We start from the raw sequence: 288,358 nt of genomic DNA, 5'->3' as shown, positions 1-288,358 counted from the left end.
TTCTGTAACCCTATACAGAGTAGAAAATTAAGACTGGCTGTATGAAATTCACTATGCACTGGAGTGAAATATTAAGGATTTCACTATATACTGGAGTGAACTAATTAGTATTTCACTCTACTCTGGAGTGCAATATAATGAAATGGTCTATTGAGTAAAGACACATTTGTAGAGTTACCACCCATGACTGTATTTGTTAGTGACACAGACATGGTTGTTATTTTAAAAGGCCTATGGTTTTCACCAAATTATTTCCTAGGTAAATGCTATCATTAAAATTAAACTCTGACAATATACATGACACATATCATATGACCTTACTTTAATGGCCTAGTTTTATCCTAACTCAGTGGTGTTAGGAAACTCCTGGTTTACAGGCCATATCAGCCTGCAAGTCACATTATGCTGGCTTGCAAAGTGATGTGTAATTCCTGTTGGAATCCAGACATAATTAGGATATTCAATAGTGTAATTTTTATTTACCCGCATTCAGAATGACTGTCAGGATAATGGAAATTGATAAAGGAGACTACCTAAACCATTTAAACTGGAACAACCATATCAGTAACGAGTGCAATAAATCAAACTAACTGATATATTTGCCTTTGTGTTGCATAACATTAATAAGTCAATCAATGTACATGCAAAAACACAGACATTAAAAACAATCCTAAAAAATCTACTCGCAGTAGAGCATGCTGGGAAATGATAATGATGGCCGTGGTTTTGATGGGACTGTTTTACTCTCCACAGTGTAAGACAATAACTCTGGTTATTAACACCGACACTGGGATTATTTTTACACCACTGAGTGTTAATTTCACTCTTACAGAGTGAATTTAACTATTGAATGAACACTAGAAATGTAACAATAAAAAAATCAACACTGGCTAATTTACTGTGTGGACTAACTTGGACTACGACAACTCTCTAGAGACCGCAGGAGCGGTAGAGATACTCTTAATGATCGGCTATGAAAAGCCAACTGACATTTACTCCTGATTATTATTTGACCATGCTGGTCATTTATGAACATTTGAACATCTTGGCCATGTTCTGTTATAATCTCCACCCGGCACAGCCAGAAGAGGACTGGCCACCCCTCATAGCCTGGTTCCTCTCTAGGTTTCTTCCTAGGTTTTGGCCTTTCTAGGGAGTTTTTCCTAGCCACCTGCATTGCTTGCTGTTTGGGGTTTTAGGCTGGGTTTCTGTACAGCACTTCGAGATATTAGCTGATGTACGAAGGGCTATATAAAATAAACTTGATTTGATTTGATACTTCAAACATACAGTAATGATCATTCTCAGTATTCTTCATTTATAAAACTAGGTAATATTGGTATTTGATCATGTTTCAAGGAAGGAATATTACTCCGCAGGGTTATAACTTATAAGAAGCTTTTAGTTTCAATATTGGAGTAGACAGGGTCTTGTACTGAAGAAAGAGGGGATAGGAGTGTAGGCTGTGTCGGACTTGCGTTGGTTCTTAGGGATGATCCCAACTATTTTCACTCCCTTTATCATGCTTTTTAACTTCCCACGCTTTTCTCAGCTTTCTTCATCCAAACATATAGTAATTAATAGTTGACGGTTTATTTAATCAGGTTTGTCATGCCAGGGCATGTCCTCTTCAAAGCAGTGGCTGGCATGATATTGGGCCTATTTGGGGAATCTAGTTCTGGGTATTTCTACTGTAATAATTGTTGGCTCAGAGAAACAAAGTAACTTTGATAATCCAGTTGTAGAGTAGTAAAACTTGTCCATTGCTAATTACATTGCTAACTACACATGTTCAATTGCTTATAAACACCTTTTGTCCTCATATGAATTAAGAATGTTTTCTAATAGTGCTGTCTATTTGTCTTTCTGTAGAGGTGCTGCTGGATATGAAAGCTTCTGGGGGAGAGTTGGGCTGGTTGCCCTGGCCACATGAAGAAGGGGTGAGTAGTTATATCTTAGGAATTATAAGGATTTCCTTAGTCTAACCAGATGGTCGATTAGGCCTCAAAAAATTATATTGATTGTAAGATGTATTTCCCCTACTAGTACACAATGGTGGTAAACATAGGATAGATGTCACACAATGTTGATTCCAAGCCACATTTTAAGTAGCATGTTTTAAAAGGGTCATAAGTTCTGCTCTCCAGAGGAGTAGAATGTGAGCTATTTTCTCCACTCTCATTCCTTCAGAATAGTTTTCTGGGAAAGATGGAATGAGTGGCAGCTCGCAAAGTTAGCCTTTACTGGTTTTAAAGCAACCCTTTAATAATACAACTATGAATGTCATATAAATTTCAGGGTAAGAGCTGCATCTGAATTCACAGGACAGAAGACACTTTTCTTGCATAGAGCCAACAGGTTGTTATAATTCCTACAGTATTCCAGGTTTCTGTCAGTCAGTGTGGAACATAAGACGAGGGGAATGAGAAAGGTCGGGAGATGGGTTGTGTGGGAGAAAGGCATCCCTCTATCTATAGTTGTGTGGTTGACTGTCTAAAAAAAGCAACAGGACGTGGTCAGTGGCAGTGTGCTGACTGCTTTTCTTTTGTGACCATGAGGTTTACAGACCGTCCAATGCATTCTATTGGATTTCCCCCTATTTTATGATGTTTTACCCATTCTCACCAAACTTCTTCAAACTTTTGAAGCACATTTCAATTTGACTTGGGAGTGGAAGTTTTAAGAATGCACATTGTCCTTGTCTTTGATCTATATCTATCTTCTCTTCCTTCGCACACACTAAGTTTCTCTTCTACTGCTGTCGCAAGTCCACGAAACAGACTTGGAGTAAAGCACTCACTGTGCATGGTCCAATGAAATATGCCTTTATGGCAGTCATCTGAGGTGTTAAAATAATTCAGGATGCCTATTCATTTAAAGCCCTGTGCTTAATTAATGGATGCCTTTAAATACTGCTACCAGGCAAGCGTTTCCTTATTTTCTCTCTCTTAAAACAGACTTAATTGTAGCCAATATCGCTGCCATGTCTTTTCCATGAGCCTATAAAAAAAACAGTTTAACTGCCTTAATGCTTGGTATTCCACAAGAGTTTTGGTTTTAGTGTTATGTCTGTCTCACACAGGCACTCACATCTGTTTGTGGAAGCCACACACGTAGTTCAGCACGGCACAAGTCCAGATCAAATCCTTCCCTGGCATGTGGAAAAAAGTAGCAGGAAATTAAGCTTGAGCATTTTATAGGCTTCTCAGCAGGCAAACAGTTGTTTCATGAATAAAACAGCAAACTGACCCTTGACGAGAACAAAACCCCCTTAACGTTATTCTCATTCTCTTAAACCCTCTCCCTCATTCCCTCACTTTTTTGCTGTTTTTGTAACAGTGACCCTTGTCCTGTACATTGTGTTAAACTTAACCTCTGTTCTCTCTCTGTTTCAGTGGGAGATAGTTCAGACAGTGGTGAATGGTTCCCTCCTGTACACCTACAGTGTGTGTAACATCGACGCGGGTGAACAGGACAACTGGCTCCGGACCACCTTCATCCAGCGGCGCCCAGGGACCACCCGCGTCTCTGTGGAGCTGCGCTTCGTCATGCGGGACTGCAACACCTTCGACGGTGCCTCGCTCGCCTGCAAAGAGACCTTCAACCTGCACATGTCCGAGGCTGATGCTGACGTGGGTACCATCTTCCGGAAGGGCCAGTTCCGTAAAGTGGCCACCATTGCGCCGGACGAAATCACGCGAGGCCGCGGTGCGCTGAAGGTCAACGTGGAGACACGGGCGGTGGCCCCTCTATCCAGGAAGGGTTTCTACCTGGCCTTCCAGGACACGGGAGCGTGTGTGGCACTGCTCTCGGTGAGGGTGTACTACAAGACGTGTCCGTCCACTGTGCAGAGCCTGGCCGCCTTCCCAGAGACGGTGGCGGACGCCCTGAGGGAGGTGGAGGGAACATGTGTTGAGAACGCCGTGAGCCAGGCCACCCCACGCATCTACTGCACAGCAGAGGGAGAGTGGGTGGTGCCCGTGGGACAGTGCCAATGTCGCGCAGGCTACGAAGCTGTCGGGGACTCCTGCCAAGGTAAGACTACAGCCAGGCTTCACATATTGCATCTCTCTACAAACCCCGACCCTCTGCCTGTTGTAGTGTTGGCCTAAAGCGGGCTCTGTTGTATTGGGCGTTAGTTTTAAACAGTAGCTGTATTTATAGAAGCACAGGGTCTAACCACCACCCTGACTGGGTTTGAGAAATGACTGCATGGGAATGTTAATTGTAGTTTCTTCAGTGATTTCAAACACCTCACAAACAAAAACAGTGAATTTTTCTGGATTCATAGGAATGAATTTAGAGATAGCAGGGGAGGGTGTTTGGACATGTTTTTGTTTGTTTTGTTTTGATTAAGTGGCTCTATAACAGCAATAACAGAGTTCTAGGGTTGTAACACTAGTTCCAAACATATTATGGGAGAGGAACAGAGAGAGGGACTGTCTGGGAGAATATGGCAGAGATGAAAAAGCATAGAGGAAGGTTTTGAACGTTTTGACTGCGGTTGAGAGGTCTCCTGGTAATCTTACCTGTTGCTGTTGGCCAACATTCTTTCCACTGTGTTTGTCTCATACTTAGGAATGAGGTGGGTGAGGAGGATACGGTTTTATAGACGAGGAAAACTGGACAAGGGAAATCTGACTATAGAGGCTTGAGGCTTAAAAGTGTTAAGTTTAAATAGGAATGTTGTTCTTTAACAATGTGCAAATGCTTATAAACCGTCCGATCTGATTTTTCTTAGGCGAGGGGACTGGTAGAATGAGAGACATTTTTGTATTTTTAAATGTTCTATTTGAGAAAGACACTGAGTACGCCTAAAAAGAACACACTATGGTAATGTATTGAAATTGAAATGGGATGTTTGCTCACATTGTTTGTATGGAAGTTGCCATGTCTTTGGTATTCCGGGGTGTGGTGTGTTAAGCTATCAGGAGGAAACATAAGAGGGAGGGGAGACAGGGAAGGAGAGACAGCGAGGGAGGAACATTACATGATTGTATGCTCAGTGAGCTGTGGGGATTTCTGAAAGGAATTCTTTCACCCTCACGTCACCTCCTGTACTGATTGACTGAGGAGAGCAGTGTGGCTCGAAGTGCCGACTGAAGAGTACCTGAGTGATGTGTCTTCTCCACACAGCTATTTGTGTGCGCCTGTAGCCATGGCTGCGGTGAACCACAGATTACAGGGACTGTGCCGTCACTCCCATTTCAGTCAGGAAGGGTATACTGAGTCAGTCTGTGGTTTCTGACAGACAAGAGGCTCCCTTGTTCAACAGCCAGAGATTCTGGTCACCTTGGGTGACAGAACTAGTTAGATTGTATCTCTTTTACTCCCTATTACAGTAGTTTATAGACCAGAGGTATTCATCTCTTACCTTACGAGGTCCGCAGCCTGCTGGTTTTCTGTTCTACCTGATAATTAATTGCACACACCTGGTGTCCCAGGTCTAAATCAGTCCCTGATTAGAGGGGAACAATGAAAAAATGCAGTGGAACCGACTTTGAGGTCCAGAGTTGAGATTGAGGAATATAGACCGTCAGTATAGTATATAGGCCAGGTAACCAATTTAGCTCATAGTTTGACATGTTGTTACCTTACGACAGAGAAGAAACACTTCCATTTATCTAAACATTGAGAAAGTAGTCCACCATAGCTCCAAGCCTGAGAAAGAGTACTTCAAAGGGGCTGATAGTTCCAGGCGAAGGGGGAAGGCCAAGCTCAGGAATGTTCCAGGTCCAGAATTCCCCACCTGAAGCGGAAATTGTCAGGGAGTCCTGGAGAGGAAAGGGGCATGTTTTAATACCAGGAAAAAGTCAGATTCCAAACCCTGCTGGACAACCTTGTGATCAGGATACAGGAAACATGTTTTTGTCACCTTTGTAAAAAACAAAAGAGAAAGGTTATTGTACAGCAGTTGTCATAACGCCTCAAAGCCTGAAGCCAATACGTCCCAAAAAATGTATTAGGGAATTTTGGGGGGACACTCAGTTGTCATAATACCTATCGAGACCTAGGCCAATCTTTCAAAAAAATCGAAACTACAAAAGTCCAGAAAATTGCCAAATAAGGTCGACGTGACAAACTTGTTCAGTTAATTATTACACTGATTTATAACACCGAGTCATATCCTGATTCTCTGTGTAGTCAAGCAGAAACACGTTCCTGTCCATGACAATGTATTTATGGGATTTCACCGAAGGCCCTCTGGAGAGGATCCACTGGGAACGAGGAATTAAAGGGGAATGTTGAACCAGGCTGACTCAAATAAGCAGCTTGTCCATGACTCTGTGTGAAGTCGCGTGGGAGGGGAGTTAGTGGTTAGTGGATAGTTGGTGGTCGCATGAGAGGTTGGTTAGTTAGATGTGTGGGACCGCCGGGTGCTTAGTTAGGTGTGGAGTGTAATTTAGTCAAGAGGATTAGTGTGGAGCAACAGGACAGCTTTTAGAAGGATGACAAGCCCTGCTTCACTCCACTCATCCGGTCGTTAACACACGCAACGAGCTCTTTAATCCTTGTTCCCACTCGTTAGAACAATGGGCCGACACAGAGAGAAAAACACATATTCAATTAATAGAAGCCACTGCCACCACCGCTCATTCATCAAGGGCACAGCAGCACATAAAGAGATCGACCAGAACAATGTGAGGCATTATTTCAGTCCAAGGTCCCCACTTTTAGTGAGGCATTATTTGAGTCAGATATTTGAATGTCCTTAGTTTGCAAGAATATATTTTAAAAAAAATTACACTTAACACAATGCGTCAATAACAAAAAACCACGTCAATACATACATAACGACACATATCTTTCAAATACTTTTAGTCCGCTGAAGTTTTACCCACTGCGATTTGAACATTCTTGAAAGATTGCTCTCATGCCACTGATATACGGCGCGCACATGCCACCGTTTTAAGGGCTCTAATAATTAAACGCAATTTATTTATGGCACCACTCAATCCAAACACCGTCACAATAGATGAATAGGGGTGGGGATGCGTTGATACGTGACAGGAGTCCTGCTGCTCCTTTTTCAGATGAAATAGGCTGGCCTCCTTTTCTTATGCGTAAGGGGCCCTATACACCCCCACACTCCCCGGGTGACTCCCCAGAGAGAACTCCTGTTGGTACTTTAGACTTTAACCCATCCCCCATACATCCATCTATTCATCTCAATCCCCCCTACTCAAACTCAAAACTCGTCCCCATTCTTTTATTGTGGGGCTGGTTGTAACGCAAAGGTCCTTCGGCCATAGTGATTAAGTCACCGGCAGATCCCTCTTGTCCATCACAGGTCACCCTCTTCCCTATAGAGGCCAGATGAAAGACTGATCCCCTGGGGAGACATGAGAATAAAGGGAGAGAGGGGAGATAGCTCAAAGGAACCATTCTTACACGTTCTTAAAGTAAACAGTCGATCCCACAAAAAAAATGTGCGTTTAGGCTCCAACAACACAGTTGTTCAACAACATCTCCCCTCTAGCAGTTCTTCCTCCAGACTTCCTCTCTCCCCCTGCTCCATCCTGGCATGTTGTCATTTGCCATCAGAGGAAAAGAGGAAGGAAGGAAGCAAAACGTTATACTTGCATTCCTTGCATCCTGGTTTCTGTCCAATACACACACATTAACCCCCACAAGTTCTGGAATGGAAGGTCAATTTTTTCTCTATATTCTACAGGTCAATTGAAAATCGCCAGCAGTAACCATGTTGCTAGAGCTCCTCAAACAATAACCACATCTGCATTCACAGTGCTAATCAAAGGGCTAACCAGACCCTTCTTTTACGTTGCTGCTACTCTCTGTTTATAATCTATGCATAGTCACTTTAATTCTCCCTACATGTACATATTACCTAATTTACCTTCGACTAACCGGTGCCCCCGCACATTGACTCTGTACCGGTACCCCCTGTATATAGCCTCACTTGTTATTTTACTGCTGCTGTTTAATTATTTGTTACTTTTATTTTACATTTTTTACTTATCTATTTGTTACTTAACACTTATTTAAAAAAATAAATCTTAACTTCTTAAAGCATTGTGGGTTAAGGGCCTGTAAGTAAGCATTTCACTGTAAGGTCTACACCTGTTTTATTCGGCGCATGTGACAAATACAATTTTATTTTATTTTATAGTTCAAAAGGGATGGGAAAGACAGAGTGATTATCTGCTGTGTTTAGTGTTTCCATGACATCCAGTTGACAGTGTGACTTGAGGATGGAACTTGAGGTGAAAAGGACAAGTGGAAGCAAATCGTCAGGAAAATCCTATTCCATTCTGTTTAAATACAAAGGTCCGGTTACAGTTTAACCACAGCCTGAGTTTCCTTCCAAGCCCCAGGGCACTGACAGAGATACCGTGTTATTGTATTGTAACTGAATCACTCTCGCCCCATTGTGTCTATACATATAATAGTAGGACTAATAGTCACCCTCCTTTCTCTTTCAGCGTGTACGCCAGGCTCCTTTAAAGCGTCCTTGTTCAGTGAATCCTGTGAGGTTTGTCCGGAGAATACTGAGCCATCTACAGCCGGCGCCCCCCTGTGTCCATGTATGGAGGGATTCTACCGCTCCCCATCAGACCCTCTTACGTCAGCCTGCTCTGGTAAGAACCATGGCCAGGTAGTCGGCTACAGCGAGGCGTATCACTAACAAAGGGTTTAGCCACTTCTACGGCCTTTCCTTCGGTTATTCTGTGGCCGACCAATGGTTTACCTCATACCCTCATACAATACATTGTCTTTATATCATCGTCATGGTGACAGAGGAATCTGAGTATTGTTCATTGGATGTATTAGCGTGTCGGAATGTCTCGTAATAACTCTGTCTACTCTTTGCCTCCTCCTCCTTTAGCCCCGCCCAGCGCCCCTCGTGACCTGGCCTCCACCACTCTGTCAGCGGACGGCAGGCTGCAGCTGTCCTGGAGCCCGCCGCTGGTGACAGGAGGCCGCCGGGACATCTGCTACAGCGTGGTGTGCGAGCGCTGCGCCGGGGCCCTGTGTGTGCCCTGTGGGGAGAAGGTCCGCTTTCAGCCCGGCCCCACGGACCTCCAGGACACCGTGGTGACTGTCGGCGAGCTGGAGCCCCACCTCAACTACACGTTCACTGTAGAGGCCCACAGCGGAGTGTCTCAGTACAGCAGCCAGAGACCCAGCAGCACCATCACCACTTCTCTGCACTTCACTGATCCCCCCAAGGTGACGTCCATCCATCTGGACGAGCGGAGCACCACCAGCCTGTCTCTGTCCTGGGCTCTGTCCCGCCGAGCACCTTCCCACGTCAACCACCGCTACGAACTCATGTACCGCAGGAAGGTAAGACAGACAAAGGCACGCATCCCTCCTCTCTCTCTCTCTCTCTCTCTCTCTCTCTCTCTCTCTCTCTCTCTCTCTCTCTCTCTGTCTTCTATCTCTCCATGCCAGTCCCACATGAAGTGAAACACAAGCAAGTCTAATAGTATTAGTGTAGCTCTATAGTGAATCCCCTCTCAGTCCTCCTCTCTCTCTCTGTCCCGTGCAGGAGGACGACAGTGAGCGTGATGTCACTACATACACAGTCCTGGTTCTTGAGAAGAGTTCGGTGCAGATCAGTGACCTCTCCCCTGGCACGGCCTACATGTTCAGAGTCCAGGCTCTCAGCCCAGAGGGAAAACCAGGGAGTTACAGCATGGAGCATGAGTTCAAGACCCTGCCCATGGGTAAGTGCCCTAGAAACTGGAGACTGTTCTTTTTCTCCAACGTCCAGACAGGATTTCTTTGCCATTTGAGTGTGTTGTGGTCTAACTGTGTTCTCTTGGGGTTTTCAGCAGAGTCTCAGATCCAGAACAACTCCACGGTGGTCATGGGAGCTGTAGTAGGAGGAGGAATCATGCTGCTGGTTGTTGTAGTCGTTCTACTGCTACACAAACGGTTAGAACACACTACCGCTATCATATCCCTCGGTCCTAAGATAGTATATGATTATGGGTGGCTCACGGGCCAGAGCTGATTGAGAATGTAATGCCATGCCATCTGTAAGATGGTTTTTACCAGAGTAGCTGTTGAAAACTGTAACCGTAGCTGACTGAGTCTGTGGCTGAAGACGAACTTGCCCTTTCCGCTCCGGCAGCCTGCCTGTGATAAAATGGATGGACATTGTTCAACCCTGAGAGGGGATAGACGAAATGAAAAGCCACGTCGTGGCTCTAGCTAAATTTGTCTAGTCACCACAGGAAGCATGTTGATGGGTCTCTAGGCTATTTAGTTAGGGAGGCCTTGATATGAATGTCTTAGCATTGCCTGTTGTCTGACCAGTCCTAATAGTTACTGTGCTTCCTAACAGGAGACTGAACTTCCGTCACCGACAGCGATCAGAGGACCCCTACTTCTCCAGTACAGGTAAGAACCACAGCAGCCATGAATATGTACCTAGATTAGATTAGAGATGTGTCCTACCGAAGAGATTATCTCCCATCTCCACCGCCTTCACTAATTGTCTTTCACACGTCCTCAAGATCAACTGAAGCCCCTGAAGACCTACGTTGACCCCCACATGTACGAGGACCCCAACACGGCTATCCTGAAGTTTGCCAGCGAGATTAATCCCAGTCTTGTCACGAAGCAAAAAGTCATTGGAGCCGGTAAATGTCCAAACAGTTTACAGTAACATTTTGAAGAAATCTCTCTGATGCCCTTACCTCAAGATGAAGGTTGCTGTATTAGTATTCATCTCTGTGTGTGTTTCTGTTTCTCAGGTGAGTTCGGCGAGGTGTACCGCGGTCTGATGAAGGCTCCAGGGAGAGGAGAGGTGGCGGTGGCCATCAAGACGTTGAAGCCAGGCTACACAGAGAAGCAGAGGCAGGACTTCCTAAGTGAAGCCAGCATCATGGGCCAGTTCTCCCACCAGAACATCATTCGCCTGGAGGGAGTCGTCACCAAGTGTGAGTCCCTGCTCTCAGACACTGGTGGTGTCTCAAATGGCACCCTATGCCCTATATAGTGCACTGCTTTTGACTAGACCCCTATGGGAACTAAAGCGAATAGGGTATCATTTGGGACATGGCCACTGATTGATCCTCTACTGATTCACTGAATAGTTATTTGTGAGTTATTGTCCTTATCTAGCAGAGTCCCATATCTCCCATCTCCTATCCACTCCTATCCATGTGCCTCTTTCATTGACATGAAGAACTAAAATTTGCCCCTTTTTATTTATTTATTCAAGCAGTCAAGCATGCCATGATTGTGACGGAATACATGGAGAATGGGGCACTTGACAACTATCTAAAGGACCATGATGGGGAGATTTCATCGTACCAGCTGGTGGGCATGCTGCGTGGCATCGCGGCCGGCATGAAGTACCTCTCTGACATGAGCTACGTGCACCGAGACCTGGCTGCCCGCAACGTTCTGGTCAACAGCAACCTGGAGTGCAAAGTGTCTGATTTCGGCCTGTCCCGCGTGCTGGAAGACGATCCTGAGGGCACCTACACCACCAGCGTGAGTCAAGCCTCCATAGTACTGATGTTAATGTATGGGAACAGATCACAATCTACCATGTGCTTTGCAATTTGTAGCCTAGTTATGTATTTACATATTATTGGGAACAACGGATGAGTAATGCCATCAGTGAGCCTCCTGAAACCTTTACGTTAGTAATAGCTAGTGAAAACATTCCTTTCAGTCTCATTCTTATGATTAGTTCTTGTTGCTGTTCCTTCAGGGAGGGAAGATCCCCATCCGCTGGACCGCCCCTGAGGCCATCGCCTACAGGAAGTTCACCTCGGCCAGCGACGTATGGAGCTTCGGCATCGTCATGTGGGAAGTCATGGCCTTCGGAGAACGACCCTACTGGGACATGAGTAACCATGAGGTAGGTCCTACGCTTAGTCTGTCACGTCTTAGGGAAATGACAGGGTGCTGTAGGTTTGGTTAAACACAAGGCCTCTGATGCACCACCTCTGGGTATTTATTCTGGGTGGATAGTGTTTAAAACAACCCACTCAAGGCCACTAAGTCAAAATAGTTCCCACAGTCCCTCTTCACATAAAACTGTTAGTGTCCTCACATTATACCCTGATGAAGACAGCTTGTCTGTCGAAACGTTGGACTTAAAATTGTTTTGCATCTGAGCTCCTAGAGTGTGCGGCTCTCCTTAATTTAAAAAAAAAAGTGTCCACACATTAACACAAAACATGTTCTTAGAGTCTGTTGGCCTCGGCCTGGCCTAAGACAACAGTGGGCTATAAACACAAGCTCTGTGAGAACACGGTCTAAACCCCGCTTCCTCCTCTCCTCAGGTGATGAAGGCAATTAACGAGGCCTTCCGGCTGCCTGCGCCCATGGACTGTCCATCCACCGTTTACCAGCTAATGCTGCAGTGTTGGCTCCAGGATCGCTCCAAACGACCCCGGTTCCCTGACATTGTTAACATCCTGGAAAAACTGCTCCGGAGCCCAGAGTCTCTGAAAACCATCGCTGACTTTGATCCCCGGTAAGATGCCAATGAATGAAGCTGATCTACCCTGGACTTGACAGTTTATCTTGTTCAAATCACATACTGTAAATATAACACTTACTAACCAATATATTTCCCTGTTCTTGCCACACAGTGTGTCCATCCGCCTGCCCAGCACCAGTGGCTGTGACGGCTCCCCCTTCAGGTCTGTGCCGGAATGGCTGGAGTCCATCAAGATGAGCCAGTACACTGAGAGCTTTGCCTGCGCTGGAATCACAACCATGGAGCAGGTGCTGGCCATGAAGCATGAGTAAGTACTACACACATGTTCAGTGACCACATGGCACAGATGCATCATCCTCACCACATTGCAGGGCTTAGTTGGCACCCTGCCACATTTGAACATACAGTAAAAGTATTCAGATCTTTGTTAAGCATTTGTTGTCCGGTATGCCACACGATCAGTGATGGAATGCGACACTCTCATTCACTGAATGCTGCACTCACCCCCCCCTCCCGGCCCCCGCCCATCTCATTACCCCCATACCATTCCTCACTGCCCCACCCTCAACAGCATCATTGTACTCGGTTCCAACGGAATATGACTTTCCATATTTTGCTGTGTCATGTTCAAGTAGGAAGTTGCAAAGGCAATCATATTTGATACTTTCCCTAACAGCTCCTCTCTCTATCTGCCTTCTCTCGCAGCGACATCAGGAACATTGGCGTGAGGTTACCAGGTCACATGAAGAGAATCGCCTACAGCATTCTTGGACTTAAAGACCAGACCAGCTCACTTAGTGCTTGCAGTACAGTGTTTGCCGTGTGAGACCCCCAAACTGAGATTCCCCAGAATAGGACTGCACTGAACATCTCATTTCACTGTCACACTTAATGGGGAAATGGAGCAAGTTGGGTTGAACATGGTTGTACTAATGTCAGAACTACGCTGCTTTAGACTGATCAGCGGCATGATTGAAGAGGACCCTGCCAGCCAGCCAATCAGAAAAGACAGACATGTAAAACGTTGAAGTACCACATGACAAGAGACACTGAGAGATGTGGTTACAGAAAAAGTCATGTATAAAGAACTTTTTATATTATCAAGTGTGGAAATACTGTATAATGGCAGATAGGAAACTATAGCCTTTGAAATAGCTGTGTGAGACCTGAGAAGAGGAAGGATGGCCCCACTTTGTATTTCTCTCTTAACTCGAAGTCTGAAAAACAAGAGACATTCAAGCTAAGACATTCCAGGACCAGGTCTCCTTCCTCCTCAAGCACTCACCTATTCCACCAGTGACTTCTGGACTCTTATTAGTTTTATAAAGATTTGAGGCTTTGAAATAACAGATGGATATATGAGAATGCCTGTCTACTCAAATGACAGGTTTATTGGTCTTCGGGAATATTTCCGCTCAGGGCAAGAGATCAGATACTTTTAATCTTTCCGTTTGATTTTGTAGGTTCCATTCTGGCTGCAATCCACCTCATATACCTTTCTCCTACATTTTGACATTTTATTTTTCTTTAGTTTACAGTTTGCCTCCATCTAGTCTTATAGTGGTTCTTCCATTATTATTTAATATTTATTGTATTTTATATTTATTATATTTGTTTAATTAAAAAGACACTGATCTGGCACATGTTTGTAAATATGTATTTTTCAGTCCAATAAAATCAGTGTTGCCTTGTGACTGAATCACTTGTCTGAATTCAATCAACTGGCAGAAAATACACGTTGGTACATAAAACACATTAAAAAGAGGCAAGAATGTTTGATTGAAATAGATCAATTGAAATTGAGTTTTCCTTGACACCCACCCTCCAAATCAAAGTTAATTGGTTGTGTACACAGTTTACCAGATGTTATAGCAGGTGCAGTGCAATGCTTGTTTTACTAGCTCCTAACAGTGCAGTAAAACGTCAAGCAAGTACACAAATAATCCAGAACTAAAATCAAGACATGTCAGAATGAATCCAATTCACAACCCAAATAACACAGTTCGCTAATACAGTTGTCAAAGAAGAGTCCGCTTCGATGTCAATTGGTGACTGTACCATGGTAGTCTGAAATGTCACATCTCCACTCCACTGTACTTCATCAAATATGCATCGTCAGTTACTGAGCCCCTGCTAAATTCCCTCACCCTGTATCTGGGGCTTCACGCTCATTCCTCTTCAATGAACAATTCACTCATCATTTTGAGTTGGACAGCAATTACAGAATGCTTCTAAATGTAATATTGAGAATGAACACATAGTGTGTTTATCCATTGGAACGTTTCATATCCACCGTGTCATTTTGCATGAATCTATATGCTATCTCAAGCATTTATTAATGTCCAACTGTATGGGCTAATTGATTATTATTATGATTATGTACTTCTTCAAAAGAATATGCAGTTTTGTGCTCTGGACAGACCTAAATGGTAAATGAAGATAGATGAATAGAGGAGATAGAGGTGTAGAAAACGACAGCCACTGGCCCCCAACTCTCATTCTCTCTCCTATGATACATATTGCACATGGTTATCCAGGCAGCAAAACATTCACCCACCCTGCCTCACACACACCAACAAAAACACACTCCATCTCACACACAGTATAAAAGAGAGTACGCGAGGACAAAAGGTAGGGCTGTAGTGGACAGTGAAGTCTCCTCACAGTAATGCATTGGACGGATTAATACAGTGGAAAACGACTGAACATTTGCCATTTCCACCATCTACCCCCTCACTTCAACTGCACTCAAAATCCTACATGGAGAGAACTAAAGGTAACTTCACACAATATTTAGGATTTTCCTCACACTGTTTCAACAATACCAACAAACTTGCAGGTCCGTTCAGAAGATGTGTTGTTTTATCTGTGTTATGACTAACTTCACAGGAGATATTGATAAGAAATAGAGTGGTTTATGTAATACTACAGTTAATTGTGGTGAGGATGAAAACTAGCTGCAGTGTGCGTGTACATCTGGGGGGTAACAGAGGTGTAAATGGCTGTTATTTTCAGGCCACTCTCATCCTACGGGGAAGATCCAGTCGATGGGAGACATGTACCTGTTCACAGTCGATGTGAGTGAGTACTCTCCAGAGGATGTCATCATCACATCGTCAAACAACCTTATAGAAGTCTATGCGGAGAAGGTGAGCTGAAGTTCCGGTACATCAAACACTTTTTTGTGTTTAAGTTATTGTTGTTACCAAATGTATATCTATTATTTTTTTGTTGTTGACCTCCCTTACATTCATCCTCTTTCCATGTTCTTGTCCCATCATTTGTTCTCACCAGCTAGCAGAGGATGGCACGGTTAGGAACACTTTTGCCCACAAGTGCCAGTTGCCGGGGGACGTGGATCCCATGTCTGTGACAACCTCATTGGAAAACAATGGTGACTGTCTGACTCTGACTGTCAGAGCCAGAAGAAATTAGTCTTCCATAGGATGTGGGAGGTGTTGAAAAAGTTTAAACACTAACACATACACACCAATCTGGTTGCATTAATTCAGATGATTGTATTCAAATATTTAATTACATTTAATTCACATTAAATTCTAACTTGGGAATGGGGTGGGGCATAATGTCCCTAGGACAACATCTATTCTTGAATGAGGCCCCTGGGAATGGTGCTCCGCAGTGCCTAATTTATTCATTAAGTTGGTATATGTTTGAATGGATTTTAATATAGCCCAATGTTTGTTTATTATTTAATGTTACGTCTGTCCGTCCCTCTAAGACAATTTCCAGAATAAACGAATCAAACACCAGCAATGGAAGTCAATAAAATTTGAAGTTACTGGAAGTTAAGCATTTTATTATTATTTAATTTTTTTAAAGTATTTTTTTGTTGTTGCAGGAAGTAGGTTGTCATCAAAATAAAGGTCCGTGGTGAAACGCTATGTGTATGATCTTTTTTTGTATGATCTTTTGTTATTTTTCAAGGATTACATTTTGAAATGTAATGTTTAAGAAAAGTCTAACTGTATTTTTGTTGTATTGCACAAACAAATTGCACTGTACAGGAAAAACAATCGATTGTGTGTCCATAAAACCAGAGTCAAGTCTACTCACTAGTGTCCCTAGAACACAAAACAGGTGAGTTTAAACAAAAAGCAAGGTCATAGGAAGTGTTGCTGGACTTTTACTGTGGTCAAACAGCTTAAAATGGGGTGCCTGGACACCATATGGTTCAAATAAAGCACTGCGTCATAGGACGCATTGTCATACCAAAATACCTTTAATGTCAAATACAAATATCTTATTATCTTCCTTCTGGTGGACACTTTGGAAAATATACAACATACTATATGTGTATTCAAAAAGTCAAGAGAAATGCAAGTACATTTGGTTTAAAGAAAGCATACTTTATTCATAACTCTAGAAATCAATAATTTATAGGCGTATAATTTATTGCATTGGGGGCTATGGAGTTGGTGGAGTAGAAAGTGTTGCTGGGTATTTAGACCAGAGTCCCCAATGAAATAACACCATATATAGATTCTACTGACCCTACTGAGTATTCCCAACCCCACTTTTACATCAGCACATATCATACTTTTTTCTCTAAAAGCAACATGTAATTCATATACAGTGTTTTGCATTGAAGGCATTTATTTGACATTGGAAAAAAAATTAAAACCAACATTTCATGCAAGTGTAACATAAATATGAACAAATATGCTAATGTTTAGACAATCATTGTTCATATATTATGAATAAATACAAGTTAATTACATTTTTCTAATACGTGAGGGACTTTTGCGTAGGGGAAATTCCGTGACCCGGAAGTACTTAAAAAAAAGAAACGTCTTAATGTTGGTGACGAGACGCTGGGTTGGGTGTCAAGGTAACAACGCTCATTTTTAGTCTCCGGTTCTCTGTTAGCGTTCTCACAATTTAGTCGCACAGCGCTACGGTAACATCAATGTGTGTTAAAATATAATTAATGAACTTCAAAAGGTGCAGGTGGTCCGGTCGGGTACTCACGCAAGGACTCCTTATCAGTTTGTAGACGTACATAGAGCAGATTATTTATAGATGCCACGCCAGTGCGTAGTCGAACCACAAGATATGGCACAAGTCCTCGATCCTGGGTCGATTGTTGTAGCCGACTGGCACCGAAGTGCAGATAGCAAGGAGTTCTTCAGCAGGATTCTACACAAGAAAAAACGTAGAAACTTTGGTATGTTTCTTGACTTAGTAGCTGCTAAGTTGCCCTGCTTGTATATCATACATAAATCATACCGTACACAGTTAGCCTTATATTGATTCATTAACTTTACATTTGAATACAGCAAATATATTTCAAACAATTTTCCAGGTCTTCTGGAGGCTCTAGTGATGCCCCCTAATGTGTCTGTGGACACTGTTAACTACAAGATCTTCATATCAGGAAAGAGTGGGGTGGGGAAGACTGCTCTTGCTGCACGTCTAGCTGGACTCAATATTCCCAACATGCACTATGAAACTACAGGTAGGCCTAGTGCAGCTGTGAACATTTGGCATAATACCTGGATATTGTGGGTTAAATTAACATGCGCTACAGGACGTTTCTCAAGTAACACAACTGTTCTTGTAGGTATTGAGACCACAGTGGTGTATTGGCCTGTGAAGTTGAGGGAGAGCGGTCGTGTTCTGTTTTTCCGCTTACAGCTATGGGACTGTGGAGAGAACGCCTTACGCCGATTTGACCACTTGCTTCCGGTATGCTTGAAATATCATAGGCTTCACCTAGCACAGAAAAAAAGCATAATAGCATTCAAAAAAATGGCACAATGTTTTGGTGATTTTCATATTAACAAAAATTATATAATTCCCCTTTCCTGTGCATCTCAGTCCTGTAAGGAGCAGGTGGATGCCATCCTCTTCCTCTTCTCCTTTACTGACCGAGCGTCCTTCGATGATCTGTCCAATCAGATCGCCAGAGGGTCTGAATCTTGCGACATAGTTGTGAAATTGGTTGTTGGCACCAAGTATCCTTACATTGTTCCCTTTGTGTGTGTGTGTGTGTATTTGACCGTTTTGGGATGACTAATATCCACTACCCAGAATTCTTTGTTCTTGACAGCGACCTCAGATTTGACCTGTTCATGCATACAGACGTGACGGAGAGAGAGGTGACTCGGTTCCAGGAGGTCTGGGGGTTGCCTGTGTTCCGTATGGGGGGTGACGTCAGCAACGTCAGTAATCTGGGTGAGGTAGCCCCCCTACTGAACTGCTTGGCAGAGCACCTGTGGCACCAGGACTGTGTGGCTACCAGGTCTACCATCCTTCCAGTCGCCACACAGTCAGAGGCTGCTACTGTGGTACATGTATGAAATCCAATAGGTTGAGAGACAATTTTTTAATCTCCCACACCACTGCTGTGGTGCACTCAACAGAGATGTCCTGGATTACCTTCTCACATAGGACTGTGGAGAAACAGAACCTGCATTTGAGTTTATTGGGTCTTTGAACATGTTCAACTTTGTGAGGACAAGCATTCATCCAGGCCTGGAAAATGAAACTTGAGGAAAATGGTGAATCACAATGTTGGGTTTTTCCTTTTTAGGAACCACTGCCACCTATAGGTTAAACAGGGAGAAGAAGCAGGCTGTGTTTTTTATCAATCTGCATTTACACATTTTTCAAAGTTGGGATCTTGGTAAACAGAAGGGATACAATTAGTAGCCAGTGTTGGGGAGTAGTGAACTACATATAGTTAAACGAGTAATTTAACTACATTTTGCAGTAGCTTGGTGGTAGTTGAACTAAATTCAAATCTAGGTAGTGTTTTCAGTAGTTAAGAACTTTTGTTTTTGTCATGTAGCAGTATAGCTAACTACAGGAACTATACGCAACTTTTTTTGCAAAAATAAAATATGGGTGAAGTAGGCAAGAATTTCCTTTTTCGGCATTTCCTTTTTTTCCCTTTTTTGAAACATATTTTGCGTTTTAGCCCAAATTACGCGTTCTGTTAACATCTGACTCTAGAGTGATATTATGTTCTTGCAATTTGTAGTCTGACATTTCAGATATGATTTATAATGTAGTTTGGATGTAGTGAACTATTTTTTCAAAGTAACTTCAGTTAAGTAAACTATTTTTTCTAAAGGGTAGCTTTAGTGTAGCTTAACTTCCAGTGTGAAGTAATTTGTAGCTTGGTAAACATTTTCAGAGTAGCTTCCACAACACGTAGTAATACACACAATGTCAAACCTTGACATTGCCAAAATCCATTGTCCGGGTACACCAGTTCCTCAATTTGCTGATCTCCCTCTTTGCACTCCATCACCACCTGGTCTCCACGAAACATTGGAGGATAAAAAGAGAGCACATAGGGTTGTAGGCTAACCAATTGACCTATGGCTTCAATGGCCTCTTTCAGACAAGGGATCTGAGTCTTGCTCAGTCAGCTTCTCTGCAATTACTTCAGAAACCCGCAGCATTAACCTCAACAAATTCCTCTATACCAGACCCCGAACCAGTGGAGCCAGGGACTTGCACCACCCAATACTGCTGCTCCTCCTCTGTCGCTGTAGACACCGATCTCCGAGGCCTGCTTACCTCCATGATGATCTTCAGACAAGACAGAGAAAATAAACTGACAGCAATAGAGTGATGAGGGCCTCCTGGTGCATCATGTTGGACACATATGGCATGTAGAGGGATCAGAACATAGGGCCGTGATGGAGCAAGAATCTCTCCAACCTGAGATCACCGCAACTCCAGGCCCAGCAGAAACCTGCAGGTATCAGAGCAGTCACTCAGCCTAAAGCCCCATAACACACAAGTTGGTATAAAATGTCAAACAAATGGAGATGGAGGATTTGGTTTTAGCAAACGGAACAGGAGTTGACGTAGCAAATAACGTCCTGCGCCAAGGTAGGCCACCAATTCTTCTCGGAGATCGATTGAGTAGTACGAGAAATACCTGGATGCCAAGCGACGACAGCTGTGTGCGCCCAGGTCAGCAGCCGATGTCTTATCCCTGTGGGAACAGATGCGCTCAGGAGGACATATAGTGGGTGCGGGCTCCCTCTGCAGAGCCTGGGGAATGTCCACATCTATGACTCAGACCACAGGGGCTATGACTCGAGAGGAAGGGATTATGGGACAGGGCATCGGCTTTGGTGTTCTTTGAACCTGGGCGATAGGTCAACGTGAAGTCAAATCTTGTAAAGAAAAGGGCCCACCTTCCTTGGCGCAGATTCAGCCTCCATCAGATCAAGTCTACAGGTGGTGCCTTCTGCCCATTAATAATCAGTTTCCCCTCGCCCTGCCATAAGGATAGAGCTGACATAAAAACAAGTCTGCTTAATCCACTAACTCCTACAAACGCAACTATGAGCAAAGAGCAAATATAAGACAGATTAGCAAAACATGACTTTAATCTTTTAACACCCATTCGTTTAGAAATATCATAAACCACACACATACAATACAAAGAACCAGTTTGACTTTATTTGGGAGTTTAAATTGAGTACAAGATAAAACTAAATAATTAAACCTGCCACGATGTTGTTGGTATATGAATATGATCCAGATAATAATACATTTTTTGAAAACCAAAGTTGATAATGGATATATGAATAAATGATCTGACAGCTGGATAGGGTAGACTTGGACTGTGGGAGAGATTTCCAGTTCACATGTATGATAGATATCTGAAAGTGAACAGGAACTACCAAAACCCCTCTCTTAATGACCATATCACATTTCCAAAGATGTTCATTTTGTACATGCTGTTATATTTGAAGACCTCATCCTTTACCTGCACAATCCCCAGAAATATTAAATACTCTAACTCCTTGGCTATGTTGATGTCCCTCTGTCAACAAAGTCATGTAGAAAGTAAAAGGGTAGTGTTGCTTGATTTATTTTCTTGTGCAAGCTGTTTTAAACATAAAACACCCAGGTTCCCCAGGATTGGCAATAATCACATGACTGAGAGAATGTCATATTACAGAATGCTAACATCGGCAGAAAAAGACAGAGATCAGCAGAAGCAATGCTTCTTAAATGCAGTCATTTCCACAGTGTAATATGTCTTTAACTGTCTGGTGGGTTTTATCATCAGAATCGAGTTAAAATCAAACATCAATTTAAAACAAATGAATTGTTTAGCGGAGCAATAACACTCCTGACAAATCGGACATTTTAACATACTATTTTAGGTTAATCGTCAGCCCTTTAAACAAATGCCATTTCACATACAAATGTAAACATTTACCAAAATGTTCTCGTCAATGGGGCAGTTCAATTGTGTTTAGAATAAAATACGTATATACAGGGTTAAACGGGGGGGGGGGTTAAGGAAATCAATCTACCAATCTATAAAATCCATGAAATAGGCACTGACTACTGCTGCATGCAAACACAACTCCGATCATATTGGCTCAATCTAGGAACAAATAAGTTGTTGTATGGTCTGTGAGAAACCAAGAGACAAAAAGCATTTCCACTTTAGCATGTAGTGGCTGCGAGGCCAGGGGGATTCAGATGTCACCATCAACAATAAGACAAGAGTACACATGAAACCCATGTTGACAAGAGCCTGGGTCTCCCATATGATTGTAATGTCGTGAGTGTCTAGGTGGGCACAGTGATCTTGCGGGCCAGCAGAGCCAGCAGAGCCAGCTCCACACAGCCCTGGGCCTGTTCCAGTGCCTCTGCAGCCTCCCTGGCAGAGAAGCCAGCTGTCTGGATCCTCTGGATGTGCTCAGCCGGAAACTGTTCGGGAACGGGATGTGGAGCAGAGAAGAGAGGGGCTGGAGAGGAGGAGGAGGGGTGTTGGGGGCCCAGGGCCTGAGGAGGTGTAGTGCGGGGCGAAACGCCGGAGTCGTCCTCAGGTGAACCCACAGCCATGGACAGAGGGCTCCGCTGTGTTGGCTCAGGATGGAGGCCGGGAGTGTCTGGGTTGTCAATGGCAGAGGCTCTCCCGTCTGCCACGCCCCTCCCCTGCTGCCCCTCAGGGGGCTCCCTGAACTCCAGGTCTGCTTGGAGTGAAGAGTGCGAGTGACTCTGGACCTCAGACACAGTCCCTCTGTTTTTACTGGCATCTAGCCCATACCCGTCAGCCCTCCTTTCCCCCCTGGAGTTGTCTGGACACTGTGGTTCTAGCTCTCCCTGACCCGCTCCTGGTTCAGCCTCTGCCCTGTCCCTAGTCTCCAGGCTCTGCTCCTGGCCAGAGGTGCCTGGCAGGACACAGTCAGGAGGAGGCCCTCCGTCAGACATAGCAGCAGCATGGTTGGCTTTGGCATCGCATGGTTCTGCACCAGCTATAATGGCAGTAGAGGGGGAGGGTTGTGTAATGTTTTCAGGCGTCAGGGTTTGGGGCTCTGCGGTGGGGTTGTCAGCGTCCTGTCTGTGTGAGGAGGAGCAGGAGGCACTGCGGTCCTGGGGGGACAGGCCACAGCTGTTAGACACCAGCAGCTCATGAAGCTCCCGCAGGGCCTGGGCCAGAGACAGGATCTGGTCTGAGTTGGGACAGCGCTCCCCCTCTGGCTGGTCCCTCTCTGATTGCACAGTACTCTGGGAGGAGGCAGGGGGAGACTCCATCTCTGCAGATGTGGATCCAGAAAGACAGGGCTCCAGGGTGAGTGATGGGGGATTAGAGATGGGACGGTGGGAACCCCCTTCTCCACTCTGCTGACTTGGCTTACTCAGACATGTCCGGTGATCTGTGGTGTTGACTGACATGTCCTCCTGCTCCATGGGCTGAATTGGGAGGCTTTCCTCTGGGAGGGGGGACAGGGAGCCATTATCTGCCTTCTCAGAGCCACACATCTCTGGAGGGATCTGACTGTCTGAACCTCCCAGGGTGGGAGTGCCAGTCACAGACTTGTCTGCAGGAGGGGCGCATATGGACAGATCCTGAGCCGTGGGAGCGGGGATGGTGGGTAGGAGTGGCTGGGTGGGGTTGGTAGGGCTTGGGTCTGAGAGAGGAGACTGTTGGGCTGTAGGTGCTATGTTCTGGGCCTGGGATGAGGGCCCAGGGATGGGGAGACCCAGGAAACCAGGCTGGGTTTGGTTCTGCCCTGGTGTTTGGGCCCCGGCCTGGCGCATGTAGGCTGGAGCAGACTGAGAACGGTCCAGGGCAAGGCTCCGGGGGTGACCGGGGGAAAGGGGGGAGGACAGGGGCATGTTGTTCGGGGGTTTGAGTGTTGGGAATGGTGGGGATTCCGGTGAGGTAGTTTGTCCACCTGCAGTGTGAGGTTAGAGATCAGTTTTAGAATGAAACAGTAGTTGAACAACAATTGAAGCCTGCTATGGACCAAAACAATCTTGCACACAACATGCATAGTTTGTCCATGCCAGCTTCTGAAATGAAACATGACATTGAAATGCAGAGACCTTAAAAGGGATAGTTTGAGATTTTGGCTACTTCCCCAGTCAGATGAACTCGTGGAGACCATCAAATCAAAGTTGATTTGTCATGAGCGCTGAATACAACAGGTGTAGACCTTACAGTGAAATGCTTACATACAGGCTCTAACCAATAGGGCAAAAAAGGTATTTTTATGTTTTTATGTCAATGCGTCCAGTATAAAGGAAGTTAGCATTAGCACAATGACTGGAAGTCTACAGGAACAGCTAGCATGCTTCATTGCCAAAATGTCTAACTATCCCTTTTAAATCAGTGATTGCATCCTCTACTTTTTAAAATAATTGAAAAACATGGTAAATACTATTGACCATTTATCAAAGGATTTATTAACATCGTACCAATATTTATGTTTTTTCCCCCCAATAAGCCCAAAATACAATTTTGCAACAAAAAATAAAATGGGTGATGGACTTAGCATTGATTCTCTCTGTAGGTTTGCAGTACCTGGTTGGTAAGGCCCTCTCCAGCTGTCTCCCCAAATGCATCAGTGCTGTCCTGCTCAGGGTTAGGCCACACACCACACATCATGCAAAGGGACGCAGAGAGTTAGCACTCGCACACAAAGCATGCACCACGCTGTCAGACTGTTCACATAGTGGTGAACAGTGTCAGCCAAGATCACTATTTGACCTATGACCCTAGAGGTCACAGAGTGATCACAGGACCTGTCAGCTAACCTCCTCCATAAGCTAAATTGGTCCGCAGAGTGATTTCAGTGCATTTTTTTACTTAGTTAAAGAAGAACTGTAAAACCAAATACATTTACAGAACCAAACAAAGACTAACACTAACTAGACTAAATCCAACCACAGGTCAGGTTTTGATTTCATACCTAGGTCTGATTTATAAAGCTTATTTTACGAGGTGATGACATGCAGTGATCATGTATGTGATAGAATCAGGGGTTGGAACCAGTTTAGGGAACAGAACCAAATTTTTTCTTCTTCTCAAGGAACAGAAACTGGAACAAAAGTGATCCATACTGTTCCGGAACAGAACCGTTTAATAACGTTATTTTACAACAAGACATAACAAAGTGCCTACGCAAAGCCATCACTCTGTCACTCAGAAACGTATTCCATCGTCTGCCTGCAAGCTGGAAATCTTACCCTGTGCGTGTTTAGGCTACCTTCCCCTCCGAAGCATAGGCTACAGTACTGGCGTTACAAGCTCGATTCGGGAGAGATATTTTTAATTAGCTAGAGAAGAATGGATTAACTTTTGAAATAGTAGTTAAGGATACTATAGGCCTAGTTATCACTTAACGTTGAATTCATTACTTAAAAAAGGTAAGGCGTGTTTTTAATTCTGTTGTCGCTCTGCACACACAAGCAGTTAGCGAGCTAGATCAAAGTACATTTAATGTACCTCCATTAAAGCCGCTCCTCTTACGTATAATTGTCGGCCTAATTCAGATAATGCATGTCATAAGATGCCTTCAAGCCTCCTCAACCCTCTCCCCACCTGCAAAATGTTGGTTGCATCTTCACCATAAGCAACACTTGACTGTCCATCACGCATGTAAACAACTAGCTTGCCTGTTCTATCCGCACTGATTGGTGAAGTAATTTAATGAGCTAAATGTAAGGAACAGAAAGTAATGATCTAAACCGTTATCTTTTTTTGGGTTCGAACCGGTTCAGAACTTTATTTTGCTGGTTGGAATGAAACCCCCCCAAAAATGATGGTTCTGTTCAGAATTAAAAGATTGGAAAATAATTTTGGTTCCAACCCCTGCTGAGAATGCAGATGACTGCAGAAACAGGGCTCAGGAGTAAAGAAGCTAAATGCAAATGTGCTTTCTGGCTCATGTCTCTGCTGCAGTAATGTCCACTGCTTTAGAGTGTGTAGGCAGAGCTGAGGAATCACCATAGCCCAATCCCAGACCTCGTTCCTTACCGCTCTCCTGTACAGATCTCTGAAGTGCCTCTGCCAGCTCTCGGTCTGCGATCTCGTCTGGCTGGGCGTCCTCGCGCCCCTCGGGCCCGTATGCCAGCCGGGCACACTCTGGCAGCTCCGCCTCAGGCAGGAAGTGGGTCTCAGTGCCCGTTGTCCCGATCAGCAACGTGTTCTTCTTCAGGTCAATGGAACACTGAGGTAGCAGGATATATAGACAGAACAGTAGTTTAAACACAGGGATTAGTTAGGATGGCATCAGGATGTATTCAGACCCCTTTTTCCACATTTTGTTACGCTACAGCCTTATTCTAAAATTGATTTGTTTTTTCCCCCCTCAATCTACAAAAAAAAAAAAAAAAAAGCTGAAATGACATTTACATAAGTATTCAGACCCTTTACTCAGTACTTTGTTGAAGCACCTTCGACAGCAATTACAGCCTCGAGCCTTCTTGGGTATGACACTACAAGCTTGGCACACTTGTATTTGGGGAGTTTCTCCCATTCTTCTCTGCAGTTCCTCTCAAGCTCTGTCAGGTTGGATGAGGAGCATCGCTGCACAGCTATTTCCAGGTTTCTCCAGAGATGTTTGATAGGGTTCAAGTCTGGGCCACTCAAGGACATTGAGACTTGTCCCGGAGCCACTCCTGCGTTGTCTTGGTTGTGTGCTTAGGGTCGTTGTCCTGTTGGAAGGTGAAACTTTGCCCCAGTCTGAGGTCCTGAGCAGGTTCATCAAGGATCTCTGTATTTTGCTCCGTTCATTTTTCCCTTGCTCCCAACTAGTCTCCCAGTCCCTGCCGCTGAAAAACATCCTCACAGCATGATGCTGCCACTGTGACGACCCTCCCACTCTGTCTGCCGAATTCTCTCTCTTTGCTCTCGTTTTCCTTAATAGGATGTCGGTGGGCGGAGCCGGGAGGATCGTCAGCGAAATGGCCTCGAGTGTGTCCCGGGGATAAATACACCTTTCCCCCATTAACTGAGGAGACACTGTCCACGCAGACACACTATTTTTGGTTGTGGCATTTTGTGGCTTGTTTATTTTGGCACCTCAACACCTCTCATGATCACCATCTATGCACATAACCACTGATTACTGACTACACACACACACCATTGTTAATTGTATATAGTTTACTTTAGTTAATAAATATATTTTTGTTATTCCTTGAACTGTGTTGTCTCCCTTCTTGTTATGGACTACTAACCGGTTCGTGACACCACCACCATGCTTCACCGTAGGGATGGTGCCAGGTTTCCTCTAGATGTGACACTTGGCATTCAGGCCAAAGAGTTCAATCTTGGTTTCATCAGACCAGAGAATCTTGTTTCTCATGGTCAGAGTCCTTTCGGTGGCTCTCATGTGCCTTTTACTGAGGAGTGGCTTCCATCTGGCCACACATCCATAAAGGCCTGATTGGTGGTGCTGCAGAGATGGTTGTCCTCTGGAAGGAACTCTGGAGCTCTGTCGGAGTGACCATCGGGTTCTTGGTCACCTCCCTGACCAAGGCCCTTCACCCCCGATTGCACAGTTCGGGTGAGCGGCCAGCTCAATGAAGAGTCTTGGTGGCCACTGTGTTCTTGGGGAACTTAAATGCTGCAGACATTTTTTGGTACCCTTCCCCAGATCTGTGCTTCGACACAATCGTTTCTCGGAGCTCTACGGACAATTCCTTCGACTTCATGGCTTGGTTTTTGCTCTGACATGCACTGTCAACTGCGGGACCTTATATAGACAGGTGTGTGCCTTTCCAAATAAATTAGCAAACATATCTTAAAAACCTGTTTTCGCATTGTCATTCTGGGGTAATGTAGGGCTAATGTAAAAAAAAATGTGGAAAAAGGAAAGGGGTCTGAATACTTTCTGAATGCACTGGACAGACGTGGCCAAAAGCTTTGAGAATGACACCAATTAATTTTCACAAAGTCTGCTGCCTCAGTTTGTATGATGGTAATTTGCATATACTCCAGAATGTTATGAAGAGTGATCTGATGAATTACAAAGTCCCTCTTTGCCATGCAAATGAACTGAATCCCCCAAAAACATTTCCCCTGCATTTCAGCCCTGCCACAAAAGGACCAGCTGACATGTCAGTGATTCTCTCGTGTTGACGAGGACATGGCTGGAGATCACTCTGTCATGCTGGTTGATCATATGAAGGAGTGTGAAGGTGAACGGAAAGGCTCTGGAGCAACGAACCGCCCTTGCTGTCTCTGCCTGGCTGGTTCCCCTCTCTCCACTGGGATTCTCTGCCTCTAACCCTATTACAGGGGCTGAGTCACTGGCTTACTGGTGCTCTTTCATGCCGTCCCTAGGAGGGGTGCGTCACTTGAGTGGGTTGAGTCACTGACGTGATCTTCCTGTCTGGGTTGGCACCCCCCTTGGTTTGTGCCGTGGCGGAGATCTTTGTGGGCTATACTCGGCCTTGTCTCAGGATGGTAAGTTGGTGGTTGAAGATATCCCTCTAGTGGTGTGGGGGCTGTGCTTTGGCAAAGTGGGTGGGATTATATCCTTCCTGTTTGGCCCTGTCTGGGGGTATCATCGGATGGGGCCACAGTGTCTCCTGACCCCTCCTGTCTCTGCCTCCAGTATTTATGCTGCAGTAGTTTGTGTCGGGTGGCTAGGGTCAGTTTGTTATATCTGGAGTACTTCTCCTGTCTTATCCGGTGTCCTGTGTGAATTTAAGTATGCTCTCTCTAATTCTCTCTTTCTCTCTCTCGGAGGACCTGAGCTCTAGGACCATGCGTCAGGACTACCTGGCATGATGACTCCTTGCTGTCCCCAGTCCACCTGGCCGTGCTGCTGCTCCAGTTTCAACTGTTCTGCCTGCGGCTATGGAACCCTGACCTGTTCACCGGACGTGCTACCTGTACCAGACCTGCTGTTTTCAACTCTCTAGAGACCGCAGGAGCGGTAGAGATACTCTTAATGATCGGCTATGAAAAGCCAACTGACATTTACTCCCGAGGTGCTGACTTGCTGCACCCTCGACAACTACTGTGATTATTATTATTTGACCATGCTGGTCATTTATGAACATTTGAACATCTTGGCCATGTTCTGTTATAATCTCCACCCGGCACAGCCAGAAGAGGACTGGCCACCCCTCATAGCCTGGTTCCTCTCTAGGTTTCTTCTTAGATTTTGGCCTTTCTAGGGAGTTTTTCCTAGCCACCGTGCTTCTACACCTGCATTGCTTGCTGTTTGGGGTTTTAGGCTGGGTTTCTGTACAGCACTTTGAGATATCAGCTGATGTACGAAGGGCTATGTAAATAAATTTGATTTGATTGAGTTCAAATAACAGACTGGAAGCTTCAAAAGGAGGGTGGTGCTTGGAATCTTTGTTCTTCCTCTGTCAACCATGGTTACCTGCAAGGAAACACGTGCCGTCATCATTGCTTTCCACAAAAAGGGCTTCACAGGCAAGGATATTGCTGCCAGTAAGATTGCACCTAAATCAACCATTTATCGGATCATCAAGAACTTCAAGGAAAGCGGTTCAATTGTTGTGAAGGCGGCTTCAGGGCGCCCAAGAAAGTCCAGCAAGCGCCAGGACCGATTCAGCTGCGGGATCGGGGCACCACCAGTACAGATCGTGCTCAGGAATGGCAGCAGGCAGGTGTGAATGCACCTGCACGCACAGTGAGGCGAAGACTTTTGGAGGATGGCCTGGTGTCAAGAAGGGTAGCAAAGAAGCCACTTCTCTCCGGGAAAAACATCAGGGACAGACTGATATTCTGCAAAAGGTACAGGGATTGGACTGCTGAGGACTGGGGTAAAGTCATTTTCCCTGATGAATCCCCTTTCCGATTGTTTGGGGCATCCGGAAAAGACAAGGCGAGCGCTACCATCAGTCCTGTGTCATGCCAACAGTAAAGCATCCTGAGACCATTCATGTGTGGGGTTTCTTAGCCAAGGGAGTGGGCTCACTCACAATTTTGCCTAAGAACACTGCCATGAATAAAGAATGGTATCAACACATCCTTCGAGAGCAACTTCTCGCAACCATCCAGGAACAGTTTGACGAACAATGCCTTTTCCAACATGATGGAGCACCTTGCCATAAGGCAAAAGTGATAACTAAGTGGCTCTGGGAACAAAACATTGATATTTTGGGTCCATGGCCAGGAAACTCCCCAGGCCTTAATCCCATTGAGAACTTGTGGTCAATCCTCAAGAGGCGGGTGGATAAACAAAACCCCACAAATTCTGAAAAAACTCCAAGCATTGATTATGCAAGAATGGGCTGCCATCAGTCAGGATGTGGCCCAGAAGTTAATTGACAGCATGCCAGGGCGGATTGCAGAGGTCTTGAAAAAGAAGGGTCAACACTGCAAATATTGACTCTTTGCATCAACTTCATGTAATTGTCAATAAAAGCCTTTGACACTTATATTATACTTCAGTATTCCATAGTAACATCGAACAAAAATATCTGAAGACACTGAGGCAGCAGACTTTGTGAAAATGTATATTTGTGTCATTCTCAAAGCTTTTGGCCACGACTGTATATGTGGTAGTGTTCATGGAAATGGAGGGACAGGTATAGGGATCTGACCTGATGTCTCTTGAGCATGTCCAGTCCAAGCAGCATGTCCATAGGTTGGTCCTCCAGGATGGAAAAGGAGCAAGGCAGGAAGTCCCCTTCTATCTGGACCTGAGCTGCATAGGGACACACACACACAGCTCACTTTTAGCCATTATCAGATGCTACCATCAACATTTGCTAGAGGTTTGAATGTCTTTTCTTTCGACAGATTGGATAAAACAAGGAAAACATCGCAGGAGCCGCTTGATTGTGGAGAAACGCCATGTTCAGTTTTTTCAACAAGCGCAGGCTAGTTACTCGTTTTCAGCCGGGTACTTTTTCCACCTAAATTAACTAGGCTAATTATAAATAAATTAGCTAGTCAGAAAAAAAAGTCTGCCAAACCCTCTCCCACTAGAATTAACGATATGCATATTCTATCGATCTATTGATAGGACAGGTGCTTGTCAGTCACAAGGTGAGCAATAACAGGGAAACACTGCTGGTTTGACAGTGCTGTCTCTCCCGCCTCTCGGTAGGTGTGTGTGTGTGTGTGTGTGTGTGTGTGTGTGTGTGTGTGTGTGTGTGTGTGTGTGTGTGTGTGTGTTGTGGTTGCAGTCAAATTTCTTTACACAGAGGGAGAGAGCATGAATTTGCACGTCCCATATAATGTGGTAACGATGAGTCGAAATCCACTTAGCATATTGTTTTCTGGCACATTCATGTATTTTCTTTCACGTTCAGGAACAATGTTGGCCCGCTGGCCCAGGAAAACCACGTGTTGGACCAGTGGATCTTGTCAGTGACGTAACTTTTCAGCGCATTTTTGCTTTCCAGTTCAACATTTACCTGCTCTGTCGCTGTCTACCATTGAAGACTACACGTGTAAATGTCATGCTATTTGTATTTGAGCAATACGATTGGCCGTTCAGTCAAGCACCACCACACTTCGAGTCAACTTCGAGTCAAGTTCTTCCACACGAATCTTTACTGTATGGACCTCGCTTTGTGCACGGGGGCATTGTCATGCGGAAACAGGAAAGGGGCTTCCCCAAACTGTTGCCACAAAGCTGGAAGCACAGAATCATCTAGAATGTCAATGTATGCTATAGCGTTATGATTTCCCTCCACTGGAACTGGTTCGAGCCTAGCCAGAACCATGAAAAATATCCCCAGACCATCATTCATCCTCCACCAAACTTTACCGTTGGCACTATGCATTCGAGCAGGTAACGTTCTCCTGGCATACGCCAAACCCAGATTCGTCCATCGGACTGCGAGATGGTGAAGCGTGATTCATCACTCCAGAGAACGTTTTTCCACTGCTCCAGAGTTCAATGACGGCGAGCTTTACACCTCCCCCCCAGCCGACACTTGGCATTGCGCATTGTGATCTCAGGCTGGTTTGCGGCTGCTCGGCCGTGGAAACCCATTTCATGAAGCTTCCGATGAACAGTTCTTGTGCTGACGTTGCTTCCAGAGGCAGTTTGGAACTCGGTAGTGAGTGTTGCAACTGAGGCCAGTCGATTTACGCGCTACAGCGGCTAAGCCATTGTTGCTCCTAGACGTTTCCATTTCACAATAACATCACTTACAGTTGACCGGGGCAGCTCTAGCAGGGCAGAAATTTGACGAACTGACCGTTGGAAAGGTGGCATCCTATGGCAGTGCCATGTTGAAAGTCACTGAGTTCTTCAGTAAGGCCATTCTACTGCCAATGTTTGTCTATGGAGATCGCATGGCGGTGTGCTGGATTTTATACATCTGTTAGCAACGGGTGTAGCTAAAATAGCCGAATCTACTAATTTGTCCACATACTTTTGTTTATATAGTGTACCTCTTAATAGGAAGCTTGAAGCCTGTGGAAGTCAGCAGACTCTTACATGATTCGTTAAAGGCCCAGTGCAGTCAGCATGAAGCTTCCAGTGTTTCAGCCATTTCATATTGTAAAACAGCTGATGAAACTAACACTGGAAGGGTGAAAAAATGTGATGGGTGTTCTTTCCTGATAGTTGCTGGTTGAAAATACAATCTAGCATTAGAATGTACCACAGGGCACCAAAATGGAGCTTGTTCGGCAAAACTTTCGTAACCCCCGAGGGGGCCTGTCTGGCAACCTTTTCTATTTGGCTGGCTACTCCATGTGCTTGCGGAAAACACTGCCATGATGTGCATCCTTAGGAAAGGTAATCTCTTTGAGACATGACTTATACCCACCCAAGTGGACTCTGCCAATGATCTTCTGGGTGCCCACTCCCTTGGCGATGCCAGCCCACCGTCGGTCCACCAGACGCATGATGTTACAACGCTTGGCACACGCCTGACTCATGATGGTCATCTGGGCCCCTGGATGATCAGTCAACGGGAGAGAGGGGTGAAAACAAATACAAGGAAGAGCTCTACCAACTCCATGAGAATCCTTTTTCAAATCATGTGAGAATTTTTCTTCATTTGATTTGGAATGGCAAACCAGTTAAACAGGAATATTTATATAATGAACATGAGTTTGGAGGGTTACATCTTAAATATTAAAAAGGCATTGAACCTCCCTCTTAAAGCCTCCATTATACCGAAATAATATCCAAACTGGTTTTCCAGCAGGCTACTAAAGCCCTTTTGAAGGTGGTTTGAAATCAGATACAAATCTGATTCCTGGCCATGCAACTTGAATGAGCAAATCTGATTTATTTGCCCTCAAGTTATTTCTAGACTTATTTGGCATATATTGTTGCTTGCTAGCTACTGGGGTAGCTAACTAGCTTGTTAATTGCTTACAAACAAATAAGTGAATGTGCTAGAAAGCTAAACAGCTACCTAGCAAGCTAATTGACTGCTATGGCTAGCCAAAAAGGACTCGTTGCATTATGATTTTTAACATTCAACGTAACTGGAGGACCGTACGTACATATCCCAACCAGAAGCCATGGATTACAGGCAACATCCGCATCGCGCTAAAGCTGCCGCTTTCAAGGAACGGGACACTAATCCGGACGCTTATAAGAAATCCTGCTATGCCCCCAGACGAACCATCAAACAAGCAAAGAGTCAATACAGGATTAAGATTGAATCCTACTACACCAGCTCTGACGCTCGTCGGATGTGGCAGGGCATGAAAACTATTCCGGACTACAAAGGGAAACCCAGACACGAGCTGCTCATGGACGCGAGACCTACAAGACGAGCTAAATGCCTTTTATGCTCGCTTCGAGGCAAGCAACACTGAAGCGTGCACGAGAGCACCAGCTGTTCTGGATGACTGTGATAACGCTCTCGGTAGCCAATGTGAGCAAGACCTTTAAAAAACTGGTCAACATTCACAAAGCCGCGGGGCCAGACTTAATAGCTCCTTATTTTTCTTGACTTCCAGTATTTTCTACAACTAGTCAAATTTATTCCACACATCTGATTCCTTTACCTGAGCAACCAGTAAACATTCCCCCATTTAAGTTTTATTTTTCACATCCTCTACATACATTTTGCTGTCACGTGTTCGGAGTTTATAACCAATTTAATGATGTGATTATGATATGCTATAGGTAACGCCCTATTCGTCTCATAAATGTGATGCATATACAGTGGGGAGAACAAGTATTTGATAACCTGCAAAATCAGCAGTGTTTCCTACTTACAAAGCATGTAGAGGTCTGTAATTTTTTATCATAGGTACACTTCAACTGTGAGAGACAGAATCTAAAACAAAAATCCAGAAAATCACATTGTATGATTTTTAAGTAATTAATTTGCATTTTATTGCATGACAAGTATTTGATACATCAGAAAAGCAGAACTTAATATTTGGTACAGAAACCTTTGTTTGCAATTACAGCGATCATACGTTTCCTGTAGTTCTTGAACAGGTTTGCACACACTGTAGCAGGGATTTTGGCCCACTCCTCAAAATCCTTCAGGTTTCGGGGCTGTCGCTGGGCAATACGGACTTTCAGCTCCCTCCAAAGATGTTCTATTGGGTTCAGGTCTGGAGACTGGTTAGGCCACTCCAGGACCTTGAGATGCTTCTTACGGAGCCACTCCTTAGTTGCCCTGGCTGTGTGTTTCGGGTCGTTGTCATGCTGGAAGACCCATCCACGACCCATTTTCAATGCTCTTACTGAGGGAAGGAGGTTGTTGGCCATACATGATACATGGCCCCATCCATCCTCCCCTCAATACGGTGCAGTCGTCCAGTCCCCTTTGCAGAAAAGCATCCCCAAAGAATGATGTTTCCACCTCCATGCTTTACGGTTGGGATGATGTTCTTGGGGTTGTACTCATCCTTCTTCTTCCTCCAAACACGGCGAGTGGAGTTTAGACCAAAAAGCTCTATTTTTGTCTCATCAGACCACATTACATTCTCCCATTTCTCCTCTGGATCATCCAGATGGTCATTGGCAAACTTCAGACGGGCCTGGACATGTGCTGGCTTGAGCAGGGGGACCTTGCGTGCGCTGCAGGATTTTAATCCATGACGGCGTAGTGTGTTATTAATGGTTTTCTTTGAGACTGTGGTCCCAGCTCTCTTCAGGTCATTGACCAGGTCCTGCCGTGTAGTTCTGGGCTGATCCCTCACCTTCCTCATGATCATTGATACCCCACGAGGTGAGATCTTGCATGGAGCCCCAGACCGAGGGTGATTGACCGTCATCTTGAACTTCTTCCATTTTCTAATAATTGCGCCAACAGTTGTTGCCTTCTCACCAAGCTGCTTGCCTATTGTCCTGTAGCCCATCCCAGCCTTGTGCAGGTCTACAATTTTACCCCTGATGTCCTTACACAGCTCTCTGGTCTTGGCCATTGTGGAGAGGTTGGAGTCTGTTTGATTGAGTGTGTGGACAGGTGTCTTTTATACAGGTAACGAGTTCAAACAGGTGCAGTTAATACAGGTAATGAATGGAGAACAGGAGGGCTTCTTAAAGAAAAACTAACAGGTCTGTGAGAGCCGGAATTCTTACTGGTTGGTAGGTGTTCAAATACTTACGTCATGCAATAAAATGCAAATTAATTACTTAAAAATCATACAATGTGATTTTCTGGATTTTTGTTTTAGATTCCGTTTCTCACAGTTGAAGTGTACCTATGATAAAAAATTACAGACCTCTACATGCTTTGTAAGTAGGAAAACCTGCAAAATCGGCAGTGTATCAAATACTTGTTCTCCCCACTGTATGTGTCACGTAAAGAGAGCAAGGGTTAAGGGAATAGGGAACGTTTTCCCCAAAAAATTGGGATTTCGGTAACAACTTTTCAGTTAGAAAAGACTAATTTATATTGCAGCTTCAGCAACACGGACAGCACTATAAATACTGTTTATGTTCTGTGCTGGTCGCTGCAGCAGGGAGGAGAGGGAGACAACGGGTGCTAGTCAGTCACTCGCTGTCATTTTTATTTTTACCACAGAGCAGCAAGTCAGCCCGGCACAATCAAATCAATTGCGGTCGGACTCCCTGTAGTCATTTGTGTGTCTTAATTATTTTATCAAACAGTGAGCTTAAAGCAAGCTCAGTGCATATAGTTGATTTGATTAAAACACATAGGATGTGTCTATATGAACAAATACACGGTTAAACATTTCAACCAATCGAATGGTCGAGGAAACAGACGACACTCGGTTGACCAAGATTTTTATTTTTTGCCTAGAAGGCCAGCGTCCCGGAGTCACCTCTTCACTGTTGACGGGTGTTTAGCGGGTACTATTTAATGAAGCTGCCAGTTGGACTTGAGGCGTGTTTCTCAAACTAGACACACGAATGTACTTGTCCTCTTGCTCAGTTGTGCACCGGGGCCTCCCACTCTTTCTATTCTGGTTAGAGCCATTTTGCGCTGTTCTGTGAAGGGAGTAGTACACGGCATTGTACGAGATCTTCAGTGGAATAGCCTTAATTTCTCAGAACAAGAATAGACTGACGAGTTTCAGAAAATAGTTCTTGTTTCTGGGCATTTTGAGCCTGTTATCGAACCCACAAATGCTGATTCTCCAGATACTCAACTAGTCAAAAAGGACAGTTTTATTTCTTCTATAAATCATAACAACAGTTTTCAGCTGATCTAACATAATTGCAAAAGGGTTTTCTAATGATCAATTAGCCTTTTAAAATGATAAACTTAGATTAGCTAACACAACGTGCCATTGGAACACAGGAGTGATGGTTGCCGATAATGGGCCTCTGTACGCCTATGTAGATATTCCATTAAATCAGCAGTTTCCAGCTACAATAGTCATTTACAACATTAACAATGTCTACACTGTATTTCTGATCAATTTAATGTTATTTTAATGGACATTTTTTTTTGCTTTTCTTTCAAAAACAAGGACATTTCTAAGTGACCCCAAACTTTTGAACAGTAGTGTGTGTATTTCCTAATCACACTGGACTCCAAGTGTATCGGCCAATCACTCCAATCTTAATTCCAACACTGATATCCACAGACTAACCCATCTTTCGCACTACACTACCATTTTACAATTTCCTTTTGCAATACATCCTATTTTGCTGTGACGTCTTACGACAGTCTTGTACCAAACCATAAACATCAATGCCATTCTTAAAATCAATACACAGAAGTATATATATATTTTTTAACTGGTTCCGTATTTCACTGAAAGAATAAACGTTTTGCTTTAGAAATGATAGTTTCCGGATTTGACCATATTAATGACCTAAGGCTCATATTTCTGTGTGTTATTATGTTATAATTAAGTCTATGACTTGATATTTGATTGAGCAGTCTGAGCGGTGGTAGGCAGCAGCAGGCTCGTAAGCATTCATTCAAACAGCACTTTTGTGCGTTTGCCAGCAGCTCTTCGCTGTGCTTCAAGCATTGAGCTGTTTATGACTTCAAGCCTATCAACTCCCGAGATTAGGCTGGTGTAACCGATGTGAAATGGCTAGCTAGTTAGTGGGTTGTGCGCTAATAGCGTTTCAATCGGTGACGCCAGTCGCTCTGAGACCTTGAAGTAGTTGTTCCCCTTGCTCTGCAAGGGCCGCGGCTTTTGTGGAGCGATGGGTAACGATGCTTCGAGGGTGGCTGTTGTCGATGTGTTCCTGGTTCGAGCCCAGGTAGGGGCGAGGAGAGTGACGGAAGCTATACTGTTACACTGGCAATACTAAAGTGCCTATAAGAACATCCAATAGTCAAAGGTATATGAAATACAAATGGTAGAGAGAGAAATAGTCCTATAATAACTACAACCTAAAACTTCTTACCTGGGCATATTGAAGACTCATGTTAAAAGGAACCACCAGCTTTTATATGTTCTCATGTTCTGAGCAAGGAACTTAAACATTAGCTTTTTTACATGGCACATATTGCACTTTTACTTTCTTCTCCAACACTTTCTTTTTACATTATTTAAACCAAATTGAACATGTTTCATTATTTATTTGAGGCTAAATTGATTTTATTGATGTATTATATTAAGTTAAAATAAAAGTGTTCATTCAGTATTGTTGTAAAATGGTCATTATTACAAATAAATAAATAAATAAAAATCGGCTGATTAATTAATCGGTATCGGCTTTTTTTGGTACTCCAATAATCGGTATCCGTATCGGCGTTGAAAAATCATAATCGGTCTACCTCTAATTTTAACCCTTGAGACAATTGAGACATGGATTGTGTACGTGTGCCATTCAGAGGGTGAACAAAATATTGCAGTGCCTTTGAAAAGCGTATGGTAGCAGGTGTCAGGCACACCAGTTTGTGTCAAGGACTACAATGCTGCTGAGTTTTTCACGCTCAACAGTTTTCCGTGTGTATCAAGAATGGTCCCACCACCCAAAGGACATCCAGCCAACTTGTCACAACTGTGGGATGCATTGGAGTCAACATGGGCCAGCATCCCTGTGGAATGCTTTCAACACCTTGTAGAGTCCATGCCCTGACAAATTGAAGCAAAAATAAATGTCAAGTTTCATGAGCTGAAATAAAATATCCCAGAAATGTTCCGTACGCACAAAAAGATAATCAAATTTTACATCCCTGTTAGTGAGCATTTCCCCTTTGCCACGATAATCTGTCTACCTGGCATATCAATTAAACAGCATGATCATTACAAAGGTGCACCTTGTGCGGGGCCACTAAAAGGCCACTAAAATGTGCAGTTTTGTAACACAAAATGCGACAGATGTCTCAAATTGAGGGAGCGTACAAATTGGCATGCTGACTACAGGATTGTACAGCAGAGCTGTTGCCAGAGAATTGAATGTTAATTTCTCTACCGTAAGCCACATCCAACGTTGTTTTAGTTAATTTCGCAGTACATGCTGATGTCAACGTTGTGAACAGAGTACCCCCTGGTGGCAGTAGGGTTATGGTATGGGCATATAAATATATAAAAAGGGGGATTAGAAATGATGCAGGTAATGTTATTTGATAGAATTGAAGTCTATCTGCTAATTTCATAGGAAGGGGGGCATGAGAGGAGAAGTAAGAAAGAGCAGGCAAAAACAGATGGGGCACACGTATGGAGTGCGGGCAAGCAAGTTGGAACAAATCTTATTTTATTTTTTTTAAATCAAGAGATCAGAGGTGGTATAGAGAGAATATGAGCATGTGGATGAAAGAATGGGAAATAGGAGGGAGGAGCCAAGAAGGTTTACAGAGAATTGTAAAATATGGCAGACTGAATAGTAGTAGATAAAGCTGGAATATCATGAGAGCAAAGCTGTCAAAACTAGCCAAGGAAAACTGTACTAGACACCACAAAACAGAAACCCTTAACTGAATTGTCTCCCTATTGCCCTAGTCAAAGAAGCTTATGCTTTGCACTGAGGAAGAAAATATTTGTATGCATTACCTGAGTCAACAAAAGCTTTGACATGGTACCCGTTGACTATACAGTTGATGTAGAGCATAACCACCTGGCCAAAGCTCTCAGGGGCCTCCTCCATTGCAATGGTCATGTTCTCCTCTACGTTGTGCTGCCTGAAGTACAAATTGTGTGTGATTATGTAAGGGAAGCAATTGTACATGAATACCTACATTTCCCAAATAGTTTAGACAGAGGGCAAAATTCTATACGTAAACTAGTACATTGTTTGTTTCCAGAAGAGACACTGACTGAGGCCGTCTCTGACTCCAACCCTTCCCTTTCCCCTCTTGGCTGTGTGAGTACCTGATGTCCTCCTCTATCTTGGCCTGGGCATCCATGTCAAATGGGTCGGCAGTCAGAAGCCGGATCCTCTCCTGCTCTCTGCGAGCCCGATCCTGCTGCTGCTCCAACAGCACTTTGGTGAAACGCTCTACGGGAGGCAGTCAGAAACATGATTAGAGCTCCTAGTTGAACACTTAAAGGGATACTTCGGGATTTTGGCAACGAAGCCCTTTATCTACTTTCCCAGAGTCAGATGAATTCATTGATAGCATTTTTATGTCTCTGCATCCAGTATGAAGGAAGTTAGAGGTAGTTCTGACAGCCTATTGCTAATTAGTATTAGTGCAATGGCTGGATGTCTATGGCATCTACTATCATGCTAGCAGTAACCATAGACTTTCAGTCATTGCTCTAATGCTAGTTATCAACTTCCTTCAAACTGCATGTAGAGACATAAAAATGGTATCCACGAGTTCGAAGGTTACGTATGTAACCACGGTTATGTGAGCTATTTGGATCACTCCAATATATTGGTATCACTCCGCAGCGGAGGGATACATCCGAGGTGAGGATTTACAGATTTACTCCTGTGTCACGGCTGGGGTCCGCCCCTATATATAGACCCCATGGCCGCGACACACTTCCTCTACATAACTTTTGTGGCGCCTCTAGCACTGTAGAGGATTGGAGTGATCCAAATAGCTCACATAACAGTGGTTACATACGTAACCTTCGTTATGTTTCAATATTTTGGATCACTCCAACATCGGTACACCCATACCAGATTAGTCTTTGCTATAGGGACCTGGCCAGCCAGCGGCGAAGTCCCAGCGCGGGACCGAAACGCAGGGGCCGTCAATGTGGAAGGGGAAGCCCAGCTGGCCGCAGCACAGATATCAGCGAGGGACACTCCTCTCAGTAGAGCCCAGGACGCAGCCACACCCCGTGTTGAATGTGCCACCACAGATCCCAGCACTGGCCTGCCAGCCAGGTGGTATGCTGTCATAACCGTTTCCTCCCCCCAAGGTCCATCCGGTAGCACTCAGAACTTACCGAAAGAGCATGGCGCTCACCCATCCTCTTCATGGAAGTAATCGCTACCAAGAAAGCCACCTTCATAGAGAGGTGTTTCAGGGAGGCAGACTCCAACGATTTGAAAGGCGGCTTTGCCAGAGCTGCCAAAACCACATCCAGATCCCAGCTCGACAGAGCGGGTCCTAGCTGGACGCAGGCGACACACCCCCTTCATAAATCTGTAGACCAAGGGATAGCACCCTACTGGCCTGTCCATCCACCCCGCATGGCAGGCAGATATAGCGGCCAAATACCCTCTCAGTGTAGAGGCTGCCAAGCCCTCATCAAAGCGAGACTGCAGGTATTGGAGGACATACTGCACCCCGCATTACTCGGATACAACCTTAATACCAGTGCACCAAGAGCAGAACAACCGCCAGCGCAACTGGTATGCTGCGGTTGTAGCCGGCGCCCTTGCGTTCTGCATGGTGTTCATTACACCCTCCTGTAGTCCTAAACATGGACCATTGTGGGCTTGGCCACTGAACGGCACGGCCTCGGATGCCACAGAGTTCCCCCGGCCTGAGACAGCAGGTCCGGTCTCAGGGGAAGTTTACAGGGTGTCCCAAACAACAGCGACAGGAGAAGGCTGAACCAGGGTCGTCTGGGCCAGTATAGGGCCACCAGAAGCAGACGATGCTCAACCTGGTCCTGTCCAGCACAGCCTGGATCAGAGAAAAGGGGGAAATGCGTAAAGCTCCAGCCCTGGCCAGTCGTGAGCCAGAGCATCCAAGCCCAGAGGCCCTGGTGGCTCCGACATAGAGTACCACAGGGGGGTAGTGCACATTGTCCAGGGAGGAAAATAGGTCCACCTGCACCCTCCCGAACTTGTCCCACAGGTGCTGCACCACCTGGGGATGTAGGCTCCAGTCCCAAGGTGGCGGGCCCTCCCTCGAGAGGATATCCACTGCCACATTCAGGATGCCAGGTACGTGCAGAGACGCTAGACATCCCCGAGCCCAGAGAAGGAGCTTCTGTGCCATAAGATGGAGGTTGTGCAACCTCAGTCCACCTTGATGGTTGATGTAAGCCACCACTGCAGTGTTGTTCATTCTCACCATGATGTCTTCCCTTCAGATGTGGAAGGAAAGACTGCAGGGCCAGCAGTACAGCTCAGAGCTCTAGTGTATTGATGTGCCTGCCGGTCCAAGGGGGTAGCCAACAGCCGCTGGCTGACCTGCCCTTGGTCACACCCCCCTCCCCAGCCGAACTGGGAGGCGTCTGTGCTGACCAGCTCCCGGCAGCACATCCTCAGCATCTCCACCCCACCTGAGGGAAAGGAGTGACAGCGCCACCTCAACAATGGCCTGAGGCACTGTATGGTCACCCACAGCTGGCGGTGACGGTGGCGCTTCGGTTGCAGCCGGTGGGAGTTGAACCACCGTTGAAGAGGCCGGAGATGGCCCAGGGGAATCAACAACAAGGACGCCGTCACAGCAAGCCCAACAGGCGTTGGCAGTTTAGGACGGATACCATCCGCCCCTGCCGAAAGTGTTTGAGGCAAGATAAGATCGCCTGAACCCTTCTGGTGGGCAGGCGTGCTCTCATGAGGACTGAGTCCAGTTCCATGCCAATGAACGCCACCCTTTGGATTGGCGCCAGACGACGACTCGTCATTTACAGTAATGCCCAGCCTGCCGATGTGGTTCAGGAGCATGTCTGTCTGACAGGACCTGAGTCCTGGTTGGGGCACAAATCAGCCATTCGTCCACCCTCGGGACGTGAGAGGTGCCAGGACAGCGTCCATGCACTTTGTGAAAGTGCGGGGTGCCAAGGAGAGGCTGAAGGGAAGAACCATGAATTCGTAAGCCCTCCCATCGAAAGCGAATCAGAGGTATGCCAATGAGCTGGGTGAACAGGGCCATGGAAATACGCATCCCTCAGGTTCAGCGCCACAAACCACTGGTCCCTGGACATGGCCTGCACCACCCAGACTGGGGACAGCATGTGGAACCTCAGTACCTTTAAGTACCCATTGAGGTTGCGGAGATCCAGAATCAGTCGAAACCCTCCGTCTCTTTTTGGGACCACAAAATAAGTGGAGTAGAATCCACCTACACGTTCTGAACTCTTGATCCTGCGGATTGCAACCTTGTCCAGGAGTGAGGAGATCTCTAGCCGCAGGGTTTTCTTCAGGGGGTCGGCCACCGTGGTGACACCAAGGCCCCCGAAGGACGGGGGCCAGCACTGGAATTGGAGTCGGTACCCCTCGAGCATTGTGGACAACACCCATTAGGACTCCACACACTTCTCTCACTTTGCCCTTTGAGACCAGGAGAAGTGGCCGAGGCAGGGTGTGTCAGAGGTTTTGCCGGGGCCCGTCTGTGCCCCTCCCCGCTGTCGTTCCTCAGCACTAGCCGATGGGCCAGGAGAGGGACCCACCGTTGTTCGGGTGCAGGTGGGTGGTGACGGTCCGTCTGCCTTGAACCTGTGGCCTGAAGAGGCGGCATGAACCGTCTCCTGCTCTGGAGAGCAGCTGGCAGACGGGATTGAGCCAGCCAGAGATAGTGCCGGGAGGTAACCACCTGCGCCATGGCCCGTCCGTTGGAGCGGGCCACATCCCTCTGGAGCAGGAAAAGCAGGCGAGACACCTCCATCGCCTCCCGGAGGAGCTCCTCTGTGCCCCCCTGGAGCTGGGGCAACAGTCTGCAGGTAAGACTGCAGCAGCATGGCCGTGTTGGTAAGGCGGCCAAGAGAGCAGAGGGACCCATAGGCGGCTTTCAAGTCCGCATAAAAGACTCTGGGTACCGGCTTCAGTCGCGGTGACATGGTGCGGTGACAGCATGTTAAGCAATTCACAACACACACAGAACAAGCCAGTCGGCAAGTTGTGTAAGGTAAATACAGTCTGTGGCAGCAAGAGCCACCAATATATTAAAGGACGCACACGGAGTCATAGTGTAATGCTAACGAAACACAAGCACGACAAACCACGGGCGGAAGATACAGATCAACCGCGTGCATCCCCTGGGCCATGTGGCCAGATGCTCCAGGCTGCAAACAGCCAGTGAGTATACTTCCACGCAAGATATTACACTTACCAGTGACTTACCAAGCGAATTTCAGAGAGTTTTACCTCAAACCATACAGACGTCCGCCGAGAAAAGGAAAGAACGTGTGTCGCGGCCATGGGGTCTATATATAGGGGCGGACCCCAGCCGTGACACAGGTGTACACAGGAGTAAATCTGTAAATCCTCACCTCGGATGTATCCCTCTGCTGCAGAGTGATACCAATATATTAGACTGATCCAATATAGTGAAACATAACATCTGACTCTGGGGAAGTGGATAAAGGGCTTCATTTCCAAGATCCTGGTGTATCCCTTTAAGACCCATTATTTGCATTGATATCTAACCAAAGCCTTTATAATGACAAGATAATCAACACCGAAAGAGAAGGGTTGATGCTATCCCCACTTACCCAGGTCTCCACTCAATAAGGCCTCAGCCAATGGTGGATTGCGCTCCTTGAGCAGGGACAGCTCATGTGGATTGGCCAAGAGCATCTGCTGCAGTAAGGCGGGGTCATCCAGACCCTGAGGAGAGGAGGCGGAGCCCGGTAGGGATGGGGGTGCAGCAGGGGGTGGAGAGCGCTGCTGTTTTGAGGTTGGGGCCTGTTGCTGCTGTCTACGGGTGAACCGTTGACTGGAACCAGAAGAAGTGCCGGGGACTGCGATGGAACTGAAGTCAATACGTGGGAGACCTGGGGGAGAGAGAAGAGACATGGAGGGTAGGAGAGTATGAGCACGACAGAGGGTTCCAGGTTCAGTAAGATGATGCCAGGTAGACAACTGGGCTGATAATAACAGTGAGCCATTACTGAGGACCAATAAATAACGAAAAATGTGAGAACTGAAGTGCAAGGTTAATAGGTCTGTTAACCACTCCGGCACGCCAAACTCTCACTAGAACAGCTGGACTCCTCCCATAATTCCAACCTTGTAACAGGGCAGAGATTTCGCACCGGTTCTGTCTCGCCCAACAGTGTTGACCTTACCTGGGAAGGCTGATTGTGCTGGTGGTGGCCTTCTGTCTGCCTGTCTAAGCACCACCACATCTCCATCCTTAAGTCCATAGGTCCCTAAAGCACGGGTCAGGTCTTTCAGAGGCTGCTCTGCATATGTGATCTAAAGAGAGGGAAGGGCCACAGGGGAAAAATAAACATTCTCTTTCCACACTGGACGAAAAATAAAAGGACAAAATAAAACGCTGTCTGATGGCCAGACCACCTCAATCAGTTAGCTAGGTTGCTAATCAAAAAGTGGCAAGCAAACCAATGGACAGCTTGACATATGTTATATGAGTCAGTAGAAGTTGTGTTCTCAGACGGTTGACACATGATCATAGGCTAGCTAAGTTGGCTAATAACTAAGGTACAACTAACGTTAGCTAGCGACCAGACGAACAATAAAGTTAATTCTGACTAGCAACGTCAATATATTATTCCTAGCTAACCACTACTGTCAAGTCTGTCTGGATAATTAAAATGCTGAATTAACTAACTGGTTGACATAAAACAATCTCTTAATGTAACGTTAGCTACTAACACGTTTATGCTAAGCCAACTAGTTAGCATGTTTTAGCTGGTGGTTCACCTGAATTTCCCCAGCAGGGATTCCTGATTCTAGTTCACACAGAGCAACAAAATCTCTAAGTTCAAGCTCTGGAGACACATCGAGAGAAAATGTGATTTCCGAGCGGTCATTCGGCGCGCAGAAAACGGTTACCAGCATCGCGCTTTTGGGCAGGGTCACTTGAACCCGCTAGTCACTTGCAGTTTGTTGACACTAGCTAGCGTGTTAGCAACTTTTCCGTGGCTATAATGTCAGTATCGTTGTGAACGCACAAACTTCTGTTTCAGTCAAACGCTCAATAAAGACAATTTAATAAGACATATTGAAGTAATCACGGATAGTAGCTAGCTAGGTACATACACCACGGACTGCTGTGTCTTATCAAATAATGATAACTAGCCTATGTTTCTCATTGACGTATTCTTCTTCTTCGTGTGAATTTCCGGCAGACGAGACGCGGTCTTCTTCTTTCTTAAGAGGGTTTTACTGCGGACTACAACCCCAAAAGGTGTATTGCCGCCACCAACTGGACGGGTTGAATTTTTTATTTTTTTTACCAGTAAATCTATACGTAATAGTGAAACTAACTTAATCGACCCTAATAAATATAGTACTGTAATGAAACAGGGAGGGAGTAGGTCTCGAACCCTCGACCTTCTAGCCCGAAGTCCAGCGTGCTATCGACTGTGCTGCAAAAGCATGCTCGTGCGGCAGAGTCGATATCCGCGCTTATAAACCCAGGGTCGTTACAGTACATTGCCAAAACAAACAAAACTCCCACTTATTCCTTCTTTTAATTCTCCATATCTCCCTTCTCAGGCTCTAGGACCTGAGAGGGTGGTACGGCTTGTGCCAATATTCCATGTAACTCCTTCGCTGAGAAATCTTTCAGCCCCAGGAACCGCTCCGCCGCATCCACTATGACTTCTATCTTCCTGGATCTTCTCTCCACCTTGGCAGTGCCATTAATTACCACAGCTATAAATGCCACAAAGTCCACTTTCTTAACCTTTAGAATGTCAGGATCCTGCTGGTGAAAGGCAACCCCTGCAGCCTGCAGTGCAGGCCTATCCACCACCATGGACTCTTCTGGTGCACCATTCAAACCCTCAACTCTTTTCAAAGCTGCTGCATATGAAATGCTCTGTACAACCCTGACTTTGGCCACCTCATTCTCTTTCACCCTTGTCAGGCAATCGAAAGATGTGGCATCATGGTTCAAACCACAATTGCAACGTCACATATTCATCACTTTTATAACACCTACTATGATACAAAAATATTAACACAACATGCAATAATTTCAAAGATTTTACAGAGTTACAGTTCATATCAGGAAATGTGTTCATTAGACCCTAATCTATGCATTTCACATGACTAGGAATGCAGATATTCATCCGTTGGTTACAGATACCTTAAAAGAAAAGTAGGGGCGTGAATCATAAAACCAGTCAGTATCTGGTGACCACCATTTGCCTCATGCAGCGTGACACATCTCCTTCGCATAGAGTTGATCAGGCTTTTGATTCTGGCCGGTGGAATGTTGTCCCACTCTTCTTCAATGGCTGTGCGAAGTTTCTGGACATTGGCGGGAACTGGTGCACGCTGTTGTACAGGTCGATCCAGAACATCCCACAAATGCTCAATGGTGACATGTCTGGTGAGCATGCAGGCCATGGAAGAACATGGGACATTTTCAGATTCCAGCAATTGTGTACAGATCTTTGCGACATGGGCCTGTGCATTATCATGTTGAAACGTGAGGTGATTGTGGCAGATGAGTGGCACAAAAATGGACCTCAGGATCTCATCATGGTATCTCTGCACGTTCAAATTGCCATCGTTGTCTGCTTATGCCTACCCATACCATAACCCCACCGCCACCATGGGGCACTCTGTTCCCAACGTTGACATCAGCAAACTGCTTGCCCACATGACACCATAGTTGCCTTTCTGATACAGTTAAAACAGGGATTCATCCATGAAGAACACACTTCTCCAGAGTACCAGTGACCATCGAAGGTGAGCATTTGCCCATTGAAGTCGGTTATGAAGCCGAACTGCAATCAGGTCAAGGACGACGAGCATGCAGATGAGCTTCCCTGAGACGGTTTCTGACAGTTTGTGCAGAAATTCTTTGGTTGTGCAAACCCACAGTTTCATCAACTGTCCAGATGGCTGGTCTCAGACGATCCCGTAGGTGAAGAAGTCAAATGTGGAGGTCCTGGGCTGGCAAGGCTACACGTGGTCTGCGGTTGTAAGGCCGGTTGGATGTACTGCCAAATTCTCTAAAACAACGTTGGAGGCGGCTTATGGTAGAGAAATTAACATTAAATTATCTGGCAACACTCTGGTGGACATTCCTCCAGTCAGCATGCCAATTGCATGCTCCCTCAAAACTTGAGACACCTGTGGCATTGTGTTTTGTGACAAAACTGCACATTTTAGAGTGGCCTATCATTGTCCCCAGCACAAGGTGCAGTTGTGTAATGATCATGCTGTTTAATCAGCTTCTTGATATGCCACACCTGTCACGTGGATGGACTATCTTGGTAAATGAGAAATGCTCACTAACAGGGATGTAAACAAATTTGTGCACAACATTTTAGGGAAAGATGCTTTTTGTGCGTATGGAAAATGTATTGGATGTTTCATTTCAGATCATGAACCTGTTTCATGTTGTGTTTACATTTTTGTTCTGTATACGTATGTCACAGTCGTGTGTATTGGTGGCAGGGAAGTCAGGCGCAGGAGAATCAAAACTTGGTTGAATGGAGTAGTTTAATAACTAAAACACACAACTCCAAAACCATGAAATATAATGAAACAAAGTGGGTACGAGGACCCGTCGCGCACCAAATACAGAACACAAATACTGAACATAAAACAATCTCTGACAAAGACATGAGGGGAAACAGAGGGTTAAATGCACAACATGTAATGAATGGGATTGAAACCAGGTGTGTAGGAAGACAAGACAAAACCAATGGAAAATGAAAAATTGATCAATGATGGCTAGAAGACCGGTGACGTCGACCACCGCCCGAACAAGGAGAGGCTTCGACTTCAGCAGAAGTCGTCACAACGTAAGACCTTGTGCTTACAAATAATATATTAAATGAGATTGACACATTGATGTAATTGACAGTTGAAAACGTATTTTGAAGCTATACTTTGTTTCTGTTTTTTACAACAAAACAGAAACTACCTACAACCTTGCCATTTACTTTCTGAAATGCATAAGGCTGCGTTTACACAGGCAGCTAAATTCTGCTCTTTTGCCCTATTATTAACCTAACGTAGCAGGTGTGAAGAAAACGCCTGAGCGAAGTTCTCACATCCGGTTTCATGGGAAAAGTAAGCTAGGTTGAATTAGCTGTATCCCTGAAAACCGGATACATCCGGTTGTTGGCAGCTTCGCCAAGGGTGCCCTACTATCGGCAAAAGAGCTGATCTGATTGGTTGGTCTAAAGACCAATTAGTGGCATAATATCAATATGGGTCTGCCTGTGTAAATGCAGCATAAGGCATTTACAGTATTAATTTATAACTGTTGATTTATTTATTTAATTTGAATGTATAAGTATTCATCAAGAATCAATGGGTATTTATCCGTTGAAAAGACTATTGCACTGCAGCAGTACATATCCCAGATTGTTGCCTTTAATCACGAGGATATACACCTCTGTTTCTACTTGTCACGGCCGTTGAAAGGAGAGGACCAAGGTGCAGCGTACATTTCCTCTTTATTTATAAAAATTACGCCGAACAAAACAATAAAAACTACAAAGACAAACCGTGAAGCTAAAGGCTATGTGTCCTAAACAAAGTCAACTTCCCACAAAGACAGGTGGGGAAAAAAGGCTCCCTAAGTATGGTTCCCAATCAAAGACAACGATAGACAGCTGTCCCTGATTGAGAACCATACCCGGCCAAAACATAGAAATAGAAAATCATAGAAACACAAAACATAGAATGCCCACCCCAACTCACGCCCTGACCAAACCAAAATAGAGACATAAAAAGGACACTACTTTTTGTTAATTTGTTATTATCATTTTTTTTTTTTTACGTTTTTGCTTTGAGGTGAGCTATATAGATGTTGGACGACAACATTACAATACTCTATCATTCCGGTGGCATGTTTTATTTGAGATAATTCCTGTGTGAATGGTTGATTGATAGTATGTGCTTTATCTGTTGTTAATCAAAGAATAACATCAGAATTTGAACAATGGCTGATAGAGAAAACACCAAAGTTTGAGTGTTCTTCCTCAGGAAGTTGCGTGGTTGTAGGTCTATCTTGCAAGATTAGCAAGAAATGTGGTTATTTCCATCCGTAATAGATATCAAAAGACTGGCACTCCCTGAACTTACAGGCAAAACATATGGTTAAACAGCACAGTTTCCGTTAATAGGCCCACAGTCACTGATATGTATTTCCCCACAAGCCATCTTCTCATTGTCTCCGACCTTAATGTTCTCAATACAACAATTAGGGAAAAACATAAACATGGGCAGCTTGTTGTTACGTGGTGATCAAATGAACAAATGTACAGGGCCATATCCTTACTTGAGCTCATCTAACAGATGAATAACCACCTTGTGTCAAAGAGAGAGCCAGGTGGAGCCAAGCTTCAGCACCTTACTGATCCAAAGAGGAGTAGGATAGAAAGTGAGATAAAAATACTAACCCTAAAATGGCAATACATTGTACTTAAAGCAGTAACCCTAACCCAAGCCATAAACATAACCCTAACCCTAGGTTCATGTCCACACCCCGGTTGAACCTTAGCCATAACCCAAATCTTGACATAATCCTAACCCTCTGCTGCAAATACTGTACACACACATTTTAACTTGAGAACCTCATCATAAAGAACATTATAAACTGGGTGGTTCGAGCCCTGATTGCTGATTTGCTGACAACTGTGGTATATCAGACCGTATACCACTGGTATGCCAAAGCATTTATTTTTATTGCTCTAATTACATTGGTAACCAGTTTGTAATAGCAATAACTCACCCCTGGAGTTGGTCGTATCTGGCAAATATACCACGGCTAAGGGTTGTATCCAGACACCCCCTGTTGCGTCGTGCATAAGAACAGCCCATAGCCGTGGTATATTGACCATATACCACACCCCCTCAGACCTTATTGCTTAATTATATCACTATGCAACAATGCTGAAATAAATGTGAATGTCTCTTCCTTCTAGTCATACCAGATAGCATATTATCAATAGCATTATTAATGCATTGTATTATTATTCAGAGCTTTTATTGCTTTGATCAGCCCATGACTTTAACACAGTGGATGATACCACAGTACTTCTGTGTCTCTCCATGAGTCTGTTAGACGTGGTAGAATACATACACTGAGTGTACAAAACATTAGGAGCACCTTCCTAATATTGAGTTGCACCCCCTTTTGCCCTTCGAACAGCCTCAATTCGTAGGGGCTTGGACTACAAGGTCTCGAAAGCGTTCCACAGGGATGCTGGCCCATGTTGACTCCAATGCTTCTCACAGTTGTGTCAAGTTGGCTGGATGTCCTTTGGGTGGTGGATCATTCTTGATACACACGGTAAACTGTTGAGCGTGAAAAACTCAGCAGAGTTGCAGTTCTTGACACATTCAAACTGGTGAGCCTGGCAGTTACTACCATGCCCTGTTCAAAGGCACATCAGTATTTTGTCTTGCCCATTCACCCTCTGAATGGCACACATACACAATCGATGTCTCAGTTGTCTCAAGGCGTAACAATCTTTCTTTAACCTGTCTGCTTCCCTTCATCTTCACTGATTGAAGTGGATTTAACAGGTGGCATCAAGGAATCATGTCATGGAAAGAGCAGGTTCCTAATGTTTTGTACACTTAGTGTATGATAACCATGCAGATAGTAATCTTGCTCCCTCCATGCAGTGGAATCATCATGTAGTGTTTTGCAAAGGGTAGGGAAGGAAATGGTGTAAAAGATATTGTTGGAGATTCAATGTTTCTGGTTGTTTTTCTTGCCAAAATGTCAACTATAGCATGTACAATATTGAACAATGGACAACAATGAGTCATCCCGTAACAAGATATGAGATAACTTTAAGTGGACCTAATGAGAAGCTAACAGAGTGGGAGGAGATGACATCATGCAAGAACAATAAAATACTTTCTTGTCTGCAATATCGAGATATTTTGTTGTCAATAAAACACAACAATACATTCCATTTTTACACCTCAACTTATCTTGAAACTTGAATTCTTTACATAATAAAGCCTACGAGAAGGTGGGTTATGCTGAGATTTAGTATACATGGCATGCAGGGTTGGGGAGTAATGGATTACATGCTCAAACTCGCACACTTTTGATAGACTTAAAGGGGCAATCTGTAGTTGCTACATCCATTTTTGGACTATATATATATACAGTATAGTGTTTGGTTAAAATTAACATTTTTGTTTTATTCCATAAACTACTGACAACATTTCTCCCAAATTCCAAATAAAAATATTGTAATTTAGAGCCGAAGGAAGCAAGTTTTCTTCCAGGACAACCTTGTACGTGGCTTGATTCATGTGTCCTTCACAAAGACAAATCTGCCCGATTCCAGCCTTGCTGAAGCACCCCCTGATCATCACTGATCTTCCACCAAATTTCACAGTGGGCGCGAGACCTGAAGAGGCCTACAAGCCAGTGTTTCGCACCCACTGTGAAAATTGGTGGAGGAGTGTGCAAAGACTGTGCAAAGCTGTCAAGACAAATGGTAGCTATTTGATGAATCTCAAATCTCAAATATATTTTGATTTGTTTAACACTTTTTCGGTTACTACATGATTCCATGTGTTATTTCATAGTTTTTATATGTCTTCACTATCATTCTACAATGTAGAAAATAGTAAAAATAAAGAAAAACCCTTGAATGAGTAGATGTTCTAAAACTTTTGACCGGTAGTGTATGTATACACATATATACATTGATTATTGAAGAATATAACTTATAAATGCCTCATGAGCTTAATTCAACTGTCACACTCCATGAGAACCAAAAATATAAGGTGGTTTTTCTCTGTTTGTAAACATTGTAAATGTGAACAAATACTGTATAGCCTCATAATATGGTTAAAACACTAATTTTGATATCATCGATGGTCAGTCCTTGCATCCATAGCTCTGTCTATTAATCTGAGAGTGGTTACATTTCTCCAGGCCCACCCCTCAGCTTTTTACCAAAACATAGGCGGGGTGCCGTTTTGTTAGTGTTATCTGTGGATTATCAAGATATCAAAGTGTCACTAACAAAACATTTAACAATAGGCCTATAGCAAATGCAGCATATAGCAGTAATTTTTCACATGTAAATAGCACTTTTCAGTAGTGCTCAAAGCATGCCATTCCATGAGTGCAGCATTTGTTTTTCAACTCAAATCAATGAGCCCAATCAGTCCTCCATGACAACAAAATCATAAACAACAAAGTAGGGCTGGTGTCACATTCGTCTAAAAGAGCGGACCAAGGCGCAGCGTGTGCGTATAGTTCCACATACTTTATTTCAAAGTGAAACTTAACAAAAACAACAAAGAATAAACGACCGTCCAGTACAGAGCGCACTTAGGCACTAACTGAAAACAATATCCCACAACACAGGTGGGAACAATGGGCAACTTAAGTATGATCCCCAATTAGAGACAATGATAATCAGCTGCCTCTAATTGGGAACCATACAAATACCAACATAGAAATAGAAACGCTAGAAACCCCTCTAGTCACACTCTGACCTATACACCATAGAGGGCTCTCAGAGGGCCAGAGGGCTCTCTATGGTTAGGGCGTGACAGCTGGCTAATAAGTCCTTCGTTTTGGGGTTATGCTCAGGTAAAACAATTTGGCTAATCTATACATCCATATTTCCAAGTCCTATTCTTGAAGATCAATGGGTATAACATTTATTGGAATGACTGGAATAGTAAATATAGAATTTTATCATATTATTATATGTAGTAGAACGTGATGGGTTAGAAGAAGCCTACATAACCAACCCATAAAGTAAAATGTAACATCATCTATGGCCAGCTATGTAAACTTTAACATTGATTTATCCTGCAATTGATGGGGTTCAATTGGTAACATCCATTTTTGTCTTCTTCAAATGCCTCTTAATAATCTAAAAGTAACTGAATGTAATCATATTACATTACTGAGTTTGGGTAACCCAAATGTTATGTTACTGATTACAATTTTGGACAGGTAACTGGTAACTGATTACCTCTCACAAACAAAGAGTAAAATAAAAATTCTATATGAGTGTTAGTGACCTGAAGGAAATATAATGAATCTTGAATAACAGAGGATTTTCAGTTGAAAGAATGAGAGAAATATAATTTGTTTACCACCACTTGGGGCGGGGATAACTTAAGAGAGACAGGAAATTATGATTCATCGCGGAATGTTAATGCAGACATGGTACAGCTGAACTACACCACATCAAACATCGATATAAACTGTAGATATAAGTGAGATTTCATCACCGTAGTAGCTTCCATATAGTTTTACACCCTCTCTCTACAGGTTGACAGACAGGCGTTCTTTTTTCTATTGGGAGAGTGATATGATGATCCTGTCTAGATTCTGGGTGCTCATCTATTTGTGTGCTTTTATTTGTAATGGATTTTTAAATCCTGTGGAGGCTTATAAATGCAAAATAGGTAAAGTATGTTAATGAATATTAAGGGCTATTGTGGAGCTTCTCTATGTTTTGCTGGGAATCATACTCTACCATGCGATGCGGATGAATGTAGATGCAGACTTATCTTGAATATTTTTTCTTTACCATTGAGACTATTTAGGTTACTTCTAATTTGTTGACACTTATAATGAAATAATGACTCTGTTCGATATGAGGAACAACTACAGTACAATGACAATAATGTGAATGATATTATCAAGGTGAGAGGAAAAGCAGAGGAAACATGGGACGGTGTGAACCGTGCCCCGACGAGGCCTTCCAGGCAGTACCAAATGAATCTCAGAAATGTCAACCCTGCAACTCCTGCAATGAGAGTAAGACATGATTATGCAATAAGGAGTTATAATCAGTACGAATACATTATGTAAACAATAACCTGTTGATGTGTAAATCATGACAGAAGAGGACATCTTTCAAATGTATAATGATCCCACACCAAATCTTGAGTTGAATCTAAATAGCCATAAAATATGCCAGTGTAACCCACAGACGATGTGATTGTTTCTATGCAGGTTCTGGGAGTGAGGTAATATCAAAGTGCACAAAGACTTCTAATGCTATATGTCAGTGTCGTGGAGGATTCACTAACAGTGTCAAAGACTCTACGATATGCAAGTGTCCCGTGGGTTCTGGGTTGGGTAAATCAGGTAAAGTGGAATCACATAATACTGATGCTTTTCAGTGGATTGATGAGTACACATCTGTAAATAACTGGCATGCTGCCTAATTTCTTGATTCAGATACAATAAGCAACTGCCGTGAATGTGAGCATGGATTCTTTACCACCGACAAGGACTCTACATGTGCGAAATGGCGAGAGTATGTAGAAAAACTTACAAGCATTTGTCCGATTTTTTTCAATGTGCTGATGTATCAAGCAGTCTCCTTACATTTACAATATAATGTTGGACTTTTTGTCATACTCTGCAATTGATTTGGAATCATTTTAACTGTAGTTTGACTCGTGTCTATGTATCTGTCTGTGTCTTAGATGTAGCAGTGGAGTGAAGACTTCAGGCACTACGATGGCAGATGTAATCTGTAATGAAGAGTCAGAGTCAGACGGGAAGACCCTCCCCTCCATGCAGCCCACTTCCCCCTCTGGCTCTATCCAGACTGTATCTAAGTCCTTGATCCAGAACCAGAGCCAAGGGTCATCTCGTCATCCCGATGTCCCCACTGTAACACCAGCCGTCACTGGTACCAAGTCCTCCATGGCAGACTATGGCCAAGGTTGCATGCTGTTCTTGACTCTAGGGCATGACATTATACATCCATGTAAAACATTGTGCTACAGTGGATAGTTGTATGGCTTTGTATGACTAATGCCTTATTTCTGTCTTCCAGTAATGCCACTCATTGGAATTGTCCTGCTGCTTACTTTTCTACTTACCGCTGTGACCTGCAAACTGGTCATCCTTCCTTGCATCAAGAACTACAAGAACCCGGGTGTCAAAGCAGGTATGCGCTACTGTTAGTGAAACGCGAAGTCACAAAATGACAATGAGAAGTGTTATTTCAGTTTCTTTAGCTATTACGTGTGTTGTCGTTTGAGTTTAATAGGCTCTCAAATCTGGAATGTCGTCTGTGTATATTTTGTGCGTTGTTTGGTTTGGGGATTCTAACTCTATCATTCTGCCCCAGCCCAGGACTCAATGTGCCGGAGGCCAGTTGAAGAAAGTGGGGACAACAGTCTCTCTTCCCTGGTGAAAACACCAAGCTTGGGGGAGCCATGATGGAAAAACCTGGTTATCTGTCTGTCGGAATGCTGCAATTATTCTCAATGTTACTCAGAATAAATGTATTTTAAACCAGAAAACACTTCAAACACCTGTTTGAAAATTCTAAAATATGGTCAATATTTGATTCCCATGTAATCTGTTATTATGGAAAAGCATGTTAGGTAAGTCTATTACTTTGCCTTGCCTCCTTATCAACAAGATGGTTGTTATTTGCTGCTCTGGGAGATCCGCATGATGTTATTTTCACAAATGGGCTACTGACAAACTTCTGAGAAATAGGCCTACTACTTCCTTCCTGTGTCTGGTTAAGATTTAGAAGAAAGATAATGTGACAACATTGCCAGTCTGGCAAAATAATGTGAAATATTGTACAATGTGTATTGTGTTAAATTTGGTTGTCGCTTATGTTTTGCAAATAAAACCTTTGAACATTTTACATGATCTTAATGCCAATTTGCCCATTCTTAAAAGTTAATCCATTTGCATGAGCTATGACTCAGCAAGAACAGAAGTATCAGGATGTATAGAAAGTACATAAAGACAGAGATACTGACGCTGGGTCGGGGCTTCCCCCTGTGGATAGGCTATACGTCTGCCTCTTTTTTTCCGTGAGAGAGATTCTTCCACTCAGTCTATATGACTTCCACTCACGTTTTTCAATAGAAGCCATCAAGTCAGACACAGAAGCTGCTACCATGAAAGACATCTTATGTTGTTGATTACTGTTCTGATACTTCAGCTCACAATTTCCCCTAATGCAGAGGTGTTCACTCTAACGTTTCGGTGGAAACAAAAGGTTCCATTAGTCTTTTCTTCACAACAACATCTCTTTTCACATATTTCAGCAATGTTCATTAACGTGGTTGTAGTAGAGATGTAGCCTAGTTTTACAAAATAAAGGGATATTGTGTATATAATAGAGGATGGAAAATGAGTGTTAGGTGATAAAAAAAACATTTTAATCCACATCAGTCTCTAATAAGATTTGGGGTTGAGTTTATTTTCTTTCTTTTTTTTAGCCTTAGTCCTTTTTTAAAATGCATTCAGCATTAGTAACGTGTCAGATGGGTGACTGCTATGTACCATGACTAGTTTTAGGTTTATGACAGTAGGTGCCAAGGATATATGATGATGATGAATCATGAATCTTGATTAATTATACAGTGCCAGTCAAAAGTTTGGACACACCTACTCATTCAAGGGTTTTTATTTATTTTGTACTATTTTCTACATTGTAGAATAATAGTGAAGACATCAAAACTAGGAAATAACACATATGGAATCATGTAGTAACCCAAAAAAGTGTTAAACAAATCAAAATATTTTTTAGATTTGAGATTCTTCAAAGTAGCCACCCTTTGCCTTGATGACAGCTTTGCACACTCTTGGCATTATCTCAACCAGCTTCATGAGGTAGTCACCTGGAATGCATTTCAATTAACAGTTGTGCCTTGTTAAAAGTTAATTTGTGGAATTTATTTTGTTCTTAACGCGTTTGAGCCAATCAGTTGTGTTTTGACAAGGTAAGGGTGGTATACAAAAGATAGCACTATTTGGTAAAATAGGCCTACCAAGTCCATATTATGGCCAGAACAGCTCAAATAAGCAAAGAGAAACAACAGTCCATCATTACTTTAAGACATTGAACTTGATGTGCACACTCAGATTGCAATCTGAGAAAAACAAAGCATGCGTGCGTGACACTGTCTGTCTTAAGTGGTATTAACACAGATCTGCCAGAGCTAATCAATAGATATTCACATTCACTGGCACACTTCGGCTATTTTAGGTGACAGCACACCCACACGCACACGCACACACACACACACACACACACACACACACACACACACACACACACACACACACACACACACACACACACACACACACACACACACACACACACACACACACACACACACACACACACACACACACACACACACACCCCATGCAATAATGGTCTATATTTGGGTCGAGTGAAAACATTGCTACACTGAACAAGTATAAGATATTACAGTTGAAGGTCTCTCTTCTAAGGGCTTGGGCTAATTTATTCATATTTATTCATAAAACACTTTTCACAATCCCAAAAATGTAACGTTTGTATTTAAAAAAACAATTGTTGCGATAGAATGAAAGCATACCAGAAAGTAACTTCAGTAAATCAAATCAAATCAAATTTTATTTGTCACATACACATGGCTAGCAGATGTTAATGCGAGTGTAGCGAAATGCTTGTGCTTCTAGTTCCGACCATGCAGTAATATCTAACTAGTAATCTAACAATTTCACAACAACTACCGTATACACACAAGTGTAAAGGAATGAATACGAATATGTACATAAAAATATATATGGATGAGCGATGGCCGAACGGCATAGGCAAGATGCAGTAGATGGTATAGAGTACAGTATATACATTTGAGATGAGTAGTGTAGGGTATGTAAACATTATATAAAGTGACATAGTTTAAAGTGACTAGTGACACATTTATTCATCCACTTTTTAATTATTAAAGTGGCTAGAGATTGAGTCAGTATGTTGGCAGCAGCCACTCAATGTTAGTGATGGCTGTTTAACAGTCTGATGGCCTTGAGATAAAAGCTGTTTTTCAGTCTCTCGGTCCCAGCTTTGATGCACCTGTACTGACCTCGCCTTCTGGATGATAGCGGGGTGAACAGGCAGTGGCTCGGGTGGTTGTTGTCCTTGAGGATCTTTTTGTTCTTCCTGTGACATCGGGTGGTGTAGGTGTCCTGGAGAGCAGGTAGTTTGTCCCCGGTGATGCGTTGTGCAGACCTCACTACCCTCTGGAGAGCCTTACGGTTGTGGGCAGAGCAGTTGCCGTACCAGGCGGTGATACAGCCCGACAGGATGCTCTCGATTGTGCATCTGTAAAAGTTTGTGAGTGTTTTTGGTGACAAGCCGAATTTCTTCAGCCTCCTGAGGTTGAAGAGGCGCTTCTGTGCCTTCTTCACCACGCTGTCTATGTGGGTGGACCATTTCAGTTGGTCCGTGATGTGTACGCCGAGGAACTTAAAACTTTCCACCTTCTCCACTACTGTCCCGTTGATGTGGATAGGGGGGTGCACCCTCTGCTGTTTCCTGAAGTCCACAATCATCTCCTTTGTTTTGTTGATGTTGAGTGTGAGGTTATTTTCCTGACACCACACTCCGACGGCCCTCACCTCCTCCCTGTAGGCCGTCTCGTCGTTGTTGGTAGTCAAGCCTACCACTGTAGTGTCGTCTGCAAACTTGATGAATAAGTTGGAGGCGTGCATGGCCACGCAGTTATTGGTGAACAGGGAGTACAGGAGACGGCTGAGAACGCACCCTTGTGGGGCCCCAGTGTTGAGGATCAGCGGGGTGGAGATGTTGTTTCCTACCCTCACCACCTGGGGGCGGCCGGTCAGGAAGTCCAGGACCCAGGGCGGGGTCGAGACCCAGGGTCTCGAGCTTAATGACGAGTTTGGAACTTACAATTGTGTTAAATGTTGAGCTGTAGTCGATGAGCAGTATTCTTACATAGGTAGTTGATCTAAAGCAGGTAGCCTAGTGGTTAGATAGTTGGGCCAGTAACCGAAAGGTTGCTGGATTGAATCCCTGAGCTGACAAGGTAAAAAGCTGTTGTTCTGCCCATGAGCAAGGCAGTTAACAAGAATTTAAGCTTTCTGCCAACATCAGATATGTCTGTCTGGGGATATGTTCTTGTTACTTACAACCTCATGCTAATCGCATTAGCCTACGTTAGCTCATCCGTTCCGTGGATGGGACACTGATCCTGAAGAAGTTGACCCACTGTTCCCTAGGCGCCGATGTGGATTTCGATTATGGTAGCCCCCCGCACCTCTCTGATTCAGAGGAGTTGGGTTAAATGCGGAAGACACATTTCAGTTGAATGCATTCAGTTGTACAACTGACTAGGTATCCCCCTTTCCCTAAAGGCAAATGAGCCACATACTGTACTGTAGGCAAAAAGCAGACACACTAACAGAGCTATAAATAGCGCCTTAAAAGCATATTAGCATTGGACTGAGACACTCATGGCTTATCTGTCCTCTGTAGCTCAGTCGGTAGAGCTTTGGCGCTTGCAATGCCAGGATAGTGGGTTAGATTCCTGGGACCACGTAAAATGTATGCACCCGTGACTGTAAGTCGCTTTGGATAAAAAGGCATCTGCTAAATGGCAACATATATACTGAACAAAAATATAAACGCAGCATGAAACAGTTTAAAAGATTTTGCTGAGTTACTGTTCATATAAGGAAATCAGTCAACTGAAATGAATTCATTAGACCCTAATCTATGGATTTCAGATGACTGGGCAGGGGCGCAGCCATGGGTGGGTCTAGGATGGCATATACACACCCACTTGGGAACCAGGCCCAGCCAATCAGAACAAGTTTTTCCAGACAAAAGTAATTTATTACAGAGAGAAAAACTCCTCAGCACCACCCCCCACAGGTGAAGAAGCCGGATGTGGAGGTCCTGGGCTGGCGTGGTTACATGTGGTCTGCGGTTGTGAGGCCGTTTGGACGTACTGCCAAATTCTCTAAAACAATGTTGGAGGCGGCTTATGGTAGAGAAATCAACATTACATTCTCTGGCAACAGCTCTGGTGGACATTCCTGCAGTCAGCATGCCAACTGCATGCTCCCTCAAAACTTGAATCATCTGTGGCATTGTGTTTTGTGACAAAACGGCACATTTTAGAGTGGCCTTTTATTGTCCTCAGCACAAGGTGCACCTGTGTAATGATCATGCTGTTTAATCAGCTTCTTGATATGCCACACCTGTCAGTTGGATGGATTATCTTGACAAAGGATCAAATGCTTACTAACAGGGATGTAACAAGGATGTAAACAAATTTATGCAAAACATTTGAGAGAAATAAGCTTTTGTGTGTATGGAAAAATTCTGGAATCTTTCATTTAATTTCAGCTCATGAAACATGGGACTAGCACTTTTCATGTTGCGTTTTTATTTTTGATCAGTGTATATTATCTATTAATTCACAGGAACACATCAGCCGGAGGGCTGTGCTTCCTCCTGTCACTTCTTACACTACATACAAGAGCAGATACTTATCCACTTCAGTGGAAAAAAACATTCTCGCAACAGTCTTACTACGGGGGATTCTGTTCCTGGCAGCTGATACACCACGGTCTGTAGGAATTCCCATGCTGGAGCACAGTGGGAAAGTTGATATCAAACACATAATAGGACTTCAAGAACACATCCAGTTCCCCAAGCAGTGTACCTTGCTCCAATGCCGGTCCACAAATGACTGTAAACACTTGTGAGCAGTCCCCAAGAGCCAATACAAATGGGTAAAGTCTGGTCACCTCTTCCTGGTGCAGGTACTCAACCACGTTGTTCCCAACCGGTTAGAGAAATCATTTGATTTTAGAACATGAGGACTTGTGCAAAGCATGGAGGCACACTGACAATGCCATCCCACACAATTTATTTTGTGTATTTTATAGCCATTCAACACACAATCCCTGTTTGATGCCTACATCTTTAATTAATTTGGGTCTGGAGGCTCAAAGGTTCATTTACACAACCCTAACCATGTTTCCATCCACCCATTTCCTGTTGATGAATTACCTGCATAAAAGAAGTCACAACCGGGCTGATGGAAACATGAAATGCCGGTACAATTTTATAAATGCCTACAGACAATTTGTTAATTCGACATGGTGTGATCTTTTTGTGTTGTTAAAATTAACTGTGCGAGAAATGGCTGTGGAAACTCCTTTATGCTCAAAATATATAATAACCATCACATCGAAGTAAACTTGGGAGCCAGGCGATGATATGTTGTGTGGTCCTTCCACTTCCACTCGGAAGCATGCAATTTATTAGGGTACAGATTAAATAAATGATGAACTTCACAAGGTGGTGAAAGTGCAAGGTGACGAGCTTGATGATCCTTTTCAAGTAAATATCGAGTGTCTTATTCTGGTGACATTATGATCGATGCTTGACTGCCGTTTGACAAATAAAAATAATATCGCCTACCCCCACTGTATGTGTGATCTGTTGGCTAGCGAGCACGTAACAAGATCAGAGTGATTTTTTATTTTTTTTATTTTTTATTTCACCTTTATTTAACCAGGTAGGCCAGTTGAGAACAAGTTCTAATTTACAACTGCGACCTGGCCAAGATAAAGCAAAGCAGTGCGACAAACAACAACACAGAGTTACACATGGGATAAACAAACGTACAGTCAATAACACAATAGAAAAAGTCTATATACGGTGTGTGCAAATGGCGTGAGGAGGTAAGGCAATAAACAGGCCATAGTAGCGAAGTAATTACAATTTAGCAAATTAACACTGGAGTGATAGATGTGCAGATGATGATGTGCAATTAGAAATACTGGTGTGCAAAAGAGCAAAAAAGTTTTTAAAAAACAATATGGGGATGAGGTAGGTAGATTGGATGGGCTATTTACAGATGGGCTGTGTACAGCTGCAGCGATCGGTTAGCTGCTCAGATAGCTGATGTTTAAAGTTAGTGAGGGAGAAATAAGTCTCCAACTTCAGCGATTTTTGCAATTCGTTCCAGTCATTGGCAGCAGAGAACTGGAAGGAAAGGCGGCCAAAGGAGATGTTGGCTTTGGGGATGACCAGTGAGATATACCTGCTGGACACGTGCTGTGGGTGGGTGTTGTTATCGTGACCAGTGAGCTGAGATAAGGTGGATCTTTACCTAGCAAAGACTTATAGATGACCTGGAGCCAGTAGGTCTTTGGTGACAAAACGGATGGCACCGTGATAGACTGCATCCAGTTTGCTGAGAAGAGTGTTGGAGGCTATTTTGTAAATGACATCGCCGAAGTCTAGGATCGGTAGGATAGTCAGTTTTACGAGGGTATGTTTGGCGGCGTGAGTGAAGGAGACTTTGTTGCGAAATAGGAAGCCGATTCTAGATTTAATTTTGGATTGGAGATGTTTAATATGAGTCTGGCAGGAGAGTTTACAGTCTAGCCAGACACCTAGGTATCTGTTGTTGTCCACATATTCTACGTCAGAACCGTCCAGAGTAGTGATGCTAGTTGGGCGGGCGGGTGTGGGCAGCGATCGGTTGAAAAGCATGCATTTAGTTTTACTAGCGTTTACGAGCAGTCATCTGCATAGAGGAGGATCAGGGAACCACCCGCAGCAAGAGCGACATCGTTGATATATACAGAGAAAAGAGTCGGCCTGAGAATTGAACCCTGTGGTACCCCCATAGAGACTGCCAGAGGTCCGGACAACAGGCCCTCCGAATTGACACACTGAACTCTATCTGAGAAGTAGTTGGTGAACCAGGCGAGGCAGTCATTTGAGAAACATGTTGAGTCTGCCTATAAGAAAACAGTGATTGACAGAGTCGAAAGCCTTGGCCAGGTCGATGAAGACGGCTGCACAGTACTGTCTTTTATCGATGGCGGTTATGATATTGTTTAATACCTTGAGCGTGGCTGACGTACACCCGTGACCAGCTCGGAAACCGGATTGCACAGCGGAGAAGGTACGGTGGGATTCGAAATGATCAGTGATCTGTTTAATAACTTGGCTTTCGAAGACTTTAGAAATAATAATTTGCTATATAACACAAAAGTTTGTGAAAAAAACATTGGTAGAGTTGAAAATGCGATGGAAACCAATTTGCCTTGTATTTTATGATTTGTTACATGAGAATTTAACTGCAAAAGCTTTTTTTATGTGCACTACATCGTCACGCACACCCTTTTATCCACAAAAAGTAAGTTTGCTGGAAACATCTCCGGTGAGAAAACGCGCATATTGTTTTATGCTGATTTCAGAATATTTGCATGAAAGTCTGTCGCAAATTGGATGGAAACCTTCCTAATTTCTTGGCGTGTGCAGTTATGCGTAAAACAGATTTTTCAAGGTTTACAAAATACCATCAAATAATTTCCCCATTATTCTCCATATGCCTATCGACTATTTAAACCTATAGGCTGCAAGTCAATGAAGGACTTTGTGGTCTCATTGAAGCTGGGTCGGAATGTCTTCCTGCCTATCTTGTAAACTGGTGTTGGGAGGACCACTGGCAGACGTCTTTAAAGTGATGTCACCTTGTGAATCTGGAGAGAAGAATGTTTAGTGGATAACTTGATTGTTTCAGGCTAAAAATAAATGAGCATCTGAGGCACCACCAGCAGGGCCATTTCAAACTATACCTGCACTTCGAAGAGAAGATCTTGGGCCTGCTTCTCTCTGGGCTGGCGAAGTGAAGATTATTGTCCTTGAAGAACACGATGCAGTTATCAGTGAGTTTCCCTCAGCAGTCCGGGTTTATAATGTAGAAGTCCTGAGCAATCTGTAGAAAAGCAGACAATGACTTTTTTAGTAATCATTTATTTTACTTAGAGTTTTTTTGACAAACAAAAACATACATTTACAATGGACAACTTAACATTTACATACAGTACATATTCACAAACATTAATGACGTTGCACTTGCTCCGATCCACGTTCAGACCGTATTCACACCCAATGCTGTTTCAAATCAAATCAAACCAACAATGCAGTTCAAGAGGCTATATACAGGGTGTACCGGTACAGAGTCAATGTGCGGGGTGTTATTGACAAATAGACACGTCTCAATCCACCGCATCCGCCGATGTCGCACTTCTGCATCTGCGGTGAAAGGTGGCAGAACTAGAGCGGTGTTTGTCAGATCATGAGACTTGTCTGAAGGTAACTGATACTGTTTTTAAAAAATGTATGGAAGTATAAAGGTAGTTTTGTGTCTACCCCCCAAAAAGTTGTTAAATGTGTAAAAAAACAAACAAATATATCCTGAGCGTTCTTATATCTCCTAGATACAGGACAAACACTTCAAAACCTTGTTTCTTATGATTTATTTTTTGACTGTCTTTGCTATTCATGAATGTGTTATTCAATGCATTTCTCTGGGCTATAGTAGTAAAGGCCAAATTTAATATTTTATCAAAGTATTTTTCTTATTTTTTGATACCTAAAGTGGTCCTAAAATTCATAATCAAATAGCTAAATGAGCCATAGTATGACCATCTTAAAACAACCCCCCCACCCAACAGCTTAAACTTACAGGGCTCCTGAGTGGCGCAGTGGTCTAAAGCACTGCATCTCAGTGCTAGAGGTATCACTACAGACACCCTGGTTCGAATCCAGGCTGTATCACAATTGGCCGTGATTGGGAGTCCCATAGGGCGGCCACAATTGGCCCAGCATTGTCTGGGTTTGGCTGATGTAAGCTGTCATTGTAAATAAGAATTTGTTCTTAACTGACTTGCCTAGTTCAATAAATAAAAAAACAGTGCTGTGGGTTGTGTCAGCCAGTCTAGTTAATCACAGCAATCAAATTCAAGTCTAATGCTTTTGTAAAAAATGGAACCCACCATGCTTGGAGTATCTCACAGATGAGGATACTCTCGGACTGTCTGGGCCCCGTTCTGTCTGGTCCACTGAGCCCTCTGGATCGTGGTCTCCTTCATGTACACCGCAACCTGGTTTGTCAACCAGATGTTGTTTAGCCACTTGGTCATCTGGGCTGCCCTTTCACATTTGATCATGTCGTGAGCACAAAGTATTCAATGAATTATAAATTCCTTTTAACAATCAGTTTTCCAAATGCAGAACTCTTTCAACATTTACCTAGTAAGACCGAGCTACTGCTCAAGCTTGGTGTGTCCACAGTCCTATGTATTCATGTGTGTCCCGAGGACCTCCCCTCATGTATAACAAAGGTGGCTTTTACAGAATACTCACTGCGTGTAAGGCTTTTATGTTCTTCTTTAGCTTCAGGCTGGTCCATCTCTTCCACTGCAAAAGGGAAAGTGTGTACCTAATTAGTTGCACAACTGAATCCATTAAACCAAAATGTGTCTTCTGCATTTAACCCAACCCCTCTGGATCAGAGAGTTTTGGGGGGCTGCCTTAATCGACCACTACGCCTTCAGTGCCCGAAGAGCAGTTGTTGTTGGGGGTTAACTGTCTTGCTCAAGGGCACAACGGCAGATTTTCCCAACTTGCTGGCTCGGGGATTCAAACCAGTGACCTATTAGTTACTGGCCCAACTCTCTTAACCGCTAGCGGGGAGATTAAGGGATATTTTCACCCACATTTCTAAAATGAACTACTTTGAGAGAAGGGTTGATAAGCCACGGCAAATGATTGAACAAAAGAAATTTAGGAAAGAGCCAAATGAATAGGGGTGGCAGTAGCTTTGTATTTATTAGAGATAAGGTGTATTTTAACCTGTTTTTTAAATCTGATTCTACTGCTTGCATCAGTTACCTGATGTGGAATAGAGTTCCATGTAGTCTTGGCTCTATGTAGTACTGTGCGCCTCCCATAGTCTGTTCTGGACTTGGGGATTGTGAAGAGACCTCTGGTGGCATGTCTTGTGGGGTATGCATGGGTGTCCGAGCTGAGCATCTTGCCTATGCCGTTCTGTACCATCACTCATTCATATATCTTTATGTACATATTCTTTATCCCTTTACACTTGTGTGTATAAGGTAGTAGTTGTGGAATTGTTAGGTTAGATTACTCGTTGGTTATTACTGCATTGTCGGAACTAGAAGCATAGGCATTTCGCTACACTCGCATTAACATCTGCTAACCATGTGTATGTGACAAATAACATTTGATTTGATTTGATTTAGAGCTGTGCGCTAGTAGTTAAAACAGACCGCTCGGTACATTCAGCTTGTCAATACTTCTTACAAAAACATGTAGTGATGACGTCAATCTCTCTTCCACTTTGAGCCATGAGAGGTTGACATGCATATCATTCATGTTAGCTCTCCGTTTACTTTTAAAGGCCAGCCGTGCTGCCCTGTTCTGAGCCAACTGCAATTTTCCTTAGTCCTTCTTTGTGGCACCTGACCACACTACTGAACGTTAGTCTAGGTGCGACAAAGCTAGGGCCTGTAGGACCTGCCTTGTTGATATTGTTGTTAAGAAGGCAGAGCAGCGCTTTATTATGGACAGAGTTCTCACCATTTTATCTACTGTTGTATCAATATGTTTTGACCATGACCGTTTACATTCCAGAGTTACTCCAAGCAATTTAGTCACCTCAACTTGCTCAATTTCCACATTATTCATTATGCGATGCAGTTGAGGTTTAGGGTTTAGTGAATGATTTGTCCCAAATATAATGCTTTTAGTTTTGGAAATATTTAGGAGTAACTTATTCCTTGCCAACCATTCTGAAACTAACTGCAGCTCTTTGTTAAGTGTTGCAGTCATTTCAGTTGCTTTAGTAGCTGACGTGTATAGTGTGGAGTCATCCACATACATAGCCTCATGTCGTTAGTAAAGATTGAAAAAAGAAAAGGGGCCTAAACAGCTAGCCTGGGGAATTCCTGATTCTACCTGGATAATGTTGGAGGCTTCCATTAAAGAACACTCTCTTAAAGCCATAACACATACGTTTTTCCAGCAGCAGACTATGATCGATAATGTCAAAAGCCGCACTGAATCTAACATAACAGCCCTCACAATCTTTTAATCATCAATTTCTCTCAGCCAATCATCAGTCATTTGTGTAAGTGCTGTGCTTGTTGAATGTCCATGCCTATAAGCGTGCTGAAAGTCTGTTGTCTATTTGTTTACTGTAAAATAGCATTGTATCTGGTTGAAAACAATTTTTTCCAGAAGTTTACCAAGGGTTGGTAACAGGCTGATTGGTCGCCTATTTGAGCCAGTAAAGGGGGCTTAACTATTCTTGGGTAGTGGAATGACTTTTGCTTCCCTCCAGGCCTGAGGGCACACACTTTATAGTAGGCTTAAATTGAAGAGATGGCAAATAGGACTGGCAATGTCGTCCGCTATTATCCACAGTACTTTTCCATCTAGATTGTCAGACCCTAGTGGCTTGTCATTGTTGATAGACAACAATATTTTTTCACCTCTTCCACACTCACTGTCACAGCCTGATCTGTATCACCTGTCCTTGTCTCCACCCCCCTCCAGGTGTCGCCCATCTTCCCCATTATCCACTGGGTACTTATACCTGTGTTTTCTGGCTGTCTGTTGCCAGTTTGTCTTGTTTGTTCAAGCCCACCAGCGTTTTGTCTCAGCTCCTGTTTGTCTCTAATCTCTCTTTTTCTCGTCCTCCTGGTTTTTGACCTTTGCCTGTCCTGACCCTCTACCCGCCTGCCTCACCACTGCCGGTCTCTGACCCTGAGCCTGCCTGCCATCCTGTACCTTTGCTCCACCTCTGGATTATCGACCCCTGCCTGCCTTGACCTGTCATTTGCCTGCCCATGTGGTTACAATAAACATTGTTACTTCACATAGTCTGCACTTGGGTCTTACCTTAATTCCTGATAGTTTGAACGAGCCATGACTGACCCTGCAGACTTGGACCAGCTCTGCAACGTCATCTCCTCCCAAGGAGCCCTCATTGGTAGACACGAGGAGATGCTTCGTGGTCTGATGAAAGGGTTCCAGGACGTGGCTGAACGTCACGGCCAAGCATTGGACGCTTTGCTGGAGCAATTCCGTGGGTTGCCTACTAGGCAGCCTACCATGACGATAATCTCCCAGCCCCTCAGTAACTTGACTGGTGCAGTGCCGTTACCCCGGTTTCCCGGGTTACCCCGCTTACCTCCCCCGGAGCGCTATGATGGAGATTCCAGAACCTGCCAGGCCTTTCTCTCCCAGTGCTCCCTTGTTTTCGAGCTGCAGCCTTCTTCGTTCCCCTCGAACCACTTGAAGATATCGTACATTATTACGCTGATGTCCGGGAGGGCACTCGCCAAGGACACGGCGGAGTGGGAGCAAGAATCCGCCCTCTGCCTCAATCTGGAGGTGTTGGTGTCCGGGAGAGAGGCTGCCCGGAAGTTACTCCAGCTTTGGCAGGGTTCCCTTAGTGTGACAGACTATGTGGTGGAGTTCCGCACGCTGGCTGCGGAGGGTACCTGGAACCCGGAAGCGCTGCTCGACACGTTCCTGCACAGATTATCAGTGGGGGTAAAGGACGAGCTTGCAGCACGGGAACTACCGATGGATCTCGACTCACAATTCGCCTTAAATATCCGAATCGATGGACGGTTATGGGAACGTAAGGATCCCACCTTGCATCTGATGGACTCCGGAAGTCCCCGAGGGTGATCCAAGCCTACCCGAGCTCCGCCAAGAGCCTCCGAAGACTGCCAAGTTGCCTCTTGCAGATGCAGCTCGCCAGGGCTAGGCTGCCTCCAGCCGACCGTGTACGCAGACTGAACACCCAGAGTTGTCTGCATTGCGGTACTTTCGATCATTTTGTGTCTACCTGTCCCTTCAAGAGACCCAGCTCATTCGTTGGAGTGAGTACTCTGGTGGGTCTTAGAAGATTGTTCTTCTCCTCTTACTCGCCCCCCCCCCCGGGGCAGGGGATTTCTCTTACTCGACCTCGGGGCAGGGGATTTCAGTAACTGGTTGACTGGGAGGGTTATGGCCCAGAGGAGAGGTGCTGGGTCTCTGGTAGGAACATCCTGGACCCAGGCCTAATCTCTGAGGCCTGGGTCCAGGTTTATCGACCCCTGCCTGCCTTGACCTGTCGTTTGCCTGCCACTGTGGTTACAATAAACATTGTTACTTGACAGTCTGCACTTGGGTTTTACCTTAATTCCTGAAACTCAGTCTTCGGAATTCAAAAGTACAATGCTTGTCTTTCATAATTTGGTCAGATATACTTGGATATGTAGTGTCAGCGTTTGCTGCTGGCATGTCATGCTGAAGATTGCTCATCTTGCCAATAAAAAAGTAATTAAAGTAGTTGGCAATATCAGTGGGTTTCACAATGAATGAGCCATCTTATTCAACGAATGATGGTGCAGAGTTTGCCTTTTTTCCCAAAATGTCATTTAAGCTTTTTACTATCATTCTTTATATCATTTATTTTTGTTTCATAGTATAGTTTTTTTTCCATTTTAGTCACGTGATTTCTTAATTTGCAGTACATTTGCCAATTGATTGGGCTGACAGAACTATTTGCCATACCTTTTGCCTCATACCTCTCAACCATACCATTTTCCAATTCCTCATCAATCCAAGGGGATTTAACAGTTTTTAACAGTCATTTTCTTAATGGGTGTATACTTATTAGTAACTGTAATAAGCAATTTCATGTGTCATGTGCAGCATCTGGTTGCTCCTCATTACACAACACAGCCCAGCAAATATTATTTACATCATAAGAATCACTACAAAACGTAATGTATGACCTCTTATACACTTTATTAGGGACAGCCATTGAAACTTTCCTAGATATGTGTCACGCCCTGACCATAGATTGCTTTGTATGTTTCTATGTTTTGTTTGGTCAGGGTGTGATGTGGGTGGGCATTCTATGTTGTATGTCTAGGTTGTCTTTTTCTATGTGTTTGGCCTAGTATGGTTCTCAATCAGAGGCAGGTGTCAGTCGTTGTCTCTGATTGGGAGCCATATTTAGGTAGCCTGTTTTTCCTTTGTGTTTTGTGGGTGGTTGTTTCCTGTGTCTGTATTTGTTACCATACGGGTCTGTTTCGATTTTCGTTTGTTCTTTCACGTTGTTATTTTTGTATTTTTGTAGTGTTTAGTTGTATTATTAAAATGGACACTTACCACGCTGCACATTGGTCCGACATTTCATACTCCTCTTCAGACGAGGAGGAAAACCGTTACAATATGGTTACTATATTGTGATCACTACATCCTATGGATTTGGATACATCTTCGAAGCAAATTTCTGCAGCGTTAGTAAAGATATGATCGATACATGTTGATTTCATTCCTGTGCTATTTGTAACAACCCTGGTAGGTTGACTGACAACCTGAAGCAGGTTGCCGGCACTGGTTACAGTTTGAAGTTTTTTCTTGAGTGGGCAGCTTGATGAAAGCCAGTCAATATTTAAATCACCAAGAAAATATACTTCTCTGTTTATCACATACATTATCAAGCATTTCACACATATTATCCAGATACTGACTGTGGTGCCTTTGAGCAAGGCACTTTATCCTAAGTGCCCATGAGCTGCTCCCAGCCTGTGATTTGTGTGTTGTGTGTCAGAACTGCAAACAAAAATCACTGAAGCTGGAGACTCATATCTCCCTCACTAGCTTTAAGCACCAGCTGTCAGAGCAGCTCACAGATCACTGCACCTGTACATAGCCCATCGTAAATAGCCCATCCAACTACCTTATCCCCATACTGTATTTATTTATTTATCTTGCTCCTTTGCACCCCAGTATCTCTAGTCACACATTCATCTTCTGCACAACTATCACTCCAGTGATTAATTACTATATTGTAATTACTTTGCCACTATGGCCTATTTATTGCCTTACCTCCCTTATCTTACCTCTTTTGCACACACTGTGTATAGATATTTTCTACTGTATTATTGACTGTATGTTTGTTTGTTCCATGTGTAACTCTGTGTTGTTGTTTGTGTCGAACTGCTTTGCTTTATCTTGGCCAGGTCGCAGTTGTAAATGAGAACTTGTTCTCAACTCAGCTACCTGGTTAAATAAAGGTGAAATAAAAAATAAATAAAATAAGAAGTTTGGTCACTGTGACAGAATATCTATGCAAATGAACAGTAAAGCAAGTATGGTAAAATGAAGGCCAGACTATCTATGGTAGCTGTGCATGTAATGTATCCAGTCCCAAAGTGGCTGCATGATTCTAAGAGGCTCTGGTGAAGTTAAGTCTTTCAAGTTTCCAGGATCGGACCCTTTTTTCAATTTTTGCCTAAAATGACATACCCAAATCTAACTGCCTGTAGCTCAGGACCTGAAGCAAGGAAATGCATGTTCTTGATACCATTTGAAAAGAAACACTTTGAAGTTTGTGGAATGTGAAATGAATGTAGGAGAATATAACTCATTAGATCTGGTTAAAGATAATACAAAGAAAAAAAAACATGCGTTTTTTTGTTTTTTTTGTTCCATCATCTTAGAAATGCAAGAGAAAGGTTACAATGTACTATACCAGGTTAGGCCCAATCGATCCTGTAGAGGTTTTAAGGTTGTACTATTGGTTATCAATGACAATGTGGAAGAGGGAAGATGCTGTTTTACACAGGTTCAATGAAAATCAGTGTTTTATCTCCGCGAAGCTCTGTCCCCACTCTCAAAAAGAAGTTTTACTTACCTCAAACTTTGGAATCAAAGAGGCCAGGTTCCACTCATTCAGCGTATCTTTATTTTTTTCTTTATATTATGTTTAATTTTTTTAAAAGTAGTTCAATTTTTTTATATTTTTTTTATTGAATATCCGAAACAAAAATATACTTGCAGTGAAGCCGCTCAACAACTACACCATACCAGTCATCCAACAGACTCCCATTCAGAGCGACACAGAGAAGCATCCAGGGTCAATGCCCTGCTCAAGGGCACGCTGACAGATCTCCCACCAGGCCAAAAAATGTGACCCCGAACCCTTCAAGATCCCCCCCACAGTTCCCCATTAGGAGTCCCTCAACCATTTGAGACCCTCCCACAGTCCCCCCCAAGAAGAAAATCTTAAAATACAATGAATTCCATTTCCCACCCCCAAGAACCCCCCAATGTACCAATAACCAAGAGAATGAACTAAAGAGAAAAAAGAAAAAGACAGAAGAAAATAGCAAACAACAATGCAATTATATATATTTTTTAAACAAAGGACATCAAGGACAACTAAAATCATAACAGCAAAGCCAACTGTATATGTTTGTGTCCATGTCTGGCACTATTACATGTATGTGTGTGTTCTTGTATGCGTTTATTTGAATGAGAGCGTGTGTATATGCATGTGTACAAACACCTGCACGGCATCAGCCTCAGGCAAACTGGCATTAGTTGTAAAAACACTGCCCCTCAGTGTCATTCAAACATACTTTTTATTATGTTTTATATTGACTTTTTAAAAAACTTTCATCTTTGACCATCATTCTATCTCCTGCACAGCAACTCCAATTCCACATCCCGACCCTCAGCTTCCCTCAGCCCATCCCATCTATGTCTGCTGGCCACCCACTAGCTTCTACACAACACATATCTTTCAACTATACTGTGATGTTTAACGTACAATTTCAATCTATCTAATCGAATAAAGTCCACAGATTGCGAGTTGAAGATAAATCATTTTACTAAGAGTATTAGTATATTAGTAAATGGCTGACCCGGTCTCTCCAGATCTCCTAACAGTACTATTTCTAGGGTCAATTTTAGATCAATCCTATGCATTTTCAGCCAATCCTGAACCTGAGACCAGAAACAGGCTACCTGAGGGCAATACCAAAATAAATGGTCTATTGATTCTGTATCCTCACAACAAAATCTGCAGAGGTTTGATGATTTATGCCCCAAATATTCAACATTTTGTTTGTTGGTAAGAATTCTATATAATAATTTTTGCTGAAAAGCACAAAGTCTTGAATCTTGAGTTGTTTTATACAGTATATCAACTCATACACCCTGCTTTTTAATTATTGATGAATATTGAATGACCTCTGAAGGTACATTTAAAGGTATCCCAAACAATAAGGGGATTTGCTGAACCTATAATATAATGGAAAAAGTCAGTTATAAATTATTTTGTCTGAGTTAAAAATAAGTTGTCCTCCAGTAAACTTTGATTAAATTTCCAATATCCCCGTCCACGTGGAAAATCTAAGAGTTATGTGAATGCCAATTAGATGATGATCTTATCGCATTCTGTCTCATATTAAAACTTTTTTAACCTTTAATGCAAGAGAGAAAGAGACAAGAAAGTAGTCAAGACGTCTAGCTTGATTAAGTCTCCTCCATATACACTGCTCAAAAAAATAAAGGGAACACTTAAACAACACAATGTAACTCCAAGTCAATCACACTTCTATGAAATCAAACTGTCCACTTAGGAAGCAACACTGATTGACAATAAATTTCACATGCTGTTGTGCAAATGGAATAGACAAAAGGTGGAAATTATAGGCAATTAGCAACACACCCCCAAAAAAGGAGTGATTCTGCAGGTGGTGACCACAGACCACTTCTCAGTTCCTATGCTTCCTGGCTGATGTTTTGGTCACTTTTGAATGCTGGCGGTGCTCTCACTCCAGTGGTAGCATGAGACGGAGTCTACAACCCACACAAGTGGCTCAGGTAGTGCAGTTCATCCAGGATGGCACATCAATGCGAGCTGTGGCAAAAAGGTTTGCTGTGTCTGTCAGCGTAGTGTCCAGAGCATGGAGGCGCTACCAGGAGACAGGCCAGTACATCAGGAGACGTGGAGGAGGCCGTAGGAGGGCAACAACCCAGCAGCAGGACCGCTACCTCCGCCTTTGTGCAAGGAGGTGCACTGCCAGAGCCCTGCAAAATGACCTCCAGCAGGCCACAAATGTGCATGTGTCAGCATATGGTCTCACAAGGGGTCTGAGGATCTCATCTCGGTACCTAATGGCAGTCAGGCTACCTCTGGCGAGCACATGGAGGGCTGTGCGGCCCCACAAAGAAATGCCACCCCACACCATGACTGACCCACCGCCAAACCGGTCATGCTGGAGGATGTTGCAGGCAGCAGAACGTTCTCCACGGCGTCTCCAGACTCTGTCACGTCTGTCACATGTGCTCATGTGCTCAGTGTGAACCTGCTTTCATCTGTGAAGAGCACAGGGCGCCAGTGGCGAATTTGCCAATCTTTGTGTTCTCTGGCAAATGCCAAACGTCCTGCACGGTGCTGGGCTGTAAGCACAACCCCCACCTGTGGACGTCGGGCCCTCATACCACCCTCATGGAGTCTGTTTCTGACCGTTTGAGCAGACACATGCACATTTGTGGCCTGCTGGAGGTCATTTTGCAGGGCTCTGGCAGTGCACCTCCTTGCACAAAGGCGGAGGTAGCGGTCCTGCTGCTGGGTTGTTGCCCTCCTACGGCCTCCTCCACGTCTCCTGATGTACTGGCCTGTCTCCTGGTAGCGCCTCCATGCTCTGGACACTACGCTGACAGACACAGCAAACCTTTTTGCCACAGCTCGCATTGATGTGCCATCCTGGATGAACTGCACTACCTGAGCCACTTGTGTGGGTTGTAGACTCCGTCTCATGCTACCACTAGAGTGAGAGCACCGCCAGCATTCAAAAGTGACCAAAACATCAGCCAGGAAGCATAGGAACTGAGAAGTTGTCTGTGGTCACCACCTGCAGAATCACTCCTTTTTTGGGGGTGTCTTGCTAATTGCCTATAATTTCCACCTTTTGTCTATTCCATTTGCACAACAGCATGTGAAATTTATTGTCAATCAGTGTTGCTTCCTAAGTGGACAGTTTGATTTCACAGAAGTGTGATTGACTTGGAGTTACATTGTGTTGTTTAAGTGTTCCCTTTATTTTTTTGAGCAGTGTATATCTCACTAGGTTGGGTTTTTTAGTCTCCAAATATCCACTATTTCTAATGTGTCCATAATATTTGTGATTTCCTTAAGGGCACGGTGATGATAGTTTGTAGAGTGACTACCTTTACGGTCCATTGAGGTACTTAACACTGTGTTATAGTCTCCTACCATAATGATTTGATCATTTGTTGCCTGTAAATTCAATTAATTTGGTATAAATGTTTTTGAAGAAGTATGGATCATCCTGATTTGGACCATTTAGATTAATGAGCCAAATCTCTTTTTCGTCTACTTTCATATTCAAAGGGATCCACCTTCATTGAAAATCATTCCTGACTATTTGCACATTCAGATCGAAATTTTTGATAATTAATATCATCACACCTTTTGAGTTCCTTTGTCCATGACAGAAAATTATTTCACCACCCCATTCCTTTTTCCACGCAACTTCATCTGAGGATGTAGAGTGAGTTTCCTGTAAACAGTATATGTTATATTCCTTTTCTTTTAGCCATGTAAAGACTGATCTTCTTTTTTTATAATCTGCTAAACCGTTTCAATTATAACTGGCTATACTTATTTCACCCCTTACCATACCTAGATAAAGCGTATCTTTACAAATCTGTCCATTCATTGCATTTATTTACAGAAATAAAGAAATGTTAGAAACATAGCTAGCTAGCTAAACTAACCTGGTTACATCAAATTTAAGGTAAACTCTAACGTTAGCTAGTTAACAGAATTTGCATCCATTCTCCTCAACTTCACAAGTCCGAATAAAGCTGTCACTGTCAGAAACCAATGAAAACCATTGAAAACCAGTAAAGTAACACTAACTCAATTAATCACCATGCAAGCATGAGATAATCCTGCCAAATAGCTTGGTTATATTATCCCACATGGAGAACAAGTGAAATCTTACTATGGTAACTTAGCTAGCCAGCTAACTTAGCTAACATTAGCTAATGAGTGAAACAGTGTCGGGGACAGTCCAGAAGAAGTGTCAGACAGTTATATTCCGCGACAACACTTCAGTAAGCTATCGAGCATGGTCACGATGCTAACGTTAGCTAGCTAGTTAACGTTACCACAGCCAGAGATATTAGCACAGAAAATGGCTGGCTAGCACTCAAGCTAACGTTAGCTAGCTGCCTAATTATGATATAATAACCTATTTAACCTGAATGACCATCAAATTCATAATTTGTAACGTTTGTTACTTACTGTTTTCTGTCAGCCATAACACCCTTAGTCTGTCGAAATAACGTGAGCCGTTTTCCACTCTTCAGTCACTCAGTCGCACTAGAACTACTATACTTCCAAGTATTCTGGTGGACTTCATGTGCTGGTGGCAGGAGAACTAACCCAATGGCTGGGTCAAATATCCATAGCCCAACCTTAATGACCCAGCACCAACAACACAACATTTCTGTATTTACAGAAAATAACCAAACTATTGACCCAATTGCTGGGTTGCAGGCATTGGGTCAATAGTTTGGTTATTTTCTGTAAATACAGAAATGTTGTGTGCTGAATTCTGTCTGGTCTAGTAGAAATTCATCCTTCCAACGTGATCTAGTCTCGTGTAAATTTCGTTATGTAGAGTGGATATTTAACCATTTGCAACCACAGCTCACGCTGGGGTTTGCTTAATCTGACATGAATTGGGTCACATGGGCTTTATGCTGGCGAAGAGAAGGGCGTGTTTCATCCCTCTCCAACCAATGTCTGTTCACTTGGACGTGGCCACTGAGTGAGCATAAAATTACTTATGAAAACAATTCTCTCATTTAGAAGGCTAAAATTACATTTAATCTTTTTGCCAATAGTTTCATATTTAAACATTTAAATTGCACAACAATTACTTGTGAATCTGATTACTAGAAGGTGTAGACTTTCCAAGATACAATTTATGTTGTCCTGTCATCAGTAATAATGTCCCAGACAACAACTGATCTGACATCATATTCTTTAAGTACCAACGGATAATTTCAACTGGTTGGATTACAGAAATATTTTTCCTTCCCAACCTTCTGATGTTATTGTATTGCAAAGTCTCTCTCTGTGGTAACAAAGGATTTTCAAAAGTCAATTTCTGTAGTGGAGAGAGAGGGGGGAAAGGTATTTAGGGGGGGGGAGGGGGGTCATAAACCGGTGGGTGGCAGAGAGGGAAAGGGGGTTTTATGACAATCACCCAACAGGACAAAGTCATGACAGTACTGTAGCTAGCTAGCTAGATAGCTTGGTTTCTATTTTCCAACACATGTTTCTAATCCTCTTGATTGGTCATCAACAGTTATTGTTCTTGGAACTCATGTGTTCACCAGAAACGACTTCTGGTAAACTGTTTGCCACTGGTGGCAATAAATATTGTTGTTGCCAAAGGTTTGCCGCAGATTCACCACTAGTGGCAAACGTTTGTAAACTTCTAGCAACATTGTGTGGCACACTATTTAGTTTGCAGCAAATTTTCCAGAAACTTTCAAAATTCACTTTTGTAAGGGCAGTGGTCTCCCGTTCAATTACTGCTCAAGGCTAGCTGACTCTGCTTAATTCATGCATTTGCCAGCCGACAAGACTACGGAAGCCACATAATAATTTTATTTTCAAGAAACTATTCTAAACATTGAAATGCTGCATCACTAGATTCATGAACATTTCTCTTGGGAGCAGCAAAGAGGGACCAGACTTTTGTTCGTGTCACTTTTGTAAATCTTTTTTGTAGATCATTCCAGTTGGATCAACATAATCAACCTGTTGTTGTACTTGGGCAATTCTACAGAAACAGAGTGACGCTGATACGTACTTTTTCACTCTAAAATGTATGCCAAGCAAAAATTAACTATTGTAAAATTTACATTTTAGTAGACACTTATCCAGAGCAATTTATAGTCAAATCAAATCAAATTTTATTAGTCACATACACATGGTTAGCAGATGTTAATGCGAGTGTAGCGAAATGCTTGTGCTTCTAGTTCCGACAATGCAGTAATAACAACAAGTAATCTAACCTAACAATTCCACAACTACTACCTTATACACACAAGTGTAAAGGGATAAAGAATATGTACATAAAGATATATGAATGAGTGATGGTACAGAACGGCATAGGCAAGATGCAGTAGATGGTATAGAGTACGGTATATACATATGAGATGAGTACTGTAGGGTATGTAAACATAAAGTGGCATAGTTTAAAGTGGCTAGTGGTACATGTATTACATAAAGATGGCAAGATGCAGTAGATGATATAGAGTACAGTATATACATATACATATGAGATGGGTAATGTAGGGTATGTAAACATTATATTAAGTGGCATTGTTTAAAGTGGCTAGTGGTACATTTTTACATAATTTCCATCAATTCCCATTTTTAAAGTGGCTGGAGTTGAGTCAGTATGTTGGCAGCGGCCGCTAAATGTTAGTGGTGGCTGTTTAACAGTCTGATGGCCTTGAGATAGAAGCTGTTTTTCAGTCTCTCGGTCCCTGCTTTGATGCACCTGTACTGACCTCGCCTTCTGGATGATAGCGGGGTGAACAGGCAGTGGCTTGGGTGGTTGTTGTCCTTGATGATCTTTATGGCCTTCCTGTGACATCGGGTGGTGTAGGTGTCCTGGAGGGCAGGTAGTTTGCCCCCGGTGATGCGTTCTGCAGACCTCACTACCCTCTGGAGAGCCTTACGGTTGTGGGCGGAGCAGTTGCCGTACCAGGCGGTGATACAGCCCGACAGGATGCTCTCGATTGTGCATCTGTAGAAGTTTGTGAGTGCTTTTGGTGACAAGCCGAATTTCTTCAGCCTCCTGAGGTTGAAGAGGCGCTGCTGCGCCTTCTTCACAACGCTGTCTGTGTGGGTGGACCAATTCAGTTTGTCCGTGATGTGTACACCGAGGAACTTAAAACTTTCCACCTTCTCCACTACTGACCCGTCGATGTGGATAGGGGGGTGCTCCCTCTGCTGTTTCCTGAAGTCCACAATCATCTCCTTTGTTTTGTTGACGTTGAGTGTGAGGTTATTTTCCTGACACCACACTCCGAGGGCCCTCACCTCCTCCCTGTAGGCCGTCTCGTCGTTGTTGGTAATCAAGCCTACCACTGTAGTGTCATCCGCAAACTTGATGATTGAGTTGGAGGCGTGCATGGCCACGCAGTCGTGGGTGAACAGGGAGTACAGGAGAGGGCTCAGAACGCGCCCTTGTGGGGCCCCAGTGTTGAGGATCAGCGGGGTGGAGATGTTGTTACCTACCCTCACCACCTGGGGGCGGCCCGTCAGGAAGTCCAGGACCCAGTTGCACAGGGCGGGGTCGAGACCCAGGGTCTCGAGCTTGATGACGAGTTTGGAGGGTACTATGGTGTTAAATGCTGAGCTGTAATCGATGAACAGCATTCTCACATAGGTATTCCTCTTGTCCAGATGGGTTAGGGCAGTGTGCAGTGTGGTTGCGATTGCGTCGTCTGTGGACCTATTGGGTCGGTAAGCAAATTGGAGTGGGTCTAGGGTGTCCGGTAGGGTGGAGGTGATATGGTCCTTGACTAGTCTCTCAAAGCACTTCATGATGACGGAAGTGAGTGCTACGGGGCGGTAGTCGTTTAGCTCAGTTACCTTAGCTTTCTTGGGAACAGGAACAATGGTGGCCCTCTTGAAGCATGTGGGAACAGCAGACTGGGATAAGGATTGATTGAATATGTCCGTAAACACACCAGCCAGCTGGTCTGCGCATGCTCTGAGGACGCGGCTGGGAATGCCGTCTGGGCCTGCAGCCTTGCGAGGGTTAACACGTTTAAATGTTTTACTCACCTCGGCTGCAGTGAAGGAGAGCCCGCAGGTTTTGGTAGCGGGCCGTGTCAGTGGCACTGTATTGTCCTCAAAGCGGGCAAAAAAGTTATTTAGCCTGTCTGGGAGCAAGACATCCTGGTCCGCGACGGGGCTGGTTTTCTTTTTGTAATCCGTGATAGACTGTAGACCCTGCCACATACCTCTTGTGTCTGAGCTGTTGAATTGCGACTCTATTTTGTCTCTGTACTGGGACTTAGCCTGTTTGATTGCCTTGCGGAGAGAATAACTACACTGTTTGTATTCGGTCATGTTTCCGGTCACCTTGCCCTGGTTAAAAGAAGTGGTTCGCGCTTTCAGTTTCACGCGAATGCTGCCGTCAATCCACGGTTTCTGGTTTGGGAATGTTTTAATCGTTGCTGTGGGTACGACATCGTCAATGCACTTCCTAATGAACTCGCTCACCGAATCAGCATATTCGTCCATGTTGTTGTTGGACGCAATGCGGAACATATTCCAATCCGCGTGATCGAAGCAGTCTTGAAGCGTGGAATCAGATTGGTCGGACCAGCGTTGAACAGACCTGAGCGCGGGAGCTTGTTGTTTTAGTTTCTGTTTGTAGGCTGGAATCAACAAAATGGAGTCGTGGTCAGCTTTTCCGAAAGGAGGGCGGGGGAGGGCCTTATATGCGTCGCGGAAGTTAGTATAACAATGATCCAGGGTTTTACCAGCCCTGGTAGCACAATCGATATGCTGATAGAATTTAGGGAGTTTTGTTTTTAGATTAGCCTTGTTAAAATCCCCAGCTACGATGAATGCAGCCTCAGGGTGTGTGGTTTCCAGTTTACAAAGAGTCAGATAAAGTTCGTTCAGGGCCATCGATGTGTCTGCTTGGGGGGGAATATATACGGCTGTGATTATGATCGAAGAGAATTCCCTTGGTAGATAATGCGGTCGACATTTGATTGTGAGGAGTTCTAGATCAGGTGAACAGAATGACTTGAGTTCCTGTGTGTTGTTATGATGATCACACCACGTCTTGTTAATCATAAGGCATACCCCCCCACCCCTCTTCTTACCAGAAAGATGTATGTTTCTGTCGGCGCGATGCGTGAAGAAACCAGCTGGCTGCACCGACTCCGTTAGCGTCTCTTGAGTTAGCCATGTTTCCGTGAAGCAGAGCACGTTGCAATCCCTGATGTCTCTCTGGAATGTTACCCGTGCTCGGATTTCATCAACCTTATTGTCAAGAGACTGGACATTGGCGAGTAGTATGCTAGGGAGTGGAGCGCGATGTGCCCGTCTCCGAAGCCTGACCAAGAGACCGCTACGTTTGCCCCTTTTACGGCGTCGCATAGGGTCCCCGGCTGGGATCAGATCCATTGTATTGGGTGGAAGGCAAAACACTGGATCCGTTTCGGGAAAGTCATATTCCTGGTTATAACGATGGTGAGTTGACGTTAATCGTATATTCAGTAGTTCCTCCCGACTGTATGTAATGAAACCTAAGATTACCTGGGGTACCGATGTAAGAAATAACACATAAAAAAACAAAATACTGAATATTTTCCAAGGAACGCGAAGCGAGGCGGCCATCTCGGTCGGCGCCATCTTTTACAAGTAGTAGTAGTAGTGAGTTAATACATTTTAATACTGGTCCCCCATGGGAATCAAACCCACAACCCTGGCATTGTAAGTGCCATGCTCGACCAAGTGGGCCACACAGGACTAAGAAGTATACTTTTAACAATTGCCACTGAACATTTTACTAAAACACATTTACTTTAGGAACGGTGCAGATACAACGTTTGGTAAATGACAGTAAAATCTCCCTCAGTTTTTTATGTGACCAAGTTTTCCAAAAACTGTTAAATATCTACTCCGAATTAAGATTCAAAGTTGTCTTCAAAAAGAATGCGATGCCAGCTATGATATGACACCTTGAGTTTGAAAATCTGTTTTGGTTATTGAACTACAGTAACTGAAATGGATCCACACCCGGTAACAGAATTACAGTTACAGAATGACATCATGGGTCCTTGATCTGTACTATCCAGAAATGCATATGAATGTCATTTCCTTCATGGTGATGTATCCTGAATAGGTACCCAAAGTAGAAACATTTTATATCCTCCTTTGCATGTTTGGATATTATTCACACGGCCTATTTGTTGAATGAGCTCGGCCCCCAAACAAGACCAAATGTGGTTGGTCCAGGCCACACCAAATCTGTATCCAAGCATAGACATCCATGTTTGGACATCACAGTACAGCACAGTAGAGTACAGAAGAGCAGAGTAGAGAACCGTACAATACAGTAAAGAAAAGTAGAGTAGAGATTAGTTCAGTACAGTACAGTATAGTACAATATAGTAGAGCACAGTAAAGTACAATACAGTAGAGCACAGCACAGTACAACATAGTAAAGAAATATAGAGTATAGTATACTTCAGTACAGTACAGTAAAATACAGTCCAGTAGAGTATATTACATTATACTCTACTCATGTGTGCTCTACTGTACTGTACTATACTCTACTGTGCTATACTGTGCTCTACTGAAACTCTGGTTTGTGACTACTATAATTTCCCATTGTGGCCAATTCAATTACAGTCATTATGTGACAGATTTTTTTGGTCACTCTGTTACTGATTTGGTAACAGAGGGATGTGTTTTAATCACTTTTAATAATTCATAAACAACATTATCAGCAAAAACACCATAAGTAATTGGTAGGTCTACCTTTACTTGTTACTTCTGTGAACGTTCATAATCCTCCTTCCTCGTGAGTGAGAGAAATGAGAGAAACGATCTTAAAGAGATGTGGGTTTTTGCTAACAGAATGACAAGACATTAGGCAATATTTCTTAAACTTACAGAAGGCAAATAAATTCTCCAAAACTAAATACAAATGTTGGGTAACACTTTACTTGACACCCAGTGTCATACGGTAACACATTATGACAGTGTCATGACCCATATATTTACACCTGTTGTGACATATATTGCGTTATTTTATGGCTGATTTTGACACCTACATAAGAGTGTCAAAACCCACGTTTATTCAAATTATTTTTTACCCTGCCAAGAAGTTTCCTTTTGTTCGAAAGTTTGTTTTTAAGTCCTTTGTTGTTGTTGTAATGAATTCTTTACAGTCCTGTTTTTTTCATCATATTTTAAATAACTTGTAGAAAATACACTTTATGACACTGCCATGAAGCATTATGACCATCATAATCATATAAGTCAGATAGGCCTATCACGTACATGCCCTTATATCAGTCATCAGTCAAAAAGAGGGTGTCTTGTCCTGCTCCTAAAAATCTGCTCCTGCATTCATCCCAGTCATCCGCAAAAGAGCATTGGGGTAGGTGCTTGTCTGACATCCACGTGTGTCCAATTACAGTGCTAATTTAACATGGTCAATTAAAAAATTGTTGACACGTAGGCTATGTAATGGAATGTTTTGCCTTGTGTGGTAGGTTTTGTGGGTTTTGACATTCTTATGTAGATGTCATAACCAGCCATAAAATAATGGAACATAAGTCACAACAGGTCTAAATATATATGTTGTGGCAGTGTTATGACCACATTATAACAGGTTATAACACGTTATAACAAGTTAGGTCAGCTGTCATGACATATCATGTTATGACGCGGAGTGTCACATACAGTTTTACCAACTTTTTCTAGATGTTTTTTAAGACCCCTTTTCCATCTGTGTGACCAGAAATCAAAGCTTTTGCGTATTCCACATTTTTAGGATGGAAAATGTTTGAAAAACGTACCTATGACTTAATTTCCCATAAATGTACACTTTTAGCTTTCATTTGACATCAAATTTGATATGCTCCTATAAACTTAATATGGGTACTCATGGGTACTTTTACATGGAAATCACCACTTGTGAGAAACAATATACTTGAGCACGTCAAAGGTTAATTAACATGTGAGACTCCTCCACTACAGGGTAGAGTTGACCAGGCGATGTGTGATGCTGTGGGTGGTTGTGATGGCTGTAAGTGATATGTGCCCTGACTCTTGTTGGCAGAGAGGCTTCAGTAAGGGAAACTACTGCAGTGTATGTAGGCTGTGACAGTATTGTGACGATTATTGTGACCCACCCACCCACATACTTCGTCTTATCTGTGGTCTTTCTCTGCAGCTGACACCACGTTGAAGAGGCGATGTGACAGTTGTGACGTGTTCCTTTGGCTCTTAGTTGATGCAGTCAATATAGGCTGGTTAGGAATGAAAGAGTGACAGAGACTTTAAAGGCGGCTGTCTAGAGAAGTTTAGTAGGCGTGTGGGATTGACTTGTGACAGTTTTTGAGAAAGTGTTACCCACAAGCATTGCATAATATCAACTAGCTCACAGGGGTATGCATGAACCTCTGACTCAGGCTGAGAATGGTCTTGCCATCAGAACACATCATGTAATGTGTACAGAGACACACATGGATTTCACATATACTGGTGCAAATCTCTTTCACTTCAAATAACAGTTCATTAAATACATCTGTCCTAAATCTCTCAGATATAGGACAGACACTTCAGAACAACTTCATTTACATATTTTCGGGGGGGACTATCTGTTGTTCTAGGTAGTGAATTTGTTGTTCAATGCATCTGTACGGCCTAAAAGCTGTAAGGACAAAAACAATTGTTCATCAAATATTTTTTCAACATATTTTTTAATGCAGCAAGGGGTCTAAAAATTCTAAATCAAATAGTAAAATGATCCTTGGTGTGACCTGCTTAAAACAATTCCATATATCCCTCCCCCTCTATAGAAATGTTGTACAACATGGGCTCTCATTAAGTGTTTGATTAGATTTTTGAAACATTTGCATTGATATTAGAGTGATTAGAGGGACAATAGAGTGCTGAGTACCAGGCAGTTAGCAAGTTTGGTAGGCTACTAATGACCATCAGCAGCATCAGCTCTTGGAGAAGCCTAGTTACCGTGACTAAACGGTCAAATGGAATTTGACTTGACTTGAGACTTGAGACTACCGGTGTGGCGGTAATACGGTCACCTTAACAGCCCTATGCATGACCACAATGTATTGATACAAAAACATGAATGTGATGAAGTTCACAGATCAATAGTTTAAAAAAAAATGTAGATTAAGTCTATAAAAACATGCGGTTTATGATTTTTAATCTAGCCCTGTTTGGAATACAGGGACGGGGGTTCGGGAACTTGTATTCACAGTCCACAGTAATGTTACTGTAGATATAAAATAGATATAAAACCATGATATATTGTTTGTGGATGTTACATTAAAAATCGTCTTGCAACTAGCACATTGTTCTTCCAAATGCACGTCCTTGGTCAAACTACGTGTTACAAAGCCAGCTTTACTCTTGGTCAGTGGCCTTGAAACTGAAGACCGAAAATGTAGAAGTTTCACCACCATGTTGGTCATTACAGGGAAGGAGAGAGCAAGCTCTGCTGAGACTGGTGACTGACATGTATCCTTCAGGCCTTCCTAACTTGTTATAGTAATGAACTATACTGCACTCCTGTAATGTTGTACAGTAGCCTGATTTGATTGTCACCTGTGCTTCTAAATAAATCTTACTTTGAAGAGAGTAGGATCCCATCAGCTTTCTATAGGCTAGGCCTACTATATTTATTTCTCAACTTTCCTAATATTAAGCACCGTGGGCGCCACTTTGGTTTAAAAAAAACATAACCTGATGGGGGGTCTGCTGTCCTTCCCCAGAATAGTTTTGGGCATCTTCAGCTCATTTCATGCATTTTTACACAATCAAATATGCTGTCTCTATATAGAACAAAAAGTAAGAAAGAATGCCCACAGTCATCAAGCTAGCTAAGGGATCATTATTAAATATGTGATTCGTTTCAGGAAACTAGGCATGTGTCGCGTGTCACTACTTCACAGGAGAGCCATTTGAACGTAAACTTAAAAAAATAATCAAAATGTGTTTTTTTTGGCAGAAATGCCTTCTGGAACATATGAACTTTCGTGTGCCTTATTAAAAAATGTGTATGCCATCTGTAAATACAAATAAAAGTGTTAAATTACAAGTCTAGTAGCCACAGAAAAAGTCAGCAACCTTCCCGCTAGACATGATTAGCTGAGATAACGAGTAGGTTGGATATGCCAAGTGATGATTTCAGATTGGTCTGCCAAGTAGCACGCTTCTGTCTATAACATGAGCTGGTCAGTGTGTGTAGGTAATCCTTTCTAAATCAGCTTTTTTCAAAAAAATCACATTGTAGAACTGCATAAGTGTTGCTCTCCACTTTCTGGAGGACCAAGTTTTGAAATCAGTGGAATTAGAGTATGATAGCTAAGGAGATGGATACAATTCTGATGTTTGATTTCAAATATGCAGACGGATTCGAAAAGAGAACACACTGTTGTATCAAACATCGGTCTCCGGATCACATCTTAAAACAAAGGGCAACCATGGCATCCGTGACAGAGAGGGAGAAGTGTCCATCCATGTTTACAGGTAAGATAGTCGAGCTAGCTACATTTTCAGATAATTTTGTCAGAAATTAGTTTTAATTTCAAGTTAAAGTGTACTGTTAGCTAGCTAGCTCACTTTAGCTGGCTGGCTCGCTAGCTAATATTACGTGTATGAGATCTGTGTAGTTATATTATTCATATCACAGATCCATTTGCATTTTATTTTTTATTTTTATTTTTGTTATTTTTGTTATTTTTTTATTTATTTTATTTATTATTATTATTATTTTTTTTCACCTTTATTTAACCAGGTAGGCAAGTTGAGAACAAGTTCTCATTTACAACTGCGACCTGGCCAAGATAAAGCAAAGCAGTTCAACACATATAACAACACAGAGTTACACATGGAGTAAAACAAACATACAGTCAATAATACAGTAGAAAAATAAGTCTATATACAATGTGAGCAAATGAGGTGAGATAAGGGAGGTGAAGGCAATAAATAGGCCATGGTGGCAAAGTAAATACAATATTAGCAATTAAAACACTGGAATGGTAGATTTGACAGTAGATGAGTGTGCAAAGTAGAAATACTGGGGTGCAAAGGAGCAAAATAAATAAATACAGTAGGGGAAGGGTAGTTGTTTGGGCTATTTATAGATGGGCTATGTACAGGTGCAGTGATCTGTGAGTTGCTCGGACAGCTGGTGCTTAAAGCTAGTGAGGGAGATAAGTCTTTCCAGTTTCAGAGATTTTTGTAGTTCGTTCCAGTCAATGGCAGCAGAGAACTGGAAGGAGAGGCGGCCAAAGGAGGAATTGGCTTTGGGGGTGACAAGAGAGATATACCTGCTGGAACGCGTACTGCGGGTGGGGGCTGCTATGGTGACAAGCGAGCGGAGATAAGGCGGGACTTTACCTAGCAGGGTCTTGTAGATGACCTGGAGCCAGTGGGTTTGGCGACGAGTATGAAACGAGGGCCAGCCAATGAGAGCGTACAGGTCGCAGTGGTGGGTAGTATATTTTCTTTTTAAAAATTTTTTATTTCACCTTTATTTAACCAGGTAGGCTAGTTGAGAACAAGTTCTCATTTGCAACTGCGACCTGGCCAAGATAAAGCATAGCAGTGTGAACAGACAACACAGAGTTACACATGGAGTAAACAATAAACAAGTCAATAACATGGTAGAAAAAAAAAAAAGAGAATCTATATACAATGTGTGCAAAAGGCATGAGGTAGGCAATAAATCGAATAATTACAATTTAGCAGATTAACACTGGAGTGATAAATCATCAGATGATCATGTGCAAGAAGAGATACTGGTGTGCAAAAGAGCAGAAAAGTAAATAAATAAAAGCAGTATGGGGGGTGAGGTAGGTAAATTGGGTGGGTAGTTTACAGATGGACTATGTACAGCTGCAGCGATCGGTTAGCTGCTCGGATAGCAGATTTTTAAAGTTGTTGAGGGAGATAAAAGTCTCCAACTTCAGAGATTTTTGCAATTCGTTCCAGTCGCAGGCAGCAGAGAACTGGAAGGAAAGGCGTCCAAATGAGGTTTTGGCTTTAGGGATGATCAGTGAGATACACCTGCTGGAGCGCGTGTTGCGGGTGGGTGTAGCCATCGTGACCAGTGAACTGAGATAAGGCGGCACTTTACCTAGCATAGCCTTGTAGATGACCTGGAGCCAGTGGGTCTGACGACGAACATGTAGCGAGGGCCAGCCGACTAGGGCATACAGGTCGCAGTGGTGGGTCGTATAAGGTGCTTTAGTAACAAAACGAATGGCACTGTGATAAACTGCATCCGGTTTGCTGAGTAGAGTATTGGAAGCTATTTTGTAGATGACATCGCCGAAGTCGAGGATCGGTAGGATAGTCAGTTTTACTAGGGTAAGTTTGGCGGCGTGAGTGAAGGAGGCTTTGTTGCGGAATAGAAAGACGATTCTTGCTTTGATTTTGGATTGGAGATGTTTGATATGAGTCTGGAAGGAGAGTTTGCAGTCTAGCCAGACACCTAGGTACTTATAGATGTCCACATATTCTAGGTCGGAACCGTCCAGGGTGGTGATGCTAGTCGGGCGTGCGGGTGCAGGCAGCGAACGGTTGAAAAGCATGCATTTGGTTTTACTAGCGTTTAAGAGCAGTTGGAGGCCACGGAAGGAGTGTTGTATGGCATTGAAGCTCGTTTGGAGGTTAGATAGTACAGTGTCCAAGGAAGGGCCGGAAGTATATAGAATGGTGTCGTCTGCGTAGAGGTGGATCAGGGAATCGCCCGCAGCAAGAGCAACATCATTGATGTATACAGAGAAAAGAGTCGGCCCGAGAATTGAACCCTGTGGTACCCCCATAGAGACTGCCAGAGGACCGGACAACATGCCCTCCGATTTGACACACTGAACTCTGTCTGCAAAGTAGTTGGTGAACCAGGCAAGGCAGTCATTAGAAAAACCGAGGTTACTGAGTCTGCCGATAAGAATATGGTGATTGACAGAGTCGAAAGCCTTGGCCAGGTCGATGAAGACGGCTGCACAGTAATGTCTTTTATTGATGGCGGTTATGATATCGTTTAGTACCTTGAGCGTGGCTGAGGTGCACCCATGACCGGCTCGGAAACCGGATTGCACAGCGGAGAAGGTACGGTGGGATTCGAGATGGTCAGTGATCTGTTTGTTGACTTGGCTTTCGAAGACCTTAGATAGGCAGGGCAGGATGGATATAGGTCTGTAACAGTTTGGGTCCAGGGTGTCTCCCCCTTTGAAGAGGGGGATGACCGCGGCAGCTTTCCAATCCTTGGGGATCTCAGATGATACGAAGGAGAGGTTGAACAGGCTGGTGATAGGGGGTGCGACAATGGCGGCGGACAGTTTCAGAAATAGGGGGTCCAGATTGTCAAGCCCAGCTGATTTGTATGGGTCCAGGTTTTCCAGCTCTTTCAGAACATCTGCTATCTGGATTTGGGTAAAGGAGAAGCTGGGGAGGCTTGGGCGAGTAGCAGCGGAGGGGGCGGGGCTGTTGGCCAAGGTTGGAGTCGCCAGGAGGAAGGCATGGCCAGCCATTGAGAAATGCTTGTTGAAGTCTTCGATTATCACGGATTTATCGGTGGTGACCGTGTTACCTAGCCTCAGTGCAGTGGGCAGCTGGGAGGAGGTGCTCTTGTTCTCCATGGACTTTACAGTATCCCAGAACTTTTTGGAGTTAGAGCTACAGGATGCAAATTTCTGCTTGAAAAAGCTGGCCTTTGCTTTCCTGACTGACTGCGTGTATTGGTTCCTGACTTCCCTGAACAGTTGCATATCGCGGGGGCTCTTCGATGCTATTGCAGTTCGCCACAGGATGTTTTTGTGCTGGTCGAGGGCAGTCAGGTCTGGAGTGAACCAAGGGCTATATCTGTTCTTGGTTCTGCATTTTTTGAACGGAGCATGCTTGTCTAATATGGTGAGGAAGTAACATTTAAAGAATGACCAGGCATCCTCAACTGACGGGATGAGGTCAATATCCTTCCAGGGTACCCGGGCCAGGTCGATTAGAAAGGCCTGCTCGCAGAAGTGTTTTAGGGAGCGTTTGACAGTGATGAGGGGTGGTCGTTTGACCGCGGACCCGTGGCGGATACAGGCAATGAGGCAGTGATCGCTGAGATCTTGATTGAAGACAGCAGAGGTGTATTTGGAGGGCAGGTTGGTCAGGATAATGTCTATTAGGGTGCCCATGTTTACGGATTTAGGGTTGTACCTGGTGGGTTCCTTGTTGATTTGTGTGAGATTGAGGGCATCAAGCTTGGATTGTAGGACTGCCGGGGTGTTAAGCATATCCCAGTTTAGGTCACCTAACAGAACAAACTCTGAAGCTAGATGGGGAGCGATCAATTCACAGATGGTGTCCAGGGCACAGCTGGGAGCTGAGGGGGGTCGGTAGCAGGCGGCAACAGTGAGAGACTTATTTCTGGAGAGATTAATTTTTAAAATTAGAAGTTCGAACTGTTTGGGCATAGACCTGGAAAGTATGACAGAACTTTGCAGGCTATCTCTGCAGTAGATTGCAACTCCTCCCCCTTTGGCAGTTCTATCTTGACGGAAAGTGTTATAGTTGGGTATGGAAATCTCAGAATTTTTGGTGGCCTTCCTAAGCCAGGATTCGGACACGGCAAGGACATCAGGGTTGGCAGAGTGTGCTAAAGCGGTGAGTAAGGCAAACTTAGGGAGGAGGCTTCTGATGTTGACATGCATGAGGCCAAGGCTTTTTCGATCACAGAAGTCAACAAATGAGGGTGACTGGGGACATGCAGGGCCTGGGTTTACCTCCACATCACCCGAGGAACAGAGGAGTAGTAGGATGAGGGTGCCTAGAGCTGGTCGCCTAGAGCGTTGGGGACAAAGAATAAAAGGAGCAGATTTATGGGCGTGGTAGAATAGATTCTAGGCATAATGTGCAGACAGGGGTATGGTGGGGCGTGGGTACAGCGGAGGCAAGCCCAGGCACTGGGTGATGATAAGAGAGGTTGTATCTCTGGACATGCTGGTCTCAATGGGTGAGGTCACCGCATGTGTGGGGGGTGGGACAAAGGAGGTATCGGAGGTACGGAGAGTGGAACTACGGGGTCCATTGCAAACCAAAACAATGATAACTAGCCTGAACAACAGTATGCAAGGCATATTGATATTTGAGGGAGACATACAATAAGGCATAAAGTGATTGCAGGTCTTGATTGGGAGAGCTAGCTAAAACAACAGGTGAGATAACAGCAGCTAGTCAGTTAACACAGCAGCAGCAGGTAAAAATGGCGACGGCTAGGCAGAGAGGGTCGGATTAACTACACACAGATCCTGAGTTAAAGCACAGAGCCGACAGATAAAACACAAATAAACGGAATGGAGTACCGTGAATTAATGGACAGTCAAGCATGCATCAGCTATGTAGCCAAGTGATCATAGTGTCCAGGGGGCAGCCGTAGATGGAGCAGTGAGGCCTCCACTAAGCTAGCCCGCGGCGTAAGATTGTTCGATAGACCTGTTCAGATAGCAGCCGATATGCTCAAGACAGCTAACGATTAGCGGGCCGCAGTTAGCATATGGGCGTTCAGGTTACGTCGCGATGGAGGGGCCAGTTGAATAACTCCCTCGGGCAGATAACGTCGGTATCCCAGTCGTGAAGGCCCGGTGGGGCTCCGCATCGGCAGTAAAACGGGTCCGGATAGGTGATTGTAGCCCAGGAGTGGCTGATGGAACTCTTCAGCTGGCTAGCTCCGGGATAATTGGTGTTTGCTCCGGAATTGATGTTAGCCAATAGTCACTCGGATAGCAGCTAGTTAGCTGCAAGATCCAGGTGTAAATGTCCAGAGCTTGCGGTAAAAATCCGGGGATATGGAGAGAAAATAGGTCTGGTATGCTCTGGTCTGAGTCGCGTTGTACAAAACTGGCAATAGTTTTCCGAGCTAAAGGATAGCTGATAAGCGCTAGCTGTGGTTAGCTGAACTACTCACGTTAGCTTGTGAGCTGGCTAACTTCTGGCTAGATGAATAACTCCCTCGGGCAGATAACGTCGGTATCCCAGTCGTGAAGGCCCGGTGGGGCTCCGCATCGGCAGTAAAACGGGTCCGGATAGGTGATTGTAGCCCAGGAGTGGCTGATGGAACTCTTCAGCTGGCTAGCTCCGGGATAATTGGTGTTTGCTCCGGAATTGATGTTAGCCAATAGTCACTCGGATAGCAGCTAGTTAGCTGCAAGATCCAGGTGTAAATGTCCAGAGCTTGCGGTAAAAATCCGGGGATATGGAGAGAAAATAGGTCTGGTATGCTCTGGTCTGAGTCGCGTTGTACAAAACTGGCAATAGTTTTCCGAGCTAAAGGATAGCTGATAAGCGCTAGCTGTGGTTAGCTGAACTACTCACGTTAGCTTGTGAGCTGGCTAACTTCTGGCTAGCTTCTGTTGTAGATTTCGGATACGAGGTGAATAATACCTTTGAGGAGAAAAAAAACACATCCGCACCACATTTGGTGAGGTAGGTTGCAGGAGAGTGTTTTGAAGTTGAGTTTTTAAGAAGAAAAAATATATATATAAAAAGAAATGCGAAGAAAAATATATAAAAAATATATACACGGGACAGGACGAGGACAAAGGACATCTGACTGCTACGCCATCTTGGATTCTATGTAGCAATCAATTGAATTGCTACTAATAGCCTAATGTTAGCTAGCTAACATTGCACATGGTTGTTTAGCTACCTGTAGATTCATGCAGGGTACTGTTATGAGTTGGGATTATGGTTCATTGTTTAGCTAGCTAGCTACATGTCTAAACAAAAGACTCTATGCAAGTAACCATTTCAATAGAATATCCATAATGTCATTGCGACAACTGTCAATAGACATAGCTGGTAAATTTGCTTCAGAGCACTTTCGTCTGAGTGTGCCAAAGCGCAGAATAACTGATGAATTTACGAATGCTCAACACCTGTTGAATATGTCCGGTGTCAGTAAACTTTGGGAAAAAAGCGTAATTCAATTGTTGTCAGCAGCACAGTTGCAGTAACCAACGCTCTGGATAACATAAAAACAGCCTAACCAGCTCTGCTAGGGAGAGTAAAATGGTTAGAGTGAGCTGTTCTCTCATTTGTGCCTGGAAGTAGCTAGCAAGCTAGCCAATGTTAGCCAGTTAGCTTGGGTGCTTGACTGCTGTTGTTAGGTCAGAACGCTTGGATCAACCCTACTCCTCGGCCAGAGCGTCCAGTGTGCTCACAAAACTCTCCAAGATCGAAACGCTCTGAATTTATGAACGGACAATCTGACAAAGCTCTGAGTTTACGACAAAGCTCTGAGTTTACGAATGCCCAGTGCGCACTCTGAGCACACTCTGGCACTCCAGATTAAATGTATGAATACACCCGTAGTATAAACCAGCCTTTAGTCTTGAAATCTTTGGTTGTTTAGTACATGGCCTCACATGTGAATCCTTAAAGTAATGGGTGGGGCTAAGGCTTTAGATGGTGTGAACGATGATGAATAGGTGTAGACAAATTAGAGCTCTCCAGTAGGTGTAGCAAAATATTCAAGGCCATTTTCTTAAAAGTGGGGTTACAAGTTTATCAACTTTCAAAGTAGAATTACTTTCCCATTGTTCCTCAACTGTAGTGTATGATATACAATTGTCTAGCTCTGAGTCTCTATTTTTATCCAGTGTAAAAACACAATTTCAAATTTTGCTATATAAGACCGATTTGAACCGGTCGGTCATATATGTTCAAGTGATTAATAAGACTGACATAGATCAAAGGTAATCCAATAATAAATATTGTGTTGCACCTTTAACCAATAGCCTAATACATTAACAACTCTTGAAAAAATACAAATACCTTTGATTGTCTTTATTAAGACATCCTCTGTATCAAATTTCAGCAAGACTGACCAGCCAGCACGAGCCGCCTGCACGCCTGACCCCCACCAGTCTAGTCAATAACTCAACTCTGTCACAACCTGATCTGTTTTACCTGTGTTTGTGATTGTCTCCACCCCCCTCCAGGTGTCGACCATCTTCCCCATTATCCCCTGTGTATTTATACATGTGTTCTCTGTTTGTCTGTTGCCAGTTCATCTTGTTTGTCAAGACAACCAGCGTTATTGTGTCAGCTCCTGCTTTTCCCAATGTAAGGACAGAGAGGTAGCTCAGGACAGAGAGGTAGCTCAGGACAGAGAGGTAGCTCAGGACAGAGAGGTAGCTCAGGACAGAGAGGTAGCTCAGGACAGAGGGGCAACTCCGGACTGAAGGGCAGCTCCGGGCTGAGGGGCAGCTCCGGGCTGAGGGGCAGCTCCGGGCTGAGGGGCAGCTCATGACTGGAAGGCAGCTCATGACTGGAAGGCAGCTCATGACTGGAAGGCAGCTCATGACTGGAGGGCAGCTCATGACTGGAAGGCAGCTCATGACTGGAGGGCAGCTCATGACTGGAGGGCAGCTCATGACTGGAAGGCAGCTCATGACTGGAAGGCAGCTCATGACTGGAAGGAAGCTCATGACTGAAGGGCAGCTCATGACTGGAAGGCAGCTCATGACTGGAGGACAGCTCATGACTGGAGGGCAGCTCATGACTGGAGGGCAGCTCATGACTGGCTGGCGGCTCTGGCAGCTCCTGACTGGCTGGCGGCTCTGGCAGCTCCTGACTGGCTGGCGGCTCTGGCAGCTCCTGACTGTCTGGCGGCTCTGGCAGCTCCTGACTGGCTGGCGGCTCTGGCAGCTCCTGACTGGCTGGCGGCTCCTGACTGGCTGGCGGCTCTGGCGGCTCCTGACTGACGGACGGCTCTAGCGGCTCCTGACTGACTGACGGTTCTAGCGGCTCCTGACTGACTGACGGCTCGGGACAGACGGGCGGCTCTGATGGCTCGGGACAGACCGGCGGCTCAGATGGCGCTGGGCAGACGGATGGCTCAGATGGCGCTGGGCAGACGGATGGCTCAGATGGCGCTGGGCAGACGGATGGCTCAGATGGCGCTGGGCAGACGGATGGCTCAGATGGCGCTGGGCAGACGGATGGCTCAGATGGCGCTGGGCAGACGGATGGCTCAGATGGCGCTGGGCAGACGGATGACTCAGACGGCGCTGGGCAGGCAGGCAGCTCAGACGGCGCTGGGCAGGCAGGCCGCTCAGACGGCGCTGGGCAGGCAAGCAGTGCAGGCGGCGTTGGGCAGACGGCCGACTCTGACCTGCTGAGGCGCACAGTAGGCCTGGTGCGTGGTGCCGGAACTGGTGGTACCGGACTGGAGACACGCACCTCAAGGCTAGTGCGGGGAGCAGGAACAGGGCACACTGAATTCTCAAAGCGCACTATAGGCCTGGTGCGTGGTACCGGCACTGGTGGTACCGGGCTGAGGGCACGCATCTCAGGGCGAGTGCGGGGAGAAGGAACAGTGCGTACAGGGCTCTGGAGACGCACAGGAGGCTTGGTGCGTGGTGGCGGAACTGGTGGTACCGGGCTGGAGACACGAACCATAGGGCTAGTGCGTGGAGGAGGAACAGGGCTCTGGAGACGCACAGGAGGCTTGGTGCGTGGTGCCGGAACTGGAGGTACTGGGCTGGAGACACGCACCACAGGGAGAGTGCGTGGAGGAGGAACAGGGCTCTGGTGACGCACAGGAAGCCTGGTGCGTGGTGTAGGCACTGGTGGTACTGGGCTGGGGCGGGAAGGTGGCACCGGATATACCGGACCGTGCAGGCGTACTGGCTCCCTTGAGCACTGAGCCTGCCCAACCTTACCTGGTTGCATGCTCCCCGTAGCCCAACCAATGCGGGGAGGTGGAATAACCCGCACTGGGCTGTGTAGGCGAACCGGGGACACCATGCGTAAGGCTGGTGCCATGTACACCGGCCCGAGGAGACGTACTGGAGGCCAGATATGTTGAGCCGGCTTCATGGCACTTGGCTCAACGCTCAATCTAGCCCGGCCAGTGCGGGGAGGTGGAATAACCCGCACCGGGCTATGCACACGCACAGGAGACACTGTGCGCTCTTCCGCATAACACGGTGTCTGCCCATACTCCCGCTCTTCACGGTAAGCATGGGAAGTGGGCGCAGGTTTCCTACCTGACTTCGCCACACTACCCTTTAGCCCTCCCCCAAGACATTTTTGGGATTTCTTCTCGGGCTTCCTGGCCAGCCGTGTTCCCTCATAACACCGGTTCCCCTTCTCAGCTGCTTTCGCTCTCCTAGCTGCCTCCACCTGTTCCCATGGAAGGCGATCCTTACCAGCCAGGATCTCCTCCCATGTGTAGCAACCCTTTCCGTCCAATACGTCCTCCCAAGTCCATTTCTCCTGGTCCCGCTGCTGCTGCTGCTGCCGCTGCTGCCCGTTGCTACGCTGCTTGGTCCGAGATTGGTGGGTGGTTCTGTAACGGCAGCCTTCCCTCTCTTCACTAGAAGAGAGAGTGTAGCAGGGATCGGACCAACACGCAGCGTAGCCAGTGCTCAACATGTTTAATTAAACGAAACAGTGAACACTTATAACGATACAAAATAACAAAAAGTGGCAAACCGATACAGTCCTAGCTGGTGCAGACAAAACACAAAGACAGGAAACAGACAAACTAGACACACAACATAGAATTCCCACCCAGCTCACGTCCTGACCAACACTAAAACAAGCAAAACACATAAGAACTCTGGTCAGGACGTTACAGCAAGTCTACTTCTGATATGCTTCCCAGTAAAGCATTAAAAACAATCAAGCAAACCAGAAATGCTAAAAATAGCCCATATTAACATATGTAGCCTAAGAAACAAGGTTCATGAAGTCAATAACTTGCTTGTGAAATATTCCATTTATATTCTGACTATCTCTGAAAGTCACTTAGATAATACCTTTGATGATACAGTGGTAGCAAAACATGATTATAACATCTACTGAAAAGACAGAAATGACAATGGGGCGGTGTTGCGGTTTATATTCAGAACCACATTCCTGTAAAGGTTAGAGAGCATTTCATGTTAAATACTGTTGAAGTAATATGGCTACAGGTTAATCTGCCTCACCTAAAGCCCATTCTTGTGGGAAGCTGCTATAGACCACCAAGTGCTAACAGTCAGTATCTGGATAATATGTGTGACATGCTTGATGATGTATGTGATGTCAACAGAGAGGAATATTTTCTGGGTGATTTAAATATAGACTGGCTTTCATCAAGCTGCTCACTCAAGAAAAAGCCTCAAACTGTACCTGCAACCTGGTTCAGGTTTTCAGTCAAGCTACCAAGGTAGTTACAAGCAGCATAGGATTGAAAATCATCACCATGTATTAATACAGTGGCTGATAGAAATTGATGATAATATGATTGTGCTGGCTGTCTTGTTAGATTTCAGTGCAGCTTTTGACATTATCGATCATAGTCTGCTGCTGGAAAAACGTATGTGTTATGGCTTTACACCCCCTGCTATAATGTGGATAAAGAGTTATTTGTCTCACAGAACACAGAGGGCGTTTTTTAATGGAAGCCCCTCGAACATAATCCAGGTAGAATCAGGAATTCCCCAGGGTAGCTGTTTAGGCCCTTAGCTTTTTTCAATCTTTACTAACGAAATGCCACTGACTTTGAAGAAAGCCAGAGTGTCTATGTATGCGGAAGACTCAACACACATCAGCTACTACAGCGACTGAAAGGACTGCAACACTTAACAAAGAGCTGCAGTTTGTTTCAGAGTGGGTGGCCAGGAATACGTTAACCCTAAATATTTCTAAAACAAAAAGCATTGTATTTGGGAGAAATCATTCACTAAACCCTAAACCTCAACTAAATCTTGTAATAAATAATCTGGAAATTGAGCAAGTTGAGATGACTAAACTGCTTGGAGTAACCCTGGATTGTAAACTGTCATGGTCAAAACATATTGATACAACATTAGCTAAGCCGGGGTGAAGTATATCCATAATAAAGCGCTGGTCTGCCTTAACAAAACTATCAACAAGGCAGGTCCTACAGGCCCTAGTTTTGTCGCACCTTGACTACTGTTCAGTCGTGTGGTCAGGTGCCACAAAAAAGGACTTAGGAAAATTGCAATTGGCACAGAACAGGGCAGCACGGCTGGCCCTTGGATGTACACAGGGAGCTAATATTAATGATATACATGTCAATCACTCCTGGCTCAAAGTGGAGGAGAGATTGACTTCATCACTACTTGTATTTATGAGAGGTATTGACACGTTGAATGCACTCTATTCCACATCAAGTAACTGATGCAAGTCGTAAAATTCGATTTAAAAAACAGATAAAAAACACCTTCTGGAACAGCGGGGACTGTGAAGCAACACAAACATAGGTACAGACACATGCATACACACACACGATAACATATGCACTATACACACACATACACATGGATTTAGTACTGTAGATATGAGGTAGTGGTGGAGTAGGGGCCTGAGGGCACACAGTGTGTTGTGAAATCTGTGAATGTATTGTAATGTTTTTAAAGTTGTATAAACTGTCTTAATTTTGCTGGAGTCCAGGAAAAGTAGCTGCCTTGGCAGCAGCTAATGGGGAACTATAATAAATACAAATACAAATACATCTTTACTAATGCCGCAGAAATTTGCTTTAAAGTTGTATCCAAATCCATAGGATGTAGTGATCACAATATAGTAGCCATATCTAGGAAATCCAAAGTTCCAAAGGCTGGGCCTAATATGTGACCTGTTTCAGGAAATGTCGCGGGTCACTACTTCACAGGAGAGACGTTTGAACGTGAACTTTATTTTGTTTTATCAAAATGCGTTTTTTGGGGCAAAAACATGTGAACTTTCATGTGCCTTAATAACAAACTTGTATGCCATCTGTAAATACAAATTAAATTATTAAATTATGAGCCTAGTTGGTTTAGGCACAGAAAAAGTCAGCAACCTTCCCGCTAGCCATGATTGGCTGAGATAATGAAAGGGCTTGACATGCTGAGAGATGAGTACAGATTGGTCTGCCATGTAGCACGCGTCTGTCTATTTGAGACGGTCAGTATGTGTTGATAATCCTGTCTAACGCTTCTTTAAAAAAAAAAAATTGTGTAGTAAAACTGCATAAGTGTTGCTCTCCACTTTCTGGAGGACCGAGTTCAGTTGAATTTGAGTATGATAGCTAAGGAGATGGATAAAACACCTGTCTCCAGATTACATCTTCAAACTAACGGCAACCATGGCATCCGTGACAGGAGACTCATCCATATATGATGTATACAGGTAAGAAAGTGGTTTCATTTCCAGGTAAAGTGTAATGTTAGCTAGCTAACGTTAGGGGGCTGGCTCGCTAGCGAACGTTATGTGCATGATATTATTATTCGTATCTCAGAGCCATTTGCTTGGCTTGCTAACATTGAACCTGGTTGGTTAGCTACCTGCAGAGTCATGCATGAGTTGTGATTATGGTTCATTGTTTAGCTAGCTAGCTACATGTCTGAACAAAGACCCATCTAGCAATGAGGAATTGGCCCAGAAGCGGGCGGCCCTCTTCCGGGGGGCCAGAACTGATTGAATCGGCCCAGAATCGGGTGTCGGACTCCGCCCGGAATCAAAATGAATGACTGAATCGGCCCAAGTACCTCGGGCCATTTCCATCTACCGGAATTCAGCCGACTTTGCCGGCATCTTACCAGAATCCTCCCAGAAGCAGCCCGATGCAAATGTAAATAAGGAGGAAACACCAAATCAAATCAAATTTTATTTGTCACATACACATGGCTAGCAGATGTTAATGAGAGTGTAGCGAAATGCTTGTGCTTCTAGTTCCGACCATGCAGTAATATCTAACAAGTAATCTAACCTAACAATTTCACAACAACTACCTTATACACACACAAGTGTAAAGGAATGAATAAGAATATCTACATACAAATATATGAATGAGCGATGACCGAACGGCATAGTCAAGATGCAGTAGATGATATAGAGTACAGTATATACATATTAGATGAGTAATGTAGGGTATGTAAACATTATATAAATTGGCATTGTTTAAAGTGGCTAGTGATACATTTATTACATAAATTCTTCATTATTGAAGTGGCTAGAGATGAGTCAGTATGTTGGCAGCAGCCACTCAATGTTAGTGATGGTTGTTTAACAGTCTGATGGCCTTGCGATAGAAGCTGTTTTTCAGTCTCTCGGTCCCCGCTTTGATGCACCTGTACTGACCTCGCCTTCTGGTGACCGTGTCAGCGTGCATGTGCCTGGCCTGCCATAGGAGTCGCTACATCCCAGCCGGCCAAACCCTCCCCTAACTCGGACGACGCTGGGCAAATTGTGCTTCGCCTCATGGGTCTTCCGGAACGCGACCGGCACGGGTCTTGAACCAGCATCTGTAGCAACGCAGTTTGCACTGCAACACAGTGTCTTAGACCACTGCGCCACTGGGGAGGCTCCATCCGCAAAGTCTTTAATGCTTATCAATTGCCTTGCACGAATGAAAAAACTAAAATACTATGCAGAATTCTTAAAGAATTTAATCGAAATGTTAATTGTATTTTTTTTAATAACAGAAACAATGAGAAAATATGGAAAAATAAATGATGAAATGTTAATTATATAAATCAGTGTCACGCCCTGGCCTTAGTTATCTTTGTTTTCTTTATTATTTTGGTTAGGTCAGGGTGTGACATGGGGGATTTATGTGTTTTGTCTTGTCTAGGTGTTTGTATGTCTATGGTTGCCTAGATTGGTTCTCAATTAGAGGCAGCTGTTTATCATTGTCTCTGATTGGGAATCATATTTAGGCAGCCATATTCCGTTGGGTATTTCGTGGGTTATTGTCTATGTCTAGTTGCCTGTGTCTGCACTTTTGTATGATAGCTTCACGTTCGTTTTGTTATTTTGTATAGTTTGTTTAGTGTTCATCTTCATAAATAAATAGAAGACGTATTCATATCACGCTGCGCCTTGGTCCTCCTCTCTTTCACCTTACGACGAACGTGACAATCAGCCCGTGTAATCATCTGCCAGAGAGTAGCCCCAATCGACCCGAGCCCCAAGTAATACATTTGGGCCAGATAAATCACATCGGAATCGGACCGAGCTCAAGCCTCACATCCTAGCCATAAGTAATAGTGCCGGAGGCGGCCCAGACTCAGGCCACATGACGTTGGCCGAGTCTGACTCTCAGCCGAGTGCCCAGACTCACTGTGCTAGCTGGGGATCCACTGTGCTAGCTGGGGACGCCACTGTGCAAGTATCCATTTCAATAGAATGTCACTGCGACAACTGTTGATAGACGTTGGTTATCTACCTGCAGATGCATAAATCGTAGCAACATCATGAGTTGTGATAATGGTTCATTGTTTAGCTAGTTAGCTACATGTCTTAACAAAAGACTCGAATATGCAAGTATCCATTTTAATAGAATGTCACTGCGACAACTGTTCATAGACGTTGGTTAGCTACCTGCAGATTCATGCAGGGTAGTAACGTCATGAGTTGTGATTATGGTTCATTGTTTAGCTACCTAGCTACATGTCTTAACAAAAGACTCCAATATGCAAGTAACCACTTTGGGTGTGTTCATAAATGCAGTCTAGCCATCTACTCCGATATCAGAGCACTCTTGTCTGAGTGTGCCAGAGCGCAAAATAACTGATGAATTTAGGAGCGCTCAACACCAGTTGAATATGGCCGGTGTCAGTAAACGTTGGCAAAAAAGCGCAACTAAATTGTTGCTGGCAGCACAGTTGCAGTCACCAATGCTCTGGATAACATAACAGCCTAACCAGCTCTGCTAGGGCGAGTAATGTTCAGTGAGCTGTTCTCTCATTTGTGTCTGGAAGTAGCTAGCAAGTTAGCTTGGGTGCTTGACTGCTGATGTCAGTACAGAATGCTCGGATCAACCCTTAAAGAGATGGATGGGGCTAAAGCTTAAGAGGGGGTGAACAATGCTGAATGGGTGTAGACAAAGAAGGGCTCTCCAGTAGTAGTACCAAAACATTCAAAGGCCATTTTCTCACAAGTGAGTATACAAGTTTATCAACTTTCAAAGCAGAATTACTTTCCCATTGTTCCTCAACTGTAGTGTATGATATACCATGTTGTAGTCTCTACTTTTATCCAATGTAAAAAAAATATTTGAAATTTTGCTACATAAGACCGATTTGAGGGGTCGGTCACAAATGTGCTCAAGTTAATTAACGGTCAATTACCGTGAGTCCGGCAGTTTTTTGCTTGACAATCACCAGCTGACAAAATGTAAGGACCACCACAGCCCTAGTCATGCGTCTGTCAGCACAGTCTGCTCTTCACTGTACCTTTTCACAGAAAATCTCACCACACTGGCAAACCCACACACCCACACACAGAGAGACAGAGAGAGAGACAGAGAGAGAGAGAGAGAGAGAGAGAGAGAGAGAGAGAGAGAGAGAGAGAGAGAGAGAGAGAGAGAGAGAGAGAGAGAGAGAGAGAGAGAGAGAGAGAGAGAGAGAGAGAGAGAGAGAGAGAAAGATACCTGACGCCACTGTGTAACGTCACTGTGTACAGCAAATAAAACCCTCACGGTTGAAAGGAGAGGATACTTAACATTATGAACACTCAATACATACAGATGACAGTCATATGTCTTCTGTGTTTTTGGACTTCGGGTTTAGCAGCGGATCTACGATGCAATGATATGTATGAAAAAGATGGCAGATGTTGTGGACTTTGTCCACCAGGTTCGTTTTTGGCCTTTAACAACAATTCAGTAGACTAGTGATTAAACAACTGAACATATGATATAAAATTATTATACCAATTGAAATCCTTTTTTAAAATCATAATTATTCTGAAAAATGATGTATGTAAATTTTAGTTGGACCCTGTGTGATGATTACTTGATGTATAAGACATATAAAGTAATATTGAATGAGTGATTCTGTGAGTGGTAGTGATTATGATATACAATCCTGTCTTGGTTCATAGGCACATTTTTGAAGAAGCACTGCACCACTCATGCCAAAACCGACTGTGGTGACTGCCCAGCGGACTCCTACTCCGAGTTCAGTGACCGCGTAGAGAACTGTCAACCATGCCTCAAATGCCAACAGGGTAAGGGTTAAGATGAGAGGTGACATAAACAAAACATTCTATTGATCTAGCTCTGAAAAACATTAGCGTCCTACACTTAGATTGTTGATGGAGCCTCAATGGTCAAAACAAGATGATACTGTAGGAAAGAAAGAACGTCAGGAAAGTGGTGGCTTCTGGGTCGCACACTTTTCATGTCATTGTTTGGAAATCCCATTACTGAATTATTGGACTCTCACCTAGCTGTCTTCTTTCTCTCTTTGCTTTTCTGGGCAGTCTATGCAAGAGCATGCACCTCAACCTTAAACGCAAACTGTTTGTGTGGCTCTGGTTTCCTGTGCTCAGACCATGTCTGCTCAAAATGTGAAAAGGAAAAGAAATGTCGCAAGGGAGAGGAACTGAAGAGGACAGGTAAGACATTCATATATTTTCCTTCCTCACTACTTGTCACGGACTATTTACAAATGTAGCGAAAGGATCAACAGCCACTGCTAACTTAAAGTATGTTTTCCAATGGCAGGTTCCAGGGAATACACTTGGAAATGTGTCCCATGTCCTAATAACACATACTCTGACACTGAACAGGGTCACTGCAAACCATTGACACAGTAAGAACACAGTTTTGAAAAATAGCCAAATATCAGTTCCTCTATCGTGTGAAATGTTTTTAAAGGCTCCTAAATAACTTGTAATACCTTGTCACCAACAGGTGTGGTACACATGGATTTGTTGTGATCTTCCCTGGGAACAAGACCCAGAACTCAAAATGTGGTATACATGGTATGTTGGCGATTACAGTCAAGCAGTTCATAGGTATTAGAAATGTATTTGGGTTGTAATCATTTCTTCTGTTTATCAGGGCAAGGAAACAAAGAGGACGGGCGTTACATTCTGGCCACTGGCTTCTTCTTCTTTGCTGTCATCCTCTTGGTGTTCCTCGCTTATGCCTGCATCAGGAGAATCGGGCACAAGCCTGAAGCTAGTGAGTACCACAGAGTTGGTTAAGTCGATGATACTGTGTGCTGGTTTATTTGGAATACTTTGGAACACATAGCTTGGGATACAATTTATTCTCAAATTAATTACAGTAAAGTTCAAGTTCAAGTACTGATGTGTTAAAAACAGCCTTCAGTGAACTGCCCTGCAACAAGTATTTCCATCGCTTCTCCAGATATACATGGTCTCCCGCTGTCAAAAGAGGAGAGTGAAGGCCAGCTCATCCAGCAAGCTGAAACCAAGGACAATGCCAGCCAGATTCTGCTCTCCATGGCGAGCATCTCCACTGTGTGATATCTTACATCTGCTTGCAGGAGGGCTTTGACTTCAGGGTAGCATGTCAGCTAGTCCTGAATGAACAAATGCTACTTCTACAATTTGTTTTGCAGTTAGCTTGCTATAATTCCCTTGTCTTTTGTAATCTTGTTTGTTTTTATTTCCTTTATTTGTGCAGTCTTTCATCAATACTAAGTACTATTTTATATAGCTTTTCTTACTTTTTTTTGCACAATTAATACTGTACTGAATCCCAACATTTTTCTTTTTTTATTTAACCTTTATTTATACAGGTTTTTTCGCATTAAGATAAAATATATTTTTCAAGAGAGACCTGGTCCAACAGCTACGGGGGAACAAAGTTTCAGGCAAAACATCTTACATACACTGATACAACATTTAACAAAACATTAGACACATATACAGTAAAATAATTACATATTACATTAAAAAAAACAAATGTCATAACTAAAAAACAGCTGTCCTAACGACAATTACACTTTTTTATGATATTACATTGACCAAGTGTTTAAACTCCACCAGCGTGACTAGATCATCTAATTTTAAAATGTTTAGGAGATAATTCCAGGACAACGGAGATGAGTAACTAAAACTATTTCTACCATGACCTATTCTAATTCTTGGTACTACAAGAAAGCAAATGAGAATAGGACCGTAATCTATATTTATTTACTGACCTGATTAAAAAAGAACAGAGATAAAGTGACATTATACCCAATATGGCCTTTTAAATCAGTGTATACCAGTGTTTAAGACTACGCAAGGTCAATGACGACCAGCCAACGGCGCAGTAGAGATCACAATGACATGTTAGACGTTTTTGATTAGTAAGGAACATGAGGGCCTCATGATATGCTGAATGAAGTGCTCTTAGGGTAGTGGTTGAGGCCTGTATATATACAAAGTACCAGTCAAAAGTTTGGACACACCTACTCATTCAAAGGTTTTTCTTTACTTTTCAATTTTCAACATTGTGGAATAAAAGTGAAGACATCAAATCTATGAAATAACACATATGGAATCATGCAGTAACCAAAAACATGTAGTTAAACAAATCAAAATATATTTTATAAATTCGATTCTTCAAAGCAGCCAGTCTTTGTCTTGGATGACAGCTTTGCACACTCTTGGCATTCTCTCAACCAGCTTAACCTGGAATGCTTTTCCAACATGCTTGAAGGAGTTCCCACATATGCTGAGCACTTGTTGGCTGCTTTTCCTTCACTCTGTGGTCCAACTCATTTCAAACCATCTCAATTGGGTTGAGGTCGGGTGATTGCGGAAACCAGGTCATCTGTTGCAGCACTCCATCACTCTCCTTCTTGGTCAAATAGCCCTTACACAGCCTGGAGGTGTGTTTTGGGTCATTGTCCTGTTGAAAAACAAATGATAGTTCCATAAAGCGCAAACCAGATGGGATGGTGTATCGCTGCAGAATGCTGTGGTAGCCATGCTGGTTTAGTGTGCCTTGAATTCTAAATAAATCACTGAGTGTCACCAGCAAAGCACTCCCACACTCCCACACCATCACACCCCCTCCTCCATGCTTCATGGTGGGAACCACACATGCGGAGATCATCCGTTCACCTACTCTGCGTCTCACAAAGACACGGCGGTTGGAACCAAAAATCTCAGATTTGGACTCATCAGACCAAAGGACAGATTTCCACCGGTCTAATGTCCATTGCTGGTGTTTCTTGGCCCAAGAAGCCACTTCTGCATTGTCTTGGCTGTGTGCTTAGGGTCGTTGTCCTGTTGGAAGGTTAACTTTCGCCCCAGTCTGATGTCATGTGCGCTCTGGAGAAGGTTTTCATCAAGGATCTCTCTGTACTTTGTTCCCTTCATCTTTCCCTCGATCCTGACTAGTCTCCAAGTCCCTGCAGCTGAAAAACATCCCCATAGCATGATGCTGCCACCGCCATGCTTCACTGTAGGGAAGGTGCCTGGTTTCCTCCAGACATAACGCTTGGCATTCAGGCCAAAGAGTTCAATATTGGTTTCATCAGACCAGAGAATCTTGTTTCTCATAGTCAGTCCTTTAGGTGACTTTTGGCAAATTCTAAGCGGGATGTCATGTGCCTTTTACTGAGGAGTGGCTTCCGTCTGGCCACTCTACCATAAAGGCCTGATTGGTGACGTGCTGCAGAGATGGTTGTCCTTCTGGAAGGCTCTCCCATCTCCACAGAGGAACTCTGGAGCTCTGTCAGAGTGACCATCGGGATCAGACCATTTGTTACCTGAATATGTTACTTTACTTTGATTTGTCTTTCCTTCCAGGTTACCCATTTGATCATTTTGTAAATATATATTATTTTCTGGAACCATTACATGTACCCATCTCATTGTTATTTAATTATTAGAGATATAAAAATGTTTTTGGCACCCACCATGCGTCATGTCCGCAATGGTCATGTGAGGTGAAATGTATATATTTTGGGATGTGAACACTCAGTGTGTTGGACCTGACAAATGTCTGTTTCCAATTGAAATGTTGTCAATAAAGCAGTGAATTGGGAGCTTTAACAGTGTGCAGGCCTTTTTGTTCTCTGCTTCTGGAAGGTTCTCCCATCTCCACAGAGGAACTCTGGAGCTCTGTCAGAGTGACCATCGGGTTCTTGGTCACCTCCCTGACCAAGGCCCTTCTCCCCCGATTGCTCAGTTTGGCTGGGCGGCCAGCTCTAGGAAGAGTCTTGGTGGTTCCAAACTTCTTCCATATAAGAATGATGGAGGCCACTGTGTTCTTGGAGACCATCAATGCTGCAGAAATGTTTTGGTATCCTTCCCCAGATCTGTGCCTCGACATAATCTTGTCTCGGAGCTCTACATACAATTAATTGGACCACATGGTTTGGTTTTTGCTCTGACATGCACTGTCAACTGTGGGACGTTATATAGACAGGTGTGTGCATTTCCAAATCATGTACAATAAATTGAATTTACCACAGGTGGGCTCCAATCAAGTTGTAGAAACATCTCAAGGATGATCAATGGAAACAGGATGCACCTGAGCTCAATTTTGAGTCTCATAGCAAATGGTCTGAATATTTATGTAAATAAGTTATTTCCGTTTTTAATTTTTAATAAACGTGCAACCATTTTTGGCAGTTATTTGCTTGACAATCACTGGGTGACAAAATGTAATGACCCCCACACCCCTAGTCATGCGTGTGTCAGCCCAGTCTGCTTTTCAGTGTACCTTTTCCAGTTGTGATTTCAGCATGTAAATCTTGGTGGGCCAAACAAACCCCCCAAAATAATATATGCATGCCAGCAAAGCCACTACACAATACGAAACAATACATTAATTGCACTATAACAGTGACAAACGGCACCCACAGACTCTTATGGCCTACAGAAAGCTGTTCCAACAGCAGAGTCCCAACAGCAGTCCCAACACCTTACCACTGCTACACCTGGCTATCAGCGGAGCCTTGTCTGGCAGCGAAACATTTCATTCAGCCTCATTTACTGCCTTTTAAAAATCATAGTTGATATGGCTGACTTGTGTAAACAAATGTGGTTTCTACTGACAATTGAGATTTATAAACTATGGCATAAGGGAAAAACGAGCGATTAAGAGGCAATCCGTAATTTCGATTAAGACATTAATGAGCGAGCTAAGATGGACGTTGTCAATATAACTATTTGTTCACGACTTTTCAAATGTACAGCGACAGAATTCAGAACATGGGCCATTCTTACAGTATTCTCCCTGTACACCACGTCAGAATCGTAGAATAAATAACGGGGGGATATAAGCAGACAATGAAAGCTCTTACAATAGTCAATGATGACTTTTATCTAAAACAGGCTCTAGGCTACATGTGCACCACCAAGTGAGAACAGTAGGCAAAATTAAGAGGGGAAAAGGGACCAAATAATTAGCGTGAGGCACATGGGCTACTAACAGCTTACTACACAACATACACTTAGTATTACTTTCTTAGCTACAGTATACATAGCTCCCTGGCATATTACATTGTTTATGCAGCAGCATACAAGACATTTTTGGACTGCTGTGCTCACTTGAACAGGAAGGTGGGGTGTCGGTCCTTCGTGGGCAAATTTTGTTATTAAAGTCTGGCATTCTCTAGATTTATGGTGCTCTCAAGACAACTGGGAACTCGGAAAAAAACAAGGTCAAATCATGATGACGTCATTGATCTTCAAGTTGTAGCTCTAGAAAGAGGCCCGAGTTCCTGACTTACAATTCCGAGTTGGATTACCGTTCAAAACGTATTTCCCAGTCAGAGCTCGTTTTTTCCAGAAATCCCAGTTGACTTGAATTCACTGAAGTCAAGTTTTTGCAGTTCCGAGTTAACAGTTGTATTGAGCGCGGCACAAATCAGACTTCACTGACAGCATGGCCAATGTTGAATGTTTATCATATTAAACTTGGAAAAGAGACACTTAATCCCAGATTTGGGACCACACAGCCACTCCACTGAATAGCAGGCAAGTGATTGCTTTGCAATGCTTGCAGTTAGCTACTGTCACTGATTCCTTCCAAACCACTCATTGTTGAATTTGCGATTTCCAACTTGTTGTTTAATGTTTATGTCCAATGGCCAATGAGCACCGATACGTTTTGTCTATAATTTCTCTTCATTATTTCTCTTCATATGACAAGAATTAAAAAGGATTTGCCAGTACATTGTCGACTTGATTCATGATGATTGCTAGCTAAGATTTTGAAAGTATGATGTTGACATGATCAGTCTAATCAAAGCTACTGTAGATATAACGTGATTTGACGTAATTTTATCTGTGGGCAATGACCTTGAGCCTTCTTGGATGGGCTCTTCTAATGTAACTCTATGGCTGCAACCAATGGGCTTGAATTTTTGAGGTCGACCCTTAGACTTGCCGGTGACATACTGTCCCTACTAGCGACAGAACACTGAGCTAATCATGGCGCAACTAAAGAACATTACCAACACCTACGCTCCATATTTCTGGTGGCTGCCCCACCACCACAGAAAGCACTAAGCTAGAATGAAACACCTGCATTTTGGAGCTGCCTTACTGAAGAAAGCAAAAAGAGACCATATTTATATTTATACATAGCTAAAAATAAGGGGCTCAAAACAGGTGCCCTAAATGACCGGTCGCCACTGTACAGAATAATTATTTAAAAGGGTGGACAGCTCCAGATCTGAATAGCAGGAGTGTGTATAAGCTTTTGTTCCAGCCCAGTTGATACCTGATTACAAATCGCCATGATTCGTTATGTTGATTTTTTAAGTCAGGTGTTAGAGCTGGGCTGGGACAAAACCCTTCTGTAGCAATGAAGTGCTATGAAAGGCTAGTCATGGCTCACATCAACACCATCATCCCAGAAACCATAGACCCACTCCAATTTGCATACCGCCCTAACAGATTCACAGATGACGCAACCTGTATTGCACTCCACACTGCCCTTTCCCACCTGGACAGAAGGAACACCTACGTGTTCATTGACAGCTCAGCGTTCAACACCATAGTACCCTCAAAGCTCATCACTAAGCTAAGGACCCTGGGACTTAACTCCTCCCTCTGTAAGTGGATTGTGGACTTCCTGACGGGCTGCCCCCAGGTGGTAAGGATAGGCAACAATACATCTGCCACGCTGATCCTCAACACGGGGGCCCCTCAGGGGTGCGTGCTTAGTCCCCTCCTGTACTCTATGTTCACCCATGACTACGTGGCCAAGCACGACCCCAGCACCATCAATCCGAACTCATCTATCGGCATGTCCAGCCCACTCATAATCTCAGCCAATCATGGCTAGCGGGAAGGTTGCTGACTTTTTCTGTGGGTAAACTAACTAGGCTCGTAATTTAACAAGTTTGTCCATATTTACAGATAGCATACAAGTTTGTTATTAAGGCACATGAAAGTTCACATGTTCAAGAAGGTATTTCTGACCAAAAACGCATTTTGATAAAAAAACAACAACATATGCCTAGTTTCTTGACACGAGTCACGTTTATTTGACTTCCTGCAATGACTGAAACAGACCAAAGCAGGAGATAGTGTTCCAGGTCGAAACAGCTTATGTAGTTGAGAGGTAATAAGACGCAGGCACACCCATTGGTCTGGAATAGAGGAGGTGCAAATAAGGTTTGCAAGGTTTGGCGTCAATAACATAACAGTAATTCTACCACAAAAACAAACATGTGAATACCATTTAATTTCAAACCCACCATAGCAGGTAGGACTAAATAAGGTTACATAACCTTGCCTACTAGCTATACTAATTATCTGCTGTCCTGCAGTAAAGTAAGCAAACTGTTGACTCAAGAGAGGATGCTAATCAGTCCATCTTTGACACCTCTCAAAAAGCCAGACCAAAATGATACAGCTATCTAGGGTAGCTACAAGTCACCCCTCACCCACAGACACAAACAAACATTATCAAGAATGCATAGCTTCACCATCTAAGTTAGCTAGCTAGTTAACTAGCAGGCTAGACTGTTGGTTTATAAAAGCCAAAGAAAGCTAAACTAATTTTTATGATTTTCTCATGCTAGACAATGGCTGGACAAATAGACTGCTAATGTAGCCACCTAGTCAGGCTAATGTTGCTAACTAGTTAACCTTGAGCTATCTAGATAGATAACAGGTATTGTGTACATTTAAAACCTGCCCAAGACAGTTCACAGAATTGTCAATTTAAACAAATTCAGCCAATTTATTCATTACTAAATTTAGCTATCATAGTTCATCCAGAGATTCTTACCTTCTGCCTTGGTTCTCGTACAGATCATCATGGCCCTGGTGAGTGAAGTGAAGCTTGAGACAGCAATTCACAGTTCTGTTCAGCAGCTAATTAGCATTTCATTTTTTTTTGGGGGGGGGGGGGGTAAATAGAGGCAAACATATTAATAAAAGTCACCTCGGCCTGCGGCGACAGCAGGTGTGGTAGAGACTTCGAACGCTTGCCCTGAGAATCCTACCAGAGATGATTTTTGACCGGTAGGAGTAAGTTTCCTGTTTTTTGGGCGACCCATGTCAAACTGGGTAATGGACAAACTGGCAATGGTTACATCTGGGAAAGTTTCGAGAAGTGAAATTGTTTAGATCTTTTGTGTATCCGCTGCCCAGAGGAAGTGGGCGCTTCGAATCATGGGTCTCGGGGCACAACCTGTCACGTTCCTGACCTTATTTCCTTATTTCCTGTTCAGTATTGTTTAGTTGGTCAGGACGTGAGCTGGGTGGGCATTCTATGTTATGTGTTTCTATGTTGGGTTCATTGTTTGGCCTAATATGGTTCTCAATCAGGGGCAGGTGTTTGTCATTGTCTCTGATTGGGAACCATATTAAGGTTGACTGTTTTCACTGTTTGTTTGTGGGTGATTGTTGCCGTGTCTGTGTTTGTTCGCCATATGGTACTGTTTTCGTTCATTTGTTCCTGTTCGTGCGTTCATGTTTTATATGTTATCAAGTTCAGGTCTGTTCACGTCGTTTTGTTGTTTTGTATTTTGTCAGTGTTTCTGTTTGTTGGATATCATTAAAATTCGACATCATGAACATTTACCACGCTGCGCCTTGGTCCTCCTCTCTTCCACATTACGACGAGCGTTACACAACCTGTGTTGTGCTTTGCTCTCCGGAGCAGGGAGAGCAAAGGGGTGATCAGTGGTGTAGCTTTATGTGGATCAAATTAAAAATAATATTCCTAGTGTTTGTGACTCCGGCCGTTTGTTGAGACGTAGACCCTGTGGCAATGGCAAGACTGAGAATACCCTGTCTGTCTTGTCTAGCTTCGACACAGAGTTTCTACCTGATAAGGTCAGGTTAGGTTATATTTGCTATTCAGTGATGGCCTATGTTCCAAACCCGCTACAGTTTTTTAGGTGCCAAGAATTCAGACATGTTGCAGCAGTGTGTAGAAGGGAGATACCACAGTTTGAGAAATGTGCAGGATGGCATAGTCAGAGGGAGTGTACCAGGTTGAATAGAGAAAGCACTCTACCTCAACTGTGGGGGTACGCACAGACAGGCGGAGGCGGAGACAGGCGGAGAATGCCAGAGTTTGAGTGGGGCAGAAATGTTCCTATGCTGAGCCAGTGAAGAGAGTAGAGGACAGCCCAAAGGTGAGTGAGTCGACTGGGAGCCCCCCAGTGAGTAGGCCTGAAGAGAGAGATCCAGAGAGGACAAGGTTTAGTAACGTTGTATTTCTTGCATTTATAGCCATGGTGATCAACTGCAATGCACTGATTGAGCGGAAATCACAGAATGTGATTAGATGTGGTCGTTGCAGCAGGAGTTAAATATTGGGTGTGACAGATTTTAGTGCAGAAGATCTACAGGAAGTTTAGAGAGAAGGGGTTCCATCCTCCCAGGCCGAAGTCCTGGTGTACGATCGTTTAGTGTGGGATGGGGTGGTGGGTTTTTTGGGATAGTGTATAGGCGAAGGTTTAGATGTTGGTGTAATTAAAGATTTTCTCATTACCCTTTTTCATACATTTTTTTGAGTGACCAAATTGTCTAATCCGCACTCTGACCTGCGAAATGCAGCAATATGCAACACATGAATACAAAGCTAATTGGTTGTTAGCATTTGCAAGTCATATGACAGTGCACACTTGTGCAAACCAGTGGTGCACACCACAACCAATGATTTATCTTTCCACTAGATGACTTATAGGGTGTGCTGTGTTGAAGCAACTGTGCCTCCATCTTGGCATTCCTTCACCAGTGTAAAAAAATATATTTTGAAAGCTGTAGAAATGCATTTATTAATGTCCTCATTCGTTTTTGCCACATGTATTCTATTAGACACCTTAATGCATACTTTTAAATTATATTATGTGAGCTAAACATACACATAAAAAAATGAAATACTAATTACTAATGCTACTGTCCCAATTATAACAAAATACTTAAATACATGTATTTGTTTTTGTGTTTGAAACATTTAATTGAATACTGTCGAATTCCATTCATTCCTACGGAGGACTGCTCCTAGTAGGCATTGCAAATATGGCCGACCGGTGGCTTCAAAGCCTCTCAGTGGTCAATTCATTCCCATTGTTGGCCCCAACACCTCAAAAGAATCCGGACAACAAAAGTTTTGTGTTTTGAACTTCGGGGTAGAGCACCCGTCAAAGGAGTCAACTCAGGGGTGACGACGGATGTTCAGGTTGAATACCTGCATGTGAAGCTTGGTTATGTAAGATACGCCGTAAAAGCTTTCTTCCCAAAACCAAAGCAGAGTAAGAATTGTAAAGGATTTGGCCATGTTTCAAATGTGTGCAGACGAACAGAGTATACTGATGAAAGGTGTGTAGAAAGATGACGGTGTTGCAATTGTGGTGGGGATCATTATCCTGAGTTCCTGGGGTGCCCTGTGAAGGAAATTGAGGTGGCAAAAGTTAGAGTGGTCAATTGAATCTCCTATGTGGAGGTGATTAATAGAATTGAGAAAACAAGTGGCGCTAGTGAAGAGATGGTACTGGAAACACCACAGTCTGTAGTAAATGTTTGCTGCCAGACAAAAGATACCTTGTGTGTTAAAAAGGTGGATTTTGTTGCATTAATTTCCACAGTTATAAACTGTACAGCACAATTCTCAAATAAGTCAAAGAAACTAGACATGATTGTGGCTGGGACTCAAGGATTTTACATCGAAAGACTTGCAAGGAGACGTGCTAGCACCGGAAGACCTGCCCTCTCAGGTTCCCCTTGAGCATGTGTAGCGATCAGATCTGTTTTATTTATTTGTTTTTTTTAACAGAAAAGTTGTTTGATTTATTTATTTAAAAAAAATGTTTTGGGAGAATCATGTTTCCATTACTTTGTGTGATCGCCAATATACCATATAATAAGTAATTAGTAGAATTCTGTGTTTTCCCACGAAAAGTGATGGCTTTTGATAAAAACGCTGTATCTGCCTTATCAATGAAAAATAGAACAGTCTAAAATTTACTTTCTGGAAAAGAGCTATTTGTTTCTGTACAGCGCACCATGCTGCCTTGTTGACAAAATGAGAAGGGCGCTCTTCCCTCCCCGCTTACGCCCGGTGCCCCACGGCTCAGCATAATCGAATCCTCCCACTGCCAGCTTTCTGCCGAAGTTGAGTGGGAATATCAAATTCAAGATGCTGACACTTATAAACCGGCTTTTGGACTGGTTTAAGTCCCTCTTTTGGAAAGAGGAGATGGAGTTAACCCTGGTTGGACTTCAATACTCGGGGAAAACGACATTTGTTAATGTGATAGCTGTAAGTTTTTATTGTGCTGCTGTGCTAGCACTAGCTAGCGATATGCAATATCGACTTAGCTAGTATCGTAAAGTTAGCCAGCAAGCCACCGTTAACGTACAATTAAGCATAGCTAATTAGCATACCTTAAACGTACTGTACTAGTTTGTAAGGTTAGCTAGCTATAGCCGGTAACTAGCTAGTTAGCTAACGGTATATGTATGTTGATATTTGTGTGGTTTGATGGCGATTAGAAGCAGAGGACTACGTTAGCTAGCTAACCACTTTATTGGAATTTGGCTACAGTACAGATCATATTTTTCTCCCTAGACAAGGTTTCTTTCTAAAACATCTGGATTAACTAGCTAGCCATGTTAGCTGTCAACTTTCATGTTTACAACTTGGCTAGCTAGTTAGCTGTCTAGCACTTATCTTCCCAGAGAGTAGGCCCAATTGTTGGTCATCAGACTGTCAAGTGTTATGCCGCGTTCAAAACAACTGGGAACTCGGAAAATAGGTGGTCAAATCATGACGTCAGTAATGTTCCGGTCAGAAAGTCGGAGCTCTAGAAAGTGGCCCGAGTTCCCAAGTTGGAATTCCGAGTTGGATGACAGTTCAAAATGATTTTTTTTACTAGTTCCCAGTTGTTTTGAACGTTCGCAAGTCGGAGGTTTCCGAGTTCCCAGTTGTTTTGAACTACAGTAGATTTCAGATGATGATGTTTATAGTGGTGGCATCATTGAACAGAGGTGGATTTCCCATTGATGTACATCGTGGAGTTGAGAAACTCGGCTACATTGAACATTGTGCGGACCACACGGCTCTGTCTATATTGGTTTGATGTCACACGGCCCCTGAGGCTGTCACACGGCCCCTGAGGCTGTCACACGGCCCCTGAGGCTGTCACACGGCCTCAAAGTAGCCACCCTTTGCCTTGATGACGGCTTTGCCCACTCTTGGCATTCTCTCAACCAGCTTCATGAGGTAGTCACATGGAATGCATTTCAATTAACAAGGCTAAGAAGGGAAAAAAATCCACAAATTAACAAGGTGGAGGTGGTATACATTTCTTTTGATTTTCCCATGATGTCAAGCAAAGAGACATGAGGTTGAAGGTAGGCCTTGAAATACATCCACAGGTACACCTCCATTTGACTCAAATGATGTCAATTAGCCTATCAGAAGCTTCTAAAGCCATGACATCATTTTCGGGAATTTTCTAAGCTGTTTAACGGCACAGTCAAACTTCTGACCAACTGGAATTGTGATACAGTGACTGATAAGTGAAATAATCTGTCTAAACAATTTTGGGAAAAATTACTTGTCATGCACAATGTAGATGTCTTAACCAACTTGCCAATATTATAGTTTGTTAACAAGAAATTTGTGGAGTGATTGAAAAACGAGTTTTAATGACTCCAACCTAAGTGTGTGTAAACTTCCGACTTCAACTGTATACAACCCTAATTTTCATTGAAAAAAGTGGAGATGCAATGAAAGATTAATATGACAATTTTTTTTCGGTGCGATAAAAATGATTGATAAAATATGTGAAAGTTCGGACTGGACTTAATGGGTACAGAATGTATCCTTTAAGCCCATTGGTGTTCCAAATAAGCCCACTTCTTAAATAGTTAATATAAGGAAATCAGTCAATTGAAATAATTTCATTAGGCCCTAATCTATTGATTTCACATGACTGGGCAGGGGTGCAGCCATGGGTGGGCCTAGGAGGGCATAGGCCCACCCACTGGGGAATAAGGCCCAGCCGGTCAGAATGAGTTTTCCCCACAAGGGCTTTATTAGAGACAGAAATACTCCTCCGTTTCATCAGCTGTCCGGATGGCTGGTCTCAGACGATCCCCAGGTGATGAAGCCTGAAGTGGAGATCCTGGGCTGGCGTGGTTACATTTAGCCTGCGGTTGTGAGGCCGGTTGGCCAAATACTCTAAAATGACGGAGGTGGCTTATGGTAGAGAAATTAGCATTACATTCTCTGGCAACAGCTCTGGTGGACATTCCTGCAGTCAGCATGCCAAATGCACGCTCCCTCAACTTGCGACATCTGTGGCATTGTCCTGCGACACAACTACACCTTTTAGAGTTGCCTTTTATTGTCCCCAGCATAAGGTGCACCTGTGTAATGATCATGCTGTTTAATTAGCTTCTTGATGTGCCACACCTGTCAGGTGGATGGATTATCTTGGCAAAGGAGAAATTCTCACTAATAGGGATGTAAACAAATTTTGTGCTCAAAATGTGAAGCTTTTGTGCATGTGGAAAATGTCTGGGATCTTATTTCAGCTCATGAAACATGTGACCAACACCTTTTACATTTTTGTTCAGTGTAGTTCAACTTTTCTTCCTAAAGCCTGTCTGAAGACGTTTTTAAAATCTCCCTCTCTACTGTTGGACCAAAAATTTGAAACACCTAGACGAATGAGGGACAACAATATATATATATTTTTTTACCTTTACCAAGTCAGTTATGAACAAATTCTTATTTTTAATGAAGGCCTAGGAACAGTGGGTTAACTGCCTGTTCAGGGGCAGAACGACAGATTTGTACCTCGTCAGCTCAGGGATTCGAACTTGCAACCTTTCGGTTACTAGTCCAACACTCTAGGCTACCCTGCTGTCCCTAAATGCATGAGTAGTCATTTTCTAGTCCCTCATTTGTTTTTACCACTACTTGTAGGTCTTCTATCCATGATATCCTTCAACCTTGATCTTATTCTTATCTCTCTGCATCAATGACTACCTGTCCACTCCATACATCTTGGAGAGAGTACAGAGGCTTTCAATTTTTGTAAAGGCACCATGGATAGATGCATGATATGCATAATGGTAGTTTGAGTATTTTAATCAACGTAAATCTGAAGAAATGCTCAGGTTTATTGAATATCAGGGATATCAACACACAATACCCATGTTTCAATGCATACTGGGCTTAATTGGATGATTGCAATGAATTATGTTAAAAATATATTTTTTGAAAAGTTTCCTCAATATTTGGAAACGAATGGTCTGGGGTGTAAATATACACTATATACTACAATATTATGCTAAGTTAGTGTTGATAATATTGAACAATATTCATTTATTTACATTCTGTATAGAGGGTGCTACTTTTTCTTTTTAAGCCCACCTGAGAGAGATGTAACATTTACCAAAAAAGCATCTATTTATAACAAAGCAAGGTTCATTTAACAGTAAAATAAGACAAGTTGCATTAAATGTTAGCTGTGAATGCTTGAGATCCATTATATTTTTGTGGTTGACCAGTTATGCTGCCACTGTATTGACTCTGACATGTGGTACTGTTAGCATGAAAAACACATTTTCAGCTGGCAAGAAATGGCATACTAGATGGATATTAAGTACTGTCATGTGCATATGTCAACACATGAATCTCGTAATTTTGCATTAAGCCAGATCACTTATCTGAGAAGATGCTACAAATATCTGAAAAATGTCTCTGAAAAATGTCTCAATATCCCATACAAATATTTTTTGCAGCTTTGAAATTGGCCAATAGTAGGAACTTACACAACTGTTAATAACTTAATAATAAAACATCTGATTGGCTTAGAATTAAAAGCTGCTATGGATACAACTAAATGAACTGGTTAAAAGATTAAATAGCAGAATTGTTTTATTTTTGTCTTTTGAATCCAAAGATTGAAGTGGGTTTAATGGGTACGTGGGCTTAGTAGGTACACTTACCCTAACTCTTCCATCAGTGCTGTTGTGAATGAGATACATGCCATTGATAGGGAAGTTCCCATGTGGTTGGTTGTAATCTGTTTGACTGAGTAAAAAGGAGTAGGGTGTGGGTGGTGGTTCCAGCTAGGCTTCAGTCATGAGACCTTTTGCACCCACTTCCTCTTATTCCTAGTCAAGTGACTAAGTCATGTGCTGTTGCATACTGTATATGCCCTAGACAAAGCATAGGCCTATTTCTTGCTGAGATACTGTTTGGGTTACACAGAAGGGGAAGAGAGCAGACATCAGAATGACTGAAATTATTTTCCTGTCCTCTCGTCAAAAGTGTAGCCAATGATTTAGGGTTGGCTAAAAAAGACACAATTTTCAGTGATCTTAGAATTATAGAAGATTGGGTCTGCATGCCAAACATATTTCCTCTAGAGTCCTCAGCCAACTTTGGATTTTCCACAGCTTTTTTTGGGGTGCAATTTAATTATCAGGTAGAATAGAACCAGCAGGCTCCAGACCTTGTAATTCTAGAGCATAGTTTCCCAAGTTCAGTCCCCTCCCCTGATTTAGTTTGTGACCTTCACATGCCTTTAGGCTTAATGGAACTTGTGAAACTACCATAAACCTTTTGCACGTGATAATCTATTTTTTCTTCTCAAATGGAATAACAGGAAATGTGCAAAATCTAGTAACCTACAATGAGGCCTAGGTTTGTCTGACATTCTTAGTATAGTATTCATTCAAGTATAGTGGCAATTCCAGATGACATCACATACAATTTGACCTAGATTTTCTGTTTATGTCAGCTCAGCTTGTACATCTAAAAATGTATCAACTGTCTTCTCTTCTTTTTCAGTCTGGGCAATTTAGTGAAGACATGATCCCAACAGTCGGATTCAACATGAGGAAGGTCACAAAAGGCAACGTTACCATCAAGGTAGGTCTTCAGTCACTACAGTGTGTAGGTTACTGTAATGTTCCACAGTGACAATCTATGCCGACTGCATGAGGAAATGAAAATACCTAGGCTAATTTTCGTTCCTCTGGTTTTCCAGATCTGGGATATAGGAGGGCAGCCGAGGTTCAGGAGCATGTGGGAGCGCTACTGTCGGGGAGTTAACGCAATTGTGTGAGTATCTGAGTTTGGCCATTCCTGTCATGGGTACAACTTGAAATGCAGGAAGAGGACAGAAATGCTGAAGATTGATTGTTCTGTTAGGGTTAGTTCAGTGGCGACCAGTCAGTGTTCGAACATTGTGATGGGCATGTTTTGAACACTTCCATTACTTTTCAATATGCACAACACTTGCTCTTTTAGATTTTTGATGCAATTGTAAACTTGTTGTGACCTGTTAAATTATTATTATTATTTTTTTAGATATATGGTGGACGCAGCAGACCATGAGAAGGTGGAAGCTTCCAGAAATGAGCTACACAATTTGTTAGACAAGCCTCAGTTGCAAGGAATTCCTGTAAGTAGGCCTACACTTTGGAAACTGCTACGAACACATGTAAATGAGGGAGTTTCTTTATATGATCAGTCAGCAGACATTTCTGCCACACAAGATCTAAACTGTTATGCTTTTTAGGTTTTGGTGCTTGGCAACAAAAGAGATCTCCCCAGTGCTCTAGACGAGAAGCAGCTCATTGAAAAACTGTGAGTATGAAGATAAGTTATTAGGCAGTGTTGTAATACTCGAGTCCCAATTTCTTTCATGACTTGGACTCTACCATTGGTGACTCAGACATGCCTTCTCGTGACTTCTCGGTATTTGCACTTTGATTGGATGGGCTAGTATGTTACACAGAATATTAGCAGCACTGGGTTGTGCATAGCATCAAGGGTTCTGTCCTCTAGCAGTGGAAAGGATATGCCAAATCAGACATACGCAGCCTACATCAGCTGGTGAGTTGCTGGGGAAGCAAGAAATGTTTGTGGGAAGGCATGCTCCGCTCCGCCTCCGATCAAAGGCTACATATTATTGCGCAAACAACTTTTGCTTCCTCCTAACCCCCAGCCTACTGCTTTACGAGATTGAAAACAATCGTATGGCGTTTAACCAGTTAAATATATCTAAATGTCATCTACGTCATCCCCAAAATTCAGAATTTATCATGAGGGCCATAAACAATAACTAGTAATGCTGCATACTCCAAGAAAGGTTAGAATCACACTTTTGAAGACACAAGCTCAAGTACAGAGTACAAATTATTAAAAATATGAAATATTTGATGGTGCATTTCTTATTCAACAAAACTATGAATAAGACCTATGCTTTCTAAATATAGCATAATCTAATTATAAAACGACTAACTGTACAATGTGTACATATTTGTGTGTTTAGTGTTCGAGAACAGTTTATTTTCGAATGGTTTCTCTTGATCAAAACGTCTCTCCGCATCGCTTAGAACGTCAGAGATCTAGCTTGGCTTCCTGAACTCACCTTTCATTTCATATTAATCCTGTCCGTCTGTGACAGTGATTTTTCTGAATTATTTTAGATTAAGGGCTATAAATTGATCTCCGAATGTGCTACCATGATGAAACGACTCTATCCTGCGGAATTATAATGTAACAATTGCAGGAATGTGCTTTGTCTGTGGCTGTGATATAGGGTCCAGCCAGGAGTTGATGGACAGTCGGAAGAGCTAATTAAATGGTAGGAGGGACATCCCAGCTTCAAGTGGTTTCAGATTTCACGTCGTACGTCACACAGGTTCAGAAGAAATACTACTGTGTCAGTGGCAACAATTTGAATCTACGGTATCCACAGATCGATTTATAAGCTAAAATGTTGATCGGAACTGGTACCAGAACCATGCAGGTCCCCTAAAAAGGAGACCTTACATCCTGAGGTTTTAATAGTAAAACAACAGTCTAGCTATTTTTCTCTCTCTCCCCTTGAATATAGAAAAGTAGGCTGTCTTTTGAATTTATTGTCTTGCTCTACCCTTCCACTTTTCTACCTGCATTCCATAGCCAGGTTCGATAGTTTTCACTGCAATAAAAAAATCTACAAAAAAATCTGTGGGCAATTACAAAAAAAGTAGCTGAAAGCCTGACTTATCATTCCTTTATGTAATAAATAAGTATTGAAACACAGGTATTGAGTGTAATACTGAGGTAGTGATCAATAGTAAATTAGTTGGGGGTTTTCATGAGGGTGTGGCGATATACTAACATTCTGTGGCGACTAGAAACAATTTCATAATAAGACCTATTATAAATTGATGGACTCGTGACTCGACCATTGGTGACTCGGACTTCAGCCATAGTGACTCGACTCGGACTTGAGTACAGGGGACTTGGGACTCGACTACAGCACTGCTATGAGGCGTTCCCTACCAGTAAACCCACAGCAGTAATCTGTGATGCATCTGAGCTGAGGTAATTTAACAACTCTAATTCTAACAGAATGACAGAAGAGTCCCTTTCATTTTGCCTTGCCATTGTGAGTTAGGGCCTGCAGTGGCTAGGTTCTAACATTTCAAAAGGCCACTTTAGATGCTTTTACAAGGACTAGTTCAAACACTTTTTCCCAGTTGAGAGTTTTGCTCTTTTTGCAATTAAAATGTAATTCATTACTCACACAAAAAGAATGTCCAGGTTTGTCACACAGATTCCAGTTGATGAATGGTAAAACAAAGCAGTAGTTTCTGGGTGTTCAAATCGAACTTTATTTGTCACATGCGCCGAGTGCAACAAGTGTAGACTTTACCGTGAAATGCTTACTTTCAAGCCCTTAACCAACAGTGCAGTTCACTAAACCAATTCCAAGTGATATTGATGAAGTCAAAAAGGTATAATACAGCAAAGGTAAAGGATGAAATAAAACAAATATGAATGATAAAGTAAATGGTTCAAACGGCTGGAAACTGTTTCTTTCCACAAGAGATTATGGCAGTAACTAGATTTAGGCATACATTGTGCCTCCTAACTTTTAAACAAAAGAGCTGTTCATTTTTCTTCCATGATGTGGATGTGCTTATTCACTTTAAGATGGGTACCCTAATATGGTAGCAGGAGAAAGACGTTCATATCACACACAATGACTTACTCTACCGTTCAAAAGTTTGAGGTCACTTAGAAATGTCCTTGTTTTTGAAAGAAAAGCAATTTTTTTGTCCATTTAAATAACATCAAATTGATCCAAAATACAGTGTAGACATTGTTAATGTTGTAAATGACTATTGTAGCTGGAAACATAATCAGCAACCATCACTCCTGTGTTACAATGGCACGTTGTGTTAGCTAATCCAAGTTTATCATTTTAAAAGGCTAATTGATCATTAGAAAACCCTTTTGCAATTATGTTAGTACAGCTGAAAAATGTTGTTCTGATTAAAGAAGCAATAAAATGGGCCTTTTAGACTAGTTGAGTATCTGGAGCATCAGCATTTGTGGGTTCGATTACAGATTCAAAATGCCCAGAAACAAAGACCTTTTTTCTGAAACTCGTCAGTCTATTCTTGTTCTGAGAAATGAAGGCTATTCCATGCGAGAAATTGCCAAGAAACTGAAGATCTCGTACAACGCTGTGTACTACTTCCTTCACAGAACAGCGGGCTCTAACCAGAATAGAAAGATGAGTGGGAGGCCCCGGTGCACAACTGCGCAAAAGGATGAGTACATTAGAGTGTCTAGTTTGAGAAACAGACGCCTCACAAGTCCTCAACTGGCAGCTTCATTAAATACTACCCGCAAAACACCAGTCTCAACGTCAACAGTGAAGAGGCGACTCCGGGATGCTGGCCTTCTATTTGATGTTATTGTAATGGACAGAAATGTCTAAGTGACCCCAAACTTTTGAACAGTAGTGTATATATTTATGACCTTAACTATCTTGGAAGATTACAGTTACCATTCTTGAACATGAAGTTTGCTTTTATAAAGAGCTACTTTGCTGGAGGTTTTAAACATGTCTATTTTAATCTCACATCAGCAAAGAGCTAATGGTTTTATTTTAGAGGAGGAGCAGTTATGATTTATAAATAAATAAAAATGCCTTTTTTTAATAGAAGCGTCATTCTTACTGAACCATTACCCTCGTTTTCCATTTAGAAACACTGCATTCTATTTTCTCGGTCACTAGTACTGTATTAGAAATGATACAGGTTTTCAAAATTAACCAGCTCCCTCTGCTGGCCAGTTTAACAGTTATCAGTTTTCTTTACTTCTTCCTTTCTATAGGAACTTGGCAGCTATTCAAGACAGAGAGATTTGCTGCTACTCTGTTTCCTGCAAAGAGAAAGACAACATAGGTGAGTAAGACGGTGACAGGAGGGTGACAGGTTTTGTTTGTGTCCCAGTGGAAGGCTGAAGGAGAGAGCACTACAACATTGTGCACCCAAAGTGGCTATATAGGTGTCCGTTGTTTCACCCATTCACCTGCTGTCTCTCCTGTTTCTCACCCCCCCCCCCATGCCTCCTGCCTTCCAGATATCACACTGCAGTGGCTCATCCAACACTCAAAAACTCGGAGAAGCTGAATGTACCAGAATTGCACCCTCCCAGCTCCATCTGCCATATTACCCTCATGCCACACCCTGCTCACGCTGATGTATAGTTGTCCCTCCAACTCCGTTACTGCACTGTGCTGCTTGTGCCCCCCCTGTTGTTGTTATCCCCCACAACCCCTCGTACTACTGCACTACTAAAAGATGGTACCCCCTGGTCTATATCATATTCCAAGGCCCATGAGTCACAGAATCGGCGTTACACCTCCTCCAAGAGGGGCTACTTCAGTGTCCTGAACAGAGCGATTCAGTCTGCCTTCTGCGTCCTTCAGGCGGCACGACAGACGTTTCCCAGGTCTGTAAGCCCAATAGCCCAACTCTATAACACTAGTGCAGGGTATGCTATTGGGGTTGTTCAGCCACTCACTGGGGCCTCTAATCATGATACATGTTCTCCAGACAGTCCTGTATGACGCTAGAAGAAAGTACATAGACATGTTTATATACATCATTGGGACTTCCAGGTTCCCCTCCTGTTTGTCAGATTGTAACTTTTATGGCTATTGCCAAATCCAAATATTTTTGAAACGAGAGCAATGAAATAAGTAAATAGCTCAGCAGCCAGGTGTGTACACATATCAAGCTGGTAAGATTTTTACTGACATGAGCGTATGATTATATTTGAAAAGTTTGAATGTACTGAAGGTAAAGCTATAGTGTGTTGGTTGTGTGGTTATCAGCCTTGTTTTGAATTTGCCTCAGTGGGATGATGTCCTCTGCGGTCTATGAGCTGGGAGAGAGAGAGTGGCAGAATTCAAAGTGCCTTGTGGAATACCTCTCATCCCTGAAGTAAAGCAGCATGCAATGTGTGCTTACCTTAGCAATAAAACATGAACATCACTGGGATATATTGCAGAAATAAAAAGGCATGCTTTTTAATTTAGACATTGTACTGTTGTGTTTGCACTCAAATTGCAATATTTGCTGTGGCACACGTTTGAAAATGATAGATATTAATGGTGTCAATTATTATTTTGTAAATATGTTAAATCTGGGTGGATAAGAAGGGTGAGCTGTGCTTAGAGTAAGTTTGTAATAAAAATGAAGGAAAACATTTGATTTAGTCTACACTCATCATTGGACTAATAATTGTACCAAGAATCTCAGATGACTGGTAGGCTATGATTGTAACTCAAACAGATGCACAAACAAATGTCAGATAGTAAAAACAAAAAACTATTTGATGTCATTTGTTCTGACTAAATAATGCAAAGTATGCTGATGTGATTTTCTGGTCGAATGTTATTTTCTGACACTGCCTGTCTCTGCCCCCACTACTTTTTCATGCTTGTGGCTATTTTCTATTGGCTCTAAAGTTATATCGCTTGACATACAGCAAAACTGACATGCATGGTAGCCAATTGCTGAAACGCGCCGCCCCCCTCTTGATGACGATATGACTGGAGCTCCAATCACACCGGGGAACCGGGGAGGGGCTGGTTTTGTTGACAGGAAGAGTGTGGTGCGCTGTCGAATTAGTCAGCCAGGCTGCCTAGGTGGCTTGTAAGCAATACACAGAAGACAATTCAGCCATCTATTCATCAAAGGATTGTCAAATTGAACTATGGTTTTTAAGACCGATCCAGGGCAAATATGCAATGGAGGTCAATAGTGGTTGCTCTCGTCGTGCTCAGACTCACTGTCAGTTGTCTGCTATGGCTAGCGTTTGGACTGGGACCTAGCTGGGGGTTCAACTTCCCCCTTAATTTCAATTTCAATTTGCACAAAATAGAACTTTTTAAGCAAGATGATGGGGAATCCGCAAAGGCCAATTCCTGGTCTCAACGAATACACGGCCATGGAGACGCACAATGCAGAACCTCTTGTGCCAGTAAAGAGGACTCACCTAAGAAGTCTTACCTTAGCCTCTTTGAGGGGGACAGGGACGAGTATGACAGGAGATATAGCTCCTTCCCGGACACACTCAAGTTAAAGATGAAAGGCATGGCCAAAGACATGTTCTACTTTGGATATGACAACTACATGAAATATGCCTTTCCTGAGGATGAGCTGAATCCCATTGACTGTCAAGGGAGAGGGCCTGACGTTCTCAACCCGTGAGTCATCTATAGCCCGATAGCTAGGCCTAGAACCAATCTGGTAACACTCACGTGAAATTGATTATTAGGCTACGGGTATGTGTGTGCACGATAATTTGCTGGATTGATTGATGTTATAGGTTGGTAGACTACCCTGTTTTACTAGCTGAAAGGTGTGTCCACTGTCCGTTCAACATTTCCATTCTGACTGATGTCTGGTAACTGTGTCTGTGGTTAGTGTAATTTGCATCGGTCTGTCATGCAGGACTTGCTAACAGATCTGGTTAAAGTTATGTAAATATCTAAATAAATATAGTTACAGTAAGGCTGGGGGTTCTATTTGCCGGGAGACCAGGCAAGGGTTCTATTTAAGCAATATGGCTAAGGGATGTTCTTATGCACGACGCAAAGCGGGGGGCCCGGATACAGCCCTTAGCTGTGGTATTTAGGACATTTACCACACACCTCAGAGGTACCTTATTGCTATTATAAACTGTTACCAACATAATTAGAGCAGTAAAAATACATGTTTTGTCATACGTGTGGTATACGGTCTGATATACCACAGCTGTCAGCCAGTCAGGGCTCGATCCACCCAGTTTATTATTGCCTTTATATACCGGGTAGTTTGGATACTGGGTGCTGATTGGCTGAAACAGCATTCAGATGTGTGTATGTGAGACCATATACCACAACGTTTAGCCTTTTCACCTTGACATTCTTTAGAATCTGATAACAAAAGGCACAGCTGGACAAAACTTAATTTCTCTCAAGCTGAAACGGTCAATCCATTTAACTTGTTCCACGTGTGATCAAGTTGAATGTGATCCCGTTAGTAATAACTTGGTGCTTGCAATATAGCCTACATATACATGCCCTCGGTTATTGTCAAGCCTGTTTTTCATTGCTGTTTTTTCAGGTCAAACATCAACATCAATGATGTTTTGGGAAACTATTCCCTGACACTCATTGACACCCTTGACACTTTACTGGTAAGCAGCCTTATTCTGTATTCCTGTTTTATTTTTTGGGGGCTTTTAGAGGAATGGTATTGCTAAAACAGTTTACTGTCAAGGGTCTTTTTAATGATCCTGATAATGTTTCTCATTCCAGGTCCTGGGGAATGTGTCAGAGTTTCACAGAGCGGTGAAGTTGGTGATAGACACAGTCTCTTTCGACAAGGACTCCACTGTGCAGGTGTTTGAGGCTAACATCAGGTATACATGTCATTTCTTTCAGATAGTGACTGAACTTTGTTTCATTAGCTTAGGGTCAAGTTACAGATGTAAAGATGGCGCAAACCGATTTACAACCACGGCGGAGTTTCCGCCAACGTTTCAGTAAACCACAAAGAGCATTTCGTTGTCTTCACAAGTGGCACAACAAAAAAGAAGCAATACAAGTGTTGTGATTGTAGATGAGGTATTGATGAAGTATTGTTTAATTCGTTCATTCTTTGTCCCTCCAGGATCCTGGGTAGCTTGATCTCTGCTCACATCCTCCTGACTGACCCCAAGCATCCCTTCGGCAACGTGGGCCTGGTGGACTATGACAATGAGCTACTGCACCTGGCCCACGACCTGGCAGTACGCCTGCTGCCAGCCTTCGAGAACACCAGCACAGGCATTCCCTACCCCAGGGTAAGAGGAGAGGAGAGCTGCGTAGTTAATGACCTGATATTGCCTGGGTTCATAGCGATTTGACAGTCTTGGTTTCGTACCCGGGGGAAAAATACCAAACAGGGGTGGAGGGAGATCCTAAGACCATTAAACAACCACAGAGATCCACTACAGTATGTCTCATTGACATTTACTTCACCTGTTGTTTACAATATATTACGAGTACAACTATGCCCTATTGAAATGACTGTAATGTTCTTCAGTGACTGGATCGCCCTGTCACTTCCTTTCCTCAGGTGAACCTGAAGAGTGGTGTCCCTCCAGACAGCATCAATGAGACTTGCACAGCAGGGGCTGGCTCCCTGCTGGTGGAGTTTGGCATTCTCAGCCGTCTGATTGGAGACTCCACGTTCGAGTGGGTGGCCAGACGGGCTGTCCGAGCCTTGTGGAAACTGAGGAGCAATGAGACGGGCTTGCTAGGTGAGTAGAGGTCCATTTTTTGGGGTGTAGTCTATGTTTGTATGTAGATGTTTGCTTAAGCGTAGCAGCGTCTTTCCCATCTTGTTGCACGTCAAATGGTTACCTCTTTTAACTCTCAGGGAACGTGGTGAACATCCAAACGGGACAGTGGGTTAGCAAGCAGAGTGGCCTGGGAGCAGGGATGGACTCGTTCTACGAGTACCTGCTCAAGTCGTACATCCTGTTTGGAGAGAAAGAGGACTACCGGATGTTCCAAGCTTCTTATGAGAGCATCCAGAACCACCTGAGAAGAGGGTCAGTCCTGTGCTTGAATTGACTTGATGGTCTCTCTGTGTGTGTCTGTGTGTGTGTTGGTATATTGGTAATGTGTATGATGATGTCGTCTGAGAACCTTCTCCCCTGTTGACCTGCAGGAGGGAGTCATGTAACGAAGGAGAAGGGGACCCTCCACTCTACGTCAATGTGAACATGTTCAACGGCCAGATCATGAACACCTGGATCGACTCCCTGCAGGCCTTCTTCCCCGGCCTCCTGGTAGACACCTCTCTCTCTGGGAATGGGGAGCTGCGCAGCCCTGCATATGTCCTCAGCCAACATTGTCCCAATAAATGTTGTATGTTCATCCTGACAGTGTTATTACTGTTTGTGATGATGACGTTTTCCCTGTGTTGATCTCTGACCTTGTGTTGTACACGTCAGGTGTTGAATGGGGATGTGGAGGAGGCCATTTGCCTGCATGCATTCTACTACGCCATCTGGAAGCGCTTCGGGGCCCTGCCGGAGAGGTACAACTGGCAGCTACAGGCACCTGACGTGCTCTTCTACCCCCTGAGGCCAGAACTGGTGGAGTCCACCTATCTCCTGTACCAGGTACCAGTGCTTCACATTCATTTGAAACACAATGTTTGTCTGTTTTAATGTTATGAGCTGCTTTGAGTGAGCTATTTCATTTCCCCTCCCAGGCAACCAAGAATCCTTTCTATTTGCACGTTGGAATGGATATCCTAGAGAGCCTAGAAAAAAATGCCAAAGTCAGGTATGAGTCGGATCTTGGAAAAAGACAACTTGAGAGTGTTTTAGGATGTCTCGTTCTACTGACTTGACGTCACACCTGGGTTCCCTAAACGGATGTGTGTATTTGGCAGGTGTGGGTATGCCACTCTCCACCACGTGGTGGACAAGTCCAAAGAGGATCGCATGGAGAGCTTCTTCCTCAGCGAGACCTGCAAATACCTTTACCTGGTATGTGTACCTGTACTGTCTGAAAATACCTTTACCGGGTATGTGTACCTGTACTGTCTGAAAATACCTTTACCTGGTATGCGTACCTGTACTGTCTGAAAATACCTTTACCTGGTATGCGTACCTGTACTGTCTGAAAATACCTTTACCTGGTATGTGTACCTGTACTGTCTGAAAATACCTTTACCTGGTATGTGTACCTGTACTGTCTGAAAATACCAATACCTGGTATGTACCTGTACTGTCTGAAAATACCTGGTATCTACCTGTACTGTCTGAAAATACCTTTACCTGGTATGTGTACCTGTTCTGTCTCTTGCCCTGTTGGTCAGAAACTGGAATGGGCTTTTCTAAGCTAATATAACCTGACTTTCCTTCTAGTTAATCCTATGACCCTCTCCTTCCAGCTGTTTGATGATGACAACCCCTTGCACAAATCCGAGAACAAGTACATCTTCACCACGGAGGGCCATGTGGTGCCTATCGACAAGCGTTTTCGGGAGAAGCAGTGGAACGACCTGTCCCCCTGTGAGAAGGTGGTAACAGATCAGGAAACTTCCAACGGGCCTTTCTCTAACAATAGCAACGTAATGACCCTCTGATATATAAATACATATTACTATGACACTGCCTGCAGGATCAAGTACAGCAGTTTAAAATATACAGTAATTAATGACGTACATTTCTTTTATGCTAAATTATGTGAAATATGCGGAGTAAGATTGCTGATAGGTTACTTGTGTATAATATTTTTTTCTGTACAAATCTTCCGCTCTCCTCTGCTTCCTCTCTTCAGTGTGACCGAATCCCTGAGGAGCGGAGGTATTCTCTACCTCTGAAGAGTGTGTACATGAGACAGATCGATCACATGGTGGGACTGTTTTGAGCTCTTGGAGGAGAGGAGGACACTGGTGTGAACGGGTCCCCAGTCTGTAGACTCACTCAGGCACAGCTTGTTGTGTGAAGAGGACAGAGGGGAATAGACCCTTATCGTCTCACCTCACCCCCCACTCCGAACTCTTCTGCTGCTCAGGACCAAGGTGGACAATACCAACTCTCTAGAACACCTTTGATTTTTTATTTTGCGTTATTGTTTTATAATATGCATCACTTAGTGTACAGAGGGAGACATTTCTTTTTTAAAGGAGACTTAAAAAAAATATGTTTTGAGTGTGACTCGTCGGGGTTGGTGCCAGTACGACTGGGATTTTTAGCTTCAGGAATAAATGAACGAAGCAATGAGGGATTTAGTGTTTGGGTGTGGGTCTGTAGCTAGGTGTTCTGAACATACAGCTGATCTGTGAAATATTTTTGGGTTGTGGGAACAGTGCCATCCAGATACAGGTTTGTAGTTCAAGTGCATTACTCAAAAATAGATCGCACTACACAGGGTGACTAGTGCCTCACTGCTTGGGATTTCCAAAGGCCTCTTGGAATGTCACAGTTCTTATGTTTTCAGAGGCCTCCGCTTCGGAGTCATCCAGCTTTTCTCTTTTATTCATTCAGTAATATTACGTTTGTGAGGTGAGTGTGTGAGATATGCATCTCTGACTATCATGCGATGGCCCTTGCAATAGGCAGATGTATGCATGTCATTTTATGTGCCATGACAGTGAGATAGAGATACTACACAATCACATGGACAACAGTGCCTTGGGCTTTTTGGTTCATTATTAATACAGACTTGACTTGATGCAGTGAAATAGGTTATTCCATTCTGAGACCGTTCTGTTTGTTGGAAGTCATTCCTCTTTAGTACAATATTAATGACACGGATCACGGCACATAGCCAGGTCAGTCTGTCATACCTGTATCGTTTGAACAAAGCCATAAAGTGTGTCATGTTTTTAAGATTGCTGTGTAAGAGTGGCATGTCTCCATTGAACAATAATGATACATTTCTATTCATAGTATTCCTATTCAAGAAAGGGCTATGTCATGTCAGACACTCATGCGGATATATTTTCTGTTGAGTATGCAGGTTGTACTGCTTTGTTCACATTCCTGTTAGCTTAGCTCTATATCCAAAGTTTTAGTACGTAGTAATACAGTATGTGTATGTGGAAGCAAATGGTCCTTCCCATCGATAACCATCCCTTAATGCTGCTAGCAGAATATCTCAAGTACCTGTGTGTGGAGAGGAAACTCAGGGATTGACAAATGTCATGTTTCTTTTCTGGGAGTGAACTCTTGGTGGTTTTTGTTAAAGATGATCTTCTTGACATCTTGTTTTGCCTCCATTGTCTTCGAACCTTCTCAGTTATTTTGGTCTTTTGATCAACTAATCAGGACTTAACCATTCTTCTCTTAGGCCGTCATGAATTTTAACTAACGATTTTCTCCTCTACAATACGATTCAGACCAAGTTGTAAGAATGGTTTTCTCTTCATGTCAGAAATCTCCTTTAAAAATAGTCTGAAATAAATGCAAAGTACAGAACATGACAATATTGAGGTGAATTTATTTAGTAATTAGTTCAGAGGTTAGTTTTCTACAGAAGCTTTAACTTAATTTCTGATTTCACATTAACATTTCATTCAACGTTTTACTTCTGTACAGAATGTGGCCCAAAGACCTACAAGGTATTCAAATGAGTTTGTGACCAAGCTACATCCATAAAAATACTGCATCTTTACTACATCAGTGAAATAGTTCGAGATACAAGTTACCCTCAACTTTACAAATCTGTGATGTTTGACATATAAGAATGAGTTGGTCCGATTTCATGTCATTGGTCCTCTCCTGTAGCTTGAGGTCTTTCATATTATGCCCACTATACATACAGCTCAATATCTGTTCTACACATACAACCCATTTTTGCTGATGAATGGGTTTCGTAACTTATTGTAACACAAGTTGAAATACGTCTGCAGGTGATGAGGCCATCTCATGTCCATCTCTTATGGCTTTATATGCCAGTTACTGGAGCATAGAGATTATACATTGCCTTACACCTATTCAAATGTACTGTCTGGGGGAAGAAGAAGTGCTTTCTGCTGACTGGCGCCAATGTATCAACTACAGGTTGCATAGCACTGCAATGAAAAGGAGTTCCTATTCAAGACATTTAACAAAGGATGATAGCTTGACTATGATTGACTTATAACATAAATCTGTACAGTATAGATCCTCTTACTTTGACAGTACACCTATTTTCCAGGTCTCACATGAACTGAAATGTCTTTGGTTATGATGCTGCGTTTGCCTGTATGAATTCATGTCAGTGTGTGTGTAGTATCATATTTGTGAATGGCAGCTTCCAGAGACAGTCGATGTGTTGGTCTCCTTCGTCCGGTCTTCTTGAGGAGATTGTTGCCCGCAGTTTGAAAGGGGAAGGAGATGGGATTCAGGGGGTAAAACCAACACCCTGAAACAGAGGAGTGTTTAGTGGAAATCACAGACGGCGTGTGTCATTGGGTGAGTGACAGAGAAATGACGTGCTAATTCATAGTGAGCTATCTTCCGGGTAAACTATAGTTAACTACGAGGCTCTGTGATTCAATGGGCAGAGTAGAGTACCATCCCAGAGGCAGACAATCTCTCAGTATCATAGTCTCGGCCAGAAGAGTTCCACTCACCTATACGGCGTGCCTCTTAGAAGAGACCACAACTCTTTAGGTTTTCTTTGATGATGATGTCAGTCACGGCGTCGAACACAAACTTGACGTTCTCTGTGTCTGTGGCACAGGTCATGTGTGAGTAGACCTCCTTGATATCTCGCCGCAAGTTCAGGTCCAGGAATTGGAGCTTGATGTAGTTACCAGCATCCTCATAGGTGTTGGGGCCTACAGGGGATCCAACAACATTCAGGGAAATAATACTTACAATATTGTCAAAAGACTCAACAGAAATCAGAGCTGTCTTAGGGTATGGATGACAAACACAGTATGCAATAGTTAAGCTCTGACATTGCTCTAACATCAAAATAAAGTGTGTTCCAAAGAGAATAGGCCAGAGTGACAGATCTGCTGTTGTGAGCCCACCGTCGTAGTCGGGGAAGCACATGCTGAGGTGAGCCTTCTTGATCTTCTCGGTGAAGACGTCTTTCTTGTTGAGGAAGAGTACGATGGAGGTGGCAATAAAGTAGCGGTGGTTGCAGATACTGTTGAACAGGTGGAGACTCTCATGCATTCGGTTCTTCATGAGGAGAGAGCCACATTAAAAAAAAGAGGGACAAATGAATTGCATGCATGAAACACGCTTATGAAACACATTTCTCTGCAATTCATCTCTCCGAGGGCTCACAAAAGCTAATTTGACCACGACACTACTACTACTACTACAGTGCCACAGTGACCTCAATCTACCCTCTTTGATCGTGACGTCTCTTCACTTCGTCCAACAGTGACTCCTTCAATCTAGCGTCTATAATGTGACGATAATGTATCTCACCACTTCGTCATCCTCCACCAGCACCATGTCGTAGGCGCTCAGAGCAGCGATGAAGATAATACAGGTCACACCCTCAAAGCAGTGGATCCATTTCTTCCTCTCTGAGCGCTGGCCGCCCACGTCAAACATCCTGCAGGAGAGAGCGAGAGGGAGCGCTTGCAGATGTCATTGTGTTGCTCGCCAATGTTATTACAATGTTATTAATATGTTATTAAAATGTTATTGTCATCTGAGCTCATTGGATTACTTAAGAGAAATGTTGCTTTTCAGTGTTTTGGGGATTCTGATCAATGGGGATTAATGCAGACTTCGTTGTATTTCTAGCCTCACCTGAAGTTGAGGTCTTTTAAGCCGAACTGGGTCTCTATGATACCAGTGGTCTTTACTCTTGATCGCAACATGTCCTGCTCAGTGGGGATGTATCCAGGCTGGACCAGCCTCTCCAAGTCATTCAGATAGCTAGGTGGGACACAGAGAGAGGAACAACCTCCTTCCTTCATCTGGTTCATCAACACACTAATATAGGATTAACGATTTCTCTATATAAATGTCTAGCAAGAGGTCCAAAGCTCTTAGGGCTAGTTTCCCAGATACAGAGCCAGGCCCTGGACTAAAAAGCATTCTCAATGGAGATTCTCAATTTGAAAGAGCTTTTTAGTCTTGGAAACCAGCCCTTTGTAAACTATGTGGATATGATGGTAATGGTTTCATAGGGATGGGGGAAAGGGAACAGGGATGGGGTTGGTCCAGTCCAGGAGAGTAAACCTACTATCCAGCGGAGTCGTTAAGCTGGTACTCGGAGGCCCTGTCGTAGCATGCCTGGATACCAGTGTCCTTCCACAGCCGGATGATGATGTCAGACAGCTCTTTGGGCATGGAACCCTCCTCAATGGTGTCTGCCAGGTGCATGAGCTTCCTGGAATCGTCCTACAGACACACACAAGCACAAAAACACACATCATGCTCACTATACTCAGTTTGCCAAAGGATTTTATGTCATATCCCAAACAATCTGATGTCTGGCTTGGGTATGTTATATAATCCACCTGTCTGAATAGTGTACTGTAGACAGTCAGTGTACAGTAGCTACCTGCTGAGCGGTGTCACCGTAGCCGATGTTGAGTTGAGTCATGCCCTTTACAATCGCCATGATGGACTGAAGGGTATTGCTGTAGATGATGGTGACAAACTCCATAGACTCTTCAAGAGAGTAACCATCTTGATGGATAATCCTGTTGCGAGAAGACAAGCAGCCACAAATAAAGTTGACATTTGATCTTTGAGACACCAATATGTTTTATGATATTGCACTTGGTACAATAGTGTCACCAGACTCACTTCATCTGTTTGACGATTGTGCTCTTTCCTGATTCTCCAGCACCTATACACAAGTGGGGGGAAAAGGTTTAGTGACACGCAGTACAATTATTTAGATCTCAGGTATGTATATAGAAATGGCAGACCGTGATCTACTGCATGGTGAGGTTTTGGGAGTGTGTAGATCAGTCTGTATGTAGGAAGCAGGATTCACATTTACAATACCAAAGATGACCACTGGGCCGCAGTGTTAAACTATTTTAGACCTGGATTACAGACCTGGAGTGACAGGTCCCAAAGTGTACTCCCTTCTTCCATTTCACTTTTCCCCTTTCTTTTCCTCTCCTACTATTCCCTACATTTTCTTTCCTGCCCTGTTATGGTCCCCTCTGTTGAATCGGTGTGTGCCCTGACCCACAGATGATCCACACAAGGGCACCAAGCTCATTACTCCTCTCCTAAGCCCCTCCAAAGCTGATGGCAGGAAGAACTTTATTGTCACGGAGATACAGTATGACTCACTCTCCTGCTGCGCCCTCTATAGCCATCATGGTTATTATTTGTCCCTGCCGGTCATCTATGAACGTTTCAACGTCTTGAAAAATGATCAGGCCTTAATGGCCACATGTTCTCTTTAAATCTCCACTCGGTACAGCCAGAAGAGGACTGGCCACCCCCCATGGCCTGACTCGTCTCTAGTTTTCTTCCTAGGTTCCTAGGTTCCTAGGTTTTTCCTAGCAACTGTGCTTCTGCATCTGCATTGCATGCTCTTTTGGGTTTAAGGCCGAGTCTCTGTAAAGCACTTTATGACAACTGCTTCCATAAAAAGGGGTTTATAAAAGAAATTTGATTGATTGATTGCAGGGCCAGTGAGAAACACTCACTACTTTACTTTCTATTAGAGTTTATATGAGTTGTGGAGGCCCCTCGGGGACAGTGTCAATGTGATAACTGAGCGCAGAGTACTATACATGCTGAATGCTGTTATGTCAGCAGCACCACCTGGAATCTGCATGTGTTCCACTTGCTACTACACCTCAGGGATTTACAATCCATATTGTGGCCCTAATCAAGTTTCTGATGACATGAAAGTGCTCCCTCCCACTGCCTCTCTCTCACCCTCTCATCCTTTAGGTCCTTCAATAGAAATCCTCGTTACTTCGTTCTGAACGATTTTGTAAGTTGAGCATCATTACTTCTGTATGGGTCTCCACTTTCTCGTTCTGAACTTCTAACGAGAGTGGGGCTGGTGTGTCTTCGTGTCAATGATCGCAAGAGCAGCTGCTCACCGGTTTGACGGCTCCAATGCAGTTCCACCTCCGACACCGAAATATCAACTTTGAGGGTTTTTGCTATCGCAGGTTAACACTAGATCTGATTGAATCTAGGCCTTAGTTCATGAAGTATTGGTGCAGGGTGTTATGTTGAGGGTGGACGTTGGCGTCAGTAGAGCTATGATAGGTTTGCCTTGGGGTAATTAGGCTGTAGGGGCTAAATGACTAAAATGTAAATGTAAATGTAGGGCATGTGTGTGTGCAGTAGTGTGAGGTTAAACCTTCTGTAATGCAACAGTTGTTGTTTTAGGATTACCGGGAGATTGAGGTGATTAATTACCAGAGTGTTTAGAACAGTAGTGTGACAGCCAGGGGTGGATAAGCTACAGCCTCTGGCCTTCACATAGAGACCGATGCTTAGTCTCACCAATGTTGCTGATGCAAAATGTAGTGCCTCTGAATATCAGGAGTTTCAGACAATTATTTTAGCAAATGTCTACAAGAGGGTAAATGTATTTGGCATAGTAATCCTAATATCGTTGACGTTTCCCTTGATTCATCCCCAATAAAGACAAAATCATGAAAAATGATTTGTGTAATTATCTCATCAATGAAAATAGCATTTGCAAGGCTGGTAAAGTTTAAATTATAATCCAACTTGGACACCATTCTTAGAACCAACTTGGTCTCAGAGCATTTCTTATTATTCTGTGTGTAAATCCGAGACACTCCATTTATTATGATTTGTTACGCTTCGTATTGTGTATATTAATTTGTGAATGTCCATTACCCATTTAGTATGATATATTAAGAATGACTATTCGTATAATATCTTACAAATTTGCAAAACATATGATATATTACAAATTCTAGCTAGGTGGCTAGGTAGCTAATGTTAGCTAGCTTGCTAACATTAGCTAGGCTATGGGTTAGGGTTAAGTTTAGGAGTTAGGTTAAAGGGTTAAGGTTAGGGGAATGGTAAGCTAAAAGGGTTAAGGTTAGGGTTAGTGGAAGAGTTAGCTAACAGTTGCAAAGTAGCTAAAAAGTAGTAAGTAGTTGAAAAGTTGCTAAAGTTATACATGATGAGATTTGAAATCGCAACATTTGGATTGCTGGACGTTCGCATTATACGCCCACCCGTCCACCCCGGCCAACCAGCTTACTTTCTTTTTTGCCTTAACCATCTGTCTTATGTAACCATACCAAACGTAACTTATCATACTAATTTGAGTGTGCCCGGATTTGCATTTACTATGTTACGTCTAGTCTATGAGACCAGACTGGGTGATTAACTGGGTGATTAACGATGAATGATATAATACCAAGAGCCAAGATAACATTGTCTCTGTCTACACATCTGAATTATTCAACCCCACCGGACTTAGGAAAATTGCAATTGGCTCAGAACAGGGCAGCACGGCTGGCCCTTGGATGTACACAGAGAGCTAATATTAATAATTTGCATGTCAATCTCTCCTGGCTCAAGGTGGAGGAGAGATTGACTTCATCACTACTTGTATTTATGAGAGGTATTGACATGTTGAATGCACCGAGCTGTCTGCTTGAACTATTGGTGCACAGCTCGGACACCCATGTGTACCCCACAAGACATGTCACAAGATGTCTCGTCACAGTCCTCAAGTCCAAAACAGACCATGGAAGGCGTACAGTACTACAGTAACTCAAGCAAGCAGTAAAATTTGATTTAAAAACATAAAAAAACACCTTATGGAACAGCGGGGACTGTGAAGCAACACAAACATAGGCACAGCCACATGCATACACACACACGATAAACATACGCACTATGCACACACGTACACATGGATCTTGTACCGTGGGTATGTGGTAGTGGTGGTATAGGGGCCTGAGGGCACACAGTGTGTTGTGAAATCTGTGAATGTATTGTAATGTTTTTAAAATTGTATAAACTGTCTTAATTTTGCTGGACCCCAGGAAGGCAGCAGCTAATGGGGATCCATAATAAATAAAATAAAAAATACTATGGACATTATCTTCTCTGTCAAAGCTAAACGACAGAGGAAAAAACAATCTCTATCCCCATCCATAGTATAGTCTACTCATCAATATAAACATAGGATTATACGCTTAGGGTCACAAGGTTGCTTTTCACAAAATGTTCACATTTCTATTACATATGCTATGGAAACAATAGACCTTTGACCAGATAAGATACAAGCCAATCACTGGACAGTCATATAGGGCCTTCTAGACGTCATTTTGTGTATAGTCTGGAGGATACCAGGTTATGATGAGACACCCCATAGAACACCCTCAACCCAGGCCATTCCCCAGAGCACAGGGCAAGAGGACCAGACATGCAGATGTTACCCAGCAGCAGCAGCTTGACTGTCCTGGCGTCCTTCTCTGCATCCTCCTTGAGTTTCTTCTCCAGCTCTTTGGAGTGCTTGTCCTCTGCACTCGCTCCGGCCCCCATCCTCACACGCCGGCTTCGGCCCTGTAGTGCTCAAAACCAAACGACGGGGGAAAAAACAGGAAAAAGGGTCCTAGCTGATCGTCTAGAGGGCCGACTGGCGCCGTCAAATACGCAGCTGGCACGTCAACTGCTTCTAAGGAACGCGGGAGAGGCGAATGGTGGAGTGTTTTCGAGTCTTAGGGAAGATTTTGGGCATCCTCTGTCCACCTGATCAGCGATGGCCAATGGGGCACAAGGACAGGAGACTCCTGGGGCAGGGGGAAAGGGAGCGGGAGGGCCGGGGGGTACATGGGCGTAGGAGTGACCTAACCTTTTTTAGGTTGAGGTTTAGGGGGACTTTGCTGTGCTCAGCGGAAGATGCACATCGGCTCAAGTGCTTATCTGTCCTCAGCTGCCTTGACAAGAGTGAGGGAGATAGAAAGACATCTATTTACCCACTGGCCTGTGCTCCAGGAGGAGTAAGAGGCCGCAGTAAGTAGTAGGTGAGGTAGAAAGAGGAAACCAGGTGTACAGTTGATCAGTGTGGTTCATGAAGCATGTTCAATGACGCATGTTATCGCTTGTTTATGAGAAGCTCGCCTATAGCTCCTATCGTCGATAGAAACACTCGTCTGGTCGAAAGCAGGGCAGGGGTAGTTACTGCTGTGTTCACTGTCCTACGCTTTAGAGGCTCACTGTATTTCAGCTGTGCCTTTCATGCCAGGGCTGACATCACCATTTAGTAAAAGACTACAGAGACTCTACAACATACTATAGTCAGCTCACGCTTGTGGAACACCTTGAGGATGCTGTATTTTCTCCATTGAGGGGTGGGATCTCTAAGGTACTTACGGGGCTTTAACAGTCTCACCTGACAGATCGCATTGACCTCAATCTGAAGACGGCAACAGATCCTAATCCTCACTGTGTCCTCTGAGCGACGGAGGGAGGGAGAAAGAGAGAGAGAGAGAGAGAGAGAGAGAGAGAGAGAGAGAGAGAGAGAGAGAGAGAGAGAGAGAGAAAGAGAGAGACACCTACTCATCCATTCTCACTCAACTCCACCACTCAGTTTTGGTAGTTGTAAGAACCACTACCGTCAAAGCACAAACCAATTAGGATTCAGTTGACACAATAAAAGGGGTAAGGCCAGTGTACGAGACCCAAAACCTGTCTATGTTCCCTTACTGTATATAGATATCCATGCGCCATATGAATATAAAAAAATGATCTGTTTTTATAAAATATAGAGCTTTAATTTTTTTAGTCAGCAACATCAAAGAGAAAGGAGAAAGGATAGAGTAATTTACACAAGTCATTACAATAACATCAACTGTGCTTTATGTTATATTAACTGATTTTTCCTCATTAACCCATACCAAAAAATAACCAAATATGCATATATTTAAAATATGCAAATCAATTGTACCTTTTTGGAGAGAGAGATAAAGAGAGAGAGAGGACAGAGGGAAAGAGAGCAAGAAAGAGAGAGAAGGAGAGAGCGAAAGAGACATAGGGGTCCTACACGGAGTTGACAAAACATTAAGAACACCTGCTCTTTACATGCCATAGACTGACCAGGTGAATCCAGGTGAAAGCTATGAACCCTTATTGATATCACTTGTTAAATCCACTTCAATCAGTGCAGATGAAGGGGAGGAGACAGGTTAAGGAAAGATTTTAAAGCCTTGATACAATTGAGATGTGGATTGTGTATGTGTGTCATTCAGAGGGTGAATGGGCAAGACAAAAGTGCCTTTGAACAGGGTATGGTAATAGGTACCAGGCGCACCGGTTTGTGTCAAGAACTGCAACGCTGATGGGTTTTTCACGCTCAACAGTTTCCTGTGCGTATCACAAATGGTCCACCTCCCAAAGGACATCCAGCCAACTTGACAGAACTGGGGCACGCATTGGAGTCAACATGGGCCAGTATCCCTGTGGAACGCTTTCGACACCTTGTAGAGTCCAGTCCCCGATGAATTGAGGCTGTTTTGAGGGCAAAAGGGGGTGGGGTGTAACTCAATATTAGGAAGGTGTTCCTAATGTTTTGTGCACTCGGTGTATATCTCCTGTGTTTTGAATATTCCATCACTAGGGTATGAGTCCATCTGCCTTTCCTTGCACTGACATTATTCCCATGTTCCCGCAACAAGAGAGACATCCACTGACATCCGCAGCAACACACTGTAGCTTGTTGAACTAGTATCACAAACAGGACATTATACATTTCATGCACACAATGAAAAGCCACCGTCCCAAAGAGTTTGGCGTGTGTTTTCAAGAGCTGATCATTCTAGTGACTGTAGCTATATACATGGAGACGTTCCGTGATACACATTTGTGGCATGTGACACCTTTCCAGGCAGAATGCCATCAACACCGGCTGATCAGAGAAGTTGCTTAAATTCTTTAGTGAGAGTTATGTAACATTTACCTTCTGTAGGAGCTGGATAACAGCTCAGAGAAACCTACGGTGTCCCTCTCCAACCAGTCAAACTAGAACTCTGGAAACAGTCTTCATGCACTTTCGCTTTAGTGACTTACATGGGCTAACCATTGTCGTACGTCAGGTGACGTCACTCCTACGCAATGCTCGTCCCTCAACTGACAAATCAGTGCGGGCGGTATCATCGCCGCGCTAGTTGATTTAAGACAATGTGGACTAACGGTACATTACTAAGAGAGCTGTGATATTAAACTGCACGGGACGATTGGAGGAGTCGAGAAATGTTAAGTACATGTCCTATGAAACAACTGAACCCATAAGGCGAACGGGAAATGGCTGGAATGCAAACCAGTATATTTACGGCTTAGTTTGGAAACGAAGAGAATGGGACCAAATTCAACAAGAAGTGAAAAAGTTCTCTATCTCTTGTCATAATTGTGCATAATCAAATTGGCACAAATGATTTAGCTGCCTGCTTGACGTTTTAATCTCAGTTGAACAATGGTGTACAAAGAGAAGGCAATGCTATTTAAATCCCATAACAACAATCAACCCCCCCCCCCCCCCCAAAAAAAACAGCTTATTCTAACCATCATGGCCTCAAGAGTACAACATTGAGTGTTATATTTACACATACTCTACACAAATAGCCCACATCAACTAGTTCTGGAGGAGACTGGGAATATGAATGTAAATGTAACACATGGGATAGACAGAGAGCCATATTGGACCACATGGCCCAAGAAGAGTGGAACACAGGTGATTTGGGGTTGAGGGGATCTGGGGTCACCCCAGGGTCAGTTCAGCGGGCAAAGGAAGAGGAGGGCGTTATTTCCCACCAGACCTTTCACTCTAGTGTCTCTCTGTGGCCGTGGGACCAACTCAAAGCTGCAGTCTCCTATGGGCATTTCCTCATCTCTCTGCGCGTCCAATGAAATGCTATGAAGTGTCATCCTTATAGTCCATTGGCTGTGGGAATTAAATGTCCATCATGGCTTTGGGGGAGGTTCTGGGTCATCACTCCATCAGTGATCTGACTCTTCCCACCTCAAAGACTACATACTGCCAGCAGTCAAATGGACCCAACATGGAGCCAACATACCAAAACCTTTCTGAAGGCGTTCTTCTGAGTCCAAACAGCTGGAGATATTTACACTTTCAAATGTCCTTTCAACGTTTTGCTGCGCTTCCTCCAAAAGACAGAACATAAAGATCTTTGCCATATAATAACACAATTTGTAATAAACAATGACAATGACACAACAATAATAGCATCATAATAACAATAATATTTGCACAGATCTACCTATTCACAAAAAAAAGCCTTGTTTTCTATTTAAGTACAAAGAAATCCACAGAATCTTACTATGTACAACCTACAATAAATACTGTGTATCTTTTTTTTTAACAGTTAAGAAGAATCTGTTTGTTGCTTACTATTTTTGCTATTTGTAGTGGTTTCTCTTTCTGGTTGCTTTTGATTATTCAGTTTTTGAATCCTTTAAATTGAAGTCTTTCCCATTTTTGGAGGGGTGTGCAGAGAGGGAGAGAGCGGAGGGGACAAGGGGTTGGGTGTCGGGGTGTAAGGGGTTAGTGTGCGGCCTGTGGTGTAAGTCCAGGGGCCTCATGTCTCGGCTAGGTTGGTGTGCTCATCTTTGTCGTCCTCGTGCTTATCCTCATCGTCGTGATGCCGGCGGTTGCGGGGCTTCTTCTGCTCTTTCAGCTCCTTGAGTCCCCGGGCCTTGCTGATGGCCAGTATGGGGTCCCCCGGACTGCCCTCTCCCAGCTGCCAGTAGTCCTGACAGTACTGGTTGATCAGACCCATCTCCGGCTGGCTCAGTATGGTCAGCAGGTCCTTGTACTGACCCGCGCTGGGGGTCCAGGCGCTGGACTGGAGGGGTGGCAGGGCCGGGTTGCCCGTCTCCACCAGGACACTGTTGACCGTGCGGCTGGACAGGACCACCAGCTGCAGCTTGACCAGCGTGTGTTTGAAGTTCTTCTCTGTGGACGTGCACTGGTAGACGCCGCTGTCGGACGACTGGAGGGAACGCAGCAGCAGACCTTGCTCTGTTTTCACAGTCCGGCCCTCAGAGCGGATCTAAGAGCAGGGAGAGCGAGACGCCATTCATTTATCATTGCACTCATTTAGCAACTTTTTTGTCCCCACAAACAGCAGGCCATATTGTTCAATGACTAAGGAGTCCCTCTGATTGTCAACCTATCCTTTAGGTGTCAAGCAGTAGAAGACCCAATACAGTACATAGCTGCAGTGGGATGAGAGTTCCTGACTCACCTCTTTCCTCCTGTCGCTGTTCTCCCTCTGCAGGTGCCATTTGAGGGACACATGAGGGGACCTGGCCTGACACTCCAGGAACGTAGTGCTGCCCTCCACCCCATACTGCACCATCTCCAGCGTGTTCTTATTGGCTGCGGCAAAGCATCGTCACAAACATTATTCAAACACGTTTGAGGCGTAATTTCTCAACGTCTCTTACTGTAACCGACCAAATCAGTCAACTATTCCTCAGCAGAAATGTCAACGTTCCGTGAGTCACATAGGACACTAGTGTGTACGGCTTCTGTCACAGGGAACAATTCGGCACTGTTTGAGTGTCTAGTTTGGGGTACGTTAGAATGTTCTTGTCAGCTCACCGTTAGAGTTATAGCCTCTGCACTGGCGGATTGGGTTGCCATACTTTACATCCTGTCGACGGCTGCGCCTAGAGGGGTCAGATCAACATTCCCCAAATAAAAAGAGGTTAACTACGCTACGTTCCACAAACTGAAAATGTGCAGTGAATAAAATAAAATAAAAATAGGACAAATGAAATAGAAATAGTATAGCCATGATGAAAAACATTATATTGGTAAGGGTTGCCGTTCCCGACAGACAAAGACAAACACATTCTCTTGGAACTCACCTCTTCTGCGAGGCGGAGTAGCGGGTACAGGATTTGCCGTCCCAGGCGCAGTAAGGGTCCCGGGCCAGGCAGCAGTCAGCACACGCCTCCCCGTACACGTCACAGCGATGGAGGGCAAGGTGGGTCACACCCAACACTGAACCCACGTATAGCTGTTGCTGTAGGGAGAAAGAGATGGAGAGACAGAGAGTGAGAGAGGAAGAGAGACCAAGTGGGAAAATGTAGCGTCATCCAGACTTTGGCATTCACTTTTTACACTCCGCATTGATTTATGGGATATTTTATGGGAAGACACAATTCTGAAATTGTGTGCACTGAACCATCAGACCGTGGACATGTTTAGCTTACCCTTTTGGATGAAATCTTCATGGTGGTTATGGGAGTTGGCACCTGAAACGTAAAAGATAGTAGCAGATCTTTATAAGAGAAGAATGGGAGTTGGAAAGATGTTCCCGCACAATAAATGTTTCTCATCTGAGGAATACTCCAGAGACTACGGATGAAAATAGCTAAGTCTGGTGCAATGGCATGTCAAATGAACAAAGAAATAAATAGACACAAATAGAAAGATACTACAGAGAGAGAAAGAGGGAGAGAGAGAGAAATAAAGAGAATGAGAAAGACAACAGAGAAGAGAGAGAGAGACTCACCCTGAACACTTCCACCTCCTCCAGAACCAGCTCTTCAGTCTGCAGGTCATCTCTGGGCAGGACAATCACCTTCTGAACCGTCCCCCTGTCTGAAGACCCAAAAAGCAACAATTACAAAATACAATGACAAAATTCAGATACAAAATACCCTAAAGATCAAGGACTGAGTTTGGGAAATCCTTTGCTAAATGACCAAAAAGTACATATATATGTGAAAATTAACATACCAAAATTAACTGCAAAGTACACTGGGTAATATTATTGGCCTTGTTTCAGGGCGGAGCTCATTAGAATAATACTCAACATGATTTTCAGTTGTTAATTTTTACATATACATTTATATTTAGTTGAATTAGCAGACCCTCTTATCCACACCATAGTCCTATCAGACTTCTAATACCAATGCAGGGTGAAAGGGAGCCACAAAATGCAAACCACTACAAAAATGGTATATAAAAGTATTTTGTATTTTGAAAATACAAATTACAGTATTTTGAAAATACCAAATATCAAAATACATTGGAGTGTAGCCCAATGTAATTCAAATGACAAAATACGAATTTCAAATAAATGTAACAGAAATACTGCCCTTCTCTGCCAAGAGGAGTGATCAGGTTAACCTCTAATCTAGTCCTCTCTGGCCTGCTCCCTCCCTCACACATCCTCTACTCATATCCACATCCCTCCAAAACATTTATCCATATAAGGTCAAATGCCATGAGGAAAATAGGAGGATCCCCCTCGTCTTGCACAGTGTTCTACAACAGGATCCATTCATCACCAGGCTGAGCACTGTAAAGTCAGCAGCCCTAGGGGTTCCCAGCTCCCACCCTCAGATCCACATGATTTATGGCCATAGGGAGAGGCTGTGTGAAGTACTGCCAGACGATGACCAGGGTAGTTCTACCGTACATTCCCAAAACAATTACTGTAACTCACATTACAGTAACTCACATTACAGTAACTCAAATTACAGTAACTCTCCCATCTATAAAGATAGTAGGCTCTATGTTCTCCAGTCTTTGAGAAGACAAGCACTACTAAACAAAATCCTAACCACAATAGGTTCCCCAGATCGTAGATTGTTTTAGATCTCTGAATCTATCACAGATGTGAAAACACACGTACAATAACAAGTCTATCAAATCAACCAACAGGCGGGCACTCAGAGCACTGACCTGTCCCCAGGAATAGGACCTCGTAGCTCCCATCGGCAGCGGCCACCTGGTCCACGGTGATGGTGGTGAACTCATAGTCCACGTTGTTCCGGACCACCAGGGGGCGCTTGTGTATTGGGTATACAGCGTGGTACATGGTGGGGTGGTTCCGCATGAAGTTAATCACCTCGTCTGGGTAATCCTTAGTGGACTTCATGTTGGGGGTGAACGTACCCCCGGGACACTGGGTTTAGAAAGAGGACAGAACCAGCCATGTTAAATGTATTATTTAATTGAATTTACAAATATATTTGTGTGTGTGTGTGTGTGTGTCACCCTCTGCATGTCACTCACCGTCCCAGGCCGAGGGTAGGGGATCTTCCCAGTGTAGGCCACCCACTGGTAGTTGGGCCCCTCCTTGTGAGCATAGGGTCCATTGAAGACCTGACGGATGTCAGCCATAGAGTAGACACACACTGCTGAGCCCTTAAACACGGACCTGCAGGGTAAAGGGACGAGGAGGGTCAGAAACACGAAAGGGCTTTAGGAGACATGGGATTACTACTCACTCTGCGAGCAATTAGCTACATTCTCCCGCTCATAGAATCAACTCGCGTCACAACTCAGAGACATGAAACAGGCGTGCTCCAACATTACGATGCCGCACAAACACTCTCCACCACAGACAAGCTGTCTGACACACTGACATGCAAACACCCACACGCAGCCAAGCGAATCATCTCTGCTGTGCTGTGGTGGGTGTACAGTACAGCATTATATTAGTATCTTCTGTCGAGGGCCCTATCATTAGCACTGGGGGGGGGAATATTACAGCAAGTTAGTATTGAGGCCTTGGGTGAGACAGGGAAACATATAGAGTACATTAAAAACTGGGTGGCTTGAGCCCTGAATGCTGATTGGCTGACAGGCGTGGTATATCAGACCGTATACCACGGGTATGGCAAAACATGTATTTTTACTGCCCTAATTACATTGGTAACTAGTTTATAATGGCAATAAGGCACCTCGGGGTGGGGTTTGTGGTACAGAATACGGCCAATATACCACGGCTAAGGGCTGTGTCCAGACACTTGGTGATGCGTCATGCCTAAGAACAGCCCTTAGATGTGGTATATTGCCCTATATACCACACCCCCTTGTGCCTTATTGCTTAGGTATCTCACAGACGCCAACGCAGACACACATACAGTACAGCCGTGTTTATTATGACTGGGCGTGAGTGTGAGAGCGAACTCTCCGTGTGTGCACCCTCCACTCAAAATCTCCCGCTGTATATGCTGGGGCAGGAGTCGCGAGCCGATTCCTTGACTCCTAATGCTGTGCTGCTGACTGATGACTTGTTATCAAAGCCCAGCTATGTGGGAACACAGGTCAAGTCTCTCACTGGAGAACCCCTTCCCGACCGACTTCCTCCTCTGCCTTTGTAGTGTGCGGAGCAGACTGTGCGGAATAGGCTTTTTCAATAACAGACCGTGTTACAGAGGCGCCTTTGGGCACGATGAATATTGATGGGAGACGGGAAACCACGGGAGGAAACCCCCCCCCCCAAAAAAAAAAATATATTCTACACATCTGATGTCCTTTAATGGAGACAGATACTTGTGAAAATGCGATTTAATTAAGGGGGGACACAGAGGCACACAGTCCGTGACTCACCCTGAAACTGAGAACACGCCATAGATGACAGGATTCTTGGTGTCCTGAGTTGGCTGGATGAACACGTCCCCTGTTAGACAAAGCGAGAATTACACATTACCAAAAGTGGCACTGCAAAATGTCTTACGCTATCACTGTACAATAACAGTACGAAGGACTCTGGTAAAACAGTGGTAATCTGAGACAAACATTGAAGGATGGAGTCTATTCTCTTCTCTCTTTCTTAGTTAACCGGAGGCTCTATTATTCCACCTGGGATTCCTGAGCAACCAGATCTAATTCAAAGCGTGACATACGGACAGTTACTACTTCCTGGACAGGAGGCGGGTTCAAGGGGAAGCCCTTTTTGGATTGGACAGCACAGCAGTGGTTAGTTAAGTTAGCAGGGTTTCCGGCCACTGTGGGGTCCTGAATCAGAACGCTTCCAGAGCAGACCCCAATTCCTGGGTCTCAGAGGGGGAAGGTATGAAATGGAGATCTGTGGGGTAACAAGGCTTTAATGGAAGCCATATGCTTCCCATGATCCTCAGAGCTGTGGTAATTGGACCCTGTATCCTCCAATGGTTTAATGAGCGAGAAGTGAAAGGAAAAACAATAAAAAGGGGAACATTTAAATCAATTTAGAGTCGACTACCTCAGTTGAGAAGTGTAACACTTCAGCCCCTTGTTGGAAACACAATTCCAGGGTAAATGTTTTCCATCGAGAGAAAAATAGTGAGGGGAGGTGGGGGGGGGGGGGGGCATCGGCTGACTCTTTCAAGGACAGGGAGAGTAGATAGGATGTGTTAACCCACAGCCACAAGTCATTGGAAATGCCAATCACTAAGAATATCTAATGATTAGATGAAGCAGGAAACATTATACCCTCCATTTATAACTCTGGACCTCTGTCATGTGCATTTATGAAGCCAGACATTACTAAGATATTGAGCCTCGTAGATATCAAGCAGCTCCACACCCTGAACTGTTCTAATAAATCTCTGGGCAAAGATCAAGTTGAAATGGAAAATACTCAAAGAACAAAACAACAGGTTTCTCCAATCACACACACTCCAAACCCTTCTGGATTCAAGTTTAAGAACAAAATGTTACTTGGGAGTTTCTGCCCAAGGCCTTATTAAGCCTTAAGAGTGTTCTCCCAAAGAATAAACTTTAAGAGTCCCAAAGAATACACTTGAAGAGTTTTAAACCACCACTACTTATTTTTCTAAAGAGAGATGGCCTCTGATAAAATCTGTAGCTGTGACTGAGTTGCATTGAAATGATGTATGTAATCATCACAAAGAAAATCATCCCCTTTTTTATTGCCAGAGTAGGAGAATGACAGGCAGAGGCCGTAAACAAGAACGGGAATTAACTTTTGGTAAACGGGAGAGAAATTCCTAACACATCTGACGCCAGTTTGACAGCCCTCCTGGCTCCAGACAGAGGGGGGGTGACTTCAAGAAAATTTGGAACAAGTTGCATCATCGACTTTTATGCTGTATCTTTTTTGATGTGTCATAGCAGACAAAGACTCCTTGAGGCTCACTGAGTATCTAAAGTCAGCACATTGTTCCTGCAGAAATACTACATCTATGAGAGAAACAGCGTTATTTTGCAATGTGTATGTACACAGTATGGTGTTATTAAAGACCAACAAACCTACTGCACCTTTAATTTTCCCTATGAATGCCCAAAATACAATTCCCATTCACATCACGAGGAAGTGCAGTATAATATACAGGTAACTGACAAAATAAAGGAAACACCAACATGAAGTGTCTTATTAACAGGGCGTTGGACCACCACGGGCCAGAACAGCTTCAATGCACCTTGGCATAGATTCTACAAGTGTCTGGAACTCTATTGGAGGGATGCGACACCATTCTTCAACGAGAAATTCCATCATTTGGTGTTTTGTTGATGGTGGTGGAAAACGCTGCCTCAGGCGCCGCTCCAGAATCTCCCACTGTGTTCACACACACACGCACACACACGCACACACACACACGCTCTGTCTGTCTGTCTGTCTGTCTGTCTGTCTGTCTGTCTGTCTGTCTGTCTGTCTGTCTGTCTGTCTGTCTGTCTGTCTGTCTGTCTGTCTGTCTGTCTGTCTGTCTGTCTGTCTGTCTGTCTGTCTGTCTGTCTGTCTGTCTGTCTGTCTGTGTCTGTCTGTGTCTGTGTCTGTGTCTGTGTCTGTGTCTGTCTGTGTCTGTGTCTGTCTGTGTCTGTCTGTGTCTGTCTGTGTCTGTCTGTCTGTCTGTGTCTGTCTGTCTGTGTCTGTCTGTGTCTGTCTGTCTGTCTGTCTGTCTGTCTGTCTGTCTGTCTGTCTGTCTGTCTGTCTGTCTGTCTGTCTGTCTGTCTGTCTGTCTGTCTGTCTGTCTGTCTGTCTGTCTGTCTGTCTGTCTGTCTGTCTGACTGTCTGTCTGTCTGTCTGTCTGATGACGGTCAGATGGTACTGTATATATGGTCTCTACCTTAGGGACCCGTCTGACTGCACAGCGTTACAAAAGCAAACACAAATAAAAAGCACATGACTCCCTTGGTGACACAGAAAACGATGTATTCAAAATGTCCGCACAAAAGCCCATTGCTCAAGAACGATGACTACGAGAAAAAGAACGGCAGATGATTAAAAAAACTTTGACTGGCGAAGGAAGGGAAAGAGGTGGCTTCTGAGGTTTTGTCCTTGTGTTATTATAAGGAACTATGAAATGAACCAGAAACCAAATGTTCCTTTCCCCCATCACACTTTTGAAAAGGCAATAAAAAAAAATAAAAAAAATCTGACAGAGACACTGTCTGGAATCCTGCCAACTCTCTTTCACCCCCCCTCCCCAATCCCTCTTCCTTTTCAGACTCTACTGTACGTAGCTCCAATGCTGGCCTGGGAAGACAAGAAGACTTCCTCAACATCTGACTTTACTCCCATCTCTGCCCCTCTCACCACCCCCTCAGCCCCTCTCACCACCCCCTCTCATCCACCCTCTCAGCCCCACTCTCAACCCCTCTCTGCTATAGGCTGCCTGATGGTAGAGGTTGTGGGAAACCAAACCACAGACAGACGTGTGGTGGGTAGCTAAACGCTCAGGGGTGACAAGCCTAGTATGACCCTCACTGAGAGTGACCCGGACTGCAATTGACCTGGAGATGGGACATTTACATTGACAAAGAAATGAGTAAGAATTGCTCAACATAAGTGTGTGGTTTGGGTAGACATGTGGTATCAAAACTGGTCATTCACAGCCCTCAGGCTAAAGCTAAAATGAGCCTCCACTGGTCTATAGTATAAAACAAACAGAATCAGTAAAAACAAATGCCCTGCAATAAAACAAAATCAGTTGTTGTGATTTGCATTTGACTACTAATGAAACATGTCCTACTAATAACTAGTGTTCATAATCATTTCAAGGAGAGCGCTCAAGTCTCCTCAGAGTCAGACCTCCACAGCACAGTACCTCACACTGATGTTTCCCTGAGACGGTGAGCCACCAGTCATGTGAGAGGAGAGATGTGATTGACAGGCAGGGGTGACCCCTGTAACCAAGGCGCCGCCCCCTGGCTGATTCAGAGACAGACCTTAAAGCCCTGCGCTTCATTACCAGTCCTCCCCAGACACCTACACACACACCTCTACCCTCAGCACTTCCACTGCTGTCTGATTGAGCCAACCTGAACCCAGACATGCTTATCATACAGGAGCGATGTTGATATCTAAAGTAAAACAGGCTGCAAGCTGGGTGGGACAGCGATATCTTGATCACTGCAGTACCTTCCCCAGAATTCCCCTTTCCTTTGATTGACAAGGGCAGAGAAGAATAGTAAAATGATTTTACAGACCCATTGTTACAACATCGGAGCAGTCATAAACTCTTTGCCAATTTCCATTTTTTTGCGCTAAATCAAACTATATCAGGAAGGAAAGCTGAAGACATGGTCTATGTTAAAACAAAATGGAAGAGTTACTGTCTGTGAGAAATCCCTGTTTGGCTACGGTAAAGGTCAGCAGTAACCCTACGTACGGAAGACTCTTGTTTCTGATTGGTCACATAGGAGCTTTCATTCTCCAGGTAGACTCTGGACAGCAGAATCCCACACACCACAATGTTACAGAACTCTAGAATCTAGACACATGATTCCTGTGCGGGCTGATGTGTGTCGAACCAGAACGGACACTTTAACGAAGCCCAAACGAAACAGGAGTGCAATTTGAAACGGTTCAAAAGAATTCAGATGTTACAGAGATATCACAGAAAGATGACAGAGTGGGGTCTGAATGGATGGTTGGTCATTTTACATGCTGTCGCTTTTATGTGGGGCTGACTATGTTTAGTGTCTACCAGATGAGGGAACAGAGGAGTAAGACAAAACTTGAGGAAAACTGGGAAGTTAGTGCAAGGGCTCGGACACACCAATAACGTTTGCTGGCCGGGAGTACTTAGCACCTCTGAACAGAGTGCCGGTTGTAATTTGATAACCGAGTGCGCACCGATTGAATCGCATGAAAATGTTGTCAGTCAGACAGCAGTGGTCCCTAAAACACAGCGCGTTGAACGATCGGTAGACGAACGCTAGAACCACATTCGGTGGGATGTGTGCGAGCCTTAAGAACATAACTTAACTGGGTTATACCACTGTTGGAAAATTCTGCCTACTTACGGAGCTCATCAAAGTGGGTCTCTATGCCATCCACTCCAGGTACCGAGCAAATGAGTCTGGCCTTCAGGAAAGTGCTCCACTTGTTGACCAGACAGCAGTGTCCACCATCATCATTCTGCAAGGGGGGGGGGGGACAAAAGGCAGTGTCACTCACACCTGACCCCTACACAAACACCACAAGTGGACCGGTCCAAAGATCCAAATCAACAGCTGTTTTAGACAACTCGCAGCCAACGCTAGTTTAGAGAGAAGCCGAGAGTAAAACCATCAGCTGGGTTTCAGTCTGTCTGCCCCATCTGTTGTGGACAGACGCCAACCCCTGCAGAGAGTAAAGGGAGGGAGGTGAAACGCGGTGAGGACGACGCCATCATTTATATTGGAGTAATATAATCATCATCATCCAAAACCAAAGTTATATTCCATTATTTTGTAGCTTTTATAGTGAAATTAGCTGTACTCAAAATTGTATCAACATGTGCGCTTTTTCTACCATGTACTTGTATGTGTATCTATGCCCAGTAGTGCTATTTCTAGTGGGAGTCATCAGAGGACAGTGGCTTAGGATCCAGACACAGGCAAGGACCAGCATCCCTAGGGTCCATTACGAGGCGTGCAGCGAGAGGGGGAAGGCTTGCACACAGCCCAGGGTCCCCCTCTAAGGATAAACAACGTTCTGAGTCACGGCAGCCACTGGGACATACATACATCATTAGATAAACATTACCCTGAGTGTGTATGTGTATGTTTGCTTACGTGTAAATACTGGAGGCCAAAGGCAAACTCTCCCACTTTATCACATGGGGACAACAGCATTCCCTTTAGTTTGGGTTTCTTAGACTGCTCATTGGCTGTTGAGGAAGTGGGGGGCAGGGCTGTGTTGTTTTATGTCTGACTGTGTTGAATGGTAAGATACATTCATGGTTTATGCAGAGTTTCCAAGGAGACCCCTCTACTCTGGGGATGTCTCAGTATCATTTGTGGCAGGGTACTGGGTTCGCAGGGTCAAAGGTGACAATATGAGGCAAGGGTCAAAATATGACCTCTTTCACATTCTTATTGACTGTATTTTTTTTTATTGACTGTATTTTTTTGTATTTTTCTGTATTTTTTTTTTACAGTATGTGGTTATGATGGCCACTTACCAGACAGATCCTGCCTATCCTGGACTGGGCCATGGGACTCTGGCCCATCTCTGAAGACTTCTCCCGGAAGAAGAAGTAGAGCTTGTCATCGTTCTTCTCAGCACTGTCTGGAATGAGGTGTGCCTTGATGAATGTGGGATCTGAAAGACAGAGAAAGTGCGAGAGAGAGAGAGAGACAGAGAGAGAGAGAGGAGGAGAGAAGGAGGGAGAGAGAGGGAGAGAGAGAGAAAGAGAGAGAGATGATAATGAGACAGATGCTAGTGGGAGTCAATTGAGGCCTAAATTTGAGCTCATGTCACTGCTGTACATTCCAAATATCCCTCATTATTCTCACTCTATGAGCACAATATGGCGTCGCCCTCTCTTCTCATGCTGGCTCACTGATTGGGGCACTGCTGGACACATCAAATAAACCCGGTCCTCCCTGCTGCTACAGAGACACAACCCAAATGGGGGCAGACCCTGTGGAGGGTGGGGAACATTAAGCCATATTGGAAGAGCAGGATGTCTCAGTGTGGCCCTGGGGCTGATGAACAGGACTCAGGAGGGGATGGGGTATGCCTCCTGCTGGTAGACGGTTGGGGGGCAACAGGGTCACTGTGGAGAACTGCCTGGGACCCAGCCCTACTCTGAAATAATCAAAGGTGGCAACATTGACCTCCCAAAGCCACCCACCCACCCAGCCAGCAGAACTAACGTGCACAGTCTCGTGACTTTACACTACGGAGAATAAGAGACCAGGATCCAACAAAGAGCAATCCATACATGATGAAATGCCAGCAGACATGTATTGCATTAGAACAAACCATCGATGACTCGGCTACAGCACATACAGCATGTGTCGAGGCTAACGCATGACAGTGAGGAGAAACGTTTCCTTAGCATTTCCTAGAAAAGGCACTCGGTGAGTTGAGTACAGGCATTACTGGTTCGATGTGATAGGCATTGTTGACTTTCTAATGGCTGGAACAGCTAGAGGCTTGGACCAGAGCCATATATACAGTATGAGATAGGTACTGTGAGACAGCACCGGAATGTAGAGACTGAGGAATCGATTGATACACAATGGAAATATAAAGACAAACGCCATAGAGAGGTGATGTTTGTCAGGATGAGACGTGAGACGTTACCATTTAACCATTTGGAGTTGTATTGGTCCGTCCTCATGGCTGTCTGTTTCCCCATAGTACGGAAGATGGACGCGTCTGTCCCCATGAAGTCAATGTAGACCCCCGCGTAGAGCTCCCCATCTGTCAATCACAGAGAAAGAGAAAGAGAGAGAGAGAGAGAGAGAGAGAGAGAGAGAGAGAGAGAGAGAGAGAGAGAGAGAGAGAGAGAGAGAGAGAGAGAGAGAGAGAGAGAGAGAGAGAGAGGGAGAGAGGGAGAGAGAGAGAGAGGGGGGGGGAGAGAGGGAGGGAGAGAAAGAGAGAGAGAACCTTTCATAACAAAGCCATCACCTACAGAGAAATAAACCTAGAAGAGACCCCTAAGCAAGCTGGTCCTGGGGCTCTGTTCACAAATACACACTCCCCACAGAGACTCATGATAGCAACACAATTAGACCCAACCAAATCATGAGAAAACAAAAAGATAATTACTTGACATTTTGGAAGGAATTTACAAAAGAACAGAGCAAACTAGAATGTTATTTGGCCCTAAACAGAGAGTGGCAGAATACCTGACCACTGTGACTGACCCAAAATCAAGGAAATCTTTGACTATGTACAGACTCAGTGAGCATAGCCTTGCTATTGAGAAAGGCAACCGTAGGCAGACCTGGCTCTCAAGAGAAGACAGGCTATGTGCACACTGCCCACAAAATGAGGTGGAAACTGAGCTGCACTTCCTAACATCCTGCCAAATGTATGACCATATTAAAGACACATATTTCCCTCAGATTACACAGACCCACAAAGAATTCGAAAACAAATTCAATTTTGATAAACTCGCATATCTATTGGGTGAAATACTACAGTTTGCCATCACAGCAGCAAGATTTGTGACCTGTTACCACGAAACAAAGCCAACCAGTGAAGAACAAACACCATTGTAAATACAACCTATATTTATGTTTATTTATTTTCCCTTTTGTACTTTAACTATCTGTACATTATTACAACACTGGATATAGACATAATATGACATTTGAAATTTCTTTATTCTTTTGGAACTTTTGTAAGTGTAATGTTTACTGTTCATTTTTTATTGTTTATTTCATTAAGTGTTTATTATCTATTTCACTTGCTTTGGCAATGTAAACATATGTTTACAATGGCAATAAAGCCTCTTAAATTGAAATTGAATTGAGAGAGGAGTGAGAGAGAGAGAGAGAGAGAGAGAGAGAGAGAGAGAGAGAGAGAGAGAGAGAGAGAGAGAGAGAGAGAGAGAGAGAGAGAGAGAGAGAGAGAGAGAGAGAGAGAGAGAGAAATCAATGGAAGATCATAGAAAGACAATAACAAAGAGGTTGACAGGAAGGAAACCACGGGCGATTAATCACTACAGTCCTTTGTTATGGAGATATAGCCCTGTTTTCTGTAGGGCAGGAACACACTGTATCCCTCCGCTCACCATAACCAACAGTAGGCCTCAGCTGGTGGCCAGAGTCAGGCTGGACAAAGAGGAGAGATATCCCAGGGTAGACACTGGGGACCTGGGGCAGGATGTGAGGATGTGGTCATTGGCGCTGGTCATGCTAACAGTGTGGGGTGGAGACCTGGGAAATGCCCACCCCCAGTTGATTGTGGCTGAGTGTGAGTGAGCAGGTGCTGCCCCAGTATAGGACCTGTTTAGAGAGTTGACAGATCTCCCTAAAGACAAGACAGCATTTTCCTTCTACAATCGGATCAGATTGAACCTCTTCACCATAGCGACCAAACACGACAGAAATATTGGGGTCAAGAGAGGTACATTGAAATCTATAACAGAGGAATTCCTTGTTTTGAATTTGTGTGGTACAGTATGTACCTGGCCGTATTGTAGGTCGGTTATGTAGTAGCTGAGTTGCTGCAGTAAGTGGATGCTTGGTAGTTTCACCCAGGTCAGCTCTAGGTATGGGCTGACCGGTGGTGTAAAGTACTTTTAAGTAAAAAATACTTTAAAGTAGTATTTAAATGTTTTTTGGGGGTATCTGTACTTTAATATTAAGATTTGTGTCAACTGTTACTTTTCCTTCACTACATTCCTAAAGAAAATAATTTACTTTTTACTCCATACATTTTCCCTGACACCCAAAAGTACTCATTACATTTTGAATGCCTAGCAGGACAGGATTCACACACTTACAGCATCAAGAGAACATCCCTGGTCATCCCTACTGCTTCTGATTTGGTAGACTCACTAAACACTAATACTTTAATTGTATATCATGTTTGAGTATTGAAGTGTGCCCCTGCCTATCTGTAAATACAATTTAAAAAAGAAAATTGTGCTGTCTGATTTGCTTAATATAAGCAATTTGAAATGATACTTAAGTATATTTAAAACCAAATACTTTTAGACTTTTACTCAAGTAGTATTTTACTGGGTGACCTTCACTTTTACTTAAGTCATTTTCTTTCTATTAAGGCATCTTTACTTTTACTCAGTGGTGTAAAGTACTACTTAAGTAGTTTTTTGAGTATCTGTACCTTACTTTACAATTTATATTTTTGACAACTTTTACTTTTACTTCACTACATTCCTAAAGAAAATCATTTACTTTTTACTCCATACATTTTCCCTGACAGCCAAAAGTACTCGTTACATTTCGAATGCTTAGCAGGACAGGAAAATGGTCCAATTTATGCACGTATCAACAGAACACCCCTGGTCATCCCTACTGCCTCTGATCTGGCGGACACAATAAACACACATGCTTCATTTGTAAATCATGTCTGAGTGTTGGAGATGGCTATCCATAAATAAATAAAAACAAGAAGAAAGTTCAGTCTGGTTTGCTTAATAAGGATTAGCCCCTTTTTGCCTAAAATGACATACCCAAATCTAACAGTTTGTAGCAAGGATATGCATATTTTTACCATCATTTAACTAGGCAATTTAGTTAAGATCAAATTCTTATTTTTAATGACTGCCTAGGAACAGTGGGTTGAAACTGCTTAGTTCAGGGGCAGAACGACAGATTTGAACCTTGTCAGCTCGGGGATTCGATCTTGCAACCATTCCGTTACTAGTCCAACGCTCTAACCACTAGGCTACCTGCTGCGTTTGATACCATTTGAAAGTAAACACTTTGAAGTTTATGGAAATGTGAAAGAAATGTAGGAGAATATAACACAATAGATCTGGTAAAAGATAATACAAAGAAGAAAAAAAAAACGTTATTTTGTATTTTTTTTGTACCATCATCTTTGAAATGCAAGAGAAAGGTCATAACGTATTATTCCAGTCCAGGTGCAATTTAGATTTTGGCCACAAGATGGCATCAGTGTATGTGCAAAGTGTTAGACTGATCCAATAAACCATTGCATTTCTGTTAAAAATGTTGTATCAAGACTGCCCAAATGTTCCTAATTTGTTTATTAATAACTTTTCATGTTTAAAATTGTGCACTCTCCTCAAACAATAGCATGGTATTCTGTCACTGTAATAGTACTGTAAATTGGACAGTGCAATTAGATTAACAAGAATTTAAGCTTTCTGCCAATATCAGATGTGTCTATGTGTAACGGATGTGAAATGGCTAGCTAGTCGGTGGTGCGCGCTAATAGCGTTTCAATCGGTTACGTCACTCTCTTTGAGACCTTGAATTGAAGTAGTGGTTCCCCTTGCTCTGCAAGGGCCGAGGCTTTTGTGGAGCGATGGGTAACGATGCTTTGTGGGTGTCAGTTGTTGATGTGCGCAGAGGGTCCCTGGTTCGCGCCCGGGTCGGGGCGAGGGGACGGACGTAAAGTAAAACTGTTACATATGTCCTGGGAAATTTTCTTGTTACTTACAACCTCATGCTAATCGCATTAGCCTACGTTAGCTCAACCGTCCCGTGGACGGGACACCAATCCCGAAGAAGTTGTTAATATAAGGAATTAGAAATTATTAATACTTTTACTTTTGATACTTAAGTATATTTAAAAGCAAATACATTTTAAAAAAATTACTCAAGTAATATTTTGCTGGGTGACTTTCACTTTTTACTTGAGTCATTTTCTGTTAAGATATCTTTACTTTTACTCAAGTATGACAAATGGGTACTTTTTCCACCACTGGGGCTGACATAGGAAGTCACAGAGGGGGGTCATGGGTAGTGTCACAGAACCCTGGGTGGCTGGGAGGTCAGTGGAGTCAAGCCAGAGAGGAAGAGGTCAACTGCCAAGTCTGACCACCTGCCTTTAAGCTGCTGACAACACCAGACCACCTACTGATATGAGACCTGACATACCGCACGCTTTACCCATTTAGAATGTTCCATCCAGCAAATAACTTTGCAGTACACTCTTTTTGATTATGACAATAATGTGACAATGGGGACAGTTAACGTCACCACAGGGTAGCTGCACATGAAAAGAGGCAGAAGTATTTGAATTAAGAAGATCTAGTGTGACTAGCCAATGGTGCAGTAATAGCTTCCACAAGGGTTGGACTGACCACAAACATTCCTTGGGGAAGAGAGGAATAAACCTTGACGGGAAACAAACCTTTTGTTTCCATAGAGAGACATTCAACTCTTCTAATAATGGAAGAAGTGAGCTGAGAGAAAGGAGATAAACGGAGACTTACTGATCAAAGCTGAGACGCTGTTGAGTTTAGGGTCGTAAGGACATTTGCCTTTCCCCGAATCCACTTTGCCCGGCTCCAAACGGAAGATATATTCCTGCAATAAACAATAAAATATGTAAACTAACATTCATTATTCTTTCGTATCCATTGAGAACACAGAGCAGAGTTGATTCTGGCCTTATAGAATTTGTGTATTACAAGTTGAGATACTGACACAGGGATGACGATACATTGGGAGACCAGTTAGGGCAACACCATGAAGTGATGGGCAGACTAGAGGTTGGTACACAAATGGTTTCTGAGCACGTCTCTCAAATGCTGTTTTTGTACTGATCCAGGTGTTCTCTCTGCTTCCACACGACAAGCGGTGCCAGAGCAACACGTCTGACACCAGCAGGCTCCTGAAGAGCTTCTATCCCCAAGCCATAAGACTGCTAAATAGCTAACTAAATAGCTAACTAAATAGCTACATGGACTATCTGCATTGGCCCTTTAATTTCTATTCTTGCACTGACTCTATGCACACTCACAGGACTCTACACATTCAAACACACACACACACACGCACACACACACACTTCAATGGCTCCCACACATAACACGCACACACATTCATACTAACTCTTCACACACACACACCCGCACTAACCCTAACCCAGACAGACAGACAAGAGCACCCCTTTAATACAGCCTATCCAGAACAGATAGAGAACAGCTACAAACCCGCGCACGCACGCACGCACGCACGCACACACACACACACACACACCACCTTACACCTATACACATCTACCCCGTCCACTCCAGTATCCCTGTCACCTTACTCCTATACATATCTACCCCGTCCACTCCAGTATCCCTGTCACCTTACTCCTATACACATCTACCCCGTCCACTCCAGTATCCCTGCACATTGTAAATATGGTACTGGAACTGACCCTGTATTTAGTTTTTACTTACTTTCTCCTGTTCTTCTTATTTCTATTTGTTTTGTGTTTTTGTTCTACTTCCCTTTATTTGATAATACTACGGATATTGTTTACTACGTTGTCGGGAAAGAGCTTGCAAGAAAGGCATTACTTGAAACTATGTAAAACACACACTCACACCCCCGTATTAGCTCTGAGCAAGGGAGTACGACGCGTACAAGGCCGGTTATCAGCGCGATGGAGTGCCCGAGCTAAAATATGCAGAGAGCGATCCAAAACTCATCCATCATGCTCCTAGTGTTAGTGATGAGGAGGATGGCTCAGGTCTACGAGCCAGGAGGACATTTTTAGCATCGGTCTCAACATTGTGTCAAGTAGCTTGCTGTACTACTGAGGGTTGGTAGTATTAATAATGTTGTATTAGTTCAACATTTGTGATTGAATGTAGAGCATGTGATTTAGGCACAGTAACGGAAAACCTACACAGATTGGCTTTCAAGACACATAAAACGTAACGCTTTCCTTTTGCGCCTAAGAAGAAAACTGTCCTTTCACTTAACTGACAATGAATTATCAAATGCCAAAAAAATACTTATTACACACGTCAGGATTACATATTTGACTAAAAGGCGAGTTGGACAAATACACTTCCACTTCTCCCCCAAAAAGACTGTTTGCAGACTGTTTCGAACTGAACGGTTGCTATAGTTGGACTGTGTTCTTATACCCTGGTGTCTACGGTTCCACTTGACGTAGTTTCAGTACATACCCTTCCTGAATGGCTCCCAAGACACATGAAGGCAGTACATTTATAAAGCATTCATTTGTTTTCCAAGCTACTGGGGTGAATCAGGATCTCTACATTTGTAAGGAATGCATTTATTGCAAACTTTCGACAGTATATTTTATGGCCAAAGTTGTGTATTTTTTATGACTTGTTGTGGTACTCATTGTAATGGATCTTGCCATTGTCCTCCACCACACATGTTTTCATTACATGCCTTTGAATGACTTGGCTGATATTAATACGTAGCCTACTTCTCAACATTCTAGTAGCCAAGATGAATTATCGACCAAGTACAGTAAAATCCCTTTTTTAAAGTAGGCCTTTGAGGTCACAAAAATCAAGTCATATTGGATGCTAGTGAATGTAAAGGACTGGACTCTGTTATACTAACCAACTTAACCTATGAATAAAACCGTTCTACTATTTAACTGTGATCATAAACACTTTCATCCAAATCTCTAACACCTTATTTCCTCCACACCAAAGTCAGCTGCGTCCATTTTGAATCTCAGCAGGAGGAACATGATAAGACAGGGCCTCTCAGACCCCAAATGGGCACCTGACCCAGGACTAGGTCCCAGACCCAAGCCCCTTTCTACAGTAGCCTCCCCTCGGCCCACGGCCCACCTTTGGCTCCACAGGCCCTGCAGTAGTGGTGAAATCTGCCGCCCGGTTGGTCCTCCCTCCGGACTGGGCCGCCTGCAGGTAGTGGGCCTAAAAAAAGAGGACACGTGCCACGCGATTACCAGGACAGTCCCATCGGCTGCACCCAACCGGAGACCCCAAAACCAATGGAAATTCAGTGAAAATTCAACCGAAGAGTTGACCAGGAGCAGAACAGAAAAAGCTCAAAGAAAGACCCATAACCGTAAAAAAAAAAAAAACATGACCACAACAGAAGAAATTAGTTTGGACTCCATGAGGAATGTAAAGACTGACAGAGGTGAGAATAGAACCCAAAAAAGTAACAAATCAGAACTCTAGTAAACCGCGCTAGAGAGTTCAACAGAGAGTTCAGTGATGATGTCATGTGCATAAATCAATCTGGATGAGTATCAGTACCAGCCTCTATCTAGGTTGCCAGATACATGCAGAAAACATGCTATGTCATGCACGTGCACACATAGCCAAGGTTCAGCAACATATACAAGACAAACGAGACAAAGGTGGACCCATTTAGGCGAAAAGGAGCGCAGAGAGAAAAAAGGACGATGGTGGGAGTGATCTCAGAGAAGGCGATGTCAGGTCGTATCTGGAAAACCTTGGTTAGCTGTCTAAGGACTCAACACGTGCGAGGCCTTTGGAACGAACACTGGGAGAACTCCCAAACAAATGGTTTCTGTTTACAGCTCTAATTTTACCCAAGGAAAACCTTTACAGTTCAAGTGACGTAGCTAGCGGATGAATGACAAGGGGACGACTGGCCTGTACATTGAAACCCAAGTCCTCCAATTAAACGTTGAGACTAAACAGGCGGGATAGCAACAGTAAGTGTGCACTGGGGACGGCAGCTGCCGGAGCTCTGATGTCTGCTGGTCTATGAGGGAGAGAGGGAGGAATGGAGGGACGGGGGTGAGTTACAAGGCCGGTGATGGATGAGAGGCTCCATCAGTAATGATGGGCTTTCAGAGCCTCCCAGTCAGGCCAGAACACTACACATAAACAGGTGAGGGGGGAGAGGAGACAGCCACTAGGGGGGAAATAGTAGCAGTTGTTTTAGACACACTTTCAACATGCTCTTCCCAACGGTACTATAGCTGGCAGTTAGCTTCCTATGGTGGACGTTAGCTGCCTCACCAACAGGAGCCGCCATAACAGTGTGACACAAAGTGCCGGGATAAAGGAGAGTTACACATCTGTGGAGAGCTCACTATAAGCCTTTCTCTGGGTTCACAAGACCATGGACAGAGCAAATCAACGTGAACAGGGGAGCAGAAAATGAGTGGAGAAAAGGAACAGACCGTGACAATGACAGACAAGGTGGGTTGATTGACAGATCTGACTCTGAAAGAGGGGGAGTTCAGGGGTCAGTGTCACCATGGTCAGATACATCTTGTCTCTGGTTACCTGGGACCTGCGTCCGCGGTCCACATAGGTGCAGACGGGGTTGTAGGCCCCTGTTCCACACACGTATAGGTGGGTCCGGTTCCACGGCTCGATCAGACGGATGAAGTTCCCACATTCCCCCTGAAAGAGAGAATCAAAAAAACGTTGATAATAGGAGACGAGGACAATCTCCTTTCAGCCTTGTGAGAAAAACAAAATGTCAAATTGATGATTAATGACCTTCAGCTACCATTTTTGATTGATCTGAGTCTGGTGTTTGGCTGCAGTACTACTTACTCCCTGCTGGCTTTCTTTATTGGACACACACACGCACACACTCGTACACGCACGCTGGATCACAAACACACACAGAGTCTGGCTTTAGAATAGGACAGGTCAGCGGCCCCTTCTTGGAGGTGCTGGTAATGAGAACAGATCTGTGCCTCCACGATCTGAGGCCCCTAATCTCTCCTACCAGCTGTATGGAAACCCAGTCCCCTTACTTTAAACCCAGCCAGTCCCCTTGCCTTAACGCCAGCCAGGCCCCCTGCCTTAACCTCAGTCAGGCCCCCTGCCTTAACCTCAGCCAGGCCCCCTGCCTTAACCTCAGCCAGGCCCCCTGCCTTAACCTCAGCCAGGCCCCCTGCCTTAACCTCAGCCAGGCCTCTTTGCTGGCCACAGTAATACAGGGTTACACAGCTAGGGCCAGTCTGGGCAGATACGATCTCTGTGAGTGCTGCATGCTGTCCATCTTGTTGCAGGAGAAAAGGATGTACCAACCATCCACAATGAGATGTGTGTAGAATAGGGGATAAGCCGTTTTAGCATAGCTAACCCAAACAACATGACAGATGCACACCAGTCAATTCATTTCATTGTGTGTGTGTTTGTGTGTGTGCGCATGTGTGTGTGCACAGGTGTGTGCATTATTCATTCCACAGTTGTGCTCCCCCCAAGAGTGCGGTGTGCATGATTGCCTTTGACCTCTTGCCTGAACTGACATCCCCTTTGAATTGCTTTTGAATTGTCATCATCTGTCATTCCATAAAGAGGGGCCAGGTTTGCCAAGATGTCTACAGCCAATTTAATATTTTATTATTACGGTGTTGGAATTCCACCCCTCTCTCACATATGCCTGCACAACACACACACACACGCACACATGCACACATGCACACATGCATGCTAGCTCCTACATGCATATGCACACACAGGGGCCCATACTATGTAACCAAAGGCGGTGAGATGTGCGGGTCAGCGAGCACGTTTAAATGAACATTCCAGTAGGATAAACAGAGGCCTGCTCTCTCAATACCAGCAGGGGAGCACGGTTATTATCCATACCCCCCATCACCTCTCCACCATACCCCATCCTGCATGCCACTGCCCAAATACACCCCTTAGGGCTGTGTGTGGGGGTGTCGACATGTGTGAACAAATCAACAGAGAATTCAGAGGAGGATCAGACCTTGATATGGATTTAAATGGTGCTCTCAGGTCCACGGGGGGCGTGTGTGTGTGTGTGTGTGTGTGTGTGTGTGTGTGTGTGTGTGCGTGCGTGCGTGCGTGTGTGTGTGTGCTCGTGTGTGTAAAGGAACCTCTGAAACAGATGTGGTTAAACAGGAGCTTTAGCCTCCAGCTACAGTCCTTCACACCCTAACGGCCATTTTAGCATGATTCAAAGGGGTAAAGGGAGGGTATGTTGGATAATGAATGATGTCAACAGCACAACTAACCCAAATGTCACGATGGTTGAGAGAGTACGGTACTTACGTTGGTATCCTTCCCCGACAAAATACACTCTGTCTTCCTCTGAGGAGGCACAGGCCAGTGAATCTGAGAGAGAAAGGAAAGAGCTGGTTAGTTTTAATGCTTCACTATACAGCAGGTCTGGGATCAATGGTGGCTTGGGGCGTCTCTTACTATGAGCGGCTCCTTGTTGATGTCATGCAGGTCCAGGGACAGGATGTAGTCCTTGCTGCCCACGTACATGCGGTCGTGGTCCTCGTCCATACGCAGGATACGGTAGTCTGTTGAGTTGAGCAGGAAGGAGAAGTGGTGGGCAGTGCCAGTAGATCGCAGCTCTAGAGAGAGAGAGAGCGAGAGGGAGAAATAGGTTTAATCACTGTCGTCATGAACCCTGTGGCCGTAAAGTGCAGCATATATACACATTGAGAAACACGTGTAACCCACAGAGTGATTCACCCACCGAGCGATTAGCCTTTATTGGGAGTCAGTTCAGGGCAACACAGTCCTAGAACTGGCACAGGAACTTCACAGTAACAGTCTTTTGCTTGCCAAAACTCTGAAAATACTGTTTCTGGAAATGATATTTCCTCCACATAAAGTCTTGCCAAACATATCCAAGCACACACACACAAAAACAAACGTTGTACTATACCATGCTTAGAGCAACTTCAACCACTCATAAAAACACGCTCCAAATCTAGACCTCCGACACCCCCACTACCCAGCTAACAGCTACAGTAGCTGTGGTGGAGCGAGGCTGCTACTCCAATCTGTTGTTTGGAGTCAGTTGTTCTCTATGCAACACGGACCTTCACGGCCTGTTATTACGGTTTTGGTTTGACTCATAGTATAGAAATGTGATACACACATCCTAAACGTGACACACGAAGAGCCTTTCCATAGACGTTTTCACTCTGTGTAAAAAGTCCAAATGAAAAGGTGCCCGTCAGACTGTGGGTGATGCACGACTAGCAGGGAATGGACGCTATCTGTTCTGCTGTAACGTGGGAACTAAAGGAAGGCACACTCAAGAAAGAAAACGCAACCTGAGTTTACAGGAAGAGTGTTTCGATGTAAAATTGCCATGCTGCACAATATCATAAGCCATCATAAACCTCCTAGCCTGTCTGAGAGGTGGGGGCGGGGAGAGGAGAGAGACAAAGGAGGCTGAAACCTGCGTGCCAGATATCGGCTATCATCTCTGATCTGGCCCTGGTAATGGAAGACTTGTAACGTGACTCTAGTCCTAGTGTTCTAGTATTGTAGGGCCACCTGTAGAGAACAGCCCAGCTGAATCAGGCTGCCAACACACGGAGAGGAACAACTTCTTAAAAAAAAAAAAAAAGGATTACTTAAAAAAAACGAAACATTCTGGTCACACCACAGTCCAATATTATACGTAGCTTTAACTGTCATGTGAACTCATCGTAATGGTTTTTTAAACAATCTGGAAATAAAATCTCTCGCAAATGACTCATCTCTGCCGTTAATGGCAGATTGCTGCCGTGGATTAGTGTGTGTGTGCGCTTCTGTGTGAGATCAGCGGGCGTGAGGGCAGATGGATGGGAGGTCTGGGACACAGAGTAGAACTTTATCCCTCTCCTCTTGCCATTAGTTTCAGCTAATCTGGTGTGGTATGAAAATGGCTCCATTAGAGGTTGTGAGAGAAGACTTTAGCTGGGCGGGAATCTGACAGACAATCTATCTCTCTCCCTCAAGGTGGGCCTTCTCTCTCCGTGCGGCTCGGGAAAGTTGATCCAGCACTTGGATCCCGAGCGTCCCAGAGGACACCACGATGGAAGTCCTGTTCATTTTCCACTCCAATGGGTGCAGACAAATGACCCGCTGTCTTCTGTAACTTCTACTACGTCTCAACTCCCCTGCACCGAATTGTACGCTGCATTGAATCGAAAGGAGAAAGCTGGAGACAGATTACTCTCAATAAAAAAAGTCCTCCCCACAACAGCTTTAGTGAACATCTGTCCATGTGGAAATAAAAGTGTATAATATTGTGTTTACCCAGATGGGAGAAATTATTGAGTGAGCTGGGGAGCTCTCCACTGCACACAGAGACACAGGAGATGGTGTAACTGTAAAACTGACATGGACCCGCTGGCAGAGGGCTCCTCAGCTGTTAACGTGGTGAGCGCTAGCTTCTGTCTTTTGGAAACTTTGTAACGGTATTGTTATGGTTTAGCAGGTGTGCTCTAGCCACACACAGAGGTGATATACAGTGCAAGACGTCTTCCCTTTCTCCTTCTGTTAACGTGAACACACTTCCAAACACATGCACTAACCCTCACTAACCATAACCCAGACAGACAGACAAGAGCACCCCTTCCAGAACAGATACAGAACACACGCACGCACACACACACACACACACATTAAAAGGTCATCTCCCTTCATAAACACCCCAGTCTGAGCAGCCCTGTGTTGTTGTCAACTCAGGTCATCAGCAGGCGGGACACCAGCCAGCCAGCCCTTCCTTGCCGTGCCCAGACATCACTCCCGTCCCATCCCGTGGTGCTGCTGGCTGGAGCACCGGGCTGAGGGGATACTGGAGACGCTGAGTTCAGAGGACAAGCCGTCACCAGCTGACATGTGGCATTCATCACCTCCGCGCTGAGATTAGCACTCAGGGTCATTTGAATGGGACCGCTGCCGCCTGCTTGCTCTGTTTCTAACGCTTGACTGCACGGGGGAAAGTTAGGCAGCGCCAAAGTAGCAAGTCCAAGGTCATAGGAGAGACACAGACCCAGACAGAGAGACAGACAGACATAGGAATATTACATGTGACAGGCAGACATCCATCACAAACCTTATCAGTCACACCAGCCTCTCGTGTCAGTCTGTCAGGACATCTCTCAACTGCCACTTTATACTCCAATAACATGTCTTTCCATCTCTCAATTTTTTTAAATCAATTTCTAACATTTCTGATGTAGAGCATAGAAATCGTTTAACCCTTAGTGAAATAGCTCAAGTGTAGCGACCAGACAGAGATAACTTAAGACCAACAACCTACAGATATAGAACTCTGAATTTGGCTGCTAAGAACACTTGTATTCTCCAGCTGGCAACAAAGAAGACAATACATGAACTATAACAGATATTGAGAAACCTACAGAGGATGTTGAAATAGCAGGACACTTAATATCTGCACATTCTGCTCGAGTCCGTCCCCTACATAGTGCACTACTTTCATAGCGCTCTGGTCAAAAGCAGCGAACTACATAGAGAATAGGGTACCATTCGGGATACACAGTAGCTACTTAGTGGAGCCTCTAATTCAAATCACTAATCAGGGCAACATAAACTCAGCAAAAAAATAAACATCCTCTCACTATCTTTAGTTTAGTTTAATTGATTAATTCGACCATTTAAAAAAAACAAGCACACATAAAACTTGAAAAAGCCATACATGCACATGAATAAAATCATCGAGGATAACACACAATAAAGTCTGGGACTTATTTCCATTGTGATTCTCATTGTCAACTGCGTTTATTTTCAGCAAACTTAACAAGTGTAAATATTTGTAGGAACATAGCAAGATTCAACAACTGAGACATAAACTGAACAAGTTCCACAGACATGTGACTAACAGAAATGGAATACTGTGTCCCTGAACAAAGGGGGTGGGGGGGGGGGGTCAAAATCAAAAGTAACAGTCAGTATCTGGTGTGGCCACCAGCTGCATTAAGTACTGCAGTGCATCTCCTCCTCATGGACTGCACCAGATTTGCCAGTTCTTGCTGTGAGATGTTACCCCACTCTTCCACCAACGCACCTGCAAGTTCCCAGACATTTCTGGGGGGAATGGCCCTAGCCCTCACCCTCCGATCCAACAGGTCCCAGATTTGCTCAATGGGATTGAGATCCGGGCTCTTCGCTGGCCATGTCAGAACACTGACAGAACACTCACTTCATAACTGTGACCTTAATTGCCTACCGTCTGTAAGCTGTTAGTGTCTTAACGACCGTTCCACAGGTGCATGTTCATTAAATGTTTATGGTTCATTGAACAAGCATGGGAAACAGTGTTTAAACCCTTTACAATGAAGATCTGTGAAGTTATTTGAATTTTTACAAATTATCTTTGAAAGACAGGGTCCTGAAAAAAGGACATTTCTAATTTTTTGCTGAGTTTAGTTAAACAAATATACAGTGGAGGTGCATGCTCTCTGCCATGAAACGATATCAAAACATTACATTAAATGAATCACTTTTAAAATAGAATAATTACAGTCTTAAGTTACATTAAATGCTACTTGTGCACTGTGGTTTGTTTTGCAAAATGGACATTTCATGTAATTTTGTTTTGGAACGATCACTGCATCCAACAATCATCTTAAAAATAATCTCAAACCTTTCTGCATTTTCTTTCTCAGAGCAAATTTCCATTGTAAGCAAAGAGCATTATCGGATAATGGAAACATTCTCTGGCTATGTTTAACATAAAACAAAACAGAGGGGAAAAAATCTTGGCATGGGACTGTGCGATGCACATTCCTTGTGGCTAAACTGACTGTACTGTCAAACAGGGGAGGTGTCTCTAGTTTCAAATTGGCTGAATGAGAAGCATCAGGAGTGCCAATCGTACAGTAAAGCATGCCCCTGCATGACATCTGACTGGGGATCTGGAGACAGGGAGGGAGGGAGGGGGGAAACTCCAAGGGAGTGACTGAACGGGATCCACACTGAGCTGAGATGTCTGCTTCTCTCCTGCCTGTCTGTCCTCTTCCTTTGTATCTGTCCAGAATTACTGAGCACAAAAGGAATACTGTAGGACATGACATGGATGAAGGAATTAACACAGGATTGGACACAAGCCACAGCCAGGACGGGGCTACTGGCTGTACGGCTACTTAGCGCTCTCACCTCCGAATCAGATTAGCAATCCATTTGTGACACCTACAGTACACTGGACTGAAAGACTGACTGGCACCCAGTACTCCTGGTGAACGGCGTATCTTTCTCATTCAGCGAATCCTTTCCCGTCGCCATGGGCCATGGGCAAATTGAAGTGCAATCTGGCATAGCTGAGAAGTATGAATTTCCTTTGCCATAAGCAGGTTCCAGCATGTATCCACTGTAACTAAGCTACTGGTAGAGGCATGGTGATATCCAAGTTATGGTATGATGATGGCTCTCAAATCCACATCATCCTACCGAGACGGGATGGGGAAGCTATCATCTACACTGAGTAGTAGATCGAAGTCATTCGGTGATGATATAATACTATATTCCATTTATCCAAAGCGACTTCAATTGCAGTGAGTGCACATTTAGTATTTGCACGTGATCCTTGTGAGATATATGCTCTTCTCAGTTGCGAATCAGATCGTTTTATCTTCATATCGATATATTGAAAGTGAGAGGAAGCATATCGAGGAAAAACATTCCCTTCACATAAACTGTGCATTCAGTGCAAACTGGTGATAAAACTCCACCCGTGATGGGATACAAGTGTTCCACCCAGAGCAGAAGGACCTGGTATATACCACTGGAGCTCTCACCAAGGCCTCTGTAACCACAACCACCCACAGTCAGACAGGGCTCAACTCCACGGGTGTGTGTGTGTACGTGTTTCCCAGGACCTTATGGTTATGGTGAGGAGATAAGGTTAAGGAGGAAAGAGACGTTGAATTTAAGCACCTGTCCCATTTACTGCAGCTCAGGGTAAATTGACAGGTGAGATGAGGGAGAACGAAAAAAGGTATTGCAAACGATAATGGGATGACTTCGGCCTAATGGAACATGCGGCAGACCTAATGGAACATTGCATCATAGGTAGGCCTGAGAATGTAACTAGTGAAGAGCTCTGTCTACCACAGACCAAGGCCAGCATGTCAGTGACATCTGGTGGTAAAATGATACGGTCTGTCTGTCCACCTGTTGATTTGATCCCTCTGCTCCCTCACTGTTCTGTTCTACCAGGTGCGTGGACAGGCAGCTTGGCTGGGGCTGGGGGTTGGGGGCTGGGGTTGGGGTTGGGGCCCAGGCTGGGGTTGGGGCTGGGGGCTAGGACACAGACTGGGTGCAGCTGGACAGTGGTCCTTGGTGGACAGAGAGAGAGACCCATTGTAGACCTGCCCAGGTCTCTCTGTGTGAGGATCTGCTGGGGAGTGAACTGCGCTGTGAGAGTTTGTGGAGCCCTTCAGCCCGACAGGATTCTTCCTGTGTGAGGAGCCGCTATCAGACCTGGAGATCGCCCCTGATCTGCCTGCAGCACTGAGGTGGGGAGGGGAGGAGGAAGGAAGGTGCAGACAGCAGAATATCCCACATACCTGCACAGGCATCCCCGGCATGTTGTCTGAATTCCCCGTCTCCACTCAGAGTCCCATAATGGGAAGGTGTTGCTCACCTTGCTTTGGCTTGTCTCCAGCCATGCGTGTGTGTGGGGGGGGTGTATGTGTGCATGTGTGGGTGGTGTGTGTGTGTCGTCGTGCATGTATGATACAGAGCATACGATGCCGTTTGACCATACTGACAAGTAGGATTGCGCATTTTGGGGAATATTCAGTGGAAACTTTCCGTGGGAATTAACGGGAATGTATGGGAATTAACGGGAATATATGCAAATTAATATTAATACCATTTAAATGTAGATGTTTTTTGCATTGGATATATTTACCATATCATATGGAGACAGAAACATAAACCTTTAGTCAAAAGTAGACATAATTGCAAATTATTAAATCCTTCCAATAGAAATAAATAAAAAACAATTTAGTTACAAATTTAACTTTAATTAAATTAGTTGACTCTTCACATGGGAAGATTTCACTGAACAACAAAAGAAAGAAAATATTGAATGATCCCCAATGATCCATCGCATCTCCCAAAAATGTTTTCAACACATCTGTAAAATGATAGTGTAAACTAAAGCTTTGGTTGTCTTCCTCTCAGGCTTCCGTGTCTTCTCCCTGGACCTCCTCAATGTCCACGTCTTGAACATCAGACTCTGAGTCCTCATCTTCACTGTCATTTTCCAACCTTGTTGAGGATGGCTCGTTGTCAGGCTCAAAAAGCCAAAAATTTGCCTGGATGGCCACCAATTTTTCAACCCTTGTATTAGTCAGCCTGTTGCGTGCTTTGGTGTGTGTGTTCCCAAAGAACGACCAACTGATGTTGGTGGGATTTGGAGGATGATGGAGGCAACAGGGGAAAGAGCCTCAGATCCACAAAATCCCTTCCACCAGGTGGCTGATGAGATATGTTGGCATGACTGCCAGTGTACTTCGCCAGACTGCCAAGAACCTTGCCCTCATCCAGGCCAAGGTGGCGAGACACAGTAGTGATGACACCATAGGCCTTGTTGATCTCTGCACCAGACAGGATGCTCTTGCCAGCATAATTTGGGTCCAACATGTACACTGCGTCGTGTATGGGCTTCAGGCAGGGATTCACGCTGTATTTTGAGGATTATATGTATTTCAGAGCTGCAGTTTCCTCTGCTTGGAGCAACAGCGAAGTGGGCAGGGCAGTACGGATTTCTTCTCTTACATCTGCAAGCAGAGTCTGAACATCAGACAGGATGGCATTGTCTCCCTCGATCCGTGCAATGGCTACTGCTATAGGTTTCAGGAGTTTCAGGCTGCTTACCACTCTCACCCAAAATACATCATCCAGGAGGATCCTCTTGATAGGGCTGTCCATATCGGCAGACTGTGATATGGCCATTTCTTGGAGAGACTCCTTCCCCTTCCAAGAGACTGTCAAACATGATGACAACACCACCCCAAGGGGTGTTGCTGGGCAGCTTCAATGTGGTGCTCTTATTCTTCTCACTTTGCTTGGTGAGGTAGATTGCTGCTATAACTTGATGACCCTTTACATACCTAACCATTTCCTTGGCTCTCTTGTAGAGTGTATCCATTGTGTTCAGTGCCATGATGTCCTTGAGGAGCAGATTCAATGCATGAGCAGCACAGCCAATTGGTGTGATGTGAGGGTATGACTCCTCTACTTTAGACCAAGCAGCCTTCATGTTCGCAGCATTGCCTGTCACCAGTGAAAATACCTTCTGTGGTCCAAGGTCATTGATGACTGCCTTCAGCTCATCTGCAATGTAGAGACCGGTATGTCTGTTGTCTCTTGTGTCTGTGCTCTTGTATAATACTGGTTGAGGGGTGGAGATGATGTAGTTAATTATTCCTTGCCCACGAACATTCGACCACCCATCAGAGATGATTGCAATATAGTCTGCTTTCTCTTTGATTTGCTTGACCTTCACTTGAACTCTGTTGAACTCTGCATCCAGCAAATGAGTAGATAAAGCATGTCTGGTTGGAGGGGTGTATGCTGGGCGAAGAACATTCAGAAATCTCTTCCAATACACATTGCCTGTGAGCATCAGATGTGAACCAGTTGCATACACAGCTTGAGCAAGATATTCATCAGCATTTCTATGACTACGTTCCTCCATTGAGTCAAAACAACTTCTGATTCCAGGAGGACCATGAGCTATTGCTATCGATAAGGTGTCTGATTTATAATTTTCACCTTGAATAGAAGTAGAGGGACTTTTGTCAGAGGTTGCTTGTTGTGAGCGCTGAGGGAAATTTATGCACTTGGCCAGATGATTCTGCATCTTTGTTGCATTCTTCACATATGATTTGGCACAGTATTTGCAAATGTACACAGCTTTTCCTTCTAAATTAGCTGCAGGGAAATGTCTCCACACATCCGATAGCGTCCGTGGCATTTCCTGTAAAGATTAGAAGAAAATGAGTAAAAAAAACAACAAATACATTTCCATGTACAATAAATAGTTAAGCAGTTAGATTAAACAACTCCTTTGTAAGATAACTGTTTTAAAATTAAACATGTATGGAAACAGGTGAATTAACACTCCTCAGTTAGCAGGCTCAAGCAAGCTAAATCATCAAATCAAATCAAATGTATTTATATAGCCCTTCTTACATCAGCTGATATCTCAAAGTGCTCTACAGAAACCCAGACTAAAACCCCAAACAGCAAGCAATGCAGGTGTAGAAGCACAGTGGCTAGGAAAAACTCCCTAGAAAGGCCAAAACCTAGGAAGAAACCTAGAGAGGAACCAGGCTATGAGGGGTGGCCAGTCCTCTTCTGGCTGTGCCGGGTGGAGATTATAACAGAACATGGCCAAGATGTTAAAATGTTCATAGATGACCAGCATGGTCAAATAATAATAATCGCATGGTAGAAAAAAATAACTAGCAGAAATTGTTAACAAGTTAGAAATGATTTTAACACACTTTGTTGTAGGCTACTATTTACTAGTTAGCAAAAAAGCAGGTATGTCATACAATTGTAATCAAAACTTACCAGAAAGCATGTTGTCCTTGGCTCAGACAGTGTAGTAGTGTGGGCTCAATAGCATCTCATTAGCGTGCCATATCTTGAGAATCAGCTGTACATGTGATGGAAGAGTGCACTGTGCATGCAGAGGGTTGCAATTCCATTGAATTGGGGATAGTTTAACCAAAATATGCCACAAGACCGAGAATTGCCTTATGTGTACCTACAAAAAAGGTTCATTGTTATAAGCTAACTTTTTTGATGAATTTAAGCAAAATTCCCCAAATTGCCGGGCTTACCTTTCCATGGAAAATTTCAGGAAAATTTCAGGAAATGTACCGGAAAGTTTCCGACCCTTTGCAACCCTACTGACGAGCTGCTACATATAAGAAAATAATACTTTCTCAATAGTTAATACTGTTTCTCTTCTAATCTATTACCTATTCCCACACATCTATCTCCACCTCTCTCTGTCCGCCAAGGACACAATGTGAACCTGTCCAGCAGCACCCAACCTGAGCCCCAACCCCAGCCCCAACTCTCAGCCTGAGCCCAAACCCCAGCCTGAGCCCCAACCCCAGCCCCAGCCCCAACTCCCAGTCCCAACCCCAGCCTGAGCCCCAACCCCAGCCCCAACTCCCAGCCTGAGCTCCAAACCCAGCCCCAACTCCCAGCCCCAACCCCAGCCTGAGCCCCAACCCCAGCCTGAGCCCCAAGCCCAGACTGAGCCCCAAGCCCAGACTGAGCCCCAACCCCAGCCTGAGCCCCAAGCCCAGACTGAGCCCCAACCCCAGACTGAGCCCCAAGCCCAGACTGAGCCCCAAGCCCAGCCTGAGCCCCAAGCCCAGACTGAGCCCCAACCCCCGCCTGAGCCCCAACCCCAGCCTGAGCCCCAAGCCCAGACTGAGCCCCAATCCCAGCCTGAGCCCCAAGCCCAAGGGACACAAAGACGGCCACACTTATCTTGGCCGTACGTGAATCCCTATCAGAAAGATTGCATGATTTGGTATGAGTGTATAAGGGCAATTCCATGGTGACAGAGCTGAGACTTTTCACTTTAAAATGCATGTCAAACTAAAAGCAATGCTTGCAAAGTTAAACAAAGCATACAACTCTATGCACAAGGACCACTTTTAACAATTTCCCATTTTTTTGCAAAAATAAATTTACTTGAAGAACAGTGCAGATGCAAAGTTTGGTAACAGAATGAGGGCACCAACAGCACAAATCATCATTCTGTTACCAAACTTTGCATCTGCACTGTTATCCAAGTAAAATTTTCCGTGGAAATTGTTAGAAGTCGTCCTTTTGTATAGAGTTGTATTGCTTGTTTAACTTTGTAATCACTGGTTTTTGTTTGGCATACATTTTAAAGTGAAAAATCTCAGCGTCACTCTGTTACCGCAGAATTGCCCATAATTATGTGTTCAAAAGCAAGCGTGAGAAAAAGAGAAGATTCATTGAGCCTCACAGAGTCAGGGACACAGAGAGAACCAGGTGTTGGAACTGGTTCAGGGAACATAACTGAAAAAGGTCATATTTTGAGAAACAGAACAAGTGATCTATACTGTTCCCGGAACAAAACCGTTATTTGAAAAGCATGGGAACCGGTTAATATTATTTTACGTTCTGGGCATTTGTTTCCAGTCCCACAAAAAAAGGCAACAAAGCACCTATGCAAAGCCCTCACTGTCACTCAGAAACCTTTTCCAGTGTCTGCCTGCCTGCCAGCTGAAAATCGTTGCCAGCATGTGCGTGTAGGCTACCTGCCCCTCCCCCTCTCTCCAAAGCCTGTTACAGGCATGATTCAGAAATTAGGGAGAGAGCGTTTTCAATTAGAGAACAATGGATTCACTTTTTCAATGCTAGTTGAGGATACTATAGCAATCACCTTTCACATTCAATTGATTAACTACAAAAAGGTAAGACGTGTTTTTATTTTAACTCTGGTGCTGGCCTACACACACAAGCATGTTAGCTATCTAGCTTTGGTCTAGCCCTCGGAAACTCGAGGCTGTGTAACGTAATTGAACTAAGAGTCATGATCAAAGGGCTAGCTCCGGTCCAACGTTATTTAAGCCAACGGTCTGAAGTTCAAAGACATTCAAAGTTCCTTCATAGAAGCCGCTCCTCCTAGGTGTAATTCTGTAGGCCTAATTCAGATAATGCATGTCATGACAACAAGACGCCCAGCACTTCATGCCCGGCGCTCTCCTCACCTGCAAAATTTCAGTCGTATGTTGCACCCTGCACAACACTTGTCTGTCCAATGCAACTCCATAGCAAGCTGCTCTATCCATTGCTGAAGTAATTTAATGTCGAGCTTAATGTACAAAAAAAAAAAAAACATTTGGGAGTTAGACCCGGTTCAGAACTTTATTTTGCTGGTCGGAACAGTGGAACGGAACAAAAAAAATGATGGTTCTGTTCAGAACGAAACGATTTGAAAATCATTTCTGTTCCAACCCCTGGAGATGACATCCAGAACATCAGAGTAACTGGAGAGCCAGGTTGATCAGAAAGAAAGGCCCCTTATCACAGGGAACTGTGATGTGACAGCTTGGTGTTTGTCTCCAATCGACACCTCATAATCAGCCCCCTACCACCACCAACAACCACTGGGCTTGGACTATTGACTCAGAACACAAGTCACAGGAGCTGATTGGTGTTTACCTTCGCCTGTCAAGGAGAAATAATTGCCACCAGATTAAGTCTTATCTCCGAGCCTCTGGAGGTTGTCACTCCGATGCTCTCATGCTCCTCCACAGCTATGACTGACAGTGTGTGTGTGTTTGTGTATCCATGTGTGTGTATCGAAGTATCAGTGTTTGTGTGTGTGTGCGCATGTGTGTGTGTGCGCGCGTGTGACAGTGCAGCAGTGAGCAAAGATCTCTGATCCCTACATTCAATCAGGGACACCTATCTCCCAGTGCAGAGATCAGGAAGAGGAAACTGATGATTCGAACAGCGCTGTTCCTTCAGCTGAGCTCCTGGGTGGAAACAGGAGATTATCAAAATCTATCTGGCCTTGTTTCGGATGACAGGACTTTTCTCTCTCTCTCTGTCCCTCTAGTCAGTGCACATGATATTGACTTCTCTTCATTAAAGGAGAACGACTGGGAGAAAAGAGACGTGAATCAACTGCAGATGTGAGTGGAAGAAGGAGAGGACTTATTGCTTCGGAAGGAGTTGCCTCAAGATGAGTGAATACATACTATACCATCATCAGTCAATTTAAAGGCAGTTGCAAATGTGCCACATCCCATCCACTAACCTTTGTCCTTGCCAGAACCCAGAACCGACTGACTGAACAAAAAGTGACATGCTTTCCAGAGTGACGCCAATGGCTTTTTTAAGCATAATTCAACCAAACAGTCCAAGCAAACTCAACTCATGAATCATCACTTGTACTTTGTCCAGAAAAGACCTGTAATCTCTCCGTTTTGCAAGCACAATAATCAAGTTGCCTAACCAAATGAGCAGAATTGCACTCCGCACTTGGGGAAAAGTAGTAGAGGACAATCCTTGAGTTTAGATCACACTAATACACACTGAGCTCTGGGAGGTTGTTTGGGTGGGACAGTATTATTCTGAGGTAAATAGTTGAGACTGTCGCTTACACCCTTCCCTCTCCCTCGCCAAACAAGGCCATGGACAGATGCCCGACCCGCAGCAGCCCATGGTCAGGGGCTAAAGGTGAAAGGTCACCAGGGGGCTGGTGAAAAGGCTCATCCTGGTCCCATACACGCTTCAGCATAATCTGGGATTATCTCAGGGGTCAGGGTGGCTCGCCCCTCTGCCTGATCACAATCAGGGGCTAGGGATATGTGGAGTGGGATGAGAAGGGGGAGAGTGGAGAGGCACTTCTTTCAGCCTCCATCAGAATAATTTAGCTCCCAGAGACCCCCGTCCAAATGTGCAAAGACCTTGGATGGACCAACGCGTCAAACTCCTGGCGCATAGGCATTGGCACCAAACAATCATCTCCCACAATCATCTCCCACAACACCTTCCCCCTAACCCTCCCGCGTATGTGTCTTGTTCACCTCAAGTTCCTGCCTGGGCTCTGCCTCCATTTGGAGCCACAGTTCACAGTCGTATGATTCGCAAAATGTTTTAATTATGACAAATACTTTACTCAGTAAGGTTACTCCCATATAACTCGATGGTCACTTCCACTAAAGCCAACTTTGAATCGTTGATATCCCAGACTTATATGCGCAATAGCCTAGGGGCGGGGTTACCATCAGAAAAACTATACTGGAGGAGGGTGAAATGGTCAGACACTGGAAAGGTGTTGACAGTCAAGGGAGGAGGGGTTGAGTTGTCCCTGAATTTAATATTGCCAGTGACCTGAACCTTGACAGTCATTTTCATATGATTTTTTATTGTCTCTCTGTATTCAATGGCATCCTTCCAACAAACAATAGGCTGTAAAAAAAAAAGAAGCATATTGCACCAAATCATTCTAACATGTCTCCAAGAATCTCCAAAAATAGTTTCCATATTCAACAGCAAAAAATTGTCTTGGAGATGCCAAAAATATGCTAAATTTATGCAGAGCTGCTAATACCGTAAACCCTGTTGCCCTGCAGCACATCAGTCTATTGGCTCCCCCGTTTCTCAGAACACTAATCTCTGGGTTCTGGTGAACGTGGGGAACGATGGTTCCTCTCTTTGTTTGTTTACCATGGGGCCTGTATCCCAGCGGCGCTGTCTGGGCTCCTGGCTAGTGAGCTAGCGCGTGGGTGTGGGGGATTCATAGTAGATTAGAGGCTGCAGTGGGGTATACGTAGCTGCTAAGCTAGCCTCTGTTATGATGATGAAGCTGTGTTTATTGTTGTAGCTGTGCTGTAGGCTAGTCGGTGGTGTGGTGGGGTAGGGTCAGGGTGGTTGTGTGTGTGTAGCTGGCCCGGTGCTGAGACTAGAGGGCAGAGGTCAGAGGGAGCAGGGAGGCGCTGAATAATGAGACAGAGACGTTGATGGTGGTGTGGATGAACAGAGCATCCATCTATCTCTCCATCTCTCTTCCTCTCAAAGAAGTGGAGGCCTCGCTAAACCTCCAAATCCTCACCGTGGCCTTACGTGGAAAAAGACAGGCGATTCCTACTTTTTCTTTCTCTATCTCTCTCTATCTCCACCAGACCTCTGACCTGGCACACTCTCACCGACAGCTGCACTAACACGCCCATGATGGATTCACACTGGAGATTCACTTTCTACTCACTTAAGGATCGAACATGTCTTCCCACCCTACATAAAGTGTTTTTCCTCTGGGGATTATATAAACAAAACACACACATAGCCCCACGGGTTAAGTAAAGGGGGTGCACTAGGTTGATCCTTTAGCCTGATCTATGCTCCTCCCACATACATAAGTATTTGATCACCTACCAACCAGTAAGAATTCCGGCTCTCACAGACCTGTTAGTTTTTCTTTAAGAAGCCCTCCTGTTCTTCACTCATTACCTGTATTAACTGCACCTGTTTGAACTCGTTACCTGTATAAAAGACACCTGTCCACACACAATCAAACAGATTCCAACCTCTCCACAATGGCCAAGACCAGAGAGCTGTGTAAGGACATCAGGGATAAAATTGTAGACCTGCACAAGGCTGGGATGGGCTACAGGACAATAGGCAAGCAGCTTGGTGAGAAGGAAACAACTGTTGGCGCAATTATTAGAAAATGGAAGAAGTTCAAGATGACGGTCAATCACCCTCGGTCTGGGGCTCCATGCAAGATTTCACCTCGTGGGGCATCAATGATCATGAGGAAGGTGAGGGATCAGCCCAGAACTACACGGCAGGACCTGGTCAATGACCTGAAGAGAGCTGGGACCACAGTCTCAAAGAAAACCATTAGTAACACACTACGCCGTCATGGATTAAAATCCTGCAGCGCACGCAAGGTCCCCCTGCTTAAGCCAGTGCATGTCCAGGCCTGTCTGAAGTTTGCCAATGACCATCTGGATGATCCAGAGGAGGAATGGGAGAAGGTCATGTGGTCTGATGAGACAAAAATAGAGCTTTTTGGTCTAACTCCACTCGCCGTGTTTGGAGGAAGAAGAAGTATGAGTACAACCCCAAGAACACCATCCCAACCGTGAAGCATGGAGGTGGAAACATCATTCTTTGGGGATGCTTTTCTGCAAAGGGGACAGGACGACTGCACCGTATTGAGGGGAGGATGGATGGGGCCATGTATCGCGAGATCTTGGCCAACAACCTCCTTCCCTCAGTAAGAGCATTGAAGATGGGTCGTGGCTGGGTCTTCCAGCATGACAACGACACGAAGCACACAGCCATGGCAACTAAGGAGTGGCTCCGTAAGAAGCATCTCAAGGTCCTGGAGTGGCCTAGCCAGTCTCCAGACCTGAACCCAATAGAAAATCTTTGGAGGGAGCTGAAAGTCCGTATTGCCCAGCGACAGCCCCGAAACCTGAAGGATCTGGAGAAGATCTGTAGGGAGGAGTGGGCCAAAATCCCTGCTGCAGTGTGTGCAAACCTAGTCAAGAACTACAGGAAACGTATGATCTCTGTAATTGCAAACAAAGGTTTCTGTACCAAATATTAACTTCTGCTTTTCTGATGTATCAAATACTTATGTCATGCAATAAAATGCAAATTAATTACTTAAAAATCATACAATGTGATTTTCTGGATTTTTGTTTTAGATTCCGTCTCTCATAGTTGAAGTGTACCTATGATAAAAATTACAGACCTCTACATGCTTTGTAAGTAGGAAAACCTGCAAAATCGGCAGTGTATCAAATACTTGTTCTCCCCACTGTATCTTTACACATACAATGGAGTGCTGGGCTTTATTTGGGGAGTAGTGTCGCTGTCTTCCCCTTCCCCCTCTCCTGTAACAGGGTCGTGGCCCGCATGGTGAGAGGAAGGTAGGGGTAGTTAGGGGTAGGTGAGGAGAGGTAGATGGGGAAATGAGTGCGGGTAATTAGGAGGTATATTTAGAGAGACAACTAGGACTGAGTGTTGCCTCAGGGTCTACTGGGACAGAGCCATCCACCGCTCTCCCTCTCCCCACTCAGGGTGTTCCACTCCAGGGCAGCGAGGGGAGCCTAGGATGCCAGGTCCTTTTTCAACCGCAGGACAGGAGTGATGGTGGTGGGGTAGAGGGGTGAGAATGGAGGGAGGAGTCCCCAGGGTGGAGGAGTCTGACAGCATGGCCTAAGAGCTGTCAGGTATCAATGCTAGCCTGGCAGCAGGAGTGCCTTGGCAACTCTCTGACACTGAGCCTGAATGACTGTAAAAAAGCTACAGAAAGAGATGCTACAGGTTGACTGAAGGGGGCAGAAAACACTCCACTCGGTTTTCATTTTCATTTCAAAGCAGCTCACTCACAGTCACAGTCCCAGGCGTAGCTTTGGGAGGCGTTCCGTGGTCTAACCATGAGTGGCTTGACACTGAGAGAAACGCTGACCGACATGGCTGGCTGTGACCATCAGAGGTGGGAAAGAAAGAGAGCTGGTGTGAGCTGAGTGGAACGTTTTCTTTAGAACCACACCAGTTAGGAGGTACTGGACTTGTAGGGTCCCTCCCAGGTGGCCAAAGTTGTCTGGCCTTAAATAGAAATACAAGGCCAGCAGCGCAGAACTGCGGAGATATGAGGCTCCAGCAGCATTCACACTGACTTACATGAACACTCTGTACAGTCAGGCAACTCTTTCCTCTCCGTCTGACGCTTTCCTCTCTATCCATGTCAAAATCCTCCATTCTCTCCTCATTTTCCCCTTTCATTTGTCTTCCTATGCTTTTGTCTCTTTACGTCAGTAGCAAACAAGAGAAAAAATGTCACTCTCCCTCCCTCATTATACCTCAACATGTCCAGACTGCAGCCTCAGCTGTCCAATTATGTCGTGTTGAGGGAAAGGGCTGCTAAATACACATCACAGAGAGAGAGAGAGAGAGAGAGAGAGAGAGAGAGAGAGAGAGAGAGAGAGAGAGAGAGAGAGAGAGAGAGAGAGAGAGAGAGAGAGAGAGAGAGAGAGAGAGAGAGAGAGAGAGAGAGAGAGAGAGAAAGAGAGAGAGAGGGGCTTATATAGTACTGTAGTAGAGCATTTAAACAAGCTATAATTATAGTCATATAGTCACTCTGGCTCAGGGTTGAACAGTGAAAAATTACATTTTACTGCAAGGTTGTAAAATGAGTGTACAATCATCCTACAGCTACCTGTATAATTTAGGTTTGGTTTACAGAAAGTCAGCTGGAAGTTTACAAATGAAACCTATGCTGTATGGGAGGCTGGCAGTAATGTGGGCTTGGTTGCATTACTTCGCTGTCTGACCAACCTGTGACTGAAAGGCGAGCGTAAGAAGTCACTTTTAGGACGGAGAAATTAATAAGGTTAGCCAGAGGTTGTTTTCACAGAATCAGGTACGATTACGTTCATAGGTGAGGTGTGTTTGGAGTTCCTTCACTACTCTGTCTGAGATGGATCTAGCGTACAATGTGGCCAACAAAAACATTACGATTCCCCTGACCTCATTCCTCAGAGCTTTAGAGGGATCAGATTTAACCAAGTGTAAAGAAGAAGGCAAACACTGTATTGTTTAGAATAAGCTGGAGGTATAACAACAGTCATACTATTCATTATATCAGATGTAGAAGCAAATTGTCTTGCCATGCTACAGTATGGCAATCCATTCTGATACACAGGAAATGTGCAGCATGCAAACACTCTTTCTGAAGCAACTGGAAATATGGTCCATTGAACAAGAATTATCACCTGATTTTCTAGGAGAAGATTGAAGGCTGAAAAGGTGTGGAGAAAGATACATTTACTCTGCATCCCACAGTGTGCCCTTTCACAGTCATTTTAAGCCAGGCCACAGGTTATGCCGAATCTCAGACTCTGGACCAGCTAGCCAGGGATAAAATAGTTTGGCCAAGACTCAACATGACATCTACCCACGGTTAAGTCCCAGGTACTCATTTGGTCACCCATAATGCATCTTGCCAGAGACATACTTTAGTCAAATGCAAAGAGCAACCACTTTTACAATGCAGTTTACAGTGTCACAAAACATTCTGCAGTATGACTACACTGTGGATCTGAACTCATTCCAAAACCACGGATCTCATGTATTACTTCAGTGAAAGTATTTTTGCTCAATCGTTGCAATCAACCCCTTAATCAGCATCGGGATGCTCCATTGAAATAAAGGTGACGGGTAGTGGAAGTGAACCAAAACTCTGCTTCCTATTTCAAGGAATGATAGGGAAACTGAGCCAACGTCTCTCAGACACTATTTCCATGTATCAACCTCTGCTGTTTGTTTTAATATCCCCTCCACCATTCTCCATCCATAACACTGTGGATTCTTTGAAGGTGTTGTCATGGCAGTTCTGGGAGAGGAATCTGGCACCACCATCTCTCAGGCTGTGCGTGGTGCGTTAATGTCGTGTTCTGATTTATCCCCTAGCTACCTTGGACAACTTCACTCCCCACCACCACGCCTTGTCTGATCCTGCCAGCAGCCTCAAGGTAGTGCATACGTGATGCGTGCAATAAGGGCCTGCTAGTTCACTCTGACTCAGGGTATTATGGTTCACTCCTAAATAGTATTCCACTGGATCATAATAAATGGTCCCTTAAACCTGTTTGGGATAGGGGGCAGCATTTTCACTTTGGATGAATCGCGTGCCCATAGTGAACTGCCTCCTACTCTGTCACAGATGCTTATATATGCATAGTATTATTACTATTGGATAGAAAACACTCTGAAGTTTCTAAAACTGTTTGAATTATGTCTGTGAGTATAACAGAACTCATATGGCAGGCAAACTTCCAAACAGGAAGTGAGAATTCTGAGAAGGGTCGATGTTAAAGTCATCGCCTATTCAATTCCCTGTAATATATGGATCTGTTTGCACTTCCTACGCCTTCCACTAGATGTCAACAGTCTGGAATGAAGCCTCTAGTGTGATGTGGGGCCGGATGGCAGCTATTTGAGTCAGTGGTCTGGCAGAATGCTAGTTCCTGGTCATGTGCGCTAGTCATGCAATGGCCATGTATTCCATTACTTATACAGACATGAAGAAATGCTCCGGTTGGAACGTTATTGGATATATATGATAACAACATCCTGAAGATTGATTCTCTACTTAATTTGACCAGTTTATTCGACCTAGAATATAACTTTTTGAAGTTTTCGTCCGAGTTCGCCTGGACCGGCGCCAGCGTTTGGACATGTGAACTAAAAGTGCTAGCAAAAGTAGCTAATTGGACACTAGTAATGGACATTATCGAACTTAACAACGATTTATTGTGGAACTAGGATTCCTGGCACTGCATTCTGATGAAAGATCATCAAAGGTAAGGGAATATTTATGATGTAATTTCGTATTTCTGTTGACTCCAACATGGCGGAGAAATGTTGTGTATTTCTGAGCGCCGTCTCAGATTATTGCATGGTATGCTTTTTCCTAAAGTAAAAAAAAACCTGACAGAGCGGTTGCATTAAGAACCAGTGTATCTTTAATTATATGTAAAACATGTATCTTTCATCAAAGTTTATGATGAGTATTTCTGTTATTTGACGTGCCTCTCTGTAATTACTCCTGATATTTTGGAGGCATTTCTAAACATGGCGCCAATGTAAACCGAGATTTGTGGATATAAATATGCACATTATCGAACAAAACATAAATGTGTAACATGATGTCCTATGAGTGTCATCTGATGAAGATTATCAAAGGTTAGTGATTAATTGTATTTCTATTTCTGCTTTTGTGTGACTATCTTTGGCTGGGAAAAATGGCTGTGTGTTTTTTGGATTTGGTGGTGATCTAACAGAAATATATGTTGTGTTTTCGCTGTAAAACATTTTAAAAATCGGACACGATGGGTAGATTAACAAGATGTTTATCTTTCATTTGCTGTATTGGACTTGTTAACTTCTTGCAACTATAGGGGGTGCTGTTCCGCATTAGCATATTTGGGTCTCCAAATTAAACTGCCTCGTGCTAAATTCTTGATCGTACAATATGCATATTATTGTTATTATTGGATAGAAAACAGTCTATAGTTTCTATAGGAGTTGAAATTTTGTCTCTGAGTGGTACAGAACAATTTTTACAGCACTTTTCATGACAGGGTTCAGATTTCAGAAATTTTTACCTCTGATCTGGGGTCTGTTTATAAGGCCACAGTGAATGCTATGAAGAAACCGACACTGCCTACGTCTTCCTCTGGGTGTCTGTACGTCATCACGTTTTCAATGAAATCGATGGGACGTTCACAGCCATTATAAATGACCAAAATGTACAGAGACCGCCCTTTCTCAACGTGCGCCTCAAGCGTGAAGGCCATCGGACCTGTCTCGTTCCAAATCGTTTTCTAACCAGCTATATTTCTCCGGTCATGTTTTCAGTCGTTATAGTTGTTAAAAACATCAGAATGTAGTTAATTTTAACCGTTTTATAGCAATTTATATCCGTTTAGTGCGATTCTGAGGAATTTATTTGTCGTGCACTTTCTAGCTTTGGGAACGTTTCGCGGTCTCGGTCGTTGTTAGTGGACATTTCGAAGGACAGAGGACATCTATCGACCAAAAGACGTTTATAACATAGAAAGGATACATTGCCCAAGAATATGATGGAAGATCAGCTCAAAGTAAGCAATATTTAATATGATAAACCGTGTTTCTGTCGAAATATTTTAAACGCATACATCGCCATTTTGTTTGGTGTAGCTTCACTTGGCCAACCCTGTATTGAAAAGTAAGGATAATTTTAAAAATGTAAATCAGCGGTTGCATTAAGAACTAATTTGTCTTTCGATTCCTGTCAACCCTGTATTTTTTAGTCAAGTATATGATTAGCTTTTAATTAAACTAGATCACTCTGATAGATGACGTCAGACATATTGAGGCTTGATTTCCTAGTATTTTTATTGTGTAACCACGGTTTTGTATGGCTAAATATGCACCTTTTCGAACAAACTGTATATGTATGTTGTAAAATGATGTTACAGGAGTGTCATCGGAAGAATTCTGAGAAGGTTAGTGAAAAAATTAATATCTTTTGGCGGTGATTACGTTATAGCGCTCTTTGGCTGGAATCGATGCTCTGGTAACGTTTTCACATGTAGTATGCTAACTTATCGATTTATTGTGTTTTCGCTGTAAAACGCTTAGAAAATCTGAAATATTGTCTGGAATCACAAGATCTGGGTCTTTCCATTGCTATGCTTTGTCTATTCTTATGAAATGTTTTATGATGAGTAAATTGGTCATACACGTTGCTCTATCTAGTAATTCTAGTCGATTTGCGATGGTCGGTGCAATTGTAAACTGTGATTTCTACCTGAAATATGCACTTTTTTCTAACAAAAACTATCCTATACCATGAATATGTTATCAGACTGTCATCTGAAGAGGTTTTTTCTTGGTTAGTGGATATCAATATCTTAGTTGAGCCGAATTGGTGATAGCACCTGAAGGAGTAAGAAACTGATGGAGTTAGAATAGTGGTGTATTTTGCTAACGTGTTTAGCTAATAGATTTACATATTTTGTCTTCCCTGTAAAACATTTTAAAAATCTGAAATGGTGGCTTTATTCACAAGATCTGTATCTTTCATCTGGTGTCTTGGACTTGTGATTTAATGATATTTAGATGCTACTATCTACTTCTGAAGCTATGCTATCTATGCTAATCAGTGTGTGGGGGGTGGGGGGTGATCCCGGATCCGGGGTTGAGGTTCTAGAAAGGTTAATGTGTTATGACTGTAAGTCGCTTTGGATAAAAGAGCCTGCTAAATGGCATATATATATTCATCATTATATTATAATAATTATAATGATATATTATATTATAAATGATGGATGACAGTAGATGCGTGAAATAAGACTCAAACGGCTCGCATGGGGCCTTAGCACATGTGATGAGCCCATAGAGAATGTTTTAACTCTTCTTGTTGCATGATGTGGTACCTCATAAAAGCCCCTATCTCTGTATGGAATGAAGAGAGCCAGTGGGGAGAGGGGACAGGTCTATATTGTGAAAATAAATTATACAACGTGACTGGGTGGGAGTGACTACAACCCTCAACCCTACAGATCCCCCTCTCAGAGTCATCAGCATGTTGTGGCTAGCTGCCCTACAGAACAGGGGTCACTAGGGTCTGGGTGGTTATCACACTACAAGTCTGAAACCCCTCTGCCTCCTCCAGGATGGGGGCATCCAGGGCTTTGCCTGCCCTGCATACACCCACTTGACCCCTCCGTCTGTGGGACACAAAGGCCAGGGTCACCCCCGACCAGGTAGGTGTCAACAGAGACCACAAGCCCAACCTCTTGCAGCTAATGCCATGTGACAGGCAGAAGACAGTGGGATAAAGAGGGCGTGGTGGCTGGTTGTTGTGCTGTGTGGCGTGGAGTCGTGGAGGCGTGGGTCTGTGATGGGGTGTCAGTGTTGGGCCCTTCCTGCAGAGAGGCTGGCTCATTCAGCTGACAGGCTTTGTGCTCACTGAGCAGCAGACGGAGGCCCTGCCACTAAGACGATGTGACAGGCATGGAGTCCATGATGGGGGAGACATCAACCCCCCACCAAAACGAAATGCTCCCCCATTTCAGCTTCACCAAGACAAATATGAAATCACCTCTTTAAACAACCTCAATCATCTTGATCTGTGTTTGTATAGTATAGTATCTGTCTTATATTTCATTTTCCTATCCCTCCTCAATGCTTACTGTATGGCCTCCCGTTCAACCCATTGGTGGAATGGCCTGAGAAATAAATAAAATATTAACCTTTTTTGTTTGTGTCTGTATTTGCTTGATTGACTAGTTCTGTCAAATGTTTTATTGACAAAGTGCTACTATACTATTCCATTCCATTCAATGGATTCTGCTGAAGGTCAAGTCTCCTGTCTGCCCAAATTCCCTAAAGAGAAGTCTTCAGAAAAAGGATAAAACATACCATTCCTTGACTAATCTATTCTATTACCGGCAGCTAGGCTGCTCACAGGTACGGGATAACAAATCAATACTGCATTGACCCAGCGTAAGGATTCTGTGGATAATTACACTCAAAGAGAAAACTCTCTCCCTCGGGTTTGTTATACCCTCTCAAAATGACCTTGGCTTTAAAATAACATATTAACCAACGGGTTACTCAGAGAATTCCAGAGCAATATCTCAAACAATCTGAAACCTCTGACAAGTTATCCCAGTTAACTCCTGTGCTGTTTTTATTCTGCGACATAGAGAAGGGGAGAGATTGGGAAATGGATCTTCAGAAATGTGAGCTCTGTTTTCCCATCTCTATGCCGGCCCTTGGCTTTTGGATTCTCTACGTCTCTGAACCAGCTCATCCGAGGGCTAAACACCCCCACTGGAGTCTGGTTCCCCACAAGAACAAACCACCGTCAATTACGGGCCATTGATCCAGCCAGCCTACTCCCTGGCGGCGTGACCGCTCCGATGGGAGCGGCCCAGAGGATCTCACGCTCAACACAAAGTGCACTTTGAAATCAGTGGCGGAGACGCAGAGGAGCAATAGAGCAGCTGGTGTGCATGGAGAGCATCCCACCACCATCTCTGTTTATCCCAACCAGGAGCATCTTCTCACTCTCTCACTTTCTCTCTCTTTTACATTGTCACAATGGAACCATTCTGAATATGACCGGACTGTGTGAATACAGCAAACTTCGGTTGGATCTCGTTCATGGGAAGCAGCGTAAAAGACTACATACAAACACTCACCCTCTGGTGTTTTCACACACATCATAAATGTGATCCAGGCTTTGAGTAGAACGCAGCAGGAGTGGTGGATGGGGGTTAGGGGGAGCGGGAGAGGAGAAAGAGGAGTCGGCAGGGTGCTCTGACTGACAGGGAGATCCTCAAGGCTGACTCCTCCCCTCTGTCCCATTTGTTTGTCTGTTAGGGCTGGGGTTGTCATGAGGGGAGTGCTATAGAAGTTTGTTTCGATGGAAATAGTGGAAAGGGCCTGTGGAGGTGATTGTAATGGCAGTAAACGGTTGACAAAACATCTCACTGTTGAACCCATTACCCCATTGAAACCTCAGTCACTACAAACACTCCTGTCGCTTTAGGTTGTTGTGATATGAACAGGGTCTCAATGGAGGCTGGTTTGACAAGGTGAGAACTGAGAACGTATCCTGTCAGAGGTGTGACGAGAGATCTACCTCTGCTGTCCAACATGAAATATTGAATGACCTTGAATTATATATCTTGCATAGGAGAGGTAACGTGGGGTCCAAACTAATAGACACCCTGTGCCTTGTCCTAAAGGACGTCTGTTTGTCTGGTTTGTCTGGGTCTCTACAGCCAAACAGGAGAGTGAATAGAAAAATAAAAGCCAATGCTCTTCAAACCTAATGGGCCGAATATCTTTCAAACGAGGAACGTTCAGAAAATAATTGCAGGCTAAAACTGCCATTTTACATTCCAATAGTGCAAATTCATGTGCTGTGAAAGGAAGATTTGTCATTCAAGATTAAACATGTCGGCAGCCATTACATCTACGATGGGTAATGTGAATAGTCTGGAATGGGCAGGCCCTTCTTGCTCATCCTCCTCTGTAATTTAGTGAGACGCTGCCCAAGGCTGGTCTGACGGACAGGCTGACAGGCCTATAGATTACTGTCTGTCTCGGTAATCCAGAGCCTTTTTAACTCCCCGTGCTGACTGACACACTAACCCAGCCCATTAAAACACCATCGCCCAGCCAGTCACTTTAGCCCTTTCATGTTTGACAGACAGATGGGACATCCTACCCTATGACCCTGCAACCTTTTTCTCACCCGTGACAACTAGGGTCAGTGTGCAGTGTAGGGTTATGTGGGGGAGTTGGAGGAGACTTTGCATTGCTTCAGTTACTAAAATAGTAAAAAGGCCTGTGACTGTCCATATCGCTATGGATCACGTCACAGATCTATAAAAAGACATCTATAGATAAAGATAAAGCCTATAGACTAGAGAGAGAGAGAGAGAGAGAGAGAGAGAGAGAGAGAGAGAGAGAGAGACACTCAGGTTGCTAAATTCTACAAAACTTTCAGAGGAAAAATTAAGTGAGAAAAAGATGAGAGGCAGGGACTAGTTCATCTTGTTTTTCACACTCTCAAGACAAAGGAGATGATTGTGGACTACAAGAAAAAGAGAACCGAGTACGCCGCCCCCATCCTCATCGACGGGGCTGTAGTGGAGCAGGTTGAGAGCTTAAAGTTCCTTGGTGTCCACATCACCAACAAACTATCATGGTCCAAACACACCAAGACAGTCGTGAAGAGGGCACGACAAAACCTATTCTCCCTCAGGAGACTGAAAAGATTTGGCATTGGTCCTCAGATCGTCAGATCATCGTTTGCTAAGTCAAACGACACCGCTGGTTCTGCTCACACTGCCCTATCCTGTGCTTTGACCTCTTTCTCCCCTCTCTCTCCAGATGAAATCTCGCGTCTTGTGACGGCCGGCCGCCCAACAACCTGCCCGCTTGACCCTATCCCCTCCTCTCTTCTCCAGACCATTTCCGGAGACCTTCTCCCCTACCTCACCTCGCTCATCAACTCATCCTTGACCGCTGGCTACGTCCCTTCCGCCTTCAAGAGAGCGAGAGTTGCACCCCTTCTGAAAAAACCTACACTCGATCCCTCTGATGTCAACAACTACAGACCAGTATCCCTTCTTTCTTTTCTCTCCAAAACTCTTGAACGTGCCGTCCTTGGCCAGCTCTCCTGCTATCTCTGTCAGAATGACCTTCTTGATCCAAATCAGTCAGGTTTCAAGACTAGTCATTCAACTGAGACTGCTCTTCTCTGTGTCACGGAGGCGCTCCGCACTGCTAAAGCTAACTCTCTCTCCTCTGCTCTCATCCTTCTAGACCTATCGGCTGCCTTTGATACTGTGAACCATCAGATCCTCCTCTCCACCCTCTCCGAGTTGGGCATCTCCGGCGCGGCCCACGCTTGGATTGCGTCCTACCTGACAGGTCGCTCCTACCAGGTGGCGTGGCGAGAATCTGTCTCCGCACCACGTGCTCTCACCACTGGTGTCCCCCAGGGCTCTGTTCTAGGCCCTCTCCTATTCTCGCTATACACCAAGTCACTTGGCTCTGTCATATCCTCACATGGTCTCTCCTATCATTGCTATGCAGACGACACACAATTAATCTTCTCCTTTCCCCCTTCTGATAACCAGGTGGCGAATCGCATCTCTGCATGTCTGGCAGACATATCAGTGTGGATGACGGATCACCACCTCAAGCTGAACCTCGGCAAGACGGAGCTGCTCTTCCTCCCGGGGAAGGACTGCCCGTTCCATGATCTTGCCATCACGGTTGACAACTCCATTGTGTCCTCCTCCCAGAGCGCTAAGAACCTTGGCGTGATCCTGGACAACACCCTGTCGTTCTCAACCAACATCAAGGCGGTGATCCGTTCCTGTAGGTTCATGCTCTACAACATTCGCAGAGTACGACCCTGCCTCACACAGGAAGCGGCGCAGGTCCTAATCCAGGCACTTGTCATCTCCCGTCTGGATTACTGCAACTCGCTGTTGGCTGGGCTCCCTGCCTGTGCGATTAAACCCCTACAACTCATCCAGAACGCCGCAGCCCGTCTGGTGTTCAACCTTCCCAAGTTCTCTCACGTCACCCCGCTCCTCCGCTCTCTCCACTGGCTTCCAGTTGAAGCTCGCATCCGCTACAAGACCATGGTGCTTGCCTACGGAGCTGTGAGGGGAACGGCACCTCCGTACCTTCAGGCTCTGATCAGGCCCTACACCCAAACAAGGGCACTGCGTTCATCCACCTCTGGCCTGCTCGCCTCCCTACCTCTGAGGAAGTACAGCTCCCGCTCAGCCCAGTCAAAACTGTTCGCTGCTCTGGCACCCCAATGGTGGAACAAACTCCCCCACGACGCCAGGTCAGCGGAATCAATCACCACCTTCCGGAGACACCTGAAACCCCACCTCTTTAAGGAATACCTAGGATAGGATAAAGTAATCCTTCTAACCCCCCCCCCCCCCCCCCCTTAGAGTTAGATGCACTATTGTAAAGTGGTTGTTCCACTGGACATCATAAGGTGAATGCACCAACTTGTAAGTCGCTCTGGATAAGAGCGTCTGCTAAATGACTTAAATGTAAATGTAAATGTAAATGTAAATGTCAAAAGGTTCAACAGCTGCACCATCGAGAGCATCCTGACTGGTTGCGTCCCCACCTGGTATGGCAACGGCTCTGCCTCCAACCGCAAGACACTACAGAGGGTAGAGTATACGGCCCAGTACATCACTGGGGCCAAGCTTCCTATCATCCAGGACCTCCATGCCAGGTGGTGTCAGAGGAAGGCTCTAAAAATGTCCAAAGACTCCAGCCACCCAAGTTATAGACTGTTCTCTCTGCTACCGCACGGCAAGCGGTACCGGAGCACCAAGTCTAGGTCCAAAAGGCTTCTTAACAGCTTCTACCCCCAAGCCATAAGATTCCTGAACAGCTAATCAAATGGCTACCCGGACTATTTGCATTGTACCCCCCCCCCATACCCCCCACGCTGCTGCTACTCTCTGTTAATTATCCATGCATAGTCACTTTACCTCTACCTACATGTACCTATTACCTCAATTACCTCGACTAACCTGTGCCCCCGCACATTGACTCTGTACCGGTACCCCCTGTATATAGCCTCTCTACTGTTATTTTATTGTTGCTCCTTAATTATTTGTCATTTGTCATTTTTTCCTCTTTTATTTTTTGAATTTCGCGCTCTGCCTTTTCAGTGGAATGTGGGCGGAGTTCCGCTAGCGGAACCCCTGTCCTAGACAGGTTAAAACATATTTTTCTTAAAACTGCATTGGTTAAGGGCTTGTAAGTAAGCATTTCACTGTATTTCACCTGTTGTATTCGGCGCGTGTGACAAATACAATTTGATTTGATTTAACACAACCTACCAGAGCCCCACCAGAGCCCCACCAGAGCCCCAGCTTCGGTGCTGATACCTCCACGAACCTTTCCTCTCATTAGTGCAGTCTAAATGATCTTCTCTTTTTTCATTGTTACAGTAATTAACCATAAACCAGCCATGAAATTGGCTAATAAGATTGCCCCTTGTTCAGATTAAGAGATTAATTCAATATATGCGCCAAGCGGAACAAAACTCTCAGCAACGAACAGCTACGAAACCGCAGATCATAAAATGTTGCCAATTTCTATGGCATGTTATTGTTGGCTATTGCGCAGTGTGAGACGAGAAAAGCAAATACATACAAGAACCGTTATAGTGACCTTTTCACCCCCAACCGCAGCCAAGAAAGAGCTCTCTACAGTTAGAAAACAGCACCGCCACAGCTATTTCTCTATGGGCACTGACGTCCTCTATCGATCTCCTTCGTCAGGATAGATTGCAGGACGAGAAACTTTCGGACTGCTTATTAGCTCCTCATATAGGCCAAATGGTTTCTCCCGCCAACATTTCGATAACATTCCTAGCATTTTCACCAAGCAAAACACCAAACACTCCAATGGGAGATGCTCAGACAGATTTGAGGAGAGGAAATATTAGTCGGAAGCATCGGTTTTTCTGTGGCCTGTACATTTAAGGCGGGGGAAAAATAGAGAGAGTTTTATCTGCTGGGAGAAGCAGCATGCGTGACAGTGGGAAGTGGTGGTCCTGGTTCCTGCTCCACCCCATCACTCTCTCTGTGGAGCGCGTGTTTGGTTGAAGGCCAGGGATTCCAGTCAGGGACACATGGAGGGGCTTAAAACTCTCTTATCACACACTGTCATACCTGCTCAGAAATCAAAGCTCACGCCATCCACTCTGGACTGATAAGAAACCCAAACATAGACCATTCCACACCCTCTCCCTTTACCTCATATCTCTGCTATCTGTTTTTCACCAATCTCATTCCAACAGCAGACGTGTTATTTTTCCGCTCTGATCGTTCACACAGGATAAAGCTGGACGATTCTTGTAATCTTGTGAAAAATATTAAGGGACAAAACATTTCATTTCAATATTATTTTCTGGATAACTGTAGCCGTGACAGTATCGGAATGATGTCAGTCAAGGTTTAGCATGGAAACTTCCTCTGAGAGTTCAGAAACTCAGCCTGCATGGACATTTGGACACCTCTTAAAGCATTTCATCAGACCATGTAGGATTAATGATGAAACAAATCTTTAAGATGTCTGTTGACTATCTTGTTGAATTATAACAGTGATGGGTATGCTGGGAATAAAACAACTTAGGCTACTTCAAATAAATTGAGATATTTGTCCTGGGCAGTGTTATTACAGACCAAAAGACTTCAGTGTCATCTATATTATTCCTCCACATACCAGAGGCAGACTTCCCAAATACTTCCCTGGCCCAGGTCAAAAGCACAAAGCCAATTCTTCATCTCTGAAGCTTTTACTACTACATTTAAACTGTTTCATGTTAGCTTGGTGATTTCACACAGCATTAAGAAACCCAGTCCTTTAACCTAATTCATCAAAATGTTCTCTCCCCTGATCTTCTTGGAACATTACACTGAGTATCCAGTCCTGCACAGCACAATGACAGAAGCCAGAGTTTTTTGTAATTTTACAACAGCTTAACCTTTCCACTTCTACCAGGAGCAAGGAGAGAACAAGATTCATAGCGATCATCTTTCCTATGCCAACAGTAGGGCGGTTGTAAATTGTCAAGCTATCTAGTAAGCCTTGCCATCATTGGGATGCGTTCTGGTCTAAATAAATGTCTTCATTTCATTGTTCATTATGAATTAACCATGCAATGACGGTTTAATTAAGCACAAACATTTTCAATAATGGGAACAACATAATCTGGTCAAGGGTGGTAGTATTTAAATCTTGCTGTGCGTAACCATTCCCCAGTGACGCTGGATTAATCAACAGCCCGGCTAATATATTCCAGGCTAGCTGAGAGTCAATAGAGGAGGTGATTACTGGTGTCAACTGTGCCGGTTTCCTCCCCATTGTTTTCATGCCAAAAGAGGTTGGTTTTGTTTCCTCTCTCTCTGTGTTGCTCAACTGAGAAGACACCATTAAAAATGACTCTACAGAGCAGGCATGCCATGAGAAGAAATGCCATGCCCCCCAATTCAAATGCGCACAATGTACATCACCTCATTTGAAACCGTAGAAAGACACTTTATCTTAACGTGATCCATGGGGGCCAAAGCCAGCATAAGGGATACAAGTGAAGCTGTAAGGTGTTTTGTGGTAGGGTTCCAATAGAACAATAACATTGGAATGGCTGGAACTATCACATTCTCTAACTGTTCTGGGGATTCTTAGAAATACTGTGTCTCTGCAGTAGAATGTCATTGCCTAACTGATCATGACATTAATGTTCACCATAAGGTTCCTAGAGGACAGTCGATTCACGGTATGGAAGGTTTAACACAGGGTACAGCGGAAAACACGAGTTCATGTAACGTGAAATTCTCAAGAACATAAACGCTTTGGATCATTTCCAAGTTCTGGGGCGCCAAGAGGAGTGAGTAAGGGAGAAAGAATGGAGAAAGAGAGAGCAAGAAAGAGAGTGAGATGAATTTAACATGAAGTCATTGCCAATGTTGTCTGCCACTACTCCTGGCTTCCATTGAGACAGTAAATGAATGATGGACCCAGCCCACACAAATGCCCTTCTTCTACTAAGACGTAGCATTCCTTTCACTGGGAAGAGTGAGGAGGCGACACCACCAACAACAACAGCATTGGGAACGGGGGCCCCTGTTCTTCATTTTCATTCTCTCTCACACACACATGCGCACACCAATGACTGTATATGAATGGACAACACCATCGATCATCACGTGACACCATTCCTTCCTATGTGAAGACTCAATAGCGCATTGAAGCCAAATTAAGTCAGTTAAGAGGGTGTTTCGTGGAGACATAACATGCACAGTTTGAGCTACTCCAGGAAGTGATGTTGCAGGCTAGCTCAGTGCTGCCCCCTTGTCATTGAGTAACTCAAATTGAAGGCTGACTGAGGTACTGCATGCTGCCATTAGCAACTAAATGATCCTTTTAACTTCTCTTTGTGCGATATTACAATAATCAGTTCAAGGACATATATCCTTGAACTGGACCAGGATGCTGGACCAGGATGAATATGTATGAACTTTCCAATTTGTAAGTCGCTCTGGATAAGAGCGTCTGCTAAATGACTTAAATGTAAATGTAAATGTATCTGGAGTAATAGAAGCAATTACTGTTACCATGATTGTCTTCAAAAAGCATGCTTTATTTACATTTTTCACTTGCTATAATGGGGGATCCTGTTTCTGCAAACAATGCCTGCAGGTCGGCCTTGAACTTCCGTGGTTTCAATGAGAGGGGGCAGTCATTCTCCCCTGACACACACACATACAGAGACTTTTCCACGCAGGCCCACATTTCCAACATACCATTTGAGACACCGACAGAGGGTGCCTGAGAACAGGGGCATCCGACAAAGCAGGAGGGTTAGAGGGGAGTGAAGGGGGTGAAGGAGGCAGGACATGAGGAGAATCTTGGCATCATGTCAATGAAACCACCACAATGACTGGGGATGAGAGGCCATCTCCTCCTCCAACAATCAGCACATTATCCACGCAACAGAAACCCCATCAGTGCATGAACCCAGAAAACAAGGTCCGGAACCTCATGTCCCACCACAGAATCTACACTCCCCCAGTCCCTTCATTACAAATGTTCTCTGTTCATCTTCCAGGAAGAGGTCCATTGGAGGGATCCAAGCCTCCAGAAGCCGTAGCCCACCCAAAGGTGCTCTCTGAGGAGTTGTCACTGCTCCTCAATGTTCTGACACCCACACTGACTGACACTCACATGCACTCTGCCTTCCCTAGCCTGACAGCCACAATGACTATGGAAAAGAGATGTGAAAACAAATCCAGGTGGATGGAGTCTTGGCCCTGTACATTATACTACGCCTGAAGGTGGGGCTGGAAAGTGTTCAGCATTCAACTCAGCCATACTACTGTACCACACTTGTTGAATTCATGTTCAGTACAATATGCATGCTGTATGAAAGTGAGAGCGAGAGATAACACTGGATACAGGATGTGGTCTCAAATATAGTAGCCTACACATTTCTGTGGTGTGCGACCAAACCATGGTGTATTTTAACACAGCGTGCCAGACGAAACACTTGCTCTGTTTATTTGTATTTAGTAAGCGGGAACTTTGATACACTCCAAGTGCACCTGATGGGTTAGCGGAGGGGGGCGAGGTAGGACCTGTAGGGTATGACCTCATTGTTGGTTTGCGAAGGGAACTGGGGTGAAATAGTGCTGTCACGGAGGGAGGAGGAGGAATGCTGCTGAAGCTGTTTTAAATCCAGCAGTTAAGCACAGCTAGAAGCCTCCCTCCCACAAGATCAACGGTCACTCCCAACCACACGCTCCATCCCTGATCCCTCTCGTACTCCCATAGACAGACAGCTCGTTGGTCCCTGTCCCACCACATGCAATGAGCAAATGGGTTTCTGTGTGTTCCAACGGGCAAGTCCTTTCTCTCTGGTGAGAGTTTTGCAGCTGGGAGTGCTCCTGGGTGATATATTTAAGCAATAAGGCATGAGAACCCGGGGGTTATCGATCCCAGGGTGCTTTTATAAAACTGTTGCCAACATTTTTTTTTAAAGATTCATGACATGTTTTCATTAAAAAACATAATTTTACATAATTAGTACATTTGTTTTATTTCATCCTTCCACCAGACGATATAGTCCTGACAGAAGCCAGTTGTTAGTTCCTGAGGTTCAGAAATTGCCAACCAAACAGGTTGTTTATTTTGGGATGTTTTGACCCAGTCGTACATTCTATTCATTCCATGTTGCTAAGCTAAACAAATAATTGGAATATAGCTAGCTAGAAAGCTAGCAGAGGCTCAATGATGACGAGAGACAAGCTTCAATAAATAATGATTTAATAAATCATTTACAAATAGGAAACAAGAACTTCGGCAAATAATACTTTGATAAATAATGTATAAATAGGCAAAAACCAGCTGATTGCCAAGTCAATAATGTAGTTATAGAGGAGAGCTTGGCCAGGGCTCACCAACCCTGTTCCTGTAGGTTTTCACTCCAACCCTAATCTAGCGCACTGGATTCTAATAATTAGCTGGTTGGTAAGCTGAATCAGGTTACTATAACTGGGGTTGGAGCGAAAACCTACATCAGGGTAGCTCTCCAGGAACAGGGTTGGAGAGCCCTGAGCTAGGCTAACGTTACTTCTCCTTTGCGAGCTAGCTAGCTAACTAAAGGCAAGCTAACAAACAATCACATTATGCAGCGGAAATGACAGCATACTTTTTGCCACTATTGCCATTTCTTTGGATATACAGTGTCCATGATACTGATCCTGATAAATGAATTCTCCTGGCTCAGAGAAGCTGTCAGTCTCGTCACGTTCATATACATGGCATGGTGGAGATCGCAAAAATATATATATTTTCTTTGCATAGGTCACATAGGTTTGTATTAATCCCCGCTGTACCAAACCAAATGCTAGGGTAGTAGCGTGGGGAAATGTTGTCTTGATACTTTTTTCTGGGGGAGATCAAATTTATAAATTGACTGGCTGGGCTGTGAGACAGTGGATGCGCATTGATAAATCTAACGGAACTGTTAATAGGCATTACCTGTGGAATGCGGGGATTGTGTTGCTATAACTCCCTGCCATCAACCAATCAGCATCCAGGATCCAAACAACCAGTTTTATAAATGCAGTATATGCGCACACACACACACACACACACACACACACACACACACACACACACACACACACACACACACACACACACACACACACACACACACACACACACACACACACACACACACACACACACACACACACACACACACACACACACACACACACACACACACACTTATCTTAAGCAGCAGACCTCTATCCTTGTTTATTTCAGACTCCATCTGTGTGCAGAGATGACAACAAACGCCAGGGGAAATAAGACAAATCCAGAGATTGCATTTCTTTTCCCTCTGAAGAGAGAGTCATTTGAACTCAGTTTGGTTTGTTTGAGAGGAGAAGTGACAGCAACGCTGCTATGGCAACCAAGTCAAAGTACTGTCACACTGCACCTCCAAACATGGGCTCTGTCCCTGTTTTCAGACACATGTGGCTCCATTTTTCTTTGTCCTCCTGAAAAGAAGAGCTCAGTGAAGACACGCACGCACGCACGCACACGCACACACACACACACACACACACACACACACACACACACACACACACACACACACACACACACACACACACACACACACACACACACACACACACACACACACACACACACACACACACACACACACACACACACACACACGGCAGGGATCTCCCAGACCTGTGCCTTAAACAGAAAACCCCATCCTCAGAGTAACTGTTGAGGTTGTCCAACTCCTGAACACAAAAACAACACACATTTGTAGATTTTCTCATTTTGGCAGACAACAACTTATATCGTCAGTGAGTAAATGGTATAGCTCAGTTATATTATCTGGGCTTCAGTACAAATAAGCTCACAATGCCAAGTGATCTGAAACAGTTAGTTTAGCATAATTTGTAGGACAATTCAAATGTGTGAATAAAGTAGGGGCTTGTTGACGTTCATATAGGACCTAACAGTCGAGGATTAAGGCAAGAGGTTACTGTTCAGAGCATTGGCATGAAGGTTCACTCTATAGAATGCCAACACTCAACCACTACTCAACCACTACACAACCAACACTCAACCACTACTCAACCAGTACACAACCAACACTCAACCAACACTCAACCAGTACACAACCAACACTCAACCACTACTCAACCAGTACACAACCAACACTCAACCACTACTCAACCAGTACACAACCAACACTCAACCACTACTCAACCAACACTCAACCAGTACACAACCAACACTCAACCAACACTCAACCAACACTCAACCAACACTCAGAGACAGCTAATGGGAAACAGACAGACAATTTGTTGAGTACGCCTCCAGCTCCCACACTCCCCTCCTCCTCCTCACTCCCCCATGCATCCATCCATCCATCCATCCAGCCCTGGCCTTTTTAAGATACCAGACCTGACATTGATTCTCCTCCATCCATTAGCAGTAGCTCAGCCCTCTCCATCTCACCCTCCAGGTTTTCATCCCATCACCTCCTCTCTCCCTCACTCCTGTTTTTAGTCTCCCAAGTCTGAAGCTCTCTTTCACTCCATCTTTTTCCCATCCATGTCACTCTTCCCTCCTTTCTCTCTGTCACTCTCTCTCTCACTCCCTCTATCCACCACCATCTCCTTTACTCCCCTCCCCTAATTATCTCTCTCTCCCAGACAAGCCTAGTCCATCAGTTCGTCATGTCCCTCTAACTGTCACCACAAGAGAAGAGCCAGGCCGGCACGGTCTCTGGTGATTCGTCGCTCCACATCTAAAACACATCACTGGGATGGAATAAGACAGGCTCTCCCTCCTTACCACCAGCAATAGCTCCATAACTACTACCTTTGTACCTTTCATCAGCCCCCTCCTACTACTCCCCAGAGATAACTAGTATCTCTAATAAGATAGCCAGTCAGCTGTCCTCCCTATGTCGGGTACACTATATGGCCAAAAGATAATCCACACCTGCTTGTCGAACATCTCATTCCAAAATCATGGGCATTACTGTGGAGTTGGTCCCCCCTTTGCTGCTACAACAGCCTCCACTCTTCTGGGAAGGCTTTCCACTAGATGTTGGAACATTGCTGCAGGGACTTGCTTCCATTCAGCCACAAGAGCTTTAGTGAGGTCGGGCACTGATGTTGGGCGATTAGGCCTGGCTCGCAGTCGGCGTCCCAATTCATCCCAAAAGGTGTTCAATGGGGTTGAGGTCAGAGCTCTGTGCAGGTCAGTCAAGTTCTTCTACACCGATCTCAACAAACCATCTCCGTATGGAACTCACTTTGTGCACGCTTTGTGCACATTGTCATGCTGAAACAGGAAAGGGCCTTCCCCAAACTGTTGCCACAAAGTTGGAAGCACAGAATCGTCTAGAATGTCATTGTATGCTGTAGCGTTAAGGTTTCCCTTCACTGGAACTAAGGGGTCTAGCCCAAACCAAGAAAAACAGCCCCAGACCATTATTCCTCCTCCACCAAACTTTACAGTTGGCACTATGCATTCGGGCAGGTAGCATTCTCCTGGCATCTGCCAAACCCAGCTTTGTCCGTCAGACTGCCAGATGGGGAAGTGTGATTCATCACAAGTGTGATTCATTCATCATTCATCATGCTCCAGAGTCCAATGAGGGTGAGCGTTACACCACTCCAGCCGACGCTTGGCATTGCGCATGGTGATCTTAAGCATGTGTGCGGCTGCTCGGCCATGGAAACTCACTTCATAACGCTCCCAGCAAACAGTTATTGTGCTGACGTTCCTTCCAGAGGCAGTTTGGAACTCAGTGGTGAGTGTTGCAACCGAGGACAGACAATTTTTACTCGCTATGAGCTTGGTGGTCCAGTTCTGTGAGCTTGAGTGGCCTACTACTTCGCGGCTGAGTCGCTGTTGCTCCTAGACGTTTCCACTTCACAAAAACAGCACTTACAGTTGACCAGGGCAGCTCTAGCTGGGGAAAAAATTGGAAAGGTGGCATCCTATGACGGTGCCACATTGAAAATCACTGTGCTCTTCAGTACGGGCCACTACTGCTAATGTTGGCTGTGTGCTCAATTTTATACACCTGTCAGCAACGGGTGTGGCTGAAATAGCCAAATGTACTCATATTTTTGGTCATGTAGTGTATATATATTTATACTCCGGACTCCAACATTGCTCATCCTAATATTTATATATTTCTTAAATCCATTCTTCTACTTTTTAGATTTGTGCGTATTGTTATGTATTGTTAGATATTACAGCACTGTATGAGCTAGGAACACAAGCATTTAGCTACACCCGCAATAACGTCTGCTAAATATGTTTATGCGACCAATAATATTTGATTTGATTTGATTTTGATGTTAATAAATAATATGAGTGATTCCTCATGAAACCCAGACAAAAAAAGACCAGGGTTTTGGGGATTTTCAAGAATTGTAATCAAAAGAATAGTCCTTTGGATTGTTGACATATATTTGACATTTGTATCTAAAAGCATAATTCAGAAATCATTTATCAAAGTTGGCATGTTAATGACATTTTGGGCTTACCCAGGCCTCTTTTGAGAAGCCATAGTGTATCATCTGCTGGTGCTATAAAACAAACAGTGTCATCTGAAGCTTTACCACTGCTCTGTAATACGAGTAGTATCGTGATTTCAATAACTTTTTTAACATTCATTTATGAATATTGACAAATATAAACATGAATATTGAAAATATAACATTTTTGATTGGGTTAATTTTTGTATATATTGTTGAACATAATATACTCTACGGGCATATCAAAGTTCCAGAATGGGATCTCTGCTACTTTTAGAGTTATGATCCAATTTGTAATCATTACCAACAGAGTGAATGGGAAAATAGATTCAAAATGCTGGTAATTTGCAGGATGTGCAATGATACAAGTAAAAGGAGGGCTATGATTGGTTACATTGCCTATTATGCCAATTTCTCTGTATAAAATGGGCCAAAACAATTAAAACTAGCAGAGATCCCATTCTGGAACTTTGATATGCCCGTAGAGTTGATTATGTTCAACAATATATTGAACAATTAGCAAAATCAATGCATTTCTATATTCATGTTAATATTTGAAAATATTCATCAATGAATATGTTAAAAAAAAATCTAAATACTTCTCATTACAGAGCAAGCGGTTAAGCTTCATATGACACCAATTTAGCTTAGTAGCATCTACAGATTAAACATTATGGAGTCTTTAAGGAGGCCTGGGTGGTCAACATGTAATAAATAGGCCTATGCCAACATTGATAAATCATTTTTCAAATATGATTTTGTTGTGTGACCAACTTTGTATTATTTATTTTTGTGAGGGGTTCAGATCAGACACTCAATAATATTGAAAAAGTACATTTGAAGTCAGAAGTTTACATACACTTAGGTTGGAGTCATTAAAACTCGTTATTCAACCACCCCACAAATGTCTTGTTAACAAACTATAGTTTTGACAAGTCGGTTAGGACATCTACTTTCTGCATGACACAAGTCATTTTTACAACTATTGTTTACAGACAGATTATTTCACTTATAATTCACTGTATCACAATTCCAGTGGGTAATAAGTTTACATACACTAAGTTGACTGTGCCTTTAAACAGCTTTGAAAATTCCAGAAAATGATGTCATGGCTTTAGAAGCTTCTGATAGGCTAATTGACATAATTTGAGTCAATTGGAGGTGTACCTGTGGATGTATTTCGAGGCCTACCATCAAACTCAGTGCCTCTTTACTTGACATTATGGGAAAATCAAAAGAAATCAGCCAAGACCTCAGAAAAAAATTGTAGACCTCCACAAGTCTGGTTCATCCTTGGGAGCAATTTCCAAACGCCTGAAGGTACCACGTTCATCTGTACAAACAATGGTACGCAAGTATAAACACCATGGGACCACACAGCCGTCATACCGCTCAGGTAGAAGACGCGTTCTGTCTCCTAGAGATGAACGTACTTTGGTGCGAAAAGTGCAAATCAATCCCAGAACAACAGCAAAGGACCTTGTGAAGATGCTGGAGGAAACAGGTACAAAGCATCTATATCCACAGTAAAATGAGGCCTATATCGACATAACCTGAAAGGCTACTCAGCAAGGAAGAAGCCACTGCTCCAAAACCGCAATAAAAAAGCCAGACTACGGTTTGCAACTGCACATGGGGACAAAGATTGTACTTTTTGGAGAAATGTCCTCTGGTCTGACGAAACAAAAATAGAACTGTTTGGCCAGAATGACCATCGTTATGTTTGCAGGAAAAAGAGGGAGGCTTGCAAGCCGAAGAATACCATCCCAACTGTGAAGGACGGGGGTGGCAGCAGCATGTTGTGAGGGTGTTTTGCTGCAGGAGGGACTGGTGCACTTCACAAAATAGATGGCATCATGAGGTAGGAGAATTATGTGGATAGATTGAAGCAACATCTCAAGACATCAGTCAGGAAGTTAAAGCTTGGTCGCAAATGGGTCTTCCAAATGGACAATGACCCCAAGCATACTTCCAAAGTTGTGGCAAAATGGCTTAAGGACAACAAAGTCAAGGTATTGGAGTGGCCATCACAAAGCCCGGACCTCAATCCTATAGAAAATTTGTGGGCAAAGGTGAAAATGCGTGTGCGAGCAAGGAGGCCTACAAACCTGACTCAGTTACACCAGCTCTGTCAGGAGGAATGGGCCAAAATTCACCCAATTTATTGTGGGGAAGGTTGTGCAAGAATTCCCGAAACGTTTGACCCAAGTTAAACAATTTAAAGGCAATGCTACTAAATACGAATTGAGTGTATGTAAACGTCTGACCCACTGGGAACGCGATGAAAAAAATGAAAGCTGAAATAAATAATTCTCTCTACTATTATTCTGACATTTCACATTCTTAAAATAAACTGACCTAAGACAGGGATTTTAAACTAGGATTAAATGTCAGGAATGGTGAAAAACTGAGTTTAAATGTATTTGGCTAAGGTGTATGTAAACTTCTGACTTCAACTGTATATAGATAAAGTTACGAAAAACAGTAGAGAAATGTCCCATCTCCCCTCTCCATCCCTCTTTTCAATAGGTGCGACTCACTCCCTCCCTCCCTCCCCCCAGGAGCTCATTTGGCATAAAACAAAACATAATGGGTAACCCATATAATGTTTGTAAAATTGTTTGTGGGACCAAGGCATACATGAATAGAATCAGCCTGGATACATATTCGATAGAGATACTCAAAATACAATATATAAATTCAAACATGATTACATTACATTATCTCATAATAAGCCACTGATCTTTTCGACTGCTCTATTGAATGTATCTAATGTTGTTTCCTTGGCGCTGTTTACATGAGCTATGGAGAGCTTATGTGGAGGCTTCCATCTGGTCACTAACATCATTTTTGCCGCAGTTAGTCCAGACAACCGTTTCTGGGGTACTGTGAGAGTTAGTGAAGGGTCATCATTCAACAATAATATATTGGGGAGATAGGGAATGGCAGCACCAACTATGCTCGACACAGAACTGGCAAACTATGACCAAAAGGTCTTCACACTGGGGCAGTCCCACATCATGTGACCAGGAGGTCTTCACAGTGGGGCAGTCCCACATCATGTGACCAGGAGGTCTTCACACTGGGACAGTCCCACATCATGTGACCAGGAGGTCTTCACACTGGGGCAGTCCCACATCATGTGACCAGGAGGTCTTCACACTGGGGCAGTCCCACATCATGTGACCAGGAGGTCTTCACAGTGGGGCAGTCCCACATCATGTGACCAGGAGGTCTTCACACTGGGGCAGTCCCACATCATGTGACCAGGAGGTCTTCACACTGGGGCAGTCCCACATCATGTGTATGTAGCTTCCAATATTGGTTTGAGAACACAACAGACAAATTAGGATAGGAGCAAGTTTAAATTGGCATTTCCACAGAGTCAAATAAAATCTGTGAATTAATTTGTAGTGTGTATTAGTCGATGACTCAGATTTCGGGACAACATTGGAATGTTGTTCCAGACTCTTTTCCAGTATGTATTTTGTTAGTAGTCTTTAAAATCTATGTTCCATTTCCTAACTACTCCCATTGGTTTATGGAGGGTTTCTAGTAGTTTTCTTTATATAGATTGAACACAAAACCTCCACTTGTGTTCTGGCTACCTAATAACTCAGTGAGTGGAAGGAATGGGAGTGGTGGATTCCATGGGATGTCATAAGTGCGCCTAGCGGTTCTTAACTGCAATAAAATAAAATGACGAACAAGGTAAATTATACATATTTTTAGGTCATGAAAGGATAATAAACCTTCATCATTCATGTTTGAAAGTTGATGAATTCCTTGTTCAGAACATTGTTTAAAAATAATACGTCGTCTGGGTTTCTTGAGGAATCATTCATGTCTGGCTGGATAAACAGGGCCAGCAGGGCGAGAGAGAGGCGCCTTTGACCCCCCATCACTCCCGTCCCCTTAATTTCAGCCCTGGGGTCAGGGCCCGACCGCTAACCCCCAGAGAACTCCCACACACACAGGGGCCACATCTGGAGGCCCCACAGGGTGTCTGTGTCCTTGAGGAATCAACTTTTCCACTTTCTCTTTCTCTATGTCTCTTTCTCATTTGATTTCTCTCTCTCTCTCACACACACACACACACACACACACACACACACACACACACACACACACACACACACACACACACACACACACACACACACACACACACACACACACACACACACACACACACACACACACACACACACACACACACACACACACACACACACACACACACACACACACACACACACACACACACACAAAACCTCAATCGCATTCCCAATATTGAATCTGTATGAATCCATATGAGGGTTAAACTATCTCTGAAAATCCACATTTATCTTACCTAGCAGACCTCTATCCTTGTCTTTTTCAGACTCCATCTGTGTGCAGAGATGACAACAAAAGCCAGGAGAAATAAGACCAATCCAGAGATTGCATTTCTTTTCCCTCTGAAGAGAGAGTCATTTGAACTCAGTTTGGTTTGTTTGAGAGGAGAAGTGACAGCAACGCTGCTATGGCAACCAAGCCAAAGTACTGTCACACTCCACCTCTGTTCCTGTTTCCAGACACGTGGCTCCATTTTTCTTTGTCCTCCTGAAAACAAGAGCTGAGTGAAGACGCACACACACACACACACACACACACACACACACACACACACACACACACACACACACACACACACACACACACACACACACACACACACACACACACACACACACACACACACACACACACACACACACACACACACACACACACACACACACACACACACACACACACAGGCTTGAGGAGATGAATATTCAAACACTCATCCTCCTCCATCTCCTCCTCCTTCTCTGTCACTTTGAATCTTAAGAGAAACACTTCTCGAAATATCCATTATCATCTTTGTCTGTGCCTTCCAACTGCAAATGCTCCCCTTATCCTCCATCCCTCGCCTTCCCCACTCCATTTACATTACATTTACATTTACATTTAAGTCATTTAGCAGACGCTCTTATCCAGAGCGACTTACAAATTGGTGCATTCACCTTATGATATCCAGTGGAACAACCACTTTACAATAGTGCATCTAACTCTTTTAAGGGGGGGGGGGGGTTAGAAGGATTACTTTATCCTATCCTAGGTATTCCTTAAAGAGGTGGGGTTTCAGGTGTCTCCGGAAGGTGGTGATTGACTCCGCTGACCTGGCGTCGTGAGGGAGTTTGTTCCACCATTGGGGTGCCAGAGCAGCGAACAGTTTTGACTGGGCTGAGCGGGAACTGTACTTCCTCAGAGGTAGGGAGGCGAGCAGGCCAGAGGTGGATGAACGCAGTGCCCTTGTTTGGGTGTAGGGCCTGATCAGAGCCTGAAGGTACGGAGGTGCCGTTCCCCTCACAGCTCCGTAGGCAAGCACCATGGTCTTGTAGCGGATGCGAGCTTCAACTGGAAGCCAGTGGAGAGAGCGGAGGAGCGGGGTGACGTGAGAGAACTTGGGAAAGTTGAACACCAGACGGGCTGCGGCGTTCTGGATGAGTTGTAGGGGTTTAATGGCACAGGCAGGGAGCCCAGCCAACAGCGAGTTGCAGTAATCCAGACGGGAGATGACAAGTGCCTGGATTAGGACCTGCGCCGCTTCCTGCGTGAGGCAGGGTCGCACTCCGCTGCTGTCAAAGAGCATCTTAATATCAGGGGCTGGGGTTTACTCTATAGCCTCTGCCTCCATACTCTTTCATTAGAAGCAAAGGATTTGCATGGATTCACCAAGGAGTTTCTTACATTCACGAGGAACAATGGCCAGAAGACCATTGACGCCTATAGCCAAGGGTCAACTGCATATGAAAACCAAACAAAAACCTAAACTAGGCCTAAGACATAGCTCATGTCTGAATGTTCAGCAATCCTCAATTCTGTTTTAAAGGGGATAAAAAAAATGAAATTAGACAACATCATCGTTGCATCTACCACTGAGCCTATTTTTATCCTGTCTGTCACATTTCAACGGGGATAAAAAAGCCGCAGCAGACATCAAGAGACATTAACACACATTTAGACAAATGCATCAGAATGTGGCAGTCTCTCACCCCTGCTGAGTGTTGCCCCCCTTTGCACAGCATTGAGAGCGAAACAGAAGGACCATTTACCAAGCATGCCAAAGTGGCCCCATGTGAAGAAAACTATGATCTACATGTGATATTGCATTCTGAAGAAGCATTTCATGTGTTGGGAAAACTGAAACCCGCACTACGGGGAAACCATAAAAGCTGTATCCGATCTGGTTTTTCATGGTTGGTCAGACACATGCATAGATAAACATGAAGTTTAAAGACATCGGGCTATTAACGTACACGCCCTATAGGGAGCTTAAATGTAATGGGGAGGAACACTGTTGGAAGGTAAAAAATGTACAGTATCTGGGTGAAATAAAGAGAAACAGAGTAAAGAAAGATTGAGGGTGAGAACGAGGAGAATATGGAAGAGTATAGTGTGTGTATGTCAGTACTGTAAGTACTGTACTGTAAGTACTGACTGGCAGACTCTGGTCTGGACAACTCTTGCATCTTCTCAAACTCACTCCACACCTCATTGTCTGTCTGTCTGTCTGTCTGTCTGTCTGTCTGTCTGTCTGTCTGTCTGTCTGTCTGTCTGTCTGTCTGTCTGTCTGTCTGTCTGTCTGTCTGTCTGTCTGTCTGTCTGTCTGTCTGTCTGTCTGTCTGTCTGTCTGTCTGTCTGTCTGTCTGTCTGTCTGTCTGTCTGTCTGTCTGTCTGTCTGTCTGTCTGTCTGTCTGTCTGTCTGTCTGTCTGTCTGTCTGGTTTAACAGTGCCCTCTCCACGTCATGCCACCTCAGTGCCCATTCCTCTCTGCAGCCTTTCCATAGATCGGCCTACGTTAGACAGGCAGCCTACGTTAGACAGGCAGCCTACGTTAGACAGGCCGCCTACGTTAGACAGGCAGCCTACGTCAGACAGGCAGCTTACGTTAGACAGGCAGCCTACGTCAGACAGGCAGCTTACGTTAGACAGGCAGCCTACGTTAGACAGGCCACCTACGTTAGACAGGCCGCCTACGTTAGACAGGCAGCTTACGTTAGACAGGCAGCCTACGTTAGACAGGCAGCCTACGTCAGACAGGCAGCTTACGTTAGACAGGCAGCCTACGTTAGACAGGCCGCCTACGTTAGACAGGCAGCCTACGTCAGACAGGCAGCCTACGTTAGACAGGCAGCCTACGTCAGACAGGCAGCTTACGTTAGACAGGCAGCCTACGTTAGACAGGCAGCCTACGTCAGACAGGCAGCTTACGTTAGACAGGCAGCCTACGTTAGACAGGCAGCCTACGTCAGACAGGCAGCTTACGTTAGACAGGCAGCCTACGTCAGACAGGCAGCTTACGTTAGACAGGCAGCCTACGTCAGACAGGCAGCTTACGTTAGACAGGCAGCCTACGTTAGACAGGCAGCCTACGTCAGACAGGCAGCTTACGTTAGACAGGCAGCCTACGTTAGACAGGCAGCTTACGTTAGACAGGCAGCCTACGTTAGACAGGCAGCTTACGCTAGACAGGCAGCCAACGTTAGACAGGCAGCTTACGTTAGACAGGCAGCCTACGTTAGACAGGCAGCTTACGTTAGACAGGCAGCTTACGTTAGACAGGCCACCTACGTTAGACAGGCCGCCAACGTTAGACAGGCTGCCAACGTTAGACAGGCTGCCAACGTTAGACAGGCTGCATACGTTAGACAGGCCGCCTACGTTAGACAGGCCGCCAACGTTAGACAGGCCACCTACGTTAGACAGGCCGCCTACGTTAGACAGGCCACCTACGTTAGACAGGCCGCCTACGTTAGACAGGCCGCCTACGTTAGACAGGCCGCCAACGTTAGACAGGCCGCCTACGTTAGACAGGCCGCCTACGTTAGACAGGCCGCCTACGTTAGACAGGCCGCCTACGTTAGACAGGCCGCCAACGTTAGACAGGCCGCCTACGTTAGACAGGCCGCCTACGTTAGACAGGCCGCCTACGTTAGACAGGCCGCCTACGTTAGACAGGCCGCCAACGTTAGACAGGCCACCTACGTTAGACAGGCCGCCTACGTTAGACAGGCCACCTACGTTAGACAGGCCGCCTACGTTAGACAGGCCGCCTACGTTAGACAGGCCGCCAACGTTAGACAGGCTGCCAACGTTAGACAGGCTGCCAACGTTAGACAGGCTGCATACGTTAGACATGCTGCCAACGTTAGACAGGCTGCCAACGTTAGACAGGCTGCCTACGTTAGACAGGCTGCCAACGTTAGACAGGCTGCCAACGTTAGACAGGCTGCATACGTTAGACAGGCTGCATACGTTAGACAGGCTGCCAACGTTAGACAGGCTGCCAACGTTAGACAGGCTGCCAACGTTAGACAGGCTGCATACGTTAGACAGGCCGCCTAATTTAGACATGCCCCCTAAGTTAGACAGGCCCCCTACGTCAGACAGGCCGCCTACGTCAGACAGGCTGACAAGCAGATCCCGGAGATAAGGGAATCTGTTCTTTCCCTGTACAGATTATGAATTCATTTGGATGGTGTGCCTTTATAACTCCATGGAGCGAGATTGCAGCGTGAATAACTATTTGGTAATGGCTCTGTCTCGTCACTGTCGCCTGCTAACATGAACTACTCTGCTCACACTAGTATAAAATGCACCAGCCTGCCTGCTTTTCATTTGCTGTCCCTTCGCGTTGATTGAAGAATAGTTTTGAAGTGCTTCAAGTCTTTCTTTTAAAGCCATGAGATCATTTGGAGGGGGGAGAGCCAGGGATTAATAGCTTGATGGTAGAAATATGCCAGCCATTATACAACGGGGCTGACATAAAACGACACAGAAAAGAACAGAGGAGATTACTTGGAAACAAACATCATTATGTTGTCAACCAGAATCACATGTATTTATTTTCCGTGCTATAGCACACAATATTTTGCCTACAGCAGGTTTTCAAAGTTGAGTTTGGTCTGCTTCGTGTTAAACATTTTGCCATGGAAAAAAATATACTACTCTCCCTCCTCTCCCCCAGTGAAAGTCTGGTCACTTCAGAGACCTTGCGGCAGTTTCCCCTTTCCCCTTTGGAGCGTGCTAAAACAGGGTGCCCCAGCTGTGGGAAGCATGCTAGTCACTCCCCTTCCTCCCTCCCTCCACCTCCCCTGCCAACCCCTTATCAACAAGCAACAAGAGAGGGTGTAAGGAGAGGAGGAGGAGGAGGAGGAGGAGGAGGAGGAGGAGGAGAGGAGGATACATACAGAGAAACAGAGACATGAAGGACACTATATTTAGAGTTTGAGTTGTCACCTTCTGTTTTTCTTCCTTGAATAATCCCAGCTTGACAGCACAAATCCTGCGGAGCAGAGGTTGCTGGGATATACCACCCCATCATCTCCGGAGAGAAACACAGCCAGTGAGATAATCATGTTCTCTTCAGGCTTGCGTGCCACAGCCACCTCATATAATTCTGTTGGAGCAATTTTTCAAAGGCCTTAGCGATAAAAAGACAGACGCGAAGGGGAGCTATGAGCCTGCTGACCGTAACAATGCTGATACACATTTCATGCATGGGAGTAGAAAACTGGCAACCCAGAGAACTCCATCCACCACCCCCAATCTATAGATCAGTGGAAAAGCACCGACCCACTAGACCTAAACTATCAGACCACCCAAGTGACACGTGGGAACTGCACTGACTTGGCTTCTCAGAGCCCACTCTGCCAACACGCAGCAAAGGCATGACTGCAGGTTCTTACATGTATTACAAATCTTCTATCCGTGACAGTGCTGTGCATCTTTTATCAAAGTTTGTGTACACACACAGCCGGCAGAGAGGAGCGAGGGAGAGGGAGGGAGGAGGCGGGACGCAGATTAAATATGACACGGCAGCAGCAGATGTGCAGAGCAAGGGGGTGGAATAGCTCAGTCACAGTAGGGAGAGGAGAGCAGGCAGGCAGGGGCTTTGACATTAGATGCGTGGACTGATGTACTAGCTATGTCTGCTGCCCCTTACATTGTATGTCTTACATAGCACACTCCATCCTTACCTAACAGCAGTGGCTCTCTGTGTCAGCTGGGTTAGGGGACTCCGTGCTATGGAGGTGGGAGGGTGCACATAAATAGTCAGCAAATTATGCAAATCATCAAGATATTGGCAGTCTCTTTTTATGTATCCTGCTGGGTCTATGTGATGTCATTCTGCCAGGTGTTGCCTGTACCTGGTCATGTGGTCAGATGTCATGGAACCATAATCAACTTTAAGACAAGTTAATCAATGACCTCTTAGGCAAAAAGCAGCCACCTCTACCTGCTTGCTATGAAAATGAAACGTTGAGTCATCGCGAGTAGCGGACATAACTGGAGACTCAGAATCTGTTTCCCCAGTGATCATTATACCTTTACAAAGTTTCATGTCTTCTAAGTGAACCTTTGTTTAAAAAGGGAGAGGCAACGGTTATTGAAGGAGTCAGTGGATATATCATAACTGATTGGCAGTGGCAAGCAAGAAGCCTTGTACTGTACTGGTGGTTTTGATTCTGGTCTCATTGGGAGTGTTGCACCCTGAAACCGTGTCCGTGTCAGTATGTCGGTCTGGAGGTCTGGAGCCCAGGGCAGGTTTTGTTCTGCCTGGGAAGACTTGGGAAGGCTTGGCAAAGTCACCCTGGGTCTGTGCACTTGCTGTCTCTTGGCAGGTTAGCTGTGGATAAGCTTTCAGCGGCTCATTGATTGCCGAGGGCCTCTGTTCTGGTGAGGCCTGCTGGGGCACTTAGCTCTGGCTCCAGTGTCACACTTACAATTGACCCAAATAAATAGGAACCTTGGAGCCTGGGAGAGAGATGGAAGGAGATGGAGGGAGATAAACGCATGGGCATCTAACTCTCTCTGTTTCACTCTCGCACACACAGACACCCACCCACCGACCAACTAACCCACACAAACACACACACACTCCCACCTCGTGTCCATTACATGGAGACCCGACTGCGGCCTTTTGTCCTCTCACTCTCTTGTCTTTCTTTCTTGGCTGGCCGTCTCTCTCCCTTTTAGACACTGACAGTGGGGTGGAAAGCTCAGCGCAAGGCTCTCAGACAGACAGAGCACAAATGGACTGCCATAATGCTCTCCCTTTCAGCAGACACGTCAGCAAGGGTATCAGACAACCCACACAGTGGAGAAACGAACCACAGGCAGGTGGAAAGCTTAGGAAGCACCTCCAGCAGGGCATTTATCCATGAATAGCTTTTACTCTCTTACCAGCCACAGTAGGCATAGCACTATGTCTGCCCACGGTTCTTTTTTTCTAATCTAAGAAATCTGGGCTATTGTAATCGCAGAGCCAGAGAGCAACAATGAATGAAGTCTAAGTGAAGGTCACTGTGAGTAGCAGCCTAATTCACAGAATAGGGACGCAGGCATATAGTCAGACATGATCTCTCGTGTTAATATCGTACACCCGGGGAGCACAGACAGGAGAGGTGCGCGAACACTGAGCTCTTTGTGCTACTGTGATAATTATTTAACCGTAATGTTGTGTGATAGAGAAAGATAAAGCGAGTGGGGGAAAGAAAAAAGCCAGGGGAAGTTGAAATAACCTTGAGATTCTGTATGAGAAATAGTCCAATTATGTGACTGTCTGGCCGTGCGTTTTCTCTCCCATTTCAAGTGTTTTTTTCTCCCTCGCTCACTGGCAACTCTGTTTCCAGGTGTTTCACCCTGAACTGAAGGCAAAAGGAAAACAACGTTAAACACTTTCAAATGCAACTGAAGATTAGCGTAACAAGCTATTACTAGCTAATACGCTCCCATTCTCCCAGGGTGTGGGGGCCGTTAGTTAAGCCCAAGTGTGACTGGATCCTGTTTTTGGGGGTCATGACCCCTGAGGAGCCCCACACCCTGAAATAGCACGTAATTATAGAGCTTGTTTGAGAATAAATAAGAAGCTAAAATCAGAAGCTATAGCCAGTCAGGCCTACTCACTCTTCACAAATAAAGATAGCAGAAGGTACACTTAATAAGGAACACAATGGTGGTGCTTTGTTTGTGTTGTAACATTGTATTACAACCTTCACCATCCACTTTGTCAGCAATTTCCACCAGCCGGAAGGAAATGAGGCAACGTCTACACATCTAGTATAGGTCTCAGCAATGTCTGTAAACACACTCTCTGTTCTTTGAAGACCCAAGTGCCCTCTTTATCTCATAACCATAAAATCTGTTGGCTAAGCAGCCTGTGATGAGCACTTTGAAAACATGTTTGTACTTGTACGTGAGATTGTATGTGTGTTTTTGTGTGTGTACCTTTTTCAACGGTGCTGTAGTGTATACAATAGGTGTAGATGGTGTTCATGCCTGCCTGTTTGTACATGTGCCAATGTTTCTTCTTCCCCTTTCGGCTTATACTGCTAAAGCAGTGTGGGAGATGATCGATGCTTACGAGTACCGAGTGGACATTCCTTTACTCTGAGCCGCTGTTTGCTCTTCTCTTATCACAGGTGATAACTCAGAGCCCTGCACCGACTCTGACCCGCTCATTGGTTGCTTTTATAGACCTCAGTATACTACAGACAACTGATAGGAACTTATAAAGAAAGCTCAGGCCTGATGGGGACTTAGACATAGATTTGAAGATAAGGTAGACAGACGGATGTTATTCAACAGGAACTAAAAATGATTTCAGAATCAAGAAAACTGAAACTGAACTCAATACTCAGATGAGAATGTCAGTTGAATAAACATATAGAAATGTACAGCTCAGAATGACCGAAAACGACATTCTAAAAAACATGTGCTACAATTACCTAGAGCATTTAGCTTTTCCTAACCACTGTGCTGGGAATTAATCATAGTGAATCTGCTGTCATGTCACAATGGAGTTATGTGATGGCTAGCAAGTGACGTGTCTCTCCCCTCTCTCCTCCGGGCCATCGTTTAGCATGTAAATCCTTAAAGCTTTCACTCATTCAGCAGAAAGCTTTTCTCTCTCTCTCTCTCTCTCCACTGAGGAAAAAAACGACAGAAGATGAACTAGATCTATAACATTTCTATTAAAATAGAACCTCAATTGTGAACTGATGACAAAGGTGCATTAAATGGCAATGTGAACCAACATGACTTGAAGGCGGATTCAACCAGGGTAGTTGCATTAACTGAAAGAATGCCTCTTCTATCTTAGATGCATCAGTCCGAGGTCTCTGTGAGATTGTCTGTAGCGCAGGATCCCTGAATGAGTTGACTGACGATGATCATGCTCTCCAAGTAGCAGGAGCCTACAAGCACTCAAGTCCTCATCCAAAGAAGGAAGTGCTTGTATTTATATATATATATATATATATATATATATATACAAAGTTAATGTAAATCAGAAAGTGTCTTTGTGTTGCAAGGCACCCACGTGCAGATTCAAAGCAATCAATAATGCCAGACATACTAAACGAACTCCCAAACTTGTTTTAGTTACTCTGTCTGACGGTCTGAGTCCTCCTCAACAGACATGGCTGGCCAAAGTCTAACCCCTCTGATGACCAGCACAAGGTCAACAGCAACTCAAACTCATCCAAGATTATAACATAATAACAACACAAAATGACATAAAAAAAACTGGTTTACAAAACAGTCAAAAACTGTCCACAAGTCTGATATTGAAACTTGAGGTGAAGGTTTGAACCTTAGTGTTTGGCAACAGACCAACCAGATTAAAAGATCTCGCCATCACGGTTGACAACTCCATTGTGTCCTCCTCCCAGAGTGCTAAGAACCTTGGCGTGATCCTGGACAACACCCTGTCGTTCTCAACTAACATCAAGGCTGTGACCCGTTCCTGTAGGTTCATGCTCTACAACATTCGCAGAGTACGACCCTGCCTCACGCAGGAAGCGGCGCAGGTCCTAATCCAGGCACTTGTCATCTCCCGTCTGGATTACTGCAACTCGCTGTTGGCTGGGCTCCCTGCCTGTGCCATTAAACCCCTACAACTCATCCAGAACGCCGCAGCCCTTCTGGTGTTCAACTTTCCCAAGTTCTCTCACGTCACCCCGCTCCTCCGCTCTCTCCACTGGCTTCCAGTTGAAGCTCGCATCCGCTACAAGACCATGGTGCTTGCCTACGGAGCTGTGAGGGGAACGGCACCTCCGTACCTTCAGGCTCTGATCAGGCCCTACACCCAAACAAGGGCACTGCGTTCATCCACCTCTGGCCTGCTCGCCTCCCTACCTCTGAGGAAGTACAGTTCCCGCTCAGCCCAGTCAAAACTGTTCGCTGCTCTGGCACCCCAATGGTGGAACAAACTCCCTCACGACGCCAGGTCAGCGGAGTCAATCACCACCTTCCGGAGACACCTGAAACCCCACCTCTTTAAGGAATACCTAGGATAGGATAAAGTAATCCTTCTAACCCCCCCCCCCCTTAAAAGAGTTAGATGCACTATTGTAAAGTGGTTGTTCCACTGGATATCATAAGGTGAATGCACCAATTTGTAAGTCGCTCTGGATAAGAGCGTCTGCTAAATGACTTAAATGTGAAATGTGAAATTAAAGAAGACATATGGACCATCAGACCACACTAGTGGTATTAGACGGAAGCCACATTAATGCCGCAGGTGAGCTTCTGCATTTTGCCAACACAGTCCACAATGTATAACTGTTCCAATAGACAGAGACTGCCAGCATGAACCAGTGGGTGCAATAGGTTGTGTAACGCTTGGAGCGTTGAAAACATAAAGCTTGTTAAAAACAGTTGGATGGTTATAAGGAGATTAGAGTTGCATTTTCAAGAGGTTGTTAAAATTCAGCCGAGCCCCCTTGGAAAGCTCCAAGGAATCTTGCCCCCCATGTGTATGCTTTGTAAAATGTGTAGCTAATTATTTGGCTCACCAAGGTCCATAAAGGAATCAATATGGGCACATTTAAAAGCAATTCCCCTTAGTGTGAGCCAAAACAACACAATTAGAAAATGTGCAGCTCATGTTCAATTCTAGTCACCAACAAAGTGAAGTTGCTCTGTCAAGCATATAGGGTAGTTCCATTTGATTTCAAATGTTTTTTGACCGTACCCCTTTTGATTTGAACGAAACGTTCCATTCATTTTTGACCATTGGTAGAAGAGGTCGGAAATTGACTTTTTGGACCTAAATGCCAAAACATTCAAGAGACATCGGTGCTCAAAGTTGACCCATTTTTGCATACCCCACAATACCATGAGAATTCAAAGTATTCATTACTGGAAAAGATTAACGGAGTTTGATATAATTTAAAATCTTACAAACAAGGTTGTAATCTGATGTATCTGATCATTTGATCATTTCTTGAATTTATTTTTTTACATACAAATTATGATTTTTTTTAACCTTTAGCGTCAATGATCGTAAAATGCGTAAACCCCCATTTTTACATATGTTGTAGCTTAGACCCTATTTTAAATTGTCTGAGGTGTTTGTGTTGTGCCCGCCATCGGTTGAGACCCAGCATACTCAGGGTGGGTGTCATTTCAATCATAGAAACATAATTCAGAGAATGGACATATACCTTCAGACCACCGCAATGTAGCTGAAACACCATTGAAATTGAAATTTTATTGAAATTGTAACTTCCAATTACTACCACAAAGATGCCCATCGAATGTCAACTTATTTGGGAATTGTCTATTCTAATATTTATATTTAAATAGGTTTCCTATACAATATTGACAGTATAATTTAAAACAACTGATATCCCCATTCAAGTCTGATATCCCCATTCTCTGATGTGTGGGCTTCCAACCATCATTGTGGCCCAATTTGAGTTTAAATGTCAATTTTATAAGCATTTTAGTACATTTATTTTACAAAATATGACACCCACCCTGTATTCAAGAGCATGCAAAATCATAAAATAGACAACGCTGTTTGTAAGCTTTTAAATAATATCAAACTCAACCGTTAATCTTTTCCAGTGACTAAGACTTGGATGTCTCATGGTATGGTGGGGAATGCAAAATGTGTCAACTTTGAGCACCTCAATATTTTAACATTCAGGTCCAAAAAGTCACTTTCTGACCACTTCTACTATGGGCAAATATGTATGGAACGTTTTGTTCAAATCAAAAGGGATGCAGTCAAAAAGGGATTGAATTTAAATGGAACAACCCTATAGATCTCTCAAAAACCAATAAATAACAAAAAAAAGGAACTAATTTAAAGGAAATTGGAAAGAAATGACAATTTTGGAGCAGTGCGATTGTAAACTTGAAACCAGTGGGTTGTGAAAACCAACTTAATTAGAGAGTGAAAACCGACAAGTAAGCAAAAAGAAAGAGGCAGAGGCAGAGGCAGAGGCAGAGGCAGAGGGAGAGAGAGAGAGAGAGAGAGAGAGAGAGAGAGAGAGAGAGAGAGAGAGAGAGAGAGAGAGAGAGAGAGAGAGAGAGAGAGAGAGAGAGAGAGAGAGAGAGAGAGAGAGAGAGAGAGAGAGAGAGAGAGAGAGAGAGAGAGAGAGAGAGAGAGAGAGAGAGAGAGAGAGAGAGAGAGAGAGAGAGAGAGAGAGAGAGAGAGAGAGAGGGAGAGAGGGAGAGGTTGCCCAATTCCACATAACTCACAGACAAAAAAAAAAAAAAAAAAAAAAAAGAAGTGCAGAATCTATTCTCATTCCCCACATGAGGTGATGAGGATTTCAAGACATCTGGAGGTTTAGCGAGGCCTCCTCTCCTTTGAGCTCCACACCAGGGTTCACATCACGATTAGCCTTACATGCACACAGTGCAACGGGCTTGATAAAGCATCAGAGATTATGGTACACCATAAAGGTCCACTTTCAAGGTACAGTTCACTACACAGACAGGGCCTCATGTGCCAATTTAAGTATTCATAATACACTGGGCTCTGCCGAGGGCAGACAAAACGCTGTTGGAGGACTGTGGTAGTCAGTCAGACAGTCTGTTTAATGAAGATTTGGTCTCTGGCCCTGACAAGTAGGCACAAACAGTACTTCTTCTCTCCCCTGCTCATCTCTCTCGTCAACCTCCTCTCTCAGCAGATAATCAAGCTTCAGCCAGAGAGAGGTGGCTGGGCTCACACTGACACCACGGTGTGCCAAGCACGTAGCTGTCTGTAACGCCTTCCTAGTCCCCCTAAGCCCTACATTTCACAAAGAGCAAACACAAAGCTAGGATGAGCTGGGAAAATAAAAGCAACCACTAGAGCTCACATACAGGGAAATACTATCCACCTGTTTCAGAGTCACAGAGAACCACAACAACTAGGCAAGATATCTAAAAGTGTGTCTTACCTTTGAAGGAGAGGAAAACCCGAGGGGCTCAATGGGCAGTGTGGGCAGTGCCTGAGCCGACAGGGCCAGCATGGTGGACAGCCACCACATTTTGTCCCACAGCATGGTCCCTCCGCTTCTAGACACAGAAGAGGAGAGAGAGTCCAGGTACCTGGGGAAAGAGAGGGAGAGAGTGAGTTGATGATCAGCTCTGTATCACACCCCCATACAAAAACCTCCAACACACACACATGCCACCAGTTTTGGGGGTAATACTTTACAAAGTAACGCGTTACGTTATAATATAACTTTTTGCGGTAATGAGTAATATAACGAAGTACGGTTCCAATTTAAGTATTATATTACAGTTACTGATCAAAGATAGCTCATTGTTACTTTTTATTTAACTAGGCAAGTCCGTTAAGAACAAATTCTTATTTTCAATGACGGCCTAGGAACAGTGGTTTAACTGCCTTGTTCAGGGGCAGAACAACAGATTTTTACCTTGTCAGCTCAGGGATTTGATCTTGCAACCTTTCGGTTACTAGTCCAACAGCTCTAACCACTAGGCTACGCTGCCGTTATCATTCCCTTCCTTATAACGTCTGCCTCACACCAGCGCGGGCTCGTTGCCCTCACCGGTGCACAAACTCCCACTTCTCACAAATGATCTGGGCCCTACTTTTATGCCCACTGAACGAGTCTGTTGTCGAATATGGAGACATTTTACCCAGGCACGCAGCACACTACATATCCAAAAGCTGACAATAACTTCAATAACGGGCGCCGTTTACAAATAATAATATCCTATGAATAGGCTCTACTGTAATAATCAAATCAAAGTTTATTGATCGTGTACACAGATTTGCAGATGTTATTGCAGGTGCGGTGAAATGCTTGTAAAGAAATAACACACAAAACAACGAAGTACTGCAAAGTTGGCTAGGAGAAAGACATAGGGCGACCGTGTCTGTCGACGTCATCTTGTTGTAGGGATAGGCCTAGGTGGGTGAATTTACATACACTAGCATTGCTAGGTGGGCAGGACTGTTGGTAATTATGACGGGGGAATTTGAGACAAAATATCAAAAGAATCATATCATTAAACAGACTTTCCAAATGTTGGGTCTGTTGTAGACCCACTTCCTCACTGCTTAACTCAAAATGAAAAGTCCTGCACGTGCACCAGTGGCGGTTGTGATGTTTAAGATGAGGGAGGAGATGTTTTTATGAGCATGGCCTTAATTCTATTAAACATATTAGATGACGATCATTCATATACCATTCACCCAGCTCAATGTAACATCAATAGGTTTAGGCTACTACATGATACTCAAATTGTCCCTATACCTATCACGAGGTTGCTACAACCTAGCCTATGAATGAGAGAAAAATGTGAGTAATCAAGGTGAGAGACAGTGACACATTCAATACGGCCTTGCACACTCTTGCCTGTATCTAGTTGATCTAGGGTGTAATCATTAGTCCAAAAGTTACAAACGAGAGTTTCTATTGGATAAATTCAGGTATGTTAATCCCTGTTTCAGAAAGGATTTTCAACAGAATCGGTGGACTGAATAGACCCCTGATCACACGCAAGTACAGTTCACTTTCATAGCAGCCACATACAAACAGCATGATCATTTTGCTCGCTGTAGAATTCCTTCTCGCACCTTTTCCCTTTGCTTAGGGTTTTCAGTCTCAACACATCAGCTATATGTGACCTGGCGAAAAAGAAAATCCAAGCCAAACCTTCATATCATAAGAGCTAACTGCTACACACAGCCTACATCATTGTCACCATATTAGCTAACGTCATAGCAAGTCAACAAACCTACTAGAACTAACGCGTTAGTAAACCCGCGACAATCATGCAATACAGTGTACAGTCAGCAAGCAGTTTAGAAATAAATGTATAAAACCAAAAACTTACCTTGACTTGGAAAAGTTCCAGTGTTGGCTAGCCGTAGCCAGCTAGCTAAAATAGCATCCCTCTCTGTTTGAGCCAGGTGTTTGAGTAGGCTAAACTACCTAGCTGCATTCGCTAGCTAAGTGAAAGTGAAAAGAAAACTACAATGGAATATTTCTCTCTTTCTCTCTCTCTCTCTCTCGCTCTCTCTCTCTTCCTTCATTTTTACGTACATGAATTTATCCAAAACTGTTCAACTATTGTCTTACTCACCACATGTGATGTACTGCAGTGCTAGCTAGCTAGCTAGCTGTAGCTTATGCTTTCAATACTATATTAATTATCTGATCCTTTGATTGGGTTGACAACATGTCATTTGATGCTGTAAGAGCTCTGATAGGTTGGAGCACGTCCTCCGGAAGATGTCATAATTACTGTGTAAGTCAATGGAAGAGGGTGAGAACCACAAGCCTCCTAGGTTTTGTATTCAAGTCTATGTACCCAGAGGAGGACGGAAACTAGCTGTCCTCCAGCTACACAATGGTGCTATCCCGCAGAGTGCTGTTGAGGCTACTGTAGACCTTCATTGCAAAACAGTGTGTTTTAATCAATTACTGTGTTTGGTGAAATGTGAATATATTTAGTATAGTTTTATCTAAAAAGGATACGTTTTTTAATGTTTCACTATTTTTATTTTTTTGAAATTCACTGAGGAGGATGGTCCTCACCTTCCTCCTCTGAGGAATCTCCACTGACATGCACCATATGTGGACAAAAAAGGAATAAGTTGTGGGGGACTTTTATTTTGACATGACCTAAGCAGAAAATAAGTGGGTCTACAACAGACCCACATTTCAAAAGTCTATTTAATAATATAATATGATGCTTTAGATATTTTGTTTCAAATTCCCCCTTCATAATGACCAACCATCCCGCCCACCAGCACAACTTGAACTTCTGGCTTCGGAAGGACTCTTTTGCGCAACCCAATACAATTGAAAGCACTGCTAGTGTATGTAATACATCGCTAAAAGCACCCAGGATAGGCCTATTTAACAAAATACCACATTAGTAAAGATAATTTAAATATTGTGCTTGATTTATGGGGGTTGGAGCCCATAAAGGCTATTTAAATACTTTCATTGCCATCTATCACTGTTCTGTTCGTAAACGCTGGTCAACAGTGTATGGGGTTTAAAGCTACCATAAAAGGACGTTGGATGAAGTTCCGAATGAGAGCGACTATCCATTTAAAAGCGCGGCTCGGCAGAAATATATATATATATATATATATATATATATTTTTTTTAAATATTATTATTATATTTAACCGATATTTAACTAGGCAAGTCAGTTAAGAACAAATTAATATTTACAATGACGGCTTACACCGGCCAAACCCGGACGACGCTGGGCCAATTGTGCGTCGCCCTATGGGACTCCCAATCACGGCCGATTGTGATACAGCCTGGATTTGAACCAGGGTGTCTGTAGTGACGCCTCTAGCACTGTATATATGAACTCTTTTGTTTTTACGCAGAGGCTTTTTGCAGCGGTGACAACAGAGATGGGCCACCGCTGCTTAATGAATATAAAGAAAACACTACACACTCCTTTTTTATTCGGGAATGGGGTTTGGGCTATAATTAACTAGAATAACATTAAAAGTCTGTACAATAGAAAATGAATTAGGCTACTCTTAAAAGATATTAGGCTGGCTATAAGTGGGAAAATGTTCCTGTTATAAGCGAACAACGAACAGTCTTGACTGTTCACACAATTAGGAGCGCAGGCTTCTACAGCCTGTTGTTGGATGAAGAAACTTGAACGCTATAAAATGCTGGCTTCTTGTGACGCTCGTGAGAAGTAGCTGAAAAGACCATGCAAGAGCTCCTACAGCCGTTTGAAATGCAGAAGAATTATGGCTAATATCAAGCCATAGCCTACCGCATCTGAACGCTTATATTGTTCCTCGTGCAGCCATACAGCAACAACAACAAAATAAATCATAAATGTGTAGGCCTAATAATAATAAAAATAAACAGAGACCTAACAAAGCATCATGAACTTATTATTTGGCTAAGTGGACTGAAAATAATAATACATAATAGACAATAGGTCTAAATCACCAATTGTAGTTCGACTCAATTATTGGAGGCATTGTCTTGATAATAATCTCTTAGGATACTAAATAATTCAACACGGACACATGAGTCATGATTTGACCGAAAAACCTGATGCATGAAAACATTAGATAAATTAAGTAGCCTACTGTTGTGCCTACCTGGTTATTATTGCCCGGTGGAAATTACGCCGATTCCGGTCATAAGAGTCATTTAGAAGGCAGATAACAAAATCCTACTAAATTCTCCTTCTCCGTCCCCAGTGTACGAATGAAGCCGCGGAGATCCTGCACGATTCCCCAGCAACAAAGCTATGGATCCAAATGAACTTGGCAATCACCTAAGCTTGCAATATTTGTCTCCTATTCTCTACTCTTGTCTCGGTCAATAGTGTACAATCCCACTTTGTTGTTCTCGTTAATATCTGTTATTCCTTGAAATTGAGGAGTTGCTAAAGTTGACGCGGCGCACTACACCACAGACAGCTCTGTAGGCTACTGAAGGGGAGACGCATTGGCAGGTGAATACAGTGCGCTCGCCGGTAGTCTACATAGACACACACCCATGGGGCGGGAACTTACCTTAGCTGCAGACGCATCTGTACCGCCCCCCTGAAAATGATGTGCCTGTAACACAATGGCAAGATTGCACATCAGCATCCAGAGCCTACAGGTAGAGTAGGCCTAACTTCAAAACGGGACGTTTCAGAATATCCTTTTAACTTATACATAGCCCCTAGACTTAGGCTATTTACTGGGTTGGTGATTTACATCAGATCACACCAGACATTAATCCATCCAGAGTATTGCAGTAATGTCTAGAGCTGCACTCGCAGCTTCCATGTGTTTGAACATGTCCGCAATTTCCAGAGTCGGTCCTTGTGTCATTTTATTGTAACGCATATTCTCGGGAAGTTTTGTCTTCGAAATATGCAAACGTCTGTGAAGTCGCGGAAGAGTGCCACTAAAGTGTACTGAGATGGGTGATGCAGAAAATGTAAGCCACATCCTGGGAAAAAAAACGAAGCCGCTGGGGAGATGAGAAAAAAACCTCCATTCTGTTTCAGAGGAAAGGGTTGCTGAGTTAATACACAACACAAAGGATTATCTAAGATTTGCTTAGGCTTTTGAGTAAAACCTCATGAAATCTCAACTGGAGCATAGATTTTTCATAGATGTTGAGTTTGTTTTCATTGTGTCCTGCACACTGTTCTTTTGCATCAGTGAAGCAGATCCCACATTGTGTGTGTTACTGGGAGAACGAGAGAGCATGTATGTGTGTGAAGGGGGAAGGGTTCTGATGACAGCAGTCAGATGCTTGGCCAGATCTGAGTAAACACACCTGATGCCAGATCAGCCCATTGTATACTTTCAACAGTCCAGCTGCCTAAGCAGAAAAGGGAGTGAGTTTGTGAGCCCTAACCTGACGGAGGATGGACTGTTATGTTTTGTGCCTAAAATGTGCCTCATGCAGAGCTTTTTATTTGCAACACTCCCAACATGCTTTCTAGGCTACCTGACAATGGGCAATGATGTTCGGATGGGGTACTATTTAAGCAATAAGACCCGAGGGGATGTGGTATATGGCCAATATACCACGGCTAAGGGCTGTTTTTATGTACAACACAATGCGGATTGCCTGGTTACAGCCCTTGCAAGTTGCCTTATTGCTATTATAAACTGATTACCAATGTAATTAGAGAAGTCAAAAAGAAATGTTTTGTCATACCCGTGGTATACAGTCTGATATACCACGTCTGTCAGCCAATCAGCATTCAGCGCTCGAACCACCCAGTTTATAATGAGTATTAGGTGGGAGCACCTGTTTTTTTGTTGTTGCCTGTTTTGCATGTTATTTTGGCATTAATATGTGTCACATATCAGTTTGTAAACAATATAAAAAATATATATAATTGAGTTAATAAAGCCGCATACAAACATGGTCTCTTTGCTTTGTTGAGTAATGCAGCTCAAAAATGCAGGTGTTTCAGCTGAGCTCAGTGCTTTCTGTGGTAGTGGGGTAGCCAGCGGAAAATACGGAGTGTAGGGGTTGGTAATGTTGTCTAGTTACCCCGTGATTGGCTCAGTGTTCTGTCACTCATGGGAACACTACGTTACCACAAAATCTACAGGGAGAGCACGAAAATGTAAGCCCCTTGGGTGCTGCCATAGTTACATTAGAAGTGCCCATCCAATGAGGTTCAAGGTGATTGGCCACAGATAAAATGACATCAAGTCACGTTATATCAAGTCGACAATCTACTGGCAAATCCTTTTCAATCCTTGTCATGTGAAGAGAAATTATAGATAAAACGTATCGGTGCTCATCGGCCATTGGACATAAACATTACACAACAAGTTGGAAATCGCAAATTCAACAATGAGTGGTTTTGAAGGAATCAGTGGCTAACTGCAAGTGTTGGAAAGCAATCACTAGCCTGCTATTCAGTGGAGTGAGTGTGTGGTCCAAGTCTGGGTTTAAGGCTCTCTTTTCCAAATTTAAAAGGATTAACATTCAACACGGTGGGCCAGAAAAAGTTGAATACATTGGCCATGCTGTCAATCCAGCATGACTTCTGCAGTGTTCAAAACAACTGGAAACTCGGAATTGGGAAATCTCAGACTTCAGCGAGTTCACGACAACTGGGAACTTCGAAAAAAACAAGCTAAATTTTGAACCGTCATCCAACCTGGAAATCCAAGTCGGGAACTCTGGTCTCTTTCTAGAGCTCCGACCTGAAGATAACTAGCATTATGATTTAACCATGTTTTTTCCGAGTTCACAGATGTCTTGAAAGCACCATAAATCCAGAGAATGCCAGACTTTGATGACAAAATTGGCCCGCAAAGGACCGCCGCACCTCCTTCCTGTTCACGTGAGCACAGCACAACAAGGTGTGTCCAAAAACATCTTGTATGCTGCTGCATAAATGATGTAATATGCCAGAGCGATATGTATACTGTAGCTAAGAAAGTAATACTAAGTGTATGCTGTGTAGTAAGCTGTGTAGTAAGTAGTCCATGTGCCTCACCCTAATAATTTGGTCCCTTTCCCCCTCCTAACTTAGCCTACTGTTCTGACTTGGTGGTGCACATGTAGCCTATAGCATGTAGCCTATAGAAATGTCATCATTGAATATTGTAAGAGCTTTCATTGTCTGCTTATATGCCCCATTTATTTATCCTACGGGTCTGACTTGGTGTACAGGGAGAATACTGTAAGAACGGCCCATGTTCTGAATTCTGTCGCTGAACATTTCAAAATTCCTGAAAAAATAGTTATTTTGACTATGTCCATCCTAGCTCGCTCATTAATCAAAATGACGGATTGCCTCTTATCCGCTCGTCGTTCCCTTATGCAATAGCTTGTACATCAATTGTCAGTAGAAAACACATTTGTTTAAGCAAGTCAGATAGTAAGGATTCACTCCATGGTGCTGAAAAGAAAGCTCTGCTGTTGGGACAGCTTTCTGTAGGCCCTAAGGGTTTGTGGGCACCGTTTGTCACTGTTATAGTGCTATTAATTTACTGTTTAGTGTTGTGTAGTGGCTTTACTGGCATGCTTCTGAAACATGCTAAAATCGCCACTGGTACCATACATAGAGTAAACGGTGCCCAGAGGAGATGAGTTCTACTTTTTCTTAGCCAGTCAAAATCAAGCATCAATGTCATTATCATCTACATATCCAAGTAAATAACCCCAACCACTTTGCCAAAGCACAGCCCCCATACCACTAGAGGGATATCAACAGACCACCAACTTACTACCCTGAGACAAGGCTGAGTACAGCCCACAAAGATCTCCTCCACCGCACAAGCCCGAGGGGGCGCAAAACCGGACAGGAAAATCACATCTGTGACTCAACCCACTCAAGGGATGCACCCCTCCTAAGGACGGCATGGAAGAGCACTGTAAGCCAGTGACTCAGCCCCCATAATAGGGTCAGAGGCAGAGAATCCCAGTGGAGAGAGGGGAGCCGGCCAGGCAGAGACAAGGGTGGTTCGTCGCTCCAGTGAATTGCAGTTCACCTTCGCACTCCTGGGCCAGACTAAACTCAATCATAGAAGAGATGAGTCCTCAGTAAAGACTTAAAGGTAGAGACAGAGTCTGCGTCTCTCACTTGGATAGGCAGATCATTCCATAAAAACTGAGCTCTATAGGAGAAAGCCCTGCCTCCAGCTGTTTGCTTAGAATTTCAGCCCTAGCCTTAACAGAAAGCCAGTGTAGAGAGGCTAGCACTTGAGAAATATTATCACATATTTTGGTTCTTGTCAAGATTCTAGCAACCGTATTTATGAAAAATGGTCCATCACCCAAAGGACATCCAGCCAACTTGACACAACTTTGGGAAGCATTGGAGTCAACATGGGCCAGGATCCCTGTGGAACGCTTTCGACACCATGCAAAGTTCATGCCTCGATGAATTGAGGATGTTCTGAGGGTAAAAGGAGGTGCAACTCAATATTAGGAAGGTGTTCCTAATGTTTTGTACACTCAGTGTGTGTATACTGTCTATATACAGTGCATTCGGAAACTATTCAGACCACTTGACTTTTTCAACATTTTATTAGGTTACAGACTTTTTCTAAAATGGATTCAAAAAAGATTTCCTCATCAATCTATGCACAATACCCCATAATGGCAAAGCCAAAACGGTGTTGTAGACATTTTTGCAAAAATAAATAACTGAAATATCACATTTACATTATTATAAAGACCATTTACGCAGTCCTTTGTTGAAGCACCTTTGGCAGCGAGTACAGCTTTGAATCTTCTTGGGTATGATGCTACAAGCTTGGCACACCTGTATTTGGGGAGTTTGTCAGGTTGGATGGGGAGCATCGCTGCACAGCTATTTTCAGGTCTCTCCAGAGATGTTTGATTGGGTTCAAGTCCGGGCTCTGACTGGCCAACTGGAGGACATTCAGAGACTTGTCCCAAAGCCACTCCTGCATTGTCTTGGCTGTGTGCTTAGGGTCGTTGTCGTGTTGGAAGGTAAACCTTCACCCCAGTCTGAGGTCCTGAGTGCTCTGGAGCAGGGTTTCATCATGAATCTCTCTGTACTTTGCTTCATTCATCTTTCCCTCGATCCTGACTAGTCTCTCAGTCCCTGCAGCTGAAAAATATCCCCACAGCATGATGCTGCCACCACCATGCTTTACCATTGGGATGGTGGCAGGTTTCCTCCAGTCGTGACGCTTGGCATTCAGGCCAAAGAGTTCAATTTTGGTTTCATCAGACCAGAGAATCTTGTTTGTCATGGTCTTAGAGTCTTTAGGTGCCTTTTGGCAAACTCCAAGCGGGCTGTTATGTGCCGTTTACTGAGGAGGGGCTTCCGTCTGGCCGCTCTACTACAAAGGCCTGATTGGTGGAGTGCTACAGAGATTGTCGTCCTTCTGGAAGTTTCTCCATCTCTACAGAGGAACTCTAGAGCTCTGTCAGAGGGACCATAAGGTTCTTGGTCACCTCTCTGACCAAGGCCATTCTCCCCTGATTGCTCAGTTTGGCCAGGCGGCCAGCTCTAGGAAGAGTCTTGGCGGTTCTAAACTTCTTCCATTTAAGAATGATGGAGGTCAATGTGTTCTTGGGGACCGTCAATTCTGCAGAATTTTTTTGGTACCCTTCCCCAGATCTGTGCCTCGATACCATCCTGTCGCGGAGATCTACGGACAATTCCTTCGACCTCATGGCTTGACAACTGTGTGACCTTATATAGTAGACAGGTGTGTGCCTTTCCAAATCCTGTCCAATCAATTGAATTTACCACAGGTGGTCTCCAATCAAGTTGTAGAAACATCTCAAGGATGATCAATGGCAACAGGATGCACCTGAGATCAATTTCTAGTCTCATAGCAGAGGGTCGGAATACTTATGTAAATAAGGTATTTTCTGTCATTATGGGGTATTGTGTGTAGATCGCTGAGGATTTTATTTTTATAATAAGGATGTAACGTAACAGTGTAACGTAACAAAATGTGGAAAAGTCAAGGGGTCTGAGTACTTTTTAATATATATATATATGGCTCTGGGTGGGAGAACATTCTGGGAGACAGGTAGTTGGAGAGGATATATGTAATGCAGAATTTTCTATCATATTTTCCTATGTAAAAAAAAATACTCTTCAATTAAAAGGTAGGTTAAAGAGAAAGTTGGATATGTTATTGGTTGCAAAAGTTGGATATGTTATTGGTTGGAGATTGTATAGTTCTGTTAGTTTGTCTGTCTTATATCAGCATTGCTGGTTAAAGGGCATGCCATATTTAGTTTAATCATATTTTAAAGGCTCATTGTTTCTTAGTGGTGTTAAAAATGTATTGTAAAATGTATTGTAAAATGTATTGGTTTTAATTAATTCAAGTGTTTAAATGAACGTTTTTCTGAAGAAGGAATTCTTCCGACAGAAGTGGCTGCTTTTCATTTTGGGTGGGCAGGTTGCACCGAAATTTACGATCATGTCACTCATGTGCAGTGCAGATTTTGAGCAAAGTTGCTTATTGATAAAGCAACTTTGCTCAAAATCTGCACTGCACATGAGTGACATGATCGTAAATTTCGGTGCATAAATTTCTCCTCAATTGATATGAGGAGAACATTAGATTGTTCTTGCCAGGAAGCTAATCCTGAAGACTGATGCTGTACCATCATTAACAGTGGATCAGTGGATCTTGCATGCGCTAACCATAATGTAATGTTTCACTCGTGGTCCCCCTTCCAGCATTGGGGAACGTCCCATGCCCTCCTTGCATGCACACTCCTCGCCCCTCTTTTTTGCACGTTTAAAGTTCATTTCCTGCAATTCTACACATTTTGTCATGGGGTGCAAAGAACGTTTTGCAGTTCTAAAGCAAATGTTCTTGTCACGGATCCCTCCGGAACTTTCATTACGCACACCTGTCCCCTATTCGCACTGATTAGTACTTGTATAAGTGAGCCCTTTGGTTTCCATTGGGCTGTCCATTATTGTTCCAATGTCCTTGGTACATGTGAGTACCTGTGCAGTGTGTTTTGGATTTGGATTGAGATTGTTGGATTGCGCAGATGATTACGGGTCTCATCCCGTGTGTTAATCATCGTGCGCCCGTGTTATTTATTCAAGGTACTCCTCGCTCGTTTGTTTGGGTTTCTACCCTGCGTTTTGTGACGTGTTTATTTGGTCTTCATCCCCTTTACACGGCACACTGTAATTTGGGAATAAAAATCTCTATTACGCATTCCTGCGTCTGTCTCCCGAATTATTTTTTCACTCTCTGTCTCCTTTTGTCTTTCCGCTATCAACAAGCTGTAATGATAGACATTTTAGAAAATTCTACATCTACTCTTGTCTGCACGTCTTCCCAGGCAACCACCACAGCAGAAATGCTAGGATACAAAATCAGCTTTCCCAAGGCAAAGAAGGGGGTACATGCTGTGAAGCCAGACCAAAGATGGGGGATATGCTGTGAAGACAGACCCAGTGAGTCCAGTGGAGGCTCCTCAGAGGAAGAAGGGGAGGACCATGCTCCTCAGTGAATTTCCTAAAAATAAAAATATGAAACATTCAAATAGTCATCCTTTTTAGATAAAACTATACTAAATTGTGTCCCGTCACTAAATAATTGATTAAAACACACTGTTTTGCAATGGAGGTCTACAGTATCCTCAACAGCACTCAGTAGGGTAGCACCATGGTAAGCCCAGGCCTGGGCAAAGACCATTCCGGAAGCCGTTTGCGGCCCGCAACCTGATTCAATACGGCCCGCGGAATCATGCTGCGATCACATAAAGAATTTGCGATAGTAAAGTTTTGAAAAACCTATTTGTTATTCAAATTAAAAGCCAGATGAATACTCGCCTTTGTGTAAAGATTTAACTCACATTTATTTTGAAGGCACGTACAGTATAAATAACAACTGCACGAGAACAGACAGTGACTGACAGGCTGACACACACGTCACAGTTACAAATAGTAGCTAGCTAGCAATTGTGGAAAAATTAGTTTTTCAAAGATTTAAAAGAAAAGGAAAGTAGACAATGAATGTAGGGTGTTCCAGCAAGAGTGGACATCAAATTATTTATTTATTGAGGTATCAGGGAAAGCTGTGTGCTCAGTGTGCAAAGAGAGAATTGCTGTCTTGAAAGACTACAACTTGTCCCGACACTTCCAGACGAAGCATGCAGAGAAATATAGGAATATGTCTTCTGAGCAGAGGACAAAGTGCATCGAAAGAGTTGCTTTCTCAGTTGCAAAAGCAGCAAGGACTTTTCACAAAACTGCATTCAGCAAACAATGGAATTGCGAGAGCTAGCTATGTACTCTCCCGCAAAATTGCTAAACATAGCAAGCCATTCGCTGAGGGCGAATTCATTAAAGAATGTTTAATTGACTCTGCAGCAATACTTTGCCCCCACAAGAAGGAGCTGTTTGAAAATGTTTCCCTGTCAAGACGAACAGTGACACGGCATGTGGAGGACATTGCAGAGAATATGGAACAACAGTTGAAAGACAAGGTAAAGAAATATCTATTTCTCCTTGGCCCTGGATGAGAGCAGTGATGCACTTGACACGGTGCAGTTGTTGATATTCTTACGAGGCATAACCCCAGACTTTGAAACTACAGAGGAGCTTGCTTCAGTGCAGTCAATGAAGAGCACAACCACAGGGAAAGATTTATTGGAGGAGGTTAATAAGTGTGGGACAAAGCTGGGACTGAGTTTTAAAAAGTTATCCAGTGTGACCACTGATGGGTGCCCAAACTTGACAGGAAAAAACATTGGCTTTTTGAAAAGGATACGAGATCAAAGATCTGAGTTACCCAGATCAGATTTTTTTTCTTCCTGCATTGCTTTATTCATCAGGAGGTGCTCTGTAAATGTGTTCTGAAAATGAGTCATCTTCTGGAACTTCATAAGAGCAAAATCATTAAACCACAGGCAGTTTGTCTCACTGTTGGAAGAGACAGAGTCGGGTGATGCAGATCTCCCCACCACACAAACGTGAGATGGCTGAGTTGGGGAAGGTGTTTAAAAGGGTGTGGGACCTGAAGTCGGAGATCGCTGAGTTTTTGAAAATGAAAGGAAAATATGTGGATTTCCCTCAACTGCAAGATAAAGAATGGTTGGCTGATTTTGCCTTCACCGTGGACATAATGGCCCTCATGAATGGCCTGAATTCCAAAGGGAAGGGCCTTTTCGCACATCAGATGTACAGCCTTGTCAAAGCCTTCAAGGGAAAATTACTCCTCCTGACCCGCCAAGTAGAAGCCAACAATATCACTCACCTTCCAACACTACTAGTCTGTTCCCTATCAGATGACCAGCGAGAGAAGTATACATTACTGCTGCGTGCTTTGAACGGTGAGTTTTCTCGTCGCTTTGAGGATTTCAAAGTGGTGGAAAATGACATGCTGTTGGTTTCCTCTCTTTTCACCTTCAATATAGATAACACTCCCACTGACCTGCAACTTGAGCTTATTGATCTTCAGTCTGATGCTGTGATTGGAGAACTATTCAAAACAATGTCACTGGCGAGGTTCAATGCATCTCTCGATGAACAAAACATCCCAAAGATTAGGAGTCATGCTCAGAAGATGTTTGTACTGTTTGGGCCAACCTAGAGTTGAAGTCGGAAGTTTACATACACTTAGGTTGGAATCATTAAAACTCGTTATTCAACCACTCCACAAATTTCTTCTTAACTTCTTATGGCTGAAGGGGCAGTATTGAGTAGCTTGGATGAAAGGTGCCCATTGTAAACGGCCAGCTCCTCAGTCTCAGTTGCTAATATATGCATATTATTATTAGTATTGGATAGAAAACACTCTAAAAGTTTCTAAAACTGTTTGAATTAAGTCTGTGAGATTAACAGAACTCATATGGCAGGCTAAAAACCTGAGAAGTTCCACTTCCTGTTTGTATTTTTTCTGGGGGTGCCATATTTTCAACCAAGCTCTTATTGAAAATACAGAGAGATATTGATGGGTTTTCACTTCCTACGGCTTCCACTAGATGTCAACAGTCAATAGAACTAAGTCTGATGACACAAATGTGAAGGGGGGTTGAAGGAGACAGAATTTAGTATGAGGTGCCATGAGGTGACCATGCATTCAACACGCGCGTTCACGTGAGAGGCAGCTCTGTTCCATCTCTCAATTGAAGTCGATTTAATTCTCCGGTTGGAACGTTATTCAAGATGTATGTTAACAACATTCTAAAGATTGATTCAGTACATCGTTTGACATGTTTCTACTGACTGTAACGGAACGTTTGGACATTTCGTCACGTGGTCGTGCTTTGAAACTTTGGTTAGGGTATTTGGTAAACAATTCGAAAGTAGCTAATTTGACATAAATAACGGACACGAACGAACAAATCAAGCATTTATTGTGGACCTGGGATTCCTAGGACTGCATTCTGATGAATTCATCAAAGGTAAGGAAACATTTATCATGTATTTTCTGGTTTCTGTTGAGTCCAACATGGTGGCTAATTTGGCTAATCATCTGAGCTCCGTCTCAGATTATTGCATGGTTTATATTTCCGTAAAGTTTTTTTGAAATCTGACACAGCGGTTGCATTAAGGAGAGGTATACAGTGGGGCAAAAAAGTATTTAGTCAGCCACCAATTGTGCAAGTTCTCCCACTTAAAAAGATGACAGAGGCCTGTAATTTTCATCATAGGTACACTTCAACTATGACAGACAAAATGAGAAAAGAAAATCCAGAAAATCACATTGTAGGATTTTTTATGAATTTATTTGCAAATTATGGTGGAAAATAAGTATTTGGTCACCTACAAACAAGCAAGATTTCTGGCTCTCACAGACCTGTAACTTCTTCTTTAAGAGGCTCCTCTGTCCTCCACTCGTTACCTGTATTAATGGCACCTGTTTGAACTTGTTATCAGTATAAAAGACACCTGTCCACAACCTCAAACAGTCACACTCCAAACTCCACTATGGCCAAGACCAAAGAGCTGTCAAAGGACACCAGAAACAAAATTGTAGACCTGCACCAGGCTGGGAAGACTGAATCTGCAATAGGTAAGCAGCTTGGTTTGAAGAAATCAACTGTGGGAGCAATTATTAGGAAATGAAAGACATACAAGACCACTGATAATCTCCCTCGATCTGGGGCTCCACGCAAGATCTCACCCCGTGGGGTCAAAATGATCACAAGAACGGTGAGCAAAAATCCCAGAACCACACGGGGGGACCTAGTGAATGACCTGCAGAGAGCTGGGACCAAAGTAACAAAGCCTACCATCAGTAACACATTACGCCGCCAGGGACTCAAATCCTGCAGTGCCAGACGTGTCCACCTGCTTAAGCCAGTACATGTCCAGGCCCGTCTGAAGTTTGCTAGAGAGCATTTGGATGATCCAGAAGAAGATTGGGAGAATGTCATATGGTCAGATGAAACCAAAATATAACTTTTTGGTAAAAACTCAACTCGTCGTGTTTGGAGGACAAAGAATGCTGAGTTGCATCCAAAGAACACCATACCTACTGTGAAGCATGGGGGTGGAAACGTCATGCTTTGGGGCTGTTTTTCTGCAAAGGGACCAGGACGACTGATCCGTGTAAAGGAAAGAATAAATGGGGCCATGTATCGTGAGATTTTGAGTGAAAACCTCCTTCCATCAGCAAGGGCATTGAAGATGAAACGTGGCTGGGTCTTTCAGCATGACAATGATCCCAAACACACCGCCCGGGCAACGAAGGAGTGGCTTCGTATGAAGCATTTCAAGGTCCTGGAGTGGCCTAGCCAGTCTCCAAATCTCAACCCCATAGAAAATCTTTGGAGGGAGTTGAAAGTCCGTGTTGCCCAGCAACAGCCCCAAAACATCACTGCTCTAGAGGAGATCTGCATGGAGGAATGGGCCAAAATACCAGCAACAGTGTGTCAAAACCTTGTGAAGACTTACAGAAAACGTTTGACCTCTGTCATTGCCAACAAAGGGTATATAACAAAGTATTGAGATAAACTTTTGTTATTGACCAAATACTTATTTTCCACCATAATTTGCAAATAAATTCATTAAAAATCCTACAATGTGATTGTCTGGATTTTTTTTCCTCATTTTGTCTGTCATAGTTGAAGTGTACCTATGATGAAAATTACAGGCCTCTGTCATCTTTTTAAGTGGGAGAACTTGCACAATTGGTGGCTGACTAAATACTTTTTTGCCCCACTGTATCTATAATTCTATGTGTATTACTTGTATTATCATTTATATTTATGTTGAGTATTTCTGTTGAAACGATGTGGCTATGCAAAGTCACTTGATGTTTTTGCAACTAGTGAATCTAACGCCTCAATGTAAACTCAGATTTTTTGATATAAATATGAATTTAATCAAACAAAACATGCATGTATTGTGTAACATGAAGTCCTATGAGTGTCATCTGATGAAAACAATCGAAGGTTAGTGATTAATTTTATCTCTATTCTGGTTTTTGTGAAGCTATCTTTAGCTGGAAAAAATGGCTGTGGTTATTGTGGTTTTGTGGTGACCTAACATAATCGTTTGTAGTGCTTTCGCTGAAAAGCCTATTTGAAATCAGACACTTTGGTGGGATTAACAACATGATTACCTTTAAAATGATATAAGACACATGAATGTCTGAGGAATTTTAATTATGAGGTTTCTGTTTTTTGAATTTGGCACCCTGCACTTCGACTGGCTGTTGTCATATCGATCCCGTTAACGGGACTGCAGCCATAAGAAGTTTTTAACAAACTATAGTTTTGGCAAGTCGGTTAGGACATCTACTTTGTGCATGACACAAGTCATTTTTACAACAATTGTTTACAGACAGATTATTTAACTTATAATTCAATGTATCACAATTCCAGTGGGTAAGACGTTTACATACACTAAGTTGACTGTGCCTTTAAACAGCATGGAAAATTCCAGAAAATGATGTCATGGCCTTATAAGCTTCTGATAGGCTAATTGACATAATTTGAGTCAATTGGAGGTGTACCTGTGGATGTATTTCAAGGCCTACCTTCAAACTCAGTGGGAAAATCAAAAGAAATCAGCCAAGACCTCAGAAAAAAATTGTAGACCTCCACAAGTCTGGTTCATCCTTGGGAGCAATTTCCAAACGCCTGAAGGTACCACGTTCATCTGTACAAACAATAGTACGCAAGTATAAACACCATGGGACCACGCAGCCGTCATACCGCTCAAGAAGGAGATGCGTTCTGTCTCCTAGAGATGAACGTACTTTGGTGCGAAAAGTGCAAATCAATCCCAGAACAACACCAAAGGACCTTGTGAAGATGCTGGAGGAAAAAGGTACAAAAGTATCTATATCCACAGTAAAACGGATCCTATATCGACATAACCTGAAAGGCCGGTCAGCAAGGAAGAAGCCACTGCTCCAAAACCGCCATAAAAAAGCCAGACTACGGTTTGCAACTGCACATGGGGACAAACATCATACTTTTTGGAGAAATGCCCTCTGGTCTGATGAAACAAAAATAGAACTGTTTGGCCATAATGACCATCATTATGTTTGGAGGAAAAAGGGGGAGGTTTGCAAGCCGAAGAATACCATCCCAACCGTGAAGCACGGGGGTGGCAGCATCATGTTGTGGGGGTGCTTTGCTGCAGGAAGGACTGGTGCACTTCACAAAATAGAAGGCTTCATGAGGAATGAAAATTATGTGGATATATTGAAGCAACATCTCAAGACATCAGTCAGGAAGTTAAAGCTTTGTTGCAAATGGGTCTTCCAAATGGACAATGACCCCAAGCATACTTCCAAAGTTGTGGTAAAATAGCTTAGGGACAACAAAGTCAAGGTATTGGAGTAGCCATCACAAAGCCCTGACCTCAATCCAATAGAAAATGTGTGGGCAGAACTGAAAAAGCGTGTGAGAACAAGGAGGCCTACAAACCTGACTCAGTTACACTAGCTCTGTCAGGAGGAATGGGCCAAAATTCACCCAACTTATTGTGGGAAGCTTGTGGAAGCCTACCCGAAACATTTGACCCAAGTTAAACCATTTAAAGGCAATGCTACCAAATACTAATTGAGTGTATGTAAACGTCTGACCCACTGGGAACGTGATGAAATAAATAAAAGCTGAAATAAATAATTCTCTCTCCTCTCTGTCATTTCACATTCTTAAAATAAAGTGGTGATCCTAACTGACTTAAGACAATGCATTTTTACGAGGATTAAATGTCAGGAATTGTGAAAAACATGGTTTAAATGTATTTGGCTAAGGTGTATGTAAACTTCCGACTTCAACTGTATGTATGTGAACAGACATTTTCAGTGATGAAATATAACACGATATACCAAGGCACAGATCATCTCTTACTGACTCTCACCTCTCAGCAATCCTGAGCATGGCGACGCCAGAAACTATACCTGACTTCACTGCTCTAGTCAATGCATGGAAACCATGTGTTTGATGTATTTGATACCATTCCACTTATTCCGCTTCAGCCATAACCACGAGCCCGTCCTCCCCAATTAAGGTCCCGCCAACCTCCTGTGATAGCATCGTAAAATTACAATTAATTCACTAACATTCCCCTTTTCAAAAACATTACAAGCTACGTAGACAGACTCCTGGATCTCCTCTTCAACGAGGTGACCCTTGATCCAGCGTTGTTTGTGGGGAAGATGTGCAAGCTGTCCATCCCAAGACCCTTGTCTGCCCTGTGTTAGAGGCCTGACAAGGAGGAGGCCATAGCTGGATTTGTCTCCTGCTTCAATCTTGGGGATGACTGAAGCCAAGTGGGTGACTGAAGTCTTCTTTATTGAAGCAGGGTACATGGGTCTTCCTCGTCTCTTGCTCCCCTCCCCATCAATCTCTTTAGGTGGTTGCAAATCCTAAAGTCTAAGTAATTAACTTTTACATGATATAATATCAAATTGTGTTACTTTGTATTGTTTTTTTTCAAGCATTCGGGACAGGCAATGAGTGTTACAAATTGGACAAATCAATGGGTCTTGCACACTGTAGTGTGGCCAGGTGCCGACAGTATATTCGGCTTATGGCTCTAATATATATTTTTCTGTCAAATGATGTCTCACCATTATTTCTCACCATTATTCCTCATGAGTGTTCATGCGAATCAATATTTTGGCTATGCTGGCCTATTGTAATTATTATAATATTTTTTTTTAAATCTGATCAATACATACAATTCTGAAGATATTGTAATTTATAATGATAATGCAGAGGCACCAATAAATTGTCCAGGACACTTATTGTATACTGTTTTTATGTACATTCCTGTCACGTTCTGACCATAGTTCTTTTGTATTTTCTTTGTTTTAGTGTGATCTGTTTCAGTTTTCACTTTGTTGTTTTGTATTTGAAGTGTTCAGTTTTGGATTATTATTAAATAAGATGAACACTAACCACGCTGTGCTTTGGTCCTCTCCTTCCACTGATGACAACCGTTTTTTCTATGAGTGTATTATCATGCCCCTTGGCCTTTACGTAGCACAACTTCTGGCCAAATGGAGCCTCAGATGCTTTTCACATCTTTGCAACTTCAGTTGCCAAACCGATGTGCGTAATCTCGGGGTGCTCCACTCATCAACAAAGACGCCGAAGCTAGATAAAGGCTGTAAGTTCTTCCACAAGAACCATCTTTTCAACTACATAGGCACGTTTACCATCAGCTATGTTTGCCATCAGCTAGCTAGCTAGCTAATGTTGTAGCCACTCTAACTCCATACAGCGTTGTTTTACTTGCGACTGAATGAAATACAGTGCTTCAGTTACTTGAGTCCTTCCTTGAGTTGACAACTAATGATTTAGCATGTTTTGCTCGGTAAAGGTTCAGTATCAAACATGGTAATAAGGGAGGATATTATGAGATGTAGGTGTTATGGCCCATGTTCACTAGGGACAATGATGGGTAATGAAACAATGGAAGCCATTCATTTTCAATGGAAGCAAATCATTGAGAAGCGAAGTGGGCGGGGACCGTTGGGCGATGCGAACATGGCATGGGACCAGTGGTGATTTTAACATGAAAATATTTGTGCGGCAAACATAATAAAAAAAAAAGCGCATATGCATTAAAACCACTACACACACAAACGTTATAACATTCAGGTTATGATCAGTTTATAGGCTTATTTCATAGCCGAATTCCGCATGGGTCTACAATATCGCTACGTTGTTAGAGTATTAGGACGCAGCCTAAACATCGTTCTATGCCTGCCTATTACCGAGATGCTCCCAAATAAAGCAGCAAAGTTTCTAAAATGACTTCCTCGCTTCATCTATTGCATAGTTACAGTTCCACGTGGTATTACAGTCTAACATCAAACATTAACAACAAGGCACGTCGTATAGCTACCTTAAAACAGATGTTAGCCACTGCTCCCATCCACCACCATCCGCAGTTGAATCTTCTTTTCCAGATTGCTATATTTTAATGGATGGCCTTATTTCAATGTTGAGTGGCTGATGCGCATCGAGATGTTTTATCTCTACATTTCCTTAATAACAATACATTTGAAAATGATTTCATAGGAGATAGTCGACATGATTCATGATAACTTCGCAGTTAGCTAGCTAGAATACATGGTAAATAAGGAAGTTGACACAAATCAGTCCAATCAAAGTTACCAGAGAAAATACATTGACTTATCTGTGGCCAATGACCTTGAGCCTTCTTGGACGGGCACCGCCAATGTAACTCTATAGCAGCACCCAAGGGGCTAAAAGCTGCCTGGCCCGCAATGGGCTCTCCTAGTAGGTGCTGCGGTGTTGTGAGTGACATCACCCTGAGACAAACACGTGCAACCAGAGAGGATTAACGGCGTCTACGCATTGTGCTTTCTCTGGCTGCCCCTCCGCCACAGAAGGCACTGAGCGAGAAACTCAAAGAAAATGTAACAAAACAATAATACAACAGTATTCTTTGAGTAAGGCAGCTCACTCATTGTTCCTGTTCCCAATAAACTAAGGTAACTGAGCTAAATGACTACCGCCCCGTAGCACTCACTTCCGTCATCATGAAGTGCTTTGAGAGACAGGTCAAGGATCATATCACCTCCACCCTACCTGACACCCTAGACCCACTCCAATTTGCTTACCGCACCAATAGGTCCACAGACGACGCAATCGCAATCACACTGCGCACTGCCCTAACCCATCTGGACAAGAGGAATACCTATGTAAGAATGCTGTTACAGCTCAGCATTTAACACCACAGTACCCTCCAAACTCGTCATTAAGCTCGAGACCCTGGGTCTCGACACCGCCCTGTGCAACTGACGGGCCGCCCCCCAGGTGGTGAGGGTAGGTAACAACATCTCCACCCCGCTGATCCTCAACACTGGGGCCCCACAAGGGTGCGTTCTCAGCCCTCTCCTGTACTCCCTGTTCACCCATGACTGCGTGGCCATGCACGCCTCCAACTCAATCATCAAGTTTGCAGACGGCACTACAGTGGTAGGCTTGATTACCAACAACGACGAGACGGCCTACAGGGAGGAGGTGAGGGCCCTCGGAGTGTGGTGTCAGGAAAATAACCTCACACTCAACGTCAACAAAACAAAGGAGATGATCGTGGACTTCAGGAAACAGCAGAGGGAGCACCCCCCTATGCACGTTGACGGGACAGTAGTGGAGAAGGTGGAAAGTTTTAAGTTCCTCGGCGTACACATCACGGACAAACTAAAATGGTCCACCCACACAGACAGCGTGGTGAAGAAGGCGTAACAGCGCCTCTTCAACCTCAGGAGGCTGAAGAAATTTGGCTTGTCACCAAAAACACTCACAAACTTTTACAGATGTACAATCGAGAGCATCCTGTCGGGCTGTATCACCGCCTGGTACGGCAACTGCTCCGCCCACAACCGTAAGACTCTCCAGAGGGTAGTGAGGTCTGCACAACGCATCACCGGGGGCAAACTACCTGCCCTCCAGGACACCTACACCACCCGATGTCACAGGAAGGCCAAAAAGATCATCAAGGACAACAACCACCCGAGCCACTGCCTGTTCACCCCGCTAACATCCAGAAGGCGAGGTCAGTACAGGTGCATCAAAGCTGGGACCGAGAGACTGAAAAACAGCTTCTATCTCAAGGCCATCAGACTGTTAAACAGCCATCACTAACATTGAGTGGCTGCTGCCAACATATTGACTCAAATCTCTAGCCACTTTAATAATACAAAATTGGATGAAATTGATTGTAATAAATGTATCACTAGTCACTTTAAACAATACCACTTTATATAATGTTTACATACCCTACAGTACTCATCTCATATGTATATACTGTACTCTATACCATCTACTGCATCTTGCCTATGCCGTTCGACCATCGCTCATCCATATATTTTATATGTACATATTCTTATTCATTCCTTTACACTTGTGTGTGAAAGATAGTTGTTGTGAAATTGTTAGATTACTTGTTAGATATTACTGCATGGTCGGAACTAGAAGCACAAGCATTTTGCTACACTCGCATTAACGTATGTGACCAATACAATTTGATTTGATTTGATTAAGGCAGCTCACTCAGTGTTCTGTTGAAGAGGGGCTAGCCAGGGAACAGCCCCCGATTTTCTCTGGTTGCGTGACATTGTCTGTGCATGTTAAAGGGGTTTGGCTGGGTGAGTGAAGGATAGTGCGCGACGGTGGAACGTACTGGGAGGTCCAGGCAGCTCTAGCTCTCTTGAGTGCTGCCAAAGAGATGCATTAGTACCCAGCCTGCACATTTGGTTCCTTAGAATAACTTATCTTTTTGGTTTCTCATTGGTTCGGGGAACGAGGTCATAAGATTCCTGAAAAACAGAATGTTTTTCAAACAGTCTGAGAAAGGAAGTGAACATTTTGCCTGTTCTGGGAACGTTCATTTTTAGGTTTCTTTGAGGTTCTGTGAACGTTTTATTGTGGTCCCCTGAAAGTTTTCCTGTGAGGTTTTATTAATGTTCTGAGAACGGTAATTACAGGTTATTTGAAGGTAATTAAATAACATTTGAGAACATGTTTCATAAGACTTTTAATAGCACTGCTAGCTTAGTTTAACATCCAAGCACAGATGGAAATTCATTTGCTTAGGCATTAAGCATGGAAATACACATATTTATATTATGGCTTGGCGTCGCTGAGATTTGAACCTAGGATCTTCTGTCTTCTATCCATGGAATTAGTCCACTGCGCTACCAGGCTAGAGCTAACATTCCATGTTTAAAAAAAAATCATACAAAGCTGTACATTTTAGTCTATTCAAACAGACTCCATTTCAAAAGAAACAAGCGCTCATTGAGTGTAGCCAATTAGTGGGCGCGGCCAATACACCTGAACACACTTAACAAGATAGAGGATAGAGAGAGTTTTGTTGATGATGAGAACAGAATGTATATGTTTTTAAATAACATTCTGAGAACATTATTTGAACGTGACTAATGTTTTGTGGTTTTTATGGAAAGTTTTTATGGAAAGTTTTCTAAATGTTCTGAGAACATTACTTTAAATAAAACCCTAAGGAAACATTATACGGAAATTCCCGCCTAAGAAACATATGGTTCTCAGAACGTTATGTGCTAGCTGGATATCCTGCACCATTCTCAGAAAGTTGTGGGAAGGTTGTATGCAAAATAACCATAGGGCAACCACACTCTCACCAAGCTCTAAGAAACATATGGTTCTCAGAACGTTATGCGCTAGCTGGGTAGTGCCCCCCCAATAAGCCTTAAAGTCATAGGCCACTGATAAATCAACGTTTTATTTCCGGTAGCCATTGTAGTGATGAATATTTCTGTATTAACCCCACCAGATGATCCCGTAGATAAAGAAGACAAATGTGGAGGTCGTGTGCTGGCATGGTTACAAGTAGTCAGTGGTTCTGAGCCCGGTTGGACGTAATGGCAAATTCTCTGGCAACAGCTCTGGTTGACATTCCTGCAGTAAACATGCCAATTGCACGCTCCCAAAAAAACGTTATACGGTGCACCTGTGTAATGGTCATGCTGTTTAATCAGCTTCTTGATATGCTACGCCTGTCAGGTGGATGGATTATCTTGACAAAGGAGAAACGCTCACTAACAGGGATGTAAACAAGTTTGTGCACAAAATTCGAGAGAAATAAGCTTTTTAACCATGAAACCAACACTTTACATGTTGCGTTTATATTTTCTGTTCAGTGTACATAATTGTACAAGGTTTTTTAAACATGATAATCGGCTACAGCAGTTTTCTCCTTAAAAATAATCTTTCCCCGAATGGGATTCAACCTCACAGCCACCATTTGCCAACACTATGGAGTAGATCATTTTCGTGAATCCCGCACCACTCGGGCTAACAGTAAATTATTGCTATCCAGACCCCCCCTATGCCTACCCAAGGACGTCAGAGGACAAAAATCAGTTAACACCTAACTTGCGCAATACCCTAGATGCAGTTGCACCCCTAAAAACGAAAAACATTTGTCATAAGAAACTAGCTCCCTGGTATACAGAAAATACCCGCGCTCTGAAGCAAGCTTCCAGAAAATTGGAACGGAAATGGCGCCACACCAAACTGGAAGTCTTCCGACTAGCTTGGAAAGACAGTACCGTGCAGTATCGAAGAGCCTTCACTGCTGCTCGATAATCCTATTTTTCCAACTTAATTGAGGAAGATAAGAACAATCCCAAATTTATTTTTGATACTGTCGCAAAGCTAACTAAAAAGCAGAATTCCCCAAGAGAGGATGGCTTTCACTTCAGCAGTAATAAATTCATGAACTTCTTTGAGGAAAAGATCATGATCATTAGAAAGCAAATTACGGACTCCTCTTTAAATCTACGTATTCCTCCAAAGCTCAGTTGTCCTGAGTCTGCACAACTCTGCCAGGACCTAGGATCAAGAGAGACACTCAAGTGTTTTAGTACTATATCTCTTGACACAATTATGAAAATAATCATGGCCTCTAAACCTTCAAGCTGCATACTGGACCCTATTCCAACTAAACTACTGAAAGAGCTGCTTCCTGTGCTTGGCCCTCCTATGTTGAACATAATAAACGGCTCTCTATCCACCGGATGTGTACCAAACTCACTAAAAGTGGCAGTAATAAAGCCTGTCTTGAAAAAGCCAAACCTTGACCCAGAAAATATAAAAAACTATCGGCCTATATCGAATCTTCCATTCCTCTCAAATTTTTTGGAAAAGCTGTTGCGCAGCAACTCACTGCCTTCCTGAAGACAAACAATGTATACGAAATGCTTCAGTCTGATTTTAGACCCCATCATAGCACTGAGACTGCACTTGTGAAGGTGGTAAATGACCTTTAAATGGCGTCAGACCGAGGCTCTGCATCTGTCCTCGTGCTCCTAGACCTTAGTGCTGCTTTTGATACCATCGATCACCAGATTCTTTTGGAGAGATTGGAAACCCAAATTGGTCTACACGGACATGTTCTGGCCTGGTTTAGATCTTATCTGTCGGAAAGATATCAGTTTGTCTCTGGGAATGGTTTGTCCTCTGACAAATCCACTGTAAATTTTGGTGTTCCTCAAAATTGCCCTCGCTAGAAGCCTGTGTTTCAGACATAAGGAAGTGGATGGCTGCAAACTTTCTACTTTTAAACTCGGACAAAACAGACATGCTTGTTCTAGGTCCCAAGAAACTAAGAGATCTTCTGTTGAATCTGACAATTAATCTTGATGGTTGTACAGTCATCTCAAATAAAACTGTGAAGGACCTCGGCGTTACTCTGGACCCTGATCTCTCTTTTGACGAACATATCAAGACTGTTTCAAGGACAGCTTTTTTCCATCTACGTAACATTGCAAAAATCAGAAACTTTCTGTCCAAAAATGATGCAGAAAAATTAATCCATGCTTTTGTTACTTCTAGGTTAGACTACTGCAATGCTCTACTTTCCGGCTACCCGTATAAAGAACTAAATAAACTTCAGTTAGTGCTAAATACGGCTGCTAGAATCCTGACTAGAACCAAAAAATGTGATCATATTACTCCAGTGCTAGCCTCCCTACACTGGCTTCCTGTTAAGGCAAGGGCTGATTTTAAGGTTTTACTGCTAACCTACAAAGCATTACATGGGCTTGCTCCTACCTATCTTTCCGATTTGGTCCTGCCGTACATACCTACACGTACGCTACGGTCACAAGACGCAGGCCTCCTAATTGTCCCTAGAATTTCTAAGCAAACAGCTGGAGGCAGGGCTTTCTCCTATAGAGCTCCATTTTTATGGAATGGTCTGCCTACCCATGTGAGAGACGCAGACTCGGTCTCAACCTTTAAGTCTTTACTGAAGACTCATCTCTTCAGTAGGTCATATGATTGAGTGTAGTTTGGCCCAGGAGTGTGAAGGTGAACGGAAAGGCTCTGGAGCAACGAACCGCCCTTGCTGTCTCTGCCTGGCCGGTTCCCCTCTCTCCACTGGGATTCTCTGCCTCTAACCTTATTACAGGGGCTGAGTCACTGGCTTACTGGTGCTCTTCCATGCCGTCCCTAGGAGGGGTGCATCACTTGAGTGGGTTGAGTCACTGACGTGATCTCCCTGTCTGGGTTGGCGCCCCCCCTTGGGTTGTGCCGTGGCAGAGATCTTTGTGGGCTATACTCGGCCTTGTCTCAGGATGGTAAGTTGGTGGTTGAAGATATCCCTCTAGTGGTGTGGGGGCTGTGCTTTGGGTTATATCCTGCCTGTTTGGCAGGATGGGTGGGGTGGGGTTATATCCTGCCTGTTTGGCCCTGTCCGGGGGTATCATCGGATGGGGCCACAGAGTCTCCTGACCCCTCCTGTCTCAGCCTCCAGTATTTATGCTGCAGTAGTTTATGTGTCGGGGGGCTAGAGTCAGTCTGTTATATCTGGAGTACTTCTCCTGTCTTATCCGGTGTCCTGTGTGAATTTAAGTATGCTCTCTCTAATTCTCTCTTTCTCTCTTTCTTTCTCTCTCTCAGAGGACCTGAGCCCTAGGACCATGCCTCAGGACTACCTGGCATGATGACTCCTTGCTGTCCCCAGTCCACCTGGCCGTGCTGCTGCTCCAGTTTCAACTGTTCTGCCTGCGGCTATGGAACCCTGACCTGTTCACCGGACGTGCTACCTGTCCCAGACCTGCTGTTTTCAACTCTCTAGAGACAGCAGGAGCGGTAGAGATACTCTGAATGATTGGCTATGAAAAGCCAACTGACATTTACTCCTGAGGTGCTGACTTGTTGCACCCTCGACAACTACTGTGATTATTATTATTTGACCATGCTGGTCATTTATGAACATTTGAACATCTTGGCCATGTTCTGTTATAATCTCCACCCGGCACAGCCAGAAGAGGACTGGCCACCCCTCATAGCCTGGTTCCTCTCTAGGTTTCCTCCTAGGTTTTGGCCTTTCTAGGGAGTTTTTCCTAGATACTGTGCTTCTACACCTGCATTGCTTGCTGTTTGAGGTTTTAGGCTGGGTTTCTGTACAGCACTTTGAGATATCAGCTGATGTAAGAAGGGCTATATAAATAAATTTGATTTGATTTGACAACAATGCGACTTTTACGATGTTTGACTACAAAGTTTCATGTTATATAATCCTGATTGTTTTCAAGGAAAGTATATGGGTGTGTTGAATGAAACAGCAACAACGTGTAATTTGGTCATATATGTGAAAACCCTTTAGAATTTTTTATGACGCCAGTAGCCTAATCAAGGAAGCAACATGATATATTCAGTGCATTCGGGAACTATTCAGACCCATTCCCTTTTTCCACATTTTGTTACGTTACAACCTTATTCTAAAATGTATTAAATTAATACAAATTATCATCAGCAGTCTACACACAATACCGCATAATGACAAAGTGAAAACAGGTTTTTGGAAACGTTTGCTAATGATTTTAAATTAAAAACAAAAATACCTTATTTACGTATGTTTTCAGACCCTTTGCTATGAGACTCAAAATTGAGCTCAGTTGCATCCTGTTTCCATTGATCATCCTTGAGATGTTTCTATAACTTGATTGGAATTCAATTGATTGGACATGATTTGGAAAGGCACACAACTGTCTATATAAGGTCCCACAGTTAACAGTGTATGTCAGAGCGAAATCCAAGCCACGAGGTTGCAGGAATTGTCCATAGAGCTCTGAGAAATGATTGTGTCGAGGCACAGATCAGGAGAAGGGTACCAAGACATTTCTGCAGCATTGAAGGTCCCTAAGAACACAGTGGCCTCCGTCATTATTTAATGGAAGAAGTTTGGAACCACCAAGGGTGGGTCAGGGATGTGACCAAGAACCCGATGGTCACTCTGACAGCACTGTAAATAGCTTTACAGCGATGCTCCTCATCCAACCCGACAGAGCTTGAGAGGATCTGCAGAGAAGAATGCAGGTGTGTCAAGCTTGCAGCGTCATACCCAAGAAGACTCTAGACTGTAATCGCTGCCAACAAAGTACTGATTAAAGTGTCTGAATACTTATGTAAATAAGTATTATGGTTTATTGTGTGTAGATTGATGAGAATGTTTTTTAAATCAATTTTAGAACAAGTCTGTAATGTAACGTAAAAAAATCAAGGTAAAAAAAAAAGTAAAGGGGTCTGAATACTTTCGGAATGCTCTGTAAATAGTTTGGACACATCTACTCTTTTATTTCTACTATTTTCTACATTGTAAAATAATAGTGAAGACATCAACTATGAAATAACACATATGGAATCATGTAGTAACCAAAAATGTGTTAAACAAATAAAAGAAATGTTAGATTTTAGATTCTTCAAAGTAACCACCCTTTGACTTTACAGCTTTGCACACTCTTGGCATTCTCTCAACCAGCTTCATGAGGAATGCTTTTCCAACAGTCTTGAAGGAGTTCCCACATATGCTGAGCACTTGTTGGCTGCTTTTCCTTCACACTGAAGTTGAGTGATTGTGGAGGCCAGGTCATCTGATGCAGCACTCCATCACTCTCCTTCTTGGTTAAATAGTCCTTACACAACCTGGAGGTGTGTTGAGTCATTGTCCTGTTGAAAAACAAATGATAGTCCCACTAAGCGCAAACCAGATGGGATGGTGTATTGCTGCAGACTGCTGTGGTAGACATGCTGGTTAAGTGTGCCTTGAATTCCAAATAAATAACTGACAGTGTCACCAGCAAAGCATCCCCACACCATCACACCTCCTCCTCCATGCTTCACGGTGGGAACCACGCATGCGGAGATCATCCAATTACCTACTCCGAATCTCACAAAGACACAGCGGTTGGAACCAAAAATTTGGTTTCCACCGGTCTAATGTCCATTGCTCTTGTTTCTTGGCTAAGCAAGTCTCTTCTTCTTATTGGTGTCCTTTGGGAGTGGTTTCTTTGCAGCAATTTGACCATGAAGGCCTGATTGACGCAGTCTCCTCTGAACAGTTGATGTTGACGTGTTTGTTACCTGAACTATGAGAAACATTTATTTGGGCTGCAATATGAGGTGCCTTTAGCTCTAATGAACTTATCCTCTGCAGCATGAGACCCAGTTTCATCATAGCGCTTGATGGTTTTGTCGACTGTACTTATAAGAAACCTTCAAAGTTCTTGAAATTTTCCGGATTGACTGACCTTCATGTCTTAAAGTAATGATGGACTGTCATTTCTCTTTGCTCATTTGAGCTGTTCTTGCCATAATATGGACTTGGTCTTTTACCAAATAGGGCTATATTCTGTATACCACTCCTACCTTGTCACAACACAACTGATTGGCTCAAACGCATTAAGAAGAAATTCCTCAAATTAACTTTGAACAAGGCACACCTGTTAATTGAAGTGCATTCCAGGTGACTACCTCATGGAGCTGGTTTAGAGAATGCCAAGACTGTGCAAAGCTGTCATCAAGGCAAAGGGTGGCTACTTTGAGGAATCTCAAATATAAAATATATTTTGATTTGTTTAACACTTTTGTTTGGTTACTACATGATACCAAATGTGTTATTTCATAGTTTTGATGTCTTCTTTCTACAATGTAGAAATAGTAAAAATAAAGAAAAACCCTGGAATGAGTAGGTGTCCAAACTTTTGACTGGTACTGTATGTTACCGAGGTGAAACGTCACTCCATGATAAGGTATAGACATTTACATTGACATTTACATCCCCTACCAGTGGTGCAAGGACGCGCTATGCAGCGGAAGCTCTTATTTTCATCTCTGGTTTAGATTTGCTGAGCTATCTGGCCAGTCAAAGTAGCTCACCCTTTCTTGTGAAGATGCTGGAGGAAACAGGTACAAAAGCATCTATATCCACAGTAAAACGAGTCCTATATCGACATAACCTGAAAGGCCGCATAGCAAAGAAGAAGCCACTGTTCCAAAACCGCCATTAAAAAGCCAGACTACGGTTTGCAACCGCACATGGGGACAAAGATCGTACTTTTTGGAGAAATGTCCTCTGGTCTGATGAAACAAAAATATAACTGTTTGGCCAGAATGACCATCATTATGTTTGGAGGAAAAAGGGGGAGGCTTGCAAGCCGAAGAACACCATCCCAACCGTGTAGCGCGGGGTTGGCAGCATCATGTTGTGGGGGTGCTTTGTTGCAGGAGGGACTGGTGCACTTCACAAAATAGATGGTATCATGAGGTAGGAAAATTATGTAGATATATTGAAGCAACACCTCAAGACATTAGTCAGGAAGTTAAAGCTTGGTTGGAAATGGGTCTTCCAAATGGACAATGACCCCAACCATACTTCCAAAGTTGTGGCAAAATGGCTTAAGGACAACAAAGTCAAGGTATTGGAGGGGCCATCAGAAAGCCCCCACCTCAATCCCATAGAAAATTTGCTATCAGAACTGAAAAAGCATGTGCAAGCAAGGAGGCCTACAAACCTGACTTGGTTACACCAGCTCTGTCAGGAGGAATGGGCCAAAATTCACCCAACTTATTGTGAGAAGCTTGTGGAAGGCTACCTGAAATGTTTGACCCAAGTTAAACCATTTTAAAGGCAATGCTACCAAATACTAATTGAGTGTATGTTAACTTCTGACCCACTGGGAATATGATGAAATAAATAAAAGCTGAAATAAATAATTCTCTATACTATTATTCTGACATTTCACATTCTTAAAATAAAGTGGTGATCCTAACTGACCTAAAACAGGGAATTTTTACTTGGATTAAATGTCAGGAATTGCGAAAAAATTTAGTTTAAATGTATTTGGCTAAGGTGCATGTAAACTTCCGACTTCAACTGTACTTATTGGCTCACAACATTTTAGCTTTTCATTTTTAATTAATTTGTAAAAATGTCTAAAAACATCATTCCACTTTGACCTTATAGGATATTGTGTGTAGGCCAGTGACACAAAATCTCAATTGAATCAATTTTAAAATCAGTCTGTAACACAACAAAATGTGGAAAAAGTCAAGGGGTGTGAATACTTTCTGAATGCACTGTGTGTACATTTATTTTGCAACACTCGTGGACTCAACGTGGCCTGTGTAGTCAGGGTGTTAGAAACACAGATAGACATCACAGCTATGCTACTCATTCACCCATCCCCTTGTTCCTGCTTGCATCTTTGGCTGGGCATCCCTTCTGTATGGTGGATGGACAACTTTATCTGAAACCATGCAGAATCTGTCTATTCTATATCTCTACCGGAGCTATACATGCTAGACTTATGCCATCATGTTTGATTATAAGCATACCTTTGTTTTACACGAGACTCCCAGGTGATCTGCTCTGTTGTCAATGGAAACAAGCTGCAATCTCAGTGTACTCCATTACTTTTACATTATCCAGAGCGACTTACAGTGAGTGCATTCCTCCATTCATTCACTTCATCATATTACACATAACAGATTAAAAGTGTGCTTTTTGAGTATTGTGGAGCTTTTTGTCATCCATAATGTGTTCCATATGATTTAACCATAAGCAGTGGGGCTTACGTCTCCAATATCTGCTCAAAATATATCCCACGTTTCCCAGCACAGATAACTAAGCGCTATGCTGGTCACTCCATCTAGATCACCGCAGAAAACAGAATCAGAAACTCCATGGATGGTATCATATTCTTCCACTGCTACAGGACAGAGATAAACATGTTTTGAAGCTACAGTAAGAGTCTCATGGGTCGGATTCCTAGCCATATCCTCTCCTCTCAGAGACACCTACGCATGCAGCTTTGACCAGACCATGGGCAACTGAGACGGGAAAGAGTGACTTAGAGATTTTCAATTACATTGTGTGGGACGTTCTAGAACTGTCTGGGAACGGGAAAAGCACTTAGCACACTGGTCTGTCGGTGGAAAAGAGTGGGCTTCACAGAGAGATCTCGAGTGACCTCAAGCCTTGATCACAAGCCTTGGTCGTAAAAACAGGGGGGGGGTTCTAAGCTATATGGAATTGTTTTAAAATGATCATTTTGCTATTTGATTTTGAATTTGAAGACCCCTTTGAAGTATCAAAATATATATATACAGTATATCCACTACATGGAAAAACAGATAGTCCCCCCGAAAATCTAAAGGAAGTTTGTTCTGAATTGTCTATCCTATATCTGAGCGATATAAGAAAGATCAGGAAACATTTGTTATTTTTCTGCACATGTATTTAACCCCTTATTTTTGGTACTGAATAGTCTCCATACAAATTTCCATACATTATTGGAACTGGTACCAGGGGACCTTCAGACGAGTCTTGTGAGGCCTGTGGGCGTCCTAGAGCAAAACAACCGACATGTACTTGAGTCTCACCTTTCCACAGAGGGGTCATATTATTGCGTAGCCCAAACTGTTCGGACACCACAGACAGAAGTTGGCAGATCAGCTGTACCGACTTCAGACGAGTCCCAAGATTGAAAAAAACACAGTTCAGACGCTTCAGACAATTTTGTTAGGAGACCGATTTTCAAGGTGTCTCGTGGTCTGACAAACACTGCTCTAGTGAAGATGCACACAGACACATATACAGTACAGAGTCTTTCAGGAATGGAACAGGTAGACAGGTGTGTGATGTTCAGGTGATGGGTAAGAAAGCTATTGGATTTTCTTTGATGTTCTCCACCTTCAGCTCCCTCAACACTTCCAGTTTTCTCAGGAAATCAAGGAAAGTTTGATATTTTCTAGTACAGGTATATTATTCCTCCTGTCTTGACACATATCTCACATATTCATTTACTTTCACACCTCTCTCCATTCTATTTTGGTCTGTCTGTCTCGCCCACCGTCTCTCTCTCTCTCTCTCGTAGCCAACAGCTGCCTCCTTTTCCCTCTGTTTATTTACTTTTATTATCTTTATCTTCAGGCCAGCGATGGCCAGACATCTGTCACATGCGTGAGACAAGAGCAGATTAATTACAGGGACCTGGCAACAGGGAACATTTAGTTTAACAAAGTCTTCCAAATTCTTTCCAGCATTTCTCTGGGAATGCAGTCGCCAGAAGTTCGATAGATACTCTACCAACAAAGCGTCTCAAAGAGTCTAGGCCAGGCCACAGAGGGAGAACTCCATCAATACTGTTGATCGTGTAAATGATATGTATGGGAAATGACGTACAGTGATCAGTTTGGGACTTGCCGTAATGACGAGATGCCTGGTTCAAATCCTAAGACTTATTGGTGCATATGGAAGGAACTCTCATTCCGTTGATGTTGTTTGATTCTCAGGTCTGGTTACCCGTTCTCACAACACTCAATGTTGTAGTAAGCAAGAGTGTTACTGAACAGGAAACTGTTGGCGACCTTCCTATCTGTTGTTTAACCCCTGTGAACTTTCGTTCTCTCCTTCACTCTCTCCAACTTTACTTTTTCAGGCCGTAGCCAAAGGGTTTCAGCAAAGCCCAGACTTTTGATGGTTGTTTAAAATTAAATCTAATTGCTATTAAATCTTATTGAATTACAACGCTGTCTCTAGTTATCAGTAGTGCCATCGGCTTGGTGGGGACGAATGAAAGTGCCTTATGGTCATTGTCAAGCACCATGGTAACTATTTAGGTTTTTATCTTCCCTCACACCAATTTATTAAAATGTATCTCTGCTTTTATCATGCCTAGTACAGCTGTATCACCATAAACATACAGCAGAGTATTTTCCAATATCTGCTTTCCATTGTATAGTTAATTGCATTGAAAATGACCCTGAACATGAATTAGATGCTGTGTATGTATGTGAACAAGAACCAGAGGAATGACTGAAAGAATGTAGAAAACAGGGTAGTATGAGGGCAGGGGTTATTCTCCCAGATGAATTTGATTAGATTTGATTAATTTTCCCCAGACCTTGTGGCATCCACACAGAGGCCAATGACTATAGCAGACATGGAAAGTCTTTTTTTTTTTAAAGCGGCTGTGACAGCCTTTGCCACAGGATTGGGAGCTAATTATCTAGCTTTCATTATTGATGAGGTGCAGAGACAAGTGCACTCACACACAGACACACACTCACACTTTGGTTCAAATATACTTACTACGAGGTGCGCCACACGCATGCAAATTAGATGACGAAGCATTCACAAACACGGAGCCACACGCACAGACAGTATTGTATTGGTCACACACGTTGCCATAGACTTGAACACGGACACACACACACACACACACACACACACACACACACACACACACACACACACACACACACACACACACACACACACACACACACACACACACACACACACAGTGTACCACATACCCTAACTTACAGAATGGCCCTTACACCTCCCTGTGGGTCAGATCATCTGTGTTGAACGTAATGAGTGAACATGTACTCATCCCTCACCCTCTACGAGAGAGCTGTTACATTTTTTTAAATGAAAAAAATTCTGCCTCTGCTCGCTTTGAATACTACGCCAGCAGAACACTCATTAGCATTTAAATGGGAAAAGGAAAACACTGTGCAGTTGGCACAGTCATACCTCCGTCCCACAGCTGTCTGATGGCGGAGAGAGAAGGAAACTTTAATGTGGCTTTTTAAAAACGTAGGCTGGTTTTATAAGGTTTGGAGCAGAAATGGTCGTCTCCATAGCGCTATTACCATCTACAGTAATTACTTTGGTGAGTTAATTTTGAGAATATTCACCTTGGGAAGAAAACTGGATTAGATTCTTTTTATCTGGCTATTGAGCGTTTCATACAGTCTCCTCTTGTGTTGTTGATGCAGAAATCAGAGGAAACCACCACGTTCACAAGGTCTTACTGTACATGCATGGCTTTTGCCCAGATTTCATAGACCACTCGTCCACTCGACTCACACACAACATGCTTTCTCCCATAAGTAGGCCTAATGCTCTTACAAGGATTATAAAGTTGAAAACTGGACCATTAGTCCATGAATGTTGATCTCATTCAGATTTCAATGTGAGCCCTGATCACTCAGACGGGGGTAGGTTAGGTCTCATCCCAAAGCTAGTCTATGACTCAACTGGAGCTTTGTGGGTAAAAAAAAAATAAAAATGGGACAGCTGCTATTTCAACATGACACAAGTCTGTCTCTTTGTATCTGGCTCACATTTCCCTTCCCTGGGAAATAAGGGAAGAGGGCAGCTGCGGTGGGATGATTTGGGTTGAATTAAAGGCTGTTTCCTATCGGGCTCCGGAGGCTCTGATCCCCCCGTCCCGCTCGTCTGGCTGCACCCATCTCTCCGCCCGGCAACAGCATCTAACTGGAGGAGCACATGGATTAAATTATATCAGCCCCCTTCACTGTAACATGTCCCATGAATAATAACAATGGATGTTATATTCAAAATGGCGTCTTGTTTGAAAGAACCTCTGTCTCACTACCTCCGGTTGGAGGTTTGATGGGGTTGTGTAATAGTCTTTCCCAGTGTTGTTGCCAGGATGGCGGGTTGGTCCCCCTACTTTCCTACATCACAGGTGTCATTCTTCACCCCTACGAAACCACAGGTCCCCGGCTTAAGGGGGAGGCTGAGGGCAGGCAGAGGAATTGACTCCGATTTTTTGCTCTACGTTTCACACGTCAAGCAGGAAGTGGTGATCTTCTTCTCAGGTCTAGGCTGCACAAAAACAGTCTGTGTGGGGTGATGATAACAGGGACTGATGAAATGGTAACACTTGATTTGTCCTGCTGTCTGGGATCTCAGTGGCTGGAAAATGGGATCTTGTAACACTCCTTTAGAGTAGTCACTGCAGTGTTACACTGTGCGCGGCAACAGCGAACCGGATATGAAAGATATCATCAGTGTCTGTCTTTGATTCTGTACTATTCTCTCACAGGGCTCCTGATCCAACCATGTCCCCTCCACCCCCCACCCCCACCTACCTCCTGTCATCACCTCCTCTGACGAGGCCATGAAACAGGTGGCTGTGGCACAGTAAGTAGCGGGGAAGATCCATACTGACCTCTGTGTGTGTGTGTGTGTGTGTGTGTGTGTGTGTGTGTGTGTGTGTGTGTGTGTGTGTGTGTGTGTGTGTGTGTGTGTGTGTGTGTGTGTGTGTGTGTGTGTGTGTGTGTGTGTGTGTGTGTGTGTGTGTGTGTGTGTGTGTGTGTGTGTGTGTGTGTGTGTGTGTGTGTGTGTTGGGAGAGAGAGAGATCATGAATAGATGTGGAGACTAACTGGCTTGCAGCTTATGTCCATTCCTTTCTCTGTCTCTATCCTCTCTACCCAGTTTATGTCCATTCCTTTCTCTGTCTCTATCCTCTCTACCCAGTTTATGTCCATTCCTTTCTCTGTCTCTATCCTCTCTACCCAGTTTATGTCCATTCCTTTCTCTGTCTCTATCCTCTCTACCCAGTTTATGTCCATTCCTTTCTCTGTCTCTATCCTCTCTACCCAGTTTATGTCCATTCCTTTCTCTGTCTCTATCCTCTCTACCCAGTTTATGTCCATTCCTTTCTCTGTCTCTATCCTCTCTACCCAGTTTATGTCCATTCCTTTCTCTGTCTCTATCCTCTCTACCCAGTTTATGTCCATTCCTTTCTCTGTCTCTATCTTCTTTCTCTGTCTCTATCTTCTCTATCCAGTTTATGTCCATTCCTTTCTCTGTCTCTATCTTCTCTATTCAGTTTATGTCCATTCCTTTCTCTGTCTCTATCCTCTCTACCCAGTTTATGTCCATTCCTTTCTCAATGTCTCTACCCTCTTTACCCAGTTTATGTCCATTCCTTTCTCTGTCTCTATCTTCTTTCTCTGTCTCTATCTTCTCTATCCAGTTTATGTCCATTCCTTTCTCTGTCTCTATCTTCTCTATCCAGTTTATCTCCATTCCTTTCTCTGTCTCTATCTTCTTTCTCTGTCTCTATCTTCTCTACCCAGTTTATGTCCATTCCTTTCTCTGTCTCTATCCTCTCTACCCAGTATATCCAATTCCCTCCCTATATTACTATTCTGTTCAAAGTCATTTTTTACTTTTCATAAGACCTTTCTCTCTGTTCGGTATGTCATCAGATGAGTTAAACACAGTATAGACTTCCATAATTACATTACACTGTCTGGGGATGGAACCCATATCACCCTCGTAGAACACATCCAGGACTAACCAGCATAGAGCAAATAGCTTAAAATGTCACAAAGAATAATGGGAAAAAGGTCTCCAACACTGCATGTGTTCACACGATATGATTGCATGCAAGTAGGGATGAACAAGCTGCCGCACAACAAAACACTTTAGGCATTTATAATTAAAAGCCTTATGACATCATATTGGAACAGACAACGAGCCGTAGAATTCATTAGATCTCTACGCAACTAGCTTTGATAAGATTATCTCATTTGAATGTATCATTTAAGAATAATTCGGTCAACAAAGCAAACAATAGGCTCGGTGTCTTCATGCTCCTCATTTTTCACTTCACATGAAAGACCCGGAGACTCTCACGCTTAAAAAAAACATTGCCAAGACATCTGTTGCTGGAATTACAAACCAGTTGTAAAAAGATCCTATTATCTCGACAAAGTTGTCTGGAGACTGTATGGCGCATCAAGTACATTTTAATAAGTCTTTTTTTTTTCCTTCTTCTGGGGTTGGGATCAGTGGCTTAGTTCTCAATCTAATTAAGTGTGGCTGCTATGTTGTCAGAATGATGTCACAAGCGCCCGTGGTTCTTCTCAGTGAATCCCAAAGGAAAGTCAGTGCCTGTTATCTCTGTCCTCTTTCCCATCCTCTCTCCTCTTTGTAACGTGTGCGTCGTAAACCAAGCCCTCACGAAAAACACTACATCCACAACATACCCCACCATGGGGTTGGGATTGGTTTGATGGAGGTGTCATTAGTGGAATCGCCACTGGTTCAGCTCACTTGGTTGTGAATCCCACTAACCCTTTTAACACTTACCTTCGTCCACTGTTCGCCCATTAGATTAGCTGACAATCACAGCTATTCATCCCTGACCACTACATTCAATGTCCCACCAAAGAACAATCAAGTTCTCAACAAGAAGCCAACAATTTAGGCGGATACAATTGACTGCGCAAGCACTTGAACCACGTTACATCATTCTGAGAAGTTATGAGAGGCTTTTTAGTGAATATATCAATTGAGTTACTGACAGTGGGTTGGCGCGTAATCTCCTCCTAATGTCTTTACAGTCCATCACAGAGGACAGAATGTCCCTCCCCATAATTATACATCGCATCACTTACAAACACTGACACTGGTGCTTACTAATGACGTGGAAATGACCAGTAGCCTCAGCTCTACAACTAGTCCTGCCAGTGGTTGTCAGCCAAGGTACACAAACCCACCACACCCTCACGTTAAGCCGTGTACAGTGTGAACACACCACTGTTCTGTGTCCTTGTACTCTGCAATAAAACACCCCCTGACAGTACTCTCCTTCCAATGCGGTGTGCTTGTGTGTGCTTGTGTGTGCGTGTGTGTGCGTGTGCGTGCGTGTGTGTGTGCGTGTGTGTGTGTGTGTGTGTGTGTGTGTGTGTGTGTGTGTGTGTGTGTGTGTGTGTGTGTGTGTGTGTGTGTGTGTGTGTGTGTGTGTGTGTGTGTGTGTGTGTGTGTGTGTGTGTGTGTGTGTGTGTGTGTGTGTGTGTGTGTGTGGGAGTTGTAGTTCGGACCATGTCAGCCTTTTCGGGATGATCTCCAATTCCAAAGAGGGAGAGAAAGAGGGTTGATCAGTATCAGGAAAGTCAGCAGCTGTCACACAAAAGCTAACAATTGAATATGCATCAGTGATAGTACATAAGATCATACTGTATGTTGTCTACATTGAAGAACAGACAATTTTGAACTATTCATTCTCTGTCTCTCTCTCTCTCTCTCTCTCTCTCTCTCTCTCTCTCTCTCTCTCTCTGCATTGCTTAATCAACATTTTATTTCGTTTATAATACGGAACAAAAAAATAAATACAACATGTGTTGGTCACATGTTTCATGAGCTGAAATCAAAGATCCCAGAAATGTTCCGTACGCACAAAAAGCTTTACTCTCAAACTCACTTTTAGTGAGCGTTTCTCCTTTGCCAAGATAATCCATCCACCTGACAGGTGTGGCATATCAAGAAGCTGATTAAACAGCATGATCGTTAGGCCACTGTGCAGTTTTGTCACACAACACAATGCCACAGATGTCTCAAGTTTTGAGGGAGCGTGCAATTGGCATATTGACTGCAGGAATGTCCACCAGAGCTGTTGTCAGATAATTTAATGTTAATTTCTCTACCATAAGCCGCATCCAACGTCGTTTTAGCAAATTTGGCAGTACCTTCAACCAGCCTCACAACCGCAAACCACGTGTAACCATGCCAGCCCAGGACCTCTACATCCGGCTTCTTCACCTGCGGGATCGTCTGAGACCAGCTACTCGGACAGCTGATGAAACTGTGGCTTTGCACAACTGAAGAATTTCTGCACAAACTGTCAGAAACCGTCTCAGGGAAGCTCATCTGGGTGCTTGTCTTTATTCACCAGGGTCTTGACCTGACTGCAGTTCGGCGTCGTAACTGACTTCAGTGGGCAAATGGTCAACCTCGATGGCCACTGGCACGCTGGAGAAGTGTAGATGGATAGACAAGGGTAGATGGAAGACAGCGTGTATGGTGGCGTGTGGGAGAGCAGTTTTCTGATGTCAATGTTGTGAACAGAGTGTCCCATGGCGGTGGTGGTATGATATAGGAAGGCATAAGCTACGGACAACGAACACGATTGCATTTTATCGATGGAAATTGTAATGCACAGAGATACCGTGACGAGATCCTGAGGCCCGTTGTCATGCCATTCATCCACCTCCATCACCTCATGTTTCAGCATAATAATAATGCACGGCCCCATGTAATGATAATGCACGGCCCCATGTCACAAGGATCTGAGCAAAATTCATGGAAGCTGAAAATATACCAGTTCTTCCATAGCCTGCATTCTAACCAGAGCATGTTTGGGATGCTCTGGATCAACGTATATGTCAGCGTGTTCCAGTTCCCGCCAATATCCAGCAACTTCGCACTTCGGACAACATTCCACAATCCAGCCTGATCAACTTTATGCAAAGGAGATGTGTCGCACTGCACGAGGCAAGATACTGACTGGTTTTCTAATCCACTCCCCTACCTGTTTAAAAATATATCTGTGACCAACAGATGCATATCTTTATTCCCAGTCATGTGAAATCTATAGATGTATTTCAATTGACTGATTTCCTTATATCATCTTTAACTCAGTAACTCAGACATTGTTGCATGTTTCAGTTATATTTTTGTTCAGTGTAGATGTGTGACAGTAGTTGCACAATCTCAGAGTTGGACACGTTTCTAATATGAACAAACAGGACAAAGTTTGTTCAGCCAAAGCTGAGACGCTGCAGTGGTGGCGGAGGAATTCCTCTGGGCTTGTCAGGGATGTTGGCCTGGGCACAGAGAGAGGACGTTAGGACATGTAGTCTAAAACAAAGATGACAGTCTCATCTGTTGAATAAATACTCTCACCTCTACAAGCCCCTGACTTCTGTCTCTTGAATAAATATACAGCCCTGCTGCACCACGTAGGAGGGTGTGTGTGCCAGCTAATGAGGATGTTAAAGTTCTGGCTAAAGGTGACATGCTAATTTTCAATCAGACAAATGAGCTGCTAATGACAGTTAACGTTAAACGCTGATGCTGAACACGGATGCTGAATGCTGATGCTGAACGTGTTGCTGGCATGGCAGCCCATAGAGCTGCTGACTGATGAGCTGATGTGCGGTTTGACACCTCCCCAGCCGTGCCCAAATCTCACTAACACTTCTCTCCCTTTCACATGTACGCTTACATGTATCCCTGTATGAGTGCAAGCACACACATGCATAAACACTTGCTTTCTCTGTCTTTGTCAGACACACACACACACACACACACACACACACACACACACACACACACACACACACACACACACACACACACACACACACACACACACACACACACACACACACACACACACACACACACACACACACACACAGCAAATTATCCCGTGTTAAATCAACACTAGTGTTCTTTTTAACACTGGACCAGTGTGTATATGGGTCCACACTTTTGAGTGTTAAATAAAAACTGTGCTTAGTGTGGATGCTGTTACACTTTGTCAGTGTTAGGGAATGAACACTTTCAGTGTTACGCAATAACTCATATAGTATTTTTAACACTAGGAAGTGTATATAGTTTGCACCAATGTTGTTATGCAATAACAACTCATATTGTATTTTTAACCATTACACCACGAGGTCCATATCACTTGACAAGGTCAAGCGGTGTTGAATTAAAGACATTACTTTATTGCCACATGCCTTTATGTAAGCATTTAAAAATACTTCAGAACTGGCAGCAGACAGTTAATATAACCATAGACACTTCCACTCACGGGTGGCCAAAAATAACGAATCAACCCCCTAAAGTCGATGTCCGTGCAACGCGGAAATCTATTTTGAATAATAAAAAAATCCCCATAAAAATCTGCCAATTTAAACTAGAGATACATTTTTTTTTTTGCATTGGATGCATCTCAATCCACCACACTTCTACATCTGCGGTGAAAGGTGACAGAGCTAGAGCGTTGTTTGTCAGACCACGGCACATCCTGAAAATCACTCTTCTCACAAAATCATCTGTAGCGTCCGAAAGGTTTGGCCTACAAACTGTTATGACCTCTTTATGGAAAGATGAAACTCTCACGAACACGATGGTGTTCTATTTCGCTTGAGGAACTCAGTGGGATATCCTTCCGCTTGGCGTGCCACGGGTGTGACGCGCGGGTGTGATGCGCTTGCCTCCACCCCTATAAATACCTGGGTGCATAGCATCACTTCCTCCTTTCTTCCCTCAGCTACTCAGGGGAGCGAGAAGTGGATGTAGAAGACTACATGGGTGTGTTTTTCGTTGAGTGTGTAGAGTAATCTCCATTTTGGGCAAAGCTTGCTCCTCCAAGTAGTGCTCTGCATTGTTTTGTTGTCTGTAAACAAAATTCTGACAGGTCGACACTGTGCAATGAAGAAAGGTGAATGTGTTGGGCCAACCTGTTCACACTTAGCCTACCAGCTAATTGCTCTACCTGTTGCTTGTTAGCTTCAGCTGGATGCTAGCCTCTTCTCACTGGAGTTTGAGGCTGGGTACCGCGCCTACCCAGGCTAGGGGAGACTGTGTGTTATCTAGCTCTAGCTAAACGCTGTTGCTCTCCAGAAGTAGGATGGGTGATCACTGACACGCACCTTAAAGTCCAGACTTCACATCCTAGCTAGCATACTCTCTTACTGGCTCGAGCTGTAGCTGTTGCCAGAGTGAGATTCAGAGCTCGCTCGCTTCACTAATCTCACAATAGTTGGCCAGTCGGTTCTCTCTACTCACACCTAGTCTGTTACTTTGTCAGTTGAGTTTGGCTCCTCACATCCATACCTTTTGGGGATTTTGAGTTGATTTTCATGAATATATTCTGATATCCATAGAATATATTATTACTTATTACTCACATATTGCCCTGAGAACAGAACTACTTTTATACTTACTCCTGGTATAGTATTAAAGGGGTGTTATACAGATTATCTGGTCTATAAGATATTGTCTGTATTTCTGCTTCTGTCTAGACAGGGAGAAGATTATCCATGCCATACTACTGTGATATAGGCAATGCTGGCTTGGCTTTGGCTGATGCCCACATCACCTGTATGATGTGCCTAGGCTTAGAGCATGCCATTCAGGCTGTGGATTCCCCCTTCAGCTGCATGTATTGTGCTACTCTCGGCCCACGCCTATGTAAAGCACGATAAGCTACGATGATGGAGACAAATGCTAGAGGCCCCGGGAGTGGTCTCAAGCATAAACAACCCTCCTCAGCGGCGGGCCCGCCAAGCAGTCCAAGGAGGACAGGGTCCCTACTCTGGATGAGTTGGAGGCCCAGGCAGCCTCTCTGTCTTTGCAGCTCCACTCTCTCAGCCCAACAGGATCCGTTGTAGACTTAAGACAGGAACCATAGCTCAGAGAGGGCTGAGAGTGAAGTGCCCTGTTCATCAGTTGATGTGCAGGAGCTCCTATATAGGATTCTGAAAGCTCTGGATATTAATCCAGACCCTAACAGCAGCCCGGGCAGAGTGTACATTCCTCTGGTGCCCCAAGTTCTCTAATGAACTGCGTCAATCTTGGGCTAAGGTGAACTCAAGGTTCAGTGCAAGCCAGTGCAAGCCTTGGACCCTCATGGCTGCTCCCGAGGAGTAGTGACTGGACCAGCACCCCGTCATGGACCCCATTGTTGCGGCCATGGTCCTCCCAGACAAGGAGATCATTGGTAGGTCCCACCGCTGTCCTCTGGGACCTCATCGGGCTTCTGACAACCATTTAAACAACACCTTCCTGACCTTGGCCATGGTGGCTCGCTTCATGAATGCGACCACTCTGCTGCAGGCACACCAGCACGGTCTGATAGCTCGCCTGTCCTTTGATGGTGACCAGACGGCTGAAATGACTCAGGTGTCCACACTCATCTCCGTCTTAAATGCTGAGATGCTAATGGAAAAGCCCTGTCTACAGTCATCTCATCATGCAGACAACTTTGACTCTCACAGGCAAAGATGTCCGCCTCTGTGAAGAAACCCTTTATGGAGCTCCCCATCTCCCCAGGCCAAGTTTCTGGTCCTGGTGTGGCCGCCATTTTGGACCAAACGGCGAAGCTGCGTGAGGACAGAAAGACCCTTCAGTCTTTAATTGGTTCTCTTGCCCCACGTTACCCTACTCAGAGAACATTGCAGTCTAGACCTAAACTCTCTCTTGCCTTGACAGGCTGCTTGGGCCCTCCTCCAAATCAGCCCTGATCATCCACGTCAACAGGCTCCGGGTCAGTGGTGCCATTACAGCCCAGGCCAGTGGTTCACCACTGTCGACCTAAAAGATGCCTACTTCCATGTACCGATCCACCCGGCCCACAGGAAGTTCCTGTGCTTTGTATTCAATGACATAGCGGACAAGTACCAAGTGTTACCTTTTGGCCTCTCCCTGGCACCAAGAACATACACAAAAGACATGGTTGCCGCTCTAGCACCATTAACATCACAAAGGATGACTGTACTAAATTGCCTAGACGATTGGGTAATCCACGCTCAGTCACAAGAACAGGCAGCAGTAGACACGACATCACTCCTGAGCTAGGCCTCAGGTTGAACATGCAAAAAATCCAACTGGTCCCCACACAAACTGTAATGTTCGTGGGCATGCGGACTGACTCATCTCTAATGAAGGCTCACCTCATCAAAGAGCAGTCCAGAAAATTGTAGTTCACCTCAATCCTTTTGTCCAAGACTGGAAGGTGACTGTTCTTCAGTGTCAGAGACTGATGGGTCTCCTCTCCGCAGCCTCTCTTTTAACCCCATTGGGCCTTCTACACTTGAGACACCTAGGGGTTCAATGCTCAGGGTTTACATCCCAAGGAACACAGGTATTGTTGACTGACTGTGCCCAAGGAATGCATCCGAGCACTGGCAAGATGGCAATCCCTGAAATTCCTTTCAGGCAGGATACGCCTGGGCAGAGTCCAACAAAGGGAACTGGTTCAAACAGACACCTCCTTGAAAGGCTGGGGAGCAGTAATGAGGGGGAGGGCACATCAACATGCTGGAGTTGAGAGCAGTCTGACTAGCTCTGCTCAATCCTGAACAATGCAGCGGACCTACCGTCCAGGGAAGGCTCTCCGGAAGGGGACTGGCGACTATATCCCTGAATGATGAGTCACATGTGGGGATTCTTTGGGAACACAGTAATGGATCTGTTTCCCTCAGAGAAGTGCCCCCCCGGGCCACTTGGCCTAGATGCCCTGGCCCACGAATGGCCGAGGAAGAGGCTATACGCCTTCTCCCCGATCCCGCTGATTCTAGCAACTCCGGAAAGAATCAGGGAAGAGGGCCACCAGGTCCTTCTGACTGGTTCAGCACAATACTGTCACTCCTAGCAGGAACAGCATGGGAACTACATCGGAGGCGGGACCTATTGTCACAGGCGGAGGGCACATTGTGGCATCAGAATCCCTCCTTCCTGCAGCTGTGGCCTGGCCGCTGAACTGCGAAAATGGTCTGGTTTAGATCTTGAGTTCATCACATCACCACTCTGTGGCCTAATCCTGCCTTCCTCCCAAAGGTCCTGCCCCCAGGACACGTGAACAGGGAAATACTGCTAACAGCCTTGTCCACCTCCATGCCCCCTGGGGCTCATGATGTTGATGTATGTGCTCTGTGTCCTGTGAGATCCCTAAATGCGTACGTGGACCGGACTCAGGCAATCCATCGCTCTGATCAGCTATTTGTGTGCTTTGGAGATAGAGTACAGGGTAAGCCTCTCTCAAAACAACGGTTTCACATTGGATTGTAGACACTATCCTGCAAGCATATAGCCTAGCTGGCTATAGCCTAGCCCTCCCAACAGTATTCTGTGATTGGGACGGGTGCTGCATCGAACACCTATGGTGATGTGTTGCTCTAGGCTGTACCCTACAGGAACCAATTTACTCTGGTATTGTCATCCCATTTAGTGACTAGCATAGTCCCTCAAGCGAAATAGAACAAAGGTTACTCACAGTTCTATGAGCTAGGGACTATGCTAGTACAGATGTCAGTACCCTTGTAGCCTCGGGAAGAGTCTCGAGGAAGTGATGCTACGCATCCAGGTATTTATAGGGGGTGGGGGCACGAGCATCACAACCGTGGCACGGAAATACTTTGATATTAATATCTCGGCAGCATAGTTCCTAGCTCATAGAACCGTGGTTCTGTAAGTAACCTTCATTCTTCGTTTTGCTCTACGGCCCCCACAAGCGTCTCTGTACTCGTCTGAAGTCGGTACAGCTGATCTGCCAACTTCTGTCTGTAGCGTCCGAACAGTTTGGGCTACACACTAATATGAACCCTCTGTGGAAAGGTGAGACTCTCACGTACATGTCGGTTGTTTTGCTCTAGGACACCTACAAGTCTCACAAGACTCGTCTGAAGGTCCACCTGTACCAGTTGAAAAAATTAATGGAGGTATATATGGAGACTGTTTAGTGCTAAAAAATAAGGGGTTAAATACGTGTAAAAAAATCCTGATCTTTCTTATATCTTTGCGATATAGGACAGACATTTCAGAACAAAAGTCATTTAGATTTTTGGTGGGGATTATCTGTTGTTCCATGTAGTGAATCTCTTATATTCAATGCGTTTGTATGGACTAATAGCAGGAAGGCCCAAAATATATTTTTGTCTAAGAATTTTTTTATATATTGTTTTATACTTCAAGGGGTCTTTAAATTCAAAATCAAATAGCTCAATGATCCTTGGTATGACCTTCTTAAAACAATTCCATATAGCTAAGTAGAACCCCTCCCCCAGCTTAGACAGGGCTTAGACGCTTATGGGTTAAAAGCCACGTCCCCACTAAGCCTCGCATCCAATATAATTTACCAGTGTGCCTTTTCAAATGAAATGTAGAGTTACCACCGATGACTGTATTTGTTAGTGACAGAGACATGGTTGTTGAATTCATTCATTTTCAGTCAAGTGGACTACAGTATCTACTGTAGGTGAATGTTATCACCACAATTAAACTGTTCATGACAATACATGACGTATATTATAAGGCCTTACTTTGATGGCCAAGTTTGACCTAACACAGTGGTGTTAGGAACCTCCTGGTTTGCAGGCCACATCAGGCGTGCAAGTCACATTATGATGTGCAAAGTGATGTGTGATTTCTGTTGGAATCCAGACAGAATTAGGATGGCAAACAGTTTTTTTCAACTGCAACCTGCATTCAAAACGACTACAGGATTAGGGATGTTGATAAAGGAGACTACCTAAACCATTTAAGTAATGGGTGCAATAAATCTAACTAACTGATTGGATTAGTTTAGAAAAATATGTAGCGTAAGATGAATGAATCAATGTACATGCAAAATCACAGATATTAAAAACAATCCTAAAAGAAATCTAGCTGCAGTAGGGTGTGGTTCGATGGGAATGTTTTACTCTCCACAGAGTAAAACTGGCACAATCACACTCTTATGCTCAACACTGGTTATTAACACCAACACTGGGGTTATTTTACACCACTGAGTGTTAATTTCACACATAGAGAGTTAATTTAACTCCTGAATCAACACCCCATCCCCAAACATACAACCTACAACCTGACCCTACACAGCCTACTTAGACACAGGCAGTAGTGCTGACATTGGCAATACAGAACAGTGTTTCTCAACCATTTCTGTACCTGTGACTGATGAGACATGGTCCTCCTCCTCTTTTTTAACCAGCTCGTGTTTAAAACAAGGCCGTAGCTACAGACCTGACCTTGTCATGTTCTTTAGTCTGCTGACTGAAAGATCTGGAGCTTCCCGAAAATTCTGCACATGTGCGGATCACTTTCTGCATGTGAATATTATCTACTTTACACTCAGAGAACAGGCTACTCAGGCGAATGGTGCTCGTTTAATGAAGTTAAATCAAGCTGAATCAATGTCTACAAGATCTCACATAATGATCACAGTATTCTACATAAAATAACCAAATGTAATAGCATAACCTTACTATAAGACAAAAACACCACCGCATTAAATCATGAATGATAATTCTTCCAATTTTACCCAAAGTTACCAACCATTTGATCTCAATCAGTTTCGTAGTGATCTTGAGACCATTATGTGATCTTGCAGACATTCATTCAGCTTGATCTAACTTTGATCAAACTTCGGCCAGAGTAGCCTGTTCTCTCTGCATAAAGTAGAGAATATATGCATGCTTAGAATGTGATCCGCACATGTGCAGAAGCGTTGGGAGCTCCGGATCTTTTAGTTAAGTTTGCAGAGTAAAGATTCCGAAAATGTTGGATCCGCAGTCACCCCTTTAAAACAAATAAAATATGTAAAAACACTGTGGCCCCATCCGATGATACCCCCGGACAGGGCCAAACAGGAAGGATATAACCCCACCCACTCTGCCAAAGCACAGCCCCCACACCACTAGAGGGATATCTTCAACCACCAACTTACAATCCTGAGACAAGGCCGAGTATAGCCCACAAAGATCTCCACCACAGCACAAACCAAGGGGGGGCGCCAACCCAGACAGGAAGATCACGTCAGTAACTCAACCCACTCAAGTGACGCACCCCTCCTAGGGACGGCATGAAAGAGCACCAGTAAGCCAGTGACTCAGCCCCTGTAATAGGGTTAGGGGCAGAGAATCCCAGTGGAGAGAGGGAAACCGGCCAGGCAGAGACAGCAAGGGCGGTTCGTTGCTCCAGAGCCTTTCCGTTCACCTTCACACTCCTGGGCCAGACTACACTCAATCATATGACCTACTGAAGAGATAAGAGATAATGCGTCTCTCACATGGGTAGGCAGACCATTCCATAAAAATGGAGATCTATAGGAGAAAGCCCTGCCTCCCGCTGTTTGCTTAGAAATTCTAGGGACAATTAGGAGGCCTGCGTCTTGTGACCGTAGCGTACGTGTAGGTATGTACGGCAGGGCCAAACAGGAAGGATATAACCCCACCCACTCTGCCAAAGCACAGCCCCCACACCACTAGAGGGATATCTTCAACCACCAACTTACAATCCTGAGACAAGGCCGAGTATAGCCCACAAAGATCTCCACCACAGCACAAACCAAGGGGGGGCGCCAACCCAGACAGGAAGATCACGTCAGTAACTCAACCCACTCAAGTGACGCACCCCTCCTAGGGACGGCATGAAAGAGCACCAGTAAGCCAGTGACTCAGCCCCTGTAATAGGGTTAGGGGCAGAGAATCCCAGTGGAGAGAGGGAAACCGGCCAGGCAGAGACAGCAAGGGCGGTTCGTTGCTCCAGAGCCTTTCCGTTCACCTTCACACTCCTGGGCCAGACTACACTCAATCATATGACCTACTGAAGAGATAAGAGATAATGCGTCTCTCACATGGGTAGGCAGACCATTCCATAAAAATGGAGATCTATAGGAGAAAGCCCTGCCTCCCGCTGTTTGCTTAGAAATTCTAGGGACAATTAGGAGGCCTGCGTCTTGTGACCGTAGCGTACGTGTAGGTATGTACGGCAGGGCCAAACAGGAAGGATATAACCCCACCCACTCTGCCAAAGCACAGCCCCCACACCACTAGAGGGATATCTTCAACCACCAACTTACAATCCTGAGACAAGGCCGAGTATAGCCCACAAAGATCTCCACCACAGCACAAACCAAGGGGGGGCGCCAACCCAGACAGGAAGATCACGTCAGTAACTCAACCCACTCAAGTGACGCACCCCTCCTAGGGACGGCATGAAAGAGCACCAGTAAGCCAGTGACTCAGCCCCTGTAATAGGGTTAGGGGCAGAGAATCCCAGTGGAGAGAGGGAAACCGGCCAGGCAGAGACAGCAAGGGCGGTTCGTTGCTCCAGAGCCTTTCCGTTCACCTTCACACTCCTGGGCCAGACTACACTCAATCATATGACCTACTGAAGAGATAAGAGATAATGCGTCTCTCACATGGGTAGGCAGACCATTCCATAAAAATGGAGATCTATAGGAGAAAGCCCTGCCTCCCGCTGTTTGCTTAGAAATTCTAGGGACAATTAGGAGGCCTGCGTCTTGTGACCGTAGCGTACGTGTAGGTATGTACGGCAGGACCAACTCGGAAAGATAGGTAGGAGCAAGCCCATGTAACGCTTTATAGGTTAACAGTAAAACCTTGAAAACCTTATAACTCACCACTATAACTGTGTCTCTGTCTGGAGATACAACTCACCACTATAACTGTGTCTCTGTCTGGAGATACAACTCACCACTATAACTGTGCCTCTGTCCGGAGATACAACTCACCACTATAACTGTGTCTCTGTCTGGAGATATAACTCACCACTATAACTGTGTCTCTGTCTGGAGATACAACTCACCACTATAACTGTGTCTCTGTCTGGAGATACAACTCACCACTATAACTGTTCCTCTGTCTGGAGATACAAAATCATCAAATCAAGTTTATTTTATATAGCCCTTCGTACATCAGCTAATATCTCGAAGTGCTGTACAGACACCCAGCCTAAAACCCCAAACAGCAAGCAATGCAGGTGTAGAAGCACGGTGGCTAGGAAAAACTCCCTAGAAAGGCCAAAACCTAGGAAGAAACCTAGAGAGGAACCAGGCTATGAGGGGTGGCCAGTCCTCTTCTGGCTGTGCTGGGTGGAGATTATAACAGAACTATGCCAAGATGTTCAAAATGTTCATAAGTGACAAGCATGGTCAAATAATAATCATGAATAATTTTCAGTTGGCTTTTCATAGCCGATCATCAAGAGTTGAAAATATCAGGTCCGGGACAGGTGGCGGTTCCATAACCGCAGGCAGAACAGCTGAAACTGGAATAGCAGCAAGGCCAGGTGGACTGGGGACAGCAAGGAGCCATCACGCCCGGCAGCCCCGACGCACGGTCCCAGGGCTCAGGTCCTCCGAGAGAGAGAAAGAGAGAGAGAAGGAGAGAATTAGAGAGAGCCAAGATTTTCAAAATGTTCATAAATGACAAGCATGGTCAAATAATAATCAGGAATAAATGTCAGTTGGCTTTTCATAGCCGATCATTAAGAATTGAAAACAGCAGGTCTGGGACAGGTAGGGGTTCCATAACCGCAGGCAGAACAGTTGAAACTGGAATAGCAGCAGGGCCAGGCGGACTGGGGACAGCAAGGAGTCATCATGCCCGGTTTGCCGTGACGTATGGTCCTAGGGCTCAGGTTCTGCGAGAGAGAGAAAGAAAGAGAGAACGAGAGAATTAGAGAGAGCATACTTAAATTCACACAGGACACTGGATAAGATAGGAGAAGTACTCCAGGTATAACCAACTGACCCTAGCCCCCCGACACATAAACTACTGCAGCATAAATACTGGAGGCTGAGACAGGAGGGGTCAGGAGACACTGTGGCCCCATCCGATGATACCCCCGGACAGGGCCAAACAGGAAGGATATAACCCCACCCACTCTGCCAAAGCACAGCCCCCACACCACTAGAGGGATATCTTCAACCACCAACTTACAATCCTGAGACAAGGCCGAGTATAGCCCACAAAGATCTCCACCACAGCACAAACCAAGGGGGGGCGCCAACCCAGACAGGAAGATCACGTCAGTAACTCAACCCACTCAAGTGACGCACCCCTCCTAGGGACGGCATGAAAGAGCACCAGTAAGCCAGTGACTCAGCCCCTGTAATAGGGTTAGGGGCAGAGAATCCCAGTGGAGAGAGGGAAACCGGCCAGGCAGAGACAGCAAGGGCGGTTCGTTGCTCCAGAGCCTTTCCGTTCACCTTCACACTCCTGGGCCAGACTACACTCAATCATATGACCTACTGAAGAGATAAGAGATAATGCGTCTCTCACATGGGTAGGCAGACCATTCCATAAAAATGGAGATCTATAGGAGAAAGCCCTGCCTCCCGCTGTTTGCTTAGAAATTCTAGGGACAATTAGGAGGCCTGCGTCTTGTGACCGTAGCGTACGTGTAGGTATGTACGGCAGGGCCAAACAGGAAGGATATAACCCCACCCACTCTGCCAAAGCACAGCCCCCACACCACTAGAGGGATATCTTCAACCACCAACTTACAATCCTGAGACAAGGCCGAGTATAGCCCACAAAGATCTCCACCACAGCACAAACCAAGGGGGGGCGCCAACCCAGACAGGAAGATCACGTCAGTAACTCAACCCACTCAAGTGACGCACCCCTCCTAGGGACGGCATGAAAGAGCACCAGTAAGCCAGTGACTCAGCCCCTGTAATAGGGTTAGGGGCAGAGAATCCCAGTGGAGAGAGGGAAACCGGCCAGGCAGAGACAGCAAGGGCGGTTCGTTGCTCCAGAGCCTTTCCGTTCACCTTCACACTCCTGGGCCAGACTACACTCAATCATATGACCTACTGAAGAGATAAGAGATAATGCGTCTCTCACATGGGTAGGCAGACCATTCCATAAAAATGGAGATCTATAGGAGAAAGCCCTGCCTCCCGCTGTTTGCTTAGAAATTCTAGGGACAATTAGGAGGCCTGCGTCTTGTGACCGTAGCGTACGTGTAGGTATGTACGGCAGGGCCAAACAGGAAGGATATAACCCCACCCACTCTGCCAAAGCACAGCCCCCACACCACTAGAGGGATATCTTCAACCACCAACTTACAATCCTGAGACAAGGCCGAGTATAGCCCACAAAGATCTCCACCACAGCACAAACCAAGGGGGGGCGCCAACCCAGACAGGAAGATCACGTCAGTAACTCAACCCACTCAAGTGACGCACCCCTCCTAGGGACGGCATGAAAGAACACCAGTAAGCCAGTGACTCAGCCCCTGTAATAGGGTTAGGGGCAGAGAATCCCAGTGGAGAGAGGGAAACCGGCCAGGCAGAGACAGCAAGGGCGGTTCGTTGCTCCAGAGCCTTTCCGTTCACCTTCACACTCCTGGGCCAGACTACACTCAATCATATGACCTACTGAAGAGATAAGAGATAATGCGTCTCTCACATGGGTAGGCAGACCATTCCATAAAAATGGAGATCTATAGGAGAAAGCCCTGCCTCCCGCTGTTTGCTTAGAAATTCTAGGGACAATTAGGAGGCCTGCGTCTTGTGACCGTAGCGTACGTGTAGGTATGTACGGCAGGACCAACTCGGAAAGATAGGTAGGAGCAAGCCCATGTAACGCTTTATAGGTTAACAGTAAAACCTTGAAAACCTTATAACTCACCACTATAACTGTGTCTCTGTCTGGAGATACAACTCACCACTATAACTGTGTCTCTGTCTGGAGATACAACTCACCACTATAACTGTGCCTCTGTCCGGAGATACAACTCACCACTATAACTGTGTCTTTGTCCGGAGATACAACTCACCACTATAACTGTGTCTCTGTCTGGAGATATAACTCACCACTATAACTGTGTCTCTGTCTGGAGATACAACTCACCACTATAACTGTGTCTCTGTCTGGAGATACAACTCACCACTATAACTGTTCCTCTGTCTGGAGATACAAAATCATCAAATCAAGTTTATTTTATATAGCCCTTCGTACATCAGCTAATATCTCGAAGTGCTGTACAGACACCCAGCCTAAAACCCCAAACAGCAAGCAATGCAGGTGTAGAAGCACGGTGGCTAGGAAAAACTCCCTAGAAAGGCCAAAACCTAGGAAGAAACCTAGAGAGGAACCAGGCTATGAGGGGTGGCCAGTCCTCTTCTGGCTGTGCTGGGTGGAGATTATAACAGAACTATGCCAAGATGTTCAAAATGTTCATAAGTGACAAGCATGGTCAAATAATAATCATGAATAATTTTCAGTTGGCTTTTCATAGCCGATCATCAAGAGTTGAAAATATCAGGTCCGGGACAGGTGGCGGTTCCATAACCGCAGGCAGAACAGCTGAAACTGGAATAGCAGCAAGGCCAGGTGGACTGGGGACAGCAAGGAGCCATCACGCCCGGCAGCCCCGACGCACGGTCCCAGGGCTCAGGTCCTCCGAGAGAGAGAAAGAGAGAGAGAAGGAGAGAATTAGAGAGAGCCAAGATTTTCAAAATGTTCATAAATGACAAGCATGGTCAAATAATAATCAGGAATAAATGTCAGTTGGCTTTTCATAGCCGATCATTAAGAATTGAAAACAGCAGGTCTGGGACAGGTAGGGGTTCCATAACCGCAGGCAGAACAGTTGAAACTGGAATAGCAGCAGGGCCAGGCGGACTGGGGACAGCAAGGAGTCATCATGCCCGGTTTGCCGTGACGTATGGTCCTAGGGCTCAGGTTCTGCGAGAGAGAGAAAGAAAGAGAGAACGAGAGAATTAGAGAGAGCATACTTAAATTCACACAGGACACTGGATAAGATAGGAGAAGTACTCCAGGTATAACCAACTGACCCTAGCCCCCCGACACATAAACTACTGCAGCATAAATACTGGAGGCTGAGACAGGAGGGGTCAGGAGACACTGTGGCCCCATCCGATGATACCCCCGGACAGGGCCAAACAGGAAGGATATAACCCCACCCACTCTGCCAAAGCACAGCCCCCACACCACTAGAGGGATATCTTCAACCACCAACTTACAATCCTGAGACAAGGCCGAGTATAGCCCACAAAGATCTCCACCACAGCACAAACCAAGGGGGGGCGCCAACCCAGACAGGAAGATCACGTCAGTAACTCAACCCACTCAAGTGACGCACCCCTCCTAGGGACGGCATGAAAGAGCACCAGTAAGCCAGTGACTCAGCCCCTGTAATAGGGTTAGGGGCAGAGAATCCCAGTGGAGAGAGGGGAACCGGCCAGGCAGAGACAGCAAGGGCGGTTCGTTGCTCCAGAGCCTTTCCGTTCACCTTCACACTCCTGGGCCAGACTACACTCAATCATATGACCTACTGAAGAGATAAGAGATAATGCGTCTCTCACATGGGTAGGCAGACTATTCCATAAAAATGGAGATCTATAGGAGAAAGCCCTGCCTCCCGCTGTTTGCTTAGAAATTCTAGGGACAATTAGGAGGCCTGCGTCTTGTGACCGTAGCGTACGTGTAGGTATGTACGGCAGGACCAACTCGGAAAGATAGGTAGGAGCAAGCCCATGTAACGCTTTATAGGTTAACAGTAAAACCTTGAAAACCTTATAACTCACCACTATAACTGTGTCTCTGTCTGGAGATACAACTCACCACTATAACTGTGTCTCTGTCTGGAGATACAACTCACCACTATAACTGTGCCTCTGTCCGGAGATACAACTCACCACTATAACTGTGTCTCTGTCCGGAGATACAACTCACCACTATAACTGTGTCTCTGTCCGGAGATACAACTCACCACTATAACTGTGTCTCTGTCCGGAGATACAACTCACCACTATAACTGTGTGTCTGTCCGGAGATACAACTCACCACTATAACTGTGTCTCTGTCTGGAGATACAACTCACCACTATAACTGTGTCTCTGTCTGGAGATACAACTCACCACTATAACTGTGTCTCTGTCTGGAGATACAACTCACCACTATAACTGTGTCTCTGTCTGGAGATACAACTCACCACTATAACTGTGTCTCTGTCTGGAGATACAACTCACCACTATAACTGTGTCTCTGTCTGGAGATACAACTCACCACTATAACTGTTCCTCTGGAGATACAACTCACCACTATAACTGTTCCTCTGTCTGGAGATACAACTCACCACTATAACTGTGTCTCTGTCCGGAGATACAACTCACCACTATAACTGTGTCTCTGTCCGGAGATACAACTCACCACTATAACTGTTCCTCTGTCTGGAGATACAACTCATCACTATAACTGTTCCTCTGTCTGGGGATACAACTCACCACTATAACTGTTCCTTTGGAGATACAACTCACCACTATAACTGTTCCTCTGTCTGGAGATACAACTCACCACTATAACTGTTCCTCTGGAGATACAACTCACCACTATAACTGTTCCTCTGTCCGGAGATACAACTCACCACTATAACTGTTCCTCTGTCTGGAGATACAACTCACCACTATAACTGTCCCTCTGGAGATACAACTCACCACTATAACTGTGTCTCTGTCCGGAGATAAAACTCACCACTATAACTGTGTCTCTGTCCGGAGATACAACTCACCACTATAACTGTTCCTCTGTCTGGAGATACAACTCATCACTATAACTGTTCCTCTGTCTGGAGATACAACTCACCACTATAACTGTTCCTCTGGAGATACAACTCACCACTATAACTGTTCCTCTGGAGATACAACTCACCACTATAACTGTTCCTCTGTCTGGAGATACAACTCACCACTATAACTGTTCCTCTGTCTGGAGATACAACTCACCACTATAACTGTTCCTCTGTCTGGAGATACAACTCACCACTATAACTGTGTCTCTGTCTGGAGATACAACTCACCACTATAACTGTGCCTCTGTCTGGAGATACAACTCATCACTATAACTGTTCCTCTGTCTGGAGATACAACTCACCACTATAACTGTGTCTCTGTCTGGAGATACAACTCACCACTATAACTGTGTCTCTGTCTGGAGATACAACTCACCACTATAACTGTGTCTCTGTCCGGAGATACAACTCACCACTATAACTGTGTCTCTGTCTGGAGATACAACTCACCACTATAACTGTGCCTCTGTCTGGAGATACAACTCACCACTATAACTGTGTCTCTGTCTGGAGATACAACTCACCACTATAACTGTGTGTCTGTCCGGAGATACAACTCACCACTATAACTGTGTCTCTGTCTGGAGATACAACTCACCACTATAACTGTGTCTCTGTCTGGAGATACAACTCACCACTATAACTGTGTCTCTGTCCGGAGATACAACTCACCACTATAACTGTCCCTCTGGAGATACAACTCACCACTATAACTGTGTCTCTGTCTGGAGATACAACTCACCACTATAACTATGTCTCTGTCTGGAGATACAACTCACCACTATAACTGTGCCTCTGTCTGGAGATACAACTCACCAATATAACTGTGTCTCTGTCTGGAGATACAACTCACCACTATAACTGTTCCTCTGTCTGGAGATACAACTCACCACTATAACTGTGTCTCTGTCTGGAGATACAACTCACCACTATAACTGTGCCTCTGTCTGGAGATACAACTCACCACTATAACTGTTCCTCTGTCTGGAGATACAACTCATCACTATAACTGTTCCTCTGTCTGGAGATACAACTCACCACTATAACTGTTCCTCTGGAGATACAACTCACCACTATAACTGTTCCTCTGGAGATACAACTCACCACTATAACTGTTCCTCTGTCTGGAGATACAACTCACCACTATAACTGTTCCTCTGGAGATAAAACTCACCACTATAACTGTTCCTCTGGAGATACAACTCACCACTATAACTGTTCCTCTGGAGATACAACTCACCACTATAACTGTTCCTCTGTCTGGAGATACAACTCACCACTATAACTGTGTCTCTGTCTGGAGATACAACTCACCACTATAACTGTTCCTCTGTCTGGAGATACAACTCACCACTATAACTGTTCCTCTGTCTGGAGATACAACTCACCACTATAACTGTGTCTCTGTCCGGAGATACAACTCACCACTATAACTGTTCCTCTGTCTGGAGATACAACTCACCACTATAACTGTGTCTCTGTCCGGAGATACAACTCACCACTATAACTGTGTCTCTGTCTGGAGATACAACTCACCACTATAACTGTGTCTCTGTCTGGAGATACAACTCACCACTATAACTGTGTGTCTGTCCGGAGATACAACTCACCACTATAACTGTGTCTCTGTCTGGAGATACAACTCACCACTATAACTGTGTCTCTGTCTGGAGATACAACTCACCACTATAACTGTGTCTCTGTCCGGAGATACAACTCACCACTATAACTGTGTCTCTGTTCGGAGATACAACTCACCACTATAACTGTGTCTCTGTCTGGAGATACAACTCACCACTATAACTATGTCTCTGTCTGGAGATACAACTCACCACTATAACTGTGCCTCTGTCTGGAGATACAACTCACCAATATAACTGTGTCTCTGTCTGGAGATACAACTCACCACTATAACTGTTCCTCTGTCTGGAGATACAACTCACCACTATAACTGTGTCTCTGTCTGGAGATACAACTCACCACTATAACTGTGCCTCTGTCTGGAGATACAACTCACCACTATAACTGTTCCTCTGTCTGGAGATACAACTCATCACTATAACTGTTCCTCTGTCTGGAGATACAACTCACCACTATAACTGTTCCTCTGGAGATACAACTCACCACTATAACTGTTCCTCTGGAGATACAACTCACCACTATAACTGTTCCTCTGTCTGGAGATACAACTCACCACTATAACTGTTCCTCTGGAGATAAAACTCACCACTATAACTGTTCCTCTGGAGATACAACTCACCACTATAACTGTTCCTCTGGAGATACAACTCACCACTATAACTGTTCCTCTGTCTGGAGATACAACTCACCACTATAACTGTGTCTCTGTCTGGAGATACAACTCACCACTATAACTGTTCCTCTGTCTGGAGATACAACTCACCACTATAACTGTTCCTCTGTCTGGAGATACAACTCACCACTATAACTGTGTCTCTGTCCGGAGATACAACTCACCACTATAACTGTTCCTCTGTCTGGAGATACAACTCACCACTATAACTGTGTCTCTGTCCGGAGATACAACTCACCACTATAACTGTGTCTCTGTCTGGAGATACAACTCACCACTATAACTGTGTCTCTGTCCGGAGATACAACTCACCACTATAACTGTGCCTCTGTCTGGAGATACAACTCATCACTATAACTGTTCCTCTGTCTGGAGATACAACTCACCACTATAACTGTGTCTCTGTCTGGAGATACAACTCACCACTATAACTGTGTCTCTGTCTGGAGATACAACTCACCACTATAACTGTGTCTCTGTCCGGAGATACAACTCACCACTATAACTGTGTCTCTGTCTGGAGATACAACTCACCACTATAACTGTGCCTCTGTCTGGAGATACAACTCACCACTATAACTGTGTCTCTGTCTGGAGATACAACTCACCACTATAACTGTGTGTCTGTCCGGAGATACAACTCACCACTATAACTGTGTCTCTGTCTGGAGATACAACTCACCACTATAACTGTGTCTCTGTCTGGAGATACAACTCACCACTATAACTGTGTCTCTGTCCGGAGATACAACTCACCACTATAACTGTCCCTCTGGAGATACAACTCACCACTATAACTGTGTCTCTGTCTGGAGATACAACTCACCACTATAACTGTGTCTCTGTCTGGAGATACAACTCACCACTATAACTGTGCCTCTGTCTGGAGATACAACTCACCACTAAAACTGTTCCTCTGTCTGGAGATACAACTCATCACTATAACTGTTCCTCTGTCTGGAGATACAACTCACCACTATAACTGTGTCTCTGTCTGGAGATACAACTCACCACTATAACTGTGCCTCTGTCTGGAGATACAACTCACCACTATAACTGTTCCTCTGTCTGGAGATACAACTCATCACTATAACTGTTCCTCTGTCTGGAGATACAACTCACCACTATAACTGTTCCTCTGGAGATACAACTCACCACTATAACTGTTCCTCTGGAGATACAACTCACCACTATAACTGTTCCTCTGTCTGGAGATACAACTCACCACTATAACTGTTCCTCTGTCTGGAGATACAACTCACCACTATAACTGTGTCTCTGTCCGGAGATACAACTCACCACTATAACTGTTCCTCTGTCTGGAGATACAACTCACCACTATAACTGTGTCTCTGTCCGGAGATACAACTCACCACTATAACTGTGTCTCTGTCTGGAGATACAACTCACCACTATAACTGTGTCTCTGTCCGGAGATACAACTCACCACTATAACTGTTCCTCTGTCTGGAGATACAACTCATCACTATAACTGTGTCTCTGTCTGGAGATACAACTCACCACTATAACTGTGTCTCTGTCCGGAGATACAACTCACCACTATAACTGTGTCTCTGTCCGGAGATACAACTCACCACTATAACTGTGTCTCTGTCTGGAGATACAACTCACCACTATAACTGTGTCTCTGTCTGGAGATACAACTCACCACTATAACTGTGCCTCTGTCTGGAGATACAACTCACCACTATAACTGTTCCTCTGTCTGGAGATACAACTCACCACTATAACTGTGTCTCTGTCTGGAGATACAACTCACCACTATAACTGTGTCTCTGTCTGGAGATACAACTCACCACTATAACTGTGTCTCTGTCTGGAGATACAACTCACCACTATAACTGTGCCTCTGTCCGGAGATACAACTCACCACTATAACTGTGTCTCTGTCCGGAGATACAACTCACCACTATAACTGTGTCTCTGTCTGGAGATACAACTCACCACTATAACTGTGTCTCTGTCTGGAGATACAACTCACCACTATAACTGTGCCTCTGTCTGGAGATACAACTCACCACTATAACTGTGTCTCTGTCTGGAGATACAACTCACCACTATAACTGTGTCTCTGTCTGGAGATACAACTCACCACTATAACTGTGCCTCTGTCTGGAGATACAACTCACCACTATAACTGTGTCTCTGTCTGGAGATACAACTCACCACTATAACTGGGCCTCTGCTCTAACCATTTGGTTTGCCTCCCTGTTGTGCTGTCTATCTGTCTCAGCATCTTCTCTGTTGTCACTCTTTGCCTCTTCTTGTTCTCTGTCTGTTTGTCTGCCTGTCTGGCTTGTGTTTTATAAAAGGCAAGCTTACAGCTTAGGCTAGATTGCAAATGAGTGCCTATCATATGTGTTCCCCTGAATCAACACCTATCCTAAGTGTTAATTACTATTACAGGGCTCCAGAGTAACATTTTCCCCTGGTTCCACTAACTTTTTATAGTTGGTGGCACCAGAAATCATGAGTAATCATCTTATAAAGCCATTCATAGTGCTTTATTATTCTTGGTACCATTTGAAAGGAAACACTTTAAAGTTTGTGGAAATGTGAATGGAATGTAGGAGAATAACACAATAGATCTGGTAAAAGATAATACAAAGATAAAACCATCTGTTCTTTTGTATTTTTTTGTACCATCATCTTTGAAATGCAAGAGAAAGGCCATAACGTATTTTTCCAGCCCAGGTTCAATTTAGATTTTGGCCAATAGATGGCAGCAGTGTATGTGCAAAGTTTTAGACTGGTCCAATGAACCATTGCATTTCTGTTCAAAATGCTGTATCAAGACTGCCCAAATGTGCCTAATTTGTTTATTAGTAAATAAACTACTGAGGTATGCGAGGAAAACGTCTTCATCTAACAGGTCCAAGCAGGAATGCACATTTTGGGTTTAAAATATAGGACTTGAGTGTTCACAAGAGTATAAATGACACAATTGTGTGTGAGATAGGACAAATATAAGGACCAACCCATTAATTAAAAAAAAAATAGAATAGCTAACGGTACATATAATTGTCACGTTCCTGACCTGTTTTCTGTTTTGTATGTGTTTAGTTGGTCAGGACGTGAGCTGGGTGGGAATTCTATGTTGTGTGTCTAGTTTGTCTGTTTCTATGTCCAGCCTAATATGGTTCTCAATCAGAGGCAGATGGTAATGGTTGTCCCTGATTGAGAATCATATATAGGAGGCTTGTTTTGTGTTGGGATTTTGTGGGTGTTTGTTTCCTGTCTCTGTGTTTGTGTTCTGCACCAGATAGGTCTGTATCGGTTTTCACGGTTTGTTATTTTGTTTGTTGTTTGTAGTGTTCACTTGTTCGTTATTAAACATGTTGAACACTAGCCGCGCTGCATTTTGGTCCTCTCATTCACCCTTGGAAGAAGACCGTTACAGAAACACCCACCAAACCCGGACCAAGCAGCGTGGCAACAGGCAACGGCGGCAGCAGCAGCAGCAGCGGGAGCTAGCAAGGCAGAGTGGCTGGAAGCCCGAGAGGCTCCCCCAAAAATTTCTTGGGGGGGGGCACACGGGGAGTATGGCTGGGTCAAGTGGGAGATTTGAGCCAGTTCCCCGTGCTTACCAGAAGGAGCAGTGGGCTAAATTGAGGTACGAGTCGGAGAATGTGGAGGAGTTATTGGACAGATTGGATCTGCCAGAGCCGCCAACCAGACAGGATCTGCCAGAGCCGCCAACCAGACAGGATCTGCCGGAGCCGTCAGCCAGCCATGAGCGTCCAGAGCCGCCAGACAGTCATGAGCTGCCCTACAGTCATGAGCTGCCCTACAGTCATGAGCTGCCCTACAGTCATGAGCTGCCCTACAGTCATGAGCTGCCCTACAGTCATGAGCTGCCCTACAGTCATGAGCTGCCCTACAGTCCGGAGCTGCCACTCAGTCCGGAGCTGCCACTCAGTCCGGAGCTGCCACTCAGTCCGGAGCTGCCACTCAGTCCGGAGCTGCCACTCAGTCCGGAGCTGCCATTCAGTCCGGAGCTGCCAGTAGTCCGGAGTTGCCCCTCTGTCCGGAGTTGCCCCTCTGTCCTGAGCTACCCCTCTGTCCTGAGCTACCCCTCGGTCCTGAGCTACCCCTCGGTCCTGAGCTACCCCTCGGTCCTGAGCTACCCCTCGGTCCTGAGCTACCTCTCTGTCCTGAGCTACCTCTCTGTCCTGAGCTACCTCTCTGTCCTGAGCTACCTCTCTGTCCTGAGCTACCTCCAAAATCATGTGGGGGCCTTGGGGAGGATTCTTAGGCTAAGGTCGTGGGCGAGGGTCGCCACTCAAAGGACGCTAAGGAGGGGGACAAAGACAGTGGAGTGGTGTCCTCGTCCACCGCCGGAGCCGCCACCGCGGACAGATGCCCACCCAGACCCTCCCCTTGAGTTTTAGGGGTGCGCCCGGAGTTCGCACCTTGAGGGGGGGGTTCTGTCACGTTCCTGACCTGTTTTCTGTTTTGTATGTGTTTAGTTGGTCAGGACGTGAGCTGGGTGGGAATTCTATGTTGTGTGTCTAGTTTGTCTGTTTCTATGTCCAGCCTAATATGGTTCTCAATCAGAGGCAGATGGTAATGGTTGTCCCTGATTGAGAATCATATATAGGAGGCTTGTTTTGTGTTGGGATTTTGTGGGTGTTTGTTTCCTGTCTCTGTGTTTGTGTTCTGCACCAGATAGGTCTGTATCGGTTTTCACGGTTTGTTATTTTGTTTGTTGTTTGTAGTGTTCACTTGTTCGCTATTAAACATGTTGAACACTAGCCGCGCTGCATTTTGGTCCTCTCATTCACCCTTGGAAGAAGACCGTTACAATAATACCCACTGCTAGTAGCTATGTACTGTATACATTTTGCAGTTGTATGCTACAACCCATAAGACCTATAGGCCTATGCCCTCACAACGGCCGTTGCGCATTTCAAAAGCACGCGCCGCTCCATATCTCAAAGCCATATCAAATATCTTGGTTGTAAAATAGTTGCTATTGAGCGGAATATTGAGAGTCGAGGACCAGAACACATTTTTCTCTGAAGCGCATGGAGGGAGAGGTGAGTGGCTCGCTCATTACAGCGAAACAGGCACAAGAGCAGTGCACACATGTTCATTACAGGATCCATGAGGATAATGCACTGTACTGTTTGACCAAATCATGGTTTGGTTTTAGCAACCCCAACAAATAGGACGGTTTGGTGAAGTGACAATGTAGAATGTACCCTTTCCATTTTTTATGGTACGTGATCTTGGCTGTCTAGAGTCAGAGCAGGTCTCGTTGCTGATGTCGCGTTTGACTTTAAATGTGAGTTTGCGTGACCTCAGCACGGCCTATCAGAAAGCCAGGCCAGCCCATCTTGGCAATCCATGATTTTGGTCAAATCCCCTCACTTAAAACTTCAATATTTGGGGGGGGGGGGGGGGGTTGTCAAAATCATGATTTGGTCAAACAGTGAAGTGATTCCTTGAATGAAAGTGTGTGCCTTGCCCCTGTGCCTGTTGCTGTAATGAGCGAGCCACTCTCCTTTCCACCCAAGCACCCGAGGGGAAAATGTGTTCTGATCTTATTACAAAGAAAATTGCGGGAAAAATATAGCTTTGGAAGTACAACAGAGAAATTGCACAAAAAATCTTAACATGGGTCACCAGCCATGTCACATTTTACTTTGTATTTTATTTTTATGTGTGTGTGTCAATTTCAACCAACCCATCCAACCTAAAAAAAATGGCCAGCCCATCTGGTACTTGCCAGAATTGGCGAATGGCCAATCTGCCGGACGGCCAATCCGCCCCTGACGCCACACACCCACTGCACATAAAGCAACAACACATGGATGTAGATATGGAATTGATTAGAATAGATACAGCGATTAGACAGACAGACGGACAGAAAGACAGACAGACAGAGCACTGGGAGAGAAGTGGCACCCGTTATGTGGAATGGATCTCATTAAAAGAGGGCCCCAGGTCACATTTTGATGGACAGCGAGATGTCAGTCATCTGCCGAGTGGATTAGTACAGAGGCTCCCCCCAGGAGAGCACACAGCATACCAAGTGGGTCCAGACACACTCTCATACGAGCCACCCTTCCTCCCCCATCATCCCTGCCAATCACAGAAAAACACACCGGCATATCAACTCTAATATCCTTATTTTGATTGATTGCCTTCTTATTTTATTGTCATGCTCACAGTTGAAAAGACATTCCACCTGATTATGTATAGAATTAGTAGAAGATGGATACGGGGTGAAAGTTTTAGCCCAATCCCCTGGCTTTGTGTGGTGTCCCGCTGCTTAGCCTCCCTATAGCTTAGCATAGCTCCGTGTTCCTATGTCCTTTAACTTGGTGCTGGGGTTTTTATGAGCCCCACAATCCAAACACTTTGCTGAAAGTCGAACATGCGTGCCGTTTCCAAGTCTTGTAACATAAATTACACTCTATTAGGATCAAAGCCAGTGTTAGCGACTCTCTCTCTCAGCCCCCTACTTAGTAGCATTGTTACAACTATGGCTACAAAAAGAAAAGAACAAAAAAAAGATTATAACTATTTTTAATATGTGCATTTTGGCGACGTCACTGACAAGGCTAAATGCTGACAAGGTTTGTGTCTCCCCATGCCTCCCCCTCTCTTAGAGGACAAGGACATGTAAGCATGTAGTGTCCTACTGTATATCACACCATTCCTAAGAGAGCATGTCTCCAACATTAGATCAGTGGCAGGATGCCCAGGACCCAGGACAGGGACATAGTGGGTGGCAGCAGCAGGTGGGTCAGTCCAGTCAGTGCCTGTATGTCAAGCTGGGCTTTCCTAACAACCTACCTAACCTACACCCAACTCCATGATCAGATCAAGATTCACAAGGTTCTTTGGCACCCTTTTACACTGCTCAGACGACGTAATCCAGAGTCCACTTGAACCATATCTAAATCTCTGGTTATTAGAATTGTCATCTGCAGCAGCTGACAGTATGGAGTTATAGGCAGGCGCCTGGCAGGGCACAGCCTGCCTATTTAGAGGGGTGAGAGGAATACTGTTAACACTTTTTGAATGCCCCATCGTAATGACTACATAAGGATATTATAAAAAGGACTTTAGTGCTTGGCATGTCATGTTGATTTTATGTCCCCTTTTATGGTACGTCATTGGACTCTACTATAAGCCTGTTATGGAGCATGACACTTTGAAACCTTTATGAAACCTTACAAACTTTTCTGCCTGTCATGCCACATGCTTCTGAAATGAGAAAGGGCATAGAGCTTTGACCGCTACCAGGATGCTAGAATCAACAGAGGGGACTGCCACTTCTGCATCCAGTGTGCCAGATAGCTACTGAAAAGAGTCAACACAGATGTATTGTCTTCTGACTAGCCTTTGGGTCTGGAGACAGCATAGCCGCATTCCGTAAGAATCGGAATACTTCACCTAGTAAACAACTGTATTTTATTGTCTTGGCTTCTATTGATGTTGGATCTCTGTGAGGCTTACTTTATAAAAGCCAAAGTGGGAATGAGATGAGAAAACTGTGTACGGCACCCAAACTGAGAAAAGGAAAAGAGCGCTGCAGGGTCCTAGCCAATGACAAATAGTGTGTTCTAAGGTGTTACTCAGAGTGACTGGGAGGTCAGAGGTACTCAGCAGTGGGTGACGTGTTACCGTTACCTTTCTGAGGGATTATGACATTTTTAGGGCTTAGGAATTTGATCTGTCCCAGAGTGTCCTGCTGAGGCTCTCCTCCAGGGGTTCTCAGAACAAGGGTCAATCTGATCTGAAACGCGCCTCTTACCTTCCTGCCAGCCACCCCATCTAGCCTGAGTCATGGGTAGGGACATGGTTAGAAACATATTTGCCTCTGCGATGGAATACTTTAAAAATGTGGAACGGATTAAATAACACAAATTACTTTAGCAAAAGTTTGGCAAAAATATGATTCCAATGGTGTTACAAATCACACACAAAAAAAATAATGTTTCTGAGTCAAGCATACGGTATGTGTCACGCCGACAGACATGGTCGCCCTGTTCCTAGCTCCTAGCCAACTTTGCAGTATTTTTATTTCTGACATCATATGCTCAGATTAAAAAATAAAAATTAAAAAGTTTCTTAATTACTTTATTTTTATTTTGGGATTTGCGTGTATTGTTTTGTATTGTTAGGTATTACTGCTCTGTTGGAGCATTTCGCTACACCTGCATTAACATATGCAAAATACGTATACTACCGGTCAAAAGTTTTAGAACACCTACTCATTCAAGGGTTTTTATTTATTTTTACTATTTTCTACATTGTAGAAAAATAGTGAAGAAATCAAAACTATGAAATTACACATATGGAATCACGTAGTAACCAAAAAAGTGTTAAACAAATCAAAATATATTTTATATATAGCCACCCTTTGCCTTGATGACAGCTTTGCACACTCTCTGCATTCTCTCAACTAGCTTCACCTGGAACACTTTTCCAACAGTCTTGTTGCTGAGCACTTGTTGGCTGCTTTCCTTTCACTCTTTTTTTAGTAAGGCAATTTATTTTACCTTTATTTAACTAGGCAAGTCAGTTAAGAACAAAATCTTATTTTCAATGACGGCCTAGGAACAGTGGGTTAACTGCAGAACAACAGATTTGTACCTTGTCAGCTCGGGGATTTGAACTTGCAACCTTTTGGTTACTAGTCCAACGCTCTAACCACTAGGCTACCCTGCCGCCCCACTCTGCGGTCCGACTCATCCCAAACCATCTCAATTTGGTTGAGGTCAGGGGATTGTAGAGGCCAGGTCATCTGATGCAGCACTCCATCACTCTCCTTCTTGGTCAAATAGCCCTTACACAACCTGGAGGTGTGTTGGGTCATTGTCCTGTTGAAAAACAAATGATAGTGGGACAAAGCCCACACCAGATGGAAATAATAATTTGTTCTTAACTGACTTCACCTGGTTAAATAAAAAAAGTTTTTAAGTGTGTCTTGAATTATAAATAAATCACAGACAGTGTCACCAGCAAAGCACCATAACACCTCCTCCTCCATGCTTGACGGTGGGAAATGCAGAGATCATTCGTTCACCCACACCACGTCTCACAAAGACACAGTGGTTGGAACCAAAAATCTCCAATTTGGACTCCAGACCAAAGGACACATTTCCACCAGTCTAATGTCCATTGCTCGTGCCTCTTGGCCCAAGCAAGTCTCTTCTTATTATTGGTGCCCTTCAGTAGTGGTTTCTTTGCAGCAATTCGACCATGAAGGCCTGATTCACAAAGTCTCCTCTGAACAGTTGATGTTGAGATGTGTCTGTTACTTAAACTCTGTGAAACATTTATTTGGGCTGCAATTTCTGAGGCTGGTAACTCTAATGAACTTATCATCTGCAATAGAGGTAACCCTGGGTTTTCCATTCCTGTGGCGTTCCTCATGAGAGCCAGTTTCATCTCTGCGCTTGATGGTTTTTGTGACTGCACTTGAGGAAATGTTCCCTATTTTCTTGACATTTTCCGTATTGCCTGACCCTCATGTAACGATGGACTGTCGTTTCTCTTTGCTTTTTTGAAATTCATTCCAGGTGACTACCTCATGAAGCTGGTTGAGAGAACGCCAAGATTGTGCAAAGGTGTCATCAAGGCAAAGGGTGGCTATTTGAAGAATCTCAAATATATTTTGATTTGTTTAACACTTTTTTGGTTACTACATGATTCCATATGTGTTATTTCATAGTTTGATGTCCACTATTATTCTACAATGTGGAAAATAGTAAAAATAAGGAAAAACCCTTGAATGTGTAGGTGTTCTAAAACTTTTGACCGGTAGTGTATATGCGACCAATAACATTTTATTACCTTTCTGATTTGACCCATGGATTTAGCTGTGAAACCAAGTATTTAGTTGAGAATAATTATATCCAGGGGCCTTTCATTAAGATGTTCCGGGTCAGCTATTCCAGGTTAGTGTGAGTAAACACCCCCAGGGTTTGAGGTTGGCCTGTGAAAGAGGGGTGGGGGAGACTGCAGCTTCCTGCGCAAAAAGAGAGGATAAAAGAGGAGTTTACTAATTGATGAGGGAAGATACAAAGCACCAGTAATCACACCAACTTGACTAATCCCTTCCTTAAAACAGTAGGGGCACAGTAGGGGTCCCCTCTGGATTGGATGGTATGATCAGGACTCAGCAGATGTCATTACCCTAACAATGACATCCGATGGCCTTTGATGGTCAGGAAACTGCACTTAAGATAGTCTTCAAGATTGAAAGAAGTGAGGGAGGGAGGGAGGAGAAAGAGACGGAGGGAGAAAGAGGGAGGGAGGGATAGAGCGAGTAGAAACATAGCCATCTCATAAAGTGTAAGGGAGTCGGGGCCATCCAATATCCCATGATATCAACCCGTATCACAAACAGAATGTAGTCTGCTACCTACACAGTCACTGAAGCCCTGTCTCTTTGGCACATCACAGAGCAATTGCGTCTGTCTCTTTATTATAGAATCTCCAAGAGAGTTGGCAGCCTCCCTGGTTCTCCTGTGGGATTTCATCATATGAGGTGTCAGTGACATGGGAAGAAGGAATATTGTTTGGAATGATTACAGGCGGATGGGAAGAGCTTAAACACCCCTCAGCAATGAAAGGACTTCCATGGAGATCTGCTCACCATCATAACAGACATTTGGTGCAGGAGGAAAAAGTCTGTGTACATAGCTAATGAGAGTTTGTTTAATCCACATCATACAAATGTGCCTGGTGCATTGGGGAGTACAAGACGAGACTCAATATCTGAACCTTGGCTTGAAGCAATCAAGTCGGAGCTCAAAATGCTGAAATCTGATTAGGTGACTGACGTTGGCCCGTATACGATAAGTCAGGGTCAAGGATTTAAAAATACTGTATGATATTTGACTGTGATGCTTGAATGTAAACATATCAGAATTGGTGTGAATAAATAATTAATTGGACATAGCACTTTTCCAGATGGTGTGGATTTTTGTTGTAAATGTATACACTACTCTACTGTATATTATTCCTTAAAGGTCAAATGCAACCTTTTTAATCTCAATTTCAAATAATTTCTGGGTAACAATTAAGTACCTTACTGTGATTATTTTCAATTAAAAGGGTCAAAGAGAAACAAAAATAGCTTCTTATCCAAGATAGATTTCTCAAGCAAGGTTTGGAACTCTCTTTCTTATTGGTCTAGTAGGCCTTTCCTGCAGTCAATGACCAAAAGCGCCCTCTTTGGCATCATGGGTGGAATGGTATTAATATTTTTCATAATTTCATCATTAATAAAGATTATTTCAATAAACCCAGACAAAAATCTGGTGCTTCTATGTCAAACATGTTGTTATAGTTCAGTCTTCTGTGATGTATATAAAGTGTAATAT

The 288,358-nt window shown here is 44.0% G+C and overlaps 9 protein-coding genes and 1 long non-coding RNA gene across 19 annotated transcripts in view; 6 read left to right on the top strand and 4 right to left on the bottom strand.

The window, feature by feature from the left end:
* LOC139535467 (ephrin type-A receptor 2-like) overlaps nucleotides 1–14,132 on the top strand; it is a 14,802-nt gene extending 670 nt beyond the window's left edge. The window contains exons 2-15 of one of the 2 annotated variants that reach the window (XM_071334887.1): nucleotides 1,873–1,940; nucleotides 3,396–4,035; nucleotides 8,445–8,600; nucleotides 8,849–9,309; nucleotides 9,515–9,692; nucleotides 9,801–9,903; nucleotides 10,316–10,371; nucleotides 10,488–10,613; nucleotides 10,728–10,913; nucleotides 11,201–11,472; nucleotides 11,696–11,845; nucleotides 12,273–12,466; nucleotides 12,585–12,740; nucleotides 13,139–14,132. In XM_071334887.1, the coding sequence (XP_071190988.1) occupies nucleotides 1,873–1,940; nucleotides 3,396–4,035; nucleotides 8,445–8,600; nucleotides 8,849–9,309; nucleotides 9,515–9,692; nucleotides 9,801–9,903; nucleotides 10,316–10,371; nucleotides 10,488–10,613; nucleotides 10,728–10,913; nucleotides 11,201–11,472; nucleotides 11,696–11,845; nucleotides 12,273–12,466; nucleotides 12,585–12,740; nucleotides 13,139–13,259 (2,867 nt within the window). In that variant the 3' untranslated portion in view covers nucleotides 13,260–14,132. Of the gene's footprint in view, nucleotides 1–1,872; nucleotides 1,941–3,395; nucleotides 4,036–8,444; nucleotides 8,601–8,848; nucleotides 9,310–9,514; nucleotides 9,693–9,800; nucleotides 9,904–10,315; nucleotides 10,372–10,487; nucleotides 10,614–10,727; nucleotides 10,914–11,197; nucleotides 11,473–11,695; nucleotides 11,846–12,272; nucleotides 12,467–12,584; nucleotides 12,741–13,138 lie in introns of both variants that reach the window. The other variant, XM_071334886.1, reaches the window with a different exon arrangement.
* A 3,121-nt stretch (nucleotides 14,133–17,253) lies between these two features.
* On the top strand, nucleotides 17,254–19,316 carry cplane2 (ciliogenesis and planar polarity effector 2). Its single transcript, XM_071334884.1, has 5 exons — nucleotides 17,254–17,618; nucleotides 17,757–17,909; nucleotides 18,015–18,139; nucleotides 18,272–18,408; nucleotides 18,513–19,316. Exons 1-5 carry the CDS (start codon nucleotides 17,474–17,476, stop codon nucleotides 18,751–18,753), a joined length of 801 nt encoding a protein of 266 aa, XP_071190985.1. The 5' UTR covers nucleotides 17,254–17,473; the 3' UTR covers nucleotides 18,754–19,316.
* A 1,542-nt stretch (nucleotides 19,317–20,858) lies between these two features.
* LOC139535465 (protein DDI1 homolog 2-like) lies at nucleotides 20,859–45,423 on the bottom strand. Of its 2 annotated transcripts, XM_071334883.1 has the most exons (10): nucleotides 44,992–45,423; nucleotides 44,394–44,523; nucleotides 43,818–44,099; nucleotides 39,342–39,468; nucleotides 39,024–39,151; nucleotides 32,447–32,575; nucleotides 30,260–30,363; nucleotides 25,704–25,896; nucleotides 24,249–24,299; nucleotides 23,522–23,619 (listed from the first exon to the last, which is right to left on the bottom strand). In XM_071334883.1, the coding sequence occupies exons 1-9, from the start codon at nucleotides 45,127–45,129 to the stop codon at nucleotides 24,289–24,291; spliced, it is 1,242 nt and encodes a 413-aa protein (XP_071190984.1). In that variant the 5' UTR covers nucleotides 45,130–45,423; the 3' UTR covers nucleotides 23,522–23,619; nucleotides 24,249–24,288. The 2 variants fall into 2 exon arrangements, with proteins under 2 accessions (XP_071190983.1, XP_071190984.1); XM_071334882.1 differs by lacking the exons at nucleotides 30,260–30,363; nucleotides 32,447–32,575; nucleotides 39,024–39,151; ... (2 more) ...; nucleotides 44,394–44,523; nucleotides 44,992–45,423 and having other exon boundaries at nucleotides 20,859–23,619; nucleotides 25,704–25,789.
* Nucleotides 45,424–47,977: 2,554 nt separating this feature from the next.
* LOC139535464 (tumor necrosis factor receptor superfamily member 9-like) lies at nucleotides 47,978–55,891 on the top strand. 2 transcript variants are annotated; one of them, XM_071334881.1, is made up of 7 exons: nucleotides 47,978–48,056; nucleotides 53,909–54,022; nucleotides 54,221–54,355; nucleotides 54,449–54,527; nucleotides 54,700–54,941; nucleotides 55,056–55,169; nucleotides 55,353–55,891. In XM_071334881.1, the coding sequence occupies exons 2-7, from the start codon at nucleotides 53,932–53,934 to the stop codon at nucleotides 55,442–55,444; spliced, it is 753 nt and encodes a 250-aa protein (XP_071190982.1). In that variant the 5' UTR covers nucleotides 47,978–48,056; nucleotides 53,909–53,931; the 3' UTR covers nucleotides 55,445–55,891. The 2 variants fall into 2 exon arrangements, with proteins under 2 accessions (XP_071190982.1, XP_071190981.1); XM_071334880.1 differs by lacking the exon at nucleotides 47,978–48,056 and adding an exon at nucleotides 53,471–53,667.
* Nucleotides 55,892–101,950: 46,059 nt separating this feature from the next.
* On the top strand, nucleotides 101,951–106,323 carry LOC139535483 (tumor necrosis factor receptor superfamily member 5-like). Its single transcript, XM_071334915.1, has 7 exons — nucleotides 101,951–102,155; nucleotides 102,403–102,528; nucleotides 102,784–102,918; nucleotides 103,028–103,115; nucleotides 103,217–103,287; nucleotides 103,367–103,489; nucleotides 103,679–106,323. The coding sequence occupies exons 1-7, from the start codon at nucleotides 102,026–102,028 to the stop codon at nucleotides 103,795–103,797; spliced, it is 792 nt and encodes a 263-aa protein (XP_071191016.1). The 5' UTR covers nucleotides 101,951–102,025; the 3' UTR covers nucleotides 103,798–106,323.
* Nucleotides 105,042–117,783, bottom strand: LOC139535485 (uncharacterized). 2 transcript variants are annotated; one of them, XR_011667138.1, is made up of 4 exons: nucleotides 117,712–117,783; nucleotides 111,758–111,915; nucleotides 110,522–110,556; nucleotides 105,042–105,172 (listed from the first exon to the last, which is right to left on the bottom strand). It is a non-coding gene; the product is annotated as an uncharacterized lncRNA (long non-coding RNA). The 2 variants fall into 2 exon arrangements; XR_011667139.1 differs by lacking the exon at nucleotides 105,042–105,172 and adding an exon at nucleotides 109,748–109,877.
* Nucleotides 113,767–124,278, top strand: LOC139535484 (ADP-ribosylation factor-like protein 8B-A). 2 transcript variants are annotated; one of them, XM_071334916.1, is made up of 8 exons: nucleotides 113,767–114,007; nucleotides 118,559–118,639; nucleotides 118,758–118,831; nucleotides 119,081–119,174; nucleotides 119,292–119,359; nucleotides 120,318–120,362; nucleotides 122,894–122,964; nucleotides 123,143–124,278. In XM_071334916.1, the coding sequence occupies exons 1-8, from the start codon at nucleotides 113,885–113,887 to the stop codon at nucleotides 123,190–123,192; spliced, it is 606 nt and encodes a 201-aa protein (XP_071191017.1). In that variant the 5' UTR covers nucleotides 113,767–113,884; the 3' UTR covers nucleotides 123,193–124,278. The 2 variants fall into 2 exon arrangements, with proteins under 2 accessions (XP_071191017.1, XP_071191019.1); XM_071334918.1 differs by lacking the exon at nucleotides 120,318–120,362.
* A 382-nt stretch (nucleotides 124,279–124,660) lies between these two features.
* On the top strand, nucleotides 124,661–131,040 carry edem1 (ER degradation enhancer, mannosidase alpha-like 1). Of its 2 annotated transcripts, none has more exons than XM_071334913.1 (12): nucleotides 124,661–125,276; nucleotides 126,178–126,250; nucleotides 126,372–126,475; nucleotides 126,727–126,898; nucleotides 127,174–127,357; nucleotides 127,477–127,651; nucleotides 127,771–127,891; nucleotides 128,057–128,227; nucleotides 128,320–128,393; nucleotides 128,503–128,599; nucleotides 129,007–129,135; nucleotides 129,396–131,040. In XM_071334913.1, the coding sequence occupies exons 1-12, from the start codon at nucleotides 124,813–124,815 to the stop codon at nucleotides 129,483–129,485; spliced, it is 1,854 nt and encodes a 617-aa protein (XP_071191014.1). In that variant the 5' UTR covers nucleotides 124,661–124,812; the 3' UTR covers nucleotides 129,486–131,040. The 2 variants fall into 2 exon arrangements, with proteins under 2 accessions (XP_071191014.1, XP_071191013.1); XM_071334912.1 differs by having other exon boundaries at nucleotides 124,662–125,276; nucleotides 129,007–129,186.
* Nucleotides 131,041–131,586: 546 nt separating this feature from the next.
* LOC139535482 (guanine nucleotide-binding protein G(t) subunit alpha-like) lies at nucleotides 131,587–138,225 on the bottom strand. Its single transcript, XM_071334914.1, has 9 exons — nucleotides 137,935–138,225; nucleotides 134,330–134,372; nucleotides 134,082–134,223; nucleotides 133,761–133,918; nucleotides 133,322–133,450; nucleotides 132,992–133,121; nucleotides 132,583–132,736; nucleotides 132,178–132,384; nucleotides 131,587–131,966 (listed from the first exon to the last, which is right to left on the bottom strand). Exons 1-8 carry the CDS (start codon nucleotides 138,038–138,040, stop codon nucleotides 132,194–132,196), a joined length of 1,053 nt encoding a protein of 350 aa, XP_071191015.1. The 5' UTR covers nucleotides 138,041–138,225; the 3' UTR covers nucleotides 131,587–131,966; nucleotides 132,178–132,193.
* Nucleotides 138,226–139,248: 1,023 nt separating this feature from the next.
* LOC139535479 (semaphorin-3F-like) lies at nucleotides 139,249–223,175 on the bottom strand. 4 transcript variants are annotated; one of them, XM_071334909.1, is made up of 19 exons: nucleotides 222,812–223,175; nucleotides 218,640–218,790; nucleotides 164,048–164,208; nucleotides 163,898–163,960; nucleotides 162,146–162,265; nucleotides 160,706–160,792; nucleotides 158,363–158,456; nucleotides 153,784–153,903; nucleotides 152,654–152,793; nucleotides 151,512–151,626; nucleotides 146,871–146,940; nucleotides 145,548–145,692; nucleotides 145,215–145,437; nucleotides 144,037–144,125; nucleotides 143,735–143,776; nucleotides 143,387–143,544; nucleotides 143,118–143,185; nucleotides 142,759–142,892; nucleotides 139,249–142,563 (listed from the first exon to the last, which is right to left on the bottom strand). In XM_071334909.1, exons 3-19 carry the CDS (start codon nucleotides 164,135–164,137, stop codon nucleotides 142,090–142,092), a joined length of 2,232 nt encoding a protein of 743 aa, XP_071191010.1. In that variant the 5' UTR covers nucleotides 164,138–164,208; nucleotides 218,640–218,790; nucleotides 222,812–223,175; the 3' UTR covers nucleotides 139,249–142,089. The 4 variants fall into 4 exon arrangements, with proteins under 4 accessions (XP_071191010.1, XP_071191009.1, XP_071191012.1 ...); XM_071334908.1 differs by having other exon boundaries at nucleotides 143,118–143,201; nucleotides 143,388–143,544; XM_071334911.1 differs by lacking the exon at nucleotides 160,706–160,792.
* Nucleotides 223,176–288,358: the final 65,183 nt, after the last annotated feature.

Source organism: Salvelinus alpinus, chromosome 12, assembly GCF_045679555.1.
Source record: "Salvelinus alpinus chromosome 12, SLU_Salpinus.1, whole genome shotgun sequence".
Classification (NCBI taxonomy): Eukaryota; Metazoa; Chordata; class Actinopteri; order Salmoniformes; family Salmonidae; genus Salvelinus; species Salvelinus alpinus.
Note: the sequence above shows the minus strand (reverse complement) of the source record. Positions and strands in the feature narration are given on the sequence as shown.

Coding starts and splice junctions, on each gene's coding strand:
- cplane2 (XM_071334884.1), top strand. CDS start 17,474: ATGCCACGCCAGTGCGTAGTCGAACCACAAGATATGGCACAAGTCCTC. Junction 17,619..17,756: donor GAAAAAACGTAGAAACTTTG/GTATGTTTCTTG, acceptor ACAATTTTCCAG/GTCTTCTGGAGGCTCTAGTG. Junction 18,140..18,271: donor GATTTGACCACTTGCTTCCG/GTATGCTTGAAA, acceptor TGTGCATCTCAG/TCCTGTAAGGAGCAGGTGGA.
- LOC139535465 (XM_071334882.1), bottom strand. CDS start 23,560: ATGCCCCTGTCCTCCCCCCTTTCCCCCGGTCACCCCCGGAGCCTTGCC.
- LOC139535464 (XM_071334880.1), top strand. CDS start 53,571: ATGATGATCCTGTCTAGATTCTGGGTGCTCATCTATTTGTGTGCTTTT. Junction 53,668..53,908: donor GGCTTATAAATGCAAAATAG/GTAAAGTATGTT, acceptor GATATTATCAAG/GTGAGAGGAAAAGCAGAGGA. Junction 54,942..55,055: donor CATGGCAGACTATGGCCAAG/GTTGCATGCTGT, acceptor TCTGTCTTCCAG/TAATGCCACTCATTGGAATT.
- LOC139535483 (XM_071334915.1), top strand. CDS start 102,026: ATGAACACTCAATACATACAGATGACAGTCATATGTCTTCTGTGTTTT. Junction 102,919..103,027: donor AGAGGAACTGAAGAGGACAG/GTAAGACATTCA, acceptor TTCCAATGGCAG/GTTCCAGGGAATACACTTGG. Junction 103,490..103,678: donor CGGGCACAAGCCTGAAGCTA/GTGAGTACCACA, acceptor TCGCTTCTCCAG/ATATACATGGTCTCCCGCTG.
- LOC139535484 (XM_071334916.1), top strand. CDS start 113,885: ATGCTGACACTTATAAACCGGCTTTTGGACTGGTTTAAGTCCCTCTTT. Junction 118,640..118,757: donor AAGGCAACGTTACCATCAAG/GTAGGTCTTCAG, acceptor CTGGTTTTCCAG/ATCTGGGATATAGGAGGGCA. Junction 120,363..122,893: donor TCGGAAGAGCTAATTAAATG/GTAGGAGGGACA, acceptor TCCTTTCTATAG/GAACTTGGCAGCTATTCAAG.
- edem1 (XM_071334912.1), top strand. CDS start 124,813: ATGCAATGGAGGTCAATAGTGGTTGCTCTCGTCGTGCTCAGACTCACT. Junction 127,652..127,770: donor CAGAACCACCTGAGAAGAGG/GTCAGTCCTGTG, acceptor GTTGACCTGCAG/GAGGGAGTCATGTAACGAAG. Junction 128,394..128,502: donor GAAAAAAATGCCAAAGTCAG/GTATGAGTCGGA, acceptor TGTATTTGGCAG/GTGTGGGTATGCCACTCTCC.
- LOC139535482 (XM_071334914.1), bottom strand. CDS start 138,040: ATGGGGGCCGGAGCGAGTGCAGAGGACAAGCACTCCAAAGAGCTGGAG. Junction 133,451..133,760: donor CTTAACGACTCCGCTGGATA/GTAGGTTTACTC, acceptor TGTCCCACCTAG/CTATCTGAATGACTTGGAGA. Junction 133,122..133,321: donor TTAAAAGACCTCAACTTCAG/GTGAGGCTAGAA, acceptor TCTCTCCTGCAG/GATGTTTGACGTGGGCGGCC.
- LOC139535479 (XM_071334908.1), bottom strand. CDS start 164,137: ATGGACGAGGACCACGACCGCATGTACGTGGGCAGCAAGGACTACATC. Junction 145,693..146,870: donor GGCGTGTTCTCAGTTTCAGG/GTGAGTCACGGA, acceptor TTTACCCTGCAG/GTCCGTGTTTAAGGGCTCAG. Junction 144,126..145,214: donor GGTCCTATTCCTGGGGACAG/GTCAGTGCTCTG, acceptor TTGGGTCTTCAG/ACAGGGGGACGGTTCAGAAG.